This window comes from Amblyomma maculatum, chromosome 9 (assembly GCF_055883805.1).
Source record: "Amblyomma maculatum isolate TAMU_Amacu chromosome 9, ASM5588380v1, whole genome shotgun sequence".
NCBI classification, from domain to species: Eukaryota; Metazoa; Arthropoda; class Arachnida; order Ixodida; family Ixodidae; genus Amblyomma; species Amblyomma maculatum.
This window is the reverse complement of record NC_139352.1, coordinates 33,379,434-33,591,814: the sequence shown is the minus strand read 5'-3', so window position 1 is coordinate 33,591,814 and position 212,381 is coordinate 33,379,434. Positions and strand designations below refer to the sequence as shown.

Below are 212,381 nucleotides of genomic sequence, written 5' to 3'. Positions count from 1 at the left end.
AATTCCTGCATCATGCTTCGCTGCTCTAGCATTGGGTTTTGCTTGCATGGAAAGCACCGTAGATATGAAGCTTACGAAAGCTGCAGAAGCTGATGGTACGGCGCCACGTACAGAGCACGCTTGCAGTTCAGTCAACGAAGGGAGGCATCAGTGTCACCATGACCTTTCCTTGTCGCCTGCAGGTGGTGCGCAGCTATAAGACGGTTTTGTAACCAAAATAGCGGTACCAAATCGCGAACATCCTCCGACATCTTGATGACCTGGTGACGGAGTTGCAGAAGTTCCACACGCTGATCTACTTCTTCACAACTTCAGTCCAGTTCGAACACCATTTCCTACACGACGGTCAACTGCCACGTCAATAATGCCCTCCTAAAACTGACCGGCTGAGTGTCCTCTCCGGACATAAAATTCTTGTGGAAATTTGAGGACTGGTACCAGCCAAAGTTATATGTGGTGTGTTCCACCGACTTCCATGCAGCTTGCAGCCTCTACCTGCTCACACGTCGCGTTCACTGCAGCATCGATCGTATCATTTCTACAAGGCCAACGGGCAACAGGGGCGCAATTTCGGTGATGTTTGAAAGACAAAATGCTATTGCAAAAATGTTATTTGGGCCTTGTCAGGTCAAGGTCCGACATTACATTCTGCGAGTGAGATTTGTAACTTTAGTACGATATTGGAAGTCACCAGAATGCATATCCTAACACGCACAACAGACCTTGTGATACATGTGGCGGCCCACAATATGACCTGTAGAATTCATCAAATGGTTTAATGTTGGCCGGGTGTTGGCATGGAAATATGCAAGAACTGCCATCCGGCAACTTACACAAATATTCTGCCCGCGGCAAGCATCAGGTTATCGGCGTGAAATATTTTAAACAAAGCGTGTTGCAGGCTATACTACAACAAATAATGCCAGCACTGATATCGGAGCGCTGAGATGTCATAAATGCAGAGTAAATCATGCACCAACATTTCCGCGTTGTCTGGCGAGCAAGATGCTACAAACTGCCATGGATGCAGTCCCTAAATGCCGTCGTCCGCGACGACGACGCAAGTACAGCACTAAAGTTCATACGTTGAAGCCGCTACTGACGTGGCAACTATCACACTCTGTAATGCAGCGCGAGAATCCGTGCACCAGCCTCACCAGCTGTTCTACCGCCACAAGAAAGAGGAAGCAGAATAGAGATTTTCTCCCTTCCTTATAAGCGCAGGATTGTCTTACGACCAAACCTTGTGCAAATTGGGTGCTCGGAGCCTTCTGTTGCCGATGCCAACCCATTCACAGTTTTCTACGACTCCCCTCCTGCTCCAGTGCTGCAGCCCATATGACTTCCACAGTGACCAACAGTTATGAACCGTATAGAGTGCAGCCACACAAAATGGTTGTTCCTCTGCAAGCCATACGGGCAAGCCAAAACCAGTTGAAAGGCTTACTCAAGTTCTCCTGGAACGTCACATTTGGGAGCCGGAGTCATTGGTCTAACCTGTAGCCAGGAGCCACTGGGATCCTTCAGCGTAGCTGCCGTACTTTTGAATGCAAGGAGGCTGAGTATTCCTCCGTTACTATAGCAGGGGTGGGATCTTCTGTGCTCCTACTGCGAAAAATTTGAGGTCAATCCTAAGATTTCTTTGATGTTTCTATCAGTAACTAACCATGCCGCATCGCCAGCGAGCAGTGACTACACCAGACGACACCGTGCAGCATGAGGTAACCTATGAACGTAATTCTGCGATTCCGGTGATCACGCACATACCACAGCTGTAATTAAACCGCAGGCATGGCTTATACCTAACCAGGAAATCGCTGGGGCTCTCTTAAACCTGTATAAGCGAAACGTAGTGCTTATATCAGTTTACGTACGAGTCTTGATTCACAGCATAGCCACAATAGCTTGGTCTTGGATTTAGGAACTTGAAAAGGTGATGTTGCCATTGTGAGTTGCTGCGACCAAGATACAAAACACTGAACGCGGATCGAGCAGAAATGCTCATTACGGCTCACAACTCGTACGCGCGATGCATACCCCATTCTTCGGTCTTCTCAATAACCCCGTCTAAGCTAAACATGTCAGAAAGAACACTCTTCAAGGCGAGGCCACGAAGGACCTCTTGTAGACAAGCCATCTTCTAGTTCTCATTTCGAATATGTGCCTGAAAATGTGTGGTAGTGACTATATTCCTGAATAGGACGGGCGCTCTCCTCCTGTACGTAGCGCCCATCCTGTATGTCTCGCTGTGTCCGTGTCTGTTTAGCGCTATGTGGCAAGTGAACCGTCACCAACTCGCCCAAGCTCCCATTCTGGCAAATTCATTTGTGGGGATTTTTTAAGGAAGTTGCCGACACATGCCATTTTTTCGCCGTACGGTTTCCTTTAGAACACCTGTAAAGTCTATCTAGAAAACAGATGACAAACGGTCTAATTAAGATGTTATTTCCTGTACCGATGTATTGGCAGCATTACCTCCCCTTTCTAGAGAATAGTGCATTAAAGCGAGTGCAAGAGATGTATATAGAACCAGCTCCAAAGACTTTCTTCTTTAAACTTCACACGTGAGCCATACTCGTCAAAATGTGGCTTCATGAAAAAAGAACTTCTTTGCCATGGTCAGTGGACTGTTGCCTGTGGCAGCAGCCAGAAACTATAGATCATTGCTTTGTGTATTGCCGTGATGCAGTGTTGTTTTGGGACATTTTTCAACAGACTTTCAAAAAGGATACTGATCTATGCCCTATACTATAAGATTATTGCTACAATGGAAGTCTCTGAAATTCCATGTGACCTTTATGTGCCCATGGGACTGTCTAGCCTGTGGAAGAGCCGCATGATAGATCGTCACGCCGAGCCATGACGTTCATTAAAGTCTCTGTTCAGAGAACAGTGTGCTATAGGGCAGGGGGTAGAAGCTGCGCAGGAACGACTTCCTGCCTGGTTACCTTTACTTGATGCATGTATATGTCTCCCGGAATTTCGATGTGTTAAGCAAAATGAGAGCTCCCTGTTGGTGCGACTGTGTATGACAGGTTGCAGGATGCGACCTGGTTAAAGCGGGCTTGAAATATTTCTCTCAATAAAGAAAAGAACCCCGGGCGTGTCGCAATTGGTAATGCGCAAGGCAGAAGATCCAAGGGATGGAGGTTCGATTCCCGGTGAAGACACTTTCTTTTTCATGAGGAGACCGGCCCAGGAGTGCCGCCAGCATCCGCGGTTGCTAAGCAACGGCTCAGGGTCAGCGCGGCAACGGTCAATGTACGACAACAACGAAGGTGCGATCACGGCGAAGAGGTGTAGTGGCGGGCCTAGTGTATCTCTCGCTGCGAAAGTACCTAAGCAAAAAAAATAAATGCAGGCCATGAAGTAATTTCAGACGTCCTCTTGTTTTCAGCATTCGCCATGTTTGCATAGATGGATGGCTGAAAGCAGTCCTTGAAGGAATTTCGTAAAGGGCTGTAAAATGCATGCATTATGAAGTGTAGGCGTTAGAGTAGGCATTTGTGTCTGCCCGTCGAGAGAAATCGGCTTATTGCTAGCAAACATTTTCTTTATTCATATCTTTTGTATTGTCATCTTTTTTATATAGATGTACTTTAGCGGTGGTGTCTGAGTCAGTAGGGAAACCTGTAGATTTGGTTTGTGGGGTTTAACGTCCCAAAGCGACATAGGCTATGAGAGACGCCGTACAGTACTCCTGGAATTTAGACCACCTGGGGTTCTTAAACATGCACTGACATCGCACAGCCCACGGGTGCCTTGCCTTTTGCCTCTATCGAAAAGCGACACCTAGCTGTAGTTGATATAATCTTTGATCCCGTCTTCAGAATGTCTTTAGCACATTGTTCTTTGAATCAGAGACTGCTAGTATATTTCAGGCGGGGTATTTATTGTGCGGCGCAGGATAGGGAGGAGGGGGAGGCGTTTTCTGAACGCCATAGGAATGTGAAATTAACAGTGAAATTAGGGGGTGTTTCCACAGATGAGGGACTGTTTGCCGGAATTTTACTCTAATTGATTCTGAAGTTATTCCCGAATCATTATTATTACCATTTGTTCCATACACCTCAGGCACAAGCTATAAGGATGCAGCCGCCCAAATATTTAACTGTCGTGCGGGATGAACACATTTTCTGTGATTCCGAGCGTTGCATAGGAGCTAACCTTTGAAACGTTCAAGTATAAGCAAGGGCTCCTCAAGACCTTGCTTAATCTGGATCTTCAAGCAAGATTCGCCCGAAGACGCAGAAGCGGAAATGAGAAGGCCATTGCTCACGCCAGGTAAAGAGTTTCGCGGCTGTACATACAGGAGAAACAAAACCGACTAAACGTTTTCATTCATGCAACTTGATATCAGATGGCACGTTTTGTCGTTAGACATATTCATGTAAAGCGATCAGCCCTTTCAATGCTGCTTACACTACGATTGATTTGTTCAGCTCTTGTTCAATTGAGTAATGTTGGCCTTTATTTTTGGTTCGTTTCACATAATACAGACGGGTACCAGTGAAGAAAAGGCAAACCAAACAAAGAAGGCCCTTTCCATCCATCTTCGTTTCTGCTTACTTTTGTTAAGCACCTGTCCAAACGAACAATGTTGGCCTTTAATTTTGGCTTGTATCACATAAAAGAAACAGGTACCGCGAAAGTAAAGGCTCGCCGAACAAAAGCGACCCTTTCTATGCCGCTTATCTTCTGGTTGCATTATTAAGCGCTTGTTCAAGCAACCAATGTTGGCCAATAGTTTTGGTTCGTGTCATATAATAGAAACAGGTAGCAGTAAAGGCAAGCCGAACAAAAGCGGCCATTTCATTCCCGCTTACTTTCTGGTTGCTTTATTACGCGCTTTTTCACGCGAACAATGTTGGCCTTTAATTTTGGTTCGTGTCACATAATAGAGACAGGTACCGCAAAAATAAAGGCTCGCCGAACAAAAGCGACCCTTTCTATGCCGCTTATCTTCTGGTTGCATTATTAAGCGCTTGTTCAAGCGAACAATGTTGGCCAATAGTTTTGGTTCGTGTCATATAATAGAAACAGGTAGCAGTAAAGGCAAGCCGAACAAAAACGGCCATTTCATTGCCGCTTACTTTCTGGTTGCATTATTAGGCGCTTGTTCAAGCGAACAATGTTGGCCTTTCATTTTGGTTCGTGTCACATAATAGAAACAGGTACCACTAAAGTAAAGGCAAGCCAAACAAAAACGGTCCTTTCCATACCGCTTTCTTTCTGGTGGCATCATTAAGCGTTTGTTCATGCGACAATGTTGGCTTTGATTGCATTGTTAAGCGCTTATTCAAGAGCTAGCGTACGGTGGCACATTGTTTATCTTTCTTCGCTTGGCGGAATAATGACAACAGCACCGAGATGTGGCTTGAGCGCAACGCACCTAGTTCAGCAGAGACAGAGGCGTGTTGCACGGAACCTGCATTTTCATTAGCTTGGAGGCTTCTGACACTGCCTGGCAAAATCGATTTTCAGCGGTCTTAGAGCTGGCGAACCGGTAAATCGCACCCGTTTATTTCTTCACGACACATCATGCTAGTAGGTATCAGGAGTGCACTGAATTTTATTAAATTCAATCGTATGACGACCGCTGTATGATTCCTGCTGGTGATGTACCAACGATGACCGCGTGTATCGATATGGAAGACTGTTTATTATTGTGGACAACCGCCCAATCTCTGGAGATGTGACGTAAGCCAGCGAAGAACGGAGCTTATTCTGCTTGCACTTTGGGATGTTTCAGGCTGGTTGGTATCGAAGAGACGAACGTGCTTATCCAGTATGTACCGCGTTCTGCAAAGAAAACACAAGATTTGCTGTGATACTTTTCTACGCTCGTTAGAGGTGGACACACTAAGGAAAAAGGGCGGCATCAAGGCGTTTGTTTAGAGCACTGAATGAAGGATTTCAGTTCAACTTTGGCAGTTGGCTTTTATTGCACTTAGCGTAGCCAAGGTGTTAATGTGTGAAAAGAGCAGATCACGAGAACAAAATCTGATTAATTTCAGCAGTACTGGTTTTCAGACGACGCTGTAAGAATTAACAGCGATGTGTGGGTCTTCATAATAATAATACACCTGCATGATGTGCACAAGAGGTAAGTGAATACGGATAGGACGTGCCTAAGAATCAGTAATTACGTAGTTTTCTCCCTTCTCGGCGGAATACGGAAGGCTCCATGTAGGTAATTACTTTGAACGAATTCTAGCCAATTTACCTGTTGCAGAAATGTTGCAACTCTTACGAGTAAGAACGACCCTCCTTTTCAGCAGTTTTGTACAGTCCTGTCTCTCACCCCTGTTTAACAATGTCCACGCTTAGCCTCAAGCCGTTATTATTAGTCCAATAATCACAGATATATTTGGCATCGCACTAACAACTTTCACTCATTCGCTTGTACATCACAAAGTTGCAGATTTCAAATTACATTCCGAAATATACGTAGCTAATACGTCTAGCCTGTTCTCCTTATGTCACAGCTCTCAACTGTGCCAAAAATATGGAGCAAAACGACCGTAATCAAACTCCGGCTGAGAACAAAAAGAACCATCTGCATCAGTTCTTACGTAGCTTCGCCGTTCTTCTCAAAGATCTCGCCGTCTCGGCCGAAAACGAAGTAGCGTGAGCCTTCACTCATGTCGGCAGCGGTGCAGTATTTGTGAGCCACGAATAGCTTAGTTCCAGTCAGGACAGAATTACTGTTTTCAGTGCCTGAAAAGATCGAAGTTATATGCATCCTGTTCAATGCCTTTATTGGGGCGTTGCAAATGTGTGATAATGACTGGGCCTCATAATTTTTAAGAAAAATGCGAGCAGCTCACCTTTGCCATGTCGTTACCTACTATTATATTACTGACACTCCAATGCGACACGACACGTAACAAAGAGATAGATGGATTTATTGAAAGGAAAAGGCAGAGAGGTTGGCCCGAATAATTCAAATCTGGCCTGCTACTCTGCACTGGGGAAGGTGAAGGAGAGAAGAAAGAAGGTCATGATGGGTGACGATGTGGGAGAAGGTATATGAAATATATATACAGACACAGCAGCTTGTTTTACAAACGTGAATCAAGTCCGCTGGCACTCAAATAACGGCAAAGAGCGCGCACTGCCTGGACGCCCTTCCCCTTGTCCTGCCAAGCGCCCAGCAGCAGTTCCTCCGACAGAGGCCTCTTGTCTAAACGCTTCAAGGAAGCAGCTAGCACATTTCTTTCGTTCGCATACTCTGGGCACACCAATAATACATGGTCCACAGTCTCTGGGATGCCACAAGTTGAACATTCCGGTGAGTCCATCTGTCCAATTAAATGTAGGTACTTGCGCGTGAAAGCCACGTTTAAACGAAGTCGATGTATCAAGCATGTCTGATGACGCGGAATATCACGCGGAACAATAAATTTAAATGTTCGATCGAGCCTTCTCAGACGGATGTGTCGGGCGTCTGGTTGAGCCCAGTAAGTTGCTGTAGCAATATTCATATAACTCTTCAGAAGACACGTCGTATCCGCCCTTGAAAAAGGCACAGCTGTTTGGAGGCCATTGATGTGTGCGCTTTTCGCTTCAACATCGGCCTGCTCATTCCCATGGAGGCCGCAGTGGGCAGGAATCCATTGAAACATTATCATGTGGCCTTGCAGCTGAGCAGATGTGATGAGCTCCATAATGTTTAGTGCCAGGGACTGATAGGCAGTGTGGCGTAAGAAGTTTTCCAAAATTTGTAATGCAGTCTTCGAGTCCGTGAATATACACCATTTTTGAGGTGGTTCCCCACATATATAGCGAATAGATTCTCGAATGGCTACAAGTTCGGCAGCGGTTGATGTAGAGGTATGTCCCAAAAGGAAATGCAGAGTCGTTTTCTGAGCTGGTATGACCACAGCTGCAGCGGATGCCTGTGCTGACACAGATCCATCGGTGTATACGTGAATATAACTGGGATATTCTGACCAGATGTGTGCCAGAGTAAGTTGTTTGAGTCCACTAATTGGTACCATTGATTTCTTTAATATTCCGGGAACACGAAGGTGCACCAAAGGTTTATCCATCGTCCATGGTGGTTGGGTGGGACGGTATGGGAGGGCATATCCTGTCGGTACTTGCGACTGATGGCAGCGGAGTGCACTTGTAAAACTGCAGTCCGGCCTCTCATCCAGAATCTTGCTGAGTGGGTGAAAACGGTGTCTTGTAAGTGCTCGTAAATATACACGAAGTGGTTCGTGGGACAAGTATATGGACATTGGGCGAGCGTGTGCCTCTTCAATTGTGCCTTTGTTAGAGGTGCATCTGGGCAGTCCAAGGCATATTTTCAGTGCCTGCGCTTGCACGCTCTCTAAAGTCCGCAAGCAGGAAATGCTCATACTAGAGAGTACTGGGAGACTGTACCGGATGTAGCCAACAAACAGAGCCTCGTAAAGCCGTATTAAGGAGCGCTCAGTTGGACCCCATTTGATGCCAGCTATGTACCGAAGTACATGGCAAAAATTAATTAGCCTCTTCTTCACCATAGCAATATGTTTCGACCAAGATAGTCGGTGGTCGATAATTACTCCCAAGAATCTGTGCCTGGAGACGTATGGTATTACGACTCTATGAAGGGTAATCGGGTAGCGGCTGACACATTTTCCCGTAAACGCGATCACTGCACACTTTTCTGCCGCTAAAAATAAACCTTGACGCCGTAAGTACATCGATGTTGATGACACAGCTCGTTGCAGTCTCGCACGTAGTTGTGGGCGCGTCGAACCAGAGGCCCAGATGCAGATGTCGTCAGCATATGCACTTATGTGGATGTTAGTTGGAAGTTCACTCACCAGGCCAATTAGCGCAACGTTAAATAAAGTTGGGCTGAGAACTCCTCCCTGTGGAACTCCACGACTGACCTGAAAGTGGGTAGTATCTCCTTCAGGCGTAGTCATGTAAACAGAGCGGCCGCTGAGATAGCTTACAATCCACAAGTACAGCCGGCCACCAACTCCCACGTCGTCAAGTCCATCAAGAATAGCTTCATGGAGGACGTTGTCGTAAGCTCCCTTTATATCTAAAAAGACAGCAGCTACTAGTCGACGGTGACGCTTTTCGTGTTCTACTGTCGCCACAAGGTCGATGACGCTATCAATGGAAGAGCGTCCGCGGCGAAATCCAGTCATCATATTCGGATAAAGATCATTACTCTCTAGATACCACTCAAGTCTTGCCAGCACCATGCGCTCCATAACCTTTCCAACACAGCTTGCTAGGGCAACTGGCCGGTATGAGGTAAGTTCGAGAGGAGGCTTTCCAGGCTTCAAAAGAGCAACCAGGCGGCTAATTTTCCAGTGTTGAGGAACAGTACTAGAAGCCCATATATCATTGAAATAATTAAGTAGTGCAGTTCTACCATCCTTGCCTAGGTTCGATAAGGTTGAATATGTAATCCCGTCAGGACCAGGTGCAGATGAATGCCGACAAGAAGCAAGAGCGGCGTCTAATTCAGCTATTGTAAAGGGCACGTCGTATTGATCATTCGGCGAAGGTGGTGCAAAAACCTCTGAAATTGGTAACTGTGCCTGGTTTGTGCCCACAACCATTTTACAAAAATCTTCAGCTACGTCAACTTCATTGCGGCGTTGGTAAAGGGCCAGGGCACGAAAAGGGTGCCTTTCTCGCGGAGGTGTGCGCAAGCTTCTCGCAACATGCCAGATACGCGACAGGGGCTTACGGGGATCCAGTGATGAGCAGAACTGTCTCCAACGTTGTCGTCCTAACCTCTCCAGGTGACGCAAAACTTTTCGTTTAGCTCGGCGAGAAAGTGCGAGATCTTGCGCGGATTTCGTTCTCCTGTACTTCCTTTCAGCCCACCGACGGATCGCGCGAAGCCGCTCGAATTCCACGTCGATGCTGGACACTGACACCGGCACACTAACATAGCGAGTGTTCTCATTGAGAGAGGAAGTAATGAGTCCCTCTATTTGAGATGGTGACTGGAGGTCCACGCTGGAAGTCTCCACCGCTGCCCTAAAGGCGGGCCAGTCTGTGTATTGCACACGAGGTGAAGTGGCAGGTGCAAACCACTTGATGCATATGTACGTTGGTATGTGATCACTCCCATGTGTTTCCACATCACTACACCAAGAAACGGAGGGATGGAGGCTTCTGGAAACAAACGCCACATCCAAGCAGCTGCTGTAGGTTGTTCCGCGTAGAAACGTCGGTGAGCCGTCGTTTATATTGACGAGGTCTTGTGTATGCATAAAGTCTGCCAGGTCTCTTCCTCTATTGCTCATTATTGCACTACCCCACTGAGGGTGGTGAGCATTAAAGTCCCCCACAATAATACGAGGAGCTGCACAACACTGCACAAGGGAACATACGTAGCTATTAGAGTAGGCAACCTATATATTTTCCTTTTGCCTATCTTTTTAAGATGAGTTGTTCTGGTAAGTAGAGCAGAAAAGTAGAATGTGATCTTGAGTAACAGCAAGTTTAATTTAACGGCCCAACTACACCTATTCGCCTTGCACCAGTACAAATCCCGTTAAGCGCTGCAGCTGTGTAACATTCAGCTGATGTTACAAGCATGTTTTTTTTTTTTTTGCCTTTAAATTCAATTTTTTTATAACCTAAGCTTGACATATTTCTCTATTGAAAGGGACCCAATACGTGTTCATTATATAGTGTTCTCTTGAGAAAATTTCATAGACAAGAAATACGAATAATTAGCAAATGACACTACCACGCATTCAGGATTAAATGAACAAAATGCTTCATGTAGGTGTCTTCAAAAAATTAATTTCTACCAAAAACATAGTTGCGCTACCAATTGCACTTACGACAAGGAAGCCATGATGTAGCAACATTTTATTAACCGAAAAAGAGCCATAAATCTTTGTTTAGTAATCTAGTAATCAGCAAACATACATCGTAGTATGCTTCGCATTATTTTGAAAGGGTTACAATTAAGCTTGTTTCGGCATAAAAACAAATGAAACACCTTACCTTCCTTCAGCACTGTATCAATACGAAGTTCGATTTGGCGATACCCGCTGTTAACGTGGTTCTTAGTAACGGTTCCGATCCACACTGCAAACGAAACAGCAAGTAAAAATCCGTTGTCCATCATGCCAGGCTCCAATCTGGCATTCAGGCCATGATCAACATTTGCAGCCAGTGGAAATACCATTCCTCACTTCCTAGAGTATGGCGTAAAAAGCTCCCATCGGAGAATGTGGCTTAAGAGCAGTTGATGCTGAACAGAATTATCCCTGAAGTAAATATCTCTCTTGACTAAAAAAAAAACAACTAAACCTTATCATGGTGAGTGCATTTTAGCTATTATGTACCATAGAAATGAAACAATTGTTTACGTAATATGTTAGTCAGTAATAAACCTTATAATTATTTGCTTCGCGAATAACCTTTTTGTTTAGTACCAAAATTGGGAAAGTTGCATCTTGAGACACAATCTATAACGAGACCTGTAATAGGTTCTAGCAATCTCTGCATAGGTGTCGCAAATGGCAAGCGGAAATTACAAGCTTCCTCACCCGGAAATTATTTTGTTTCCAGCTACAGCATTGTTTTTAAAAATTCAGTTACAAAGGTCTTTCTGCCTCCTCAGAAAGAGTTCATGTTTTCACTTTGTCGTCAACTTCCCCCCCTTGGCGGTGTTCTTGACGCCAAGACGGTGCATGGTGGCCCGGAATTCGTTGCGGCCAATTATTCAGCTACAAAATGCTGGGCGCAAGCTTATTTGCCAGAAAGTTTGGTTTCGGGCCACAAGAGGCATGCAAGAAAACCGTTCTCAATAACGGTGAACCGCTTAGATTGAACTCAGTTTGTGGAAGTTATTGCCACTCTGGGCTGCTTTTCAGTTAGAAATGACGGAAAATTATACTATACTCATCTGGTCTTAACTTCACCTAACTGACTGGATGGCTTATAGCACCTTTGATTAACAAAAACGAAGGACCTAAGGCATCTTTATATATCCTTTTTGTTGGCCAATAGTTCATAAGTTTGATTAGGTGTTGCGCTAAGATAATAGCAAATCGCAGATTACTGAGGTATTCTCCATCTACACTTATCCCTAACTGCTCCCATTCCAAGTTTCTGAATACCTCTAAGAAGCTGTGACTAGTACTGGGGAGATTGTGTCTCCTTGCCTAACGCCTTTCTTTATGGAAATTTTGTTACTTTCTTTATGCAGAACTATGGTTGCTGTGCAGCCACTATATATATCTTCCAGCAATTTCACGTACAGCTCGTCTACCCCCTGATTTCGCAATGCCTGCATCACCGCCGAGGTTTCAATTGAGTCAAATGCTTTTTCGCAATCAGTGGAGGCTATGTATAAGGGCTGGTTTTATTCCGAGCATTTTTCTATCACCTGATTGATGGTATGGATGTGATCGATAGTAGAAAACAGTTTCCGAAAACGTGCTTGATTTGCTTGATTGCAGTCTAAGGTAGTCCTGATTCTATTAGCGATTACCTTAGTAAATATCTTATACGTAACAGACAGTAAGCTGATTGGTCTGTAATTTTTAAGGTCCTTAGGGTCCCCTTTATTATGAATGAGGATAATGTTTGCATTCTTCCATGGTTCCGGTACCGTCGATGACACCAGGCTGATGAAGTTGCCTTGCTAAGCAACTCGGGGGATGAACTGCAAATAATGATTGATGACCTATGGAGGAAAAGTAGAAAGGTAGGCTTGAAAATCAATATGCAGAAGATTAAGGTAATGTTCAACAGCCTCGGGAAGGAACAGCAGTTTACATTAGGTAGCGAAATACTGGAAGTAGTAGGCGAATATGTCTGCTAAGGACAGGTAATAACCGCAGATCCGGACCATAAAAAGGAAATAACAAGAAGATTAAGATTAGGATGGAGCGCATTTGGCAAGCACTCGCAGATTATGACTAGCTGCTTACCATTAGCGCTCAAGAAGAAAGTATGCAACAGTTGCATCTTACCTGTACTCAGCGCATTTGGCAAGCACTCGCAGATTATGACTAGCTGCTTACCATTAGCGCTCAAGAAGAAAGTATGCAACAGTTGCATCTTACCTGTACTCACCTATGGGGCTGAAACGTGGAGGCTAACCAAGAGAGTTCTACTTAAGTTGAGGACAACTCAGAGGGCTATGGAACGAAAAATGGTAGGGGTAACATTAAGAGCTAGGCAGCGTGCAGTGGGTCAGAGAAATACCTCAAGTTACCGACATTCTAGTGGAAATTAAGAAGAAGAAATGGGCATGGGCAGGACATGTAGTACGAAGAGAGGATAACCGATGGTCGCTTAGGGTAACAAACTGGATTCCAAGGGAAGGAAAGCGTAGCAGGGGGCGGCAGAAAGTTAGGTGGGCGGATGAGGTTAAGAAGTTCGCAGGAGTCAAGTGAATGCAGCTAGCCCAGAACCGGGTTAAGTGGAGAAATATGGGAGAGGCCTTCGCCCTGCAGTGGGTATATCAGGCTAATGATGATGATGATGATGAAGAAGAAGATAATAGTCAACAAAGAAGACGAGGATGTTGGGACATGAGCATGCGCAGTCTGTTTCATTCTCTCTGTTCGTCTTCCATCTCGGCGAAGTTTGTGCTTAATATAATTGCGACCAACTCTACTGTGACTGTTCTACATCATTTATGGAAGAAATACTAAATGTCAGCACAATCAAGAACGGTCGCATATATATGAGTTCGCCTCAAAGCGCAATCTCCGCGGCTCTATTTCCTAATTCCTCATGATTTATTGAAGTGAGCTCGAACCCTCGCTCAAACCTCCTATACATGGCACTGAACCTAGAAAGACACAACGTTTCTGCCTGAAGGCTTTCGGCTGTGACATAAAATTATACTTGTGCGCATTTTAGTTTAGGAGAAGCATAGTACGACGAATCTTTGAAAGTCCGAGGACTGCTTTACAGAGGCATCGCGTACAACTATCTGTTTCTTTTGGAACCTTTCTTGCTCTATGTGTTGATATGAAGATTTCAAACCCTAGAAGCGGATCTTAAATACAAAAATAGGCCTATAGAACTAGGTGTATCCTTGAGTCCTAATTCACACAGCGGTGACGCAAGTGTATACTCCGTTGCACCATTAGGCAGCATGCAGTCAACTGCGTGGACGTCCATTCATTGTTCAAGTAAGAATATATGTTTCCATAGTTTTGTTTCCTTTTTACTATTATATGGGTTGTGAAGCCAGAGTTAGTTTCTGCACGAGACAGCGAAAGGACAGCGCAAAATACTGACTTACCGAAATCGTGTTCTTGACAAGCTAGGCTGAGTAGTGTGCGCCGCTGTGCTGATGTCCCGCCTGCACTGTCGATCGCCCTGAACGGTTCTTTCGGAGGGCATTCATCTGCAATAACATAGCAGGCATGACTGAAATTTGGTGTGTATTTTATTTTCAGGTCCACTGTGTTAAAGCAAAGGCTATATTGCTGCTAGTCATTCGCAGATACATTAAATCTCGTCAAATGCTCTGTCCACATTCAGTACAAAGGTTTGTAGTCAGCAGCATTACGCAAAGGAAGCCTCAAATATGCCGCTTATACACAGTCAAACAGAGCCTCACAGCCTCTACAATTATCTCCTAAAGTGGACGGTAATATGTGGAGACGTAACTAGAGAAAGCATGCCGTGTGGGAGTGGAACATTGAAGCTCCTCTTGCCGGGATAGTTTCAACTTCACCCCGGATAAACATAGCTGCCGTGTAAGCGTGCCCAGCGTATATCCTGCGACAAACATGGAGACGTAGAAATGCTTGCCCTAAGGTCATGACCACCCCCTTGTGACGCAATCTGTATAAGTCCTCCCACTGCAAGCCTGTTATATCCCTTCTCAAAAGGTGAGTTAGTGGTGATTTTAGTGGTCAGTTCGTCAAACCTCGCATGCCGTAACGTAAATCAACTGTTATTCACAGCTCAGTGCGTAAGATATGAAAACAATGCAAAGGGGAAACTTTAACGCATTTCGCCGACACGAGTGGTCAACCACAACACTCCCCACCAAGTATATCGGGTATCGTATATGCAGTTTTGAGAAATTATTGCCCGCAATTTTTTGTTTCATCCAGACAATCAAAAATTGGGAGAAAGCTGCCATACGAATTTGGTTCCTTGGAATGAGCAGATGCTTTTGCTGTCATGGTGGCAGTATTTTATTTATTAAGTAGGTGCGCTATTGTCACAAACCTTATTGAATGCTGTCCATAACACGCAATCTATCGGAGTCTAGGTCTCGTGCAGATTTAGCGCTCGCAGTTACTTAAAGGCCCACTGTCCACCCTCCGGTCGAAAATATTTTCTTCCCCGGTGACTGTGAGACTTCGCCCCTAGAACGCAAGGCCGCAAAATGTTTTTGAAAAGAGTAATAACGCAGTTACAGCCACCGCAATCACCCGATTCTGTCATGCCTCTCTCCTTCCGTTCCCTCGCAAAGGTTTTTCACTCTCCTGCCCGAGGTCGTCTAGCCTCCGCAATACAAATTCCCCTTCCTCCTCCGCGTTTGGCGGGAGGTGGGGCGTGGCTCTCCGCGAGCGCGAAAAAAAAAAAGAAACGGTCGAGGGAGCGCGCGCCGCTGGATTCAGCCTGGCCGTGGCGAGGGAAAAGCGCGCTGCGAGCGGTAGACACCCATCCTTCTCCCGTCAGTCAGCGAGACGGACCAATGGACGTCGTTCCCGGTACGTACGTCATTATCGGGGCCCGTCGGGCCAGCGCAGGAAGCGGTGAAGCTGGCTTCTCAAAGGAGAGCATGAGGGAGCTTTGAATTGTATTTTCGATGCTTTGCGGCGCGCGTGTCACTGTAGCATTTTGCACAGACTATCTCCGGTGCCTGATCGAAACACTGGGCTCCTTTGCTTAAAAGGGCCTTCCCTGGACAGTGGCCCTTTAAAAAAAAATGTGTGGATACTGTTAGTATGAAGCATTTTTAGCGTGTGTTACCATAAAGTTGAACTGATAGCTCTTCGTAGTTTTCGTGGTCTTGTTCTTCCCAGAATACCCTGTTAAGTTTTGAAGCTACGGTAAATGAATAAATTTAATGTAACAGCTTGAAAGAGTCTCGATGAAATTCTCTTCTATATTGTTAAGTTTTTTCAAGTCTTTGTTGTTTCATAAGCGGCGTGGTTTCTTTTTTGTTTTTTGTTTTTAGGTAATGTGAGTGCTTATGTTACTCAGAAGATATCTATAACCTGTTTTCGCGGTCTGCGGTTCGTTTCTTGAAATATTAAAGAAACTCTGTAAAAAACTCTCCTGGAACCCAGTCGAAAAAAACTACAGAACCGTGTCAAAAATACGGCAAAATATTCTGTAGTTTTGTCGTAAACGTCAAACTTTTCTGTAGTTCTGTAGTACTTTTCTGTAGTTCTGTAGTACTTTTCTGTAGTTGTGTAGTTTTTCTGTAGTATATTTCTGTTGTCTGCAGTTCTGTAGCACTTTTCTGTCGTAAATACAGAAATTGCTGATGTACTACAGAACGTTCTGTTGTCACAAGTTTCCCGTCAAAAACCGCACAGAAATCCTGTCGTAACAACAGAAAAGTTTCTGTACTTATTTTCGACTGGGAATGTTGACACGCCTAGATTTTGACTGACGAAATGTCCTTACCTTCTACGCATCGACACTCGTCTGCGTCGCAGGTCAGCTTGAGGAGAGGGCTGGTCGAGTCGGGGCCGTAGAATTGCGTGCATGTATGTGCTGATGAAGACAGAACCAAAGTTACACTGTCAGAGGATAAATGAGTCGACAAGCACTTAATTTCCGCAAGCAGGAAAGTTTTTAAGAACTTATGTGCACCACGCTACACACATGCAGAAAAGCTAGGTGCAAGTTTTAAAATTTTGAAAGAAATAGCATACCTGCGTTGTCAACCTAAAGTCATCTACAACCTCCTCATCCCTCTGCATCCTCTTTTAGAAAGAAAGTTCGCTGAGGACTTTAACTTGCAGCCTATGATGAAGCTTTTGTTGAGCTACAGTAGGACGTGTCCTTGGACGTCGCGACCGTATGGCCCTGACAGATAAAGCGGCTGTGAATCATAGTACATTCATTGCGGCGAACGGTTTACCAATTCCATTTTTGAGAGGACGTCCCACCAGTAACTTCCCATTGAGTACTATTAGAATAGAAATCCAGAGAACAAAACAATCTGCGTAAGGGTATTGTAACAGCTCGCACAACCCATTAGCTTTTCAAGTACTCTTCGCATCCATGAAGTGCCTTGGAGGCAGTGGGACTCACTCGGGTCATCTGAGTCGTACACCTTTACGAGAGCTGATTGCACATTGTAGACTACGTGCTGGCGTTCTGTCCTGAACTTGAGACAAGTTGCGTTTCTCCATGGTATCTGCAAGGCCACCATAACAATGATGCCGACTGTACGGACTAAACTTGACAATTACGCTGGGAGCATGTCCCTTAGAGGGCAGCACTGCGATATTCACATGATGTAACACTCGTGACGAATGGCCCAACAAAACTTACAGCGAAATGAATAAGGGTGTGTAGTCAGCAACAACATTCGCGTCAAAAACGACTTCCAATCCTGCACTGACCACAAAGTGTTAAGAACCCGTTTTGCTACTGAAATGCATCCCACTTACAAAACATCGGGAAAACCCAATCAGCTACAAAAGCTGCATTTGCATGCTGCGTTTTTGTTTCTTCAGCATTGGTTCTCATAGCCTTGCTTCCATAAGCTCGGTTCTGAAACGCGTAGACGAGCCTTCCCCGAGCACGTGAGTAAGCTACATGAAGAGTACAGCATAATCAATGCGCGCTCCTCTTTTTGGCACTTACCCAGTGAAAATACAGCATTACATTCTTTTCCGTGACGACGTAGTTAGCCAGAAGTTGATTTTTAACTTTGGCCTGAAAACAGAATGAACAGCATAGAGAACCGCAAATTACGCCTCAAAGCAGAAATAATTCCTTCATTCTTGCAATGTTCTTACAATCTTACAATCTTCATTCTTACAATCTTACAGTATAAGCAAAATAATACAAGTTTGCCACCAAAATGTGTGCAATGTCTTGTTTATAATGCTAAACCCCTATCAGGCTTAGGTGTAGCGCGCTAGCCAGGTAGAATGAAAAAGTAAGTCAATTAGAGGACTGCGCGCCTTGTACTGAATAGAATCTCAGGCCTGCCATGCCCGTTTTAAAACTCCTGTTATAACTCTCTATCCACTGCCTCCTTATCGTGCATGATAAAGCTCGTTCAGAGAAGAGTGAAAATTCTTGATTTCATCGCAGTGAGCTTTCATAGGAGCGACTGTACTTAAATGCAAATCCATATTCTGCCCTCAATTCATGACAACCGTTCTCTTTGTGGGATTTGCATTTGTAATCATCTTGTCGTGCACGTTCGCTTAACGACTAATAATACATGCGATAACAGTCATAACGTAGGGGCCCCCAGATTTGTTAGCCCTTTAAATATGATAAGGTATATGCATGTCTAAAATGCCTAAGAGTATTAAAAGCGATTTTAGTATATTTAGCAGCACAATGATGTCACTTCCAAGCCGTTGTGACCGCCAGTTGTGTGGACAAAACGGCTAATCAATAGCTTCAGTAGCTTCGAAAAAGACTTCAAGTGAGTATTCGATTGAATCTCAGTAATTCCAACACAGAACAGAACTTCTAATAAAATTGAAAATTGCAACCGGAAGTATATTAAGGCAAGTCAATGACAAATATTCAGAAAGCTCTACATTTTCTCACATCATTTTTTTTTTCTCGCCGGAGTGTTCCAAGTGCAATTATGCACCGCTAAAAATGCGCAATCTATGAAGAAGCTCATCAGCGAAGGATGAAATACAATAAATATTTGTTCTTACAGTTTTGTATTCAGCGCACAACAATATGGTGCATAGGCGCAGTTCCGTCAGTACAAAGCTACTGACAAAATTCGCCCTACGACGTGTAAAGCAAGGGTAAAACGCCAGTTCTATGTAGAAATGAGAAATTTCCGGAAGCTGTGAACGGCTTAAAACATAATTCGTTTTGTGGAAAAATGGAAAGTTTGGAAAAATCAAGGACATCGCAAGAACAGCCCAGACGTCTTTGCTCAAAAGCACGAGTAGCAATAATTAATGTTATCGTAGCCTCTTAAGCAAGCTTGGGCTGTCAGTTACATATACAATGCATATTGTAGGAGGATATATCTTGCAAAATTACCTGAAGCTGCTTGTAGATTCTGGCGCTGTCTCTCAATATGCCGTTATTTTAGGGCTTCCGAGTTTTTGCCTCACTTTTAGCATGAAGACTGTGGCGATTTTTTTTTTACCAGTGTAATAACGATTCTGGTGCAGTAACGATCAAATTCAAGAGTACCTCGCCGCGTACCATCGGTTTGTCAAAAATTTTGGTAAGATGAATTGCTCAAGGTCTCCTTTGCGTGATAATTTACATGCGTGCACTTCGAGTCGACCTAACTATCACTCATAACTAACCATGAAGCTAGAGCCCCGTGAGGTTACGTCAATTTTGCGCAGCAGCTCTGGAGTGATTGCCGTAATGCGACCTAGAAGAGACGCAGCCCACTAAAGTTATTTGGATAAAAGGTGCTATTCTGTACAACCTCATTTGTGAAAATCAATGCCGTTGCTCATTAGCAATCCTTGTTCTGGTAACTTCTGTCATTAACGTAAACTTTGACTTCAAGCCAAAAGCTCATGAAGAACAGGCACTTTGTAACGCTCGTCGCATTATAAAATCTATGCTCAACCCTATAGTACATGTATTCTCCCTCCATTTTGTTTCAACCAGTTTCACTGAGAACGTGCTTTCATACAACACCATGGGTAGATGTTTCTTAATCTTTACAGGAGAATACCATAATAACCGCCGCTCGTTCGCACGAGCACGTTCTTCTTTGCTGAGTGAAAATATGCTTTTTCCTCGTTTCATCTGACGTCCATTTTATAGCACAGCGAATCTATACCTCATAGAAGTGTTGTTTAATCATCCCGAAAAGAAAATAACTAGTTTCGCTCATCAAGAATGTTCGTATTCGGAGAAGACAGGTTACGCACTCAGAAGTCTTGGTGACTTTGTGTCACGTGCTTCGCGTGGCAGCGAGTTCAGCCATTTTCTTCAATTTAATTCCCAGGTTAAGAAACTAATTTTTCTCCTGCTGAGCCTGGCGCGTACATTGCCTTAATATAAAATAATCAGAGCAAGACAGCCTGTCAAAAGCAATCTTGTACATTTATTCACAATTCTGAATTTGTCGCAGCCGATAAGTGCTCTCTCGACTGCAGAGCAAGGAGACCCCGGGTTTGATCCTATTCACCATGGCCGCATTTCAATATTGCAAAATGCAGAACGTCCGTGTACTGTCGGATCTCAGTGAGGGTGGACGAATTCCATATAATCGAAACTGTTTAAAGCCTTCCACTAAGCTGACCGTTGCAGACGTTCAAGGTTAAAAAAAACGCTCAACAAAAAATTGCCTCCTGCCGTTCATTGAGGCACGCTGCAGCTGTTTTCAAAACAAATTATGCACCAAACTTGAAAGCAAAAAGTCATAAATGCTGGAGATATTATCAAGAAATTTGTAAAGTACTTACACACTATTACTTCACTGAAAGAAGCAGAAAAAATTGCCAACGATTACGTTACTTCCTAATGCAAAATTTGAGCGCAGGTCACCACCTGTTTCACTTCTTTGATAGATTCAGGCAAAGATTTCGAGCTAGACACTTATCTACAATTACAGACAACGTTTTTTTTTTTAATTTTCACACCTATTCTTACAGAAACACTCCACTAACAGTTCTTGGCTGTCATGAAAGAAGCTTTGGTGTAGGAGAAATGAAGAGAGCAATTGAATTATTGGGAAGTTGCGGGAGGCAGCGCGTGGGCCTATAGGAACGTTGCGAGATGAACAGATAGCAGCGACTGACTGATGCCGCTGACGCCGCTAGCGAGTGAGGAAGGGATGCACGCACCGTGATCCGCAGATATCGAGCCGGCGCTTCGGCAACCGGAGAGCAACCTCGCCGCCACGCAGGAAGAGGGGGGTACACTCTTGCCGAAGCACCGGCTCGAACTAGGGGGATGAAAGGGGGTGAAGCTTATTACGAGGCCGACGCGGCCGACGTCGAAGCGAAAGCCAGGAACGGGCGCCAAAGAGCTGCGCTCTAGAAGTGGTTTTTTTTTTCATCATTTGTTTTTCAGTGCTTCGTATTTCTGGTGTATGATACCGGTTTTGATTGGGAGAACAGGAGCAAGAGCAACGAGCAGCCAGAGCAGCGCACAAGAGCACTGGGGACGCGCGTTCTCGTCTCCCCAACGAAACATTCACGCAGTTCTTCGAGCAGCATAGCGAGGGGGAGCGCGTGACGTCAGGCGTCATGTGATCAAAGTTTCCCCGCGCTCGCGTTGCCCGCATCCGTCGACCGAACGCCACCGCTGCCTTCTTCCGCCATTTTTCTCGACCTGTCCTGCCCGGGCTCCGGGCCACGGTCGGGCGAATAACCAGAAGTGAGGTCAAAAAGGTCGCGTGACTTCCTCCGTTCTCCCTGTACTCCGCCGCTGGCGACGGAGCACCGAGGACTGCTCTCAGGGGCTCTCGGGATCCCAAAAGCGCGCTTCCTCTGCCAATAGAACACAACGCTACAGCTCCTGTTCGACCACTGGCAGGCGCCGAAACTCGCGAGAGCACTTTTAGTGCAGCTACAAGTGCTCTTGTTCGCCCAATGGAAACCGGTATGAGTGATGAAAGTGACGAGAACCCCATTTGGGCATCGTTTTGAGGTACCAACTATCACATTTCACAGCAAGCCTTTCTATAGAAGAGTACGGATTTTCTACTTCGATAGCTTGCTCATCATCCTTGGCGCTTTGAGCTTTCCGCTGGGTTCTCCCAGGTATTGTATATATAATTGGCTCTAAAGGGGCTCTGTGGAGACGAAGTCCTCGTAACACCGATTTCTATAGGCATTGGAGATAGTCTGATGTCCGCAGGGCGCTTCACACCGTGTGAAGGGCGCTGACTCATGCGTGTGACTTCTTTCTAATTGCCTATAAAGTGCTAACCAAAATGTACATCACGGAACGAAACAGCAGTCTTCGGGAAGGCAAAGCATTTGTCAACAATAATCGAAAAATAATCACTTCTTGATCTCACTGGAATGTGCTGCGCTCAGTAATCTTAACTAGAATACTCGGCAGCTTGGCCTAAACTGACAGCATTGCCGCAAAGCGTTGTCCGAGGATGCCGAGAAAATGCTTCTGCATGCACCGAATTACGATATCTGTAGCGCAACCTAATATAACGCGCATATGGGAGTCGGGGTTCAGTGTGTTGTTGACGCGCTTACGTTGCCGCTATCGCTCGTGGCAGTGATTTAGTACAAGCACACAGGTTAATGTCGCAGCTCGCTTGACGATATGTCGTGCGACTTCTCTCGCGGCTTTCAAGTTTGACCTTAAATCTCAAAGAGCCAGTATCATTTAAAAGGGATTTTGAGGCATCAAGGAGTTGAACAACTCTAACGTGCATATTTATTTTCATACAATCAGATAATCACCACTATCTGGCGGTTTCCATGCCTTTCCAACGTATAGTTTTTTTTTTTTTTTTAAGCGGCAGCTTTGAGGTTGACGAGATAAGTAAAGTGCAACGGGTTTTCAGCGCCCGCATGTATGATTGCTGCCGGTAGAGGAACACAGCGACCCTGGCCCGTCAAGAGCGCACTCACTCCGATTGCTTAAAATTAAAATACGCTGCTGCCACTGCCAGGCCGTGAAAATAATGATATATTGTCTCAAGCTCTCAGCTCCAGATGCCAACGCTACGTGACGCTCGCGTCTGACAAGTCACTCTGTCGGCCGTTCGCGATGACCGTACTGAAGGTGTTACATGGTACTAAACTGCACATATTGCCTTACTTAGCGCATTGTGTTAATTTATTATGTACCTCGTAAAAAGGTTTCTTTGGGGTTTTTTCAAAACTCAAAATTGCCTAAACTTTTATATCTCTAGTCTGCACCGTGAATGTCGTGACGTGGAGTTATTAACTAAAAAGGTAACTCTTGGCCATTTGATGCAAGTATCAAACTAACTGATAAAATATCGATGACTCCTGACTTTCAACTCGTAGTCGGCCAATGCGAAGTTGAAATCTCCGGACCAAATGCTTAAGAAGCCTACACAGTTCTTGCACAGCTCCGGTAGAGCGGTACAACTGAAACTCTCTTACCGTTTCCAAGTCGTCTGCAATTGGAACAAAACCACTCAGAAGTCCAACTTCAATGACCGCCATGTTAGAGTCCGACTCGCTAAGGTACCTGAAAAAATGCAGTGACAGATATTTCATGCCCCAGCAAGCTATAAATAATGACAGTGTAATTACCATATATGTGTCCAAAGTATAAGCATATGCATTGGCTTATCACATTGTCACCAAAGTTCCTGTAGTTATATGCAAACATAGTCATTACTGCACATGAGGTTACATGGCTGCATTCCAAATAGATAATATGTTTCTGCTAATTGTGTTCAGGTTTCTAACTGCCTTTGAGCATGTACCCGTAAAGACTTTTTCTGAAGTACTCACGTATCTTCCGGCATTTTTTTTACAACTAATTACCGAGGTAAGAGTTAAGCAGCACTATAGTTCACATACATTTTAAACGGCCTGATTGGGTCACTGTCGAACTATCCTTCACGGCTTACATCCTCAACACTGGCGCTACGTATGTATGGCATTGGATAGAACTTTGACAATAATGGCCGTATTTTGCGAGGCTTGCCACAAAAATAAAGGCACATTGCAGATTTCAACACCATCGGGAAGAAAACAATAAGAAAGCTTGTTGAATATATCTGTATATAGAATGAAGACGAGTCTTACTGTGCGCAGACTTCGACGTCATAAATCAGCTTGCTCTGCTGTGACGAGGTATTATGCGGGGCTGTAGAACCCCTGCTTCCTGTCAGTGAGAAAAGAAAATGCAGTTTTGAAGTGATACTACACTGCGGCCATAGAAGGATGCCAATGTTAGTTCGAGTTTGATTGCAGCAACAATATATATATATACAAAATAAAAAAAAGTGAAGGAAGGAATAAATCTTAACACGAGAAAGTTACATGATGCCGTCAGCTACGAAGTAGAGCTAAAAGATGGCAGTACGGATATAGGTTCTCCGTCAAACGAAAGCGCCAAACTTTCTAGAGAAAAAGTTTCAGAGATAGTTCAGAAATTCGAAAATAACGTAATATGTCTGCTCCACTTTCGCTCTTGTGTTTCTTGCATCCAAAGTGTCCCATCCCAGCTTTTAGCGAAAACTGGTTCGATCATTGGAACCGAGGTGCCGCAAGGTATATTCGCTCATGTTCTCATGACAAGATTTCTAATCCTCACTGCACTGAAGCGAAATTACAAGAGTTTTGAGAATAATGGCACGCCGTTTCAATGTAATCGTCTTCTACCTGCAGAAGCGATAAGACCTAAGTGAAGTGCCAGGTAGAATTGTTTTTCCTCTCAAGAGGTGAAGTGCGAATGTTATTTTCCTAGTCATTTATTTGTATTTCAAGGCTTCTAAAGGATGCGTGTTTGCGGTATATATTGTATAAATTATTACCCAGGTTGTAAAGTGTTGACGCCCTATTGAGTTTTGCAGAGGGTTTTCTCAGAGCGCAAAATCGCAGTATCGTCTTTGCCAGGCTACGCTTTAGGACAAAAAAAAAAAAAGGGGGATGGCAATGTGAAGTGTTTGATGCCACCTGGTTTCCAAAAATAATCGTTTAACAAGAACTGCCCCCAGAAATGTGCAATAATTGCTCACCTTGCGAGGACCAGTTGTAACGGGCTGAACGACGTGCTGTCGTGGAATAAAAGTGAAGAAATAATGATACAAATATTGGCGCACTTATTCGTTCATTGAAAGCGCCGTGACGAAGGTATGTTTTCTTACCCCTATTTTCTCCTAATAGCTCGAGCACAAGTTGCTCTGGGAAATCTAAGGAATTAGCGCTCTTCTCCTCCGGAGTGTGAATGGCGGCTCGAACAGAAACATTGAACTGAAAAGGAAGAAACATATTTGGAAACAAAAAAACTAATCTGTCACGTGTGTGGGCGGTAGGCATTTTTGAAGCCACCCCACTTGTTGCTTTTGACTTCAACAAAGTGGATTACATGCTTGATCGTATGAGTGAACGTTTGCCCATTAACGAGTCACGGCTGTCGACAGCGTCCTTGTTAAACTTAACGGGAGTAAGTTCCGAAATTTCAACGGAAATGTCTATATTTCTTCAGTATTGATTAGCTGCTTCTCACAGAATAAGGTCCAGAAATGTGGCGCAACAAACACAAACACAAGCGAAGAGGCACAACACACGCGCACATTTCTGAGTATTATGCAGCACCAACCTCAAGCCGCTATTTTCAGAATAACGTCATTATTACTATCTAAGCATGCAGAAACCAGCATTTTTATGGAAAACCTCCTTGCAGCGAAACAGATGGACAAAAAGTACTGCAAGAATTCCTATTCTGGTAAAAAAAAAAAAAAAATTCCCCGATGTTTTCTTTAGTCGAACATTGAACGCGTTTTATCTGTTGGGGTGCGCTTGTATTTTGTGTCATTCAGGGAGCCTAGCATTCGATTTAGCTCTTGCGAACCATCACGCAATAAGTTAGAGGGCACAAATCGAACCTGTTTCGCGGCCTAAAGAGGCATCTTACCCTGCACGCGAGCTCAGGTGGGAGGAGCACGTTGTACTTGAGTCTCACGGAGAGCAGTCCGCTTCCGGTGCCGTTCGCTGTGACTAGCAACTTGCCTGTCACGTCTTGAACCTGAACAGAGTAGGGAAAATCACACATCTGTGCAAAGAGACTTGAATTTACTAGAGATTGTACAGCGTACAGCGTTTCGACTAGCTATTAAATATTCTATCCTTCAATTGTCTGTAACCTCCACATGGCTAAGGCATTTTTTTCGCAAGCCGATAAGCGAGCTTGATAGTAGAGTGCGAACACGATGGAGTAATGATCCCGTGTTGAAGAAATGCCAGCACCTGCCTATTTCGCTGAGAGCGAATAATCTTGATTGGACGACACAGCCATGACTTTAAAGCAAGAAAACCACGCGAGGAAGTTTTAACACCTAGTGGTGGGGAACCTATTTTAATGAAAATGTTTAGGATGTAGCGGTGGTTGGAGTCTTCAGTCCAGAACCCCACTGGCCTAGAATCATACCTTGCGAAACCGTTTAGATCCAAAAAGCATCTCCCTCCACCTATCCTTCTGAAAAAAAGTAGGCTTGTTGGCAATTGAGCGAAAGAACTTCAAAGTATATTCCTCCAGAAAAAAATGTTTGGAGCCGTAAGCGCTTATTGAAGTTTCCGTGAACGAAAAAAAAGCTGCAATAAGAAAAACGTTCTAAATCAACCGTGAAAAAATATTTTTTCAGAATATTTCTCTTTTGTTGTACTTTCAGGTGAGTTCTTGAATAGAGAAATATAAAGATTTTGCTCATTTTCTTTGTTGACTGAAATTGTATGGAACGCGGTGTTCTAGGTTTTATTTTTCATATTAACCCCGCCAAAATGCGATACGAAGCAATTTTTGTGCGCTTTCTTTCTTTAGTGTAGTCCATGTTAGAACTAGTTTCAGTGAGTTGGTTTGTTATGAATTTTAAAAAGTCACCTTTTTGTATTCAGGCCCGTATCGCGAATGAAGAGCATCGTGATAAAAGTACTCAAGTTGACTCAGTATTCCAACTGAAGCCTTCGCTTTAATGTAGAAGATTTTATGCGATTAAAATTTCTTTGATGTGAGAAGGCTTTTTTGAAGTCGATAAGTAGCGACAGCGGCAGGCACTGTCAAACTGTGACTTCCATGCAGAACAAGTTTATATTACCGAATAATATTATATTTGGCACATTGAGTGTGCAGCCAATTTGTGCAACGCGTGAGTCAACAGCTAAGCAATAGAGCGAAGTCTGCCTTCGAGCTTATTTAAGTCACATGTATGTTCTGTATGATCAAATTACAGAGCAATAGTCGCGGATATAAAAACATCGGCTTGAAGATAATTTTTTTAACGGGGCTTCATGAAAATAAGCGACGGAATATATCTTCTTGAACCACTAATATTACGAGGAGGACTATAACTTTTCTCAGTGTAAGATTTCTTTACAACTTCAAAAGCAAATTGCTGCAGGTGGAACACTGAAAGGTGTGGCAACAAGAGGAAGCCTATAGAGGTAATATTATCACGGCAGTAAATAACAAAGGAGTGCATTTGCCTAAGTCAAAATGATACAAAGAGAAATAAACCAATGCTGCAAATTTTCGAAGTAGAAGCACGAAAGAGACTGCCTTCAAAATTCACCAGGCTGATCGTGGTCATATCTCATCATTGTTCAACAACTGAAAATCGGCTACGATTACACAACATGGCTCTGAAAATTTACAGCACTTAAATACTCAAGATATTCAAGTAAGGAGACGGACATTAGAGCTAAGGTGACCTTACTTTGTCTGGCAATAACGATTCAAGCGTAGAAAAGCTAATTTGATGTCGATGAGAAAATGAAAAACAAAGATAATAAGTGTAATAAAAATGAAGTCTGTGATAATGGCCACTTGGGAAACACTGTAAAAAACTGATGAATTATTTCCGCTCTGACACAACAGGTAAGTTGTCCTTTGTACACTTCAGACAGATTTAATGAAAGCTGGCCACTGGCTGCACAGTGCAAACCGCCTACACCGATGGTGTCTGAGCTGCTTGGATGTGCGACCAAGGGTCGAAAAATGAGATGGGGCGACCATACGAAAATGCATCACTTATGTATTTGCATGGATGTGCAGCTAATACAGCCAGACGTTATCTTGGTAAAGGGAACGAGTGCCTATGCGCACCATTGTATTAGGCGGTAAAAATAGTATGTTTTCAGGGATATCACAGTTTGGCAGTGCCTATCGGTGTCCTTGGTTATGAACCGCAAAAAACGAAATCGCCCGTCAAGCTAAATTTACTTCCAATAAATATTTTATATTAAAAGCTAACATTTCGATGTCTATAGCAAGCCATCTTGAATGTTTTCATCTTTAAGGTCTTTATTACAATAAAAGGACTGAATAAAAAGAAGACTTGCTCATATTAGAAACATATTATCAAAAAACTGAATGATTCAAGGCGCTTAAAACATTGAAATAAAGTAGCGTGAAAATTGTTTTTGTTTACGCTTTATCGAGGTTAATGCAATTAATTAACTAAAAATTCTGATTTTTTGCAATTTAGATGCAGAATTTTATGCGAAACTCTATAGCATGGTTTTATTCATAGATGCACATGAAAGAACAGTGCAAGTAAAATATTTGAAAGTAATATCTATCATTACATCTTGTTTTAGGAATGGTTAAACATATTTTTTTCCTAGCTGACACTTGCTTCTTTGTGCAAAATTCAAACAGCGGTCACATTAGCAAACATTTTTTCTCGAAACGTATTCTTTGACAAAGGTTGTTAGCAAAATCGCCTACATGGTCATTTTTTTTTTTTAGAACAGTTGACGGTGTTCGCTTTTTGGGCCTGGGGCGTTTCGTATGGAATGACCTTATAAGATATTTATTTCAAAGAATGGTTTCGGGGTTATGGGGTGGGGTTGGTTTGCGCGATTGATCGAGCCTTGTGCCGGGACTCCATTGGTTCAAGCCTTTAATTGCCTGACCTCTCGCAACGAAAGACACTTCGGTCGCGAGGTTGGAGCTCGACATTGCCTGCTCCCTATCCGCCCAATTTGGGTTTTCTTTCCGGGGTACGGCTTGGTTTTCTTGGTATGGTTATGCTGTATAGCAGAGGTATGCACTCTTGCCGTAAAATATATATTCAACTGAACAAACCTCTTGCTAAAAATATGCAGTTGTGCTGAGTTTTTGTAATATAGTGTGTTTGTAACTACCTGAGGCTACACTCTGATTTATCCCGTCATATAGAGGGTCTAGGCAATGTTTGTCTTGCTAAGCGGACGTGTTGGAGCATATCTCTGTATGCCGCGAGAGGGTTCAGTGGGCAGATAAGAGAAGTGACAGCACACCCCTTAAGACTAATGGTCGGGCTCTAAGAAACATGTTTACTACTAAGCCGAAAATTGGATTGACCGTCTAGTTGACGCAATGTCATCGGCCCTCGAGGCAGAATTTCCTCGTAACCTTTTGAAATATTTTACAACCCAAAACGGTGGTGAAGTTACTTGAGGTACCAATACCACCTTTAATATATACAGTATATATATTTTATAACAGTAAATTTTTAAATGTCATAATTGGAAACAATCGGAAATTGAGCGAAATGTTAAGGCTACCTTATGGGGAAGATTTGCTAATTAAATCTACTCATATTTTATTTATCTGGAGGGAACCAGTGGCATCAAAACGCGTAGCAGTTGCATTCGCGGTTAATGGTATGTTGTCTTTAACAGGCAGCACGAAGCACCCGGCGGGAACTTTAGACCACTTTCGAGCTTTGAAGGAGAAAGCACCCCACCCCGCTTGTACCTGGAGTCGCACGAATGTACAGTGGTGGGCAAAAGTTGTATGCAAGACGAAGGCGGTGGTGGAGCTCGGTTGGATGAATGGATGGAATATAAGAGCCCATGAAGGTAAAAGAAGCTAAGGAGAGTGCATGGCATCACGCGGCCAAGCTTCGGAAGCCATGTACGGAGGGCGCCTTTTTCTCCGTCATTTTTTTCGCTCTCCGAGTCGGTCCTAGTGTTTTGGTGTCGGTATGCTTTAGTGCAAACGAAGAGGCGTCGTGTGTTGTGCGATGTCAGCGCACGTTAAAGATCCCCAGGTGGTCGAAATTACTCCGTAGCCCTCCACTACGGCTCCTCTTTCTCTCTTTCCACTTTCACTCCCATCTTCCTCCCTTCCCTTACGGCGCGGTTGCGGTGTCCACAGATATCAAGTGAGACAGTTACCGCGCCTTTGAGGCGCTGGTTCGGGAGATAATTGAAGCCGCTGAGATAGCTAGACTGCAGGAACGATGTGTAAGCAAACCGTCCCTGCTGTTAACACAAAAAGAAATCGAACTGCTGAATGTGCAATCGTCTCCATGAGTGTTCAGAGAGTGCACCACGCTGTGTGCAAGAAAAGGTTATGTGGAACGTGTATTTATTTATCTAATACTATGTTTTTGTTTTGTTTTTTAACTTTGCTAATATGTGCAAGTCATCTGTACGCGTCCGTGGCGTTAGGGTATAAGAAGCTGAGGGTGTTCCAAAATAAACGTTGTTGAAAGTCAGCGCTCGTTGTGTCGTCCTCTAATCTTGTGCTCCCGTCCTGTGTTCCGCGCTGTTATCCTCAAGATAGCTGCCGAGATAGGGCCTATGGAAGAGATTAGGCAACGGGAACTAACAGAAGAGGATGTGAAGGCCCGTCATGTGGATGTGAAGGCACGTCGAGTTTCCGAAAGTGCATCTTCGACCTGGACATTAAAAGCAGACTTTGCGAACAATCCGTTTGGACACGTTTTTAGTGTGTGCGAGAGGCTGTGGCACCAAATGAACTTGACACAGGTGAGTAATGTGATGTATGAGACTTTGCGTTTGGAGGCTCTGCCGAATCGAAATACTATACAGAAACATTCAGACCACTGCATGCTACTTCACAGACCTTCGGGTAGGCTTCGTCTCTGTCAAGCAAAATGAATAAGAGATGTGTATACCCAATTTCACTCATTGCTAAACATATATGAACACAACAAGCTCACTCAGGGAAACGTACCTCTCGTTACGGGTATCCTGGCATAGCTAAGCTAAGCCACAGCCATATTTTTCTGCCCATGCGAATGATGAACACAGCTGTGGTTGTTTAGCACGCTTGATCCCCGCCATTCATAAACAATTCTAAATGTCTCTGACAACGGCGCAAATATCGTACACTATGCCCTTTTAAAGCACTAAATCCTAATGGCGTTAGTGGGTTGTTTTCAATTATGGACGCTCTCCCGCATGCCCCAACTGTCCTGAACCCTGTGAAGACTTGGAGCACTGCATGAATTCCCGCTCTGTAACTGTTTTATCCCTTACTCCCCACTTTCTCCCTCAACGTAGCGAGCTTGGTTAGCCTCTGACCAGCTGAAAGACCAGTCGGTTTTGGGGACACTTGTCCAGTAGATTCTCGACGCGTAACTGAAGTTCACTCAAGAAGCACTACAACGAATCGCAGGCGGACTCTCGCCTGTCACCAGGTCTGTAGTCTGGTGGCATACAAATGATTTATCTGGCCACAGAGCTTACTGTTGTGTTGTAAAGCTCTGGGAAAAGTTGTTGCTACACTAGATGCATTCGAGTATGGAAATTGTGCTAGTAGACAAAGCTTAGGTACAACCTGTGGCGCCTATGTTTCGCCTTTACAGAGGCTAAAGTCGTTTCAGGATACTAAAGCCTTTTCTTCTGCAACCCTGGCCTCATAGTGGATCATTGCGTTTGTTGTGTCAGGGCTGGTCATTCGAACAGAGCAAAACAAAGGGGCCCGTGTACTCCGTGCAACTGGCTGCAACGATGCATGATCTGTATTCAGTCCGTCGAAAGCTTCATGCAGCTCTGAAGCATACAACAGTAAGACACTAACCATGCACTTCACGATAGGATTGTATGGACACTCACGTCGAGCTGTTGCAACAGCGCTGCGTTGTCCCGCTTGATCCGTATGCTCTTTTGGAAGCTGCGCTTACCACTGTGACTGACGTTGCAAGTGAGGTCCATGTCGTGCTGTTGATACTTGAGTGCGAACTCAGTCAGCGCCTCCAGGGCTACAACAGAGTGCTGAAAAGTTAAGAGTTTGAGTTTTACCAGCAGAAAATATTTGGCTTGTGCTCACCACTGCCTATAACGTACCGAGTAAGAGGTAATACGGGAATGAATAATGAAACTTTGAATAACTGAGGGGATTTAAATAAAATAGATGCGAACGATCGCCTCATTCTATCACAAATATCAAGGATTCTTTCTTCAATGTTAAATATGTGTTAATGCCACAAGACGTTGTTGAGTACCTCTGTTTAGGAAGGATATCGTTTTAAAAAGACCGGTAGCTTTCAATTGTCTTTTTTTGCACCTGTGACTTCGGGAAGCCATTTCATACTGGACAAAATGAAGAGTGACTCTTTTTTTTTTAAATATCTTTTTGGAAAATAGCCCTTCTTCAAAGAAATTTTGTGTTCATGCTCTCAATGCTAATAAAATGTTATGCAAATGACTAGCTTAATCCACATTCAGTTTTTGTGTAGTTTTGAAAAGAGCGGAGATTATTTTAAAAAATGATGTGATATTGTTATACTCTACAGTGCGAGATTTGAGTCCAGCTGTATAAGCGTTCTTTTTTTTTTTGTATATACCGAGGCAAGGATTTGAAAGTCGCTTGCAATAATGTATGGAAAATTGCAAATCATTCTATTTTTCCCACAGCCAAATAGCATTTCTCACAAGACCCACGAACGAGCGCCGTAGAGCTTTCTTATTTCTTGCCTGGCTTTGACACACAACATTTCACCCTAACTAAATCAATAAAGAGCATATAAAACGCTATTTACACACGACACCGATTAGCCAGCATAGGTCTGCCGCAGAGCGCGTGACTCTTCTGATGAGAAATTCTGTGGAAATTCTCTTTAGCTCCTGGCTCTCGTGGTTTGTGACTGTCTTTCGCTCTATTACACTGGGAAAGGCCCCAAAGGAAACGCGGCTCAACCGCTGGACAGGGGCATAAGAGCATTAGCCTTAAAACTGCAGCATGCACCGGTGTCACAATGCTGTGCTTTGAATTTCTTTTTGCTGTGCCTCTCGACCCCTCTTCCTACATTTCATAGCGAAGCAAAAACGCGCTTTTAAATTTGACCTCCTCAAAGTATTCAAGGGCGAAAATCAAGCTTTTTATGTTTTTTCTATAATAAGGCTTGAGCGTTTCTTTAGAAAACATCAGAAATATTTATTTTCAATAGTCATGCCACTTTCTCTCAAAACACCCTATGTCATACTAACGTTGTTTATCTATATTAAATGCATGTTGTTGGATGAATTCCGGTCATGACTTTTGGCATTTCTTGGAGCGATTTTTTAGACTTGAAATAAAAGACATAGAGAATTTGAATATTCTCATTAAGATTCCTTGGCCGCGTTAATGTCTGAAAAATATAATATTCCTGTTGCAACATGTACTCGCAATATACAAAGAATTGCACTTCTAAATGACAACGTGTTTTTGATGCATATAAAACACTGAGCAAATCAGGTATCTTGCTAATGGGTTGTGCATATTTGACCAATGTTTACTGTGTATGTTATATGATTTAAATTGCATACCATACCATAAAGAACAGTGCTGGTCTTTATGAATAACTGCGTATATTGCTATTTGAGCCATAATGCCTTAGGACAATTATATTTTACTATGATTTCAGTCTTCAAGTTTGAAAGGCGAACAGAAAACCCTCCGCAAAACTTGTGGCCACTCGCTTCACTTAAAGTGCACAAGAATACACGTCTGTGTACATTTTCTTTTGCTCCCGTACCTTCACGAACATGCGTTAAACCGCCCTGCTGAAAGTACAAATAATTTAAATGTGCCGTAGCCGAAATGCTTGAAGCAATGGCCGAGAACTCACGTGTGTTGGAGTATCGGACGACAAGCGGTGCAGTTCGAGCCAGTTTGCGAGAGTTTGGATGGTCTCGGTGTCACTATCATTGCAGGCTAATAGAACAAGCAGGGCATGAGCCGTGCTTTCAGTCACCAAAGGGCTAGGCTCATTTCCCGTACTTCGCGTGCTATGTGCTGCAAGAGCATCGGAAAGAGAAGAACGGGAATATTTTTCATCACCAAGGTAACACGAAAAGCGTTGCGGGCAAGCAAAATTGTCATTCTGAATGGACCGGAGCAAGATGCATTGCTGAAAGTCAATATTAACGAATTATATTAGCGAAAGCGACCGACATATGCCGCTTGGTTTGTGCAATTGCTAGTTCTTGTTTGAAGTACTTGCGTTTCTACACAGAAGGGATTGCTAGCTCTTAAGAGCTGGAAATGTCTTCTAGGCAGGCAAACAATTACTCCTTTCGGTGTGACATGTGCTGGTCAAACGGCCGTGTAACAAAGATGGCAGCGTATTGCCAAATGGGCACGTGCTTTCCCATATCGTTGTTTATTATTCTCGTTCTAATATTTTCGATGTGCCTTCACTTCGGAGGAAATCACAATAATGAATGTTTACAGATATGAATAGTACTTTTCTTTCATGCTCTGATGTTGATTCACGGATTCCCACTTGAAGTACATTACACCGGATATCTAGCAAGAAATTCGAACAAGGCTTTGCATCACCAGCGGCTTAATCCCAGACAAACTGGGTTTTCCCTCTATCATGATCTTTTTTTTTCTCATCAGCTAAAGCAATATGACGTGGCGCAAATAATTTCCTTCATTAAACAAGGTATTGATAATGCAAAAATAGGACTAAATTGCTGCGAATGAGGTATCGTTTAGTGCTGTTACGCTGGCGAACACAAAATTTATTTGCCTTTATGGAATAGACAGCTACCGCCTAACGTCATAAAAGTACCTCCATGCACTTGAGTGCGCACCTAGACAAGAGCCTACGCACCCCTGGATGCAAAAGGTATGGAAAATATGTGTAGACTCATAGGGCATCACCGTCCGCATAAGCATATTGAATTCATTTATCCAAGCATTCAGGAGGGCGAAATCCTATGCCAGAGACATGAGTGCTATGCGAGTAAAGAGACCAGTTTGCTAATATGCATATCTCTAAACAGAGAACAACAAACCCTTGACTTACATACATATATGTTGAGATAACGAATAAAAGCTGTAAAACTAAATATTCGGAACTGGCAAATTATATTATTCAAACGTTGGCATGCTCTGTAGATGAACAAATACCGCAGGGCACTCTCTACGAGCCTTGAATTTCAAGAAAATGTGCTTTGTTTCACGCCCATGGTATTGGCTGTGAATGATCGGGTGACCGTGGTTTTGCGCAGGGGTATATAAATTGTAGGGGCTGTAGTAAAATGTGTGTGCCTGGGAAGAGAAAATAGGATGCATAATTTTAGAGTCACTGTATGGGAATATAAAGAGGACAAAATAAACTGCAAGCAATGACGTGGCGTTGGTGTGCTTGTATTTGTCACGAAATGTTCCCTACACTTTGAGTTGAACAGCTTCTAGTTCTTTATGCCTCATATTGACTGGTTAAAGCAAAATTCGCGCGCACAATCAAACTTCTCCTAAAACAGCCCTTTAGTCTGGAAGCATGATAGATACCGTTGTAGACCTTATGCATCTCATAAGGATGATATTTCGTAAAGCAATACGTGCGATAATGGTAACTTCATAACATTCATTTAAGATTAGAACAGACCATGATGCTCAGATTTATATCGTATTGAGCCTTTGTTTTTGTTTTGTTTTTGTCGCTATTTCTTATATAAGAAACGCGCAGTTTGTTTTATTCCTCTTATTGCATCGAAAATGTTTATGTCTGCTCATTCTCACTTGCTGCGTATTAGCCCATTGGGTTATTTATAAAAACGGTTCAGCAAAAGACGAGATCTTTGGCCGTTCATTGTTTTTTAATGAACGTGGTCGCCTGCAGACAGTTTCGTTGATGAAATGACGGATCTTTATGAATATGACAGTAAGGGCGTGCTAATGTTGTGAGTTTGCACACGTCGGTGTCTGCGGGTAAACAATGATCATAGGATTGGCTCCGCTTTTCTACTCGGCATAAATGACAAGCGATAGGTTTGACAATTTATTTTTGTTTCTCCATTATAAACCAAAATCCCAAATGCGTCATAAACATTGGTGTCGAAAAGAAATGAACCAAATCAAAATGATAGGTGCACCGTATTACGTTTGACGTGTACACGTATGCCACAGAGGTGCATTGCTACTGTGTAATAAAGCAGGTCTTTATCTATGTCATGTGGTACTTAATACGATGTTATGATGTGGTAGCATACACCTACATGCTTGTGAGCATACGTGACATATAAGAAGCACAAAATAAGGGATTAGTGATTATGCAAAATAAAGCAATTGATGGTGCCCAACCTGGCTCCACCTAGATTAGAGAGCGGAAGCTCAGATACGCATTGTCCGGCATGGTTAGTAGTGATTAAATGCTCCATGGCGGCCTGCGAACCACGAGCACTCCACAGCCCGCTCTAGATGACACAAAAGGTGTCGAGGGAATTGTGAACGAGGAGATTCCAGACAGGGAGCTAGATGGGCAGCGGTCGCGATGAAGCAAAGCGGTAGATAGTGATCTGGTAGGCTGTGTGGCATTATGCCCGACGATGTTGTATACTTGTGCAGGTATGCAGCGGTGTGAAATACGTTTGCCAGGTATGTGAAGAAAGAAGAGAGAGGAGTATCAGATGGTGCAAAATTGAAGAAGAAGAAGAAGTGAGCGCCGGCTCCGCGTGCCTCTCCGGAAGTCATTTCTCGGAAGGAGATAACCTTTTGATGTTTCGTGACCGCAATAAAGGTTCTGCTCTAAAATGAATGCAGTCGAACAAGAATACGTGAGGGGAGACGCAAAGCGAGTCAATAAAGCTGTGGCGTCGTACTTTTATAGATGAAGCTTAAGTCTTGCCCTAAGTTTTCAGGAAGCGATTAGAGTTGAAGTTTCAACGTGCTTGTAGAAAGTGACATAACACAGCCGAAAGCGCGTGCTATTTCCTTGTACCCATTGTCAGCTTTTACACTGTTATAATATATTACGGTCCAAAAACACCACAAATATTAAAAAACACTTCATTGGGCATTAAATCGTTTATGCAACGACTATATGTGGCGACTTCTATCCAGATATTCCCCGATGCATTTATTCAAAGACTGAAAAAAATGGTCACCGGGAGAGGAGGCAGCATCCACGCCGGCTTAATACTAACTCTCAAGGGCTAAATCTTCAAGAAGTACATATCTTAAAATTATCTTCGTTCAAGAATAAACAGTTTTAAAGATGACAAAAATAGATAAAATAACCAGGACAGAAGAAAAAGCTAACTATAAAAAAAAAAACATGTACCACCAAAATGCACAGTTGCCTCTCAAGCTCCTTGCGTAATGATTTGTAGTAATTTTTGTGATATAGAAGAAGGTTTTTAATTTGCTTACCCGGGTCGTGGAGGAGTTTTCGCTTGATTATTGCTGATATAGGATTACATTTCTCACTTTCCGTCTTCAAGATTGCGTAGGCCAGAAGCACTGCTCCATGAGGGTTGATACTTTCCAAACTGGACACGTTCGCGTGAACATCTCGTGGGCTGAGGGACTGCGCCAACGTTCGAAAAAAGGCAAACAACAATAATATACTCGTGATGTCCAAACACCAGCTAAACCAACAGTTACCTCTCTTAAACAATCGTTTCATTGACCATCGCTTGACACAAATGTTTACAGTCATTAAATATAAACGTATCTCAGCATTTGAAGCAGAGTAAATATTTAACTTCGGCGTCGGGACCGTGGACAACAAAACTTTACGGGGTTCAATATTTCATAAAAAAAAAAAAAGAGATCTCTAAGCAAATGCTTCCTGCTGCTAGCACAACTCGGGTAGGTGGCTCGAAATCTCCACATGACAGGTGTTGACAGGTGCCATGACTAAGCACAACTTTATACGCGAATGGAGAGATGCTGCACAAACATGACACTTCACACTAAGCCGCGGCCGATCGACAGCATTCAATTGATCTTCCAAACAGCCGAGGTGCGAAAGCGTGGGCCACAGCGCTAAACAACCAGCACCTGTTTTACCATAAACACTTTCACTCATTTACTCACTCACTCACTCCGCCTTTCATAATTGAATACAAAATAGCAAATAATTATCTGGATCAAGCGCAAACTCCCTCTAGGTTGCTTTTGTACCTTCTTACACTCTCCTGTGCAATTCCAGTGCTGCCAAACACTCCACAGTTGGTTGAAATTAGGTCGCAGCGCTTCCTACGATTCTTATTTCTTCTTTTGCACCCATGTTTTCCTCTTTCTTCACAGCGCGGTTGGGTTGTAAACCAAAACGTTGGATACTGCGCCTTGCAATTACTCTAAATCGTTCATTTGTGGCGCTGTTTCTCCTCCGCACCTAGCGAGCCCTCGCTATCTTTCTTGAAATGATAAAATGCAATCGGGTAGCATATACGGCGCCCGCTTTCGTTCATGGCAGGCCGCTGTGTACATGGAGACCAAACTCGCTCATCGTGCATTTTTGAGTAGCACCATACAGATGCGCTCTCCGTTAGGATACCTCGAGTGTTTAATACATGTGCTCAGCTACCGTTGATGCAATGATTTTGGAAGGTACTTGTTTTCTCTCAATTGGAGTGTTAGAAGGCTAAGAAGGTTACAGATCACCAAACCTTGATGCGGTTCTTTCCGTGATTCCTAGTTTTCGGCTGTGACGCTTCATTGAGCAGGAGTAGAGAAGGGCACATAATATTCGCATACTTTTTATCATCCCGCAAGAGAGAGCAAGGGAGCATGTTCACGTAAGCCAGCTTACGCTCCTCGCCGGAGAGCAGAGCCAAGCGAAGGCGATCAAAGCCCCATCGCTGGGCCCCAGACTTTCTCCGCCGGCCGTCTGGGCTGCTAAATTAATTTTCGCAAATATGGTGACACAAACAATTCATACTAAACATTGCTGCGATTCCAATAAAAAGTGGTGTCTTTCAGTAGCACTGGCACCAATTGAAGATTCAGGATCGCGGCAGACTAAGAATTGGTACTCCTTCAGCTGCTGCTTTATCTGCCCTTTTGGTTTCGCTGATAACTTGATTTACTTGAATGTAATGCGCATTGCACCAAAAGCCAGCTATATTGCATGAAGGTGTTGCAATAAAAAAGATAATTTCATTCTTTTCGTACAGGCATTTTCTTCAGAATACCTGCTTATCAACGGATGCAAACACGCGACACGGTTATCTCAAGGAGCCATAACAAAGAAAATCTGAAAGCCGCTTAAAAAAAAAAAAAAAAACTACGGTGTGGGCGCAATAGATTTGAATTACAAAGCAACATACATTTAGATGTAGCTCTCACGTAACTCAGATATAAATGTTTTTTTTTTCAGTTGAAACCATCATAGTGGCAAAGAGGTTCGGTAAATGACTAGTATCATATTGTTTTAAAATTTTCTTCAATTCTTTCCCCCGTTAGGCAGATCAATAAACCTATAGGTCTTGCGAACCCACCTCATATGTTCTCACATTTAAAATATTTCCAGTCAAGTTAGGAAACTGAATTGCAAGGCTATCTTTGGTGAAAATTGCTTTAATATAGGCCTCTAATACCTCGTAGGATATCACAATGAGATAGGTCTTTATAATACACATCTAGGTTGATTAAAGCGGGCTTTATGTTTACGGCTATTTGTCTCGGAAATAATATGGCAACTTTTGAATGTATGCTAGAGAAAGTGGGAGACACAGCTCATTCGGTAATTACTAGTGGAGACATTATCCCATCCACTCAGCATACATGACCAACACCTGTTACATAGAGGTTTTGTTTTAAACTGTGGTCTGTGTTTTCTTTGTTGTGCCTACAATTACCCCCAGCATAACATGTTTTCTTTATAAGTGCAAGTTAAAGGCCACCAAATAACAGAAAGTCTTCTACACCTCTCCACATTTCTATCACTTTCTTGATTCATATTACTCACTTTGTATATGGTGCAGATATATACTATGAATATAGATACTTAGACCGCAAGTTGCGGCCCTCAAAACAATTTTTGATACTGGCCGTATGCATTGAACACTCCTTCCACATGATGTACTCAAAGTTTATAAGTATCTTCGATTCTATTCGTGAATGTGCGCGAAATCGCACACACACAGTTTTCAGAAACAATATATATGTGATGCATTTTTACTTTTTCTTTCAATCACCTCTTTCTATCTACACAATCTGCGGCATTTAAATCCTGAAAATTTTAAAATATAATGTCAAGCAGGCCCATTATTCTGAGATTTGTTTCTTCTTCTCCTTATTGACCAGATGGGAAATAAATACACTCAAAATACAACTAGAATGTTTCGGCAGATATGTTGCTTCACACATGAGTCACTATTGCACTCCTAAGTCCTACTGTTGGAGAATGAAAGCATTTGCAGCATGTCAGAGAGCTAGCCCCTCTCTTCTCCTCTTTCTACATGTAGCTGTCTGGCCAATATCGGTCCCTGTTATGGACAAAGGGAAATTATAACCACCTTCCAGAAACTGATGTCGATGTCTTCAGGTGCCACCACATGTCGGCACTCCTCGAATGTCCGCCCAAGGAAGGCTGTCTTTGAGACGGCTCTATCGGCAATTCTCTGCAAGGAAAGGAAGTTAACTAGAGGTACCTTTTAACGTGCCTGTTACATGTGCTTACAAACATGTGTAGGTGTTTTGCTTGAGAGAGTGCTCTTTGCCTGCTTTGAGTTGTGAAAAATTTAGCACCTCTTTCAATTTTTTTTTTCCTTTTGCTTCAGTTATATTCCTTCTGCTGCCTAGCTTTATATAAAATAGTGACTGGAATTTTCATTGTAATCTTCCTTCCTAAACCATAATCTGACTTCCTATATATCCTATGTTTGCATGCATATCAGCACTGTTACGGTTTAAACAACTGCTTTCTGCAAGATACCACGATGGACTCAATCTTGTGAGTCATAAAGCTCACCTTGAGGCAAATCACTGGCGACAAAACGGATTTACGCACCGTTTGGATGGGTATGCAACGATGTTTTCAAGCTAAAAGCTTCTGAAAACAGCTGGTTACGTCACTAGCCATTTGCGTAAATATACCTAGCTTCAGGCCATACACTTCCCAACGAAATTATCATCGCAGTCCATCGTTTCGTTCTTTACAGAGGATATGGCCGAACACCTGAGCGCAGACAGGCTACTCGATTCATGGAAAGGGTTTATTTCATTTTTGATTCCCAATGTCAGGGACCCCTTTTAAATCTACGATGCATAAACTTCGGCCTCAAAAGAGCTTACGAGCAACGCGAAAATTCGGCTCAACAGATCGATGTGGGATACTGCCTTCAGATCGACCCTACCTTGGATTTATTGCTTCGAACAAAAGAGCCCATTTAGAAGCCTCTCCCTTTGACGGATGTTTATCAGGCGGCGATGTTCTGATTGGACTAAAATCCAGACATGAAAATCTGTAAAACCCATTCACGCATTCAGATAGCCGCCAAAAGCGCAACCCACTATAATAGAACATACACAAAATCTCTCCGAAAATTTACTTTCTGTAAAGGTCTCTAAAGAAGATCAAATCAGTCGATATTGTCGACCATAAACCCTGACTGGTCATTGGAAGGTCAAATTCTAAAGTTAAAGCTCAGCTACTTTGGTCATCTGATAAGAAGAGAGGAGTCGCTGGAGAAAGATTTGATGTTGGGAAAGGTTGAGGGTCGCCGGAGAAGGGGTAGGCAGCGAACGCGATGGTTAGATGGCATCCTCGAGGCACTGCAGATGAAGTTATGTGATGTTAGGAAGATAATGAGAGACCGGAAAGCGTGGCGTGACAGGGTCCATAGGGTCACGAAGAGCCGGACACGACTGAACGACTGAACTGAACTGAACTGAACTGAAAGGGTTTCTGCGTCGTTACCCGACGTTATGACGGCCCTTCAGGAGAAGAAACCGGTAAGGGAAGTGTGGCCTCGCCTTCTTGTGAAACTTCTCGCTCTGCTAAGGAAATCGAAGCAGGTGCCAGAAAGCTGTGAACCTCTTCCATGGGAAGCATAATTAATATGGCGGGGTAGCAACTACGAACGGTATTTGTTGGTTTGGTGCAGAATGTATAAGGTATTTATACGTGTCCTATCAACATACAGGGGAAACCAACTCTATTCTCAGTGGACATGCGATGCCTACATTTTTGTGCAGATTTTTTACTCTTGAGAGAAATACAGTTGGCACATGCGTTAGAGCACTGCAATCAGTCCCACAGCCTCCCAGTTGTTTCTAACTGCCTCTTGAAGGAGTTTCAGTCTGATGTAAAGATGTGACAATGCACACCAGGGTCAGTGCATGTGGTCAGTGCACATTCTGAGGGAATCGCGCAAGACCAGATTAAGCTGAGACACATAGAGAAATAGAGAATGAGAAGGGGCCGGAAGGGCCTGGTGTTCCATTTTAGGTATAGAACCAGGTTTTCAAGATGACAGAAAAAAGGAGGTTCATACCGTTCCTGCGTCGTTTTATACCCGCCCGTCTGATATACTAAAGTGGCCCCGCAGAAAGCGATACAGGTGTGAGCAAAGACGCCAGTGATTGAGGAACGAGAGTGGCCAGACAGGGCACGACACAGTCTTCGACAAAAGGAACAACGTATGTTTGAAACCGTTCAATCTTTGGCTTGACTTGGTAAAGGCACGCGGTTGAATTTCGTGGTCACATCCGCGCATTTGTGGTCCTGCGGGAAACGGATATATGTGCTGCCCGATTCGGCTGGGCCCTATAAAGGTATCTCCTTCCTAGGAACCAAGGTCATCGTGAGCTTTACAAAATAAGTTTCAGCGTTCATGAGGTCGCAGTCAAATATATGAACTAATAAAGAGATCTGACTAAAGTTTGCTTCTGTAACGTGCTTTATCCGGATCTTTGTCTCGCAGGACTGAATAACAATGTCGCTTTTCGCGGATTGCGAATAGAAGGACCCTGTCGACTGGTGCGTACTCTTCTCTCGCTTAGTGAGCCGGATTCAAATGTTTCGTTTGGCTATAGGCTTTAAAGTCCCAAAGCGACTCAGGCTACAAAAGACGCCATAGTGGAGGTCTCCTGAATTTTAGAGCACCTGGGGTTCTTTAACGTGCACTGACATCGCACGGAACACGGGAGCCTTGCTTGTCGCCTCCATCAAAAAAATCGCCGCTGCGGCCGGGATTCGATCCCGCATCCTTGAGCACTGTACATGAGCGACGTAACTAAGGCACCGCCACGTTGGGATGATTCGAATGTTTTCTGCATAATGATGGGTTGTTGCCTTTTTCGGAGCGCCCTTGTTCGTCAGGACTGCGTTGCGCTGGTAATGATCATGTATAGAGACCCATCCTCTCTCTTCAATAACACATCCATAAGCCACGAAGAGCACTGCAGGACTATAATTATGCTGGATACGTTCCACCTTTAAGGGCGGAACTTAAGTTAGCGTGGGCTATCAGCCCTTATGCAAAGCCCGGCTCTAACAAAGCCGTATCAACCTACTATTGTGGTCTAGGGATAGCGCAAATGCAAGGGGCCTGGCAGGCTGCTTCGGATCTCAACCTCACTTGTGTGAGAAGTAGCCCAAGTTGGTAACTTCTGCCAAATGTGATACCAACCATATGGACAGTGCTCAAACATATCAGCTGCCATTTACAGCCTGCCAGTGCCATGCCCGTGATTTTGTAGGGAAAGCTACACGAGGCTAGCCAGTGGCGCATTTCGGGTATGCGTCAATAGTTATTACTGCGCATGCGCTGTAACCACGAAACACTTATTGCTCTGACCAAAAGAAGGAAGGAACAAGAAAAAGAAAAGAAGACAGAAATTGGAGAAGATGCCAGACAAATAGAACAATATTCGAGAGATGCCAAGAAGAAGAAGATGAAGACGACATAAGAAAGGAACAAGAACCAGTCAGGAAGAGATAAGGAAGAAGATGACGTAGCCGGTAAAATGAAGCAAGAAGATTCGGAAGATGCTAAGAAGATGCGCCGAATCGTCGATGACAATATGGTTTGCAGCCAGTGCATCGCCGACGAGAACGTTCGAGTCAGATTTTGCGAACAATCCGTTTGGTAGCTTTCACTACGCATATCCAGGCTTAACCAAGTTGAGCCGGCGTCAGTGTTTTCGCTCAAAACGTCAAGGCCGACGGATGGCTGACGACGCAGGTTTTTCGGGGAACGCCGTCGCTTTAAAGCGGGGACAGAACATTCGAAAATCTTTATCGCGCTCGGCTACTGCCAGTCGCAATTAGTGCATCGGCAGATTGAATTTCGAGATCTGCACAGTAGAACTACAAATGAACGTTTTCGTACCACCTTCTAGTGTTACAGCATGCTTGGTTTGTAATCTGCTTTCGTTACTGCTTCCGAGTGAATGGGATTTTAAGGGACACCACGCTCAAGAGTTGGTCCAAGAAGTTCATTGACAAAAACGCTTATAGCGAGACAAGAGCACTATATTGAAACAACGATTCGCCGAAGGAAAGGAATACAACTGAATGAAGAGAAATCACAGGGGTCTCAAAACGTCATTCATTTCCATTCTTGTCATTTGGTGAGGGCCTGCTTCTTGAAATAGCGCTCAAATACAGGCGATTGCCGTCAGCATACAGCTGGGAATTAGCCGAGACATTCAACGTACTACTGAACAGACACCTTCGGTAAAGAGTGCAACGATGTTATTGCAAACCTGAAAGGTAGGTAAAGCTCCGTAATAAATAACAGCGCTGCTTAACGGAATCCTTCCACCGCATCATACCTGTATGCTCTTGTCCACCAGTGGCCAATCGTGATGAAGTGTTCCATTCACCTGCAGTTTGCTTATCAACCAGGCCAAGCCCATCTTGACGACCTCATCGTCGACGCTGGCGTACCGACTTGCTTCACACATGGTACGCGTCGTGAATGCTGTTAGCCTTGTGGAATAAACAAATGAGAGAAACCATCATTTAGCATGGTTACAAGCAACGTGATAACCAGATTTCAATCGCCGTGGAAGTGCTATTCGTTACAAGTTCAAATCAACTGTGCTGATCCTCAAGTGGTGAGAGTGCGACGAATCCGGCCGCATTTGGTAATATGTATTGTGGCAGCAGGCTGATTTATTTATTTTTATTGCAGCGAAGCTAAATATCTCTACCGTACAAATAAATTTTCGTGTCGTTGTAAGCAAAAATTACAAGGCCTTGGGGAGGGGGGAACCATTTCGTCCAACATTTTAAGCTATTCGCTGGTGTCCAAGGTGCGGACCAGCGTCAAACGGTTTATTGGGTTAATGCCTGTAAATGTCTTGTTGAGTCGAGCTTCACCACTAATGAGGCAGTCGCACCAACAACCTCTGGTCATTGAAGCTGTAACCGGGGTGTAACTGGCGAAGACCATGTAATTAAGTTGTTATATTGCTTTAGAAGAAAGTAACGGCGCATTTATAAGCCGCAATTATCGGTGGGCACCTGACCTGCGTACTAAGAAGGTGAGGGAGGTGAGGAAGGTGGGAGTCAAAGAAAGAAAGAGCTGCTGTACTGGTAGGTTCCAAAATACTTGTCAAAATAGAACGGACCTCAATATAACCACGGGAACATGCAAATAGCGCCGATGTCAGAATAGCAAACAAAAAGTCAAAACGAAGCTAGAACTGCCAGGTTTGTTTGGGAATACATTCGGAACATATAATTAAGACATTAATGCTTAACATCATGAAAAAGATGTAATTTGGGCTGGATATCTCTACCGTCCAAGAATATTTTCGAGTTTTGTCGTAAGAAAAACACGCCAGGCCTTCGAAAGGGGTTCACATCATTCGGAGCCCTCGTGTGCAGTGTAAACAACACAACCTAAAGTAGCGACACCTGCGAGCAATGGAGCAATGCGTATGCTTATTGGTAAAGATTACGGTTACCCTAAGCTGTATAGAGTGGAAAAGTAGCCAACACCATAGAAACCGCGTAGTAACGCCCCCACGACGTAACAGGGAGACCGGTCAGGCAACAGTCAAGTCATTTCAGGCTTTCATAGGTAGGTGTTGGTGGTGGTTAAAATATTTTAATGAAAATGTTTAGGAGTTTGTTTGCAGCGGCGGTTGGAGTCCAAAATCCAGAGCCCGATTGGGGCTGCTCTCTGCGCCCTCTTGACGAGTCATTTTTTTACTCCTTGCGTCCGAGCTGGTCAGAGCTGCCTCCCACCCCTCCTGCGTTGGCTGGTTAATAATAGTGCGCGTTTAAGCAACAGCGCAAAATGACAGAGACGAGTGGAAGGATACACAACGACGGCACTGTTGTGTACCTCCTTCCACTCGTCTCTGTCCTTTGGCGCTGTTGCTTAAACATGAATAATCACAAACTAACGCAAACCTCCGTTCTTCTATAATAATAGTGACAGTCTGATTTCGCGGCATGGCCACACCATATGGTAGAGGGCCGCCTTTTCCCCAGAAAACTTGCATTGTGAGCCAAATGACTGTGGATCTATTGCGTGTAGTCTTCGTGGGTCGTCGAAAGAGTTGGTCTGTAGCTTGCGGAGGTGTAGCTCCTCCTCTTTGTTCAGTGTCTTAGCTGGTGGAGGCTAGACCCGGCGGGAGAATCTTATGTGCGGAAGTATTTCTGTGTAAGTTAGTAACGGGGTAGGAGGTTCCACTACATCCGTATCCGGTGACCGGGGAAGGAATTCACGGGCTCAGGCGTGTGCGCTCTCGTTCCCTAGGATGACCTGGTGACCTGGCACCCATATTAAGTGTTTATGTGTGCGTTGCTAGCCACGGTCGTAACTATCTTGCAGAATTTTAGCTGCTAGCGGTGCAATCCTGACCCTAAGTTAATTGCGATATGCTGTCTGTGAATCAATACGAATGTATTCTGAGGTAGTGTGTGTTGCAGCTAGGGTAATCGCCACTTCTTCTGTAGCCAGTGTAGGCAATATTAGCTCATCCAGTGTTTGATTTTGGTGCACTACCACGACTGTCATCATTCTCTTAGACGTAACATAAGCCCTCGCGCTCACCGTATTCCGTTTTTATAGCCTCCGTTCGTGCTTGTCCTCTTGACGGGTGAAAATCAGGGTGCATATTCCTCGGCAAAGAGGTTGCCTTCAATTGTCTTCTCCATGAGACTGCGATGTCGATTTTAAGGTCTATAGCTGTCGGGGGCAATTTATGTTCAAAGCGTTCAAGATGTGTCCGCCAGTTCGAGTTGTGGAGAGCCGCACTATCTGCGCCTTCAAGTGTGCCTCTATCAGCTCATCTACCGTGTTATGGACGCCCAGTTGTAAAGTCCGGTCCATCGATGTCGTAAAAGGGAAGCCCAGGGCCTTCTGTAGGCTGTTCTGATTATGACTTCGATGTTTTTGATGTCAAGCGTCTTGAGGTAGAGGTAAGGTGCTGCATAGTCGATACGGCTTACGGTGAAAGCCTGCACCAGCCGGAGAGTGTGTTTTTCTTGCATCCATCATTTCCATGTCGTTATTCAGGCAATTTGCTCGCTCACAAGGTGGAGTTTCTGGATCGTGAGGAGGTTTTTGTTCTCGATATTTATGTACATAGCCAATATCTTTAGCGTCTGAACTTCTTTCATGGGTGATATCAGGGAATATTGATGGTTGCCTATTTTTGGGGTGACGGCAGACTAGGAGTTAACAATTTTCGGGACAGCAGGTTAGTCCACATGGTAGTGCATAATTCTGAACTGTTGTTCCCGCTGTTCGTAGTTGTTCTTCAATCAATCCCATACTTCCCATGGTTGTCCAGATGGTTATCGTCAGCGTACAGGGCGTAGCGTATGCCCTCTATCTGAATTAAAAGTAGTGAAAGATTTCGGAGTGTAAAGTTGAGCAGAAGGAGGGGGGAAGGTAATATTGCCCCTTGCGGAGTTCCTCTCGGGCCCATCTCAACTTGAGCGGTTCCTTTTGTGCCGATGTTGATGTTGACGGCTCTGTATTTAAGGAAATTGTAGATATACGAGTAAACTGCCTGGCCACAGTTCGTTCTCTGGAGGTTGTTGAGAATCGTGCAGTGCTTGATGTTGTCAAACGCTCCTTTGAGGTCGAGGGTTAGAAGCGCTCGGTCAATGTTTCTCCGTGCTGGATTAATGACTTCGCGTTTGAGTTACAGAAGCATATCATTGGTGGACAGGTGTGCTCAGAATCCAAACATTGTGTGTGGCAGTAGCTCGTTTTTCTTAGATAGTTGGAGAGGCGCTCGTGAACTGCCTTTTCCATGAGTTTGGCTGCGCATGACACTGAGGGGTAGGTGAGGGTGCTTTGCGACGGCAGTCGCAGGTTACAAATTCCCAGGTGCTCGAAATTACTCTGCAACCGTCCACTACAGCATCTTCTTTTCTCTTTTCTCTTCAACTCCCACCTTCATCCCGTCCTTTATTGCGACCTTCAGGTGTCTACAGAGAAAGTGTGACAGAGACCGCCTCGTTTATTCGCTGTAAACGAATTATTTGCCGAGTTAGGTGGCGGTGGTGCTAGAGGTTATGTATGCAAAAATGTTAATTAGTTCACTAAAAAGGAAAGGGGCCCTATTTTTCTGGCTTGATCTGTGGGCACCTGAACTGTGTCGCATGGGAAGGGAGTAAGGTGCTAGTGAAAGTGCAAAAAGAGAAAGGGGTGCCGTAGTGCAGGGCTGCAGAGCAATTTCGACCACCTGGCGATCTTTAACGAGCACTGACACCGCACAACACAAGGACGAGTCTTCGCTTCTCCTGCTTCTAAATGCAGCCGCAGGCGGTCGATAGATAGGTAGATGGATTTATTGAAAGGAAAAGGCAGAGAGGTTGGCCCGAATAATTCAAATCTGGCCTGCTACTCTGCACTGGGGAAGGGGAAGGAGAGAAGAAAGAAGGTCATGATGGGTGACGATGTGGGAGAAGGCATATGAAATATATATACAGACACAGCAGCTTGCTTTACAAACGTGAATCAAGTCCGCTGGCGCTCAAATAACGGCAAAGAGCGCGCACTGCCTGGACGCCCTTCCCCTTGTCCTGCCAAGCGCCCAGCAGCAGTTCCTCCGACAGAGGTCTCTTGTCTAAACGCTTCAAGGAAGCAGCTAGCACATTTCTTTCGTTCGCATACTCTGGGCACACCAATAATACATGGTCCACAGTCTCTGGGATGCCACAAGTTAAACATTCCGGTGAGTCCAGCTGTCCAATTAAATGTAAGTATTTGCGCGTGAAAGCAACGTTTAAACGAAGTCGATGTATCAAGCATGTCTGATGACGCGGAATATCACGCGGAACATAAAATTTAAGTGTTCGATCAAGCCTTCTTAGACAGATGTGTCGGGCGTCTGGTTGAGCCCAGTAGGCTGCTGTAGCAATATTCATATAACTCTTTAGAAGACACGTCGTATCCGCTCTTGAAAAAGGCACAGCTGTTTGGAAGCCATTGATGAGTGCGCTTTTCGCTTCAACATCGGCCTGCTCATTCCCATGGAGGCCGCAGTGGGCAGGAATCCATTGAAACGTTATCATGTGGCCTTGCAGCTGGGCAGATGTGATGAGATCCACAATGTTTAGTGCCAGGGACTGATAGGCAGTGTGGCGTAAGAAGTTTTCCAAAATTTGTAATGCAGTCTTCGAGTCCGTGAATATACACCATTTTTGAGGTGGTTCCACACATATATAGCGAATAGATTCTCGAATGGCTACAAGTTCGGCAGCGGTTGATGTAGAGGTATGTCCCAAAAGGAAATGCAGAGTCGTTTTCCGAGCTGGTATGACCACAGCTGCAGCGGATGCCTGTGCTGACACAGATCCATCAGTGTATATGTGAATATAACTGGGATATTCTGACCAGATGTGTGCCATAGTAAGTTGTTCGAGTCCACTAATTGGTACCATTGATTTCTTTAGTATTCCGGGAACACGAAGGTGCACAAAAGGTTTATCCATCGTCCATGGTGGTTGGGTGGGATGATATGGGAGGGCATATCCTGGCGGTACTTGCGACTGATGGCAGCGGAGTGCAGTTGTAAAACTGCAGTCCGGCCTCTCATTCAGAATCTTGCTGAGTGGGTGAAAACGGTGTCTTGTAAGTGCTCGTAAATATACACGAAGTGGTTCGTGTGACAAGTATATGGACATTGGGCGAGCGTGTGCCTCTTCAATTGTGCCTTTGTTAGAGGTGCATCTGGGCAGTCCAAGGCATATTTTCAGTGCCTGCGCTTGCACGCTCTCTAAAGTCCGCAAGCAGGAAATGCTCATACTAGAGAGTACTGGGAGACTGTACCGGATGTAGCCAACAAACAGAGCCTCGTAAAGGCGTATTAAGGAGCGCTCAGTTGGACCCCATTTGATGCCAGCTATGTAGCGAAGTACATGGCAAAAATTAATTAGCCTCTTCTTCACCATAGCAATATGTTTCGACCAAGATAGTCGGTGGTCAATAATTACTCCCAAGAATCTGTGCCTGGAGACGTATGGTATTACGACTCCATGAAGGGTAATCGGGTAGCGGCTGACACATTTTCCCGTAAACGCGATCACTGCACACTTTTCTGCCGCTAAAAATAAACCTTGACGCCGTAAGTACATCGATGTTAACGACACAGCTCGTTGCAGTCTCGCACGTAGTTGTGGGCGCGTCGAACCAGAGGCCCAGATGCAGATGTCGTCAGCATATGCACTTATGTGGATGTTAGTTGGCAGTTCACTCACCAGGCCAATTAGCGCAACGTTAAATAAAGTTGGGCTGAGAACTCCTCCCTGTGGAACTCCACGACCGACCTGAAAGTGGGTAGTATCTCCTTCAGGCGTAGTCATGTAAACAGAACGGCCGCTGAGATAGCTTACAATCCACAAGTACAGCCGGCCACCAACTCCCACGTCGTCAAGTCCATCAAAAATAGCTTCATGGAGGACGTTGTCGTAAGCTCCCTTTATATCTAAAAATGCAGCAGCTACTAGTCGACGGTGACGCTTTTCGTGTTCTACTGTCGCCACAAGGTCGATGACGCTGTCAATGGAAGAGCGTCCGCGGCGAAATCCAGTCATCATATTAGGATAAAGATCATTACTCTCTAGATACCACTCAAGTCTTGCCAGCACCATGCGCTCCATAACTTTTCCAACACAGCTTGCTAGGGCAACTGGCCGGTATGAGGTAAGTTCGAGAGGAGGCTTTCCAGGCTTCAAAAGAGCAACCAGGCGGCTAATTTTCCAGTGTTCAGGAACAGTACTAGAAGCCCATATATCATTGAAATAATTAAGTAGTGCAGTTCTACCATCCTTGCCTAGGTTCGATAAGGTTGAATAAGTAATCCCGTCAGGACCAGGTGCAGATGAATGCCGACAAGAAGCAAGAGCGGCGTCTAATTCAGCTATTGTAAAGGGCACGTCGTATTGATCATTCGGCGAAGGTGGTGCAAAAACCTCTGAAATTGGTAACTGTGCCTGGTTTGTGCCCACAACCATTTTACAAAAATCTTCAGCTACGTCAACTTCATTGCGGCGTTGGTAAAGGGCCAGGGCACGAAAAGGGTGCCTTTCTCGCGGAGGTGTGCGCAAGCTTCTCGCAACATGCCAGATACGCGACAGGGGCTTACGGGGATCCAGTGATGAGCAGAACTGTCTCCAACGTTGTCGTCCTAACCTCTCCAGGTGACGCAAAACTTGACGTTTAGCTCGGCGAGAAAGTGCGAGATCTTGCGCGGATTTCGTTCTTCTGTACTTCCTTTCAGCCCGCCGACGGATCGCGCGAAGCCGCTCGAATTCCACGTCGATGCTGGACACTGACACCGGCACACTAACATAGCGAGTGTTCTCACTGAGAGAGGAAGTAATGAGGCCCTCTATTTGAGATGGTGACTGGAGGTCCACGCTGGAAGTCTCCACCGCTGCCCTAAAGGCGGGCCAGTCTGTGTATTGCACACGAGGTGAAGTGGCAAGTGCAAACCACTTGATGCATATGTACGTTGGTATATGATCACTCCCATGTGTTTCCACATCACTACACCAAGAAACGGAGGGATGGAGGTTTCTGGAAACAAACGCCACATCCAAGCAGCTGCTGTAGGTTGTTCCGCGTAGAAACGTCGGTGAGCCGTCGTTTATATTGACGAGATCTTGCGTATGCATAAAGTCTGCCAGGTCTCTTCCTCTATTGCTCATTATTGCACTACCCCACTGAGGGTGGTGAGCATTAAAGTCCCCCACAATAATACGAGGAGCTGCACAACACTGGATTGTTGAAAATAGATATGATTTGTCCAAGCCATCCCTCGGTGGAATATAAGCGCCAATTACAGAACATACTCGTCCTTTCAGGGTTAACGTCAAACAAATGTAGTGGTTCGTGTTGTGGGGCTGCAGAGCATGGCGGACGTGCGCAATGTCTTGGCGTACACATACCAGCACTTTGCTTGTTTCGTTTGCTTCTCTAGACCATAGCAGAACATATCCAGAAAGGCGGAAAGCAGCCGGCATGTTTGGCTCACAGATCACAATCACAGGAAAGCGGTACTTCTGTACCCGCTGTCGGAAGTCACTCAGCCGACCACGCAGGCCTCGGGCATTCCATTGCATCACAACACTGCGGCGCAAGTGCATCGTCACAGAGGTGGGGTTAGTTTTTTGCGCCATTGTGAATTATTGCAATGCCGCCAAGAGCGGCTCAAATGCGTCCAAAAACTGAACAGCAAACTTTGCTGTTTGCGTGTTGATGCTGGAGAGCAGCACCCGCATTGAACGAACCAGCTGTTTCAGCATTTCTTTTACCTGCTGGCTGTCGGGGTTGTCGGAATTTTCAGTACGTGTGGCAACCAAACTGGGATTAGGCCTGGCGTTGGCCTTTGATGGTAGAGCTGGCCACTCAGCATCAGAGGCGGTAGGTAATACAACAGCCTCTGTCTGATCCTTGGCATGTGACACTGTCTGCGACATTACAGCAAGAGTACTCTTAGCGGGATTAGACTCAATCTGTTGTGGCACCTGAGCTGACGTTAACTCTGAAGTTGACTTATCCAGGCTAGGCTTGCCTTCCGATTCCTTGTGTCGGCGTCGGGAACGGTGCTTGCGACGACGAATAGACGCGGCCGCTTCTTGATGAGTCGAGTTATCTCTCACCATCTTTTTTAGTATACGTTTTTCATCCCGAATTTTAGGACAGTCCTTAGCCGTCGATTCATGGGCACCCGAGCAGTTAGAACACCTGACAGTCTCCGCCTCGCATGCGTCATGAGGATGCGTATCGCCGCATCGACGGCAGGATACCTCGTTTCGACAAACGGCGCTCACATGTCCGATCTTGTGGCATTTGTGGCACTGAACAGGTCTTGGAACATACATCCGAACTGGGTGCCTCACATAGCCCACTTTAACGTGGGATGGGAGGGATTCAGTTCCAAAAACTAATTTAACGCACTTTGAGCGGCCGAATCGATGAACATCCACAATGCGCGCCGTAGATTTGATCAGCGTGCAGAGATCGCTTTCACTTATCTCGGGGTCAACGTCGCTGATTACACCTGCAGTAGTCTTTTTCCCATGTGCAAGGAAGGAACGGACCGGCATGTTGCCTAGCGCACCAATTCCTTTCAGCTTGTCCACTGTAGCCTGGGATTTGACATCCACGGTTAGAACATTCTTCCAGGGATTAATTCTAACTTCGTCAACTTCACCGGGAACCAGCTGGTCGAAAAACTGCGTCAGGTGCTGTCTGTTTATCACATTCAGATTCGCCGTTGCCGTTGTTGGTATGAAGGCCACGGAGAAGATCCCTTGCTTTTCAGCGTTCTTCTTTGGTGTCTCACTCATTACTGATGTTCGGCGCAGCTTTCTTTTCAGGCGGCGCGACTGGACAGGCGTGTAGCTGTTGTCGGAATCCATCTCTGTCACGGTGGAGTCATCTGCCGAGTCTGGAAGCTCCACGTCCGCGACGTCAAGGTGACCCGTCGAGTACGCTGTAGCCTGTTCGATGGTGGCGGGTGGGCGCAGGGGTCGTGCGCTCGCCATCCCGAAGGATGTCGAGATCACAAATAGCTCACAGCGATATAAAATCCAGAAAAGTGGAAGAGCGCTAGCTTCAGACGTTCGGAAACCTCCACTTCTTCTTTCACTCCCCGCAGGCGGTCGAATCGAACACGGGTACTCTGGCACAGTAGTCAGGAATTCCGCCATTCTTGAGCGCCATATAGAGTGGAGGCCCATGAGCATAATTAAAGTGGAAGAGCGCTAGCTTCAGACGTTCGGAAACCTCCACTTCTTCTTTCACTCCCCGCAGGCGGTCGAATCGAACACGGGTACTCTGGCACAGTAGTCAGGAATTCCGCCATTCTTGAGCGCCATACAGAGTGGAGGCCCATGAGCATAATTAAATCAAATGGTACCCCATCCTCACTTTCTACGCATAAGTACCGAATACCATGCGGGTTTAGCGGAAAATCTTTCATTAGCGTTCTTTGCAAATCATCCCAAAAATATACTCTTTCCCTAGCAGTGTAAAAAAACATGGTCTATGGTGTCTGCCTTCCTGCATGTTAAACAGTGAGATCGCCAGGGTTGAATAATCCCTTTTTCTCCCAAAATGTTCTTACCGGCAAAGTTTCGGTGTGCAATTTAAAAAAGCAGGTTTTTGCTCCTGGTGTCACCTGCATTCTTTTTACCCTTTTTAAAACATCTGCCCCTGGGTCTCAATCGTAAATGGCCCTGTACAAAGGCACAGGGAACATAATGTCACAAAATGCACGGTACAATTTCTTTCGTTTTACTGTACACAAATAATCACGACTTCTCTATAAAAGTCCTTAATCCCTGCGGAAAAATCTTCAGTTGAAACAGAGACCGCCGCTGTGGTGCAGTACTTGGGGTGCTACCGGAGTACTGCACCACAGCGGCGGTGCCTGGGTCTCGGTTTGAATTACGCTTTGGGGAAAGGAGAGCCCAGTATACTTTCGGGTGGACACCAAGCAATCCTAGACAGCCACACTTGATTAGGTCAAGGTAACTTGAAAATCAAAGAAAGGAAAAGGTTTCTTGGCAAAAGGCCTGTTTCTGCAGTTGGATAAGACACATAAAACTACAAAATTGAGGATTTCACATATGGTCTTAAAAGGTGATATCATTATCCAAAAGCAGGTGCTTAATTTTTAAAGCTCGCATCAAGAGTTTTTGTGGCCATTACCCTACTCTTCTGCAGCCGAAAAGCGTAACATCTAAGAGCTGAAAGAATGACCAAACAACCTAAGTTTTTTGCTTTTTTTTTTGCGCATGCGCAGTCATGAATGGTATTACTGCCGAAGACGTGGAATGATGGAATGTGGTGTCGATGTTGTTAGGTTGGTTGGTTTCTGGGTTTTAACGTCCCAAAGCAACTCAGGCTATGAGAGACGCCGTAGTGGAGGACTCCGGAAATTTCGACCACCTGGGGTTCTTTAACCTGCACTGACATCGCACAGCACACGGGCGCCTTGCTTTTCGCCTCCATCGAAAAGTGGCCGCCGAGGCTGGGATTCGATCCCGCGTCCTTGGGAACAGCAGTCGAGCGCCGTAACCACTGCGCCACCCCGGCGGGGTAATTGATGTTGTTAGAGAGTACTAATGTACAACTTACAGGACGCAAATTGAAATGAGAGGCTTACCAGACGCTTCCTGGGGTACCCTTGAACGTCGAGAAAGACCCATTCACGTTGCGGAAAGATAGTTGCCGTTGATAAGCTGTCAAGAAAGCCCAAGAATATAGTCTCATACGCAATGGTTTGGCGCACTTCGCTGCGTACGCTGACTGTTTTCCGTTGCGCTAGAACTTCTTCACTCAACAAACCCCGTAGCGTCTATTCTCAGCTGAGTGCAAAGTTGAAAATAAGTGATTGTCGAATTCGCAGTTTGGATTTGCAGGATTTGATGTAATCATAAAGGCAGACGTCTGGTTCTATCTAATACGAGGAGGTTGACTTCGTGTAAACAAATACGAGTACAAAGATGTTTTTAAGGTAAACAATTATCGGCGGTTCAGTAGGTTTGTATGTACGCTTTATCCCCGAGTTTTATATTTTTTTAATAAAGGTAAAAACTTTGGTATATCATAGCTTGGTCTTAAGATATACAACATTCTTCTATACAGATATACAACATTTCCACATTAATTAAATGTATACTCCCACTTTGGCAATTTCCGAGCTCAAAGTATCAAAAAAATGAGTTTAAAGTCGAAAACCGCGTTTTCTCTTCGAACAATTTGGTGAATCCGCGATTCGCAAGAACAAAATTTAGCGTTGGAATTCACAACGTGCGCAATATCATCAACAAGCGCATGGCAAAATTTTAACAACATATGGTTGAAGAGTGAATCTTCCTTCGTTGCAGGTGTTTTCGAACACGGAATTTACGCGCCCAGCATTGGAATAAGACGAAAACAATCTAGTATACTGTAAAAAGACGGGGATTGAAACAAAATATTAGTAGGATGCGTCTGTGTGAATCAGCTTGCAAAACTCGTCAAATGGAGAAAGCTACATAATGCAGAGTAGACAGTTTGGCCTACCAAGTACGTCTCCGATATAGGATTGCCAAACAAAGTAATGTCTTACGCATTGCCCACTCTGCAGTAGCGAAAATGTCTAAATAATGCAGTTTATCTCAGAGAAGTGTACATACCTTCTGATAGCAATCCATGGCTCTTCTTTTTCAGGTTTTTGTCTGTTAGATTGCTCCGTGTCAGGTAGTCGAGGGTGCACAGCGCTTGCGCCATAAGTAGAGCGTTATGCTCCCCGTTCCCCGCAGGCATCATCAAGAGTGTCTCCACTTGTTCAAGCGTCTCTTGGACAGGTGGTCTCATGCGATTTCCTGTTTGACATACGCATCAAAACCATTTCTCTGGTTTGTAGTAACAGGTTCAAAGAAAAACATCCTCTCACGAGGCGTTTCATTTGTTATTGGCGTGCGAGAAGGTTTTTTGCGTCAGACGTAGTTGACTGAATCAGACAAAAAAGTCTCAGTCATATTAATACCACATCACCAGTGCTTTCTCGTGCCGTCTAAAAAAATATTCGAAGAAAGAAAGGCGCGATGTTTAGCTTACAAACTCAGTTCGACGTAGTAATAAGAAGCCAAGTTGAGGGAAGGAACTACAATTTTCACATATTAAAAGCTTGATATATAACTTATCAACCACTGTACACTTTCATCTACCACGCAAAGTGAAATGACGGGAGGAACAGCGCGCATGTTAACTGTAAAGCTTAGTGTCTGCTACTATGCCTCTTTTCGCCTTTCTATGGCCATGCGCTACCAGCAAACATATAAACGAAAAGGCGAGTGAAACGTATTAACATGAAATGTTTTGTCCAGCGAAAATTTGTCTCAGGCTTTCCTTAGCGTATCAACAAAACCATATTGGTCGTTGAGGCTTGACATCACCTGTAGATGCAAAACGTTCTTGGTTTATAAAACAATCCGATGTGCTTGCTTTAGATTCCGCCGACGAATATGGTTACCTTTCTTCGAATTTCGAGTTAATATTTTCGAAGTTATTATCAATTTAGACTCGTGCAAACACAAAAGTCTCATATGCGTTCTTTGGGGGGTCAGTTTCTGTTCTGTTGGCTTCCTGCTTATTCATCTCATAATGAGTCCCTGCTGGCTTTCTGCTTTTGTTTGCTAATTGGCTTAACGAGAGCTTTCACTCCGAAATCCCGACATAGACCCTACCTCCACGTTCTACCTCAAATAGCACGTTTGTTTCATTTTGTTACAGACAGCGCTTGTAAGGGCGTTTAGCACCTAATGAGTTCTGGTATGTATAATGACAGGCCATTTACGAGTAGTAAATAGAAATATTACTAGTTTTGCAGCTATCCCTGTCAAATGTTGCCCAGGACGGAAGTATGGACTCACTGATGTCATCACGGAATATTCCTAAGCGGTTCATTTTTTCTACATCATGACGACAGAAAGTGAATGCAAAGAAGCTCCATTCCTTCGCACATCGAGAAGCGATCGTTTCCTATGACCAAAAATATTGAGCACCTGCCTTCCTTACATCAAAGGCAGCCCTTCAAAGACCTATTCTGGTAGCGCAGAGTTGCACGTAAAGAAAGGTTCCATTGGTCGGTGGGTCATATTCTTGCATAGCAATAATTCACGCGGAGACAAGAGCGTGACATTGGTTGCATAACACGAGTTCTGGTCCGCAGGTTTGTAAAAGAAAAAAAAAGATGACTGCAGGTTTTGCTGACGCTACTTCCCGGGCCATTTTTCACGGCATCGCAACAAGTGATCGATGCCCAATAAACAAATACAAATTTAATTGTGGCTTTTGAAGTGAAGAAATAAAGGTGGCCAGAAATGTATACTGGCCTTAGAGAATTTCTGCATACAGAACAAAAGAAGCGAAGGGTTTGAGGCTACATTAGTAGAAATAATAAATGTCGAGGAACACCATATTTGTTTTAATCTCACATTCTAGGTCAATAGGAGCATGACGCCTTAACCTGCACGTTATGTTCTTTAGTAGCCCCAATTGCTTTCCAATTATTGTCAACCCTGCACTTGCGCGTGATCTAAAACGTATCGCTTCTCAAACAGAAAGGGTTTTTTTCATTTCCTTAAATGGCCCGTTGGCCGCTCTCATCAAAACGAAGACTTTCTGGACAAGTTTGCAAATTAAGAAGCACCTACTGTTCAGCTTCGTTTTGTAAAGACTGTCCTTCAAAGATTTTAGTCATAGGGTGCGAAATGGGATGACAAGTAATTTTTTCTATATCGAGAAAGCTTTCAAAATGTACACAACTTTCTTTAGTGGCCTCATAGCTGCTCTCAATAATTATTTTCCTTGCTTCTTTCTCTAAAAACGAACAACATGCTCCGGCAATTTGGCAAGATACTGGAAGGTTATCGGAACTGCGTTTACCATAGCCTTCATTTCGTTTACGCTTTCCACATGCCCTGAACAGACGCACTATGCGTAATATAGTTAGCCGAACACAGCAGCTCACGTAGCAGTTGCCTATAACTATCTCCAAAAGAGGCCAAAACCAAGGTGTGCCTTGGCTTACCTGTTACCGCTAGCGAGCAGCTCTTCGTGCCTGGCACAGCATCCGGCGGCAGCAGTGTGTTCACTGAGATTATTTGTTGCTTCGTCACCGGATCAATTGCCTCTGTAGACGAACAAGGCAAAGCTTACCATATCGGCAATACGAAGAGTATTCCACCTGAAGAAACGTACTGGATAGGGTGCCTATCCTAAACTTTTATGGTAGAAATTGTTAATGTTTGCTTCGTAAAGTTTATCGTTCCAAAGCAACTAAGGCTATGAGAGACGCCGTAGTGAAGGGCTTCGAAAATATTGACCCCCTGGGGTTCTTTAGCGTGCACTGACATCGCGCTGCACACCTTCACTTAGCTTTTCGCCGCATTCGAAAAGCGGCTACTGAGGCCGGGATTCGAACCCGCATCCTTTGGCATAGTAGTTAGCGTCCTACAATGTCCACCCTGGCGGGGGCAAAAAAACTGTTTATGACTTTTAACTCGAGACGCGAACTTAATTCTACATTGCAAAGTAAAAACAGCACATTGAACTGATGTTATTGACCGGATAATAGGAAAGTCAACCTCTTAAGCAGTAAACACTATGTCGAGAAGCGATTTGAACCCTTGCATATTCGTATAGGTGGCAGCACCTGTGTTAGCTAACGAAAAATAATCTGAAAACTATGACATCAGAGACAATTTTCCTAGCACGGCCGAATGACACCTGCCATTACACATTAACGTCCTCCCTATTTTCTTTATTAACCCTCCATTTCAATCTAAGCACCTTTCGTGTCTTCCAATCCATTGTCTTAACTTGGTTATGCGCCGTTGTGATGACGCAAACCATCTCAGCCAGCATTATCTAATTGAAAAAAAAAAGTATCCATCAGCCTAACTGCCAATGAAATAGATTAATGGTAACTATTACGGAAGCAAAAAAAAAACAGTATGCTCTACTTGCTAACTAATAAAATTTTTTAGAGCATTGGAAATGGGCCGAAGCAGAGGGTGTACAATTAAAAATCATAAATTGGGAGAAGGCCATAAACAAAAAAAGAAATGCCGAAAGGATTTCAGAAAACCACGGCACGTCTGCTGGACCGTCAGGGGAATGGCTAACGACGAAAAAGAATTATAACACGCGTTAGGAGTTTGTGTACGCCTTAAAGACATTATAAAAGATGTAATGCATGTATGATGTCGTAATAATCATCATATGTACTGAAGCCTTCATATGTTTATTATCAGCCTTTTCCCTTTTCAAAAACTTGTAGCGAGTGACAGCGCACCGTAACAACTTCCCATTTCTTAGTGCGGGGCTACTGGAACCAAAAGCGCTTGCTTCTTAAAAAGGGTTACGACTCCTTGCATCGATACGATTCGCTTATTTAACCTTACTTCCTTCTTATCGTCGCCATCTCTTGCACACTTATAGGGGTCACACATCCTTTCCAGGCTGCCGACGATCCCAAGAAATTCTTTCACATTAAAAGGACTTACGGACGAAAAAATTTGCGGATAAGGAGACACAAAATGAAGCAGGTTTATATGGGTCCTTTTACATTATGCGTGACTAATGCCCAGGCATTTTGAAAGTGGAAAGCAGTTGAAAGTTTCTGCTAGGCATACAAAATGTTCATGGCAGTGTGTGAACAGAGTAATATTTCATTTTACCGATTGACCATTACGATCAACTTTTCCCATTACATGACTATGCAGAGAATAAAGACATTCATGCGGATTTTCAGTGCTTACTAATGAACAAAACAATGAGGGGAATTTCTTCCAGAAAAACTTGGGAGTCCCGATTTCATTGTTTTACAAAATTAACTGACTAATCACCGAACTGTTGCTTGTGCGAAGAATTTTTCATCGATTATAGTTTTCTTTTAACAATCTCATGCTTGTATGACTACAGTTTTGTTCGCGAACAAATGGGGCTGGCTAGGACATAGAGTGTGACATGAAGATAGCAAATTATTTCTTGCGTTAACACATTGAATTAAAATGAAACACTAACATAGTCATCTGAATCCAAAGAATCAAGAGGACAAAGAAGATTGAGAAGCGTGCGGGAGCGAGAGGGCAGAACCTGGTGCCGACATCATCATCATCATCATCGCCATCAGACGAACTATACCCGCAGCAGGTAGCTGGGATCTTCCATATCACTCCGAGTAACCCAGTCCTGTGTTAGCAGCATCCGCTTGACCCCATCGAACTTGTTAACTTCATCACCCACCTAACTTTCTGTCGCCCCCTGCTACGCGTTTTTTCTTTGGAACCCAATTTGTTACTCTTGGCGATCATCTCTTATCCTCTCTAAGCAATAAATGTCCTGCCAATGCCCATTTTTCTCTGTGTAGTCATCAATTAAGAACGAGCCAATGGTAGAGGCCTTTATAAAGATCGCCGCTAAATTTGTGATGGTCTGCCATTGGGCGATATAAGCCAACGCACGAAAAATTTTTTTGGCAACATGTAAACTTTTCTGCTAAAAGAGTTGCGACATGCCTTATTTGTACGCGAAAAAAAGTGAACTGCTTATCGTACATGATAATACTCCTTTGAATTCCACATGGCTGCATGTGGTATAATATGCAGCATTGGTGCGTCCACGTTTTTTCGTGGTGTTTTATTCGCAGCATGCATACGAAGAAACTCACTTTTCAATGTTTCTTGTTCTAGATTTCAGCATGACTTAAATTTTCTCCTTGCGTTGCACTTCTAAACGTGTGCTGCTGCGGAAAGACGGTGTAAGGAAATTTAATAAAAATGCATGTTTGGATATTTAAGTAATAGACCTAATAAGAAGAATTTGGAGAAACTACAAGAGCAAACGGTATAAAGCGAAAAAAAGCGAGACAATATCCGGGGACAGCTTTATTTTACATTTATTCCTACTCGAAAAAAGGCCGACATTTTATCCGATGTGTGGAAAAGATCCCAAAAATAGCTCCTCCGACTAGCCCACTGCAATTTAATTCGTATGTGGGTAATTTCCTGGAGTCTATTCGGAGATAATAATGATGCCACCTGTGTGGGTAGTGTTTGCACGTTGTATATAAAAAAATGCAATCTTGCGCCAATGCAAATAAGTCACAAAACACCAAAGTGAGAACCGCGAACTCGTGCGCAGCCGCAGGACGTCGTGTGGCCATGAAGCGCCTCGCTAACAACAAGGTAAATAAACATGTGCAACGGAGCTCAGGGTCTCACCTTCATAAATATCCGCCATCGCTCTGAGTGTGCCGATTCTTGCAGCATTGCTTGGGTCAATCGGCACTGAGACCCTTTTCTCTACTGGCACACCTTCTGCCTGTAGGAGTAGTAAGCATTTTATTACTAAGCATTTATTGTTTTGATGAGTGGAAACTGAAGTGCTGATTGGTGAAAGCAGATTACTCCTTTTTTAGGACGATTCTCCAAAACTCTATCTCAAGTAGCAGCTTCGGATAACCAGCGGCATTTAGTATATTCATGCTAGAGCCGAATCTCAGGCTCCTGTCGCGGTTACTCACAAGGACGTCAGTTTAAACAGTTTAAATTGCTTGATATGTTCTACTATCATCACCGAAATTATTCCGCGCTTTCCCCATAGACGCATGCTGGCCTTTGAGAGAAATTCTACGCCTCACGTGTTAGTCAGCCAATGGCCACATCAGTAATGCTGGCGCCTCAAGTAGCTAAGACAATGCAGTCAACTCTTTCTCACAGGCAGAAAATAAAAGGAGAAATGAGTGGCTCGTTATGACAAACAAACGGAGCAAGCCAACAGTCGGGCGAAGTCAAGAAAATAAGAGATGATTTCTTTTTATTTCTTATTTTTATTGCTGACCTAAATTAGTAATGTAATGAAGAGAGCGGTAAAGATAATTGATTACAAAGTAGAAGGAAAAACAATGTGCCGCTGGTGGGAACTGAACCCGCGACCTCAAAATATTGCGTCCGGTGCTCTTACCAACTCGAATACATCAACGGCTGCCCAACCTACTTTTTGGGGTATTAATGTTGCTTGTAATTGAAACTTTAGAGTGTTCACCAGCGCCACACTCATCCACAGCGACGGACGTGAAACGCCCTTAGTTGCCGTGAGGATAACGTGGAATGTGGTCAACTGGGAAGGCCGAACCTGTGGAAGAACGCTCTTATTCTACTCATGTATTCAAGATTGCCTGTACACATTCTCTATTATTAGCTTACGAGTGTTTCGGTTCTGAATGCAGTGGAGCCCTTGCCGATGGATTTGTCATTTCTTGCGTGGTGCCCCTGAGGTATTTTGCGATGCTTTATTGAACGTAGTTTTTACATTGCGCTGAAATTGGGCAAATGTACGTTCATTATCATGCCTCACGTGTGCACCGTTTTTAGTTATTGTGCTGATAGAACGCACTTTTTGAAAACACGTCATACAGTTATTTTGAAACCTTCTAAGCCGAATTGGGGTGCCATCTCAAAGCGAGTATCGCCACGGTGAGATTGTATAATGTCGCTTAACCTTCACATCTTCCTGCCCGGAGAAACGAAGTGAATAATACCCCTTTTAATTTTATATATATTCCTTTATGTCCTGGGTATTAAACAACGTAATTAAAAATAAAAGCGAATAGCATACCCTATTCAACGGGATTTCACGCTCAGCGTGTAATCAGTGACGGGAAGCGGACCGGTCGACAGCTCTTGCTGCAGGGGATATTTAGAAGAGCGTTCATCATCGTTGCATTCTTGAGTTGTGTCCGACTAACGATGAGTGTGAAGCTGATTATATGTAATGAACTCTTTTTTTTTACTTACGCCTTTTATGACACTAACCACAGGTACTTTTATTCCTTTTATACGTCGTTTAGCACTGCGTTTACTGCAGCTTAAAAGGAGATGCATCGTCATTCATGGCAGCCTTAAACTTCATTACTCTATTTAGTGAACAAATCAAGTAAATGATCAGGACAACAGCACACGACAGATAAGGAGGACCGTCGCGAACTAAGGAACGCCATGCCAAGGCGAAATGTTCTGCGGTGTCTGGAGAAACATATGCAAAGGAGTTAACTTCAGGAGTGGAAAATATTATTGTCTCTAATTCACTAATCCTAAATCCGGAGAAAAAAGCGAAAAATTGCTGATCAGTACAATACTTGCTGATGCGACGTTTGAGTGAAGTGCAGCAGATATTTCAGCTTTGCAATATGCTGAGGTAAAGAATTTGAGACATGACAATATATATATTGCCACCTAGTGTCCTATGTTCTTGCTGCGCCCGGAAGAAAATGGAACTGAAGTCGGCTCCCGTGCTGTTTCAGAACTTTGCCTGCTCCTACAGCTTAGCCCTGTCACTCACGTCTTGCCCTGTTGTCCGCGACAATATGGTAAGAGCACCGTACGAGATATTCTGAGGGGACGGGGCTCGGTTTCCAACATCAGCGCATTGTTTTTCATCCTACTTTGTAATCCATTATCTTTATCGCTACCATCAGTAGAGTACTAATTTAGGTCAACAGTACAAATAAAGTCTAAACCATCCCCGACGCTATCCTTTGGCTCGCCGACAGTTTGTTCCTTTGTTGATGTGAATGGTAAGCAATATTGTACGGATCTATCATGACGATAATCGCATTGAGATAGCAAATAAAATTGGATTAGAACTATTGAAAATAACAGTACGAGAGGTATTCAAAGAGTGCGTTTTATAGGTATCATAACTTTAAAAACGGTGTACACGAGAGGCAAGCCAATGAACGCACATCTACCTAATTTCAGTGCAATGTAAAAACTATGTTCTATATAGCATCACAAAATACCCCTAGTGCGGGGCAAAAAAAATTGCAGCATCCATCGAGAAAATGAAGCGTTCACTGTAATGCGCTTTTTGCATTTCAAGAGCTGTATTTCAATGTATGTTAATGTTGAGCTGTTGGCGGTGTAAAACAATAATGATTATAAAACTGTAAAACAACAATATAAAAGTGTCGTTAAATGACGCAGAACATTTTAAGTCACATAAACAAGCTTGGACGAAGCTAACGACCGTGTCTGGCTAGTGTACCAGAAACTGCGACCAGAATGGGGTCTCTAACCCTCACTGGCGGGTTGATAACTGGAATAAATAGTGGAACAAGTTACGACGAGTGCAAATTATGTTCTCTTCATTCCTTTCAGCCACGAGTACATGATTAAGGTTGCTGTAAGCTCGCGAAAATGTTTTGCTTGCTCGATGAAAATGCATCGCTTAACTCAGCACAGGTGATGACTACAGGCGGTCGTCTTATGCTACGAAATAATATATCATGCTCCATATTCACCGTCCCTCCCATAAAATAACTTCTTTCTCTTCCTCTCACGAAGAACACACTAGGAGATAAAACTACGAGGACGACAAGGAGGAGATTTTTCAAGTAAAGGCTCCTACACAGCACAAATAACGAGTAGGTCCAGAGCTATATAAATGGTCTGCGCCAGCTCGTCCATCAGAGGGAGAAAGGCGTGTTCTTGAGTAGATAATATGTATGTAATGATAAAACTGCCACTGAAGCCGCTTCTTTGTATTTTCCTTTCTTCATGCTGATAATACGAACTTTATGAACGCCCCTCATACACTCGTGTTCGTAATGCTAAAAAATGCCTGCTTTTATCTCTAGAATATCTTGTCACTGAACTAGAACTACCGGTCGCTGGAAATAGACACAGTCAGTTTTCCTTAGATTGCATATGTAAATGTAGTTTGCAAGATGCCACGGCTGCGTCATTGGTTGTGAATTCTGATCAGTTTTCGGGCAAACCTATGGCTGTTGGAGGCACGATTTCTATGATAGCCTGGATTGAACAAGCGGCGTTGGGTGTTCTCTGTTGCGATTGCGTGTCACTGGGACCACTACCAGAGATAACGGAGATATTTATAAATGTATACAAAGTGGGAATTTATGCTGGCTGTGTTGAGCTACGTAGCCATAACTTATGTGACCAAAGACAGGAAACCGGTCCTAATTTATACGAGATATCGTTTCGAAAATAAAAATAAAGCATCTGACGTGTTTGACAGCAACAAATTCCGCAAATGTGGTAGGAGCATTGGACCATAAATAAAAAAAAATCGCTAAAGTACGGAAATAGCTGAAAGGTTTGGTCTCTTATCTTCTTCCACATTGAAAAACCTGTATGTGCTATGAAACTGCAGATATTTTCTATTATTGTTTCGCAGATGTCTCTTTATTGGCTATTCTTTATATTGTGAAAGGCTTTATATTACACTTTCTCATGCCATCAGTAATACGCTGATGTAATATCTGAAAATAAACCCTGCATAGGGGCCGACATATTTGACATTTTGGGGAAATTAGGTGTTTCTGATTAGAGTAAGCGACAAAAGCTGGGACATTTTCATTCCTTCGGGAGGAATCAACTCTAGTGTCCCGTTGACGGGCGATGTGCTTAGTAGTCTACTTCCCGTGGGGTGTTCTGCTTACTTCACGTCTCTGCAGATATTCCAGACATGAACGCTATCGCGGCCTCTCGTTCTGAGGAAGTTGTTTATTTTTTCGAGCCCACGATCTACTAATCGTTTCTGCCTCATCTCGTACGGGCGCCGCTACCGATCAACTTTCCGACAACAACGCCTCATCGAAAAATGAAGGCTGTAAGAAAATGTTTTGCCACAAAAGGTCAAATATTTGAAAAATATTTTGACCTTTCATTAAACTTTGATCTGGACTAATATTTCTTCACTGTATGTTCTGCATAACTGTTCGCTCCTACTTACTTTGTTTTAATGTTTGGGTTGGGATCTTTATAGTTTTTTTTTATTGCAGTCTTTGAATACGATGGCGTCGTCTTTATTTTTTTTTTCCTGTTCTAATATTACGCGATGTAATTTGGATTACACGCTATAAATATTGAATTGTTTGTAAAAAAGCAATATTACATCAGCACATAGGAATGCATCATGTCCTCTATAAGTCTGCATAATTGATATTTTGGGAAAATGAATTGCTTCCCGGCCAAAGCGGGCGAACAAAGCTTGAACCTCTCGCTTATTTCTCGAGAGTATAAAGGGGTTCAGGGAAAAATATAGTGGACAGTAGGAACTTAACTGCATAAGTGCGCCTGTAACATCCTAACTTCAAGGGATGCTGCGTAGTCGCACGCCCTAATTTGAACTCCAACTTGCTATGCCCTACTTCAATGCCCTTTTTCAGCGTACACTTATGAATAGAAGAATACTACATATCACGTATAAACGGAACATCTCGGTTAGGTCTGTGTAGTTGCAAGAGGCGGAAAGGGGGGGGGGGGGGGGGAGGCCGCCATATGTGTTTGGAAAATTCACAAGCAGATTGTTGCACTGGGGCCATAGTTCACAAGCATGTTGAGCAACGTCGCATCATTTTGTTCCTGCCTTGTCTTTCATTCGAGTTTACATTTCGTAGCCTGCTATCGACACACTATAAAGGATAAAGCCACCATAAAAACATCCGAGATTGAAACTCAATTGCACTGAGAAGAAATTTGGGTTGTTCTTTCTTACCACGACATTAAGTTCTTTCTCGACGATGTCCACACCTTGTGAGCTTAGCACAATGACCTTGATCACGAAGGTGCCTTCACGTAATGGTACAACAGGAAACGTAACACTAAACGCAGAGTTAGCGCCCACCATCACGTTGCGACCTTCGGAACGTTCGCCTTTCTGGGCACCAGTACACAGTCCATGGACTCCGTAGATGTGTACAACGCCCTGTAGGGTAAAGAGGAGTAAAGGGACAGGTGTAAATAATTCTGCTATCAACGCGGGTCACGTGGCCGCATTAAGTGAGCAGGGACCAAAAACGCTTACGAGGCAAACAGACCTTAAGCGCAGACGGACACTACCAAACCTACTGGGATAACATGAACACTGGCGAGATATACATACCATGTATACTATACATTTGCTGCATTTTTCGTGATATCTTTGCAGAAATCAAAACCATCAGCTGGTATAGGGGCATGCATATACTGGAAAGAGGAGGTAATCAATGGTCGCTTGCAGTAACACAGTGAAATCGGAGGGCAAGAAATAGCCGCGGGCGACACGACAGCATCATGCAGCCACCATAAAGGAAGCTGGAGAGGTGCTGTGGCCACAACTTCAGCAGCAGAGACGTATCGCAACATCAGTGGGAGAGACCCTGCGAGTAGCGTAGCTAGGTTTACCACTTTTTTTTTTACCTCGGTTTCACATGGAAACAGCAAGCGCCTCAAAACATTTATATATCATCAGCTCTATAGTGCACAGACTTGGTGATCCAAGCAGGCTGGGGAGATTTTTAGGAATCTTGTAAACTGACACCACAAAAATGTATAAAAAAAATAAATTTCTATCACAACCAACAGAGACCTTTGCGGTGCCTCTAAATTCTCCTACTGGAAACGAAAGAGTATTCCTTCGGACTCGTGTGACCCATCTTAGCACATTGCACTGAGCGCAAGAAGGCAGAAATGGCGGCCGCTCTGTCGCCACTGGGTTAGAGTACTAAGGCCGATCCTGAGATGAAAATGAAGTTTTTGGAGAAGGGGTCAAGTTGACTAAGATAGTGGCCGTGGGTGGGTGAAGTAAGCGCACTGAGAGCCGGATATCAATAAATAAAAATAGCCTTAAGAACAGGTGCGTAATGAGCAGCGATGTTCGAATTACACGCTGGTAATTTGCAAGGCACACCATACAATTGCTTCTGCACATGTAAACCTGATTATCGTTATGCAGAAAAAAGCGCTTTCACTGTGAACATCATAAATTGAATAAATGCCAGTGCTCTGTGAAAGCCAGCTAAACTAAGGCAACACTGCTTGACAAATGTTTTAAGTAAATATAGGCCTAAAAAAAGCCCTACATGGAATAATAAGGCATCAACCACAGAGCTCAATAGCGTCGAGCAGTTCGTCGCATCTTGCCGTCTGGCCATCTTGCTAAAATTCTTTACCTCACTTCTTCAAAAACGTTAAAAGGAAGCGAAGGATGCATGCACAAAAAAATATGATTCATCTCCTTTTCAACATCCCTACTCCCTTATATGTTTTGAAAGAGCTGACGCCTCGTTATCTGTGACGAGATTTTGTTTTAATTTGGTTTGGTTACGTTTGTAGGGTTTAACTCCCAAAGCAACTCAGGCTATGAGAGACGGAGCAGTGGAGGGCTCCGAAAATGTCGATCACCAGGCGTTCTTTAACGGGCACTGACATCGAACAGTACACGGCCTTTTTTATTCGTCTCCAGTGAAAAGCGGCCGCCGCTTTCCGTTCGAGTTATTAATGAGTACAACTATCAGCCTATTAACTCATATACTGAAAATAGAAGAGCAAGCTGTAAGGATCAACGCGCTTTCGACCAGCTGCATATGCCCCCTGTTTGTTTCCGCTGCTTTATAAACTTGTTCTCGCTTTAGTTTTAGCACCAAGGAAAACTCCTAATGTGAGGAGGCTCCTCCAGAACTTCAACAATTGCGAAGATCTTTTACACACGTCAAGTGGGATTAGAGCCCTAGCTTTTAACAAGCGTTCCTGGAGCCAATTTTTATTTTTTGACGGCAAACTGGATTGCTTACCCTGTAAAACATGCCACAAAAGCTTGAAGCCATGGACCATAAAAGACCTAGACCGTTTTAATCTGCAAGCTTTGCTTAGAAGCGAGGAATAAGCAACTGAAAACGACCGGTTTTGTTCATTTAGCAATGTTCTGAAACTTGAACCCTCATAATGGATTTTATTAGACCTCTTATTTCTTACTTACTTACTGGAGTTGGATAATTCAGTTGGGAAAATGAATACTTCAGATCCCCAATAACCATGAGGGAGCTTAACGCTAACCATGGATTTCAAAAAGCAATACAAAAATGTATGCGGATAGGTGTGACCAGGTCTTACAGCTAGTAAATAAGATAATCAAGGTTTTTCTTTACTATATTGATGTCTTTCCAGCAAATTCTCACAGTGAGGCTTTATCATGTCTTTGTTTAAAGAAACACAAAAGGATTATGTTGGGATCATGTTCTAAGTTACTATTCAGAATATTTTACAGCAGAATTGTGGATATCGTACACTAGAAAGTTATAGCGCAGGAAAGACAACCACATACAGAGAGGGTAATGACACACAACGCAAGCGCATTTAATTGTTCGTTAATATATTTCATTTACTCAAATTTGGTTAACTATACTCTGCCGAGTCGCCTGCTCTATTACAGGGCCTCCAAAAACTTTACATTTAGGAAAGGAAACGACGCGTACGCAACCCCTATGTATATAATAAGAAAAGAGGCTTTATTTAAACTTTTCTACTTTACAAACATTTATTGAAAGTTCTTATCTTTATATCCTTGGCTTCTCAGCATTTGTAATTTTCCCTAAAAAATTTGAAAACTAGTTAAGCAACATACACATGTAGGAAAAAGGGGTCATGTAGTTATATTTTGACATTCGTTGGCGAGGGTAGGCTAGAGTTCGTGCTTGTAAAAACCTATTTGCAAGCTCTCAGAACCATTCACTTTTTCATGGTACCGAAAGAGTTCAATAAAGCTCCCCAAACACACTGCTATAGACGGGTGGTAAAATAAAAAAAAAAAAACAAGTTTAAGCGTTGTCCTACTTGCCTGCAGGGTTTGGCTTCCGTAGTTGTAGACGGTGGCCAGCACCTGAATCTGTTCGTTACGCACAACCTTGTAGGGAAGTGCCACCTGTAGGAACATTGGCTGAAATGACCGCACCTCCTCTGCACTCGGCACGCACACTCCTCCCGCTGGAGACACGCTTACAGCCTGAACCGACCACGTGGTAATACTGTGCGGCAGACTCACTGCGAAGTCTGCAACGCCGTCTGGGCTGCAAAAGCAAAGCGGCAATGGTTGCATGCAGTCAGTATATTTAAACTGGATCCCGGAACGATGCTACAGAAGTAGCAAGGAGCGCATCGGAAACATCTTCAGTATTATGCACGAAGACCAAAAATCACCAAGAATGCTCTACATCCTGGCACTAGCCTGCACCTCTCGTCTTCGTTCGCGATGTTCTCACTGGTGTTTGGCGCGCGGCATACGTACTATTGTACAGGAATGCCTCTATATTCTGTTTACCAACTTTACCAGTGTTGTTAGCAGTTATATCACTATTTGACTGCAGCACAACACAGAGCCTAATTTAACGTTCCCTGTCTCAAGAGTGTTCTCTATCCGGCCGGTAATACAATTATTAGCCGTTTTTTACTCCGCCTAAAGCGATTAAGATGTGCAAACACGCTTCTCGGCATGGTTTTCTTTGGCGGTTGGACATTGAGAAACTGGCAAAGTGATGTCAGTGAACTTGAAGGTCACTAGGTTGCGAAAAATATTTCGCAGCTCAGTGGTGCAGTGGTAAGATGCCAGACTACTTTGCCGGAGTACCCGGGTCCGATCCCGACCGCCTGTGGCTGCGTTTAGATGGAGGCAAAACGAAGAGACATTAGTGTGCTATGCGATGTCAGCACGTGTTAAAGATCCCCAGGTGGTCTAAATTACCTTCAGCTTCTCCTTCTCTCTTCCAACTTTCACGCCAACCACCTCTCCTCTCTTCCCTTACGGGTTGCCCCGCCGGGGTGGTGTAGTGGTAAGACGTCCGACTACTGTGCTGGAGTACCCGGGTTCAAACCCGACCTCGGCGGCTGCGTTTCGACGGAGGCGAAATGAAGAGGCGTCCGTGTGCTGTGCGATGTCAGCGCACGTTAAAGATTCCCAGGTGGTCGAAATTGCACCGTAGCCCTCCACTACGGCCCCTCTTTCTCACTTTCTACTTTCACTCCCACCTTGCTCCCTTCCCTTACGGCGCGGTTGAGGTATAGTGCCTAGAATATACTGTAGTTGAGGTGTTCACGAAAAACAAGTGAGACAGTTACCGCACCTTTCCCTTCCTATAAATCAATCAATCAATCACCTTACGGGAGGGAAAGGAGGGTGGCTGTTCCTGGCGCTACGGGGCTGGGAGTAGTCGGTCACCGCCGCCTGCAACGGAGGCTAGCCTGCCATCGGATTTTAATCGGTTGTAGGCCATTATTGCACCCGACACCGCTTCGGTGGTGGATGACGACTGTGACGGTGCCCTTGGATTTATTTCGCTTTGTGAAGCTATCGCTTCAAAATTATCGTGATTTAGGTATGACTTGAACCTCGTGATAGAGCGAAAGCTTTGGATGTTGCAGCGATCGCCTCTGTAAGATCGCCTTTTCAATTCGCGGTCTTTTCATAACTCATCTAATAATTTCTTCATAGAAAAGGGAAGGCGCAGTACCTTTCACACTACTACTGTGAACACCAGAACCGGCACGAGGTGGTTATACTAGGGGCAATGACGATGCGGATGACAATGACGCGAAACATAGGAGCGGGCGCCAAATAACAGTGCTCTAAAATTCCGAGAGCACTGGGGAATTTACATCAAACAAATTGCGAAAGCGAACCATTGCTGGTGCACACGGGGCATCAAGTTTACTGTCATTATCATTACCAACTATATTCACTGTCATTACCATTGCTAATGTCACCATTTTTATAATCACTAACTGCAGCATCATTGTCATCACTACTATCATCGCCCCGGTAGGCAAGAATAATAATGGTTACGATCCCGGACGTGGCGCTGTTGTTTAAAGCGCTTGGCAGAGGTCTGAAGGGATGGAGCTTCGGTTCTCAGTATAGACAGGATTTCTTTATTTATTTTATTTATTATTTAGGGGGCTGGTTACTAGAGACAACTGCGACGCCACGAAACATAGAAACAGGCACCCCAGAGGTGCACTCTAAAATAATTAGAGGGTTTAAGCATGGCTTGAACCTACTGATAGAGCGAAAGCTGTGCATTGCAGATATAGCCTGTTAAACACCCGCTTTTCAGTCCTTTTTTGTTCAGAAATTTAATTTAAATAAGCCTTTGGGAAAAGGAAGGAGCCTTATCCTTTTGAGTGGACTCTAGGAAATTGCGGATACCTGCACCTAAGTAGGTAAATATTCATATTTTTTTCTTGTATATTGTACATTGTTTACGAGAAAAGGAAGGCGCAGTATGTGTATTTGACCTTCAAGGCTGTTCAAGATTACATCGTACAACCCAGGGGTAATAACTAATAATAGGTTTAGTTTGTGGGGTTTAGCGTCCCAAAGCGACTGAGGCTATGAGACAAGCCGTAGTGGAGGGTTACGGAGTAATTTCGACCACCTGGGGATCTTTAACGTACCGACCCCTTTAAGCGAGTAAGGAGGTGATGTGTGTGGGCCTTGCACCGTGGTGTGGGCCAAAGTGGACCTCAGCCGTGCGGTTGTTAAGGACAGCTCCGATATAGGTGTGCGTACGCACACCCACATCAAAACAGGAGAGGGCTGTCATGATCGCGGTGTGATCAACTCGATAAACTTTAGATAAATCCAAAGCCAGGACGGCCTTTGTATGGCCCGGGATACAAAGGCCGTCCTTGCTTTGGATTTATCTAAAGCATTCGCAGGTGGTCAACCGGCCGTGGAGCGTAGCTGCGGCGCGCTAAGAGCCGACTTGGTCCCCCTTCTCTCGCTCTGGTATGACGTCAGTAGTCACGTGACCGACCACCGCCACCGCTCGACCGTGGAGCGCAGCTACGGCGCGCCGAAGAGCCGACTTGCTATCCCATCTTTCGCTCTGGTATGACGTAAGTATACACGTGACCAACCACCGCCGCCGCTCGACCGTCAAGCGTAGCTACGGCGCGCTGAATAGCCGACTTGCTACCCCACATTTCACTCTGGTATGACGTAAGTAGTCACGTGACCAACCACCGCCGCCGCTCGACCGTCAAGCGCTGAATAGCCGACTTGCTACCCTGTCTCCTGCTTTGGTACGACGTCAGTTGCCACATGACCGACCACCGACCGTGAGGGGAAGGTTCCGGTGCGGAGAAAAGGCGAAACCTGGCGTAGTATTGCTTTTGCAATAAAAAGCGGTGCAACCACTGTGGAAACTGGTGCCACGGTGAAATAGCTTTCGCTTCAAACGTGTGACGCATAACACGCCTTTCCTTTCCTGTATACCAAAGATGAGACTGTAACTGGTAAGATGTGCTGTAGCAAATAAATGATAATATTAATAATATTAATCGGTTCACAGGACGGGAAAAGCGCAGTATCTGTCACACTTGCTCTGTGGACACCTGAACCGCCCCGTAAGGGAAGGGAAGAAGGTGGGAGTGAAAGCGCAAAGAGAGAAAAGGGAGCCGTAGTGGAGGGCTACGGGATAATTTCGACCACCTGGGGATCTTTAACGTGCGCTGACATCGCACAGAACACGGACGCCACTTCGTTTCGCTTCCATCGAAATGCAGCCGCCGTGATTGGGATCGAACCCGGAGCTTCGTCACAGTAGTCGGGCGTTTTACCACTGCACCACCACGGAGGGGCCTGCAGTAAAGGGCCGGGGAGTAATTTCGACCACCTGGTATTTTTACGTGCGCTGACATCGCACAGCACACGAACGCTTTTCCGTCTCGTCTGCTCTGAAAAGCAGCTGCTGGGGGTTGGGTTCAAATTCAGGTACTCAGCTCAGCAGCCGAACGTCTTAAGAGGGCTCACCAGTGCCAACGTCCATAGAAAATGCATGGTAACTTTCACAAGCTCTAGTATAGTGCCTACAATATAAGGCACTGTAAGCTCTAGTGTGTCCATGTGCGGTGTACTTTTTCGGGGGGGTTTATGGCAGCATTTTCGTATTTAGAGAATAGAGGAAATGGTGGGGCAGATTTTATTTTTAAAGCTTCATTTTTTTTTTCAAATCAGAGACAAATATTCTTAAAAATTGCGTTTTTATATATGTCGGTCTTCCTTGTCATCTCGTAAACAAACTAGGCTAGACAACGAAATTTCTTCCGCAACATTTCCTCCCTTTTTTTTCTGATTGTTAATCTGCAATTTTTATCTATGTCGAACCTATTATTAGAGTTTTACAGGTTCTGAAAGTTGTGTATGTATTTTCTGCGGGAATTGAATTTCGCGCCAATTTTAACTATTAAGTAAAAACTTTAGCGCAAAAAAAGAACACAAAGGACAAAGAAGAACACATAAGACGTTTGACGAGCGCTTGTCTCTCCGCTTGCTCTCCTTGCGCTTGCTCTCCTCAAATTTAACTATTTGCGTCGTGGCTCCATCAGGTGTCAAACGGTTTGGAAAATACTACACCCTACCACCAACCTCTTGCTTGTCAGTGTTCGTGCGCGCATGTTTTTCTCAGAATGTTGACCAACTTGACTTCTTTCTGTCCTTTTTCCTTGCTTGAGCTTTGAATTGAGATACCAGGCGCATTCAAAAAGAACCCCTCCCTCGCCGCCCGAGGATATAACGCTTTTCGCACCAAAGCACGACTCACATGGCCATTTATGTGGGAGAACAGCAATATTCTCATCCCAACAAAGGTGTGCAGTGACTCAGATGACCTATCGAAGGATACAAGTGAAGAAGGCAGGAGAAAATATTCCTGGCGCTACCAATCTATTGTGCCTGTGAAAGGGGCGCGAGAGGAAAGCAAAGCAGACGAGCCTTTGTTGGCTTTTGTGCTCATGATGTAGGAAGTAGGCTCTTCAGTAGACGCTTGCGCCACACGCGTCCTCGCAAACTTTGTTTCGGATGGATAGACACTTTGTTTCGCCTCCTTCGAAACGCAACCGCCGGCGGTCGGGAGTAACCGGGTTCGATCCCGACCGCCGCCGGCTGTGTTTCGATGGAGGCGAAACGAAGAGGCACCCGCGTGCTATGCAATGTCAGCGCCATTTAAAGATTCCCAGGTGGTCGAAATTACTCCGTAGCCCTCCACTACGACACTTTTATTTCCTTTCTCTCCCACCTTCCTCCCTTCCCTTACGACGCAGTTCAAGTGTCCACAAAACAAGTGTGACAGATTCTGCGCCTTCCCTTTCCTGTGAACAAATTTATTATTATTATTATTATTATTATTATTATTATTATTATTATTATTATTATTATTATTATTATTATTATTATTATTATTATTATTATTATTATTATTATTATTATTATTATTATTATTATTATTATCATTATTATGTGGAAAGACCAATGACCAGTCCAGACAGTGGTAGTGGCTCACATGCAAATGCTTTAGTACCAAGAAAATGCATTGCAGCTTTCTCAACGTTTTGCCGCCACCTCAGCAGCACACGGCGAGGAGAGGTAAATGAAGAAATGAATAAAATGAAAGAAGTGATGAACTAAAGAAACCACCAAACTATAAATAGACATCATAATGAAGGCCTTTCGATAAAGTATGATGTTAAACTGGCATTCATATCGCAACGTGTTCTGACGTCGCAAAGTACATGGTGGGCTCCTAATGGTTTGCCTTCATGAAACGCCTTAGCCGCAGCTCTGCAACGGAGATTAAAACTAACGGCTATGACCTGCCACCATTTCCTTCTTCAGCATGAATAGCATTTAGCAGCTTCTTATCGGCCGGTAGGTGACGTCGAACTGATTACGGTCCCCATCGGCCACGGGTAGTTTCCATGCGTCGCGTGTTGCGGTGGACGTCATCCATAAGTGATTGCACCCAAGCGTCGATGCCTTTGATGGGAGCGTCTGAATGGGCGGTTCGCGAAGCGCGAAAGGCATCCCAGTTAATGTTTGTGTGCTTTGTACGGTGATGGGGAGGTTTGTATGGGGCAGCTATTTGTATAATGTAGTAATCACTGCCTAGTGTATGTTGTGTTCTCTTCCAGGTAACAACGCGTAGATAGCGGCTCAGCGTCAGGTCTGGACTAGTGTCCATGCGGACACTGTTACCAATCCTCGTGAGAGTAAGGAACGTGTTGCGTACAGTGAGCTGGAGATTTTGTAGGAGGAGCCAGAGCCCGCAACCGCATTGTGTTGCTATCCCCCCCCCCCTCCCCCCAATCCCACGCTCCATTAAAACAAATACTTGTCCATATCGAGTATGCCGTACTGGAAAGGAAATCATCCGCCTCCCTTGAGGCGCTTGATATTATTTGCAGCGCAGCATTTCAAGTGAAGGGATTCTATCGTTAGGAGTCATGTCAAAACAACACAAACAGGTTGCTGCTGTCAATACAAGTTAATGCAAACGCTAAAAAATCGTATATTCCCGTTTCTGTTTGGAATGCCACTACTGAAGCATGCGCCCTTAGACTGTTGCATAGCAGAATGCAGTTTGCCTTCTGTATTCATGATTGGATTGCTTGAGTACCTTATTTTTTCTCCTATTAAACCTCTTTCACGGTGTCTCAGTGGTAGGGCGCTAGACTGCCGAGTATAAGAACCACGGGTTCAACTGCGGCCGTTTCGCAAGGTGCTCCTGTGTTGTGGAATTTCACTGCACGTTAAACAACCACAGATGCTTAATAACACCGGAGCCCGCCACTATATCATTAGTGATAGCATATCTGTCATTGGTTTGTTAAACTCCATATGCATTTGTTTTTGACATTGAAGGCTTCCGCGCACCCGTAACAGGGACAGGGAGCGAATTGTGCTATAGAAAAATGCTCGAATGTTTGCGAGACACATTTTTCAAAGTACATAATTGTAACAGTAAATATTATCTAATACAACTAAATCAATGTATCTTTACTAGTACATTATAATGTCTTTTAAACGCTACAGCTATCTCCCGTGAAGACTACATGTTTCTGACAAGGGGAGTATAATAGCTTCATATGTGCTTAGATATCGCAGTTTAGTTCGGAAATAGATACATCATTAGTGTCTAATGATAAGATGAACTCCATTTTGTCTAAGACACTATTATAGCCGGCATCTGTTATACAAGTCACTGCGTAATAAAAGTGAAAAGAATTCCTTAGCCTCTCAAAATTCCTGGCCAGATATTTATAGTGTCCATGCGCTGTTTTTGCAATGTCTTGGCAGTGACTGATTCATAGCTTGCCCTTTGATGTTATTGAAAGTAAATCGCTGAATGTCCTAAATTTTGTCCAGTGTATGAATCTTCTCTCACACAGTGAAATTTATTAGCATTGTAAAAAAATCATTACTCTTCTGATTTGGCAATGTCGGTTTTCACGGGGTCGCAACGGCGCTAGAATTAGATGTGCAATGTAGCAGGCTTCCAGGACCGAATTATGCGTGCCCTGTTTTTGCCCCGGGCACGCGGCGCTCGACTTTATTTTCTTGTTGTCCATTTTGCACAGACACTGAGTGTCAAACTTTGCAGCACCGCATTGGGACGTCGGATGGCAATACATCAATTACCAACCTCACATAAGTCAGAAATCGCTTATATTTACCTCTGTTTCAGGAAATCATTTAGAGTCATTAGCATAGTGCCACATTGTCAAATTCTCTGACATGAACCGCAAGAATTATTTGCCTTGTTGTGAGCTCGGCAGACTATATCCATTCAGCACTCTACATGCGAACAGTCATCTTTCCTTTGCGGCCATATTTCCTGCAAAGTTTAGGCGTAATCTCATTTTATGCAATACTTCTGCCTGGTTGTCTAGCTAGAGTTTACGTGCACTAAGTCTAAGGAAACCCGCCAGGCAGTATGATGCCAATGCTGAATTTAACCAGCTTAATCCTCGTTTCAAGTACGATATAAATAATCGATTCATTTTAAAGTACTGCAGGTCAAAGCCCGAACTTTGCATGGCATGGCACTACCAATGCCTGTCTGACACTCGTATAAGACATGCGCACACTGCTGAAAGGTTGATAAGATAAACAAAGGTTTCATTAAGCAAGTGGTACGCAATAAAATTAGCAGGCCCCTGAGCTCAGTACAACCCAAAGCACGTGCAAACCTGCGCCAGTAGATCTAAAAAACAAGAGAGGGGGTGTAGGGGGTTGCGTGCATTATTTTCCTAAAGTGCGCGCTTCTTTTCCTAGTTCTGGTTAAATTTGTGGTTCTTCTACGATATGGAAACACTGTAAACAGTAAATCGCTAATCCATTGCAGAGGGCGTGTTTTATACGCCAACAAACCAGCCGTACACTAACAACCGTAGGCCTAACATGAGAACTTCAATTTTTTTTTTGGCTCGTACGATATAAGTTGAGGGGAAAGTGTGCAAATAGCTTTTAATTCCTGATATCAGTGCTGCGATGGTAAACTAGAACGAAAGTTTATGTTTGTCTAATTGTCATTTTATCAAGCACCACGAGTGTTTCGCTTAGCCTAATGGAAGGGGAGCTTTGAACTCTTTATGCAGAGAAAAAAAAATGCATTTTTGTTTGCTCACCCGATCACTTGCTCACTGAAGAGCCATGTTTCTCGAAAGTCTTTGCGGATCAAAGTGGCGCCATTCCGATCATCAACCCTCTTGAATATCTTCCCTGGTTGCAGCCGATGTCCCGTAGAAAACGGGAGTGGGACCGCGTGCACGCCTTGCCTTCCAGCTAGCCCAAAGTCTTGACCGAGGGCTGCTGGATTGTGGAACAAACATTCAATTGATACGCTTCAAACTACTTAGGTTGATAATGTGAAGTCATTACCTTGTCCGCAAAGACTACAAGAGTCTATTCACATTGCATACTACCCCACCAGCACAGTTGCCACTGCCGTGCCTATGCCAGAACTGTCACACCTGCTTGATCGGTGCCGGTCTAGCGGCTGCTAGCCGAGTGGAATAATTCGACTCCTCCCAGCTACGCGCCAATCGCCCGTACACACGAGATGTTTTGCCATACCTTTACACATTTGCCCGCGGTTCCATACTCCTGACAAAAACTGGCTTTTATTAACGTGGAATCGCAACATTGCTGGTGGCGTTTTCGATCAGCGGGACCGAATAAGGTTGTACTTTAGTAATTCCAAGCAGTCTCTCCTGACTAACCCATAAATAAACCTGTTAGTTTCAGTGCCATTGAATAGACAACAAATAGATGGCACCGAACTCACCACAGCAAGAAATGGTACATATCTGAATTTTCCTGAGCAGAAGTTATTGTATTTTGAGGGAGATGACAACATCTCCGGCTGCTGTAACCAGGGTTGTCTACGATTCCAAGCATGCTTCATGTACGTGTTGCTGACGTTTCAAATGCCAGTACGGTATGCAATATATATATATATATATATATATATATATATAGACCTCACAAGGAAAGAACGTAATGCATTAGGCTCACTCGGCAAACGAACTGACATTGTTATTAAACCCGCCGACAAAGGTGGAGGTATAGTCATTTTAGACAAAGACGATTACATTCAGGAGGGCAACCGTCAACTCAATAACCCAAAATTCTATAAGAAACTCTCATCGAATCCCACCGCTGAACACCGGAGCATCATAGGAAAAACTCTGACTAAACTAACCGATGAAGGTGAATTACCCCTACGTGTAAGTAAGGCACTGACGCCAAAAAATGCCTCAGCGGGGCGCTTCTATATGCTCCCGAAAATACACAAAGAGAATTATCCAGGGCGACCTATTGTTTCCGGTATCGGCACACTCACAGAGCCAATTTCAGATTATATCGATTCCCTAATCAAACACATACCTCCGAAACATCCATCTTACATACGCGACACCAATCATTTCCTGAGAGAATTATCCAATATTACCTTCCCTCATGGCGCTTTTCTAGTCACCCTTGACGTGGTGTCACTTTACACTAACATCCCACATGACGACGGAATCCAGGCCATGATCGGAGCATACGAGAAATATAAAATTTTAGACTCTCCTGGTCCAAGTACCATCGAGACACTAGCCAATCTGGTCCTTAAACTTAACACTTTTGAATTCAACAACTCATACTATCTTCAAACTAGTGGTACAGCTATGGGCACCAAAATGGCTCCAAATTACGCAAACATATTTATGAGCAAAATTGAGTCCGACTTTCTGTCCTCATGTGCAATCAAACCAATTTTTTACAAACGCTTTCTGGATGACATATTCATGATTTGGACCGAAACAGAGGACGAACTCGTAAAGTTTATCGCCTCATTCAACAACATACACCCTAGCATCTCCTTCACACACACCTACTCAACTAGTAAAATCAACTTCTTAGATGTTCTGGTTCGAGTTGAAGGGGGCGCATTAATCACTAGCGTTTACAAAAAACCCACAGACAGACAACAATACCTTCACTTCAAAAGCTGCCATCCACGCCACTGCAAGACTTCAATCCCATACTCGCAAGCTATCAGATTCAAACGTATTTGCTCAAAAATCATAGATTTTCAAGAAAATGCTAATCGCATGCGAGTAACACTAGAGAAACAACACTACCCGCCTTCTATTATCGAAGATGCCATAAAAAAGGCTGAAATAAGTAATCGTCATCACACCCTTGCGGAATCACAGCCAACACCACCACAACACTGTAATCTCATTCTAACCTTCGCAGACAATATCCCAAATATTAACAAAATCCTTAAAAAACATTTCAATATCATAGAACAAAGTCAACGACTTTCCAAAATATTCTCGACTGCTCCTCAGGTAACATACAGAACACCAAAGAATTTACAAAACCACGTTGTCCACTCAACTGTCAATAAACCGAGACCTTTGGGTTGCACGTCATGCGGAAAAAGCCGATGTCAAATCTGTAAACACATGCAATCCACAGCACTAGCTAAAAGCACCCACTCAAATTTCAAACATTTTATACGAGAAGATTTAAATTGCGATTCTAGCAATGTTGTTTACATGCTCGAGTGTGGTGACTGTGGTATGCAGTACATTGGCCAAACAGATAATTCCTTCCGATTGAGATTTAATAACCACCGCTCGCACGCTCAAACCCTTCCCAACCTCCCCCTTTCGAAGCACCTTCGCAAGGAGGGACATGAGTTCGATAATCTTAAAGTCACAATATTACAGAGTGGCTTCAAAAACACTCGTGAGCGCGAACAACGAGAATCATATTTCATTTTTAAATTTAATACTCTACAACAGGGCTTAAACGAAAACCACGGGGTCCTGTCCTCTCTTCCGATGTCACGAACACAGGAAATGTGCACACCTGGCCAAGTCGTCTGAGGTCATCACCTTTTTTGAATACCAAAGTGTTGGTGTGTTCTGGTCTTGTCAGAGCCACTTACCTCCTACCGCCCTCCCCCCTTTTCTTTCGCTTGCTTCCGACACTTTTTTTTTTCTAAGCTAACACCTTTCCTTATCCACCTCCATCCCCCCCCCTTTTTTTCTTTTTTTCTTTTTTTTATTTATTTATTCATTTTTTTCCCTACTCCCACTTTTCGGCCGTCGTGGCCAGGAAGAGTGAAAATAGCCCGCATTCTTTCGAAGCAGAGACTATGCATCCAGGCACCTGTGTCAGCGCAGTTCGACAGGCCTGTCCAGCACCTGCGATGCACCTGCGATGGCACACCTGGACATCATCCTTCCCTACTGTATCTGTCTCTTTCCTCTGTCTCCCACGTTTTGTTTTCCTACCCAGGTGTGGTCTATGTCCAAATGCTTAAAAAGCCGCAACACTATCCAAGAAGATTCACTCTTGAGAAAGATCGGTCTCCGATCGAAACGTCGAGTCTAATAAAATGTTTCTTTAAATGAAGCGTACCCTTCGCTCTATTATATATATATATATATATATATATATATATGAGAAAGATCGGTCTCCGATCGAAACGTCGAGTCTAATAAAATGTTTCTTTAAATGAAGCGTACCCTTCGCTCTATTATATATATATATATATATATATATATAATATATCATATTATGACTTTCCCGTAGTCCAGAACAACAACATGGGGCAACCTAACTGGCGACTGCATTTTAAAACTTTGGACAGTGCTTATACAGTTACCTGCTATTATTTATGTTATGGCCATTCTGCCAAGCTACAAGTTTCACTCAAGCATAAATCATTGGACCCGGTGTACTGCGAATTGTAGGGGCTCCGAAGGGCCATTCGATGCAGTGGCTCAGTGGCCATAGCAATCAGATGCTCTTTCCGCTATAAATGGACTGAATCCAAGACTCGGCGGTCGCATGCTCCTGTTTTTTCAGATGTTAAAATTTCATTTTCTTCTACGATGCCAGCTCACCCAACATGCTTGTCTGTGATATAAGGCTATTTATGTTAGGCCATTTGATTACAATGCATTCTTAAAAATTAATAGCCGCGAAATACGGGACAAAGCACACGACAATGGGACAAAGTGAGCTCCCGGAATCGTCCATAGTTTTACTTACAGGGCTGCGGGATCAAGCTGGAGCAGCACTCCTCGAAAGCGTCTGCGCAGCCAGCTCCCCGCTCTCCGGGAATGTAGCGTCGAACGATCTGAGACCGAGTGATGCAGTCCCTGTTCGCCCTGTCTGGCTTCAGGCCCAACGAACAACATTTCCCCAGGAATGGGTCGCTGCTGTTCCCCGCCACTGTGGACAATTTCAGAAGGAGGACATAGATCAATCCATGAAGTCAATCAGACAATAACGTCCTCGGGTTGCGTAAGCTAGACTGAGAGATGAACCGGCAGCCATACAGGGACATACAGAGTGAATTTTTTTTTGTACGCAAGCTTGCCATAAGGCATATTATATAAACTCATGTAAATGGTTTTCCATGAAGAACCGGAGCAGGCTCCCGCTCTTAGCGTTGTCGGTGAGCCATTTAGAAAAGTTCTCTTCCTTTGTTACACACACATAAGAACACAGATATAGGAACAGATTTAAAAATCAGCTGACTGGACGTTGGATAGGAGGGTAGTGTGATAGACGGATTTACGCAACAACAGACATGAACACTTGCAGAAGAAATCACAGACTCATAGGACCGACATTTTGAGGTCACTCAGGCTCATTCCCACTCTGAATCCCTGACCGTAATGGTATAATCTGAAGATCACCTGCTCATCTGTGGTGACAGCTGCCACTGTCAAGGCATTCGTGAACCATATTACAACCTCGTGCACCACCTTTCACGGTTAACTTCCGAAATTACACTCTGCGACTGGGTCACGCACTATTTTTACCTTCCCTTACGAGTGCACTTTGCTTTGAAGATCATCTGCTCATCTGTGAAGACAGCTGCCACTGTCGAGGCATTAATGAACCATATTACCACCTCGTGAACCACCTCTCACTGATAAACACCAGAAGTTACGCTTCGCGACGGTGTCATGCACTCTTTTGCTTTCGTTTGCTCACGCACCTTTGCTCACCCACGCAGGATGTAAAAATAGTAGAGCTAAGCAAATGCCTTTCGGGAGCAGAATTCAACCATCTAATCTGTGCTAGCCAGAAATGGTAGCATGGTGCTCCTTCGTCAGCTCCATTTGAACATTTAAAAACAAGATATTATTAGCAATTGTCCTGACTTCCAAACGAAAGTGAAATATGTCGCGTGATTCCTCTGATCGTGATAATGATGCGTCAGGTGAGTCTTCACTCGGCGAAAGTTGCAGAGCGCCAGCCTGTGAAGGTGCCAATTGGAATGGATGGGTAGAAACAAATAGTTAACACACCCTCTGCGGAACTTTTGTTGCTAAATGGAATCGAAGGTTTTCGTTGCGCAAATTATAACTACATATTAGCTCGCTTCCGCCATTTGGTCGAGATCAGGTTCATGTTGGCTGATTTATGTACGCGTGGCTCATCATCCATAACGCGGAAAGTAAAACGCTGGTAGACAAAAGAACTGTATACAAAGTCCGCATTATCTCATGATCGGCATTCAAATATTTAATAGTATAGAATAGTATGCAAAACGTGGCTCTCGTAGCTGGTATTTGTTTTCAAAAATTTGGTTCCTGCCCTTCCTCCTTTATTGAAGATGACCACTGAGACAGATTTACGATGACAGCTCCAGTTGGTCACGCTTGCAGGTCTAAAAAGAAAATTTAAATCAAGAAAGCAACAATTAAAGCAAGAACCCGAACTGCAAGGTCACACTTTGAACTTTGTGCTAGCTATGTTTGTTATCTAGCTGATTGTATATGTTTTCTGCATTAGGACATCAGCGAAGTCGCAAACGTTTATCTTATGTGTAAAAATATTTTCATGACCGTGAGTAAATATGCAAATTTACAAAGATTTAGGTAGGCGACATGGCTTAGAAGGATATGTAGCGATGATAATGACTACCTAAACGAACTACATTAATTGAAAGTAACACTAATTCAGAGGAACTATCCCAGTAAATCCCTTAATATGGCCCTCAAAAAAGCAAGCACTTTAACCCGCAACGATGTGCTCACGAAACGACCCAAGGCCAACAATGAACGCCAGCCTTCTTTTGTAACTAAATACTCCAATGCCCTTCCAAATATAAACAATATTCTGCGCAAAAACCATTCCATGCTAACGTGTAATGAATGTCTGAAGAAATTATTCCTGGAGGCACAAAGGATAACATACAAACGTCAGAAATTTTATAATATGTTCTAAAGTTGACAAGAAGTATGCAACACAACCACATCCTTGCTCTCGACCTAGATGTAAGACGTGCAGTCACATACAAAAAGGCATCACGGTTAAAAGTAATGCAAGTGATTTAACTTTTAACAGAAACTCAGGCTTTAACTGCACATCTTCAAACTTTGTCTACCTTCAAGAATACGCCGTGTGTGTGTGTTTATTTGGATGGGCAGCACTCTTTGGAAGAGTTAAAATGTAGATAGGAATGCGTTCTGTACTGCTGCTGTAAGCAGCGCTGTTGATGCAAACTCATAATTCTTACATACTTAACCTGGCACAGCAATGGTAGGAGAATTTGGATAGCAACTAATCTGCAACTACAGGTGTAGACGCCTCCAAAGCAACGCATTCGTTACCAGAGTTAAGGCGATTATCCCCATCTCTGCGTACAGTCTACCACACCCTAAAGGATCCCTAAAGAATCCTTTAAGGATCATTTAAATCATTTTAAGGCCTTAAAGGATCCAGTTAGGACGTCGCCTGGATACATATCAGCCAACGTAAACTGTCAAACGTGAAAGCTTTACGCGTCTACATATGGCGATGACGTCACCTTGTACGCTGCCGAAACTATGCTCCACTAAGTGTAATAGGGTAGACATTTAAGCTTTTAGCGGTCTGATATGTTCTGAGGTCATAATCGAGTGATACTGTTGTCGGGATGCTTTCTTTGGTAAGTCAGCACCTTAAACTAATGTGCCTAATATCTCAAAAATCATTTGCTGAGACGCCATGTACTTTACTTATGAAAACATTTAGCACTATCGAACATAGAGGAGTAGTGCTGAGTTGATACATTGCTCTTGGCATTCTACACTTTGCTTTCCACCGTATCAGTTTATTAGGCAAACGTTGAGATATAAGGTCCCGTTTACTTACGAAAGTTCTCCAGAACACTTCGGCGATGATGGCTCCGCAACTCGCAGCCGCCCGCTGTATTAGTAAAAAACATAAACAAAATAAGTCCCTCAAGAATAGATCATTCGTACACTCGTGATGTAACGTCATGAGTGTTTGTTAGTCAGTAGCTTCCTTTAGGTGGATGCAATGTTAATAATTTGACATCACAAAATGGTTAGGGGATTGAGGTAAAATGAGTCACATGAACCATAGCTCTCGGTGGTTATACCTTCTGGTGTGTCAAATACATCGATATAGGCGACAACAAGGATTCACAAGTTGCTTCCTGAGTGACTGCGTTGCCATATGTACGGGCACGCACAGGAAAAATTTGGAAGGTGAAGTGCGCGCTTGTAGCAGCTGCCACAGTGACAGACGCTTGCAACTGCGAAGAAATATGAAATGCCTACCTTTTCCGGTAACAAGATCTGCGGCCTCCTGGGTGATGATCACCACGCCGAATTCGGAGAGCACTTCCTCGGGCGTCTCACCACCTCCAGGTCCACAACCCATATCGTGGGACCGCAGGCTCTCAAACAACTGTTGGAAGAGACCTCTGTACGTTCTGCACTATAACTCTATTGAGAAGTGTGGAGGTTTTCAGTTACTCAGGCCTGATATTAAAAACAGTGAGATGGTTTTGAAAAGTATCGAATACTTTCATTCGAGGATCTGAGTTTAAAGGACACCTTACTGCTCATGAGACGCACAGTCAGTGCTTGAAGTTTCCTGAAGTTTTAGCGCTCACTCTACAGATTCATTTGCTAGGGGCTCTTTTTTTCTTTTTATTCCTTGTTCCTCTCCCCACCTCTAAGGTAGCCTACTCAACATGGCCTAGGTAAGCTCCCTGCCTTCATATTTTAATATTTTTCTCTCACTCTCTTAGCGTTCACATGAACTGCCTGGCAGACAAAAGAACGTCTGAAATGAGGCTGAGCAATCGAAAACATTTCATCATTACCTAATATATATCTTAAGCTCTCCAAGAGATGGGAGTTCCAATTCATCTCATCTGTCTCCTCGGGAACCTGTATGAAGGGCAAGAGGCCACAGTCAGAACTGGGCATGGTCTTACTGATTAGTTTCCGATTGAGAAGGGCGTGCGACAAGGCTGCATACTACCGCCCTGCCTATTTAACCTATGTGCTGAGTGCATCATGAGGAAGGCTGGTCTCGACGAGTCTTCAGCTGGAGTGAAGATTGCTGGAAAACGTATCAACAACCTTAGATATGCGGTTGATACCACTTTAATGGCAGAAAGTGAAGTGGAACTCGAGACTTCTGATGCGCGTACAAGAAGAGAGTGAGAAGTTTGGGCTTAAACTGAACATTAAAAAGACAAAGATCATGGCGTCTTGCCCTATCAAGTCCTGGAGCATCAAGGGAGAAGAAGTGGAAGCTGTGACAGATTTTCTCTTCTTGGGCTCCAAGATTACCCCGGAAGGAGACAGCAGCCATGAAATTAGGAGACGCCTGCTTCTGTGAAAGAAAGCCATGGCTAGCCTTGACCGCCTAGTAAAAAGCAGAGACATTAGACTGCCAACCACGATCCGTATAACTCGTGCTATGGTATTTCCAGTTGTTATGTATGGATGCAAGAGTTGGACTGTGAAGAAGGCTGACCGCCGAAGAAATGACGGGTTTGAATTGTTGCGCTGGCGGAGACTCTTGAGAGTTCCTTGGACTGCCAGAATATCAAATCAGTCGTTACTGTAGACCATAAACCCTGACTGCTCATTGGAGGGTCAAATCCTAAAGTTAAAGCTCAGTTACTTTGGTCATCTGATGAGAAGAGAGGAGTCGCTGGAGAAAGATTTGATGTTGGGAAAGGTTTAGGGAAACCGGAGAAGGGGTAGGCAGCGAACGCGGCGGTTAAATGGCATCGTCTAGGCGCTGGAGATGAAGTTATGTGATGTTAGGAAGATAGTGAGAGACCGGAAAGCGTGGTGTGATATGGTCCATAGGATCACGAAGAGTCGGATATGACTGAACGATTGAACTGAACTGAACTGAATATATATCTTGTAGGTTAATATGTTCGCATTAGCAGATAGTTAATAATTTAGAGATTATGGCGCCTATGTATATTTAGCGCTTATGCTGTAAAATATTACCCCCAAAAAAATTTCTCTTTGCGGAAAAGCACCTTTCAAAATCACTCTTATTCAGAGTCTGGAAGCGCAAGAAAAGGGAGGAGAGGTCCACAATGAAGAATCAAAACCTTTGCGAATCAATAACCTGTGGCACGTTAGCTCGACTACCAAGTAATTGGAATGTACACCAATTTGAAGAAGAAAAATACGGTCACAAAATATGGGAGTTCCGCACCTTGTCACGAGTGAGAAGTCCTTTGCTACTGAGTGTGTAGATTCCTTTGTCGACGCCCAGTATGCCAACTTGAGTGCCTGAAACTCCGAGTACCTTTATGGAGCCGTTGCTACCCGGAAGCTCGCTGTTGAACACTGGCTTGATCTCTATCTGCATACATACAAGTCAAGTCAAACAGAAAATAAAGCGAGTGTATATCTCCTATGTCGTACAGCAATATTAGTGTGACAGCATTTTGTTGCTAGCTGGGCCAATAGACGGACGCGGCAGGTGCTGCACGGCAATTGCTGCTTTTTCCTCTTCTCGACAATGTCTCATAGAGTGTTTGTTTTTCCCTTTTCCAACGCGTGACCTAAATACAACGGAGGTTTTGGATGTGGTGCAAAAGTCTGCTTTATAATTTCAGATAAATACGTCTTGAGAAGATGCTCAGGCATATCATGAAATATTAAGTAAACATGTACATTTCAAAGATGTTTTTTTCCTCACCAAATTTTATTGTTTAAAGTAGAAAGCCCTGTATATTGATTAAATCTCTCTTTAGCACAATGAGAGAACACCGCTTTTATGAAGTGAAAATTAAAAACAATTTTTCATGTACATGGGGATGACTGCGCTGAAGTACATTAATCTTACAACAAACAGAAAATAAAATACCTATGAAACAGGTAAAACCATAGAAGCGTAAATGTTGAGGTAGACGACGGAGATATTGTGCCGCAGAAATATAAATTTAAATATCCATACGGCATTCCTTGTCACCCCTTTAAGCCAAGCTGTAAAACGATTCAATTGAGGTGTGATGTTTGTACTCCCGTTGGACAAGCAGGGATTAACTGACCTTGATTGCCTGTGTTCGAGCATGTAGCATTTAACAATGCAAAATTCGTGATTAATATAATTCACAGCAAAACTCCACATGATTAGATTATTCAGCAATACTTAGAAGTGGCAGCAAAAACATAGTGTATTTTGTTCAGAAATCTTTAGAAATCCTCCACCTTCTCTTAGCGCTTAAAAATTTATTTGAGGATTCCATTAGCACGCACTATTCTAAACTTCATTTATTACTATTTTCAGGCATAGTGATGAAGACCTGTCGTTCCTGACATACGTAAAGGTGAATAGCGAATTCACACCATACTGCCTGGCTTCATTGAATTCGAAAGAATAAGACGCGTCACCAGGCCGAAAGCTGTCCATCGCATGTCTGAAACCGCAACTATTGATCTCCTGGTGTTGATCAGCCTCCTGCAACCAACGGCTTGCACACGGGAGATTCTCCTGCTACAGTTCACAGCTGGCAACGAGGTAAATATGCAAATCTCTTTATCGTATAGGCGAATGGTTGTAGAGAAAACATCTACAGGAATTTTGTGTAACTGAAGACTGGTACATAAACAAGTTTCGAATGTAACGCAACTGTCGATATAATGAAAAACCATGATGTAATGAAAGACGCAGACAAAAATTTTTGTAACCTTGCTATATAATCAGAGTCAAAAAGACGCTCTCTTTCCAATGTCTCGACATGAATCGCAATGATTACCCTAAAGGGTTTCCTTGCATGATAATTTTCTAGCTTGCATTGTCGACTCACAGTCCTGGACGCAGAATTCTGCGTTTCATTCCGGATGTATGAAACGCTATTAAGGATCAGAAGACAATTGTTTCTTTATATTTACGCATTTACGTTGTACTAAGATATTTTTTTTTTTGAATTCTCAGCCGTAGTTAAGTCGTGATAAGGCTTGCACAAAATACACAAAATAAGCAAATCTCCTGCCCTATGTCATGTGTTGCTGTCATCCCCATGGCCGTTCAACCCTACCCTCTTATTATGGTTGGTTTTGTGTATACACGCTTGCTGACAGAACCTTACAACTCATACACTTTCATATTTATTTTTCAAGTACTGCTATTTGTTACTTAAAAAAAAAAGATAGGCCATTGCATTCCAGTCTCCAATAGGATCCCTATATTTACGTACTTGACCCAATCACTAAGCATACAGTAAATTGTCTTTTATTTGTTCGTTTTGTTTTCTCTGCTTGAAAAAGGAGGCATAGATGTTAGCATTAAACGTAGCGATATAGTTTCAACAAGCCTAAAATTTTTCCTAATAATAATAATAATAATAATATTAATGTTATTAATAATTTTTATTGCTTCCTATTTGGTCATGCAAAGTGTGCTGCACTGGTACCAGTGGTGAAAAAACGCTACTTGTCAGAAAAAAAGGAGCAAAACAAACAAACACCGTATGGAATTCTTTGTCTTAAAGTATTTGTAGCTGCCTCTGCATGAACCGAGCTTAATAACAATCACACCCCTCTGAGCTTCCAAATTTTGGTTCAAGCACAATATCTTTCGGGCGTGAAATTATGCTAGAGCGACACAGCGAGGTTGAAAGCGCTTGAAAATCACGTTTAAGGGAAACAAGCAAAATATAAAAAAATATATAAAATAGCAGACGTGAATGACGACTACTCACGTTGGATGCCTCCGTGCAGACCGGCTCCACCTCGACGGCGATCGAGTCAGCATACACGCGACCCCGGTGAAAGGTGAACGCGAGTACGCGGAAAATAGGAGCCATGTCTGTTGTTACCAAAATATTCAGTGGAGGTAAGTCTGCAAACAAATACTGTTTTCGCAGTATTCCATGATGAATGATGCGTCCGTTGTGAGTGACCTGTTGAAAAGCAATGGGAGTACATATTTGTGCAGTCCGCATAAAAGAATTCATGCACGCGTCAATGGATGCTATTTTGTTTGATTGCCTTTGCAGGGAAGAGCTCAAAAGCACATGTTTCTGTTCCTCCTGAACCAGAGCAGAGCACTGGTAGGCTGCTAGAGATGGTACACAGAAAGACTATAATATTATCCAGTGTCTTGAGACGCGGAGTACTTTGCAAAGAAATTTAAACGGAAAGTTCTCGACGCCCACCATTCCGTGTCTGGGGGCACCACCAGTGAGAAGGAAAAAGAGTTAGCTCGCATACGACGCGCGCAGGATACATCAGCTTACAGGACGGACGGTCAGATTGAGAATGACGGCGCATCACTTCACAGCCGCATTTCGCGGTCATTTGCTTGCGGAGGCTTTCCAATAACTTAGGATGCCAATAAAATACTCACCTTACTTTATAAAAAAAGCTAAAACTATATTTCCAATACCTGCAACAATTGTTTGAAACTATAGTTTGCAACAACGCAAGTATTGAGGAAGTATTTGCTGCGTTCCTGCAGAATACATTGAAGAAGAAAGATGCGGGCTCCATATCGCTGGAGAAAAGTACCAAGAAATGCAGTCTTTCACCACATCCCTCTCACCCGGCTGAAAGCAAATACCCCTGGTTGTCAAAAAAGAAATGGCTACTCGCTTTTGAATTCAATGTCCAATAGAGGACAACGTAGAATGGTCAGTACACCTCTGAACCATCAGTTCAAATGATCCCTAATGGCTTCTAAACCGAATTAAAAGCCCGATAACATATCGCCCATCAAAAGAACCAGCTGAAACAAATTCTGTGCGAAAGATCCCCGAGTTTCCCGCTAACAAGAGGACACCAGCATAACCGAAAAAAATCATAGCGTTGCCGTGGTGCTCAAGTGGTTCAAGGAACGTTTCCGCGGTGACTGCTACGGGAAGTTGCCACTGTCGAAGACTGCAGCTTTTTCAATGATTGATGTGGCAAGTTTTCGTGCAGGCTTCGGGCAGAGTGCGTTCATAGCAAAAAAAAAAAAACTGAACATCAATGTTCATACACATATCCCCAGTATTATTACCTTTGAGGGATCTTATATTTCCAATATATATTTCAATTTCTCTTGGGATTGATGAACACCCATCACAGATACACAACCCCTCTAGTTCATTTTGCTGCCGAAATATAATTTTAAAACTTCAAAACGAAACGACAAGGCCCATTTTTGTCGTCGTACCCTTTGGTTAGGAATCTGCTAACTCCTCTCTCTGGCGGTTAAGAGTGAAGTCCTAATGTGCGGCCCACCACCAAAAGTATTTCCTCTCATGTTTGAACATATACTGCACGTGAGGCGGACTGTTGTGATGCCGTATAGTATAGAATAGCCCACGACAGCGCTAGACAAGAAACGGGTAGTAAGTCCGCCTGAAGGGGCGCGTTTTTGAAGCTCCATAAAGTGTTATGATATCCGGCTATCTCGCCGCATTTTTACAAGTTGCATTGCATTGCACTCCGTACATGTGGGCTAGTTTCGACGAGCTAAAGAAGGCTCGAGTCTGGAACCGACGCCACGTTACCACTTACCATTTGTGGAGATTCTTGCGGGATAGGGGATATATCTTCCTTTGAAGCATGAAGTTATCAGTGCACTCGTGAAACGATATGGATGCATCTCGCATGAAATTGGAGTATTCAATCTTATTCACTGCTCGAATGAGATAACTTCGAGCTATACTGTGAGCCAACTCGCTTCCCCGAACGCCGGCATCCATTTATAATGTCCACCCACTGTTTGTTTATAGCCTTGATGTCAGAATTTCTTTTGTTTCCTTGGAGAGCATGCCACTTGCGAAATTGTTTAGAGTGATCTTGCAGTCGCTAATTAAGGTGACAGCTTGCTTACTGACCCTTTACATGGCGATAGCCGCCTTCTCCACTGACCCTGAGGTTGCACTTTTTATCGAACCTGTCTTTAATGTTTTACTTGAGTCGATCACGCCCACGAACGCAAATAAATTTACCTCATGCGTATTCCGCCTAGTCTACATGAACAGTATATTCCTAGCTGCTTTGTAACTTGGCTTCAAGACACTTTTTTTTGCTCTCCTCGTGTCTGCGTCTAAAGCAGGGTGGTTAGTTTTGGGTAACGGTTTAATAATTAGTACGTTCCTCCTTTCGGTTGCAAGTTTTACTTGTGCATTTCTATTCACGATTCTACCCTGTAGTCCTACCCTACTGAAAAAATTGTATGAGGCAATAACCTCACATTTTCTCACACAGTCTCACTCAATTCACGTAACAAATCACATACAAGTCCCATATAATTGCATAATATATCATGGTTCCTTGTACAATAACATAAATTATGGAAGATATTTTATGATATTTATGTGAACCGTATGAGAGTCTATGTGATTTTATGAGATTGTGGGAGGTTATTGGCACATAGAACGTTTCATTTTTCTGTAGGGTAGGTTACCAAGCATCTTCCGTGCTGTGAATTTCCTGGTGAGCCTCCTTGTATGCGGTATTATATGTGTCTCGCACAGGTCCATGGCGTTATTGTAGAACCTAATTTAATAAGTATTCTTGCAGCGGTGCAGCGAAGTAGCTCCAGTTTTGCTTTAAATGTCTGCGTTATGATAGTCTCTATTTTGTTCTTTTCCGCTAGTCCTAGTTTAAGTTAGGTGATGGCCTACATCATTCGACTTATGACGAAAGCCTGAACCATTCAGCACAAAACTTTCTCTTTGACTCCTCGCCTTTTGTTAAGCATTCGTCTTCAACATGGTTGCCATGTTAACTGTGGGCGTAAATCTATTTATAATTTTGGTGGTCTTTGTATTCATTAAGACTATCAGTCTCAGGAACTTGATTTTGTCCACCCTGGTTACAAGTGTCTTATTTACTTCTACCAGAATTTCTTACCAAGCTTAGCCTCCATGGAGGCTTATGGGATAAATTTTTAAAGTTCTACTCAAAGGGGTACCTTAGTTTGATTCATCACTCCAATATAGAAGAAATAGGCTGGAGGTGAAAAAAAACTGCCGCTGCCAATGTATGAAATTCTTCCAGCGACGGAAAAGCGAGGCAGCTCTTTCTCCGGTAGTACTTTTGAAGACGACAATTAGGCGGTTGTCAGTGGCCCCACTATTAGAAATTGGAACGTTCGTTCTCCTCAACGTAAACGTCACTCAACATTCCGGTTATAGCAGTCGCCTTCAGCGTAGCCTCAGTGTGTAAACTTCGAGTCCTGTGTAACTTATGTGGAGTATAGTAGCTAGAAGTGTTACATTGTTCCATAGTTTATATCGAATATCAATGCACTGAATTATTTGTAAATCTTAAATAATTACAGCTAAAAAATTAAACTTTGTAATGCCCTACTGTAATGCTCACCAGGGCGATATGTAGGTACTTGAACAAATAAATAAACCTAATGTGGTACAGAATCAGTTCATCTATCTTGGAATATCTTATGTCGAGTATAATATAGCACTAAATTCATTGAAGATTTCATTAACTACCGCTAATTAGAAAATTCAGGATAAAATTCCACAAAAAGCGAATGCTCGAGCAGTAGCTCTTGCCTGGCTCGACATAGTTTTGCAGAGTCAAAAAAGCACGGAAGCTTAAAGGCGACTTTAGTTGCTCTAATCGAACGAAATGCGAGAAGTGGGCGGAAATGAAGAGCGTGCGAGAGAGAAAGGAAGATCATTTGTTATTGCCGGCAACGATGACATTCGAGCCCCAGCCACGCTGCTTGATGAGACAGCGATGCAAAGCATCTGGGGTGTCCGAAGAGCGAGCGGCGCGTTGTTGGGAGGAGTCGCACCTTATTTAGTAGCCATTTAGTAGCATAGCATGTATAGCGCAGAATTTATTGCCGCTTGTCTGATGCAATGCCAAATTTAAAACAAGGGGCCAACACCTCTGTCAAGCTTGCCAGGTTTTTAGTCCTGTCGCCTTCTCTAATTTAGAAAAATTAAAAGGCTGATTGATACATAAAGGCGCCGATGTGTCGCCTCTTCCCCACGCACTCTGCTGGCTGCGGCGCGCTGGCTTATCAAGTGCTCGCTTTTAGAAGCCATTTTCGCAAATCAGTTTAATAAAATTCCGCGACTTGTTCCAGTACGTGCGGCAGCAGTCTGCACAAGATCTCCTGATGCAGTTCATAAACAAGCTAATTACAATATGCTGCAGAATGGAATGTTCTCAGTTATAGCATTTTCAAGCATCCTGCTCTCAAATTTGTGCCGAAATTTGCATTCACATCATGCGAAGAGAAGTATGCTCGTCCATATGCTGCAAGCCATCAGTATCATATGGAAAGCCGTATAATTTTCATGCATGTACATCCATATACACTCCATGGTAGATGGAGAGCGCATGAACAGAAGAGACGGAGTTCATACACGTGGATTTATTTCAGTAGGTATGTTATAAATTGATGTTTATGCTACAGCAGCAAGTCATATATCGTTCTTGGAAGTGCGGCAAGGCTTAGGGTCGAGTAAGATTACAGCGCCAACAATGATTAGCGTACGAGAAAGCAACATGCGTTCACCCAACAGCATGGACGAACTTCAATAGCGCTTTTCTTTCTTTCTTTTATGGCGGGGCTGTCATAACTGTGCTTTTTGCTTAGCTGTTGGATCTGTTTGTATGCATGTTATTTAATGGCACAACATAAATTTTCGATCCTGAATAAACGCCCGCGCCAAGTGTTCAGAAGAATACTCATTGCAGCTGAGAGAGCTATAGCGGCGAGTAGCACATTATGAAACTGCGAGGCACATTTGCAGTAGCCTCCTCAGCGAACTCCTTACCAGGTACTGAACTGGGGTGTCCCCTGGCTGAGCCAATACTTGTGCCACAAATGTCTCCCCGACCTGCGTACGAATAAAGGGGAGAAAATTATGCCACCGGTTAACAAGTCTGTCCAGGCTTAAAAGTGAACACAAATACCACGATTCCTTGTGCTTCTAAAATACCAACCCATGGCTACGGAAAGTAAAACTCGTCTTGAAAATATGCTGGTGTAAACCCTGAGGGGAGGAGGGGGGGGGGGGGAGAGACTGAGCAGCGGACTACAGCAAGTTACTAGTTATTTTTAATTGCTTTTTAGTTTTTTATTTTGTTGCCGATATCTATCGGGTGGTTAAAATAATCCAATAACTAATTAACATTCTAAAAATCAAAATGCAGACGTCTGCGTGGACTGTGTGATTTTAAGGCAACAAAGTTTCTCTTTTATAGTGCAGCATAAGCGTAAGTATTAGGTAAACTCATCATATCAACGTATTATGCTTGGCCTCAAGAAGAAAGTTTGTATTGCTATGCGGAACGTGTTAAGCACTACTCTAGATTCTGTTTTATACATTACCACAGCAGATTATTTGTTCGAAATAAAGAACGCAAAATATTCGCTTTTCAAAGGACACTATAGATTAGCTTCTCCACATTGCACATAGCTAAAATGAGGTTGTATTCATGGTATCATCTCAGTATTCACATAACGTCATCTATTATGAAGTAGATTCCACTGACACATACTAACAGATGCAAATGGGGTGTGTATATTTTACCAGCAACCTTTGTTATTAATTTCTAATAGATTCAATAAAGCATTTAGAGACTTAGAACGCTGTTATCTTCAAATTAAATATTGTAAACAGCAATGCCGACTCAGAAATGTTAATAGCTGCGCTTGCTTTCACTTTTGGTGGCCTACCACATGGCATTTCCACAATGCGCCCTGAAACGGAATATGATTAGTAGTTTTGTTGTTGTTTTTTGCTATCTTACGTACCTGTAACTGTGCAGAAAAAATATTTCAGAGGCTGCAGGCGAACGCCTTTGAGACAGTTTATGAGACCATTTTTAGAACAATTTGGAGCACCCAGTATATTAGGTTTTCCTGCTGTGTATAGCTAGGCGCCAGCATTTTCGAAGCCGTGCAAGTCTACCAAGCAGACTGCTACATATGGTGACGCAGGTTTCTTCGTAGCTATTGGATCTCATTGCAAGTTTCTAAAATGATGGTCCATAACGACGGAAGTACGCTCTTTTTATACTGTCATCGGTCTGTAGCGGTAGTTTATGATGCGTTGCCACTTTTTTTGCTAAGAAATTCATTGAAATTTAGTGCGCGCGATTCGGCCTTTATCGGTTCTCATAAAAGGTTTCGCGCGAGATTGCGGATCTGCAGACGCACCTTGAAGAGCTTCCTGCCGTTCAGCGGCTGCAAGATGCAGTAGGCGTCGAGCGCATAATTTAACGCCGGGATGTGGACTCTTCCTTGAGCTTGGTGACGAGTTTCCACCGGCAGCAGCGTTCGCACCTGGAATGACATTAAAGAAGCTGCTGAAATGATCTCCTCCTATATCAATAGCAATTAATGCAGTACTGAAACTTGTTCTCTCCACGCCTGTATAAGGAAATAGTCAATCATCACAAAGGTGATTGTTGTGGAATATTGCATTTTGGAGAAGGAGAATTAAATGCAGAGTCGTTACCAGGGAAAAGAAACCTGCTTGCTGCATTGCAAGTTCGTGCATTTCAGCGCCTAAAAATTGTCTATTCCAACAATAAAACAATGTGCTGCAAAACAATGACTATCCTTTGGTAAACTAATCCTTGCGACATATCGTGAAGTAAGCCACTTGTTCGGGCCAACACCGTAATAGGTTGTGTTGGTCGCGGAACGATGAGGCCAGAACGATTCCGCAAACATTGAAGCCAAAATATGTTTGGGGTAGTGGTTGTGATAAACATAATTAATGAAAGTGGTAACACAAGTGTCTGTTAACAGCCCAACACGTATTGTATTCTTCACCCAGCACTTACCACACATCCCTACATTTGTTCAATTTCGCTTCTTCCTGGCGTTTGTCATCCTTCCATTACTCTTTTTAATATAACTCCACACCTCGGAAGGAAACAACTGAAAAGCTGAATACGGACTATGGGAAAGCCGATTATGCTTTTATTGGCACAAAACTCAGGCTTTTTAGGCGAGTCCTTTTTGAAGCTTTCTGAAGGATTAGTACGGGAAACTTGGTTCGCATTTAAATTCAAAATAACGGAGCTTACTAACCAATTTATTATCCTACAAAAAATTTAAAAAACAGCACTAGTGGGCTCTGGTTTACGTCGCCACTGAAGCGACTATTGACCAATAATAAAAGTATCTTACAGGGAGGGAGCCAATCTATCTAAAAGGAAAGAAAGATGGGAATCATATGAATCGCGCTGCATTGCGCACATGAATGCACTTGCAATTTCCAAACACATTTTTCGAACGCACGTTGAGACGATGCAAGCTTTACACCCGCGCAAATTTAGGACTATCGTTCATGATGACAACAAAAACCAGATCGAGTTACACGCGAGTGACAATTCCGTTGTTCCCGAGGAAAGTTTTACTTTGTTGAGTGATTTATTTACCATTGTTCTTTGTGTTAAATGTTCACACATGTCTCGTTCTTTCACAATGTGTTTACCTTGTACCCATTCTACAAGGTTGAAGTGGACTTGTAGACTTAATACTTGAAATCAACGTGTCTTTCTGTAATGGGGCCGAGGTTAGGTTGCTCGACGACTGTGCCAGAGGATTCGGGATCGAATCCCGGCCACGGCGGCTGCTATTCGATCGAGGTAAAAAAGCGACACGCCCATGTACTGTGCGACGTCAGTGCACGTTAAAGAACCCCACGCGATCGAAACTTCAGAGACTTCTACGACGGCTTTCTGCCTGTGGAGCTTTAGTACGTTAACCCCTATAAACCAACTAAATCAAGCTCTTTTTCACCAACTGATGAACGTTGAACTCCGCAGACCAACCAAATCCAGCTCTTTTTCACCAGGTGACCACGGCATCAACGTAAAATGTTTGTAAAACGCTTGAAGACATTCTTCAATACATATGTCAGAATTTTTCGCACTCTTTGGCCTGCGGTGAACTCCTGGATGATTCAAATTGAAGAAGGTAGTTCCTCTGTTCATGCCAGATCACGCTCATTCTCCTAATAATTTCAGACCTATATCGTTTGTGAGCATTCATTGGAAGCATTTGAAGCATGTCTTGTATGAATCAAACTCTTTTGTTCTCAACAACATGGTTTTCGGAAAGCACCATACATGTCAACCTCAGCTTCTAACATTTTTTTCACGAAATAAACACAGCGCGAAGAAACAGGACACAGGAAGAAGACACATACGAGACGGGAATGGCGCTGTATATGTCTTCTTCCTATCTCCTGTTTCTTCGCGCTGTGTTTATTTCGTGAAATTTATGAACCAACTAGCGCAGAGAAAGATCCTTTTAACATTCACAGGTGATTTGTCTACCGCTCTTGATTCATCCTCAATTATTGACTGATTTTTATTTAGCTATTGCAGAGCGCGAAAACTAGGACCGAGGGAAAACACGCACAGTCAAACAAAGCGCTATAAGAACTTATTTTTATTATGAAGAACTCGTGCTTATAAATCCCTAAAACGGAGCCTTTAATAGGCACGCAATGCATAAAAAAAAAACAAAAAAAAACTAAAAGAATGGTATCATATGTACACAGGATTTGAGGTGTGCCGACCTATTCTTCAGACACAGGTTTGAGCTTCCAGGGAAATAGTGGTCATTTCTGGTCGTCACATCGAGGAGCTCGTGTGTTGCAAAACCTTCGGTGGCGTTACACCATGATAGAAGGGGATTATCTTGATGGTCATCTACCAGTGCAATGAGGTTATGTACGCGGATGGTTAGGCTTGTTTCCTTTTTTTAATTTTATGTGTTTCTTCTTATGCGCTCTAAGTTTGTGCGAGGCTGCGTTTGAATCCTTTTCAGGCTCGAGTTCTCCACAAAACTCTGTTGATAGCGCTTTGTTTGTCACCGCCTGTTTCTTCCGAGGTTCTCGCTTTTTGCCCTGTAAAGGTGCTCGACATTCACCCCCTCGCCCTGAATTTCATTGACCTGATTGTCCAGCGGATTTTTGATACAGATCATGCAACTCAGGAAGCTTAATTTTGGCCCAATAGATTTAAAATGAATGGAATGCTTTTTGTCTAACCGCACACAAATTCTAACTGTAAAGGACATACATCTCATTATTGCGATGTATCATATGGTGTTGCACAAAGTCAGTGTTGGGACTTCTGCTCTTTCTCATATACGCTAACAAATTGCCTAATAGCCAAATTCTTTCATAAGACATTTTGTCGACGATTGCGTTAATTATCGTCAAATAACAAGCCCCGCATACCGCATTATCCTTCAGTCCAACCTTAATAAAATTTCTTCTTGGTGTAATACTTGGCTAATGAAGCTTAACATTACTATATGCAAGTATACGAGGATTTCTCGTGATGCATCTAATGAACCAAGTTGTCCTTACTTGCTTAAAGACTCTCCCTCAACCCTGGTTTCTTCTTAAAAGTACATCGGTGTGCACATCTCTAGTAACCTTTCCTGACAGGCACACGTGCAGTACGTAATAAGGAACGCGAACCGTAGACATGAGCATTTAGAACGAAACGTTTTAATGGCGCCGAATAACCTGAAACTTCTGCACTACGAAACACTACTTAAAGATAAACACGAATGTGCATCACCAGTATGCTACCCACCACTTAACTCGGTAAACATGCAGGTTGAACCTGTCCGAAGTAATACTGCCCGTTTAGTAGTAATAAAGCTATAGGTGATTATCTTGCAAAGTGTTTTAGTCCAGGTAAGCATGCTTTAAAGTCTACCTGGCCGAAACTCTGTCAGTTTCTTAGCCCTTCACCTATTTCTGGCCTGACTAGTTAGCTTAAGATTGCCCACGAGTTGATACCTGGTCCTGCTTTGGCGGATACATTTAATGAGCGCTTAGCAAAACGACCTCCACCTGTATTGTCTAATCCATTAAGGCCCCCCATTAAGGAAAATTTCAGAAGTATTTTCTTAAGTCCTGCTTATATTTAACGTGTATGCAATTAAAATTCTCTACCAGCTGTGATGCCCACAACGCACAAGTTACGCCTGTAAAACATGTTCCTGGTATTATATCACCTTTTCGAACACACATATTTAACTTGCGCATAAGCGCTGGAGTATTTCCAACGACGTGCATATAGAAAAATTGAGGGCTAAATATGAGTAGACGATTATAACGTTCTTAATTAATACCGACCAATTATCATCCTTTCTGTATTTTCTAACGGGTTTGAGAAGCGTATGCTAATGCCTTATGAATCATTTCCTTTTTTAAACCTAACAATAGTGCCTATGCGCAGTATGCGTTTCGGAAATGTCGATCTACACAAATTGCGTTGCTAGACCAAAAATAATACTTCCTACAAACATACAAAAACAAAAAGTATATATTATGCATAGACCTACATTTCACCAAAGCATTTGATTATCTGAATGATAACCGGCTCCTTGAAAACCTAAACAAGTGTTGTGTTCATGTATTGCAATTCGAGCTGACCAAATCATACCTTCACATCGCGTTTAATATGTAGAACTCAATGGCTGTTTTCCAATTTTAATTTGTGTACACTCGGGGCTCCTACAAGGAAGCATTTTAGGACTATTTCTATTTATTGCATACTTAATCGACATCATCAATGTGGACTCTCAGCCTAAGTTCCTCATCTACGCTCATAACGCTAAAATTGTTAGTGTCTCGGAAAACTGTACACAAATATTTAACATGGCAAACTCGGTGTTATTTAAAGTAGGTGATTGGGAACTGCAGTACGGTTTAGTGATCAACTGTAAACTAAAAGCGATCTTTTCCGTGCGAGGACAAGACTGGTTTCGTTGGAGCTAAAAGTAGAAATTATGCGCGAATTTAGAACATTAGGGATCATTTTTACCGGTACAATGTGTTGAGACTGACACACAGACTACATGTCATCAAGACTTGCGTCAGTAATTGGCATTCTGGCTAGAAGCAAGCAGTGTTTCTTACCCAAGAACATTATGATGATTTATATAACTCTCCCTTTTTGTCTTATATAAATTATTGCATTCGCGTGTGGGTACTACCACAGTGATTAATATGCAGAAACACAATAGGCCTCAGAGGAAGGTCCTCAGAATGATTAGACACTCCATGTACGACACTAATATGAAAGCATTGTTTCTAAAGCTGGGACTTTTGCATGTGGAAGACATGTACAATTATAAGCTATGCCTCCCATTACTCAGTGACTACTGTGCTATTGTAACAAATTTAGGATTAACTCCCAATGTTTTGTCAGGTCATTTCACGTGCATGTCTCTGCTGAAAGGTGATTTCGGAGGAACAAATTATGGTGTGCAAACTCTAAAATACGGTATTCCTTCATTTTAAATTCCTATTTCTCTAGTAATACCGACATTTTACAGATGAATGCTGAGCAGCTTAAGAATATTTTCTTCCACAAGAACAAATGCCGTACATTGCCAGTATAAATATTGTACAATCTTTTGAAATAACGTCCTTGTTTCGCAGTGTCCTTTATTTTTGTTACGTTTTTAGCAATACACTTCTGTTACCTTAGTATACTCCTCTTTCGAACGCCGCGTGTTCCCGCGACTGAACTGTGATTTAAAATGCCCGAGGGCTGAACAGATAATTTTTATATAGATACAAAAGTTTTTGATTTCATACACTGAACTAGGATGCCAAACATTTTTTTTCCGCCTCTGTATAATGCTTGCGACCTTGTGCACTGTCCACGTCAGCATTTTCGTGTAACCGGTATTTTTCTTTGCCATTGTATAATTTGCACCCAAGAGCCACGTCTAAGCTGCAGTAGCAGCTTTTAGCCTCGTCTACCTCCATTGTTGATGGAAAATAAAGCTTATCTGCTCGAGCTGCAAGCGCAATCCTAATGAATTCAAAACTAAACTTTCCTGGTCTTTCAGCATGGCGCAGAATTTTACGTATGTCATTTCTCAATATTTATTATCTTAATTCTGATCTCAGAGATGTTCTAGCTGTACCGCAATCACATATGTCATATTCCGCAGCGACCACCACTTCAAATTTTATACCCAACAGTAGCACCAAACTTGCACATCGTTTCACTCATCCCCAAAACACCAAATAAATTGAACCCCGCCTCCATCGCCTTCATTACACACGCCCAAGTGTGTAGAATCGCTTTTATTGTATATATTTTATAACGCTGCTGTAATGTTTCTGTTCATGTTATATTTTGCTTCACTTCTCTCTGTAATGGTTGGGTCCTGAGAGTACATAAATAAATAAAGTGGTGATAGCATGATTAGTGAAAATGAATTAGCTGTAAGGAGTGTAGTGATAAGAAACTTATTGATAATAAAATCAGTGATAAGGAAAATAGTCCCAACAAAACGGGTAATTAAATTATTAATAAGGACATCTCTGACAAGAATCTTAAGTATCAATAAATTATTGATAATTAGAATACAATGATGAGACGATAAGTGACAAGTGTTCTCTCGCAATTTTTCAATTCGGGATAACGCTGTGACGTAATTTTTTTTTCTAACCATATTTTACGGCAGGAAAAAGGTGCACCTCATCTTTGGGAATATTTGAATAAAGAAATTAATGCTTCACGCGCCTGCGGCACGTGGGTGATGAGATTGGCTCAGTTTTCATTTAAAAAATTAAAAAGAATTAGGCAATAACTAGTTCTGCGGTTTGTATGCAGATATTTCAATAGGTGGAAGGGCGCTGATTTTGATAAACTGCCGGCAACTGGTCAACATGCAGTCTATAAATGAATGATCTTTGCTCCTAAAATGCTTTCACAAACTTTCGCATCCGCTTTTTTGTGCAAATCAGACAGTGCTTGTTCTTTTCTCTCTTATTGTCTTGCCCTTTTCCGTGGCGACTTTAGGTGCTCACCTTGACAGTAAATCCAGTACTTTGAGTATTAGCAAACACATGAAAATCGAGCATTCCCAGCGCATCCGTGGCAGACGAGGATTGTATCAATGCAAGTGGAGATCCCTCGTCGCTTTCAGCACTGATGGCACAGGGAACACCGGCAGCAGGCTTGCCGTCAACATGCCTGATGTCGACCTGAAATAAACAGCGAATGAACTGTGTAGAAGCAACAGCTGATGCCCAAGGACGTCATTAAAAGAACCTTTGCACTACCAGTTTATTAAATGTAAGCAGTGCTATTAGTACCAAGCGCCATTGTGCTCAGTCTTTCTTCACCACTTTGAAAATGATTAGGCCACTTAGTAGGAGGAGGAGCTAGCGAGAGATAGCTTGATTATGAAGAGACTTTTAGAAGTCCGGCAGCTGTCAAGGAGTGTTAATGACTGATGCAAGTGCAGCGAGAAACACTGCCAGGATATTTGCATATCGGAGCATGAACCAAAGAGGAAGCGCTATTGGTACAAAACGTGGAATGCGTCCTGATGCATGAGACAAGACGTTAAGCCTTCTGCGGAGGGGCCATATCGGGGGAGATAGAATATATCACATGTACTAAATTAAGGCGAAATCCATTGTGCCAAAATTCATCTGTGGTCGTAGGGAACTCTCTGGCACACGAAAAGGTGATGTCCTCGCACAGACGGCCGTTACAGCAGGGGTTAGAAGGGTGCCTAGAAGGGTTAGTGTCCCTAGCTGGGAGAATGGGAGCCAAGGGGAGTAATTGAGGTGGAAGGTCTGGGCGTGCTGAAGGGGCAGCGGGGGGATGAGGGAGGAGGCTAAACGGTATCGCCCAGATGGCGCAGGGCATGGTGTTGCAAATTTAAAAGGGAGGAGTTTGTCGGTGGAGTTAACGACTCCTGTGCCAGGTCTGTGGTTTATAGACTGTGTCCGAGATTGATGGTGAACTATGTACCATTGAGGCTCCCAGTGGCAGGCCTCCGAACGCTTCAGCTCCGAGCACAGAGGTTCCAAAGAAAAGCACGTGATCAACGGTCCACGCGAACTATGCAGTTCGCCTTGTCTGTTTCCAGCGAGAATGTCGGCTTTTAAGAATTTTGCAGGCACATATAGTATACTTGAAAATAATACAATAAAATACATTTGCAGATATATTGCGGCCCCAAAGAGGAATGCCTTCGCGTTGTCACACGTACGTGGTCTGAAGTGACTCTAAAGTATTTTTATGGTCGATCATGTTTTTCACCAATAAGTCATATTCTCTTCACACTGAACTGCTATTCGGCCAAAACAATGCTTCAATATATTGTTCATATTGAATTCCTTGCTTTTCGACTGCTAGCCTTCAGACGCGTAAAGCAACGCTGTTACATTAGGGTTGTGGTAGCCCCGTGAGCGAGAAAATCCTAAACTCGGTTGCTGGGCAGAGACTAGATTTAATTGTAACGTTTGCACCAGATGGTAAGAGAAAGACCAAAATGCGAGCGCTTGTCTAGCATTCCTTCTAGGTTCATGGCCACGCCCATGGTCCAAGGAATGGTCGTATTCCATGGAACCCTATGTTCCGGTTTCGTTCACTCACGCGTTGTGCGGGCCCCTGTTGATCTTTCCGAAGAGAGCGACTCACACGCGCGAAGGAGGTAATGCAGTTGGAGCGGCCCTGCATCGGTTAGCTAGGAGGTTGGGTAGCTCTGGCGGCTCTGCGTCGGTAAGCGTATACAACATCTCTATATCCTGATATTGGGTCAGCATATCAGTTTGATAAACGTCGTTCACGTTAGGGTGTCGGCGAAGCTTCAACTTGCCTCAACCCACTGGGTTGTTCGCCGCAGGGTTGCGCTGTTGAGCCATCCTTCCGGGCAGCGGCTTCTCCATTTTTGGTAGGGGTCGTTGTGGGCTGTCATGCGTTGGTTACCGTACACATCACGAAGTCGGCGTTAACTATGCGCCTTGGAGCTGTGGCGCGCTTGCAACTGGGAGGCGGTTCTTTAGGCGACGTTCATTAATGCCGTGCTAGAGTTTATTCTTTTGGCCCCCTAAAATGATTATTACATCCACGGTGATGCCCAACGCCGAGAACTAGTCAAACCCGAACAATTTACAGTCATTTCCTTAAATTACAAGCAGAGGTAACATATAGTCATAATACTTGAGGCACACGCAAACTTGTGCTGGTCAGAGGGTGCGATGGTCCTCTCCTGAGCAATTCCGCAAGTAAAAGGGTTTGTTCTTACCCTTTGGGGTGCTCATTAACCATTCTTCGTGGTACGTAGTCTCGCTTGCTATAGAACATGCAGTGCACATATCTACTTCGAAATTTAGGGGCCTTTCCTCAATTTTTTAGTCAACAAGCAATTCTGGGGCACAATTTGCGATCACTCAGTGCTTGAAGCTTCTAGCATGGATCGTTGTGCGGAGTGTCACTGCTCGTGGCCTGAGCGTTCACACTGTTCTTGTGAGTTCATTACCTGGTGTCGAGCTTGCCTTCCTTGTTTTCCGTCTTACGGGAGATGCAAGCTTTCTCGATGTGGCCTGTCTTGGAGCAAACACGGCATTCCTATGTCCTGACCTTAGAGACATGACCCTCGCTCCAGCCTCCACATCGATACCAGCTTCGTTGTTGCGGTGAATTCTTGTATTCTTTGCTAGGTTAAGGAGTCTTGTGCACTTCTTCGGAGCTAATCGCTCCCTTGAGTCCACGCTGCCGCTCCTACGCACTTTTTGCTGACAGAACCAAGTCAAAAGAAAGCTGAAATATCAAGTCCTTATCCTCGAACAGTCTCTGTTAGAAGTGCTCGCCGAGGATGCCACAGACGAATCTGTCGCGAAGCAGATGACATCTTTGGGCAGCATGGTAGATCCGTAAACGGCTGTCTGACCTTCTGCTGATGAAGTCGATGTAGACTTGGACGTCAGCACTCGGGAGTTCTAGTCGGCTGCTGAATTTTAGGGCTGCGACGCAGATGCCGATTGATTCTTCAGGCAGTTAGTCCAGTCCCTGTATAGCTCAGATGTTCTAGGATCTACGTGCTCCTGAAGAACTGTGTCTAATTATTCATAACTGATTTTTCCGGGATTCTTCGGTGCAACCAGCGCGCAGGCACTCTCGAATGGGCCGGCTCCGTACAGCCTCAGAGAGCACGCTTCTTTGCTCCATAGGAGACATCGTTAGCCACGAAATATAAGGTGAAGAGGCGAATACACGAAGACCGAATGTTGCCGTTAAGAGGCTAGATGGCGGCGTGTATTCTTCCAGTAGCCCAGGCCTGATCTCAAAAAGCGTTTGTCGTAAATCCCACTCTTATCGCCAGTGTTATGTTTGGAGCGTAGAAGCCACATGAGCGAGTAACTTCTTGGTTGCTGGGTAGAGACTGCAGCTGATTGCAACTTTTCCAAGAGTACAGAGCGAAAGATAGAAACGCAAGCGCTTTTGGAGTATTGCTTCAGATGCAGTGGTCACGCATACGCTCCGAAGAATGATCTTTTTGCCATGGAATCGTTGGATCGGGTTTCGTTCGCCGGTGCGTCGTCGCAGTTAGGGGGACCCGCTGCTAGTCTCTCTTAAACGGCTGGCTCGGAAGCGCGAAGGAAACACTACAACTGGAGCAGCCGTAGGTTTGTTAGCTAAGAGGTGGGGTAGCTCTAGCGACTGCGCATTGGTTAGCGTACCAAACAGTCGGTACGCATATCTTGATCTTAATCTTCTAAAACATTTTCATGCTGTTGTGCTACTTGTCGCCCGCCTCAAAATTTTCTTTTTCGAGCATATGAGTTTGAGTGGGCTTTAGTCAGGTTCCCACTTGCGGCGCCAAAAATACCCTAGAGTACTGCACCCTTCTATATGCACAGAACTGGTAGACAATCGACATTCGCCTCGAATATTCTGGACCATGTTTAAGTTGGTTTTTCTGTCAACTAACGAAACAAAATGAACGACTTGACAATATGGTATTGCGCCGTAAGTACTCCAATATATGATAATGGTCCCAAGCGGAAGGTAAAATAAACAAGTCATTTCTACTTGCCATATTCTTGTGAAACCACCTGCACACATTTCTCACCCGAACCACCGTTGTAGTCCTTATATGTATTATTGTAACAACAAAAAAAAAACATTTCTCAGCTGCATCTCTTGACTACCAGTGGGTGGCTTCGCTCCAGAGCTCCAGAGCTGACCTTTTTGCTTACCGACTAGGATTACTTCACCGTAGATGAAAACGAAACGCAAATGTTGGGGAGTATTCGTGCGGTCTTTGAACAAGGAAAACGAAAATTCCTAAAGCACTGTTGAATATACAGTGCACAAAGCTTTTTGCCTGAGCGTTGCTGCTGCACAGGGTGAATCACGTTAGTTCTCATTAACATTATCAACTAAATGCATCGTTATAATAATCGCTGATGTCATCATTGTCCTTATCAATAAATGCAGCGTCACTGCCATCGCTACTATTAGCTTCACAGTAGACAAGTGAAAGTATGATGTGCGTCTCATGATCCAGGGAGGGGCGTAGTTTGTTAAAAGGCTCGGCTGGGGATCCGAGGGATGGAGGTCCGATTCCCGGTGGAGACCGCATTTTTATTTTTCTGATGACGTCGTCATGAAGTCATTTATTGGCAGCTATAGTGTGGCCGGACGGACGCCAACAGTACGAGCCATTAACGGCTTTCGCCTTAATACCGCTTATATCTGTCAAACATCGCGCTGTTTGCGCACTATGAATGGTTGATCATTCACTATTCGGCTGTGTTCATAGCTATGAAACACGCCTGTGCATATGAGACATCATACCTACCGTGACCATTTTTGTCACTCCCGGCAAGTAACTTTGCCGCGTAGACGAAAAGCCGACCACGTAGGGCGAGGGGGCAAACACCGTCGAGTCGTCCACAGCTGCAACACGCTCGGTAGTTTCCCTGTCCAGCACTGTCGCTTCCACGACAAGCCTGGCGCCGAGGAAGACTGACGGATCCACCTCGGACGTCGGCACATTGAAGGTGGCGCTACCAGCCAGGAGCTGCGTTTTCAAAAAAAGCCCCATTAAACGCTGCATATGTACGTTTATGAAAGCAAGCACTGAAAATCACGAGACACTCGAGCGAGTGTTATATGGCAAAGTAACAGAAACTCAGCAGCCCGTCATATGCAACCGACGTATTGTACATATGCGTCCTTGAAGAACTTCAAGGGATTTTTACCTTCAGAGTGCGTTTAGACGTCTAGTTACTCATCATGGCACAGAATGTCGCTTGCACAGAATGTCGCTTGGTCAGAAATAAATGTCACTACCGCATTTGTGTGTGCTTGAAAAGTAAGCGACGTAGGATGAATGGATGGATTGTCTTCAATGAAGTCGAAAAGCAAGGCGTCCGTGTGCTTTGGAATGTCAGTGTACGTTAAACAACCTCAGGTAGTTGAATTTTGTACGTTTATGAAAGCAAGCACTGAAAATCACGAGACACTCGAGCGAGTGTTATATGGCAAAGTAACAGAAACTCAGCAGCCCGTCATATGCAATCGACGTATTGTACATATGTGTCCTTGAAGAACTTCAAGGGATTTTTACCTTCAGAGTGCGTTTAGACGTCTAGTTACTCATCATGGCACAGAATGTCGCTTGCACAGAATGTCGCGTGGTCAGAAATAAATGTCACTACCGCATTTGTGTGTGCTTGAAAAGTAAGCGACGTAGGATGGATGGATGGATTGTTTTCGATGAAGTCGAAAAGCAAGGCGTCCGTGTGCTTTGGAATGTCAGTGTACGTTAAACAACCTCAGGTAGTTGAATTTTGTACGTTTATGAAAGCAAGCACTGAAAATCACGAGATACTCGAGCGAGTGTTATATGGCAAAGTAACAGAAACTCAGCAGCCCGTCATATGCAATCGACGTATTGTACATATGTGTCCTTGAAGAACTTCAAGGGATTTTTACCTTCAGAGTGCGTTTAGACGTCTAGTTACTCATCATGGCACAGAATGTCGCTTGCACAGAATGTCGCTAGGTCAGAAATAAATGTCACTACCGCATTTGTGTGTGCTTGAAAAGTAAGCGACGTAGGATGAATGGATGGATTGTCTTCAATGAAGTCGAAAAGCAAGGCGTCCGTGTGCTTTGGAATGTCAGTGTACGTTAAACAACCTCAGGTAGTTGAATTTTGTACGTTTATGAAAGCAAGCACTGAAAATCACGAGACACTCGAGCGAGTGTTATATGGCAAAGTAACAGAAACTCAGAAGCCCGTCATATGCAATCGACGTATTGTACATATGTGTCCTTGAAGAACTTCAAGGGATTTTTACCTTCAGAGTGCGTTTAGGCGTCTAGTTACTCATCATGGCACAGAATGTCGCTTGCACAGAATGTCGCTTGGTCAGAAATAAATGTCACTACCGCATTTGTGTGTGCTTGAAAAGTAAGCGACGTAGGATGGATGGATGGATTGTTTTCGATGAAGTCGAAAAGCAAGGCGCCCGTGTGCTTTGGATTGTCAGTGCACGTTAAACAACCTCAGGTAGTTGAAATTTCCGGAATACTCCACTACGGCGTCTTTGGCACAATAAACCCCACGAACCACAACCACAAAAGTAATCGAGAGGACATCGTGATGACTGCGTGACCAAGTAGGAGGGTCAGAATCACTGTACCTACCCTGCAGCCACAAACGACACGTCTTGTCAGCCCCTCCCCTCATCAACACCCCTACATGATCATATCAGCTTATTGCGCGAGATCCTACACAGCTCTTCAAGTCCATAGTACATCACTGTACAAAAACGTTCAAAAACGTTCAAAAGGTTCAAAAACGTACCGGGCAAATTGGCTGGGTGTAACGCTGCCATACATTATGATATGAGATAAACCTCTGTTTATCCTGTAGGCACTAGTTTAGACGTGGCCAATCTCACGGGTGATGCACTCGCTGATGCTGCAGCACAGTACCTAGTACGGCATTCTTCATGATATTTTTGTTCTTTGGCCAAGCAAACTTTGTTGTATTCAGGTGTCCCTTCCCCTTCAACACTTCGTTTTCGCTGAAGTTCCGCCCCCTAGTCGATATTGGCAGGGGGTCCGCCACAGCCTGGCGTCTGTATTGCACCATTCTTGCACTCAGTCCCGACCCCTCTGTGGCGTCGCTAAAAACTGCGAAGCAGCTTGAGAGCGAGAGCAGCTACCGCGCTTTTGTAGCGAAAGGTACGCTAGGCTAGTGAAGTTCACCTGTATTAAAACCATTTCATCCGTTAATTTGGTGGAGGTGCTGGGTAAAAGCGTTCTGGAACCGCCAGTACCTCGTCGCAGCCGTCGTGTAGTAGGTTTGCCACCTTCATCTCTTCAACAGTACCTTTCAATGGCTACCACCCGCACGACGCAGACTCATGAACAGCGACCTGAAGAGACGATGACCTTTCTCTATCAGCGAGAGCCTTGTACATTCCATGGTGAGCCCGAAGATGACGTTGAGGAATGGTTTTGACATTACGAAAGCTGCAGCAAGTACAACCGCTGGAACTCAATCTCACGTCTGTACAATGTTGTTTTCTTTCTCGCTGGAACGGCGCTGACTTGGTTAGACAACCACGAAGAAATGATGACGACCTGGGACCAATTCGTTGAAGAAATTACGAAGTCCTTTGGGGATACCCTTGCGAAGAAGGAACGCGCTGATCATCAGCTTTCCCAGAGAGCCCAGCTGCCCGGTGAGACATGCACACGTTACATCGAGGAAATATTCAAACTCTGTCGCATTGTAAACCGGCAGATGTAAGAAGAAGACAAGGTAGAGCACCTTCCCAAGGGGATTGCTGAGGATGTGTACAACTTCCTTATTTCGCGGGACACCCTTGCCACAGTAGCAGATGTCATCAAGCAGTGCCGGTCATTTGAGGCGTTAAAGGCACGTCGGATAGCGCCCAAATTTTGCCGTCTTTCTAATCTGACAACTGTTGCCGGTATCGACATTCCGGAGGATGAAGACATCGCTTCTATGGTCAGGAGGCTTATACGCGAGGAGCTGGATATTCAGCGACAATGTATAAATTTCGATGTACCTTACCACCCGACATCGAGATCCGTACCATCATGGGAACAGCGCACGCCATGGGCTGCACAAACTACCAGCGAACCATCTTACAACAACGGCGTGGAGCGGACCCGGCAATCAACATCGCACCCTTATTTCTAGCAGCCTCCAGCCCATCCGGAAGAAGTGCCTCGTGGTACTCCTCGTCGCGCTTCTGTCGCCCCATCTCGGCCTCCAAGGGATCCTGAAGTAAACTACCAGAACCGCCAGCCACCAGTATGTTACGGCTGTGGGGGTAGCGGACATATCTTCCGCTTTTGCCCGCGTCGTCAAATTTCACGACCCTCTGTCCAACGAGCACCGCGCTTCACGAATAGTGCCCAGTGGGAGCAGCAGCCACCCGCTACCTTCTATCGGCCCCCTTCCCCTCAACGCCATGCACGGAATGACTACCCTGTGTCCATTCGCAGCATCATTCCCCCACCACAGCGACAACCCCGTTCGCCATCCCCACGTCACCGCTTTGTTTCTACACCGCTGGGAAACTAGGTGATGCAACCGATGGAGGTAAGGTCGCCGGACGGTCAATTTAACGCATACCTCTACCTATCGTCATGCTAAAGAACAAAATGTCAGGGTGTGTAGGCAGTGTTAAAACGAATGCTTTGGTTGACACTGGTGCCGCTGTGTCAGTTATGAGCCTTTCATTTAAGAACCGCCTTCGATAGAAAGTTATGTTTGTGTTGGACAAAAACACTACGTTTTGTGGAGCTGGGGGTGAAACATTTGTTCCGGTTGGCCTGTGCTCAGTTTCAGTTGTAATTGGTGCTATAGGACAGAATTCGTTGTATTGAGACGTGCCACGCATGACGTTATCTTGGATGTTGACTTCTTGCGCGAGTGTGGTGCGACTTTAGACTTTAGTGCTGGTGAAATTTGTTTGCAGCCGATCATTATCCCCGCATTACTAGATAGCATGTCTCAGAGTCATCAAGGAGTTCTCGCCTTGAAGGAAGATGTGCTGCTGCCTGCGATGACGGCGACGTTTCTCTCCGTGAAGTCATCTGAATCCTTCATGGGTAAACATTCAATAGTCGTCGAGCCAGATGTCTCGAATGGAGCGAAAAAAAAATATTTTGTTGCCACGCTCCGAAGTGGAGGCGGAGGATGATCGCGCATACCTCTGGGCTGTGAACGTGTCGTGTCGTGCCTGTTCGTCCTCCTTCTGGTTTGACACTCGCGATATTTGAGAATTATGTGACTAATACCATTGGAATTATTGCCGATTGCAGAGGAGCCGCGAAAGACAAGTCTCAATATTATTATGAGTTTGAGGGCATGGTCAACGCATCACTCCCATCTAGTGAACATGGTATTCTGCAAGACATTTTCACAACTCATGCCCAAGTGTTCGACTTTACCTCAAACGGATCGGGTAGCCATTTCCCAGCTTCTCGGCTACAGCACAAACTTAACACAAGAAACGTACCCCCTATTCGCCAAAAACCTTACAGCGTCTCCCCGGCAAAGCGTAAGATAATTCAAGAACAGGTGGACGAAATGCTGCAGAAAGGAATCATCCGAGAATCTTCGAGTCCGTGGGCCGCACCTGTGATCCTGGTGCGTTCTTGCCTAAAGTTCGTACTTCAAAACGCCCGCATTCACTGTACGGCTTCCCAGGCAGCTCAAGTTAAGAGTGGAGCCAGTAGATGAAAAGTCCTTGTTCCGACCGACTGCCGCCTGTATGACGGATATCGGGTTCTTGCTTTTCGGCTATCACTGCTGCGGCCACAGGGCGGAGCTGGCGAGCAAGAAGGTGTGCTCAGAAACGCGGTAACACGTTTGCTGAGAGAAAGGTCCGTTAGAAGCAGAGTTTTGTTTGATGAGAGGAAAACCAGCGTACCGCGAGTTCATCTATATTAACGATTTTTCCCTAATAAATGTGACGGCAAGGCAACGACTCGATGTCGACACCCATTGGCCGTTTTCACTGAGCGCTGGTGACATTGAAACACTGCGAGGTACCGCCGTCCCAACGAAGGGATGATTCTGCTTGTCTTAGGAGCCAATGGTTCTTCTGATAAATTATTTTAGGCTCGTGAGAAAATATTATATGCTTTAGCTGCCCATACATGTATAAAAGCCTAACTCAAATTATGTGCATCAATGCATCGTCGCTTCCTTGTTCCAGAAAGCCCTCTTGAACCATCCGAGGTGCAGCCTCATGGATGCCTTTATGGCATCCATGAGGCTGCACCTCGGATGGCGCACCTCGGCTGCACCTCGGAATGGCGGCAGCGGTGCCATCGCTGTGGCAGTCACAGATGCCATCACGCATGTCAGTAACATTAGATCATTCCACGGCGTATACTACTTAGGGCTTCATTGACAGCGCTTCACTTACTTGTCCATTTGAGCAACCTTAAATATTAAGAGATGCTGCTCCGTCTACAAGAAAGCTCAATTTCTCAAGCACTGTGGGAGCGCAAAAATGAAATAAAATAGTGTAATAGAAACCTAAAAGAAATGGCACCAATCAATGATATAAAGCATATTAATAAATATATACGTAAAACCTGAAGTTTTGATTCAAAGCTCAGAACTTAGACAACAGAATGATCAAAAACGATTGTGCCGCTGCTCGATCAGAGAAAATGCTGTTTTTATTCACCTATACAAGGATCAACTGACCCTAAAGTCTAAAATGGAGATTTTATCTCTTATTGTGTTAACATAATATCAATCAAAACATGGTTGTTTTTTACCTTTGAACGACTATGCTGATTACTGGTACTCAAGTGGCGACAACCCATTTTACTTTTTTAGCCATTTATTTAACTTTCTTATCCTTATTCAAAATTTCATTCATTTGTCATAGTCTCATTTTTTGTGCCAGTTTATATTGATCTTGTAGTTCTTATTATGAGTAAGCGTTTTTGCTCAGTATCGTGACTTCAGGAAATAAACCTAAGTTGAGTAATGTGCTGGCGATTTGAAAGGAACTCATCAACAAACAAACAAACGAAGCGTCAGGTAATATGGCGTATGTCCTACAGAAGTAATGCATCTGAGTACTGCTGTGCAGCCCACATTTCGACTTGTAGATCAGTAAATCTTATTTCCCGCATCATCTATGCGAGATGGGCGACATCAGCGAGAATATGGGTGGCAATCATGTTATTAAAGGTTCGCTGCTTTATCAAAGAGTTTGGCTGCAATGAAATCAATATAAACGGTAATGCAAGGTGATTCCTCAGATTGTGCCATAGGCAGTGAAATTGTAAACGTGGGCATTTAAATACCTTCCAATTGACGAAATTGCATCAATCTTCGAGTGTAAATTACTTTAATCGGTATCATGTTTGTAAAGAAAAGTTTCATTTTGCTCACTTGTTTTGTTTCTGTAGATCCGATTAGTCGCTCTTGGCCGGCCTGGTACCCTATCTTTATTTGGCAGGTCGCCGATCCTGCCACTTTCCGTCCGTACAAATACCTGCAGGCAGAAAGAAAAATATGAAGCGCCGCATCTCTCCTTCGGGAAGTTGAGTTGTGTTGAGTTGTATGCCACAGGTAGTTAAGACAATAATGTGCAGAGTTCGAATCTACAGAAAGTTTTGTCGCCAAAGCTAGACTAGGTAAGTCAGCGGTGCATTTCGGCAAAACATCGCTTGTCATTAGAGAGATTTAGCCCACCGCGATCCGCGATCCGCTACTGTGATCCGCCACCACGCGTTCCACTGCGCATGCCCAGATCAATTTGATGCCGATAGATGGCGCCACATACTGGATGTCGGCACATAGACCTGCCGCATCAGAACCAATCAGCTTGTACGCCCCGCCCACGAGCGGTAGAGGGTCACGGTGGCGGATCGCGGATCACGGTATGCTAAATCTCTCTATTACTGCGCACGCACCGTAGCCATAACAACTTGTTGCTTCTAGCCACAGAAGAAAGGAAGAAAAAGAAGAAGGGAAGACAGAAGAGGGCGGGGAAGAAGGAGCCGATAAAATGCAGCAAGCAGATTCGGCGGAAGACACCAAGAAGCCATGGCGAATCGCCCATCACTCCATACGGTTTGTATCCAGTGCATTGGCGACGGGGACGTTCCAGTCGGACGTTTTAAATAATGTGTTCTGTAGCTTTCGCTCCGCATAATCAGGGTTAACCTATTTGAGGAACATTTTTTTCTCATTAGCAACTGAATAATCATTTCTGTGCGGTGAGTCACCAAAACATTTCTGCCGCGTCAAGAGTGAAGCGCTTGAAGTTTTATTCCGTTGTTACCAGTTTCTCTTTTGTCAACCATTAATGCAAAATCATGCCTTCATTTTCAACAGAATCTGCCTGTTCACCGCGAAGTTACGAACTGTGAAAATATAAGCAAGAACGATTGCTGTGTTCTTACAAACCATTCCGGAAGAATTAAAGGACGATGAGCCCTGAGTTGACGAAGCCAAACTGCGGTGTCCGCATTTGCAAACAAATAGATGTCATAGGCTATCACACCTTCGGATCACAGAATGTATGCTTGCACATGTTTTTTCTGTATGGTTCGGTACCAGGAGTTGTCCCAAACCACAGCTGAGATCGAGTTTTATTTATCGCTTCATATTTTTTCTGCACTATCCTCCCGATTACTGGTTGCGCTATCCACTACCACTGCGCTTAATGGTGGCGGCTCCCGTCGCCAATACTCGCCGCGAGCGAAAACAATGCCTAGGATGCTTCTAGCAGGTGCTTGGCGCCGGACGTGGCTGGCAACTATTGCTAAAATGGTTATGTGACGTCATCAAACCGCATTACGTGGTGTTTTCGCAGGAGCTGCCAATTCGGCTACTTGTTTTGAGATGACAGGGTGAAATCGGCTACGAAAAATTCCCGCCAATTCGATCACGAGTCAGGTGTAGTATTCCTCGTTCATGAAGGTACTATACAAGGCTTGGATACAAAGCTGGAGGCTCTGTAGCTATACCGATAGGGTTGAAGTACTCTGGCCGCTGATAATTGTGCGATACTACGTATGTGTGCTACAAAACGTGCGCGAATTGAGGGTTGAGCGAATAATTATCATCATCAACCGGACTGTACCCACTCCAGGGCGAAGGTCACCCATTTTCCTGCAATTAACTCGCGGTCTTGTGCAAGCTGCATCCACTTGACCCCTTCGAATTTCTTAATTTCGTGCAACCACCTAATTTTCTGCCTCCCCCTGCTACGCTTACCTTTGGTCACTCCTAAATACGATCCAATTGGTCACTCGTAAATATGATCGGTTATCCTTTCTTCGAACTACATGTCCTGCCCATCACCGTTCCTTCATCTTAATTTCCACTAGAACATCAGTACCTTCAGCGATTGCTAACTGCATGTACGCAAACAAGGCTCCGCGATAGTAGCCATAAAAGGAGCCATTAACGCTAACGCATGATCAATTAAGGTGGAGCATAAGTGTTGTCAATATTTTGTATTGTGACTCGCGGTTTGAGGCATTGTTCGTGGGAAGTTGGAAAGAACAAGGTCGTACACGGGTTAGAGACACAGGAAGGGCGCGAGAAAAGACAAAGCGAGCGCCAACTTGCAATTCTTTGCTTCTTCACACATGTCTGTCTCTGTATGAATACTTTCACAGCGTGTCAGAAATGCTGGGAATTAAGGGACATGAAATTGGCCATGAAGAATGTATATTTACACTCCGCTTTAGTCAGACTGTATCTACGAGGAAGTTTCAAACTACTTTTCTTCGAAGTTTTCAATGTATTTTCGAAGATCACCTCGGACATAGACAGAAAGTTACCTTCATTATATTATCTAAATTAAAGCAAAAAAAAGACCCCACTTACTCAGCATCGACGCGGATTTCTACAAAAGCTGTGCCTGGGAGGATGACACCGGGCACAGTCAGAGCGACTGAGAATGTAGGAAGGACTGCAGAGGAAGCAAGAAGATAAATGTTGAAAGCACCATTCAACTTTCGCTAAATCTTTGAATGAAAGATAAAATACCGTGCACGTTGGCAGTTACGATTCAGGAAATAAAATTAGAAAAGGGTTTTCCTGCGTTGGCCTAGCTTAGACCCAATATTATCGGGTTTTCTAAAAGAGAGCTCACCATATTCTTGAACTTCAAATGCAATCACGCTCTGACGGGCGACCTGAAAGAAGGCAGAGAAGTGTTAGCCTACCTCTAGCGACTAGCTGAATGAAAGTTAATGTCTTATCTCTGGGGTGTTGCTTACATGTGAGTCGTACGTGACGATGGCCTTCCACTCTCCAAGCATTGGCGATTCTGGGAAAGAGTACGAGTGGCTGAACATGCCCGTCGCTGTGGCGGTGTCATTTGTACGCATCACTGTCTGATACGTTGTGACATTCTGCGGATTCTGAAAAAAAAAAAAAAACGTAGCTTGAAGCTTAGCCTCTTCAATCAAAACAAGCTAAGGGATCTTCTCGTATACAGAATCCATATATACGAAAGTGCCTGCAAGGCCACTGAGGATTTTAAGTAAAGGGCATTTGAAACAGTGTTCAAACAGACGCACTTTTTATTATTGCAATTTATAGCGACATTTACACTACTGTACATGCCAGGCTGAAGTCCTCAGGATGTAGCTAATACTTTGGAGGCAGTTAACCCTAAAATTTTGCCAATCCCGCTCATCGTGGTGGCTATACCATCGCTAATAATTGCACCAGACTTAGCAAATGAGTATCGCCAGGCCTACGTGAGATCACAAGGGAAGGGGTGTCATTCTCTTGCTGAAAACCACAGTAAAGAAGGTGAAGTGTATGTCAGGGAGAGGAGGGTGCCATGGGTGCGACAGGTCCAGTCGTCGATTCGCTAAATTAACCACTATTGAGCGGAAGCGGTATTGGCAGGGCTGTGACGTACGGTCACGGGTGTTGAAAACGCAAAGTTGGAAAAGCAATCACATTTAACGAGGAAAAATTTTGTCATCAGAAATCACAGTGCAAAACGCAGACAGCGCTTTCTTTTTGACATGAAAGGCGTGCACAAAAAAAAATGAGACATTTGAGCGCATTTGCCTTATCTCTAAATTTCTGTCGTTTGTAGTCATTACCGACGAGCCTTGACCTCTAAAGTCTATCTTTTTTATAATCAATTTTGAGGCACAGGGATTGTTGTGTGCTGTGCGATGTCAGCGCACGTTAAAGATCCCCAGGTGGTCGAAATTACTCCGTAGCCCTCCACTACGGCTCCTCTTTCTCTCTTTACACTTTCATTCCCACCCTCCTCCCTTCCCCTACGGCGCGGTTCGGGTGTCCACAGAGCAAGTGTGACAGTTACTGCGCCTTTCCCTTCCTGTGAACCAATTTAGGGATTCTATGGTGAACTATGTACCTTGATCTGAAGCTTGAGATCCGCAGTGGTTGGCCTGAGGTCCTCTCCTACGGAGATTATTCGCAAATGGACTGCAAAAAAATGCAGTGATTATTAATCACGCTGTTAAATCTATCTGCTTCTCCACTGAAAGGAGCTATGTTAGACGACCACTCTGTATACAGCCTTCAGATTCCTTGCTCTTTGGGTAAGCCCCACTGCTGTGCAAAGTATTTTATATGCATGCAAGGTGGGCAAGGACGCATATTCATTTTACAGTCTTGCAATGGGGCATTATGTTTTGTGATACAATTTAGAGTTCATGTTATTTCTACACGAGCCGGATCGTGGTTGTGCCGGTTAGCTTTCTGACTTTTTTTTTTTCAGTGCACAAGGGAATTTCAATGTACCCAACATGGGATAGAAAAAGGCGCCTCTGTAAAGGAGCAGTGCCTCAGTGCGACTCAAAAGGATTGTAAAATAAAATAATACAATGGGCACATTACGCTATATTCTAAATGTAGAAGCCACACCGCAGGTACTTGAACACACGATCGCTGCTTTCTGCTTTGCGAGGGGATAAACTATAAGCACGAATTCGGGGAAAACTATCACACAAAACTGCTCCCACAATTGCGCTCGTCTAAATATGTGCTTTTTTTTCTCTTCTTGTTATTTTGTCAAAGCTGCTGGAGCTCTATCAGCTTCATTCTGAAGGAAGTGATGTTTCCCTTCTCATGACGTATATGTTTTGCCATTGAAGTTCCAGACTAGTCGCTTATGAAACATCCAAGGTAATCATATTTAGCAAACACAACAGGAGAATCAAGCGCAACCACCACGACCCGCCCGATGTGCACAAAACAAAAAATCGTCTTTGAAGAGTTCTCTTCGTCCGATAAAGAGCCAGCAGCAAAGCATGGAGGCTATTATAGGTTTGTAGGCATGTCCTGCACTCGAAAAAAAATCTAAAGTAGATGTTTTACTCACATAACAAACTGAATCATCATAGCTACGAGAATAACAGCGCGCATGCAATGTCACATACGTTGTTGCGCCAGAGAGACATCTACTGTAAATAATACTCCATCCCAAAAATTGGTACACCGATAAGGCGGAGAGGGCTCAACCTGTTGCCGTTTTCAAGTTATAATAAGGCATACCTTCAAAACAAAAGCTCCAAGAAGTTAATGTTTTTAAACATTCAACTTTTTGCAGTTTTTGTAGATCACCTGTACTGAAAAAATGGTATGAGGCAATACCCTCATATTTTCTCACGCAGACTCACCCAATTCACGTAAGAAATCACATACAAGTCGCATATAATTGCGTAAGATCTCTTAGTTTCTTGTACATTAACATAAATTATGGAAGATTATTTATAATAATGATGTGCACTCTATGAGTGTCTGTGTGATTTGAGGTTATTGCCCCGTAGAACTTTTCATTTTTCAGTAGAGACGTAACACAGAGGGCACAACATTTGAGCTGTCGTAAAGTAAACAAGAAAACTAAGAAATACGAAAAGTTTTCAAATACCCATCTTTATTTTCTCGTACGAAAATCAAAGTCTGCTTTATATGTAATTTTTGTAAGTGACCATATCTCACCATACAGCTGCAACTGAAAAAGATTGGCACAAAGTGACTGATGCTCGCAGCAGAAAAATAGCGAGATGCGGCGTTATTGTAGCCAAACGCGGCGATAGCCAGAGTGCCAGGCTATCACCCCTCAAAGCGGGGGTGGCCGGCAGAAAGGAGTTCATCCGAGAGGCCGCATTATAGTTAAAGCTTGTGCCTTCGTTTTCAGCAGAATCATGCGTTGATGTGGCTACGCACATGATCGAGTTTGTTATTGATAGCGTTGTAAGGAACCGTATCTTCATCCCGTTGTTCATTCCTTCAGTGGGCAATTCACCGTCAAAAGCAAAATTTAGGCTTTATATGATGGTTGCTTTCTGCCGCGCGTTACGTACAGCAACAGTAGCGCCGTGTCTCGCAATTCTTTTCAGTACCGCCATCAGTCCCCCGTGTTAATCATTTACCTTTCCATCTGTACTTCCTTTACGCGCAGGCAATGGCGTTCTACTAAAGTTTTGACAGGAAATGGCTCAGTATAAAAGCTTTTTTCAGGACTCTGCACTTTGGAAGTGCACTTGAATAAAATTTCGGTTCAGTTTTCAATCTAGTATAGCATTCACTATTAAAAATAATTTTCTCAGCGGTAGCTTTTTCTCTAATTAGCGCTTTACCCATTTGTAGCACTATTTCAAACAGTAGTTTCTAGCTTTGCATTTATTCCACCTTACACAGGTATTTATGTAGGTATGTATAAGCCATTTTAGTGTTTTACAGAAAGCAATGTGCGATTTGGAAGGCATGCTATAAAGCAGAGAACTGACCTAAGTTGTTATTGTTCCAGTCGAATAAGAATAGGAAGCAGGAATTGAAGGGCCAAAAGCATCCCGATGATTATACGGACTATACCACAGGGAGTACTAGAGTGGTTCTAATTTATTTCGATCATCTGAAGTTCTTCACTGTGCATCTTTTTCACGACACACTGGTGCCCACTACGCTTCCACTACTTTGAATGTCAGCTGATATGGCCAGGTTTAGTTGGCGAACCACCGAATTTTCTTGCCCGTAAGCTTAGCAAATACTCGAATTCAAATTTCAATATATGATAAGTTGCATTGAGATGCATGTTACCGGGCTGGGGGGCCTTTCTGTTAACACATGGGAAGCCTGAGCGAAAGGCAGAGATAGAGGCAGGCAAAGGCCTTAAAAGCAGGGCAACTAAAAATTTATCTTATTGTAGGTTTCACATGTCATGTGAGCAGAATATAGGTAGGAAAACGGTTTCAAATAAACCATTATAGAGGTTTAACGTAGTTAGAGTGCTGGTTGTGCGAAAGTTTTTGCGCAGAGACGCAAGTTTCTGAAGGCCACGGCGTCCATTCCAGAGCACCAGTGTGTGTGGCAATCTGCTAGCGGGGCGATCGGCTGCTGTGATACCTACGACGCAAGTTGCATATTCGATTTCCATGAAACATTCCTGCGTAAGAATGCTCTTCGACCCGACTTTGTATTAAAGAGAAAGCCTTACTACGCCATGTTCTGCGAGTTCCATCGATCTAGATACTTTTACTTTCAGCTACCTTCATCCGCTCTGGAGCTGCACTGGCTCGACCATGGGACTAGCCAAGTCATTCGCCTCGCCACCGCAGCTAGAACCGCCGCGCATGCGCTCTCCCGCTTTCAGACCGAGTGGCTTATCGTGCGCTCTGCCGCTGTTTAGATGGAGCACACTGCTTGCTTAGGCAGTGCGCGCTTCACTATGGAATCGAGCGAAGCTGGACCATCTCGGAAAGTTACGCAGAGGACCTTGCAGCATCGTTAGCAAGCGGTATGCTTTTTGTTTATAACTAGAGTAAGAAAATCAAGGATATAGAACACGAGAAGGAAGGGCTGCACAGTATGAAAGAGCACTGAACAAAGGTTGAAGGGGACCTTAGTTCGCAAGCCAAGCACACATTTCGACAAGTGGACTGGTCGGCAGACGAAGTCCTCTTGTCGAAGCGTTGGCTCGGTTGGCGAACTGAGGCTCCCCCTCATCCCTTGTTCAGTGCTCTTTCATAGCAGGTTGAGAAAACGTAGACCTTCAGCAGTGTTTTCAGTCCGGGCTTGGCATTTGTGATTCGAACATTCTTGGTTGTGTTGCAGTAGAGAAATAGTGCATTGGTACTGAGGCTGTCCTGAATTTAACCTGCTTAGGCTGATGACTCCCTGTAGAAACACTTAATTATTTGCTTCACGACACGTGGACTGTGGCCTGACAGTCTTGTATGCTATTCAGAAGTCAGACAGATGCTTGACAAAATCTTTTCACCCCTGGCAACCGCTTGAGGCCTCTCACACTAATACATATCAAAATCTTGAGGCCGCTCTATCTCGCCGCCACTGTTATAAAGGCAATGTCCCTACCATTCATCTGTCGATCAGTCTGTCCGTCTTGTCTCTCTTCTACATCCCCTTCGCTAGCTCACAACTTTCAGTTCCCTCGCATTTGAGTTCAGTTGAGTGAGCAGAATTTCTTTTACATCAGCAATGGCTCCGCAACGCTCTAGTCAGTGTACATTCCTCACCTTTCTGCTTGGGCGTGTAGATGGGCTTGTCGCTCTGCAGCAGTAGGTATCCACTCTCTCGGCTGATAGGAATTCGGGCCTCCTTGGTATACACTTGGCCACAATCGACCACCATCGAAACGTAGGTGCTTTCATCCAAGCTGGTCCCAGCAGCGACTAGCTTCTCTGGGTCAATCCACACGCGCACCAGGCGGGACTCACCTGAGCCGGATGCGTACAATTTTTTTAACAGTGAAATCTTGGCTCTTCAAACCAATCAGAATGGTCCGAATATCAGTTGCTCGTTTTCTGCACTTTATTCGTTCAAGTCTGTCTCCTGGTGGACACGACGTGGTTAACGAAATCGATCAAATAACTGTTAAAGAAGCAAGATGATAGAGAACACCTAAAATTAAGAAGGCTGGTTAGGACTACTTACCAGCCCTCGTAAGTAGCCTACTACTTTGCGCAACTAACCAGCGATACTGATTAGCAGTATTGTTTAACTCTGCTACTAATTAAGGTAATTATCCCTTCCAATAACGACATTTAATTATTAACAAATTGAGTTCGTTACAAAGTAACAATGCTAAAGTTCATATGTCATCGACATTACGTCAACAAACAAGAATCCCTAAGTGCAACCTAGGTTTTCGATAAGAGGTGATCATACCACTACACTTTGCAACTAGGACAATGAAAGCAGGTAAGCAGCTAGTATATACTACGCAATACTGGTTTCTTGCATGGAAATTTGTCGCAAGAGCTTGAAAGTTTCCATCTGGTGCTCCGGCTTCATAACGACGTTTTTCGAGTTGGTACAGGAATTCAGAGGCTTATATAGACGACCAATCAGCTAGAACGAATTTTATGCTCATTAATGTCCATTTTTCTGGAGGTGTCTAAAAATGTGGATGCCGTTTTTAAATATTTCTCGTAATTTTGAAACATGCTTTTTGGTATCTTAGATGCTGCATATAAAATCCAACTACGCTTGGCAAGAACAATCATTCTTCAAAAGTTTAGGTACAAGATATGGCGCTGACAAAAAATAATTCATTTTTAAGGTACTGTGCCATAGAAGCCATTAAAGAAACGCACAGGTGAAGGCATGCACCGGTTCAAGAATAAAGTACCCCTGCTTTAAATAGAGTCGGCTGCGAATGACGCACATTATGTCCAATCGTATAGGTTGTTGCAGCAGGCGCAATAACGCCCTCCACGATATTCTTGATTCCCAAAAACCGCAATATGAACAAAGCAAGGCCGTTGTCGTATTAGACGTGTACGAAGCAGCTGGGTACAAGGACACATGTAGGGCCGGACATTTGAAGTGTTTTTCTCAGCCACGTGTGATCTCAACAGCTTCAATGAAGGGAGATTGCAAGCGGCTTCCTCTGTTGTGAAATAACTTTATGTTGTAGCAGCAATCTGGCTAAAATGCGTACGGCTGGTCGAGGCAAATATCGCCAAAGCAAAAGGAGTATCCTGTTCGGAGACCAAGTAGGGCGACTCTGCTTATCTGTCAGGTCTGACCGCCGAGAGATAGAGCGCGGTGTTCCCCGTGACGCCGTAGCCGTGAGACGGCTTTATAAACATGTTTTTTTTTTCTTTGAACCAAAATTTAATCTCGGCACGCAAGCGAAGCAACTGTGTAAACCTCCCATTGCGCTATATAAGTCACTGAACTAGCGGCGGGGCGTACTACTGACTCGATCTGTCCCTTAACATTTCTCAAAAACGATCATCCTTCAACCTCGCTCTGCAGTCGTATGTAGTTTGCAGAAGACAGTAAAACTTTACTAACGGCCAAAAGCGCACCATAACATATGGACCCTCAATACTGTCTGAAGTTCTTTGTTGTTAGCCACAATAAGCGGAAAAGATGCTGTATTGTTTTCCGCCTCTATTTCAGTACTAGTGCAGTGAGATGGAACATGAGTCTTCTCGAATTTCTTTCAATTAGGAGCATATTAAGCCCATAAACTAGGTATGTGGAAAGCTTAAGTACGAATGGGATCTTCCCGGCTGCGTGATTAGATTTTAGGTGAATGAACTCGGTCTTGGTAATTGTCGTTTCCTACCAATCCACACCTGCATAACACCGACCGAACAGAAAGAATTGACCAGAAGGCGAAACGATATGCCGTTATGTGAAACAGATGACGCCAAATCGTCAGGAACAGTTCAATTGACAACTCAGCAAGCGCTCTCAGTGGTTCTTGCCAGTGCATAAGTTTCACTATGTGGTAAACGTAAAGTTGTTATTAATGGTTTACATTGTTGATTTATGCGTAAGCAGATGACGCCGAGAGCGTAAAGAAGGCCAACTACGAGAATATTTATGTCCGCGGAGCCATCCCCGCTTCGCCCTTACAACCTAAGTATACTTTACCCCTATGTTAAATTTCTCAACTGAAAGGCCAAACCTGCAGTGTTACATGAAGACGTCACAAATGAACAGTTTTAAGAACTCGGTGACTCTAGAGTTGGAGAATGAACAAGCAGTATTTGACAGCTAGGCGCAGCATACCAGTGTCTGGCTTCTCCGCCGTCCTTTTGGCAACCTACTCATTACGTGCTGAACAAGCATCTATAGATGATCACGGATATGTATTTGACTGGTTTTCAGCCTCCTTGGTCTCATAATTCTTGTTCGTTTCAAGAGTTGCCTCGTCGTGCGATTCTCTCTTTTATGGTATTGTATAACCTCCGAATCGTGAACCTTTCCGTTCTTGAGTTCACGAAGGCAGCCTGCAGTTTTCATGAAATAAATATCAAAACTCACCTGGGCTGAGATGTACGGTATCCTGGTAGATGACCTGAGCTTGATCCCCGATGGTACGCAAAGTTAGGGTAACGATCCGAGGCGGTCCTCGGCTGTAGAGGACAATCGTCTCCTCGACTGCGGGCCTGACCATTCTGGGCGCTATTAGGATGCAGGTCCACCTGTACGGATACGTAATTGTTAGCGCAGAACTATAATTGCACGCAAATTTTACGAACAGACTTCTACGCGACATCAATAGTCCCCCGTTGTTAAAAGCTCCAACGCCGGCGCTGTCAGCGAACAATCACGCTGATTGGTCTGGTAGCTAATACATTCCAGGTAACATGGCTGTGCAATGATTGGACGTTGTATTTCGTGACTTCACGTAGCCGTTGACAACGCGCACATTTTCGACGCGAGGGTGATAGCTTACTCCGGCATTCCAGAACCTTTGGATCTCGAGTTTGGAAGCACTTGAAATACGCAAGGTGAGGGTCGGGAGTCGGTCGCAGTCGCCCGCGCTGCTGCGGGGGAGGCGAGGCGGAGACGGCGGCGACTGGGAGGCTCTTGTTCGGTGCGGGCATGCAGTGAAGAGCAGTAGAATCGCGTTGGATTTTGCGATGACTTCACTGAAATGGCAGCGGCACATGCTTTCGTGCGCAGGCAGCAGCCTGACTGAACATAGTCTTGCAAAAATAGTTCACCAGCCGAAAATAAGTCTGTCTAACACGTGCATATAACAGCAAGTCAAGAGGTACCACTTCGTTCAAAACTTTTGTCTGCTCCTCTAATGTCGCAGGGTGTGCTCTCGCGTCAAGGTATGCTTTTTTAAGGTTTACTCTTAATTTTTGGACCAAACGAGCGACGGAAATAGCTCAGCAATCAGGAACATAACGCTAACCTCATCCCACTTTCACGGCGCATGTACACGGCGGAAGGAAATGTGGGACAAGTGGCTTTATATATGCTTGAGCGTTGTTGCTAAAACAAGCTAACTCTCAAAACTTAAGAACAGTATGCTTCTGGTTGTATACATAAATTATAATGCATGAGCTCGTCGATTTCGGCCTCCTCGGAAATCTCTAGACGAAGCCAAAGCAAGTCCGATGATCCCTAAGGTCGCATATTATATATCATGAAGAGTTCTCCAATACCAAAGAATCTGTGAATAAAATATTTTTGCTGATGAAACAAAAACTCAGTGACCACCATCCGCGGCTTGCATGCAACAGTACAGCGACACTACGAATTGCAGACGACATGGGGATGATATTTCGTTGTGACGTCAGCGGCACATGGCTGCCAGACCAGAAAGCTAATTCCGATATTAATAATAAAAATTAATTCCTAAGCTATCTTCTGCAGCGAATGAGCTCACATTTCGAGGATTTATAATTTAACGCGTAAGGAGTAAATGCAATACTGAGTTTATGCTCAGTTGTTAGCTGTCATGACCCCTTTAACGCAGCAAGTGCGGATACTTATAATCTGTTTTGAAGAAGTCTGAAATCTCGGGTTCGCTTACTATAACTCGAACTCAATCTGACATCCATTCTATTCGGACAAAGCGAACCATTTAAAACTCTCACAATAGGAAAGAACCAAGCTGCCGTTAAAACAAGAACGTCAGAAGAATCTGAAAGCGATACTACACGGCGATATTTGATATTGTGCTGCCTTGTTTTTTTTCTTAAGGCTATATTGAACGAATCTCGGCCGGGCAATCCAGAATCTTTTTGTACATTTTCTAGGACAGAGTATTAGAACGTAATAATTACTTAGGATGAATGTCATCATAATAATCCACAGATATTTTGTAGGTAGACTTCTAGTTTGTTTGTTTTTTTAATAATTGTTCAAAATGCCCCGATTGGTTTTTGAAACTGTATGAATTTTTTCTTGTGAGCACAGGACAAACTTCACAGAAAAAGCTTCATGCACTTTCTAACCTTAGGCCATTTCTTTCTATATGTTCACAAAAGCATCTCAGGCTGTTCCGCAGTAGCCTCTTAGTTATTTCAAAACGTAACTCACTAGTTTTCTATAAAGGTCCTGATTACGCATTGTGAGCGATGAACCAATAATGTGTTTTGGATCGGAAGCTTATAACATTTATATGATTCATCAGTATCCTCAGCCGGACTACACCCTGTGCAGATCAAAAACATCTCACATATTCCTTCAATCAGCCGGGTCCTGTGCTAGCTGCCCCCACTTGAACGTCAGCAAACTTTCTGCTTCACTGTGTTGCAATTTTCTTCCCGTGAAATTCATTTGCTACCCTTAACGACCATGGTTATACTGGAATTGCGCTACATGCCATGCCCATGCCCATTTTTTCCTCTTGATTTTCACTATAATGTCGTTAATAAATCAAGTTATTGCTCTCATCCACTGTGCACACTTCCTATCACTTAACGTTACAAAGCGTAAAAAAAAAATGGATAAACATAGTCAGGTAACGTGTAGCGGTATATAACTGTGTTTATCAAAATATAGGAAACAATTTGACAGATACATCAAAAGTATCCAAAACATGTTCATTCCGCTTTCATAGCCGGTTATAACTACTCGATGAGAGCGCATGAAAATCTTTAAATGCAAATTACTGATAAGCATAAAGAGCGTAGACAATCCTCATCAACATGTGCACGTTGTCGTTATCACGTCCTACAGCCGACTCGTAATTAGGTGGTGTGCGGAAATCTTTGACCTGACTTCTGGGGACCAGTTTTTATACTCGTTGCACAGGAACTGTTCTGGCAATATTGGTGCTCAATTCGTGGGCATTGTTTTCGAGATCGAGCGATATTTTATTTGTTGAACTATCTGATCGTATGTTTTTACGCTTTAACGTTTTGCCATTTGCTTCAGGCAAATATTGAAGATCTGCACACCTAAATAAAACGTTTACTTTTTTCACCTCAGAAAACTGTTTAGTATTGAGAAATGTACTAACGGGATCACATCACCAACTTCATAGCACTTCGACTACTGGCGCTGGCTAATAGTTAGGAGGAGGTAACCATTTACAAATTTCCCTCACATTATTTTGTTATTACCCTGTTATTTTTTTATGCACGTTATCGCGGATAATTGTACAAAAATAACATTGGGCAGTCCCCAAATAAAAGTATTCAGGATGAAAAGCTTAGTCACATTATTTTTAGATTTGTTTTCATTTCATATTCTGGGTACGTTTACACAGAAAATGCTTCTGGAATGATGCTTGTAAGCAGGACAGTTCATTGTTGCCACTTTATTATTCTTTGCAGACAATCATGATATTTTAGACCCTCAATAGGCATTCTGGAGTCGATATAAAAATTTACATGAACTGCCTATAACATGAACACTTTCTTGCCGCCCTCCCTCTCCCCGCACACTTTTTCCATATCAATGAATCAAGCCATCGTAACACAACATAAAAAATTAAAAACATAATGAACTTGCTTTTTGACAATTAGTCGAACTTTTTTTTTGTAAGGGCAATTAACGGGTTGCTGAAGAGCTTTTGCCGAAACTTATCTATGCAATTTCGTTTGATAGGACGAGCGAGACATCATTGCACTACGTCACACGCAGATAAGTTTACGGTCTGCAAGAAAGGCGTCGTGTACAGAGTTCCTTTGGTGTGCGGAAATATATATTGTGGTCTCAAACCGGCAGGTGCATTAATATCTGTCTAAAAGAGCACAACAGTTCCCTTGTCGTGAAAAAATCACCCTCTTCTAGCCCCGTGCTGCACTGCCGTGATTGCCGTGATTTCGAAGATGAACCTTGCCTGCCTGACTTGTATAACACAACAATTCAATACCACACCAATAACCAGATGTGCAGGGATATTTTTGAAGCTTACTGTATAGCCAAGGACAAGGACACTTGTGTGGCGAAACCGTCCGTCAGACTAAAGGATAATGAGACAGCCTTCATTCATAACTGCCTTTCTTTGCAGCGTAATCCTTGATCTTATTGCGTTTTGCGTGCGTTTTCTCCTTATATTGTTCATGTGTTTTCAAATAAACCTGCAGTTTTTAGAAAGCGCCGTGTCGTCTATTTTTCCTTACTTCTGCCCTTGTCTCGTTCGAGCTATTCCAAAAAATGAACAACTTCCAACTCGCCCAGCACAGCGTACTGTTAAATTACTTATCTATGCAAATGGCCTCAATAACTTTATGTTAATTTGCCGGAGGAGCCGCTTCAATACACGCGTGCGGTCAGAAAATGGAAGTCATTTTTCATCATTTCATACTTGTTTCATTACTGTGCATTTGCGGCAATCTGCGGCCAAAAGTCCGGCAGCCAACAAAGCTGAGACTACTATTCTTTGTTTCCACAGTCTTAGGTTTTAAGCCTGTTGGTCCAATGCAAAAATTCCCACAAGTCAACGAAATTAGAAAACCATTCCTATGTTGCAGTTCTCAAACTGCGTGGCGTGCTCAATACAGACAGCTCAAATTTATGGCTTTCCCTATGTGCAGTCAGATGGTGCTGTTTTAATGTTTTTACCAAAAAGAGGTTTTCCTAATTACTTTTTGATTCATATTTTAATGGATGTGTAATAGTGTGCGTCTTAGAGGATAGTTGAAAGGTGCCGCATGTTAGTTTATACTTGTCTCAGTGTTTTCGATTCCATCTGTTCTTGTCCGCAAGCTAAAACACTCCTATTTTAATACTGAAGTGCTACCCTTGAGTTTATAATCATTTTATTGGTAAATAGTTTTGAAAATTTAGTATAGCGGCAACATGGCATCTACAGAGTGAGTTCCAATAGAGGAAGTGGGCACGACGGAAAGGTAACGCTCTCACTGACGCTGCAAAAACATGGCCATATGTTTTTATTCTCTGAAATTCTTTAACCATAGAGTGGAACGTGGGATTGCATTACTATAGGTTGCACCAATCAGAGGCCTTCGTAGGGTATCAAAGGCGATATAAATACCAACAGTTGACTAAGAACAGATATTATAGCGCTCATATATGCCCTGTTTTGGAACTCCACATAAAAAGCAGGGCAGCTTTAACACAGAAAAACGGTGTAATATTTTACATTGATATTACTTCCTCACACCATTTAGATGCGTGCGGTGTTTTAATACGCTCCTATCGTCAGAGAGCACAATAGTGTACACACCAGGCCCTGCAATGTCATAACCTTGAAGTCTGGTTCCTTGTTCTTCCCAGCTCTTTATCGGATTCACGTTGAAGCACATTTGTTTGGCGGCTAATTGCACCAAGAGTACTTTTCGATGCACCGTATTTACGTAGAGCTATTGTGGCAGAAATACATAATACCTAAGATGAAAAAAGATATGATTGCTCACTACTAAAAACTGAAACGCAAAACAATTTTCAAAAGCCTACTCACGCTAGAGGCACGCCGATGAGACATATACAAAATATCCAACCAAACCTACGCGTTCTTGACAGCCACATGCTTCTAGCCGGCCCTCCTAACAGAGCCTGCCTCTAAACTTGTCGAGTTGTTGAGCTGCGGCAACTTATCAGCGGCCCCCCGTCCAAATACTTTGTTAGCGCTAGCCCCGGGCTATCTTTCCGAGTCTCGTATTTCGGGCAAGAAGATAGCTAGGTCTGCGGTTTTCCACCATTGAGTCAGCGCTTAGCAGTGCCGTCTGAGATTTTAAGCCTAGACATTCCTTGTGTACAACATATGCGCAACATTATATGGTGTTATTTAACAGTGGGGCGCACAGGCACTGTGCAGCACCAAAGCGACTTTACAACAGAGTACTTTCCATTGCAATACTATCTCCCTCTTGCTACGCAGCCAGTCGGTAGGTAGCCACTGGGGGGTCCCTGTTCACTACACCCGCAGGTTAGTTAACTTTGGTCCACCTAACATGCTTATTCCTACAAGATGAAAATGGTTCTGCTCGGTTCTGTGAAGATTCACTCCGAAAGGATGATAACAAGAACAGGTGAGAGACGGTACGCCATAGTGATAGGTCGATAAGCGACTACAGAGTAAGAGGAAGGAGGCAGGAAAGAGGCATCTGAATTTTTAAGCCTAAAAGCGAACGATATTTTCCTCTGCATGATTTTGATCAATTACGCGTATTCGGGAATTAATTTCTTGACAAGCCTTCTAACCTAGCGATGCGTGCTATGAACTAATTGCTCAAACCAGGTTAGTATATATTATTACAAATAAATGATTCTCTTAGGCAATAAAATTATGAAAGTCATGTTATGCTCTTTGATAGAGCTATCCGAAAGCCGGACGACTCACTGATTACCTGACAACAGTGATTACCTGATTACCTAACACTGATTACCTGACTCACTGACAACAGAAACTGATTACCACCGATTACCACCGAATTTAGAGAGCAACTAACGTCTCTTTATGCGGTCATGCCTGTCACTAATTTCTCCATGGCTGTCTTACGTCATCAAACACACTAATGCGGTGCGGACTGTGGGCAGACAGCAACCGCTAACATCTGCATTTTAAAAAATCTATATATGTGGCACATATTCATACCAGGTTATTAAACATGGGAGTTAAAGTATACGAGTGGTAGGATATGGAGATCGTAGGATGTAGCCAACACCCCTGGTCTATGGACAAAATGCGGTCTTGGGCTCAAAAAATGACCACGTATAAATAATGCCTGCATTAAAAAGTTCAAAAATGATAACTCAAAACTTACCGTCCGAACAGAAAATCAAACCAGCATCTCAGCGCATAAGCCAGCCCTGTTTGGTTAAAGCGATTATATGCGTCATTTTCTGCCGTTACTTTGCGGTTTCGCACTTTGTATCTTTTTATTTCTTTAGGGTATGGGCGAGACTTGCGAAGAATAGAAATTAAATCACCTCAATGCATCAAATTACCAGGCTACAAATGCATTCAAATTCGCTATGAACCAGTAATTCCCAACCATAACAAATGTTCCTTTGTATCCTTTGCACAAGTGCGGTCATAGTTCGCCCATTGCCTCTAAACAAGCTGAGTTTTCCTGCCCATCACAAGGGTAATCATTATAACGTATCGGTTTTTCGCAGATAAATTTCAGAATATCCGAATTTATGATTGTCCGGGTATTTTGTTGTCTCAGAGCACCATGTTATATTTATTTCTATATACAGAGGTATCTGGAGCAACTCTGGTTTTATAGTTCATGTTCCAGCTTAACATGCTGCCAGTGCAGCAGCAGGGCCGACATTACAGTTCCCACTATGCGTTTTCCCAATACAAGCTCTCAAATAATCATCGCTGCTGATGTGAAGATTTCGTTGAATAGTTCTGTGAGCGACGACATACAATTATTCTGAAACACACTGTTCATACTACTGGAGGAAGTCTAAATTATTCCTTGCACTTTGACGTTATAGGCTCCTCTTCAGCTGCACATATTAACGTGCAAATCAGAATCAGGCAAAGTATATAAATTCTTGCCCGCCATTAACTTATTCATACGCCAATAGAAACGAACGCGCTACCAGAGCCTATAGAGATGGATAACTAAAATATGGTTTAAGTATTGTTCACTTCATTTAAACTTGACAAATTATAGGTTGTTCTTTAAATCTTAATGCAACTTAGGTGGTTATCGCACGTGTATACATAAATTTACATTTTCAACCTTACACAAACAAACGTGGTGGTATAAGAGCACATCCAGTTCCTGCGACACGGTACACAGGACCTATATATCTAAAAAAGGGGCAATACAGGACCTACTCACACCTTCAATAATCCCTAAAAGATATCCCACATGTCATTTACAGGAGTTACAGGAGCTCGGTGAGCAGAAATGACGACCTATATGCATATTCAATGCGTCCTCCTACTAGTCCAGAATCGTTCTTTATGCCCTACATCGGTCCCTGAATACTTGTATGTTGTTATATTTAGGACCTATAAAATCACCTATAGATTTTTTTTAATTACTTCCGACTGTTCGATGTCACGAACGTTAGTTATAGCTTTATACTATGATGCGATGACAAATTTTTTTATTGTTTTCCCGTGCCCGGGATTATGTTGTTTATTGCTTACGCACATGTTTACAGAGAAAGATTTATAAGCCTCATTAGCAACGGAACCTGGCAGCGACGGTGTCCAGAAAAACGAGTCTCGAAAAAGTGCCGTACTGTCCCCCTACAGTTACGTCATTGCAATGGTGCTGTCATAAGGTTCCCATCTAAATAGGTATGCTTGTCATCTTGCTCAAATAATTTCTTCTAGCACATCCTTTCTTTGAAGAAAAGAAATATCGTAGTGATCGCGTGTTCTCTCCAATTGTACTCACGGATTTACATACGGCAGCCTTACAGGTGCTAAAATCAGCAATCTCAAACACGTGTCTGAGTAGCTGGTCCCAGATTTAAGGAAATCTGGAGACAAAGGAATAAAAACTATATTTGGTCTGACATGAAGGAATGCCTACATTGTGGGGATAATTGATGCGGCCTGAAATATATGCCGGGGTAGGTAATGAACGCCTCTTCAGGAAAGCATTCTTATGATAAATCTCATGAAACAATGCGTAGGCGCGAATGTGTTCGGCGATGGGAAAGAAGTGCAAAAGATAATGTGGACTTCTTCTTGACGGTAAGACTGTGGGGCTACGGTGATAATTCAAAATTATAAATCGCGAGGCCCAATTCCGCACAGATTCTTGTAGTGAACACAATGATTCAATGCAAGGGTCCCAGACAGAAGCTGCATTAGGTAAAACATCTTATAGGTAACTGTATGGATAACCTGCTGTGTATATATTACACTTCAAGTAATGTTCAAGCAGCGTCAAACCCATATAATGTGGAGAAATCAAAATCACCATCCAAAAAGAGAGGACGTTTTGGATAAGCTTGAGTTAGTTTGTTTAAGGCATCCGTAGTAAAGGGGTGAAAGAACTGATAGAATTCGTAGTCTGATAGCAAATGCCAATGAAGATTAGCGGGAGTGTAGCAATGCAGCGAATCCAGACCATTTCCAGATAATACAGTTACGGTGTATATCCAAGCAGTGGGAAGACGAGGATGTTTTGGGCGCTGGGCCTAACGACAACGACATTGAAGCTGGAGCAGTTATGCTGGTGTGCTCTGGTGTTCCGGAGGTGCTCCTGATGTTGAACTGAAACTCTTACCGTTCGGGAACGCCCCATAACATTTGGTGGAGTGTGCCGGTTTAAACTATCCCGGGACTACAACATGGAGCTCCAAAGTGGCCGCTGGCCTGATCATCTAACTATGCCACTCGATACATCTCTATCCACAGCGGCAGTAATAGCGGCGGCCGTTCTCGTGGCACAGCCTCGGGAGCCGGGAACTTTTTGAGGCACCGATGAAGTCGATGTTGACGACTGGCTCTCCATGTATTAGGGGGTGTGAATGTGGTAAGTGGTAAGCCCAGGCCCGTCTTTATGCGCCGTCGAATGCCTCCGACCTGATATTAGTGTCTCTCCGTTCTTTTCAACGTGGCGATTAGGGGCCTCCCAGAAGCTCTTAGGAGCATAAAGGGGCTAAATTTCAGTACCTATGCGGATGACATCAATCTCTGGATTAACAGCTAGCAAGCATAACCGCTGGGACGCCACTGTTATGCCCGCCAACGTGATTTTCTACCTGGTGAAAATGGCGAGCGTGTGGTTCGAGATATATGAGGAAGATATAACATCTTGGGATATTTTAAGGAGAAGATGAAAGAAGTATTTGGAAAAACAATTAGAGGCAAACTCACTGCGAAACAAGATCTTGCTCGCCGAGCACAGTCAAAAGGATGTCCTAGCGCTGAGCCGTAATATGGACAGCGACATGTCAGAGATCGACAAAGCGGGTTATATCCTGAAGGGGATTGCGGACGACGCATTTAATCTTCTGCTCTGCAAAGATTGTATTGCTCTGCAAAGCTGCCATCGATGTTCCCATGCCTCCTTTTCCGTATAATCCCGATGACGCCCACCTTACTTGCCCTATCGCTGATGTTCTTCTTCATCGCTATCTCATCGTCATCCTTCCTCACACCATTGTCACCGTCACCGCCAACCGCCCCTATCTTGCATTTCTTAACTTCAGCGTCTCTGCCAAAGTCTTGCCCCGAGGCATCGCACTTGCGGATATGTTTCCCCTCATCGAGTGCACACTTTCTGATGTCACCCCTGAACGCCAACCTGATCCTAGTGCACCCCAACTCTCGGCCGCTTCCCACTCAGACCTTTATTCTGCAACGATTTCTGCAGATCTGCCACCACACCACGTCCGCGCCATCTCGTAACTCTTAGATTCCTACACGGACATTTTCGATTTCGGCAACTTTCCTCTCGGCCAATCTTCACTTGTGACAAACCGCATTAACACCTTTTAAAAACTGGGAGAAGAACCTGGCGCCGGGGTTTTTTTTTTTTTTTGCAACAAAGTCTTTTCTCAGTTTTTAAAAGATGTTAGACCAACTAGTCCGGACACATGCTTTATTGAGCCTCGTTAAAAAGACGATGCTAACCCGGTCCACCGCCGGCCGTACCTTGTTTGTCTTTCTAAGCGCCAAATCATAGACTAACGTCGACAAGATGCTAGCGAGCATCATCGAGTCCATCGGCATCCCCTAGCTGTCGTCTTAGTGAAAAGGATGGCAGTTGAGATTCTGTGTTGATTACCTCCACCTGAATGCGATTACCAAGAAAAATGGTTACCCTCTGCCCCGAGTAGAAGACGCGCTGGAACTGCCTGCATGCAGCCAGCTAGTTGTCAACTGATCTGCGTTCAGGATGCTGGCAAATAGCGGTAGACGAAGGTGATCGTGAAAAAAGCGCCTTTGTTACCCCGGACGTCCAGTAGCAATCAAGTTTTTACCTTTTGGCCTCTGCAACACTTCTGCAACCTGCGAGCGTATGATGAACTCTCTCTTTCGTTGCTTCAAATGGACCAAGTGCTTGTGCTCCCTCGATGACGTAGTCTTCTCCCCGCCATTCGAAACCCACCTCGCTCGTCTTTCTACAATCCTTTTCCGCATTTCGCTATGAAGGCCTCCAGTTAACTTCGAAAAATTGCCCCTTCGGCCAACGCCAGATAAAGGTCTTTAGCCGCTTGGTTTACGCGATAAAAGTCAAACCTGACCCTGGTAAAGCCCGTTCCGTCCATGATTTCCCAACTCCGCGTTCCACAACTGATATGCGCAGTTTCCTCGGCTTGTATTCCTATTTCCGACGCTTCATCCAGACCTTCGTCTTCGTTACCCGTTCGCTCACCGCTCTTCTCAAAAATAACGCTCCGAGAGGTCGAGAGGACGAAACAGAGCAATGTTTCCTAGGTTGCGCAAATTGCGTACAATCATACATGCGCATTTAGAGGAACGGCTGTTTGTTTTGGGGGAACAAGAATTCCTCCGCCAATGGTCAACACGGTATTTTCATGTATCTAAAAGCAGAGTGCTTTTAACTGTTTGAAGGTCTTTTTGATGTAACATAACGGCTAGCTCGGACCTACACTAGCAGTTGTGTAACCTATATGGTTAGGTCTCTTTCGTTGTCTGTCGTAACGTTTGGGTAGGTGCAAAGTGATGATTTGCTCATTTGGTTGTTATTCGTTAACAATATTCATGCTTACAGCCAATTTTGATTTGGAGGGTGTTGTAATCTTGTTGTCATCCAGCATCCTGTCATGTTTTCACATAATTGTATTGATCCCATGTCATGGTGTTGACGGGTCTGCTTTGTACTGCTGTACTTGACACGTCACCTTCGGGTGTAATGAAACATTTCCTTTCGCCTTTCTCATGGGGCCATGATGAAGCTCGCTCTTTTCAAGCCCTGATTTCACCCTGTCCTGGCCCATTTCAACTTTTCGGCACCTACAGAACTTCGAACCGATGCCAGTTTCCATGGAATTGGCGTTATCTTAGCCAGTGCCAGCATGGCGTCTCCCGCGTAATTTCCTACACCAACCACCTGATCTCTCCATCCGAGCGCCACTATTCAATTAGCGAACCGGAATTTATCGCAATTGTTTGCGCACTAACTAAATTCCGCCCTTATTTGTATGAGAGACAATTTTCATAATGGCCGACCACCCTGCCTTGTGTTGGTTGTCATCACTAAATTCCGCCCTTATTTGTATGAGAGACAATTTTCATAATGGCCGACCACCCTGCCTTGTGTTGGTTGTCATCACTTAAGGACCCTACAGGGCGCTTAGGTCGCTGTGCCTTGCGCTTACAGGAGTACATATTTGGTATTGTCTACAAGTCAGGCCGATTGCGTCAAGACGCTGACTTCCCCGCAATCCCATCGATCCTTCTGAATTACTCGAGTGTATTGCTGACGACTACGAGTTGCCCATCACAGACTTTCTGCATATCGGCTCAGAACGGTGTTGACCCCTCTGTATGACCCATTATCGACCACCTGTGCACTGACGACTCCAATCCTTCCCTAAATATGGTCGTACTGCGTGTAGATACATTGTTCCAACGTAACATGCGCCCAGGTGGCGTGCACTTTTTGTTAGTTGTCCGTACTCATCTCCGCTCCAGTGTTTTAGCCAAACGTCATGACGCCCCAACAGCAGGGCACCTGGGAACGTCGCGTACGTATCATAGCGTACGCCGCCGATTTTCTGGACTGGCCTTTATCGCTCTGCCGCTACGTTGCAGCTTGTGACCTGTGCCAGCGTCGAAAGAAGCCGCTGCTTCAACCTAGAGGTCAACTTCAACTAATCGAAGTTTTTCCTGATCCACTGTCCCGCGTCGGTCTTAACCTCGTTGGGCCTTTTCCAACATCGACTTCCGGAAGCGAATGGATTGCGGTCGCCACTGATTACACAGCGCGGTACGCTATCGCGCGAGCTATCCCGACCAACTGTGCCTCCGACGTCGCTGATTTCCCTTATCACACCGTGATCCTGCTTCTTGGCACTCCCGGTCAACTGCTAACTTCTCGGGGCCCCTGCTTCATTTCTAAAGTTGTTGACGATTTGCTACGGCCATGCTCTACCAGCCACAATTTTACGACAGCCTATCATCCCCAAACAAATAGCTTTACTGAGCGCCTTAACCGCACGCTTACGGACATGCTATCCATGTACGTTTCTGACAATCATCCTGACTGGGACGTCAATTTGCCATTCGTCACATATAAATACAGGATAAAACTGGCTACTAACCCTTTCATCTCCCCTTTGCCGCGACCTTCTGCTCCTTTTCGATAGTTTGCTGCCCGCTGAAGACCATCCCAGCAGTTATGCTTCTGATGCCATAGCACGCGCTGACGCTGCCAGAAACATTGCTCTGGATCTCCTCAGAGCTTCCCAGATGGACCAAAAACATTGTTACGATCATCACCATCGAGATATACGCTATCCTCCTTAACCCTCGTCCTCCTTTGGCTCCTGGCCCGCCGTGTGGGCCTTTGTAACAAACTCATGCCCCGTTACGTGGGTCCCCACTGCGTTTTGGAGCAACGTAGTTACGTTACCTGCAATCCAATCTCTCAATCCAGACCCCAAGGTACCACCTACACAAACCGTTCACGTCGCTCGTCTTAAACCCTACTATTCCCGCTCCTCAGTTTAGCTAGCACCGGCATTATGCTTGTCCCGCGGGGCTAGTGTTACGGTGTGTATCTGAGAGGTTGGAAGACGATGAGGATGTTTTGGGCGCTGGGTCGAACGCCGATGACACTGAAGCTGAAGTTGTGCTCTGGTGTTCCGGAGGTGCTCCTGGCGTTGAACTGAGACTCTTGCTGCTCGGGAACGCCCCGTAACAATATGATATATTGATAAGGAAAACATTCGCATACCGTTTACTGGCGACCAGCACAACGAGCTACTTGAATTATAAGGTCTGTGTTTCCGGAGAATGTTCAAGTTTGATTGAGACATTTAATATTGTCAGGCGGCGTATAGGACAGCTGCGTTTCAAATTATTTACGGGAAATAAAAAGGGAGTCCTATCCAGGCGTCTGTGCTGCACCATTCATTTGGTGCTTCCTCGAACACCGCCCCACACAGAAGCAGACGCACAATGCAGGAATAAGCTGTGTTTGAAATTATATACAGGAAATAAAAGGTGCAGTAACCTTCAGACATCGCGGACACCTGCAAGTGATTGATTTATAGGAAGGGAAAGGCGTGGTAACTGTCTCGCTTGTTTCGTGTGAACCGATTTATTTATAGGAAGGGAAAGGCGCGGTAACTGTCTCACTTGTGTTCTGTGGACACCGCAACCGCGCCGTAAGGGAAGGAAGCAAGGTGGGAGTGAAAGTGAAAAGAGAGAAAGAGGAGCCGTAGTGGAGCGCTACGGAGTAATTTCGACCACCTGGGGATCTTTAACGTGCGCTGACGTCGCACAGCACACGACGCCTCTTCGTTTAAATTAAATTAAATTAAATTGGTTCACAGGAAGGGAAAGGCGCAGTAACTGTCACACTTGCTCTGTGGACACCCGAACCGCGCCGTAAGGGAAGGGAGGGAGGTGGGAATGAAAGTGGACAGAGAGAAAGAGGAGCCGTAGTGGAGGGCTACGGAGTAATTTCGACCACCTGGGGATCTTTAACGTGCGCTGACATCGCACAGCACACGGACGCCTCTTCGTTTCGCCTCCATCGAAACGCAGCCGCCGCGGTCGGGTTCGAACCCGGGAACTCCGGCACAGTAGTCGGGCGTCTTACCACTGCACCACCCCGGCGGGGCCCTCTTCGTTTCGCCTCCATCGTTTCGTGTTAACACAGCACCTCAACAGCGCCGTAAGGGAAGGGAGGAAGGTGGGAATGAAAGTGGAAAGAGAGAAAGAGGAGTTGTAGTGGAGGGCTACGTAGTAATTTCGACCACCTGCGGATCTTAATTACTCCGTACCCTCCACTACAGCTCCTGACCGCGCCGCACGGGAAGGGAGAAAGTGAGAGTGAAAGAAGAAGCATAGAAAGCGGTGCCATAATGGAGGGCTATGGAGTAATGTTGACCACCTGCGCGCACTAACATCGCACAGCACGCGAGCGCATTTGCGTTTCGCCTCCATTCGATCCAGAAAAGGCAAGTTTAAGCATGGCAGGTCAGCAAACATTGCGCTAATGACCCAGCAGTCTCCTTTAGTAAAACGCGCAAAAGGCAATTTACTCCCCTGATGGGCTGGGACAGGTAGGTCACCACCGCTTGCGGCGGGGGCTAGCCTACCACAGAATTTTTATCTGTTGTAGGCTGTCATTGCACCCGCCACCGTTTCGGTGATGGACGACGGCTGTTGTTGCGGCGCGCGTCTTTCTCTCCTTCTTCCTTTTCTTTCTTCACTATTTTCTCTTCTGTCTGCCGCAGCAGGCCCCGCCGGAGTGGGGCAGTGGTAAGACACCCGACTACTGGGCGGGAGTACCCGGGATCGAACCCGACCTCGGCGGCTGCGTTTCGATGGAGGCGAAACGAAGAGGCGTCCGTGTGCTGTGCGATTTCAGCGCACGTTAAAAATCCTCAGGTTGTCGAAATTACTCCGTAGCCCTCCACTACGGCTCCTCTTTCTCTCTTTCCACTTTCACTCCCACCTTCCTTTCTTCCCTTACGGCGCGGTTGGGGTGTCCACAGAAAACAAGTGAGACCGTTACCGCGCCTTTTCCTTCCTAAAACCAATCTAGGCAGCGTAGGTGAGCCCCGCCGGGGTGGTGCAGTGGTAAGACGCCCGACTACTGTGCCGGAGTTCCCGGGTTCGAACCCGACCGCGGCGGCTGCGTTTCGATGGAGGCGAAACGAAGAGGCGTCGTGTGCTGTGCGATGTCAGCGCACGTTAAAGATCCCCAGGTGGTCGAAATTACTCCGTAGCCCTCCACTACGGCTCCTCTTTCTCTCTTTCCACTTTCATTCCCACCCTCCTCCCTTCCCTCACGGCGCGGTTCGGGTGTCCACAGAGCAAGTGTGACAGTTACTGCGCCTTTCCCTTCCTGTGAACCAATTTATTTTAGCGTAGGTGATGGGGTGGTGGTAGAAACATTTTATTGCTATTTGTAAAAAATACTGGGGGCGAAGCCCCCTGCGCAGCACTTGGGTGCTCCCTTACTACATGGGAAACACCCTAATAAGGCCAAAGAAGTCCTTGAAGAGCAATCCTCCTCATAGCACTGGAAACGATCTTCCGTTGGTCTTGACTTGAGGCGCTCTTCATGAATGACTCCCAGTAGGACTCTGCTAAGTTCGGTGATGGGGGATGAGGAAAGGTGGGGCATGTAAGAAGGATGTGTAGGAAGTGTCCTAGTTTGCCACACAGTCTGCATGATGAGGAAGACTGGTATGGGTATCGGGCATGTAGTAGTGTAGGGTATGGAGCAGTCCGAGTCTGCAAGCTTCGCCAGTGTACGCCCTGCGCTATGGTGAGAGAGGGGGCTGGGGGTGTATATTCCCTTCGTTTTTCCCGGTAGTACAAGGGAATATCGCGGAAGGAGAGCAAGCGCTCCTCGGCCTGTAGAGGGGGCTCCATTCCTCTAGCCCGAAAAGTATGACCTTGGGCTAGGGAATTAACCTCCTCGTTGCCAGGTAAGCCAGCATGTGCTGGCGTCGAGATGAGGGTTATGGGGTGCCAGGGCTGCCAGCAGGATAATATGCGAGCAGCGGTGCGGGATATATAGCCGTTAGCATAATGTAGAATCGCAGATTTGAAGTCAGAGATAATTTTTATGGCAGATGTAGACATGAGAGCAAGCTCAATGGCTGCCTCCTCTGCCTCTGTGGTGCAAGTGGTTATTATAGAGCTGGAAGTAAGCAGCTTTGCTTGATTGTCGGCTACAGCCAGGACCATATGAGAGCATGACGTATATTCCGCTGCATCCAAGTAGACCACCTCTTGGCCGTCGCTATATTGTCTGTGAAGGGCGTGAGCCCTGGCTATTCTGTGGCCCTGGTTTCGCTCAGGGTGCATGTTTTTAGGGATTGGAGGTATGCTGAGGTTAGAGCGGAGGTTAGGAGAAAGGGGGACACCGCCAATACGGTGTGTAACTGAGCTAAGGCTTAAGTGTGATAATAAAGTGCGGCCAGCCGCCGAGTTGGATAGGCGGAATATTTGTGCCGTTAATGTAGCCTCTCTAAGTTCCTCGAAAGTGTTGTCTACACCGAGTTAAAGGAGTCGGGCATTAGATGTGCTGGGGGGAAGTCGTAGAGCCGTTTTCGTTACACTTCGTAGGAGCGCGTTCACCCCGTTTCTCTCCTTTTGTTTGAGGGGGAGGTATGGAGGGCATATGCGGCGCAGCTTATAACGTAAGCCCGGGTGAGGCGAATTGTATTGCGCTCGCGTAAGCATCTGCCCAGCGGTTGGCAATGCGGCAAATCAGTCGGGTGGTCTGTTGACATTGTGTATGGAGAGTCTTTATGTGATGAACTTGACCTAGTACACGGATTTTGGATACTAGTGATATCGAATGGGTGTCTAGCTTGAGGGAAATAGGCGGACAACCTGAATCGCATTGCTTGTGGTGGTAGAGAAATTCTGATTTTGAAGGAGAACAGGTTTGGCCACCTTCCCTTACATAGGTGTCGATGGTGTTTAGTGTCAATTGTAGGTGTTGCTTTATTTCGGCATCACTGCCGCTGTTAACCCAAACAGTGAGGTCGTCGGCGTAGAGGCTTCAGTCCAAATGAATTAGCAGAATGGTATCCAGGCGAATACAGCCCCTCATGTTCCCTCTGCTGAAACTCCGAAGGGGGTGCAGATTACCAGTTTGGTACAGTGGGAGGCCGCATTGCTTAGCTCCGATCCAGGCCGGCAACATACCATTACGGCCTGGGCCAAGGAGGTCGTCGAGCGCCATGGAACGACGACCACCCAGGTATAGTGCCTAGAATAGTATAACCCAGGGGCGGCTTGAGGAGAAGCATCGCCTCACGAAGAAACAATACTCCAATTTATCCTCAACAAAGTTTCCTCCTCCTCCTTTAGACAGAAGGAGGATATAGTGGCATCCCAGCAGCCGAGGTAGTGCAGTGGTAAGACGCCCGACCACTGTGCCGGAGTACCCGGGTTCGAACCCGACCTCGCCGGCTGCGTTTCTATGGAGGCGAAACAAAGAGGCGTCCGTGTGCTGTGCGATGTCAGCGCACGTTAAAGATCCCCAGGTGGTCGAAATTACTCTGTAGCCCTCCACTACGGCTCCTCCTTCTCTCTTTCCACTTTCACTCTCACTTTCCTCCCTTTCTTTGAGGCGCGGTTGAGGTTTCCACAGAAAAGTGAGAGTGTTAGTGAGTGAGTGAGTGAGTGAGTGAGTGAAAAACTTTATTAAGCTCTAGATGGGCTTGTCTTCTGCGGTTTTCAGATGGCTTCGTCCATCTTCTAAGACAAAGGTCGGTTGCCCTTAGTCCAGGGCTCCGCTGGCTGCTGCTGCCAGTTGTGCTCGCCGAATCAGACTCTCTTGGTCGACTCGGCGATAGCTGGAGAGCACTCCCTCCCATTGCTCCGCACTCAAGTTTGTTATAACGGGTACCACGCTTATCCTCTGGCATGCCCACGTTATGTGGTACCGCGTGGGTAGTTCTTGGCACCAAGGGCATTTGCCAGTGTACTGTGTAGGATACATTTTGATGAGTACGTGTAGGTTCGTGTACGAGCCCGTTTGCAGCTGCCTCCACGTGACTGAGTCCTCTCTGCTAAGGGAGTTGTGTGGTGGTGAGTACCGCTTTCTGCAACCCTTGTAATGGTTTAGTATCGCCGAATAATCTCGGGGTACAGGTTCGTTCCCCTCGAGGTCGCCTACGTTGGATGCTCGGTAATAAGTGTACCCTCGAGCTATCCTGACCGCCTCTTGGTTCCCTGTTACTCCCGCGCTTGCCGTATGCTTGATTGGTTCGTTTGGTTGTCGTTGTGTTATGTGGCCCCCAGAGCGGAGTATGCGGAGCGCTCTGTGCCCGATTCTGCCGCGTAGATAGTTGCGGCATGCTGTTTGTGAGTCTGTAAGGATTGTTAGAGACCGTTTAGATCGATGGCCCTCCGCTGCCGCTAGAGCGATGACCGCTTCTTCAGCCTCGACTATCGTACAGTGTTATAGTGATGCGCTGTTGGCCTCGCGTAGCGTCGAGTCAATCACCGTTGTTACCACATTGCTGTTGTGCTGCCCCGCTGTTCTGATGCATGTGGCTGCGCCCATGTATACCGTCGTTTCTCGGGGTGCTAATATCTTTTGTAGGTATTCAGCCCTTGCCTCTCTGCGTCCTTTGTGTAGGTTGGGATCCATGCTCCTGGGTATGGGCGATACTTTTAGTGTGTGGCGATATTGGTCCGGGATTGCTTGTGTCCTCTGTATCTCTTGAATTTGATCGGCGCGGCCCAGTTTCTTAAGCAGCTCCCTGCCAGGTGGGGTCTGCTGTAGTCTGCGCACTTGGGAGACTAGTTGTGCCTCTCTCAATTCATTGAAAGTGTTGTGTAGTCCTAGGGTTAGGAGCTTAGTTACCGCGCCTCAATTAGTTACTCCCAGCAGATGCGAGCGCTGGTAGGTAGAAGGGTAATTTCCGCAATGAGCTTGCACGCGCTACCACGGAGAGCTTGGGAAAGCTCACTGAAAAGAGCAGGATACCGTCATCACGTGCACAGGGCATGAAAGCGGATTCTGCCTAGAATGCCAGTGAACTTCATGGAATGCTCGTTCTGTTCGATGATATGCTCATTCACCCGCAACCAAAGATTTCATTCCACAATCGGTTCAGCAACGCTCCACATTTTTGTCTTTATTACTATAAATTCATATACCACAATTGATATTTCAAATTATTTAAGCACAACAGAAAATGTCATAATTAGGACTTGACTGAGTATAACAGCGTCAATACAACGAAGCTGTGCATCAGTACAGGCCAAAATGCTTTCACTCACTGTGAATCCTGCCACCAGTAATGTCGACGGAAGTACTCACACTGATCACGTAGATTTGGCGGCAAAGAACTGGCGTCCACACCTGCTTCCACTACAGCCAATAAGGACACTGTTGCCAAAGAAGGCACGAACTCCAGTACGTACAGATCACGTACAGACCATCTGCCGCGTACTTTCACCTGCACACCATCCACCAGTGTGTATAGCGGGCCGAACCCGCCAAAAACGAGCACCTTTTCGTCCATCACGCAGCAGCCCGCGGCGGCCCTGTGCGACGGGCCAGGTCGCCTAGGCGTCAGATTGATCCACCGAGACTCTACCGAACTGTATTTCCACATGTCTCCAAAGTAGGCATCATTGGTGAAGTCAGACCCTCCAAATATGTACAGTTCGTTGTTGTATACGAAAGCTGCGTGCTCAATGCGCGCTTCAGGAGAGGAGCCATCTTCTCGTGCGCGCACCCAGGTCATGGTCGTAGTATCCAGAATGCAGAGAAAAGACTCATAGGAGACACCTTCAGAAGCATCTTTATAACAGCCTCCCCAGATGTAAATGTGGCTGCCACTGGCAGACGCCGAGTGGAAGATACGCATATTCGGGATATCGCCAGTGGTCTCCACGCAGTGCCACTTCAAGGTCTCCAAATCGAAATATTCTAATAGTGGCAAGAGCACACCGTCTTCAGTCTGTCCACCAATGATGTACATCCTGCAGCCCACCACACAGGCAGCGTGACCAATACGTCCTCCTGGCTCTTGGCCGAACACTTGCACACGGCTCCATGTCATGGTGTGGCTATTGAACCGATAAAGCTTGTTTTGCGGACCTTCTTGGTAGCGACTGCCTCCAAAGAAGTACGCGCAGTCTCTGTAGGCTACGACCGAGTGGGCGCGTAAGTAACAAGGCACCTGGATTGGGAACGCACCAGACACCGGCACCATATACCATCGGCAGGTTGCCGCGTTGAAGACGTGCATTTCCTGGGAGTAAGTGTCAAACCAGTATATCTTCCCGTTGATAGAGACCGCTGTTTTGTCGATCAGAGCAGGAACGCCTTGCAGCCGCATCGTCCACATGTCGCAGCCGGTTACTGTCCAGACGATATGTGCCCTCCAGCGCACTCCACGTCTTAATGCGTGCTCGCTAATGCAAACGCATGCCCCTCCTTGCTGTTAATGGTACGCTCAAGTACTCTTTGCAAAATATTCTGGCTTTTATTTTTGTTCTTGGGTTGTCGTGAGCGAAACACTTATGTTCCGGCCATTAAAGACGCAAGTTCTACTCACAGCCATTAAAATACTTCCGCACTCTTTGCTTCCGCGAGACTAACCTCATCACACTGCGCCGGCCAATGGAAACGCCCGACGGCCCGTACGTTTTCAAAGATCGCTCCGCGTAAAGACAACGACGGGCAGCATGCGGTAAACGCACCGCTAGATGACGACAGCCCATTCCAGCGCAGCGCGAAGATCACAACTTTACGGTGACTTAAGAAAGCACTTTTCGTGTTTGGGATTGTCATACCCAAACCAAAGATAGAGATGATGACAAATATCTCACTTGTGGGGCGAGAAGGTCCCCACAACGTGTAATTTGGAAGCGCCCTGGTTCCCCTAGTGTCAGGGAAAGTATCAAGTGTAGGAATCCCTGAGAGGCTCTGCTGCAAAGCGAGGTCCCCGCTAAACAGCTACTCGCAATCCGTTTGGTGGTAGAATCCGCGAGGACGCAGTTTGTCTTCGCCGGTCTTTAGTCGCAGAGGACCCGGCCCTCGTGCCGAGCCTGCGTGCCGGGGACGGGAACTAAGGGTCCTCCTACATTGATGGAACAATTAAGTATTCAATCAATTCAAATCTGTTCCGTGTTTGTGCTGTGTAGATGCTGCCACGGTATGTCTCAAGGGAAAGCGCGCGCTCTCCGGTACTGATGCTGTCTGTAGAGTTGCCGAAACGGCCGCCCCTACCCGCCAAACACCGTAAGCCAAAGTAGCTCGTACAAGCCACCGGCTTCCCAAAAAGGCTTTATTTTGGGGCGAAAGCCTTTTTAGGCTCATGATTGCACGTTCGTTCGGTCGTGCGTCCGCAAGACGTGCCACAGTTCGCAAGATTCCGCGCGGTTATGTTTGCCTTTGAACATGTCACTGAAGAACTTCTATTAGTGGGAGATAGTGACCAATAATTATAGTTAGTGGTAGTCGCTGATAGTGACAGTGATGATGATCGACCATGATGGGACCCGCAGGGGTGGGCGCAGTGGATACGGTGCTCGACTACTGTTCCCAAGGGTGCGCGAACGAATCCCGCCCTCGGCGGCCGCTTCTCAATGGAGGCGAAAAGCAAGGCGCAAGTGTGCTGTGCGATTTCAGTGCACGTTAAAGAACCCCAGGTGGTCGAAATTTCCGGAGTCCTCCAGTACGGCGTCTCTCATAGCCTGGGTCGCTTTGGGACGTTAAGCCCACAAACCAGCTTTGCAGCGCGCCAGAGCAACAGGTGTTGGCCAGAGTCGGCGCTCCTATCTTACTCTGTGGCTCAGGCATAGGACGCTTAATCACTATGTGGGCAGCGCTCCTGGGATATTACCACAAATTAGGGGGGCACTTAAGCTTCGCCGTTAAAGGTATGATGCCATAGCTTTTAAACACGTATGCGAAGTATATTTTTCACTTTTTTTTTATTTCCAAAAATAATAATTTTATTTTTTACTTTGTAGCCTGCCTCGTGCAGACATCTAATGCAAACACGGACGCCACTTCTTGAAACTTGATGCGTTCCAGTGCGCGTTGAGTGGAACACGCTGTTTGCGTTCGAAGGAACGCCGAGGAACATTTGGATCCGCCCTCAGGCGTATGACGCGGTAGCTTTTCACGCACACGATGTTTTCATGTTTCCATTATCTTGAACTTTTTATGCACAGATATACTTAGCATCAGCATACATTAGGTTTCCGTTCGGAGCGTTTTGACACCACGGCAGGCAATTTGTTCTTTTTTCATTTATCTCAAACATTTATTTGATCAATTATACATATTCATTTTTTTTAATTAGCATCAAACAAGCATTTGCTTTTCTTTCTGAGCTTGTTGACACATTTAACCCGCTCTATTTCCTCTTTAATGCATCAAATAATTGCAGTCATTTAATTAAAATGTGATCGCCCATCGCACGCCAATCAATTCCACAAATTAGCATACTACAATCTTTTTACGCAGCTCCCGATTATTTCCGACACGCGGCGCCGACAACTACTTCGCTGCAGACGGCTTTTCCACCGAATGAGCTGTTTCAGCGATTGCTTAATTGGGCAGCTCTAATACTGGTAGCACGCGTTTACCTGACGAGAAGCGTTCGAATTCAAGTATAATGTTCCAGTATACTGCATGACACGCAGCCCTCGAACGCACAAGAGCAAATATAATACTCCAGAAAAGAGTTCGCGCGACTTTGTTAAAAAAAAAAAAAAAAAAAAAAAAACTTTATTCACTGCTGCAAACTTTAGCTTGATCGGCACCCGGGATTTCTCCGGGCAGCAATATGTGCGTTCCATCCATAGTTACTTGCACGCGTGCGATCACCGATGCCTCCAATGGTGTCCGTGGCAGTGCACATTTGGGCGAAGAGGGTGGCGCTTCCTAGGTGGAACGTATTCAGCGCTACTCCGTCAGCGCGTTCTCGTTGACGGGTTTTCAGTACCGCCCGTCAATCAATGATGAAGAAAATCGCCTCGAATTTAAACAGCTAACAAAAGTAAAATACCTTTTTAATGGTTACCTCTTTAGAAGCGAAAGCTTCGCTATACCATTTAAAAACAATGTGGCTTTTCAGAGACGGAACCGTTACTGCGCAAGCGCCGTAACAATGGTAATTAGCAGCGCCGTTCCACATGTTTTACGTCGCTGCGCTCGCCCAGTATGCCAGAGGATTTGTCGTAGGCCGAGAGGTGCGTTATCCCGATCTAAGACCGACTCGCGAGAGAGACCCCACGTACAAAGGAATTACGAATTGGTATAAAAACAAACTGAAATATCCAGACTACACTTAGCAAATCAGGACACTACTCAGAAAACATCAGACAAGTACGTGATTCAATCCACATAAATAGGAACAATGGTATCTAGGCGGAAACCGCCCCTCATGTTCCCTCTGTAGTGATCAGAGGGCAGATGCCCATCATGTTAAAATCTGAAACCATGCAACCGCCGGAGGGCTTGTGGATTACCAATTCGGAACAGTGGGAGGCCGCATTGCTTAGCTTTGATCCAGGCCGGCAACGTGTCATCAAGGCCTGGGTCAAGGAGGTCGTCGAGCACCATGAAGCGACGACAACCCCTAGGCGGCTTGAAGAGAAACGTCTCCTTACGAAGAAACCAAATCTTATGAGGGACTTTAGCGACTAATGTAGTGAAAGGCGAAAACCTGAGAAGTCTCATCTTGTCTAGCGTTCCTGCCATCTGCAGTCCCACACTTGAACGCGCTCCGAGGAACGCCACGCGTCAGGAGCGATGGCATACCATCAAAACGCACACTTGTCACAGAAAGTGTGACAGATACTGCGCCTTTCCTCCAGAAGTCTCATCTTGTCTGGCGTTCCTGCCATCTACAATCCCTCACTTGAACGCGCGCCAAGGACCGCTACGCGACAGGAGCGATGGCGTACCTTCCAAACGCACACTTGTCCGAGAAAGTGGGACAGATACTGCGCCTTCCCTTCAGAAGTCTCATCTTGTCTAGCGTTCCTGCCATCTACAATCCCTCACTTGAACGCGCGCCAAGGACCGCTACGCGACAGGAGCGATGGCGTACCTTCCAAACGCACACTTGTCCGAGAAAGTGTGACAGACACTGCGCCTTCCCTTCAGAAGTCTCATCTTGTCTAGCGTTCCTGCCATCTACAATCCCTCACTTGAACGCGCGCCAAGGACCGCTACGCGACAGAAGCGATGGCGTACCTTCCAAACGCACACTTGTCCGAGAAAGTGTGACAGATACTGCGCCTTCCCTTCAGAAGTCTCATCTTGTCTAGCGTTCCTGCCATCTACAATCCCTCACTTGAACGCGCGCCAAGGACCGCTACGCGACAGGAGCGATGGCGTACCTTCCAAACGCACACTTGCCCGAGAAAGTGTGACAGATACTGCGCCTTCCCTTCAGAAGTCTCATCTTGTCTAGCGTTCCTGCCATCTACAATCCCTCACTTGAACGCGCGCCAAGGACCGCTACGCGACAGGAGCGATGGCGTACCTTCCAAACGCACACTTGTCCCAGAACGTGTGACAGATACTGCGCCTTCCCTTCAGAAGTCTCATCTTGTCTAGCGTTCCTGCTATCTACAATCCTTCACTTGAACGCGCGCCAAGGACCGCTACGCGACAGGAGCGATGGCGTACCTCCTAAACGCACACTTGTCCAAGAAAGTGTGACAGATACTGCGCCTTCCCTTCAGAAGTCTAATCTTGTCTAGCGTTCCTGCCATATACAAACCCTCACTCGAACGCGCGCCAAGAACCGCTACGCGACAGGAGCGATGGCGTACCTTCCAAACGCACACTTGTCCGAGAAAGTGTGACAGATACTGCGCCTTCCCTTCAGAAGTCTCATCTTGTCTAGCGTTCCTGCCATCTGCAATCCCATATTTGAACGCGCGCCAAGGAACGCCACGCGACAGCCGCCGCAAAAGCGGGGCATACATTTATGAGCCATTAAAGACTTTCGCCTTAATTGTCACGCCGGGGTGGCGCAATGGTAAGACGCCCGACTACTGTGCCGGAGTACCCGGGTTCGAACCCGACCTCGGCGGCTGCGTTTCGATGGAGGCGAAACGAAGTGGCGTCCGTGTGCTGTGCGATGTCAGCGCACGTTAAAGATCCCCAGGTGGTCGAAATTACTCCGTAGCCCTCCACTACGGCTCCCCTTTCTCTCTTTGCACTTTCACTCCCACCTTCCTCCCTTCCCTTACGGCGCGGTTCAGGCGTCCACAGAGCAAGTGTGACAGATACTGCGCCTTTCCCTTCCTTTGAACCAACCAACCAACCTTAATTGTCCAATTCCTCCTCAATAATGTTTCCTCCTCCTCCTCCAGAAAGAAGGAGGAGGGTTGTGGCATCCCAGCCGGTTTGTATGGCCGCTCGGGTGTATATATCTCGAGCGAGGCGATGGGCAGTCTCATTGCCTGGTAGACAGACCCTCGTGAGCTGGAACCCAGATGACTGAAACCTCCCGGTTTAGCGGGTACTTTCTCAGTAGACTGGCCGCCTGCTTGGAAATTAGGCCTTTGCCGAAGTTCCTAACATACGCCTTATTATCTGAAAGGATAGTTTTGGCTTCAGTACATGTATACATGCACTATCGCAGCCTCTTCAGCTATTAAAGCCTTACGCGTATTAATGGATCCCTTTACTTTCTGGGATTGGTTCCCATCTACCACTGCTATGACTGCGGCCCCTTTAGCCCGCAGGCAGCATCGCAATAGGCTGATTCCTCAGGAGGGTCGTTTATTAGTTTGCTTTGAATAAATTTTGCTCTATGCTGTCTTCGTTCTTTGTCATGAATCGGGTGCATATTCTTAGGGATCGGTGCAATTTTGAATAGTTTACGCGTCTCAAGCTCCAGGAGTTCAGCGACATAGGGTGGCTCACCTGACTGAAGCTGTAGTTCTTGTATTTTTCGGCCCACTACAGTGGAGTTGAGCCGCCAAATCTGGACCTCCCTGACCGCTTTAGCATTCTCTTTCCAGGTATTATGCATTCCCATAGCTAGAAGCTTCTCTGTCGACGAATTGGGGAGGGGGGGGGGGGTGCCTGAAGCCCTTTTAAATGACTTTTTGATCATTTTCTCTCTCTAACTTCTCTACTTCACCAGGATTGAGATTGAGAAAGGGCTGGCATAAGCTATCCTCCTAAATTACAAAGGCACGAAGCAGTTTTATTAGGGCAGTGTTCTCTGAGGCCTTTGTTCCTGATTGAGATTCGCCTAAATATCCCCGTTACCTGGTCGACATACGTCTGAAGCTTTTTCAGGATGGTGGTGTTATTCCTATTCTGCTGAAGGAAATACCCCAGGATCATAATGGTGCTGACTTTCGGTACCTTGCTCCCTCCTACGTATGCCTCCACTGGTTTGTGTAGATGTGGTAGATGGGATTTTCTGGTTAGTTGTGCTTTGCTGCACATTCAAAAAAGTTCAGATTTGTAAGGAGAGGAAGATAGTCGTCTATCTAGGGCGTAGTTTTCAACTATATACGCCGCTTCATGCAGCCTATGCGATATATCGACGAGAGATATTTCATTGCGAAATTGAAGAGTACCGGGGAGAGGACAGATCCCTAGGGCGTTCCTCTGCCCCGGTACTGATGGACTCGGACCTAAGTCCCACGAAGCTAACTTCAGTTTTCCTGCAGGTGAGGAAATCTTTGACATAGTTGAAGCAGTTGCTTCCCACTTCAGCCGAGTTGAGGCCTTAAGAGAACAGCTCTGTGCTCATAATTATCAAATGCCTTAGTCAGATCAAGTCCCAGGATGGCTCTATATGATGCATCGTCCTCGGGAGCGTCCATGATGTCGTGCTTTAATCTGAGCATGACATCATGTGCGCCTAATCCCGGCTTGTACACTACCCTCTCAACTGGCCAGAGCTCCTTGGTTTCCATATGCCTAGAGATTCGGATTTGGACCACTTTTTCCATGAGCTTTCTCAGACAAAAGGTGACAGATATGAGCCTCATGTTGGATAGTTCAAGTTTCTTGCCCGGTTTAGGAATAAGGACCGCTCTGGAGATTTTCCACTCCTCTGGGATTTCGGCCCCTTCTCAAATTTTATTCATCACTTCGCAAATGAAGTGTAAAGAGTCTTCATCCAGATTTTTAAGCATAGTGTTCGTGATATTGTCTGGCCCTGGAGCAGATCTCTTTTTGAGATCCTGCAAGACCGCCCTAATTTCTGCCAATTCAATTGGAGCATCTATGGCCTTATTCTCGGGCCCGGTATAGCAGGGTAGAGTGGGGCCGGGATCCTGACATGTATTTGTTGTCCTGATTGCATCTAGCAGCTCCTCGTTTCTCCTTGGAACTTATGCTTGATCTTAATCTGGTCCAGTATGGTCCGTCTCTTAGTGTTATTGGGATCGATGAGGTAGCTGAGGATAGCCTAGGTGTTGGGAAGGCTCATGTTGAAGTACATCTCATCATACACCTCGGCCCAGCTCCTTTCAGACAGCTTGGCTGCTACCGCTCAAATTCCTTATTCAGCAACCCCTCTTCTGCGTTTCCATGGAGGCGAAACGAAGTGGCGTCCGTGTGCTGTGCGATGTCAGCGCACGTTAAAGATCCCCAGGTGGTCGAAATTACTTCGTAGCCCTCCACTACGGCTCCTCTTTCTCTCTTTCCACTTTCATTCCCACCTTCCTCCCTTCCCTTACGGCGCGGTTCGGGTGTCCACAAAGCAAGTGTGACAGTTACTGCGCCTTTCCCTTCCTGTGAACCAATTTAACTTTAACCCCTCTTCTGAGATTTCTATTCCATTTTTTTAGTTTTCCACCTTCCATCCAATTCTCTCTTGGATTTAAGGAGATGTAGGAAGTGTCTGTCTAATTTGGGACTTGGAGATTCGTCACCTGTTCTTCCGTGGCCTCCTTTATATGCCGATTAAATTCTTGTTTCCACTGTCAGAGAAGACCAGGACTTATTACCTGTAGCCCTTGTGATGGACCTAAATTTATCCCAATCTATTATTTTGGCTCGTAACACGGTATCCCGAAGATTAAATCTGAGCCGAATTTATATGTCCATATGATCGCTGCCGTAGTTTTTCCCCGTGTTGCACCATTGAACTGGGCCGCACCTGTGAGTTAGTGTAAGATCGGGCGTGGTGTCTTCCCAGATACTGTTACCCATGCGCGTAGGGGTCGCTGCATCCGTTATTAGAGACAGCCCGTTGAATAATATGGATTCAAGCAGGCCCTTCCACTTCCGGCATTGTGTATCATATACCCATTCCTGGTGTTTAGTCTTGAAGTCCCCGCAGATTAGAAGTGGTTTGCAGCCGGCAACCTTTAGTGCTTTTTTGAATAACAGCGAGAATAGAGGGTTTACAAAAGTAAGTCTGGCAACCATGAGCGGCACGCTGATCCCGCGCTGGCAGCCATATTTTGTTCGCTCCATCCGTTCGCTTTGGTTCGCTTTGTGTCTGTCCGTCAGCGCCCGCTGTTCTGTCCGCGCTTTTCATGTTGTAACCTAGTGTGCTGTGCTTGGACCTCTCTTTTGTCCCTGGCGGTGTCTGTTAGCAAAGCCAAAAAGCGTACCTTGACAGCCGAGGCGTTGAGGTTACAAGCTGCTCTATGAGTTGTGCATGGGCCCCTCGTCGATCCGCGAAGCGTCATCCGTATCCAGGTACAGTATCTAGAGTTTTGTAATGTGCAGATTTTTTTGCCTGTGTGCCTTTGCTATTTACTTTACCAACTATGAGAGACGATCGCGAGTTTGCTTGGTTTGCTCATCACCGTCGCTCATCCCATTGCTACCAGTGCGATACTTGTCGGTGAAATGAGCGAGGATGCAATTTGTTTTGAAATGAAAGAATCATGCGTAATTTGACGTAAGTCGGAATGTCGCTTAGCACTTTGCTGCCTATGTCGTCGACGCCGTACTGGCACGGGCCTTGGAAATACTCGGGGGCTACGTAAAAAAAAAAGAAAAATGTGTCATGGTAATTTCTGCTTCCAGTCAGTGAAGATTGATTGGTGTGCAATAGGCGATGATGAGATAATAAAATATTTGTAATTAATTGACGAATTGTTGAAATAAAGCAACAAAAAAAGAAAAAAAATGGAAATTGAGGGTTTAAACATGACAAAATGCTCAGAAGGACAAACCAGTACTTGGTGATGCCAATGAAGAAAATTTATAATGTGTAATTGATTCATTGAAATAATTGAAGAATGTGTTGATTATTGGTGTATGAAAATATAAAACATTAAAAAATAATCAAACAATCGAAATATAAAATAAAAGCTAAAAATTCGAAAAGGGGAGAAAGAAAACGTCTGTGTGAGAGAGAGACGCTATCGCGTCATACCCTTAACGGCGGAGCCTAAGTGTCCACCTAATGTTTTATAACAGTATTATATAATATAAATCTGACTTTATGAACACAGCCAGTTGCACCAAGCACTGACACTTCGCAGTAATGCGAGTTGACTTTTCAAATTTCTTTTCGATTCGGGCGAGTTCCTCGAAGCTTCCCATGACAGCAATTTTATATGAGGTTAAGGCTTCAAATGTCTGCTATCCGGCAGAGGAAATAAACAAGAAATCGGTATATTTACAAAATCAACTGAATTTCAGGTTGTTGTCAATTAGCGAACTATCGGGCGATTCGATAAAACGCACAAAAGTGAAAAGCAAACTTCGTTATTTTATCGGCCGCACTGGCAGGTATGAAGGCATAGAATGCAAACCTGAGCTGCGCGCTCTGGATGCGGACCGGACTTCGCATGCATTATCACGTGATAACGTCTTTCGAAACGGGCTGGACGTGAGCATATTGCAACACACTATTGCGATGCCACCTTCTCCTGCTTTACTGGACGCCGCGGGTTTGGCAGCCGCTTTTGCAGCGTGAAACATGCACCTCGGGCTCACTAGACAGCAGTGTTGCTCTCAGCACCAAGCTCTACAATTTCGTACGACTGTGAAAAGTAGTTTCGGTAATCATGCCCTTGTCTTAAATCAAACACACAATGGTAAATGGCCTGCGTACAAAAGGTTTCAAAGAACGTATTTGAACTATGGCGTTCGGTATACATGCATTGCTCCTTCACCCGTGTCCTCCATCGAAGCATAAGCGTATCCCTCAAGTTAACAAGGCTCCATAGCACGCAAAACAACCTTGCTGTTTTAGGTGATAACACGTTCTGTGAGCTAGCTCCCAGTCAGAGGGACGTGCAGTAATGCTTTACATGATGCAAGTGACACTTGTAAAGCCGATTAGGATTGCAAACGAGCGGTCGCATACACTCGTATACCTTGTTTCCGAGCGCATCTACGACGTTGCGCTTGCTGCAGAAGGGTACGCAGCAACGTGCTGGCATCATTCCGAATAGAACTTGGTGCTAGCAGCGACTGCTGTAATGTTAAAAAATGAAACAATCGCTTGTGATCGTTCCAATGCACCTTGCGATGCAAGCACGGGTTCCACGTAGGTGCACGTTGACAGCGTACTCGATGGCAGGCGCGGGCGGACCGAACAAAACATGGCCGCCGCGCACAGTTTCTGTCTCTTTCACTAGATGGCGCTAACTTTTGTAAAGCCTCTATTTCGCATTGATTTGTCTCGGTGGGCTGTATACATTGAGCACAAAGAGATTCTCTTTCTTATTATATTTCCTGAATGGACCTCAGTCAAGACTGCTTCAATGTCCCCATAAACCTCGTGTTGAGTAACCGCCGTATTGTGCTCAACCAGAGAAACCACCCAAGCCGAGTCCCCTAGCGAGCTGCGGAAACATTTGTATCCCTTGAGGCCAACATGCCTGGCGTAGGTCTCTTGCAATGCAATTACCAAGGGTAGTTCTTCGCTCGACTGTATTATTTGCTAAAGGACCCCCCTTTTTCCTACGAATCTCCTGCAGTTCCACTGCCAGATTACGCCATCTTTCCTCCCCGAATTATTGTGTTCCCTGCCCATTTTGCCAGCCGTTGTTGGTAGCGATTATGCCTGCGGCGAGAAGGGTTTGCTCCATTCTACCTGAGCTGCCCTCCATGTGTAGCATTCTAACATGCAGATTTTCCTGCCTATAGTTGGACCTATCCATTTGTTCCTTAAGAGACCTTATGTCTATGACAAGTTTGTCGAGATTCGTGTCCTCAGGCTTGGCCTTTTTTCTACTGGGGGGCCCACTTTCGCGTTCTGGTTCGTTTTCCCTCTCGATTGGGGGAAGTTCCCTAGCATCTCATGATTTTCTAGCTTTATCAATCCTTTCATCGACTTTGCATTTTCTTGCTCAATTTTCTCTAATTTCTGCACGAGTGCCTAATTTTACCAAGTCTTTCTATTTTACTTTCAGACTCCCTTGATCAGTTACCTGCGGGTCTTTACCTCCTGCCAAGGTACTCTTCTGCTTGAGGCCCCAAGGGTCTGCGGGTCACGTATGAGTGATCCGAGGTTCGCCCTGGCTTGCTGTGGTGATTTGCGTGGTCGGTCCCCTGCTCCGGCGCTAAGTTCCGGCCCGGGTGTAGCGCCCGGCTTCCCCGGTATGGCGATCTTGACTGCTGCCCCTGGCCTGGTGGCAGACTTGGAGCGGCTGCGGGAGCGGGAGATGTAGCATGCCTCCTTATGTTCTGAGGGTCTCGAACTTGTTCTTTAGAGGAATGTGGCCCTGTTTATGGGCGGTATCTTGCTTTCTCAGTTTGTTTTTCCAGAGTTTCCTTTTGACTATGTATGGGGTCCTGTGGATCTTGACGCAGCTTTTGTCCTCAAGGGGGTGCTTCCCCTGACAAAGTGCACATTTGGGGATGCACGTATGATCCGGTAGGGGATCCTTGGAATTTGCGCGTCTCGTGATTTGGGCAGACATCAGCCCTATGCCCGAATTGCTCGCATGTGGCGCACACCTAGCTGGTATTTCTTTTTGAATAGTTTGCACTTAAGTGGCGTTGCCTTGAATTTGACCGTCCAGGGTACCGTGTCTTCTACGAAACACAAGAACACAGTGCCTGTGTTCTCTCCCAGCCGTCTAGCTGACGCAATGGCCGGGTTTCCTGATCTATTCAGGATATTCAAGACTTCTTAATTGATCCGAGAGGCCCGGTGGGAATCCGTAGATAACCCCCTTTCCGAATGTATCCGGCGTCACAAGGTAGGCTGTGACCGGGGATGTGCCTTCTTTATGCCAGAGGGCCACGATGCCTTGGTACCTTCTTACCATTTCTTCCGATGCCATGGCGATCAGAATGGTTTGATTCTTAGAATTTGTCGTTATTTGATCACCTTCCGCCAACCTGTAGCCTTTGATTATTTTTTCTATGCCTCCCTGAGGTCTAAGTGCGACCTTCGCCCACTCTTTGGGCACCGGGAAAGTCCGGACAATTGAGGTTTTCGCTTCCTTGAGCGTCTTCTTCGCTAGCAGCTTCGTCGCTCTCGCGTCATTCGCCGCTTTAATTTTTTCCGCTTGTTCCTCAGAAACATATTTCCTTCTGAGCCGGATTTTTCAGTCATCTGCACCTATCCCAGACGAAATTCTTGTGTGTCCATAGGAGCGTCACTTGCTTGGTTGCGAGGCGAGTAGCGCCGTCTTCCAAGGCCGGCGTCTCCGACATGGTGGAGCCATCTGCGCCTATCCCGGCCGAAAATTCTTGTGTGTCCATAGCACATTATACAGTAGGTCGTGTCTTGCTTGGTTGTGAGGCGAGGAGCTGGGATCTTCTGAGGTCGGCGTCTTCGACATGGCGGAGCCGCAGGCCGCCCACATCCACTGTGCGGCCGCGGTTCAAGTCCGGCACAAAACACGTAAAAAAGTCACGAAAATCGTAGCCAATAATGCAAACACGGGGGCCAGTTGGTTGATCATTCTGTGGAATACTGCGCTACTTGATATACAGAGACAAATGGAAGACGACTTTGCGCTTCATTCGTGTGTCGTCTTCCATTTGTCTCTGTATATCAAGTAGCGCAGTATTCCACAGAACATCACGAAAATCCTTTGCAGCACATAATATCCAAGTGGATGTAGTTCGGGCACACATGTTAATGGCGGCCGGCGAGGACGGAAGTATGTCTCTGTGCTCCGCCTAATCCGCTTCCATCGGCAATCTGCTTCATCATACTCGCCTGCTTTTCACCCTCGTGGACTGACTTAACTTTTAGTTTTAGTACTTTCAAATTCCGCGCCCTTCTTTAGCTTGACCAGGTTTCGTGACGTCAGCTTAATTGACTGATTCAATTAGCTATTTAGTATTTGATACATCTAGACGTCACCCTAATCGACTGACTTATTTTAGTATCCGATACATACAAATGTGGCGCCAAGCCATTGACTCACTGTAGACAAGCGAAATTATGAAGAACGTTTCACGATCCGGACCGTGCCCATAAGCAATATAATGCGATCCAGAATGTATATACCAGAATTATAGTGACTATACCAGAATGGCAGGCTATATCACTGTAACAGGGAGGCCAGACTTGCTCAAATTTATTTTATATAGAGTATGAAGTGGTTTATTTCCATCCAAAAAGTGTCTGCAGAACCTCCCGAAGGGCTTTCAAGGGTCGAGCCTTTGTTGTCGCTGAGGGAGTTCTTAATGTGATGAGGCCTATCTAACGCTGGCTGATCTTGACATTCATTCATGTATATTGCCTAGTGTGTCGTTAATGTTTTGATCGCCCGCCGGGGTGGCGCAGTGGTTGTACGCGGTATTCACATCAGCCACTGCGCCACCCCGGCGGGCGATGAAAACAAGAAAACGACCAGTGCCGTTTAAGTGAACACTGTCTTGTGGAATACCCGTTACAGATCTTTAGGTCGCTTTATTTTCTTGTTTTTCTTGCTATAGCGATTAGATTTGAGGACATACGTACTGGAAAAATTCAAGTTCGTATTTGTTTGAAAACGAACTATTTGACACAGAGTTATTGCTTTTATGCAAGAAAAGCGCATTCCGACAATGACATAAAAGTCTTCTAGATGGTGCTGACTCATATGCTGTTGCGCCAACATTATTAACTTCCTTGAGCGGAGGTAGCGGCAGGTGAAGTACGGCCGGTACGGCACGCTCTGCACGCCAATCACATATCCCATATAAGGATGCAGTGCGAGGGGTCTGGTCATGGAGGAAGAAAAAAACTCTCCATTTCAGGCCAGGGAGGCGGTGCAAATATAAGCTTTGGGAATGTGCTCTAATAGACGAAGCTTTCAACCCTTCAGCGTTGAAGCCGCATGCGGCTGCCCGCAAATTTCGCTCGAAGCGTCTTCGATCAGTCAGCCATTAGGGCGGGACGCGTCTTGGGTAGCAGATATAGTAGCAGACGACGCGCTGAGCAGAGCCTAACACTTACTGCGCATGCGCCGAAAGCATGACGAAAAACAAGAAAATTACATTTTTTTTTTTTTTTAGGCACGAAAATGTGGTAGCTTGAAAGGTGGTGTCTTATTTATTTTTATATAGAAAAGACGCTGTAAACATAGAGTTAACATGATAACATGCTTCTAACTTCCATCTGTCCAGGTATTCCAGATTGTTGTGTTGCTTTTGTCGGTTGTTGTGGCTTTTGTGCTTTTGTCTCTTGTGTGGCAAGGTGTGTGTGGCGCGTTGCACGTGCGCGCTTTCTCTATGAACTTGTGCTTTTTATGACAAGTTGGTCTGAACACTGGTTCATTGGCGCCTGTAGCAATTTGAAGTCAGCCGTAGTGCACTGCCTTTGTAAAACAACGTGCGCAGGTGGTTTGCATGCGTTTTTCTCTTGCGACAGATGAGTGTGTGATTGCTAGTTGACGCCGTGCTATTGTCTTGCGTGGAGAGCACACCTCCCAGTTTGGTGGTAAATTGCCCTTTGCTGCGTCTCCTTGGTTTGGATAAAAAGAAAAAGATAACTTGTGAAATTACTTCTCCAAGCAACCACCCTGACCTGTCACTGGAGAATGCACGCAGACCGGTGGTTGCCTTTGGTGGCACCTTGAGATGCATGTCAGCTTGTCTTTCCCTATGTTTGAGTTTATTTTTGCAGATTTTTGTGAAATTTAGGAGCTGGTTGTAATGTAACCTTGTAGTAAGATGTTCTATATCAACAATTGTCCTGTGCAAATCGAATAAGTAATGGCAGCAGCGATAGGTACCAGTGATCTGTTCTGCTTTGTTTTCCAGGTTGTAGCATTTCTTCAGGATGAAGCACTTTGTAGTGACGAAATCTTCCGACCGGTCGAAAAACTTGGGGTATTATCAGCACCTGGAATTTTATGCATCATCCGTAGATCGTCTGCTCTGAGTGTGAGGTCGCTGCATGGGATTGGACTGAGTGGTATGGAAACCTTTGAAGCTTTTTTGTGCCAGTGGGCGCAGTAACAGCAAGCCATACTTAGGCAATGTGCTAAGCAATTTGTTCTGCTTCATATTCTTGGTCAGGAGATAATTCCTGTTGGTTTCTGCTGGGATGAGAGCAGATTTGGGGGGCTGTTTCCGTGCCCACTGTGCTTCAAAAAGTGCTTCTGAGCTTGCTTATTCTATTTCTTTTAGTCTACTGATGATTCCTGTTGGTTTCTGCAGGGATGAGAGCAGATTTAGGGAGCTGTTTCCTTCCCACTGTGCTTCAAAAAGTGTTTTTGAACTTGCTTGTTGTATTTCTTTTAGTCTACTGATGGGCACAGACACAGAAGCTCCCTAATACTGACACATAAGAATCAATGTCGCTGACTGAAAAAAAAAAAAAAAGGCTGCTGTACAAGATGTACATCTCGTTTAGGTATTGTAAAAAAAAAATCCTTAGCAGGGTGTTTTAGTGGCATGGAATGCAATTTAAATTTACTTAGGCTAGTAGTCGCACAAGTAAAGGACACGAAAGTGTTGATGAAGGGAGTGCAATGTTGAATGCATTTGTTCAAGGGATGCTAGACCACTTGGATGAGGCAAAAGAACTTTCAGGGACTACTGCATGTATTTGATAATTTACTATCCATGTAAATTTAGCGTGCTTTTAGAGATGGAGTGGTAAGTTCTTGTATGCTTGTCGTGGTTAAATTATTCAGTTATGCCTGGATGGATGCAGGCGTTGGGTTCAGTGATGGCCTTTCTCGCTGCCGAGCAACCGAGTGGACATTCAAGCGTGGCCGCATGGTGGTGTCCCTGCAAATATACAACTGGCATCCTTTCCATGAATATTGCCTGCCAGTTAGGTAAGCCGTGGTGCATCCAAAACCTCGGATATTTCAGGTGGGTGTCTCATGATGGTTTCAGCCAACTGTCTCGTTTCTGTTGCGAGACGTTTCAAAGAAAAGCAACATATCAGGAACCACCAGCTTTAAGTTGCAGTACATTCTGACAAAACAATTGTATTTTGAAATTGCACTCAGTGGCAACCAAAGCGCAAAGGCCGTGAAAATGGATTGAAGGCAATCTAGCAAGGGAAACTGTGGTTATGGAGGAGGACTGTGTACTGGAGAATTTTGATGATGCAAATCTTGATGATGAGGGATTGCAAAATACAATTGGTATCATCCGAAATTATATGTAACTCAACGCACAAAAAAATCCATATGCGGAAGCACGAAAATGCTTTCACGTAGGTTTATTTACGGGTGATGCAGTTTATTTACAGATGCGTGGCTACAGCTCGTTACTCAAGGCGTGTCACGGTGGGAATAGTGATCGTGACGGTGGTGCTATGCGGGCCGCTTACCGCCACTGATTGCATTGGTGCGTACAGCATTACTATCAACTGTGGTGTTGCCAGTTATGAGGGCATGATCACAGCTTATGCATTATCTTCCATAGTGGTGCTAGAAACTGCTTGGAAGTCCTAAATTTTGCAGCAATTTATACAGTGCACTGTGGCCATGGAATTATACGAATTTGTTGTATCATGCCGAAATTTTTGCCACTCGTGTTCAAATTGTTGAAATTTAACTTTACACTAGAACAGGAGCTCTCAAACTAAGTTCTGTGGCATACATGGGTTTGTAGGAGAAGTTTCGTCAGTTCTCCTGGCACCCTGAATCCAGCCGTACCTCAGCCTGCACAGCTCGTTTGCCTACTTTATTTCAGTACTCACTGATTTAGGGGAACGTGAACTGACATTGTTGTGCTTCATGTTTCCCTTCTAGGTAAGGAATATAAGCAATGTATGATATCTCAAAAGAAAGACTGATATGCTATTTTGGGCATCTAAGTTTGAAATGAAGCAAGAATTTGAACTTTTCTAATTGATAATTTGGGTATCTTTGCCTTCACTTGGGCTTTGAGCAGAAAAGTTCTCACCTTTTTAATACACTTCTCCAATGGAGCTCTTGGTGTTTTGTTGTTATTACTAGGGATGTTCGGACGTTCGTTATCCACTGGTTGATGCAGGAGATCGGCTCTAACTTGTCTCATGATGTTCATGCGTTTGCGCAGGCTGTTCGTACATTGTAACACTTCATCTATACCTTGAGAGACCATTCCATACCTTTGAGTCAGCCATTGAGATACTACGTTCTTACCGTGTCAACATTGCACTGCCTTGCCTTTGCCAGCTTGCCTTAGAAGCATCCCTCAATACTTTTGCAGTGTCCTTTGCGTGCCTGATACCCCTGAAAATGTATTGAAACCTTGATGCCATTAAGAATGCTCTCTTTATATCTGATTTCCACCTGACCTAAAAGCATTGTGCATTGGTCAGATCATAGCATTACGTCTCCGCAGTACCTTGGAGTTACAGCCGCCTAACGATTTTTCAGACCCTTAAGGGACCAAAATGTCTCGAAAACCAGGCAGTTAAAAAAAATTTTTGCAGCCGAAATTTTTCTTGCTAGAAGCTGGCCTTGGCATCAGCGTTTGAAAACAGAATTAAAGCCAGTCAGAATGTGTAGAGTTCCTGTGTGTCTGTGCATTGATGAAAAGAAAGAGTTCGAGGAGGGTGCAGAATACGCAAAAACATTTAATTACTAGCTTGGATGACACAAAGTAAGAAAAAATAGAACAGCAGGATAAGAAGCTGATGCAAACCAAGGATGCAACGAGGAGTGTAAACACAAAGTCGAACTCAACCCTTTTGGCAAAGAAGCAATCAAAGCATACAATCTATGACAGGAGCAAGATACGACGAGAACAGAAAAAGTCATACGGGCAGTCAAACACTTAAGGAGAGACGCTCCTCGAAAAAACGTTTTTTTTTTTTTAATAATGAAGTTAGATGGCTGAAATTTGTACAACTGGTATCAAGTGAGCTTCTGTTACGAAATATGCAATCAGTTTTTTGATACCTATACTAGGTAAATTTTTATGATCTTTGAAATGCATAATTAAGACCTTTTTTTGTACAAATAATTTTTCTTCTTATTATGATTGAGCAATTTAAAACAGCCTGGGCAGTTCATTATAGAGCACCGAGTGGGCAATCTAACTGAAATAACTTTATGTGCATTGTTTTTCAAGAAAACTTTTATTTTTAAATAGTGTTATTTTCTATTGTGTGTCAGTTTTTGTTATGAAACTCTCGGAAAAATATCATGAGACTAGTTGTAAGAACAAGGTTTGCCCACCCTGTGCACCCCAAGGAACATCTGTGCAAAATTTCATTGTGATTCAACATGTGCAAGAGGGAATAATTGCGTGCACAAACTATAAACATTGGCAAAAACAGTAGTTTGAGAAAAACGCAATTGAAAGTTTATTTGCATGTTGAATGCCAAAATTCTCACTCAAATCCCATGAAATTTGGTGATACTACCTGTATAGTTCAAAATGTTGACCATTAGATCACAAGACTAAAACTCTCCTGCTGCATACGCTTCACCCTCACGGTTCTTGCGAATCGAGTCCTTTGTACGAGCTCGCTTCACCTGCTTGCGGTGATGGGATTTCGCTTCAGCAGTTAGCTTAGTGGACATGTTTTTGATCCTTTTTTGGTCACATTCAAAGAGTCTGGGACTCCCAGTTATTCCAGTACTTTTTCGAAGCTGGAGTGGCCCCTGTTGAACTACAGCTCTACAATGGCGGTGGCAGTCTCCACTGCAGTCTGTGAAGCAAAGCGAGTCTTCAGGCACAACATCCAGATCTTGCTGTTGCTGCAGCGTTTTGCGTCTTTCCTCGCAAACACTGAGAAAGCAGTTCGGCATCTGCCAAGCGTTTGTATATGGGCAGCACTGCCTTTCCTTGTGCTTTGGTCAGGAGGGGGTTGTGGTCCGTAGCTAGTTCACCGAGAGCTTGGGCTTGCACCACGACTCTCTCTCGTCGGGGCAATACTTGTGGCTGCTTGCTCCATTGCTCGAGCATCAATGAAAGTATGATGCTCATATTGCACAGTATTGCGAGGCCTGGCCTCAGCGGCCGCTTTTCGATGGAGGCGAAAAGCAAGGTGCCCGTGTGCTGTGCGATGTCAGTGCACGTTAAAGAACCCCAGGTGGTAGAAATTTCCGGAGTCCTCCACTATGGCATCTCTCATAGCCTGAGTCGCTTTGGGACGTTATACCCCACAAACCAAACCAAACCATATTGCACAGTACATTTCTCGTACACTACCTTTGTTGCATATTACTGCTATCTGATAATAGTTCTGCCGTTTCTGAATGGCCTTGTCGCCAAGCTTCTCTCCACATGGCAGCGGCGTCTTGAGCTTCCTTAGTACACTACCAAGACGTTTGGCAGCGTGGTTTGTGCAGTCTCCTTTTGTCACTGCCTTGCTTTCGTACACTTTTACTTCACACATTGCAGTATATGCCTTGCTGTCACCATCACTGAGAAATGTGGTGAACTGCATCTGCATGTCATAACACTCTGTCCTGACCTAGACGCGTAGCTCTGCTTTTGTCTCCATAGCATGGGATTTTTTTTTTTTGCACGCAAGCACTTTGTGGCTGCTACAGGCTTGGCAGTAATTTGACAGTACTTCGAAGTTTAGGCACAGGCCAGTGTCCACAGAAATGGCAGTGCCAATACCATTGTGGCTCTTGTGCCCTCGCTTCTGCCATGTCCCATCAAACATGACAGCAACGTCAGTTTGACCCACTTCCAATGAAGTTACTCTCCTCGTTTCAGCAAGGTTTTGGGGACTGCTTTGGTGGCCGCGATGTGCACTTTTTTGGCCATGTTGAGGAATATATTGTGGTGAAGTGGTTTCGGTAGACTAAGAATGCCACAAAACCTCGACACCTTAAGCGGTATTCACACGGGGAAGCATTTCGGGGAGGGGGTGCGGGCGCAACGCCGGCCGGCGGAACCCCCTCCCTTGCTCCCGCTTTCACATGGGCGGCGAAGTACGAGAGGGGTGTCACTGTTACTATCACATGTGATAAAGTGCCATCAGATGTGATAAAGTACACAAAAAGTCCACTCTTTTTGGTTAATATACCGTATTTACTCGCATAATCCTTGCACTTTTTTTCGCAAAAAATCGGTGCGAAGTTAGGGGGTGCGATAATTACGCGGGGAAAATTTTTGAACAATGCTTTGGAGTGCTGAAAGCAAATGTAAATAGGCTGTGAACCGGGGTTCTCAAGCCAGCTATTGTAAATTTAACCAAAACTTCAATTGCAAGCAGGACTTACGTTTGTAATAAAACCACAGAGACGACAAACACTAGCTGCAGAAACACTTTATTTGCAAAGGCTGGCCGCCCGCAACATCACCATCACTCAGAGTCCGCGGTGTCCACGTCGACATTGCCATCGCTATCGCTGGTCGCTGCTTCGTCGGCTTCCTCAGCTTCACCCTCTTCATCTTCGTCCCACACCAAGTGGTCTTCTGTCGCGTCCAGGGTGTTGGAAATGCCAGTTTTCTTGAAACTCTTCACGACCACGTCAGCGCCAATCATGCTCCATGCATCTGCTACCCAGCTGCACAGCAGCTCCACAGATGGCCTCTTTATTTTGCCACCTGGCGTCAGAGCGTGTTGGCCTTCGGCCATCCATTCTGCATACAGCCTCCGAACGTTATCTTTGAACGGCTTGTTCAAAGACACGTCTAGAGGCTGCAGCATCGATGTGAGGCCACCTGGTATTACTGCGATGTCCGTACGCAATACCGTCAACTTCGCGCGAACAGAGTCCATGAGGTGACAGCAGAAGCTATCAAGAACGAGAAGCGACGGACAAAGAAGTGCTCCCGGTCGCCGTGCCCACACCGTCTTCAACCAGTCGATCATCAATTCTGCCGTCATCCAACCTTTCTCTTGCACCCGCACATGTATTCCGGAGGGCAGCTTTCCTTTTGGCAGGGTTTTCCCGCTTAAAAATCACATATGGTGGCAGCTTCCGCCCGTCCGCAGTCACGCCTAGCATGACCGTGCATCGTTGTTTTTCGGCACCAGTCGTCCTTATGTGCACAGACCGCGCACCTGTCTGCTCCACTGTAGTGCTGCTCGGCATATCAAAATTGAGGGGCGTTTGGTCCGCGTTTCCGATCTGGGAGAGCAAGAAGTTTATTTCCTGCCGAATTCGTATCACGAAGCGATGGAAGTCCACAATCTTGTCTTCATAGGCTGCAGGTAGCCGCTGGCAAAGCGTCGTCCGCCTCCTGAGCGAAAGTCCATTGCGCCGCATGAACCGCTTGGCCCACCCGTTACTTGCCCGGAAATCTTGCGCCGAGATGCCTTCTTTCCTTGCAATTACGCGCGCCTGGTTCCGCATCAGCTCTATTGACACGGCGCAACCATCCGCCCGTAGAGCCTTAATGTAGTCCAGGAGTGCAGTTTCAACCCAGGAAACTTTCCCGTCTTCGGACCACGGAAGGCACGCCGAGTCTTGCTGGTTGCCTTGAGCTTGTCGTGCTGCCGTCTCCAGTAGCGGACACAAAACTCGTTGACTCCGAAGTGTCTGCTGGCAGCGCGGTTGCCGTGCTCCAAAGCGTACTCGACAGCTTTTAGCTTAAAGGCAGCGGTGTAGCTTGCATATCGCCCCATGGCGAAGCGGCACCGAGAGCACTGTGACAAAAGTAGCACGCACTGAGCGAGGCCTACGAAAGTCTTCGCAAAATGGCAGAACTATGCGCGGAACTCGGGAGAACGTGCGGCGGTACCAGCGGAACAAAACTGACGAAACACCTTGACGTTTCCTTCTCGAGGCGCTCGGAGTGGTCGGAGCTGGTGATGATCGTCGGTTGGGTCGGGTAGCGCCTCCTGGTAGCGCACACACCTAACGGGGCCAGCTAGTTTCAGTAGCACTAGAAAGATGGCGCTCGCTACGCGTAGTCGACTGCCGCGGTACAACATGTCGACTCTCGCGGCAGTAATGTTGGGGATGTGATGATTATGCGAGGAAAAAAAAAATTCCAATTTTCGATAGGCAATGTGGGGGGTGCGAGCATTATGCGAGTAAATACGGTAGTTGCCTCAATAACTACCTTAGCAAGTGTGTCTCCCTTCATGTTTCCATGTGTGGCAAAATAGCCAATAATCTGGCTCAATTTTCCTTGAAAAGGAACAAAAAGAATACCCATGCCATGGTCACATGGTATACCTTTGTCCTTGGCTGTTGTGAAAGGGCCTAAGTCCACAAAACCCTCAATAATACCTGAAGTTTTTACCGAAAAATGCTCAGACAGCTTCAGTTCATCTACAGTTGAACCTCGCTACAACGAAACTGACGGGGCGCGCGAAAAATTTCGTTAAAGCGAAATTTCGTTGAGGCGAAAACAGCCCAAAAACACTGCAGGAAGGCTGCAATAGTACTGCAGCCTTCCTCGTCCGACGTGGAGTTCGCTGCCAGTTGAGCATCGGAGTGAAAGCCGGCGTGCACAAAACAGTTGTAGATGATACTGCGACTGGTTGCCGTCCACGCTGCTGAGACCATCTTTACAGCCATGTACAAATCCACTTTGATTGCCCGACCGGTGTCGATGTTTAACACCAGCCGCTGAATCAGTCGCTGTCGATAAGCACTTTTAACGCTATTGATAATACCTTGATCCAGTGGCTGGATTAAAGCCGTGCAATTCGGCGGGAAGAATCTTACTTCCACGCTTTGAAGCTGAACGTCTTCAACGTTATGCGCCGAGCAATTGTCGATGAGCAAACAAACCTTACGTTTCTTTGCCGTCATGTCACGGTCGAAAGCGGTTAGCCACTCTTTGAAAACGGCCCGTGTCATCCAAGACTTCTTATTGGCAACATATTTGACGGGCAGGCTCTTGCCACCTTTGAAGCACCGCGGCTTCGCACTTTTGCCTATCACCAGTGGGCAGCGCTTGTCAGACCCGTCCATGTTGCAGCACAGGAGCACAGTCACACGCTTTTTGCTATGCTTCCCTCCGCTGCATGGCTGGCCCTTCATGTGAAGCGTCTTGGAGGGGAGGAGCTCGAAGAAAAGTCCCGTTTCATCGGCATTGTATATGTCTGATGTGGCATATTTCTCCATTAATTCCGGCACAGTAGCTGATGCCCAAGCAGATGCAGCGTCGGCGTCTGATGAGGCGGACTCGCCACACAGCACTTTAGCGACGATTTCATGCCTGGCCTTAAAACGGGTCAGCCACCCTGAGCTGGCTTTGAAATCATTGATGCCCAGCATACAGGCATAGCCAAGCGCCTTTTGCTGCAGCATGTTTCCGCTGACCGGCATCTTCTTTGCGCGCACGTCGAGGAACCACGTGTAGAGAGCCTTCTCAAGGTCCTCGTGAGCCGCTTGCGTCAGCTTTTTCCGCTTCGCGGATGTCCCCGAAGAAAGAGCTTGCGCTATCGCGTCTTTCGACTTCAAGAGCGTTGACAGCGTGCTCTGTGAGATGCCGAAGTCCGCTGCAACATCTCCCTTTTTCCTGCCGCTGGATGCCGCGCTGATAATCCGTGCCTTCTCTTCAAGCGAGAGGAACTTCCGCTTTCTAGATGAAGTCGCCATGCTCGCATTCTCGCATTTTCACAAGCACGAGTGAAAAAAACTAGGGCAAACGCGCTGCTGTTGCCAGGCTGCTGCGTCCTTTGGCAACGGATTGGTTGCGGCTCTGGATTGGAAGAAAACGGGAGCTTGCCCCCGCGCCTTGTCGCAAGGCAGCCAGCCCGATTGTCATCAACACCAAGCTATGGCGGTGATCATGTGCGTTTCAGTGAGTGGATTAGTTGGGTCCAACGAATGTTTAGCGAAACAAAGCAGCGTGGGCCTATGGAAGTACATAGATGGGCGGCGATATGCTTGTTTTATTGTAAGATATATTTTTAAATCGAGCTTCGCATAGCAAAAATTTCGTTGAAGCGGAAACGCGCCCCAAAAATGATTCGTTGTGATGAGAAATTTGTTCCATTACTTTGTATAGCAAGCTGACGGGGAATTGGAAATATTTCGTTGAAGCGAAAATTTCGTTGAAGCGACGTTCGTTGTAGCGGGGTTCGACTGTATAACCATGTCTCATCCAGGTATCAAGCTCAACTGATTTCGCCTTCACTTTGTCACTGAAGCCAAACACAGACCGATATGCTGACACATAGCGCTTGAGGGTTGATTTGCATGGCAGGGAAAGGATGTTATTGCTGCAAAGGTGCTCATACAGACGAGGACTTTTCATTTTCATTATCAAGCAATCTAAAACCCACATCATTTTAGTATAACTCAATCCATTGGTTTTTACTTTTGAAGCTGCAAAGCACTGTCGAACAGCTTCCTGCTGTCTGGGTGGTAGTTTTGCAATATGCACTTCCAAAACTACTTCTTGTATGGCAGCATTTTTTTCTCGCATTTTTGCGAGCTGATTTTTCACATCTCCCAGGCGAACAAATAGCCTCTTGCTCCTTTTGGATGCAGCTCGCAGTTACTGCACAGAGATCGGCAGCTCTTTCTGTCCGTTCTTTTGACTCTGCATCGTCTGGTCTGCAGTGCTCGTTTCAGATAGCGGCAAGACACACATTGCATACCTGCAAGAAAGGTGCAATGAATTAGGTTCCTGCAGGGTAAAAAAAAAAATCAGTTATGACACCATCAAATGAAGTGTCAAACTAGTCAAAATGTATACATCATAAATACCTCTTTCGGCGACCTGGCCCAGGCACTAGAGGCTTTACAAAAGTTAGCGCCATCTAGTGAAAGAGACAGAAACTGTGCGCGGCAGCCATGTTTTGTTCAGTCCGCCTGCGCCTCCCATCGAGTACGCTGTCAACGTGCTCCTTCGTGGAACCCGTGCTTGCACCGCAAGGTGCATTGGAATGATCACAAGCAATTGTTTCACTTTTTAACATCACAGCAGTCGCTGCTAGCACTAAGCTCTATGATGCCAGCATGTTGCTGCGTACCCTTCTGCAGCAAGCGCACCGTCGAAGATGCGCACAGAAGCAACATATACGCGTGTATGCGACCGCTTGTTTGCAATCCGAATCGGTTTTACAAGTGTCACTTGCACCATGTAAAGCATTACTGCACGTCCCTCTGACTGGGAGCTAGGTCCTCACAGAATGTGCTATCACCTAAACCAGCAAGGTTGTTTTGCGTGCTATGGAGCCTTGTTAACTTGAAGGATAAGCTTATGCTTCGATGGAAAACACGGGAGAAGGAGCAATACACGTATACCGAACGCTACAGTTCAAATACGTTCTTTGAAACCTTTTGTACGTATTTTGCATTTACCATTGTGTATTTGATTTAAGACAAGGGCATGATTACCGAAACTACTTTTCACAGTCGTGCGAAATTGTATTGCTTGGTGCAAAGAGAAATACGGCTGTCTGGTGCGCCCGAGGTGCGTGCTTCACGCTGCAAAAACGCCTGCCAAACCCGCGGCATCTAGTAAAGCAGGAGACGATGACATCCCACTAGTGTGTTGTAATATGCTCAGGTCCAGCCGGTTTCGCAAAATGTTATCACGTGACAAATACATGCAAAGTTCGGTCCGCGTCCAGAGCGCGCAGCTCAGGTTTGCATTCTGTGCCTTTATACCTGCTAGTGCGGCCGATAAAATAACGAACTTTGCTTTTCACTTTTGTGCGTTTTATCGAGTCACCCGATGGTTTGCTAATTGACAGCCACCTGAAATTCAGTTGATTTTGTAAATATGCTGATTTCTTGTTTATTCCCCCTGTCAGATAGCAGACATTTGAAGCCTTAACCTCATATGAAAGTGCTGTCATGGGAAGCTTCGAGGAACTCGGAGGAAGAGGAACTCTGCTGAAACGAAAGAAATTTTAAAAGTCAACTCACATTACTGCGAAGTGTCAGTGCTTGGTACAACTGGCTGTGTTTATAAAGTCAGATTTATATTATATAATACTGTTATAAAACATTAGGGGAACACTTGAGCTCCGCCGTTAAGGGCATGACGCGATAGCTTCTCTCTCTCTCACACACACACATTTTCTTTCCTCCATGTTTGAATTTCTAGCTTTTATTTATTTTATATTTAGATTATTTGTTTCTTTATTTTATTTAATGTTTTATATTTTTTACACCAAGTACTGGTTTTTCCTTCTGAGCATTTTGTCACCTTTAAAACCCCAATTTTCATTTTTTTCTATTTTTGCCGCAGGCCAGGTCGTGCCATAGCATTTCTTTTTGACTTTATCTAGCAGTTCCTCTTCCGTACCCTCGAAGGTGTGGATGGCTTTGCGGATAGCTTTCCCGCTTTCGGCCCTGGTTTGGGTAGGGTCGAGGGGGGTCTTGAGTATATGCCACGTTTTGGCCGTGCTGAAGGGGCTGTCCAGCGAGCTGATGAACTGCTGCCAGCTCTGCCTGGCCAGTTGGGTCACATACTCCTCCGCTGTCTTGGTGACTTCTGCAATCTTTAGCTTGAGTTTCCGTTTAAAGTGCTGCGTCTTCCAGCGCTTGGTGAGCCTTCGGCGTGCCTCCCATAGCCTGAGGAGCTGAGGGTCCACCTCTGGTGTTTGCTCGGTGCGATCCACTTCCTGAGTGTACTGCTTCTGTATGTCTTTGAGTTGTTGACACCAATCATCTATGGAAGTAATCCCCCCTTCCAGGTGCGTGCATATCTTGCGGAAGGCCGGCCAGTTGATGATCTTGGCCGTGCCTATCTTGCGCTTGATGTTGGCTTTATCGTGGTCTTCAGGATATAGTGGTCACGGCCTAGATTCTCCAGCAGATTCTCCCACGTTGCGTGTTTCACCCTCCTGACAAACGTTAAGTCCGGACACGTATCCGAGCAGTCCGAGTTGCCAAGGCGCGTGGGTTGAGTTTTGTCTGTTAAGGGGGAGCCTGGTCTTGAGTAAAAAATTTTTACTTTTAGAGCTACCAACCTGAAACTTTCCAGAATTATGTAGTTTTGCATGCTGATTTCAAATATGCAGTCAGATTTACTCTGTGGTGTATAGATCATATTTTATGCTAATTACTATGTCTGATTGTTATGAAAACAATAGAAAAAGAATTGCTTCAAACAATAGAATAGCTATTGCTTCATAGCAATAGCTAAAACTAATATAAGCGTGTCCCTGGAAGCCTAAGGTTTGCAATAAGACTTGTTTCGTCATTTTGTGTTCAATCTGTACAAAGTTATGGAAGTTCAAATTTTCAAGTCAATAACTGAAAGCTGCCTTTTTGCAATAGCTATAAAATTTTGAAATGTTCTAAGTCAAATATTAGTTGCACTGTGCTTTTATTGCAAACCTCACACATAGAGGATTCAAATAAAACAAGAATGATGAAAATCTATTGAGCAGTTGTAAGCCCCACCTCTCACAAAATTTGAGTGTACCAAAATTTTGTTCTTGAGAAAAACGCAAAAAACTAATTACGATGAGATGAGAGGATTTATTGAGGAGGAAAGCATTCGGTTATGTAATGTGAACGCTTAGAAAGCCCCAGGGCAATAGTCTTCATCAGGTTTTCCACGCTGCCTTTTCTTTACGGAAGTCTGGAAAGCTGCCGATGCAGCACGCTTTTTCTCGGACTTTACAGCACGAACCCTATCTTTCTCGGCAGCTCTAGAACTACTGTTGTCACTTGGTTCCAACTGCAGCTCCCTTAGTATGCTAGAGCTGGCATACTGTGTGCCAAAGTTGAAACGCATGACAGCTTCTGCTACAGCGTTCTGCACTGCAAAAAGGGACATATTTTTGTCTTTAGGTGTGAGGTTCCAGATGAGAGAGTGAAGGGCCTCGTTAGAGTTCTGCGTTTTGATACGTTGGCATCGCTGTAAAAGGCTTTTGTCAGCAAGGTGCTCGTACACTGGAAGCAATGCCTGGCACACATTTTGAGGCAGACTGTACCTGTGTTTGGGTGGGAGCTCATTTCTGGCTATGGCTGCATTGTGCTTGCACCAAGATACAGCACCACTTGGGCAGAGGGTGTGGTTATGCTTCTCATCATTTGATGTTACATGATGATACGTTGCCATGACTGCCCTCTGCATCCTGTCAATATCTCCTATATTTGACTTCAGTGCCCATCCATAGTAGTTGGTCAGCTTTGAAATGAGGTCTCCAGTGAGCCGACCCTTGCCACCGATGCGCCCGTCAGACTTTTTTGAAACGAGGTTTCTAAGTGCTGTGCCCATTCGTTTTTGGACGTGATTTACACAGTCCTCTTTGTCAACTGAAATAAATACACACACTTGGGCCTCTTGTACAGCTAGGTACGACCTGCTGTCACCATCGGACAGCATTGTGGTGTACCTCGGGCCGTGGCGAGAAAGTGACCTTTGAAACAGAATGAGGGCTGCCTCAGTCTCCATTTGGCCTGCCTTGCTGCTAGTGTTTTTCTGGCACTCATGTTTTTCCTTCCATTGAGGATACTCCTGGCTGTCAGTTCCTGGTGCACATGAACATCCCAGGCAGAAATTCGACAAAACAACATAATCCAGCACATATCCCGAAAAAAGTTCAATGACTGCAGCAACTCCAATGTAAGATGAGTGCCCTCGTGTGTGCCAGGTTCCATCAAAGCTTACAGCAATGTTCCCTGGATTTCCAAAGTTCAGTTCTTTGTAGAAGTCCTTCACTCTTTTGGCACACTCATCCAGGCTCTTGCTGCATGCTAGTGTTGCTGCTGGGTTCAGTTTCTGTTTCAGGTAGTCCTGATAGGTTTTTTTATGAAGGCCTCTATGCGACACTCCCAGATTTGCGAAAAGATCGTTCAGAGCTGCTTGTGCCAGTCCGGTGCTTTGAACAGCATGCGCTGCGAGCAAATTTATTTCGAAAGGCCTGCAATTTGCCTCAGACTGCCCTGCGACCCGAAGCGAGCTCCATTCAGCACCAATTTCACCACAGTTGATGCATTTCATTCTTAGCTTTGCAGCTAGTCCATACTCAGCATTGTCCTTCGTGATTTTCACAGTCCCGCGACACGTAAGGCACCCAGTAGAACGCAGTAAACAGTTCACTGCATCGAGGTCAAGAATCGTGAACGGCGTCGACGAAATGCCTGGCGCACTAGGCGCCGTTGCCAGAAGTTCCGTTTTTCGCTTCGTCGCCGAAACTGATGCCAACTCAGCTGTTCTCTCCGCCGCTCGCTGCGTCAGAACTTCGCACTCTCCGCTTGACAAGAAGTGCGCGTTCACTCTTGTGCGTTCTGGTTGCAAGCTGAAGCTAGCCAAAGCATCCATTTCGGGAACTGCCGAGGCGGCCGCCGCACTCGCTGGACCGCGCTCGGGCGTTCACGGCGGGTCCGAGGTCGCCGTACTTGCCGAGCCGTGTTCCGCTGTTGCTGTGCACTCCGACGTTTGCAAAGGGTCCGCGGTGGTTGCCGCTGAAGACAGAGGCACTTTTCGACGCTTTTCGGCACGTTTCTTAAGTTTTTTGCCAAATTGTGTACGGTGTGAAACTTTCGAGGCATCGCGACTACCCGAGCCTTGACAAAATGGCGTCGTCCGTGTTCCGGCATGGAGCAGCCGGAAACAGCCGCCGACCAATGAGATGCGGCCGTTTGAATTCGCGCCATGCAGGGACCAATGGAGTAGCTCTATGCTGCTTTTCTTTTTTGCTTTGTATTTTGTTTGCTGGGTAGTCTGGGATGCCTTTGCTTGGCGGGAAAGCAAGCCGAAAGGATGCTCCTTCGTATGAGACCAAGATGGCCGCGATCCGCCGCGAGGTTTTGAAACTGCGGACGCTACAAAACGGGCGAATTTGGTGCATTGCATGCGCGCGATTCTCGTCATTGGAGCTATATTGTAGTCAATATTTCAGTTATAACACATCTTTGGGGGCTGAATTTTCGGTAATAGATGCAGTAAAGCATAAGGAATCCAAAAATAATAAAATTGAAAAATCTTTTTTTTTTTTCGCAATTTTTTCTTCTTCAAGACCCTGCTCCCCCCGTACATTGAATTGCTTCTGCCGCATCCTCGACCTCTATACCTTTCTGAATATTACTGGGGTTCCCCATAGCTGTCCGCGAGCGTTAAAGTCGCCTACAATGAGCAGCATGTTGCTTTTAGCACGTTTGGTGGCCCCTAGAAAGAGTTCATGAAAATTCACATCTTGCTGGCGAGGCGGGCTATAGAGATTTATGAGAAACACACTGTTTTTCTTATGCTTCTTTTTGGTAATAATTTCCATCACTAAGCGCTCAATTTGGGTGCTGGGAATGGGGTCATGGGCTATGGTTACCAACATTTTGCTGACCAGGGTTACCCTGCGTCCGGTATTGTAGCACGTATATCCCCTGAGTGTCGGTGTCGTGTTAGTTTCCTGTAAAGCTATTATATTGGGTGTGGAGTCTTGCGTGTGTAGAAGGTGCATTAGGAGCCCCTGTTTTTGGCGGGGCGGTACCCCCTGCAGTTCCATTGCCAGATTTCTAGTGGAGTTTGTACTCTGAGCCATGGTTTTGGGCATTGTTCGGATTGGAGCCTTCAGTGCTGAAAAGGCACATTTGCCTGTCCTGGGCCTCCTTTGTTATTCGTTGCGTATTTTGGCTTTTGACGTGGTTGCGGAAACTTTGGTCCTGCAATATAACTTTTTGCTCTAGTAACGTGACTTTCTGTTCTAACAGGTTGATTTGGGCCTGCTTAGCATCTAATCTTGCATGAGTTTGGCGAAACTGTTCTTCAGTGCGAATCATGAAAGCCTCCACGCGCTGCATGAAAGCTTCAATTCTTCGGGGCTCACCTCTAAGGGGGATGGGGATCTTTGCATTTCGACCGGCGGAGTCGGGGGCCGCGGTACCTGCCCTGTTCTTGAGTGTGCGCTGGACAGACGTCCGAACGGTGGCCTTGCTCTCCGCATACGTAGCAGATCTGCCTCGTAGGACGATATGGGTAGGTCTTGAATTGATGAGCGCCGTTTCCGACTTGCCCAGTATTCTCGCTACGCGGTTCTCCACTCCTTGGGATGGAAGCCACAGTCTCGATTTCAGTAGGGCCAATGATTGCCCTGGTATAACGCCGTGGATGACCGCACTCTTGAGGTCGTCCGGTAGGGCTGGATAGGTGTTGGTTTCATAGGTTTGGTCATTGATCGTGAGCTTTTCGAACTTCCTGAGCACGTCAGCGATGTCCAGGTTGGGCGTGCTCGCAATCATGATGTTCGATCTGGGCCGGAGTGTCATGATGAAGTGTTCTTCCTTGATCTTTACTCCACTGGCCTCGACGAGGGCTTGCGTTGCCTGATCGACGCTGATTTTGCTAATTTTTAGGCCTCTCTTGGGTGGTAGATGATCTTGATATCATCCTTCTGTAGCGGCAGCAGACATGGCCTTATCTGCCGCTGCGCTCCCGCCAGATGTTGTTCTGATGTAGAGCGTGTCATGCCATTCGCGTGCGTGACTGCTCCGTCAGCTGTGGCTGTCGGCGCTATCGGGGCTTGCCTGGCTTCAATGTTGTTCTGATGTAGAGCGTGTCATGCCATTCGCGTGCGTGACTGCTCCGTCAGCTGTGGCTGTCGGCGCTATCGGGGCTTGCCTGGCTTCAATATGGCGTCGCTCTGCTGCACAGCGAACTTCGAGCCTTTCCTTTTTGGGCGCCGTTTGGAAGAAACAAGCGTCCAACGCACCGCATTTTCTTCTTGTAGTGTGTTGATATTGACCTCGTCCCACTGCGGTGGCGAGGTCTCCAATGCCTCGTTCACTGCCTCACCGAGTCGGGGTTCGCATTGACTGGCGGTGCGGCAGGAAATTTGTCCATATCTGACGTTACCTGTCAGCTGGATCAGCCGAAAATTTTCGCTGGCGCACGTGAAAACTGGGTCGGAATCTTCGTAAAAACACGGAGCTGATGTGGAGTGCGTCCGTCCACATCTGCTCATACGCAGTCCCCCTCATTATTTGAAAAAGTGACTCGTTACTCAGGGATTCCTTGGCTATGGAGACCAGAGATGTTGGCTTACTGCCGTTTGCCTTACCAGAAGGAATGACAACAGATGAAATGTTTTATGCACTCTTAGAGAAAATAACACGTGTAAAGCCTAGTACAGGCTAAGCAACATGCTCAAAGCGTCTGAATATTGTTTCAATGATTTTGATTTCTTCAAAGCATACATGAAATTCTGTTGTCTATAGTTGTGCTTTGTGTAGCCTGCCCTGACCCTAGTGCATGCGGAGCAGCCAATGGGCACTGGCTTCTCGTGCTCAAGGGCTGCTTCTTCCGGTGAGGCCTGTGAAAGTGATGCTGAGTCAGTTAGATTCATATCACTTGCCGCGGCCATGTTGCTGGATGTTGGTGCCATTGTGGCACTCTTGGGATCACCGCGCAACTGTACGGAAGGCACCACAGCAGTTAGTTCCTTGGTGGCATTCTGGACGGGGGGCAGCACAACTGTGGCTACAGTGGCAGCCACCATTGCATATTTGGTGATGGATGCGAACATCCGGGTGCCAGACTCGGTCACAGCATGGTCTGCACCATTGGGGTTAGGGCATTCTACACGAAGCATGGCTGTAGACCCCGCAGCGCGCGCACAAGGGGACATTGCATGCTGCCCGCACATGGTCAGGAGTGCCACAGCTCCGGCAAGCATGTGCGACCCCCTCACACTACAGGGTGAATTCGGCCATCTGCGGGAAGTTGGGCATAGGCTTGCTCATTCATATCCATCTTTATGTGGTGGTTGCCATTCTGGATCCCATTCAATTCTGGCACGAACTCCGTGGGGACGGACTCCACTGTGCCATACTTTTCGAGTACCTCACGTAGCTGTTACCTCCAGGTCCGTCGGGAAGCTGAAGATGCATGCTGTTGTGCTGAGTGTGCCGCGGTATGCAAAGTGCACTGTGGTGCCCCCACGGTCACGACTGGGTCTGCGAGAAAAGTTTGGACCGCCACTTCAATTTTAGAAAAATCTCAAAGCAGCTGGCCTGAAAATCTGGACTCTTCAAATCTCAGATTTGTTAAATCTCTTGACTAGCTCCTTACAAAGCTTGGTATTGCCCACCCCATTTGGAATGCAATCGAAGAAGGTGATCAGCCTCAGTCTGGCCTCCGGCGGTGCCATCTTTGGGACACGGGCCTGCGCTGAAGAAAGGTTGCCTAACCTGCTCTCGCCAAGAGCAGAGAAGTGACCGAGGTTAACTAGGAAGGCCGACTCGCAGGAGAGTGAGCGCGAGCGTCCATTCCCCTGGAAGGTCCCAAAGGGAAGGGGGATGTTATTGCTGTACAAGGTCTTGGCGCATCGCCAAGAAATCTGTGTGGACGGCGACAATGATGAGGGCATGGAAGAGAGAAACGCACCAGCAACTAATGCTTTTTTTTTACGAATTCTCAGCTGCAAAAGTGGGAGGTGTGTTCATTACGAAGTAAAACGTCAAATAATTCCAACATTTTTCTGGGCCCTATGAAGTTCGAATAACCATGCTTTTACTGTAGTAGTTTCCGTAAAGCCACTCTACTTTACATGCTCCAACAGGACACAGTCATTTGCCCTTTTACTTGCTGCAGTTCAGTGCTAAAAACATCAAGTGGAAATTTGACATGGACACACACACACTTTTGAACATATAAAAATAACCTGACAAAGCAGCACAAACAGAAACTGAGGTGGTAATTAAGAACATTTAAAAAAATTTGAAAGCTGAGGAAGTTTTGGACATTTTTTATTAATAACAAGATGCATCTTCACTCCCAGAGCAGAATCACGGAGAGCTGTGGCAGTTCACTGAATCATGCACACTGCCAATTCTCCAAGCTTAAGGACAGCTTAAAGCATAAATTAGTGAGCTACTGTGTGTATGTCATACGGGCCCCTCAGACCATGTGCGGTGGGTACTTTTGCACCCGCCCCTGTGACATCCACATGCTGGTTAGAGGAAAAAAAGAACTACACAGCAGAAATAGAAGCAAGAATGGAAACAGAAGACTAAAGTAGAAGCGGTAATTTTTAGGATAAGGTGTAGGTTACTTCGCCTGCACCATTAAAAGATAGGGACATGAAGTTGCAATGAGGCTTCAAAAGCTGCCGCGAGACTCCCCATCGGAAGCACGCCGCACCTTGACTGCACCGCCGTCGCCGCCACCAAGGGTGGCAAAAGAAAGCGCAAGAATTCAGAAAGAAAACAAGACCAAGATGGCGGCGCTCAGTTTGGCGGGAGAGGAATGGCGCGCACGCGAAGTTTGGGAAATTTCGGCCGCTTGCTTGCTGCTCTGCGGCTGCTGCCTCTTGTTACATGATTCATTTCCAGTATTTCTACGACGAGTTGGTTATTGATAATTACAGAAAGGGTAGCTTATAAGACATACTACTGGAATATATAATCTTTCAAAAATGTACTGTTTCACGATTTTTCAGTTTTCAAAGGTCGCATCCTCCCATAAAGTTAAAAACGACGTCCTTTGAGGGTGTTACTGCGCACACACATTGCATTCACCATAGTTGTCAACTTCTCTGGCATATATCATAGTAGGTAGGTGAAAATTTTGAAACCGTTTTGAGGTGTTCACCAGGCCTTCGGCAGCCTTTACAAAATGCAGGAAGTGAAAGCAATTGAGGATCATTTCAGTTGCACCTCTGTTTTGTATCGTTATTACCTAATATTCCTTTTCCAATTTTGTGATACAAAAATAGCACAGTAACGTGAAAAGTCAAGATTTTTTTGTTCTGGTGACAGTTGAGTGTGACTAATACCTCAGTCAAGCTTGCAAGTTAAAGAGCAGTTATGAGGAGGGCATTTCGCAGCTCGAAAGACACTTAAATGCTATGCAGTGTTAAAAGGGAAAGCGGTGTGCATTCGCATTAGCACTCGTTAGTACAGAACTGGCAACTGAAAATCATATTTGAAAAAAGAAAATGGAACCTACATGCGTGAAGTTCAAAGAACTGCTTTTTAAAGTGGTAAAACACCAAAAGTGCTTAAAATTTGACACTGGGCCATGATTCGGAGACCCCACATTAACAAACACCATGATCAACAACCACCTGAACGGGGCAGCAGTGGCGCAGCACGCTAATTAGGAAGTTGCATACATGGTTACATCATGTTTTTGTTATGAGATATAACAAATGTCGCTGTTATAAAGCAATTCCTAAAATAAAATTATGTACACAACACGTAAAATTAGCTTGTATACATCTTATTTTATAATACATTCGTGATGAAGAAATTTCTGCCGGCGAGGCTACGCACTCAGCCCTCAAAGTCTGTTATGCGAACGCACTCGGACCTGAGTGCACACTTTGGCAAGTGCATTTATGTTACGCCGTTTAGCAGCAGCGGTAGAGTGCACGTCTCGTAAGTGACACTCACCATAAGTGCACTTTATTTTGCGCGCTTGAAAAGGGTATTAGGCTTCATCAGGTTTTGTGAAAGGGGAAAAACATCATTACCTACCAAAGCAGGTGGAATGTTGAAGTTTGTAGAACCCGCCATGCATACTTCAAGCATATTTGCTTTTTTGGGTGCAGTGGTTTTCCGGAGTAGTGGTATATGCAGTATTGCTGCTTTTGGATCCAGGTGTCCCTAACAGCAGGGCACTGAAACTTGCAGTCAGCATCAAGAGTGAACAGGATGATGCTGAAGGTCTTCTATGATTAAAATAAGTGCCCTTGATTTACAAGGCTTCAAAATAGCTACATGTTTGTCATCGGGAGCTTTCGCTTAATTCAATAGTTCCCACGCGATGAGTGACGAAAGCCTTGGCTGCCAGCAACAACTAAGGTTTAGATTTGGTGCTGGCAATGCCTCTGCTTTGATACTTTGCTTGGCTTTGTCATGATGCTGCTGACTGAGCTTTGACCCAAGTGAAACCGCCAGCTTGGTGCTACCTGTCCTGAAAAAGTAGTGGTAGCCTAATTACAGTTCCGAACACTCCTAGTGCCTCAGCACGCCCTAAACATCCATCCATCAAATGAAAAGTAGTTATGCATGAATTCAGAAATACTTGCAGTGGTTTTCAAAACTTAATTGACACTGAATAAAACGGTAAGGAAAAAATTTTTATTCGAGCAGTATACATGTGAAAATCGTGACTACGGCTACTGCTTCATGTGATGCTATTTCTTCACGTCCTGGATTTTTTCGCATAGTGTGCTCAACATGAAATGTCTGGCGACACTCTTGTCTGAGATGTGTAGTTGGTCCCAGTGAGCCAGGCATTCTGTAACGAAAGTTCACACAAGCCCATATTGAACACTGTAATTGCAGCAGCACTGAATTAGATGAAATCAAAGCTTAAATACAGCTCTTACCATAAACAACCTTCACCATTTCAGGTGTTAGCTTTACATCTCTTCATCAGTTCCCATTTTTCCAGGATTAAGCCTGTAAGTTCTTAGAGACTCATCCCAAATAGCTTAAGCAGCATCCCTGATGACAAATAGATGCTTTTTTCTTAAAATGCTTGATTGCTTGCATCTCTGTGACAAAAAAATTTGCCGACGATTACGTTACTTCCTAATGTGAAATTTGGACGCAGCTCATTAACTGTTTCACCTTTTCGATAAATTGAAGCAAAGCTTTCGAGCAAAACTTGTATATACAATTACAGACAACTTTTTTAAATTTTTCACACGTCTTCAAGAAACACTTCACTAACAGTTCTTGACTGTCATGAAGAAAGCTTTGTGGTGTCCGAAGCCTTCCACTACCAGCACCTTTTTCTCTCTATTTGTACTGCCACCTTTCTCTTTCTTTCCAGCTCGGTTAAGGTGTCCATGCAGAATTGTGACAGATACTGCACATTTTCTTTGGTGTCAACCAATTTTAAATGCCGCTGATGCCTGCTGTATTGTATCTATTTCTATATGCTCTGGTGCGTGGCATTCGAGGAAGCGCCAAATGAAAGGCGCCGCATGGACGTCTGGATTGAATGCCCGGCGGGGTCAGCTTCATATGTGCGTGAATCTCCTGGTGACGTCATCACCAGTCGTGACATAATGACCAGATGTGACGTCATTATCACTTCTGGTTGTTAGACATGGCCGGATGTGACTTGATGATGTCACATCTGGTCATGATGTCATGGCCGATGATGTCACTATGTGATGGCATCAGTCATCTGCAATTACTCATGACTATTTAGTCATGATGACGACGACGTGCAACGCAGGAACGTGTGCCAAAGAGCTGTGCTCTAAAATGTTGCAGAAGTGATATTGGGACAGAAAAAAATACATGCAGACCACACAATGAAATGTAAACAGCAAGAGGATGCTGCTGAACTGAAGCAGCACATGTGCATAACATAATGTATTGGGCTGCAAATTAGGCTACGGTGCTCATAAATCCATACGAAAAATCAAACAATAGCTTATCCCCTTCAGGCGCGAATTAAGAATTAAGTAGAAAAAAAAATTTAATTTCATTTCAGCATGTTTCTATAAGTCACTGCAACACATTGCAATCGACAAAATAGATTTTATTGCAACTCAGAAAAAATTAGTTCGCGTGCACAATTGTGCACAGAGCGCCCCAATGGCAGTTTTCCAGGTTTTGGTTTTGGTCAATGTTTAACAGTGAAAAATGGATCTTCTTGGCAAATTTGCGGTTACAAGGCACATTTTGTAATAGGTTTGAGGCCTACATTACAGAATTTCACATTCTATTATGAAATTCATAAAAGCAGTCTTTTGCTGAAGACAAACAAAGAAAAACATCGCACTTGCGGCAGCAGATTCGGGATCTCGAGCTGCATCCATCATTCCTGCAGCGTTGTGCAAAGTGAGTAGACATGTGCCTTGGCCAGTGGTTGATGCCATCATACCTGGTGGAGTTTGTGGGCATTGGGCTACAGTTATGTGCCTTCCGAGAAGTACTTCGAGGCGCAGCGTTGCTCGGCCGGCCCCTCTTTGGCCGCTCGCTTTTGTTCGCCTCGATGAGACTGCGGGCTACATCCGTCTGAAAGGCCATGACGTCTTTTATGTCCTTCTTGGGGATTCCTTCTTCATTGGCATCCCGAACATACTCTATCCATCCATTGCAAATAGCAAATGTCACAAAATGTGAGATAGCACGGACGGGCCACTTCCTTGTCTTGGCTTTCAGGGGATACAAGGACATTAAAAAATCTAATTTGTCCACGCCCCCCATGAAGCTGTTATATTGAGCAATGACTTCAGGGCAATCAATTTCAATGTGCTGCTTCTGTGAGTCGCTCCACCTTTTCACCTTTGACATCATCCCAATGCCGACAGTAGTCGACACCATGTTCACCGGCCCATTATCGTGCCACCTGACAATGACAATGTCCTCTTCTTCGCTTATTTTTCGGTCGTAGCTGCCTCGCCCAATTCGCTTCAGATCCTTATCACTTTTTAAAGGGCATCCGAGGAGTCGGTTCGATCGGATGGTTCCAGTGGCTAAAATTCCAACCTCTTTTAGTTCCCGGAAGAGAGGCACAGATGAAAAATAGTTGTCCATGTACACTTTCATGTTGTGCCCATGTGGAAGATGCTGTACAAGCCGCATGACAACAGAACCCCCAAGACCAAGATGGGAATGGTTCTCACTTATGCCTGTGCCCTTCCCCTGGTAAAGCTCCAAGTCGTGCGCCAAGCCATCAGCACTGCAACGAACGAAGATTTTGACTCCCTCCGGGTTTGGCTTCCCTTTGATAAATTGCTTCGCGGCAACCCTTCCGGTGAATGGCATTATCTGCTCGTCGATGCTTTGAACGGGCAACGGGTGAAGGTCAAGACACCGGGTTTGTACTGCTTTGATTATTGGCCTCACTTTCCAAAACTTGTCTGTTGTAGGGTCCCTTGGGCTGTTGACATCAGTGATATGCAGCATGGCCCTGAGTTTGAAAAACCGCTTGGATGACATCATGTCAGCAATTCCAGGAATCCTTGTACCCTCTTGCCAATACATGCGTATCCTGGGAAACTTTAGGACTGCCATCCGCATCATTATTCCGAAGAATACCTTAATTTCATCCGCTGTAGTCTGCAGCTCTATTCCATCTTCCTGTAATGCGTAAATGTTTGTGAACTTGGCCAGCTCACTAAATATGTCCTGCGTAAAATACTTGAGAAAGTACTGAAGAGGCTCCAGCAATGAAGTTATAGGCTGCTGACTGAATGTGCAGTCAGTATTTGTAGGAGTAAACTCCTTAGATATCCACTTTACTTCCACTTTCTTTTTTCGTTTTGGTTGGGGCGGTTGGGGCAGCAGGGGCTCTTCGTCCTCGCTATCCTCACCAAATGTACCTGTTGCTGTATTTTCACTCTCTTCAGGCTGTGAGAGAGTCTGTTAAAGTAAACAAGAATTAGATGATGAATGTTATTTGCAGAAATGTTAGATAAATAGACACTTACTGTTACTTCTGCGGTCTCATCCAGCCCATCGTCGGAGAAGTCGCCATCCGAGGCATTTCCATCGGCAATTTTTAGCAACAATTGCTCCGCTGATGATGTGGTGGCCTTTAATCTTGCCCGCGAGTGATCTTGGAGACCTATAACACACAAAACACGCCCTTCAATCCACTGTAGCATACGTAAGGCGCGTAAGCAAGCGGTGTGTGTTTAACGAGATTGTGGGTATTCAGGCGCGGTGTGCACTTTTGTGCACGCATATAACTTTCTCGTCGTCACGCCAGCCTCGCTCCACAGATGCAAAAACAAATATTATTAGCAGAAACCTGATATCTTATATAACAACTCACCACAAAATGCAGTTACTATTGAACAGGCACGATGGCAAAATGAGGAGATTTTTCGGAGGTACTCACGTGTCAACCCGTAGAACACGGAAGCGTCCATCTTGACTGTTTGTTTGTGGTTGAGCTTCGCACTCTCAAAACGAGATGGCGCTAGTAGTCCATGCGCGAGGCGTACACAAATGTGCACACAGCGCCTGAATTCCAGAAAAGTCTTTTTACTTGCGGCGACCGCTGTTAGAAGTTAGCGTGCACAAATGTGCACACCGCCGCTGAAGGGGTTATAGAACGAGACACGTTCATCAACAGTTGCACAAAAAAATCTTGCCGCCATATTCTTGTTTTGCACCATTATCAGAAGCAGCAACTAAAAAAATGCACAGTATGCATAAATTTTTACCCAGATTTTTACATTCCTTGCTGCAAGCTTTGATATACAGTCTTCATACCTTCCACAATTTCATATGTAGTGTTGACTGCTGATCCCGCAGCTGCCTGTGCTACTGCCACTGCTGGTGCCGCAATCATTGTTAAAAGCACAGCCACAGGAGAAGGTGCAGCCACTGCTGTACCTGCAAACAATGCTGATGCTACAGTCGTGTTCAGTTACTCGTATCTGGAATATATAGCTCATTGCATTTATCCTTCGCAACTATGAAATCTGAGCTCTGTGGTTGATAGCACCAGCAGCATGACGACTGTGCCCATATTTAATTGTAAAATTCTAATTCGGAGCATGCAATTAGCAGTCTGTAACTTAGACAAACCTTAAAGGTCCACAGAAATGGGTCACCAAGAAGGGTAAACAACGCCATAACACTGATAGATATTGAACCACCCATTATACTCCCGCAAAAATTTTCTATCTAGCTTCTGCAATACCAGAGATATCGGTGTATAAAAATGACCCTTCTAATTTTCCCTCTCAACTCGTACGCCAAAGGAAGTCATAAAAAAAAAACAAAGAATACAAGCAAGTTCAAAGCTCTGCCCAGAAATACGTGACTTCGATGAACTTCCGGCTGCCGCGTGCTCGCTCGCTGGCATACTCGGGTCAACCCGTTCTCGCTCGCACACGCCTGAGGAGTTTACCAGTTCGCGCAGCGTAACCGCGGTTACATGAAACTGTGGTTAGCCCATGTTACACGGCGGACGAAACCATGGTTACACCACTAACCGCGGTTATCGCAAACCGAGCTTGGCGACTTCGATTTGCGTCATTAGCCGAGGTTATGGTGGCGTCTGTTGACAGAGGCTACTCGTCGACGCCCGAGTGCGCGAAACGTACTAGCAGGTCTGCTTCACAAACTTATTCATTTGCCCCCTGTATCATGTATAGAATATGTCTACTGTGCCGCCCGACGTCTTCGATTACGGCCGAGAGCGCAGTGACTGCATGCTGAAGCCTTGTCCTGCCTGCAGTATCGTTTGAACGGCTTGTTGCTGAGCAGAAAGTCAAAAAATGTGTGGCCTTAGCTGTAATGAAAGTACATGAGTTTGCAACACTTGCATCATGGGATGCCGCGAGCAGGCTGAGGTATGTTACACTATACTGCGGGGGTAGGGCGTGTGAGCGTGGCGAATGACAGTGCCGTGCGTGACCGTCCCTAGTCGTCGCTAAGCCTAAATTATTTTGCTTCGAAGCCGCCGCAGTTGGCGCTTTGGAACTGATCAACGCTTTCGTAAATCGTCTATTTATGAAACTGTCTTATTGTGAATCCTATCCTGCCATAGGAATAGAATCATAGGAATAGCTCTTGCGACGCATTAATTGCAGAGCTAGTACGAGCAGATCTGATGAGCCGAAATGCACCAGCGGCAGCTGGCTTGAGCAGAAATTTGCTTGTATCACGGCTATCGCTCTTACTAGCAATTTGCTGCTAGTCAGCGATCCTCACGAGGGCTTCATACTTGATATTCGGCTCAGTATTCCAGATGCCAACAAATTTTAGCACGCTTTATTTCGGACATCGGCGCTAACGATCCGCCGTGTTGTTCGTGTACGGTATGCAGGAGGAGGGGCCACAGTGGCGGTGTTTATGGCGGTCGAGAAGGTGCTGCCATCGTGCGGTGCTTGACCGCCTGAGGAGCTCGCGCAGTGCACGAGCAGACTACTTTCGCAGCTACCGGAAGTGTGTCCGTGATGTCATGGCTGCAGTGGCCGCAGCGAATGGCAGCTTCTAGCAAGCCTTGCCAGTCAAATCACCCGTGACGTCACGGTTTAATGAAATAGTTCCATGTGACACTGCCAAGCCACAACCTCTGCCCGCGAATTAAAAAAAAAACTTTTTAAAAATTAATTGTAAATCGCTGGCTTTGTTCCAAGGCTTTATACTTTGGGTTAATGCTCAAAAGGATTCGTTCTACACACTGAACACATTTATCAGTGGCTTCTTGATGACTGTTTCTGTGAAACTTTAATGCACCCACCTTGCCTTCACAGTTTCTTGCAGCATTTCACGAACTGCTGAAGACTGACAGTTAGCATAATACGAGTAAAACCAACAGTTCAGAAAAACATGGAAAGGGAAAAACTTACCAGAACTTATATTGTTGTGAACTTTATCCTCCAAGAATGCAATGAATTGCCCAACGGACAAGACTGCAGCTGCTGGAAGGCCACTACACAGGCAAAGCAATATCACATACTTAGGGTAATAAACCTAGGAATCTATATTTGCTACAAATATAATAACCCACCTGTCTTTGATGAGCAGTGAACGTGTGTACATTGTATTGTGCATCTCTTTATAATACATGATACAGCAGAATCCACTTCCAACACTTCATCTAAGGTGGCCCTATTATGCATGGCCAATTGTGCCGTCCTCAATAATAAATGCAAGCCTGCTTGGCCTTGACTTGATATTGTAACATGATAACCAATATTGGTGCGCACACATGATTACATTTATGATATAAGCCCTAAGAAAGGTTTCTTGCCATACCAATTGTCATTTCTGCACTTTTCAACTTCTTGCCTAGCTTTCCGGGCCTCTTTTGTGAGCTGTCGTGCTGCTCGGCCGGCAAAGTTCATTCACTTGCGGTCAGCTTCCTTCAGCGACTTGATGGTGTTGCGGCCAGAGTTCAATCCACAAGACTCCAAAACATTGGCTTGTGCGATGCCACCGTCATTGAATGAAAGGACAGCATCCAGTGCTGCCATTCTCAGGGTCTGAAGACTAAGAAACATGTTCTTTGGCACGCATTCCCAAACGACATGATTTAATGACTCATTAGCGTTTTGAGCTCACCCATGAAGGCACTTCTCCAGGAGCTCAGCCTGCGATAGCTGCCTATACACGGGTTCGATCGCCTCCAAGACAGATGCAGGCAAACTCTCCTTGTGGACAAACGGTTTGCCCTCTAACTGACTTCTGTTGAAGGCGCACCACGTATCACGTATCACCACGTATCACGTATCACGAAGGCGCACCACGTATTTGGGCAAAGTCCATGGCATGGGTCATTGTCCGTGGATGATAAGTGGAAGTATGTCGCCCATACAGCCTTCCGCATTTCCTCTATGTTTCCTACATTCCTTCTGATGGCCAACCCGTAGTGTGTTTGGAGCTTGTCTATGACTCCGTCCGTCAGTCGGCCTTGGCTGGAGAGGCTTTTTCCATCAGAGAGTTTTCCTGCTTTGTTTTCCTTCTTCAGCCTCCGTAATCTTGTGCCCATTCTTTTTTGGACATGACCTATGCACTCTAACTTTGATATTTCAACGGAATCACCGTATGGTTTTTGTGCCTTCACAGCCATAAAAGCCTCGCTGTCACCGTCCCCAAGGTGTTTGACGTACCGAACGCCATGGAACTCACTTCTGCCGAAAATATTCACTGCTCCTGTGACTTCCATTCCACCGCTGGTGCCTTGGTAATTGCTTAGACACTCCTGTGTGTGCCGGGGGTCACTGTTTACTCCCTTGATGCCACACTTTGGACAGCGTTTAGACATCACCTCCACATCCAGCACTTTCCCAGAGTCTACGCTGGTCGCAGAGACTATACCGTTATTGGAAGTGTGGCCTTGCTTTTGCCAGCTTCCATACAGAGCAACTGCTATCTCCTTGTCTCCCTCATTCAGCTTCACAGCCTCGTCAGCTGCCCTTTTTATCGACTCCATAGCAGCAGCTTCGATGTGAACTAAGAGCTCTCGATTATATTTCGAAAACTTTGTTGGCGGTTTAGGAAGGTTTAGCATGGCACACAGTATATTTCCTGCAGCCATTCCCTTACCTATGCACCTCAAGGCATAGACCAGCCTGAGGTTGGCTTCATAGAGGCCAGAAATAGTTTTTTTCGACGTCTCAAATCGTTTCGCGGCACTGCATGCTTCACAGTTCAAGCTGGAAACACTTGCAACACCTACCCGTTTTGACGCAATTTCCACGAGTTCAACACTTCCACCGCAGATGCTACAAGCACAACCAGTTGTTGAAGAATGGAAGTCGTGCAGTCACCAGAAACGCTTCATGGAGGTAATATTATGTTGCCTTCGAATTGGACATACGTATCTTGCTCATAGTTTCATTCTCAAGAAAAAAGATGAACCAATATGCGAAGACTGTGAATATGGACTGACACACCACATTTTAATTTTATGTAAAAAATGGAAAGCTACGGAAGAAGCATTTTACTCAATTTTACACCGAACAGATACCATCCTAGGAGAGACTGCAATTATAGACATTTCGTGTTTTTAGTTTCTTGGAAGAAACATTTTTCCTGAACAAGCTATAATATCTTAACCACTTCATTCCTTCTAAAAAAACAATATACCTTGTGTGTGGCACATGATAGCATGAGTTGCTTATGCGCCATAAAACACAACACACAACACAATTTGTGTACATAAATCTGCATGTGTGATCAACAATTGCGAGCAATATAATACTATACCACCCCTTATAGTTAAAATAATCCTGTGCATTTTCCTTCGGCTGTGACACTGACGTGACATCCATCGAGAGCACCGAAGCCTTGCAGAAAATCAGGGACGGCTGCAAATTGCCGCACATGTTCGTCGATGCCATCTCTTGAGGACATCATCATTAGTACAGGCTCCAGTTCGCCCACAACAATGTCGCAGAACTCATGAAAATTAATATTCACTCTAAACAGGTTCGCTACTGATATTTCCTTCTCTGATTTGGCGAGTCTGTAGAGCGACAACTAAACCCGTTTGTCCAGTAGAATGGGTCTCCTTATGTTTGTGTCTGTGCGCTGAAGCCGTCCACACGAGCTCAGGATATAGGCGAATGTCTGCAGCGTCACTCTAAAGTTCGCTTTGAAGTCTTGGTAATACAGCGTCGGTAGTGTAGTGTCGTAGCAGGACGGAGGTGGAGGAAATGTCCACAGTCGCGGCTCCTTTGTGTACATTCTTAATGCACACATCATGAAAAAGCGGCATCACTTCGCCGCTTGCCTTTCAGATTGCGGTTCGCTTTAGATTTAAAGCATGTAGCTCACTTCTTTTGGGAGAAGGCAAAGCTTGCTTTTAAGCAAGAAGGAGGCACAACTTCATATTCAGAAATGTGGCGTAACAAACACAAACACAACAGAAGATACACAACACAAGCGCACACTACCAACTGTAATAAGAATCTGAATATGATGCAGCACCAACTAGCCCCTCAAGCCATTATTTTGAGGCACAACTTATCATGCGATTGCCCAGACGGCTCAAAGACATACCGACGTTTTAGTCATGTGAGTCACTGAGCAAATAGGCTCTCTGAAAAACCGTACCACTGTGACCAAACACTGAACGGCAAGGTATCGTGAAAACTTTCGCACACCACATGCCGACTCCATGCAACTGTTATGGATCGTGTCACGCACTGGTGCATTGAATATACCAGTGTGTATAGTGTGTATACCAAAAATGAGTACTATTTACCTATTACCTGTGTCCACCTTCCCACTAATGGCTGAAATATGATACCCAGGCCGTGGTCAGCTTTTGTGTGCTTGTCTTGTGCTTCGATGAACTGCCCTCTTAAAGAAATAAGTCAGTATAGCCTCATTTACAGGGAAATTTTCTGGGCCTTAGTGCAATAACAACTACAATACAACTAAAATGTACAAAGCTAACACATGTCCTGCCGCGGTGCATGGGTTTCATTCAGGATGCGTTTGCGATGTAAGCAAAATGCTGATCCTGAGCTGTCCACTACAGCTCTTATAAGCTTACATGTCACCCTGCTGTTAGACTCTATAATGTATTCACGCATACAATCAGCGTGTCAGAACTGCAAAACACATACGTACCTTGTGTCAAAATGCTTTTGACAAATCGTAGCAGCTTGTTGGCCCTTAAAATGGCACATACCCACTTTTCAAATTCATCTTTGCAGCGCACAGAAGGTTGAGATTTTCTCTGCACGACTTGTAGCCACCATCACAACCCAGCACAAAACACCTCTGTGTTTATTGTTTTCACATTTGACGGCATTCTTGGGAGCATGTGAAGGAATGGCAACAGCCATTCACACCACCTACACTAAACAATTGCATAAAAGCGAGGAAAACAAGCCAGCACAACACAAAACTTCTGCGACGTTGCGACCTATGCTCCGTACGAAACCTGCAAGACTACCGGTGCAGCTGCTGGGCTGGCAGCGCCCTCAACTGAAGCGCCTAATTTTCCCCAAGTGGCAGGAATACGCAGCGGGGCTTCAACTGTCAATAGTAGTGGCGCCGCAATAATTGCACCTCATATTCTAGCTACTCTACACCTGCCACTGAGCAGCCACAGTCTATGAGGTTATAGGGATGAAGCTGGTCCATATGTGTAGCACAGGCTTTTCAGTAACCTCGGACATGAAAAGAAAACTGCGATGTGCAAAACAGATTGCAGTAACAGTAATATGTCCTGCCAACGTCGTAGAGTGTGGCATTAGGTTTCAAAATTGTCAACAGTGAGCATTCTAGGTGCTAGGATAGGATAAATTTACTTACTGTTCACATAGGCCTATCTACTTCATCCCAATTATTGGAGTGCCATGCTGGTCACTGCATTGCAGTAGCAACTTATTCAGCATTTCTTTGCACAACAAAATAGGCAGGACAAGCAAAGGCCATGACATGTATTATGCTGTATTTGTTACAACATCCATTTATACTTCCAAGCTACCAAGTGTTTCAGATGACACAGAACGGGTCATACAACCAACCGCAGGCTCACAACATTACCAATAAATATGGTGAAGAGTACAAGATCAGGTGCCATGGTGTTGGCCACTGTGTCTGTATTGAGAAAAGTGGCTGCCAATGATTTTAATGCAGATTTCCGACTTGCATCCATTATACCTGTTGCATTCATAAACTGTACTAACAAAACAAAGTTGTCTATATTCGCAAAACAAAACATTGACATCGACAAGTTCTAAATAAAGCCGCAGCACTCGGCATATGTTACATCACTCGGCAGTGAATGCTACATCATGCAAAATGGCTTGCCAACAACATTTGTTCTCTTGTGTAGGCGACAAGAGCACCCAAAATAGCCATTAAACTGCTTCATGTTCAGCAGTGTTGCCCTGGCGGCCGAGTCAACACGGGAGCCTGCCACTGCCACCCTAGACTGCACATTTTCATTGGTATGAATGCAGACTTATAGTACCAGATTTTGAAATGCCTTAACAAATGCCTCCATGAGTAAATGCTGAGGTGGATGAGTTTTAGCAAACTACAGCGCTCCCACAATTACGTTCTGAAAGCGAATATTGAATGGCAGTTCATTAATGAGCAGCTGAACTGGCCACACGCCTGTCGGTGTTTGTGATGTGCAAGGGTGGAAGAACGGGCTAGTTGGTAAATCATCTTGGAAATCAAACTAGCGCACTTCAAAACAAAGACACAGGAAGGGCAGCGCTGTGTTGTCGTTCTCTTCCTGTGTCTTTGTTTTGAAGTGCGCTAGTTTGATTTCCAAGGTGTTTGTGATGACTGTCAAGTCGCTCCACCTCACTTTTAATAATGTTATGCTGTGATAAAGCCACCCATTTGTGATGTCTGCATACATTCAGGTGCAGTTGAGGCTACCTGCTTCAAGCTTTCAGCCACCGCGCCATTTTTGTGACACTGCAGCGCTAGCATGTTAACATGTGAGTGTTTTGTTTTTTACTTTTTCTGCCAAGACACACAAAGCAACCCTGGCAAAAGAAGTTCACCTGAAGTGTCTCCCGCAGCTTTTGAAACGTGTATGTGGAGTCGGGCACATCACTCCCACAAATTGTGTTCGTCAGCTTTGACAGCCCTTCGCCTTGTGACCAGGAGAGCCCCGCATGTACAACATAGGTACCTCATCACGCTCACTGAAAGATGCTCACTCATCTTCATATGAAAGGTAGTATTAGTTTGAAGTGTCATGCTGACTTAATGACAGTTCGTTTGGGTGCCCGTCTTCACCTACCTCGGAGGATGACGTTGACTCGTGTTCGGTCGCAGGGTCACTGGCCTTGCCTCGGTAGTCAAAATAATTAGGCTGTCCACTCTATTTATTCTTCCTTATGCTCATATCCGGAGTTCTGCCATATATGGTTATAGTCTCAGTGTAAGGCTGTCGTAGGCATGACGACAGGTTGACAAAGCCGATGTCTACCTTCTTCAGTCCAGTGGGAGTCACATTCATCTCATCTGTTCACAAATATGAATAGAGCAGCATGCTCGCACAATGCGATTGGCTTTTCCAATGTCCCATTCGAGACCTTTTAAGATCCTGAATCTTGCCTTCAATCTCCTGAAGGCATTCTCTACCACTCGCCTTGCTTTTGAGAGCGAGTAGTTGAACATACTCACAACAAACCTCATCCCTAGTGTGCCGTGAGGGTACGGCTTCATCAGATGGGGCTCGAGGGAGAAAGCTTGGTCACATAACAGAACTACTTTGGTGACACACAGAAAAAATCTCTGCTAGCTAGATGAAGCAGCACTGTGCACTTGTACACTTTAGAATCGCGGTTCCTGCTAGGGGATCCCACGTTTCTGTACATAATAAAGACTCCCTTAGCTTAATCACTGCATTACACTCTAAAAATGCAACAGAACCCTTAGTGGGAAAAATAATACATTGCATAGCAACAGCCAAAACACGAGGTTACCAAATGAATGGGCCGCAGCTGCCCGCAAAAGCAAAAATAGAAAAAATAATGTACTACGCAAAGGTGTTTTGAAATTCATACAAAGAAAACTCAGAGAAAAATGGCAGGCCTCATTGAAAAATGAAATAAACAACAAACTACACCTCGTGAACCAGTTGTTGAAGAATGGAAGTCGTGCAGTCACCAGAAACGCTTCATGGAGGTAAATATTATGTTGCCTTCGAATTGGACACACGCATCTTGCTCATAGTTTCATTCTCAAGAAAAAGATGAACCAGTATGCGAAGACTGGGAATATGGACTGACACACCACATTTTAATTTTATGTAAAAAATGGAAAGCTACTGAAGAAGCATTTTACTCAGTTTTACACCGAACATATACCATCCTAGGAGAGAATGCAATTGTAGACATTTCGTGTTTTTAGTTTCTTGGAAGAAACATTTTTCCCGAACAAGCTATAATATCTTAACCACTTCATTCCTTCTAAAAAAATACCTTTTGCGGGGCGCATGATAGCAGGAGTTGCTTATGCGACATAAAACACAACACAATTTGTGTACATAAACCTGCATGTGTGATCAACAATTACGAGCAATATAATGCTATACCACCCCTTATAGTTAAAATAATCCTGTGCATTTTCCTTCGGCCGTGACACTGACGTGACATCCATCGAGAGCACCGAAGCCTTGCAGAAAATCAGGGACGGCTGCAAATTGCCGCACATGTTCGTCGATGCCATCTCTTGAGGGCATCATCATTAGTACAGGCTCCAGTTCGCCCACAACAATGTCGCAGAACTCATGAAAATTAATATCCACTCTAAACAGGTTCGCTACTGATCTTTCCTTCTCTGATTTAGCGAGTCTGTAGAGCGACAACTAAACCCGTTTGTCCAGTAGGATGGGTCTCCTTATGTTTGTGTCTGTGTGCTGAAGCCGTCCACACGAGCTCAGGATATAGGCAAATGTCTGCAGCGTCACTCTAAAGTTCGCTTTGAAGTCTTGGTAATACAGCGTCGGTAGTGTAATGTCGTAGCAGGATGGAGGTGGAGGAAGTGTCCACAGTCGTGGCTCCTTTATGCACATTCTTAGTGCACACATCATGAAAAAGCGGCATCACTTCGCCGCTTGCCTTTCTAATTGCGGTTCGCTTTAGATTTAAAGCATGTAGCTTACTTCTTTAGGGGGAAGGCAAAGCTTGCTTTTAAGCAAGAAGGAGGCACAACTTATCATGCGATTTCCCGTATAGCTCAAAGACATACCGACATTTTAGTCATGCGAGTCACTGAGCAAAAAGGCTCTCTGAAAAACCGTACCACTGTGACCAAACACTGAACAGCGAGGTATCGTGAAAAGTTTCGCACACCACATGCCGACTCCAAGCAACTCTTATGCATCGTATCACGCACTGGTGCATTGAATATACCAGTGTGTATAGGGTGTATACCAAAAATGAGTACTATTTACCTATGACCTGTGTCCACCTTCCCACAAAAGGCTGAAATACGACACCCCAGGCCATGGTCAGCTTTTGTGTGCTTATCTTGTGCTCCGATGAACTGCCCTCCTAAAGAAATAAGTCAGTATAGCCTCTTTTACAGGCAAATTTTTTGGGCCTGAGTCCAATAATAACTACAACACAACTAAAATGTACAAAGCTAACGCATGTCCTGCCGCGGTGCATGGGTTTCATTCAGGATGCGTTTGCGATGTAGGCAAAATGCTCATCCTGAGCTGTCCTTAGCTTACATGTCACATCCTGCTGTGAGTTTCTACAATGTTCATGCGTACAATCAGCGTGTGAGAACCGCGAGACACGTACCTTGTGTCAAAATGCTTTTGACAAATCGCAGCATTCGCTTGCAACAGCTTGTTGCCCCTTGAAAAGGCACATACCTACTTTTCAAATTCATCTTTGCAGTCTGGCGCACAGAAGGTTGAGATTTTTTCTGCACTACTTGTCGCCGCCGTCGCAGCCCAGCACAAAACACCTCTGTGTTTATTTGTTTTCACATTTGACGGCATTCTTGGGAGCATGTGAAGGAATGGCAACAGCCATTCACACCACATACACTGAAGAATTGTATAAAAGAAAGGAAAACAAGCCAGCACTACACAAAACTTCCATGACATCGCGACCTATGCTCCATACGAAACCTGCAAGACTACCGGTGCTGCTGCCGGGCTGGCAGCACCGCCGACTGAAGTGCCTTATTTTCCCCAAGAGGCAAAAAGGCGCAGCGGTTCTTCAACTGTGAATATGACGCCGCAGTTATTGCACCTCATATTCTAGCTACTCTACACCTGCCTTTAAGCAGCCGCAGTCTATGAGGTTATAAGGATGTAGCTGGACCATATGTGTAGCACATGAGACTTCCATGTGCAAAACAGATTGCAGTAGCAGTAATGTGTACTTCCAACCTCGTTGATGCGACATCAAGTTTCAAAATACTATACTGTATACAATTAATGTCAACAGTTACCATTCTAGGTGCTAGGATAGGATAAATTTACTTATTGTTCACATAGGCCTATCTACTTCATCCCGATTCTTGGAGTGCCATGCTGGTCACTGCATTGCAGTAGCAACTTATTTAGCATTTTTTTGCACAATAAAATAGGCAGGGCAAGCAGAAGCCGTGACATGAATTATGGTGTGTTTATTACAACATTCATTTATACTTCCAAGCTACCAAGTTTTTCAGATGACACAGAATGGGCCATACAACCAACTGCAGGCTCATGACATTACCAATAAATGTGGTGAAGAGTACAAGATCAGGTGCCATGGTGTTGGCCACTGTGTCTGCATTGAGAGAAGTGGCTGCCAATGAATTTAATGCAGATGTCCAACTTGCATCCATTATACCTGTTGCATTCATAAACTGTATAAACAAAACATAGTTGTCTATATTCGCAAAACAAAACATTGACATCAACAAGTTCTAAATAAAGCCGCAGCACTCGGCACATGTTACATCACTCGGCAGTGAATGTTACATTATGCATAGTGGCTTGCCATCAACATTTGTTTTCTTGTGTAGGCAACAAGAGCACCCAAAATATCCATTGAACTGCTTCATGTTCAGCAGTATTGCCCTGGCTGCCGAGTCCACACAGGAGCCTGGCACTGCCACCCTAGTCTGCTCATTTTCATTGGTATGACTCCTGACTTATAGCACCAGTTTTTGTGAAATGCCTTAACAAATGCCTCCATAAGTAAATGCTGAGGTAGATGAGTTGCAAACTACAGCGCTCCCAGAATTACGATGTGGAAGCGAATACTGAATGGCAGTTCATTAATAAGCAGCTGAACTGGCCACACGCTTTACTGACTTAAACACCGGTGATCCGTCGGTGTTCGTGATGACTGTCAAGTCGCTCCACTTCACTTTTAATAATGTTATGCTCTTGTAAAGCCACCCGTCTGATGTCTGCATACATTCGGGTGCAGTTGAGGCTACCTGCTTCAAGGATTGAGCCACTGCACCGTTCTTGTGACACTGCAGCGCGAGCATGTTAACATGTCAGTGCTTTGTTTTTTACTTTTTCTGCCAAGGCACCCAAAGCAACCCTGGCAAAAGAAGTTCACCTTTAGGGAGTCAATTTCGGTCTCCCGCTGCTTTTATGTGGAGTTGGGCACATCACTCCCTCAAATTGTGTTCATCAGCTTTGACAGCCCTTCGGCTTGTGACCAGGAGAGACCCGCATGTACAGCATAGGTCAAAACAAAAGGGCCTGTGCTTTATTTATGGCGAAGTTTGGCAATAGTTTTCTTGAACATTTTACAAAGTACCCTCTCAATACCTCGTCACGCTCACTGAATGATGCTCACTCATCTTCATATGGAAGGTGGTCTTTGTTTTCAGTGTCATGCGCACTTAATGACAGTCTTTCCCTACCTCAGAGGATGACGTTGACTCGTGTTTGTTCGCAGGGTCACTGGCCTCGCCTTGGCAGTCAATATAATTAGGCTGTCCACTCTATTCGTCCTTGTGCTCATATCCTGAGTTCTGCCATATATGGTTATAGTCGCAGTGTAAGGCTATCGTAGGCATGACGACAGGTTGAGGAAGCTGATGTCCACCGTCTTCAGTCCAGTGGGAGTCACATTCATCTCATCTGTTCACAAATGTGAATAGTGCAGCATGCTCTGACAATGCGATTGGTATTTCCAATGTTGCATTCAAGACCTTTTAAGATCCTGAATCGTGCCTTCAATCTCCCTAAGGCGTTCTCTACCATTTGCCTTGCTTTTGAGAGTGAGTAGTTGAACATACAACGAACCTCATCCCCAGTGTGCCGATGATGATACGGCTTTATGAGATGGGGCTCGAGGGGGAAAGCTTGGTCACATAACAGAACTGCACATATGCTCTCTCCCTCAATCAACTTTGGTGATACAGAGAAAAAACCTGTGCTAGCTAGATGAGGCAGCACTGTGCACTTGTACACTTCAGAATCGTGGTTCCTTCTACGTGATCCCAGATTTGTGTACATAATGCACTGACTCCCTCAGCTTAATCACTGCATTACACTCTAAAAATGCAACAGCATCCTTAGTGGGAAAAATAATACATTGCATAACAACAGCAGAAACACAAGGTTACAAAATGAATGTGTGGCAGCTGCCTGAAAAACAAGAATAGAAATATGAATGTTCTACGCAAAGATGTTTCGGAATTCATACAAAGAAAACTCAGAGAAAAATGGGAAACCTCATGGAAAAATGAAACAAACTACACGTCATGAAACCAGTTGTTGAAAAGTGGAAGTCCTGCAGTCACCAGAAACGCTTCATGGAGGTAATATTATGTTGCCTTCGAATTGGACGCAGGTATCTTGCTCATAGTTTCATTCTCAAGAAAGAAGATGAATCGTGAATACTATGGACATGGACTGACAATAAACCACGTTTTAATTTCATGTAAAAAATGAAAAGCTACGGAAAAAGCATTTTACTCAATTTTACATCGAACAGATACCATTCGATTCATCACTTTTCCTAGGAGAGAATGCAATTGTATACATTTCACGTGTTTTTAGTTTCTTAGAAGAAACATTTTTCCTGAACAAGCTATATTTTAACACTTCATTCCTTCTAAAAAAAAACAATATACCTTAATTGTGCTTGGTGCATGATAGCATGAGTTGCTTATGCGCCACAAAACACAACACAACACAATTTGTGTACATAAACCTTTACATGTGATCAACAATTGCGAGCAATATAATTGTATACCACCCCTTATAGTTAAAACAATCCTGTGCATTTTCTTTCGGAGGCGACACTGATGTGGCATCCATCGAGAGCACCGAAGCCTTGCAGAAAACCAGTCACAGCTGAGAATTGCCGCACATGTTCGTCGATGACATCTCTTGAGGGCATCTTCATTAGTATAGGCTCCAGTTCGTCCACAACAATGTCGCAGAACTCATGAAAAATAATATTCACTTAAACAGGTTCACTACCGATCTTTCCTTCTCTGATTTGGCGAGTCTGTAGAGCGACAACTAAACCCGTTTGTCGAGTAGGATGGGTCTCCTCATGTTTGTGTCTGTGTGCTGAAACCGTCCACACGAGCTCAGGATATATGCGAATGTCTGCAGTGTCACTCTAAAGTTCGCTTTGAAGTCTTGGTAATACAGCATCGGTAGTGTAGTGTCGGAGCAGGACGGAGGTCGAGGAAGTGTCCACAGTCGGGGCTCCTTTGTGCACATTCTTAGTGCACACATCATGAGAAAGTGGCATCGCTTCTCTGCCGCTTGCCTTTCTGATTGTGGTTTGCTTTAGATTTAAAGCATGTAGTTCACTTCTTTTTGAAGAAGGCAAAGCCTGCTTTTAAGCAGGAAGAAGGCACAACTCATCATGCGATTTCCTAAATGTCGCAAAGACATACCAATGTTTTACTAATGTGAGTCACTGAGCAAAAGGGCTCTCTGAAAAAGCGTACCACTGGGATCAAACACTGAATGGCAAGTAGACCGGACAATAGATTGCGGAAAGGCACTATAACATCAGCTTGCTCGAACACCATGCAAAACGACAGAGGCAAGTTCGGATAGTCTTGACTAAAAATTTCACATCATTATTGCAAAATTCTGACCACAGCACAAAAAATGTGGAGGCAGGTGCAGAAGCTAAATGGCACTTTCTGTTTACAGTTCCTCTTTTAACAGCACCTGTTAATCAAGCTACCCTACAGGAACATGCAAACATATTAGGCAAACACCTTGCAGCAGTTTCTAGTTCTTCCCACTGCGCACACTCATTTCTAAAACACAGACATTGCTGAAAAACAGATTTCCTACAACTAGTTGCACAAATGAACCTTATAACAGCCAAATTACTGTCCATGAAATCACTAGAGTACTGTCTGCTGGAAAACAAACTGCCCCATATACCAACAGAATACATTATGAAATTCTGGCCGATCATTCCGATTCTGGTGTACATGCACTTTTGAAATTCTTTAACAAAATATTCGTGTCAGGAAAGGTACCAGAAGTTTGAAAAACAGCTTTTGTAATCCCATTTCTCAAAAACCCGGAAAGCCGCCAAGTTCCCCTAGTACCTGCTGGCCTATAGCCCTCACATTGCCTTACTAAAGCTTTCAAAAGTGTTTTGAACATTCGGTTAACCTTTATTTTAGAATCGCATAAACTTCTGAACATTCATCAGTCTGGTTTTAAGAAAGCATGCTCAACGACAGACCATCTCCTTAGAGTTGAAAATGAACGTGGGCTGCCTACATTGGCAGCCTAAGTGGGCCCCACAGCAGATAGATGTAGGCTGCCTACATTGGCAGCCTAAGTAGGTCCTACAGCAGGTTGATGTAGGCTGCCAATCAGCCTAAGTGGGTTTTACAGCAGGTTGATGTGGGCAGCCTATGTAGGCTTCCTCAATGGGACCCACAGCGGCTGCCTTAAAGGGGCCCACAGCATGTTCAGGTGGGCTGCCTTAATCGGACCCACAACAGGCTAATTTGGGCAGCCTAAGTGGGCTGGAACAACCTTAGCAACTGCAACAATACTACTGCTTCTTAGGTTGGCTTAAGCCCCTGTGCTGGGACAGCCAAGCGGCGGCGATGATATTAAGATAAACTGTAATAGTTAACTGAAATGCCAGATTCTGGGAGCAAGTGACATATTTTTCCATGTCACTTCAGCCCACAGATCGGGTACACAAAGCCATCAAAATACAAATTAACACACTTTATTTCAAGAATAAAAAAACATTTGCGGTGGGCAGCCCAAGTTAATATCGCTGTCCTGCTGTAGCACAGCCAACTTCATCCTGGCCCTGCAGCCACCATCCCGGTCTTGGGTCCCTCTCAAGTACCCTCTGATGCAGTTATAATAACTGCCACATCCGCATGCCGGATCCAGCGCTAGACAGCAGCTGGAAGACTACTTATCTTATTAAGCATTTAAAAAGAATGCCCCAATGCATCAAAACAGCTATGCAGCTGCCAATAGCAAAATGTACTATTATTTTCAAGGTGTATAACTTCATTTGCACTTCACGTCTAAACAAAGGAGGTTATGCCAGAATATTTACGAATATTTGAGAGATACTAAGACCTACCAAACTAAACATCACACTCATAGGTCTGTTCGATTCACCTACACTACGTGAACTGGTTCATGTGGTGCAGCACTTCGTTTCACTGTTGTAATATGGCGCCTTCTGCATGATGCCTTTCGTTTCATAAACTACAGACATCGTGCTGCTCCAGTTCGTGGAAAGTTAAGAAAACTGTGAACCACCACAGCGGTCAATGAAGAAATGGTGCAGCTGCTGCCACCACATGGAAGCAGACGATAGCTTGTGTGTTGTGATAAATGGCAAAGCGACCCCTAGTTATTCCACTCATCAACGAGAACAGTGCCAGTCAAGCAAACGCCCACATATTATGATGCATGCTGACCAGTCGCGATCGGTAAAAGTTGTGCATGCTTCGTGCCAGCTGCACCATGGTGCACATACATCGCGGCTGGTTCTGGTTGATGCTGGTGCTAGTTGACGTGAGTAGTAATTAATATATTCATGGCAAGCTGACCACATGAATGCAGTCAGCTTATATAATTACTTGTGCACCGTATTCTTGATTGAATCCGATCGGCTATGCCGCTCAGGTCAACTGGCGCCAACATCCCTTTTAAGCCTTTTCAGCCAACTACCACAACCATATTTGGTTGTTGGGGATTTTAACGCACATTCTGTATTTTGGGGAAGCAAAAAAAACTGACAGCAGAGGCGAAATTTTAGAGGACCTTATTCTTTTCAATGACGTTTGTTTGCTCAACTCCGGAAAACCAGCATACTGCTCTACATCATCTGGAAAAATGTGTTGTTTAGACTTGTCATTCTGTTCAACTATTTTTAGCGTTTTTACATGGGACGTTTTAAATAAACCATATGGGAGTGACCACTTGCCTGTTTTTAATAATCTATCATCATCACCTACTGTCATTCCAACGAAACCGCATCACTGGAAACTGGATTTAGCAGATTGGGAAACTTTTAAGGGAAAAGCTAGATTACACGAAATAGGATTTAGCAGATTGGGAAACTTTTAAAGAAAAAGCGAGATTGCACGAAATATATTCAGAAAGTCTTGACGTTGATGAACTGAACTAAAAGTTTACAAATTGTATTCTCGCTGCAGCGCAAATTGTCATCCCACAGTCTTCCGGAATAGTAAAGTCCAGCCACAAAATGTGGTATAATAAAGAATGCGGGAAAGCAAAAAAGATGCAAAATAAAGCTTGGGGAACATTCAGGAGGTATCCAACCTATGATATGTATCCAGCTTTCCAGCTATGATAACCTAATAAACTTTAAAAAAGCAAGAGCAAAAGCACAGTACATCCAAAGAAATGCTGAAACTCGTAGAAAAGTTGTGAGTCGTCCATAAACAGCTTAACTTCGTCAAAGACAATGTGGGCGCAGGTACAAAAGCTAAATGGAATGTTTTCACCATTTAAATATCCTCTATTAAAAGCACCTGGTATTATTGCGAGGTACGGGCTGCGGACTCCGTGAACGTTTTAAACGGGCCTTTATTTAGATAAAAGCGACCCAAAGAAAAGAAGAGGGCCCCAGGCCCTTAAAAGGTAGCGGGCTCCCCGAGCAGCCGTTCTTGTCTGCTGCTGGAGGAAGACTCCTCCTCACCGCTGCTGGCCGCACCCCGCACATCGTGGTCACGTGACCCAGCCGCGGTTCTGGGAAGCGATGGTTCGTGGGTGGCCGAGCCGGGGCCACCCCAGAGTTCCAATGCGGGGAGAGGGAAAGGTGACGGTCGCTCTTCGCGACCCTCATAAACATGTCAAGTCGGAGCAGGACGCTTCCTTCCTAATGAGAGCACCGCGCCCTCGCTGGCACCCCGTGGCGCGGAGGGTCTGCTGGCGCGCTCGCAGCTCATTGTTCAAGAATTCGAGTGTTCACAGCCACCAGCTACTCGGAACGTAACAGACTCCTCCCCCAGATGAAGTCCGCCAAGGCTGCGTCCCCAGATGCAGGGTCGGGAGAAGGCGAACACAAAGCACAACTCTCGCTCGCTTTGCACGCACACATTCGCGGAAACCCCTGGTCGGTGGTGCCCAAGCGGCGAACGACTGCCAGGCGTCGTTTACTGAAATTTCCATGCTGGTTCTTATCAACCAAGTATTCGGTCCTCGGCAACACATAGAAAAAATGCAACACAAAACTGAACAAGAGTTCTGAGAGGCTTTTATTTTTGAACGCCTCATAGCTTAGAAACCTCTGCTCAAACCATCTGCATTTCCGTTCTCGCTTCCCTTGTGTTTTACGTCGAAGTTATGCTCCTGCAGTATGAGGCTCCATCTCAGGAGTCGGCCATTCTTGCCCGACATTTGCCTCAGCCAAGACAAAGGACAATGATCGGTCTCAACTGTGAGTTTTGTACCTTGGATGTAGCAAGAGAGCTTCTGAATGGCCCATACCATGCATAGGCATTCTTCAGATGTGCTGTATCCTTCCTCTCGCGGTGTCAATTTCCGACTGAGGTACAGCACCTCGTTGTTTTTGTCAATCTGGGAAAGTATGACAACTGGGCCGCGGTTGCTGGCATCGCACTGGGGAATAAAGGGTCGAGAAAAATCTGGCGAGACCAACACTGGCCGTGAAGTCAAAGCTTCCTTCAACTTTTGAAACGATTCCTCTCTGGCTTGCGTCCAGTTGACGTCAGCCTCCTGCTTCCGCAGACTATTTGTAACTGTACTGGCCACTTCTGAATAATTAGGGATGTAACGCTGGTAGTAACCAGTCATACCGAGGAAACATCGCACTACCTTTTTGGTTGTCGGCCTGGGAAAGTCACTGATAGCCGCAACTTTAGTTTTCAGGGGCTCACACCTTCCTCGTCCTATTTCGTGTCCCAAGTAAGTGACACCCGCTCGGCCTAGCTGGCACTTTTCTGTTTTAAGCATCAATCCTGCGGCCCTAAATATCTCAAACACTTGTCTTACGTGTTCCAAATGCGGCTCCCAGTCCCTCAATAATACCACCACATCATAGATAAGGCAAGGCGAAGGCACTGAGACCTTCGAGTACCCGATCCATCAGTCTAGAAAATGATGGGGCATTTTTCAAACCAAAACACATTGTAACGAGCTGAAAAATCCCGAAAAGTGTGATGAATGCTGCGTAGCGGTTGGCTCTTTCAGTTAAAAGCACCTGCCAGTAGCATCTCACCAATTCAAACATGGAGATGTACATAGCCCCGCTTAGAAGCTCCACGCCTTCCTCGATTTTGAGCAACGGGTAGATTTTGTCCCTTCGATAATCCACGCAAGGTCATGGCTCCTTCCCGGGAACTGCAACAAGCAGACATGGAGAGCAGTAATCGCTGCTTCCCTCCTTAATCACCCTGAGTTCCAGCATTCTGTCGACCTCTTTCCTGAAAACTTTGTTCCCTAGGAGACGACAGGTATGGATTAAACTTGAAAGGAATCTCTTGTATCAATTCGATATCATGGGCTACCAAGTCGGTTTTGCCTGGTTTTGTTCTCGAGAACGGTCCAACAACGTCCACAACAATTCTGGAAAGGCTCGGAACTAATCGATACGCTCACCCTTGGAGCCTTCCGCTTAACTGTGGATTTTTCCACTTTCTGACGTCTCGCACATTCGCACCAAATCCTTAACTTCTCTGAAACATCCCAGCCAATAGAACTGAAGCAACCTTGCTTTCGTTTTGTTTATGCTAAGGTGTCCAGCCCAAGAATTGTAGTGGCAAAGATGCAGCAATTCCCTGCGATACCTGGCAGGTACTAACAACTGATCAAATTTCTTTCCTCCTTTGTCTTCATAATGCCTGTACAAAAGACCGTTCTTCTCCCTGAAGGAAATGTTCTGTGAGGAGACTCCTTCAGTCAAATCGCCACTAAATACCTTTAGGGTCGGGTCAGCCTTCTGCTCTGACCAAGTAGCTGATCAAGGCTACGTGGAGTAGGAGTGACAAAAGAAGTGTTTAACTCACTTTCCATCTCATTCGGACGCTGACTGCTTTGTGTCTTGTGCGCTTGGTCAGCCTCACTTTTTTCCGACCTTTCAGGTTCCTTTTTATCCTGTTCCTCTACTACCTCAGGATTAACTGATTTGCTGGCATCAGTTGAACTGATGCCAGCAAACCCAGCCTTAGCCGGCCTGAAGCTGCGGCTTGCCACGTATTCATCTGCAAGCTGCGCCGCTTTCTCCACGGAGAGACCCTCTTGCCTGTCTCTGACCCACAAACGAACATTTTCAGGTAGTCTCAAAAAATTGTTCAAGGCAGATCAAATCTTTCAGCTTTTTGAATTCCTCTGCCTTTGAACCTTTCACCCACTGCATTAAATTGACATTTAATGTACAGGCGAATTCCAAGAAGCTTTCATGTTGTTTTTTTCGAGACGTGCGAAATCTCCTCCGGAACTCTTCCGTTGAAATCCTGTACTTCGCGAGCAGGCTTGTTCTCACCAAATCATAGTCACCCGCTTCGCTAGCACTCAAGTGTGCTACGACCTGCAAAGGTTCTCCGGGAAGCAATGCCATTAACTTTTCCGGCCGCATGTCACGACTCATGTTGTGTCTCTCGCACATCCTCTCAAAACTGATGAGGTAGAGAGCGATGTCATCGCCAACTCTGAACGGCTGAAGCAAGTTCGTCATCTTTACGTTACCTCCCTGAGGTGTGACGGCACTTTCCCCGCATTCTATTCTTGCCCGCTCGAGCCTTGTCTTTTTAATCTCGAGTTCCATCCTTTTGCGCTCTCTTTTCCTGCTCCTTTTGTTTCTCTCGCTCATCAGCTTTCTCTTTTTCAATTCGGCATATCTTTTCCCAAGCGTCAGTTACCTCGTCTTCTTCAAAGCCCGCCTTCTCAATAGCGAGGCGAATTTCTGGCTTCTCCTACTTTGGCTTATCTCTAAACTAAGTTCAGCTGCCAACAGCAGCAGTTCATCCTTACTTAACTTCTTAATATTCATGGTTGACGAGAGCCAACTACAGAGCCTTCAAACTAATCACACACCCAGTGGTGATTAATGAAATTTTGCCCGAACAGAACCCAGTTCTAGCTCGTCTGGCAATACGTAGTCGCTCCAGCACTCACCCAACCAAGGGTCTGCGATGGCCGCTGTGCCTCCCGGAGTCACGAGCTGCCTAGTCTGGCTATCCCAGATCGTCGAGGTTGCTCCTTCAGTGGTTGCTTCCACGCCTGGCCTTCACGTTGCGCTGCGACGAAGGTGACTCTGTGAGCCACAGACTTCCAACAACTGGCAGCACATGTGAACCTTACAACAGACAAATTACAATAATGAAATAAGTACAGTACTGTCTGCCGGAAAACAAACTGCCCCAGAACCCGACAGTTTACACTATGAAATGCTGGCTCTTCTCTTCAATTCTGCTATACATGCACTTTTGAAATTCTTTAACAAAATATTCATGTCAGGAAAGCTACCAGAAGCCTGTAAAACAGCTGTTATAGTCCCACTCCTTAAACCTCGAAAACCACCAATTTCCCCTCAGGCCCATAGCCCTCATGAGTTGCCTAGCCAAATCTTTTGAAAGCGTATTAAACATTAGATTACCACCTTTATTTTAGAAACCTTTATTTTAGAATCATGCAAGCTTGTAGACATCCATCAGGGCGGTTTTAAAGAAGCATGCTCAACGACAGACCATCTTAGGCTTGAAGATGTCCGAGAGGCATTAATCTACAAACAATATTGTCTAGCCGTTTTCTTTGACATATAGAAGGCCTATGACACAGCCTGGAGGTTCGGCATTCTGTGGGACCTTGCAGATATAGGTATCCGTGGCAGGATGTTAAACTGCCTGAAAGACTTCCTATCAAACTGTTCATTTAAGGTACGTCTGGGATCAACCCTGTCCAGGAGCTTTATTCAAGAAAACGGAGTGCACCAAGGGTGTATTTTAAGTACTACTCTGTCTATTGTGAAAATTAATTCCATCGCCAGAGAAATCCCTAAATCAATTATGTACTCACTCTATATTGATGATCTCCAGATTTCATTCACATCCACTAACATATCAGCATGTGAGCGGCAAATACAGTTAACCATACACTAACTACATGGGCAGATAAAAATGGTTTCCAGTTCTTTCACTCAAACGAGGCTTGCCTACTGCCCCAAACCTACTCAAGAAAACTGTACTTCCTGTGAAAAATGAACATAAATTTTTGGGCATTACCTTTGATAAAAAGTTAACTTTCTTACCTGACATAAACACCCTCAAAAAGAAAGCATGTCTTTAAACATACTGAAAGTACTCTCAAGGAAACACTGGGGGTCCGACAGGACATGCCTTACAAATATCTATCGATCTGTAATACGTTCTACCTTAAATTACGGAAGCATAGTCTACAGTTCAGCGAGACCCTCATACCTGAAGCGCTTAGATCCAGTACACAACATGGGATTGCGCCTTTTTACTGGTGCATATAGAACATCTCCGATAAATAGCCTCTATATTGAAACAAATGAGCCACCCCTCGCTGACAGGAGAACAATGCTGACATGTGCATATGTACTGAAAATAAGGTCCCTATCGAAGCATTTATGTTCACACTGCTCATCTAGCAACAAACCCCGAGCAATCAAACCACTAATCGTCCGTTTTGAACAGGCATGCCAGGTAAATATATTGGATACACTTCCAAATATTGCCCGGAGACCAGGCCCACTGCCACCCTGGTATCATTTCCCCTCCGTGTGCGACTTCACATTAACCCACTTTCATAAGAAACACCGCATGAACAATAGTACAAGAGTTCTTGCACTGAATGAAAAATACAAATATTATAGAGCATTCTGTACAGAGGGTTCAAAGACAGCGCTTTACACTGGATGTGCTGTAATACAAGAGGAATGGGAGAAAATAGTACGGTGACCCAAGTGTTCATCGATTTTCACAGCTGAATTCTATGCCATTTTCACGGCTGTAGAAGAAGCGTTAAAGAAAAGCATTGGAAAAAGCATCATTTATACAGATTCCTTGAGCGTAATGACAGCACTGCATCACAGAAATGCTGCGGAACATTTAATTGGAGACATAATACACAATAATACACAAAGGGGCAGTCAATAAAATTTTGCTGGGTGCCGAGCCATGTTGGAATCCGCGGCAATGAGAGAGCTGACACATGTGCTGCAGCAGCCCGTAACGCTGAAATAAAACTCGTAAACTGCAGTAATACTGAAAGTTGAGCTAGTTGGTACATGATTGCAAATTACGAGCGCTGCGACGGAGAACAACAACAAGTCCTTGTCATTACTCTCTCGTTGTTGTTCTCCGTCGCAGCGCTAGTAATTTGCAACTCGTAAACATACCACATAGAGATGTCATGAAGCTTATTAAGGAAAAACTGAGAGAAAAATGGCAGGTTTCGTGGAACAATGAAACAAACAATAAATTACACTATGTCAAACCAGGCGTCAAAGAATGGACATCGTGCAGCGATCCGAAGCACTTTGTTGAAGTCATTCTATGTCGCCTGCGCATCAGACACACGCACCTAACACATGGCTTCATCCTAAAGAAAGAACACAAACCTCTATGTGAAAGGTGTAGAGGTGAACTAACAATAAATCATATTTTACTGTCATGCACTAAACTAGAGAGATTAAGAAAAAAATATTTTGCAATGTTTTACAATGAATAGATCCCTTTCCATCCCAGCCTGCTTTTAGGAGACGATGCACTTGTTATTTCTCACATTTTTGGATTCTTAAAAGAAGCAATGCTCCTTAACAAGCTATAAAAACTTAAAAAAAAATAGATTAGTTCTTTTCAGAAAGTATGAACAAACCACCCTGTTCTTGGCACATGGTAGCCTTAGCTGCTTATGTGTCAAAAACCTCAACACAACACAACAAACACATTCTTTGAGCTGCGCTCAGGGTGGTGTCAACTAACTTACTTCCCATTAAGTTGGAGGTAATTTGTGATAGCGATTTGAACCAACATATGTACCTCCAATTGCATGCTCTTGCTATAGAAGGTGTTCATTGAGAAACGAGACACAGCGCACCTTTCCTCAAAATCAGCCAGTTTTTATTTTGGGGAAGACACAATTTTGCCACATCTATGTGTCTCTCAATGCTAAACCAGCAAGCAAACCATGCCAAACCACAACAAACAGTGTTTTCACAGTCGTAATCGATTTAAGTGGAGTTAAAGGCCAAATAATTTTTTTCATTTCTGCACTTTCAGGAATGAAGGATTAACTTCACATAGCAACAGTTTAAATCCTAATGGTGAACTCACTGTGCCTTTTTGGTGATGGGAAATCTTCACTTGAGTTGGCAGACTCAAATCTGCAAAGTCTGCTCCGCGATTTCCATTTTTCTTTTGGCGTGTCTATTTTGTAAAATAATTAAGGTGACTAAACCAGGTGCACAGGGTACTGGACACAGCTTCACCAGCTGCGTAGACTAGGGCGACGTAAGCTGTACATGCACGATAAAATATTACATGAAAGCATTCATACACGGGTCATCTTTCATATCTGATCATCTGCAAATTCAAATTTTTGTGCAAGCCTTAACTAGGAGCAAATTTTTGCAGTATTCAAATCTCACCGAGCCTTTGAATGTCTTGCATGTATTTGTGGTCTTGCATGTATTTGTGGAGAAATATGTCAGCCACGAAAGCCAACATTGTAAATTTTATCCTGTGTGCTCTACGATATGCTACCACCACTTTTCACTGCTTGTGCTCGTCAGAAATCAATAAGCTTGTTTTCTTGCCAAAACAGGCAAGTAAGTATAATGTAGCGAGGTTTAGGACAGTAAATATATTACGAATAAAGGAGCTGCTCATACCTCCATAACCCAGCATCCTGCAGGGACACCGTTGCCAATTAGGGCCAGGCTTCAGCATATTGCAGGCCATCTCGTCCACAGCATGAGGCCCAGTGCCTTTTGGGGGCCACATGCACCTTGTCGTGCTTTTGCTGTGCCAGCAACCTAGCACTGCCCCGACGGAGTCTTTCTCATTTGTAAATAAAACCACGCAGTACATGCGGTCGTGTCACGCTCGCTTTCTTTTCCTGTGCAGAGAGTAAACAAAGGTATAAAATTTTGCATGCACTTCATTGTATCTTGGATGTGATATGCCCATCCTTAACTTAGACCACCTATAATATAAATATGCAGGCAATTTAAGCCAGACTTCTGCTTAATTTGTGCCATTGCATCAATGAGCAGAGC

At 44.8% G+C, this 212,381-nt stretch overlaps 2 protein-coding genes and 1 long non-coding RNA gene across 7 annotated transcripts; 1 reads left to right on the top strand and 2 right to left on the bottom strand.

Moving 5' to 3' along the window:
- Nucleotides 1-5,559: 5,559 nt before the first annotated feature.
- Nucleotides 5,560-131,661, bottom strand: LOC146178797 (complement C3-like). The gene is made up of 41 exons (XM_084578557.1): nt 131,554-131,661; nt 126,204-126,364; nt 123,437-123,637; nt 119,311-119,381; nt 118,187-118,330; nt 118,060-118,102; nt 117,792-117,876; nt 115,341-115,443; nt 108,726-108,947; nt 103,933-104,109; nt 97,278-97,403; nt 95,890-95,952; nt 90,844-91,044; nt 88,350-88,499; nt 86,432-86,561; nt 86,001-86,054; nt 82,899-83,081; nt 78,968-79,151; nt 70,347-70,575; nt 67,248-67,457; nt 61,949-62,048; nt 58,753-58,854; nt 56,354-56,542; nt 55,339-55,414; nt 44,521-44,677; nt 40,257-40,361; nt 37,162-37,318; nt 33,626-33,792; nt 31,629-31,787; nt 25,696-25,806; nt 24,926-25,031; nt 24,797-24,832; nt 23,862-23,940; nt 23,208-23,295; nt 17,794-17,865; nt 17,236-17,341; nt 16,603-16,692; nt 14,249-14,353; nt 10,984-11,067; nt 6,576-6,720; nt 5,560-5,802 (listed from the first exon to the last, which is right to left on the bottom strand). Exons 1-41 carry the CDS (start codon nt 131,619-131,621, stop codon nt 5,664-5,666), a joined length of 5,178 nt encoding a protein of 1,725 aa, XP_084434683.1. The 5' UTR covers nt 131,622-131,661; the 3' UTR covers nt 5,560-5,663.
- Nucleotides 131,662-145,976: 14,315 nt separating this feature from the next.
- On the bottom strand, nt 145,977-147,056 carry LOC146178796 (kelch domain-containing protein 3-like). Its single transcript, XM_084580036.1, has one exon. The coding sequence runs from the start codon at nt 147,054-147,056 to the stop codon at nt 145,977-145,979; it is 1,080 nt and encodes a 359-aa protein (XP_084436162.1).
- A 14,008-nt stretch (nt 147,057-161,064) lies between these two features.
- Nucleotides 161,065-164,806, top strand: LOC146178795 (uncharacterized). Of its 5 annotated transcripts, none has more exons than XR_014700656.1 (3): nt 161,065-161,105; nt 161,828-161,981; nt 162,726-164,806. It is a non-coding gene; the product is annotated as an uncharacterized LOC146178795 (long non-coding RNA). The 5 variants fall into 5 exon arrangements; XR_014700652.1 differs by having other exon boundaries at nt 161,082-161,191; XR_014700654.1 differs by lacking the exon at nt 161,065-161,105 and adding an exon at nt 161,200-161,261.
- Nucleotides 164,807-212,381: the final 47,575 nt, after the last annotated feature.

What these genes read in the sequence shown, in the direction of transcription:
- LOC146178797 (XM_084578557.1), bottom strand. Translation starts at nt 131,621, where the DNA reads ATGTGGCTGTCAAGAACGCGTAGGTTTGGTTGGATATTTTGTATATGT. An exon ending in AAAACTCCTCCACGACCCGG is followed by an intron (nt 33,793 to 37,161) that starts GTAAGCAAATTA and finishes ATGCTCTTGCAG; the next exon opens with CACATAGCACGCGAAGTACG. An exon ending in CGAGTGTCGATGCGTAGAAG is followed by an intron (nt 14,354 to 16,602) that starts GTAAGGACATTT and finishes ATGTTATTGCAG; the next exon opens with ATGAATGCCCTCCGAAAGAA.
- LOC146178796 (XM_084580036.1), bottom strand. Translation starts at nt 147,056, where the DNA reads ATGTGGACGATGCGGCTGCAAGGCGTTCCTGCTCTGATCGACAAAACA.